Below are 288358 nucleotides of genomic sequence, written 5' to 3' on the forward strand. Positions count from 1 at the left end.
ATGAAGAGGAGACTCTTGATCATGTAATGCTGCATTGCTCCTTTGCTAAATCAGTATGGTTCCATTTTAATATTAGAACGGACACAATCATTACTACCACCCAGTGGATTCAACATTGGAAATCGCTAGATGAGAATAATATCAACCTTTATGCAAAAATCTTATGGTTCTTGTGGAAAGCCAGATGCGAGAACTGCTTTACTATGAATAAACAAAACCCTTTACAGATTATAGAGAGGATTATGAACACCTCCACGACACCTCTCAGAACCGAATCCAGTACAATCAAGAAAGGTAAGGAAAAAACCATTACCCAAACATGGAGACCTCCATCGACACCATATATGAAGATTAATGTGGATGCTTCTTTTATAAATATTAAAGAACCGGCGGGAATTGGTTACATCATCCGTGATGCAGAGGCTAATTACATAATAGCGGTAGCAGACACAGTTCGAGGACAACATGCGGAAGAATGCGAAAGCTTAGCAATATTATCCATTCTAAAAGAGGCATTGCAACTCCAAATTCAGTATGTGCACATAGAGAGCGATAATCAAGCTATAATCTTAGCGCTTAATGACAAGGGAGGAAATCTGCACTGGCAAACTCAGAGTATCATTCATCAGATTAACGACATCAAAGATAGCTTTACAGGCAATATATTTACGCATATATCTCGTAATTGTAACTCTTATGCTGATGCATTAGCTAAATGGGGACGTACCCATGGCCAAAAGAAAATATGGCAAGACGTTCTTTCTTTATTTTCGGATTTCTAGTAAGTTGTAATAGACTCTCTTTTTTAATGCTAGTTTATTTCATCAAAAAAAAAAATTATAGAATTGCTTGTACGATGTCCCTTTACAAGTAGTTTTTCAACAAAAAGTTTGAAAATTATATGCGACGTTTGAAAATTTAGAATTTGAGTGTCATGTGTCCATTAGAAATACTGGTTGATCTCTGACCTAATAATTGAATCAAATTATATAGGTGTGCCAATTTCTTACGCATGTTATGGAAGTCTAGTGTGAATCCTGGTGTATCAATACTCAACAGCGAATATATAGCCGTAGACCAGTAGCCAACAAAAAAAAAGGTGGCCAATACGCGGACAACCGTTTTTTCTTATATGGACAACTATTTTCGGGCCCGTTGCGAGTAAACTATTCTTGACTTAGTTGACTTTGATTTAATAAGGGAACAACTCCATAAAGTCTTAAATACTAATAATTAGTAACTTGTGGACTACTAACAAAAATAATAGTTAAAGATTGAAAACCTAAACTGTCTTCTTCTTCATCTTCTTCCTTCTTCTTAGTCTTATTCTTCTTTCTTCACTTCTACTAAAAGTAAACTGTAGTTTCTACCATTTTTTTTTATCAAACCCTAGATGGATGAAGAAGACAAAATCTCTTCTTAGTCTTATTCTTCTTTCTTCACTTCTACTAAAAGTAAACTGTATTTTCTACCATTTTCTTTTATCAAACCCTAGATGGATGAAGAAGACAAAATCCCTCAATCTGCACATGAAGAAGTTTTTCCAGGCGTTTCTATAATAGGCATTAATGACATTGATGAGGTAAAACAGAACATAACTTGCGACGAAAATCTGGCAACATTGCTCTGGTATCTTTCGACTCTATTTTATTTTTGTGATTTGTGAATAGGGTACCCGAGAAATCTTGATTTGAATCACTGTCTTTTCTTTGACTCTTGTCCTTTCTTTATCTTATCTGGGAGCTAATCCCAAATGAACAGGTGTGGAAGCTATAATTGTAAACCACGATCGAATCTATGGAAGCATTAGTTTATACATTTCTCTTAGTCTCGACTCTAGGGATCATTTTTTTCGCTATCTTTTTTCGAGAACCACCTAAGGTTCCCACTAAAAACGTGAAATGATTTTTTATTATCTCAATTGAAGTAATGAGCCTCCCTACATTGATGAGGTAAAACAGAACATAACTTGCGACGAAAATCTGGCAAAATCGGACAATTTTTCAGATTTTCGTAGCAACTTAGCTTCTGTTATGCTATATTTTCGCAGAAAACCGACAAAAATATTGCATAACAGAAGCTAAGTTGCGACGAAAATCTGGCAAGTTTTCTGATTATGCCAGATTTTCGTCGCAAGTGATGTTCTGTTATGCCATATTTTTACACAACCCGAATTACCAGATTCATCTTCCTCTTCACCACCGTTTTCAGAGTCGGAACCAACAGATCCATCTTCGTCTTCCACATCTTCTCTGATTTTCTCTGCCATCAGTACCATCTTCTTCTTCATGGTTGGTTTTAGAGTTTTAGGATTCTAACCTTTGTCTTTGGGAAGATTCTACAACTCCCTTGCCTTTGTTTGATGTCATAACCACCAATGCTTCTTCAAGGAATTTCTCTCTCTAGAAATTTAGGTGATGATGAAGAACAAGTAATAGAAGAGATGAATACTAAACTAACCTAGGGTTTATGGAGAAAGAGGGAGGTCATCATACATCTGATTTTAAGAGGACTTGAGTGAAAATAATAGAGAGTTGTCCCCTTAGAAACTGATGTCCATATAAAAATTTAACTTTTTTGCGTTGTCCACATAAGATAGTTGTTAATATAAGAAAAACGGTTGTCCGCGTATTGGCCACAAAAAAAAACTCTCAAGGATATTATCGTCATTTAGAAAAGCTCTGAGGGGTATTTTAGGTATGAAAGTTTTGTGTGGGATTGGCGCCATGAAACATAAAGTAGACGGCGAATTCTCGAATTTTAAAGCAAAAAATAATTTCTTATAATAATTAAAGTAAAAAAAAATCAAATTATATTTAATTATAGATTTAACTTGATAGGAAAGTTCGAAGACTGAATCCGGTTTCTGACTGACAAACCCGTTTCTTCTGATACACACAGAAACACAGATAAAGAGTCTAGAGAGAAAGAGAGAAAGAGAGAAAGAGAGAAAGAGAGAGAGAGAGAGATAGACAGACTCATTTTCACTTTTACTTTCTCTCTCTACAAAACCAACTTTGAATCCTCCCCCCTTTCCTTTCCTTTCATCATCTCATTTTATTATCAATTTGATGATCTTTCTCTGTTAGATTGAAGAAATTCCAATCGTTAACTGTTCATCATTCATCTCTTTCCAACAGGTAATTAATTATTTAGAATTTGAATGAACGAACATCTTCTTCTTTGTGATTCTGTTTATCATAAATTTAGGGCTATTTTCTCTAATTATGCTTTGATTATCAATTTCGTCTTGATCTAGATCTGTTCATCTATTCAGATTTTCATCTGAAACTTCGCAATTTGGCTTTGCGTAATGATACTTCTCTCTCTCTATCTCTTACGCCAACTCCGAGAAACATTCTCCGGAGATGCCGAATTTGTCTGATCTTTCTGTTCAAAACAAAAAAATAATGTTAATTTCGGCGGAATCCGGGAATTTCTCCTAGTACTTAAACTTCTTGGAGTTATAAATCTGTTTTTAAATGAGTTTTTGTTCTTGTATTTATTAACAGGGGAAGTGGATTTAGTCAATGAGTCGAAGGACTTGAATAGCAAAAGAAGTTGAAGGATATGAAAGAAGTTTCATGGGGACTTATAATTGGGATTACTATTGGTGTAGTAATTGGAGTTCTATTAGCTATTTCTACTCTATTTTGTATTAGATTTCGTCGGAAACGATCTCAGATTGGGAATAGCAGTTCGAGAAGAGCCGCAACGATTCCCATTCGGACTAATGGGGCTGATTCTTGTACAATAATGTCGGATTCAACCTTGGGTCCGGATTCTCCTAAAGCGTCTGAAAGTAGTAGTGGAAGGAATTTGTGGCTTGATCTTCCCAAGAAGAAGAATGTTGTTTCCATGTCCGGAATACCCAAGTACCCATACAAGTATGTCACTACAGTCTCCTGTTGAAACCCCATTTACCTTTCCTTTTAATATGTTAATGTTTGCTGCTTGATTTTTCTTATCCTTTTTCAAGGAGAAGAGTTAATATGAGTTTTATAGGTACATTGATTGGCGACATATTCCGGAAAATTAGTGTTAGTTTCTGCAAGCTTTTTTATACGACAATCTCTATTATCAGTCTGGGTGCTACCTTAAACACGACTTTTCCGACATACAAACCAATGCCACTATGTCAGTTAGATTCTGGGTGCCGCAACCATTTTCACTCAGGAGTCTGTTTTGGTACTTCAAGTAATTCACTAGAATTGATTTTGTTGACATGGCTTACAATCCATTTGCTGCGTCTTCACTCGATTCTGAGTTCTGACATTATTGATGAACCAGTACTAGTCAAAATCTCATATGACAACATCCATCAAAAGAGAAACTTGAGCTTTTAAGTTCTAGCAGTTTAAATTTATTACTGAGTGTTCGTGGACTTCCATAAACCAGCAATCTTTTTTATGGTTATTAGAAACTCCTACTTCTTTTATCAAAGTAATTGACATGTGGGTTCTACGTTTCCTTTTATTATAGTTTATTTTCTAGTGTAAATGAAAAGCTTACTAATCTGTAAATTTGTTCTTTCCTTTCTTGTTTTAACATTTCTTTGATAATTTTTCAGGGATCTGCAGAAAGCAACTCATAATTTTACAACCATGATAGGCCATGGGGCCTTTGGTCCTGTTTACAGAGCGACCATGTCAACAGGTGAGACTGTTGCTGTTAAAATGCTAGCTACTGACTCCAAGCAAGGAGAGAAGGAATTCCAAACAGAGGTATTACGGGGTTAATATATATAGTGATATAAATATAATGTCTACTGTATAATACTGCATCATGAGGATTGTATAAAGCTCAGGCCTGTTCGTGTATCGTCATGATTTGGCTACATTACTTCATGGTTTTATATAGTTGGCTTGCTACAATGCTCGAACTGTTGTGCTAGCTACTAGATGTTTCTGGCATCACTAAAGTCAACCAAAAACACTCAATTCCTATGAAATCCCTATCTCTTTGCGTGCAATTAGTTTTCCGCTTTGGGACCTCGTCTTACTACGGAACTTCTTTTTTGGTGTTAGTTCTGTATTGCTTAAGTTGTCGCTGTAGGAAAGTGAATTTACATTTCTTTTATGATATTTATGCTGCATCCTGAACATGTAAAAGGGTCGACGTTATGTGTAAGGATGCAATGACGTATACACGATTTATAGCTGTCTTTTCATTTACTTTTCAGGTTTCATTACTTGGGAGATTACATCACAGAAATCTTGTAAATTTGGTTGGATATTGTGCAGAGAAAGGGCAGCATATGCTTGTATACGTCTACATGACTAATGGCAGCGTCGCTTCACATTTATATAGTAAGTCAGTGATCAACTCTTTTGTGCAGATTGTAGAAGAAATAAAATAACACAATCTGTCTTCTTTATGCTGCGTAATGAAGTAAATTATCAAAATTCCCATTCTTTGCTCCAGCATCACTTAATATCGTAGTTTTTCATTGTTTGTGCAGGTGAACAACATAAACCTCTAAGCTGGGATTTGAGAATTTATATTGCTCTAGATGTAGCAAGAGGTTTAGAATATCTTCATGATGGTGTAAGTTTCATCTTTGCAGGAACTGAGTTCCAGAAACTCCATTGTTATTAAAATTCCCGACTTCCTCATTATCCTTCGTTTTCTTTCCTTATTGCAGGCTGTCCCACCTGTAGTGCACCGTGACATCAAGTCTTCCAACATTCTTCTGGATAGGACAATGAAAGCCCGAGTAAGTAATTCCCCTGTTGTCTCTAAATATGCAGTGAGAATATATGAAAACAGAAAGAAAGTAAAAGAAAAATAAGAAGAATGAGGAAAAAGCTAAGACCTTTTCACGTCCAATTGGCAATTATAACACCTGTCTTTCTTTTCCGGGCATAGAAGAGCATTACTTTCTTATCATGGGAGTGTGGTTACTTGACTACTTGAATCGACGGTTACTCTGGATTTAACTCTGATGAACTAACAAGTTACATACTGGGTTGAGCAGGTGGCTGATTTTGGACTTTCAAGGGAAGAAATGGTTAATCCACATGTATCTAACGTTAGGGGAACTTTCGGCTATCTTGACCCTGAGTACATGTCAACGAGAGCTTTCACAAAGAAAAGTGATGTCTACAGTTTCGGGGTCTTGCTGTTTGAACTTATTGCAGGCAGAAATCCGCAACAGGGTCTCATGGAATATGTCGAACTCGTAAGATCAGAATTATTTTCTCTTACAATTCACAGGATACCACTTCTTCTCTGACTGGAAACTATAATGTCAAAAGATAATGAGTTCTTGCCAACATTGCCTTAGGAATAGGGACCAAAGCTAAACCATAATCCCCAGACTAGTTTGCCCTTCCTGAAATCATCTATTGCTATTTTCTTTTTTTTAGTTGATTCTGATATTTTTATTAAATGATGATGAATAGGCTGCAATGGACACAGAAGGGAAAGGCGGGTGGGAGGAGATAGTAGATGCCCGACTTGACGGCAAATTTGATACAGAAGAACTAAACGAAGTTGCAACACTTGCATACAAATGCATAACTCGAATATCAAAAAAGCGTCCGTCTATGAGGGACATAGTGCAAACCCTAAGTGGGATCGTCAAGTCAAAGCATAATAAGAAGCATCATGCCAGAGAATTATCAGTAACAGAAGAGGTAGAAGTCGCCATTGATGTAGTAGAAAAATCAGATACTCGAGTTCCAGTCACTAAACTAGGTAGAGAGGAATCTATAGACAGCTCAATTAGCCTGCCAGAAGTTTAAAGGTGGTGCTTTGTTTTTTTCTTTGTCAATTTTGGTGTTTGATTTCTAAATGAAAAGCAATACTAGAAGGGAAATGTAGTAGCTTAAGAGCTTTGATGGGTTGATTTCAGATGGAGGGTCTCCAATCTCCACTACCCACATTCTTAACTTTGTGTAATATAATCTCATTTTTGTACATGTCTTGGTTTTTTTTTTGTTGAAAGATGTCTTTGTTTGTTAAAGGGGAAGTATCAATGAAATAGCTTGTGTGAGCAACTTTGTTTGTTGTGGGCGAGGTGTATTGAAATTCAACCTTCTCTAACTTTTCTTTTCACGATCTCTAGTATTATATTCCTGATTCTCCATGGGATGTGGCCATCATTCTTACTACAAGTCCAGATCACGGTGATCGCATCTCCCTCGATGATCACTTTGTCAATATCTAATCTGATTGCTAGTTTCACACCTAAAAGAACTACACTTCTGTAATAATCAGATTTTCAGTAATATAATAGGCACTACCAAGAACTCCCCGCCAGTGTTTTTGACTATAGCACCCAAAGCTCCACTGCCATTTTTGAACACCCCATCAACATTTATCTTGTGGTACCATGGAGGAGGATGTAACTAGGCGACTTGATGGTGATCTTTGATTTGAGTCCTTGTTGGACTATCGGGTAAATGATCCTTGTCTTTGAAATCTGACCACATAATAATAACATCATTTATAACCTTTATACTATAAGGTTTTGTGTTTTCAAAAGCAAATTTATTCCTAGCCTTCCACATATACCAGAGTATATAACAACTCATATGAACTCCTTAATCATCAACCTTTGTTGTGATTCATCTTTAAGTATTTCGAATATTATTTGTGATGAATCGATTCAGACACCTAGTGGGGATCGAAATCAGACTTCGTTTACAAATTGGCAGTCTTTGAAAAGGTGGTTTGTATCTACCTCGTTATCATTACCCAATGAGCGCTCATATCTTCGACTAAATCATAATGAATCTTAAAGCTCTAACCTTAGTTGGGATAAAATCGTTCATCAACCTCCAAATAAACACTTGCACTCTTGGGGCAATGTCAACATTTTTCCAGAATTTTAGCTATGTGAACTCGCTTAAAATGGGATCGGTCGAATAAGAACTCGACAATGTTGTGTTTATTAGCGATCGAAATAGAGATTTAGATGTAAACTCGCCTTTTTTTTTGTGAGTCCAAATGATATTGTCTTCATTAGTCAGATTTTCCAATGAAATTTTCAGAATTTCCTTCACCGAAAGCTTATCGAACACTCGTATTGACTATTAATGATATCTGTCTTCCATCTTTTACCATTCAAGTCAATAAGTCTTTTTGTAATTCTTTCCTTCTTCTCGAAAACCTCTTAGAGAAGGTATCCATGGGTGGTGGGTAATCGGGTCGGGTATCAGATACCACATCCACCTCTCTCTATTGTGAGCATGGTGCCTAGTACGCACCACTAATTCCCCCTCTCCAACTTTATCTATCTACTAGAAGAACGTAATCTTGTTTCTTCAGAGAAGTTATCCACCAAAAGACCAAAGCACTAGAGCAACTATAATCTCTTTCTCTCTCTCCCAGAAGCCAAAACAACAATGGCAGCCATGGCTGCGCTTCAAAGCTCCATGACTTCAATCTCTCTCTCCTCTAATTCTTTCTTAGGCCAACGTTTCTCACCCTCTCTCTATCCTATCCCGGTATGTGTTCATTCTTTCTTCTTCTCCTCCTTTTCTTTTGTTTATCTTCTTTCCTTCAATGAGAATCTTAGATTTTACCAAGATTTAATAGACTAATGGGTTCTCTGTTTTGGGTTTCTACTTCTAAACTGAAATTATTTAAGTGGGTTGGGGTTTTCTTTTTTTCTCTCTAAGCTCATTAGATACATAAGGTTCTGCAAAATGTTTGATTCTTGCATAAATTGAACTAAATGGTATAAATTTATCATATGGAGAATAACCCAGATTGAAGAAAATGTTTCACATTTGTAGCTGATACATTGTTGTTTATTTGAATTGGGAATTCAGTAGAAATAACTGTTTTTGTTGGATATTTATCTAATGTTCATCAATGTTCAGTGTTCCTTAACCAGTTTACAGGTCTAGCAATAGTTCATTTTGGTTTATGGATAACCTCATTTCTTTCCACACTTGAAAATTCCACCTTTGGGTTTTTCTTTTTTGAAATGTTAGGATACATTAAGGGGGTATGAATCCGTGTCTCGACCCGAGACCTAGAGGGTTGGGAACCAACTTGGTTATGACTCACCTTTGGGTTTGTAATAGCTAGTCAAGTAAATTCGCATCCTGCTTGTGTTCTTCTTAAGTTGAGAAATTTTGAAGGTAATGAGGGTAGGAATTAGACTAGAAGGTTCGGGTGTTATGTTTTTTCTATGGGGAATAAGATTTTGATAGGTTCATTGCTATTGTAACCCTTTGTGAGAACTCATGTAATTGGTGTTCCGTGGTGTAGATTTGTTAAGGTTTTAGTATTTTGTGCTTAAAGGCATCCATCTTTTCGGAGTTTGGCTCATATATCATAAATATAGTTGGTTATCTCCACTTGGCTTTGCATATGAAGTTCTGGTTTACTGAAAAGCTGATAGGTCGAAGGAATAAATAATATTCTGAGCTTTTTGTATCTCATTTATCGGTATCGGCCTGCATTGCTCCCCAATTATGGTGGCTCCTCGTAATGATCCGGGGGGGGGGGGGGGGGGGGGGGGGGGGGTGATTTCTATATCCACTTGACCAATAATCTAAAAGAACGACGAGGTCATGATATTTTAAATGTGAAGTGTATTTCTAAATTAAGATTGTTTGTCTTGGATAAACTTCGCTCTAACACATTTGTTGTGTTTGTCGTGCAGGTCAACTCTGTGGAGAAGCCATGTCTAATCGTAATGAGGGTTGGTATCTTATCCCTTAGCATATCATAATATTGAGGTGTATATGTTTTCCTGAATTTTGAGTAGTGAAGTTGATGTATCACACGACGACATGGAACCAAGGTTACCAGATTCGCGGTACGTTCCGGTACGCGGTACGAAAACGGGTACGCGATACGCATATTAGAGTGTATCCGGTACGTGGGGGTATACTTATTCGGTACGCTAATTCGGTACATAATTCGTTTAATACAAAATTTCGATTCGTTACTTAATAAGATATTCCAGAATAATTGGTCTTTGGAAACTATCCTTAATTTAAAATCGGAGAGAGAAAAGCAGTTGGAGATATTATAGCAATTGTGCTTTACTGTTTAGTTTATAAAAAGAAGTTAAAACCCTAGATCTAAATCCAACGGCCACAATGTATTAGGAAACCCTAAAAATAACTGTATAAAAAGAAGTATTCTCTCCCCACCCCATCAACTGGCCGACTCTTACTCTCTTTCTCCCTCTCTGCCGAAAACTACTATTACACAAGAAATGAAAAACCTAATACAGAGTAATAGAAGGAAGAAGAAAGGATAAGTTATTGGCTTTTTGCCATCACCTAAACTTCATCTTCTTCCTCATATTACTCTGCATTTTTTTTCTTTAACCATTCACCAAGAGTTTTATATCTCAAAAGAACTTGGAGCCTTCAACTCATCAGATCGAGGTATGTATTTGCTTCACAGAGTTCACCCTTCTTCTCTTAAAAACGATTCGCTAGATCGAGCGATCTGGTTCGCGAACGTATCCTGAAAGGGTTCGCGCGAACCAGATCGCGATTCGTGGGGTGTTCAAACGAATCTGGTAACCTTGCATGGAACCCACTATAGCTGAGTGGCTTATGCGTTTAGTTTATCTGTCAATGTAGGTCACCAGCTTGTTAAGGTTAATAATCCTTTCCTTCATTTTTGAGGTACTATACTTGTTACCGACAAAAAAATCTTCCCCCATTTGAAATGAATGATCATATATAATCTTCTTTCTTCTCTTACCATTTTCTCCAAATCAGTAATATTTATGAACTTCTATTGTCTTTATCTTGATTTTTATACAGCCGTGCCAGAGCACATTGGCTTGTCTCCCTAGCCCTTAGGCTAATGACTGTTTTTAGGCCAATGAAACCATTTCCTGCGTCTCTATGTAAAATTGCTTACTGGGAACGTCTTTCACTCTCTTGCTCTAGCTCTCTCTGGTCCTGTAAATGGCTAAATGCTACACACAGACACACACATATATATGTATATTGCATATGCTTAGGATAATACATTCTAAACCGTATAGAGAAGTGAAACCATCATTTGCCAACCTCCTGGCTGTTTCATTAATGAATCCTGGTTAATGGAGACCCATGGGGATCTCTTATACCCACTAAGTTAAAGATATAGATAGATCAATATAGTAATAGCCAGCCCTAGTTATATGTGGTAGCATAGATTGTCTCTACAGTTAACCTGTCTGCTTATTACAGCTTAAGCGATGGGAACGGAAGGAATGTAAACCAAACAGTCTTCCAATTTTACAAAAAATGCACGTCAAACTAGGAGACACAGTGAAAATCATCTCTGGTCACGAAAAAGGTAAAATTGGAGAGGTTGTTAGACTTTTCAAGCATAACAGCACTGTGATTGTGAAAGATATGAACTTGAAGACAAAACACATGAAGAGCAGAGAAGAAGGCGAGCCAGGGCAGATTGTCAAGGTCCTTTGCCTCTTCTTTTTCTTTCTTTTTTTCTTTCGGGATGTTTTTCATGTACATCACTCATAAGTCTTTGTTTTCTGAGTTTTCGCCATCCTATTGTGAACAAGTTTTCACTAGGTTGGTCTTGTAACTTCCTTAAATTTGGTTTATTAGGTTGAAGGACCTATTCACAGCTCAAATGTGATGCTTTACTCAAAAGACCAGAATGTAGCGAGCCGTGTTGGACATAAAGTTCTCGAGGACGGGACTCGAGTTCGTTATCTCATCAAAACTGGGGAGATTATCGACAAGAAAGAAGACTGGAAAAGAGCAACAAAAGAGAAACAGTTAGCAGAGAAAGTTGAAGCTTAGGACTCATACATCTGGACTGTCATTGTGAATTTAGTTACTCTGATTAAGGTATCAAAAAATTCTAATCCATGGATATTTCCTCTAGATGTTTGTTGTTCATGTAGATCCTGCAATTTATTGATATTATCTCTGTCGCTTTTTGGGTTTAATGTTTCTCGTTTCTTCATTTTTGTTTCTTGGATAATCGAATCCCATTTTTTGACAACTTTTTCTTCTTTCAATAGTTATATCTGTTATTTCTCTTAGTAGCTCTGGTAGAATTTTAAATTAGTCCATCGATCTGGTAAGTAAATGATAAGTGCAATGGTAGTATAGATCCGACTGTTTCGTAACCGGAAGAGATTACAGTCTAGACTAGTCCGATGGAAGGATGCATATGCGACGCAGATAGTTATAGTTGAACATGTCAAATTGATTGAATGAGTCAGGTTGAGACGAATTCGATACAGAAAACATTATCTCAAAGATGAATGAGAAACCATTCTCAAAAAAACATTATTACTATGACCCAGGATAGTTCAGAGTTGTATATATTTATGGTAGCATGTACTTTTGAGAGTGGGGTGTGTGTGTCTATGAAAGTTCCCATAAGCTGAAGAAAGATGGTGCTCTGGACTTATAAGTGTAACCTCCAAAGGGAAATCAAAATCTTAAATTTTGGGGGTTGAACAATTGTAGATATAAATTGCAGTTTTGGGTAGAACAACAAAGTAAAACATCAAACAGTAAAGATGGATTTATATTCTTTAAAGACAACAACATTCAAAATTCTCATGGCTTCTCACTTTCATCTTAAATCTTTGTCTAAATCAAGACACCCCATCAAGAAAGAATAGGACCACTTGCCTTCTCTCACACTTAATACTACAGTTGCATCCATTAAATTATTTCCTTGTATACACAGGCAGGCACCACCCATACTGAAGTACATGTTCATGTGTGTACACTTTATATCGAGAAGATCTTATATATGTAATTTAACTCATTTACCCATACCTAACTAGGCTTCCATTATCCCCCAAAATCAAGTGAAACCTTTTCACCAATGTAATGTTTTGTATTCAACTTGCCTTATTCAATTTCGAAGGTGAAGACCCATAGGGAAATTTCGGGTTATATTTGTACAAAAAAATCATATAGGAGGCAAGATCAATGAGGGAGACTGATAGTCTCACATTGCTTAGGGGAGCGCTGCGAACCTAGGTTACTAGCTCAAGCTTAGTAAATGTTGAGTCCTTGTGGGTGGGTTTGTGGAGCGTTTGCTAGAAACAAAACTTTTATCAGGCAAAAGCAGAGACAATATCATTGCGGCTTGGGTTGTTACAAATACCCCGTAAATTTGTTGAAAGAATTCTTAACATTTTCAAGAGACATAACTTGAACAAGAAATGGTAGATAGAATCAACACAAAAGGAAGAACAAATTTTGGTATATGGGCAACTGGATGGTATATTATAAGATTGATCACTACAAAAGCAAGATTTACCAAAAATTTCCAACTTCAAAAAATAAAAATCTTAGTTTTAGGGTTTACAGATTACCACAAAGCATGGAAGTAGAGCTTTAGCATTTAGTAAGTAGAGCTCTTCAATATTAGAATAAGGACCCATTTTTCCGGCCAACGAGTCAAACCCTGATTGACCAGCTAGTTCTTGGATATTCTCTAAGGGTTTATGGACTCTTCCAGCAATCACTCTGCAAACTATCAAAGCTTTCTTTACTAATGAGTTTTGTTCATGAAGTTGGGTAGATTCAAAAGCTCTTCCACTCGTCGAAGTTGTGAAAACACCAATGCCACCATTAACCTCCTTGTTAATGGAGAACCCATGTCTTATAATTCGACAAACATTGCATAGGTCTGAGACACAAAGGTTGGATGAACCATTCATGCCCAGAGAGCAGGCCACGGTCGTGCCATAGAATCTCAATAGTTCATTTCCATCCGCCAAGCAACGAGGATGTTTCTTAGGGAGTTTACTAGCTTTCATCTTTACCATTTCTCTATAGTCCTCGAATCGAGCTAGTGTCTTTTGCATATTATGGACCTTTAATACCCTGTCAATTCGAGTAGAACTATTCTCGGACTTGAAAGAACTTATTTGGCAAATGATCTCCACTATCTTTCGAGACGAGTCACCTTCGACTAGTTCAGTAACTGCAAAAACATAACAATTGTAAGTAAGGTCCTAAGCACAAAAGCAACAAGCTTGATTCAAGGAAGAAAACTTCGATAAACCGAAGACAAATTTAGGCAATTAAGATATAGATAGACCAACTAATGCACATCTAAGATGAAGACCAAACCAAATACCTAGGAATTGAAACTGAATCAAAATGAAAACAGATAACAAATTGAAGTATTGGGAAGGATTAAGTTTAGTACCTGCATGGTTGGAGAGATGATGAGCTTCTACAGCTTCCCATTTCCCAAATTTTTCTCCACATTTATGGCAAGTAATAGAAGACCCATTTGAATCAGCATCAAGAGAAACCCTAGATTTTGAAGAAAACCCACCACCCAAAATAGTAGAATCTCCAAATCCAACTCTTCCTTTATCAGAAAGAAAACTAGGAGATTTTCTTGGTGGAGTAGCTGAACTTTTAAATTGAGAACCATAATGTCCACCAGGACCAGGTGTTCCTGGTCTAAGAGTACCCACAAAAGTTGAACCACCACCAGAACCACCACCACCACCACCATTTTCTTGTAATCCATGACTAAAACCAGTAATTTTAAGTTCACAAGTAGAATGTTTAAGAATAACTTCATGAGCTAATGGATTAATTAGTTCATTACTCCCAATAGATCTTGGACTACACATTGCTGGTTTCTCAATATGTCTCTTACTTCCATGAATAACATCTTTGAGATTTGCTATAGATCTTGAACAACCAGACCTAGTTGTTCTTTTTGTTAAGATTGTGCCTAACCCATTGTTCTTATTAGAACTCAATCCATTGTTTTTTGAAGAAGAAGAAGAAGAAGCTTTTGGATCATAAACATCTGATGGATCAGATTTGCATTGTAAAGATTTCTTTAATGAAAACCAAACTGTTGGTATCTTCTTTTCTTCTTCTCCTTCCTGCTTTTTCTCTTTTTGGGGTTTCCTTAAACCTGATTGTTTCATTCTTCTTCTTCTTCTTCTACTTTTCTATTTTCATGCACTTATCTCAAAAACCCATGTTCACATTGCTACCCTCTTTGAGTTTCTAAGAACTTTTCATATACCCAAAGCTGCCATTACTAAAGCTTTCAAAAAAACACAAGATTCTCTCTCTCTCTCTCTCTCTCTCTCTCTCTCTCTATCACTTCCTCTGTAAATTTTCTTACTTTTTGTAGCAGAGTACTCTATTTCTGCAACTTCTTTTTCTTTTGAAATCTAAAAGATAAAGACCCTTTATCACTTACCTTATTATGAATTGGTTTTTCAGTCTTCACAATAGAAAAGAGTTCACTAAACCAGGAAACCCCATAAACTGAAATTGGAAACTTTCTCCCCCAGTCATGGGTCTTAGAGAGAGAGAGACAGAGGGGTGAGTTGGGGGTTTTGAGAGAGAGAGAGGGAGATATTCAAAAGCAAGTTAATGGGGAAATGAAAACCCAAGTTGGGGTTCACTGACATTAACAAAGGAAAACACCAAACAAATACAGAAACTGGTGGCTGTAAAAACAGTACCACTCAAAATGATGGAGAAATCCAAGTTTGTTTGTTTTAATGGCTTCAATTTTAAATTTAAACTTCTTCTCATTTTAATTTCGGTTCAATTTTGAGAGTAACTAAACGGGTCGAGTTTTATACTAGTATTGACCCGCACTTATAACCCACCAAATTTTTTTTTTTTCTTGAACATATAACCCACCAAATTGATAGTCGGTTTGATATCATTAATGGTATGGAAAGATGTGAGCTTTATTTCTTTACTGTACAAGTAGATTCACCATAGATTTAGGGAGTATTTGATTTTTCTCCAAGCTACTGTTTGTTATTTCTTTTATGTGACAAGTGATATCTGATCGAGTAACATTTCAGAATATTTGTAATGTTTAACTTGTCTGAATAGTTGATGCAAAAACAACTCTTACGATCTTAATGATTTAGAATCAATTGTAGTGTTGCATACATTAGATCTCACTTTTTGAGCTAGTTTTTTTGGATGATAAAGGTCCAAGACAACTTGGGGCAAATACGTCTAAGATCGCACCAACAAATAGTACTAGCACTCAGGTTTAGTTAAGTCTTTTGAGTCCTATCATCGAAGATAAGATAGGCGTTCGGATTCTAACGAAGAAGGAGAATACTACTAGAGTGATCTTACATTAGTTGAAGGAAAGAGTGATGGTACTTTACAATGAGGAATATCTCTTCTTCTAGCTTTTGAGGTAAGAACCGTCCAAATTACTTGGTGCAAATAAGAAAAAAAAAAAAAAGGGAAAAACTCACAACTGATTCAACTACAAGGTAAAAGTTGACTTGGATAAGTTTTAAGGGCGGAGTAAATTTTGCAAAATCGGAAAGATATAAATTTTTTTTATGAAATCAAAACTCAAGAGAGAGACAAAACAAAGAGATCGTGGGGGGAGAGAAAGAAAGGGACCATAGTGATAATGAAGTTTGAACACCAAAACCCATGGAGTTTTCTTGGTATGATTAATAAACTCATAAATTGAAAAAGGCACAAAAGAGATGAAAGGTAGGGAGTGAAAAAGAAGTTTTTGGGATTGCTTAAATTAATCTTCTCAATTATTATTTGATATAATTCTAGTGTGAGTTCACTAATAAATGCACTATCCACACAAACGATGAAAGGAGTGAAAGTGATTGTACTCCCTCCTACAAAAAAACAAACCCTAATCACCTTTGTCTCTCATTGAAGAAACCCTAGTGTGGGGTTGGTGTATGGGTTACCAAACCATAGAAAAATCTTATTCCACCTTTTTCTACAAGTGGAAAAAATACAATGTGTATGTATTCCTTAATGTGGATTCATATGATAAACACAGTATAATGAAAGAGTAAATGTTTAAGATAAATTTTCTTATAGTTGACTATAATTATTGTAATAAAAAAGTTACTGATTATTAAATAAACGAGTCCATTAAGAACGGATCTTACAAGACTGACAATCTAACACGCTTTAGATCTCGGTACCAATAGATCGTTGGATAGTCTCTTGACTGCTCATATTATTAAACAATCGTTCGAAGGTTGCCGCGTTTAAGAATCTCAACGGCTATGCTCATTTTTAACTCTTTGAAACATTTCATCGCTTGCTAAGACCTTCTTCTTAGATCAACTCTCACGTCTCTTTGCGAGTTTACTTATTCATAAATCTTCTTCAAAAACGAGACATGGTTAATGACAAAAAGCATAAACACCAGACAATTATTGATTTATACTATTGTAATGGCGATGACGGACTAACGGCCTTGATTCATCAAACAAGCAAATAGAAATATAAATTTGTATAGTACTATAGTAGCACTTCAAATGACCCAATGAGAGTTAGGGGAGATAAATCTATCTAAATTTGGTCTCCCCTAGTACATCCAATATTTTGGATGGATCAAATAGTGGTCCAATGGGTTATTACCTCTCAATCATGAAGGACTATCCCAAATCAACTCAAACCACAAATAGACAAATTAATACCATTGCTTTAACCATCTTATCCTCTCTCTGTTCTCTGAGAAAAAGAGAGAAATAAGAAGTTTTTAGGTCTATCTTTCCACAGTACAAAAAAAAGTAAAGCTATTGAATTTACATATAAAAATGTATTAAATTCCTAAAAACAACAAAAAGAGAATATGCAAGAATTAACCTATTAGGTGAAGTACACATTATGGGTAATAACTAATAAGTTTATCTGAGCTACCTATATAATAACATAGGTGTTTAATTCGTAACAAAGAGTATGAAAGCATTGTATGAGAATATGAAACTTCATAATACAAAGCTTTATAAAAGAATATGATGTTTCATAAAAGTGTAAGAAGATTCTGAGATAATGGACTTCATATTTCTACACGAATCTTCGTAATTATCTTACTGTTATGCGAACGTAAAGTCCTAATTACCCTTGTATTGCAGGATTATCTTTTTTTAATCACGGAAGTATGGGGTTTGTGGAATATGAAGATGACCCGAGGAAACTACATCATTCAACATATAACTTCATAACTAGTGCACAATAAACTTGTTTTATGGTTCATAATTTAGTGTGGTTCAAAATCGAAACAGTGTAGGTTCAAATAGAAAAACTAAAACTAACCGAACTTCTAATTGAGCCAATGTAATGGTCATCATAACAATAAAAGAAATTTTCATACCTCAATCTGTATGTCATAATTAGAAAAATACTGTGAAATTAATAACCGCCTAAGAACTTACAACGGACAAAAAATTATGCAGATTAAGTAATTTACGGACTTCATAATTCAGTATGAAATTTCAAAACTCGTAATTTAGTTTTAAAAATGACATGTTACGTAATTTCAATAGGCAAAAGGGTCACGAACATCAAAGTCATATTCTCGTATATAAGTTGGGGCAATGTCAATCATGTCCATGGAGCAACGAGAGCGTTATCACATTAGAGAGAATGTTACACCGAAAAGTTTCACTCTTATCAATAAATTTGGTCGTTTTCTATTCACTCGCATAAATATATATTTTTCTCATACCGCATAAAAGATGTACTTAACTGTCCCCGTTAGGGTTTTTTGAGTTTACCCCTCATCATATACTGGTAATTGAATTTTGCCCCCTTCAATGACGGGCAATTGAGCTTACCCCTTACATTTATTATTTTTGACAACACAAAGGTTGCATTTGGCATACGTGAAATATTGTGATACCAAGAACAATTATTCTTTAATATGATTCTTATTAGTTATTCCACCTTACTTTATTGTTCGGGAATATAACTAATAAAAAGTTATTTTGTTTGTATATCATTTAATTTATTATTTTATTATCAAATGTCAAACAAGCGTCATAGTAATTTTGACAAAAAAATTAAATTCAAGAGTGTAAGTTCAACTACCAATTACTAAAGGAGATAAACTCAACTACTGATTAGAGTTGAGAGAGTGAGCTCAAAAAACTCTATTTGAATCAAACTCACATTACAACCCATTCTGGTTTCTTTCATTCAAACAAATAAAATTTTGTTTTATGTTGTAAAATTAAATGTTCTTAGATTTGGATGAGGATCTGTCTTTTCCTCCCTCTCTCAGCACCAAACTAAAGAAAACAGAGATGAAGATGCCAATTAAATGGAGGTATCTACCAGGTGGACTCACATTAAATATATATTAAACAATTGTCACATCAAACTCATCCCCATATTTCCTTCCAATATCATCAAAATGCCTACTCCCCTAACTACAACTAACTCTCTTTTATAGATTCACCAACCAACCATCCATCAATTTAGGTCTCATCAAAACAATTTCACTCTATTTTTAGCTTATAAAAAAAACATATAATAATAATAATAAAAAAAAAGTAACGAATATGAATTTGAGATACCAAGTTCGGTTTTCATCATTGCAAGGTTATACGGCCGACGAAAAACATCCAGCAACACAAGAATTGACTTAGGGAAGTTAATGATGCTTAAGCTCACGGACAACGGAATTGGTTAATCGGCCGTAATGTCCCTCTACCGGACCTGGCGCGCGAGCCGGTCCACCAGCTTCTGTACCCACAAAGACCCATCTGAGTTAAAGAGGTTGACTAGTGAGGTTTTAAAACAACAGCTCCTGCTGCTGGTGCTGCATTAAAAGAGAAACAGTTAGATTCACATGGGGGAATAACTCTGCCCCAGGTGACTAGTCTCTTTCTCGGCTCTGGGCTTTCCGGTGCCCAATATGAACAACTAGAAACAAAACTAACTCAAATGGCCCAGATTCCCCCTCCCAATGTTGGCTAATAAGTGACAAATTTGTATTGATCAAAACTAAAATATTAGAATATATATATCTTTAACCAAAGAAATAAAGAAAAGAATTAAGTAAAATGATCCAAAAGGGCCCATTTGATGGTTGTGTTAATCGCGGGTTTGACACGAGACGGTGCCTAAAATGTAACCAACAACCGGGCTTGTTAGTGGGCCATGGGATGGTTTGTGGTTCACGGGCTCAAGTGCGGGGCTTTGCACGTCACGATTCGTAAACAGGAAACACAGCCCTTGCAAATCCCTTAATAACACTTCTCGATACCGTTTCTACCTGGACTTCTACTATTTGGGCCATGACCCAATCAGTAAGAGGGGCGGACGACGACTAAATCCAAATCTTTAATAACTATGAAGTATCAATAGTATTGCTGAAACTTGAAAGGAAGAGTCATACAGAGAGGTACCTGGTGCAATAGAAGGTGAAAACATTTAAATTCAGAAACCTCCAAAATTTCAGATTTTGGGAGCAGTGGATCTCTAGATATGATGGAATTAGACTTCAGCATTTATAACTTTGTCTCTGCTGGTATGAAACCCTGACTAAACTCAAGCATCAATAAATGTTTTTGTAGCCCTACCCAAATTCCATCAACTTCATTCTCACACCCCACCTTTCCCTTTTTTGTCCCATTACTACATTCTTAATCACAATTTATCACTAATCACAAACTACTAAACAGAGTATATCTGAATGCTTTTGGGTTTTGAGTTCCATCTCTTGGAACAAGAATCTAAGTTCATTCTATTCAAGTCATTGAGATTGCAATCAATGATCTATATGCTTCGGACGGAAAAGAAAAAGAAAAAGAATAATAGGTAACATCTGTTCCCAGTGGGCTAGCGCTTCGACGACCGTCTTTACTCAACCCCTCAATATCCATCCATACCTGTAGGTTCCACAATTTATAGACATAAGTAAACAAAAGAATACGCAAATTTCGGGTGCTTCAATTTGGAAAACTTGGTTTTCGTTGTCGTCTAATTAAGCATATACGTAAAGCATGGAAGTAGAGCTTTAGCATTTCGTAAATAGAGCTCCTTCAATTTGGGCAACTGGATGGTATATTATAACTTGTTCACTACAGAAGCAAGATTTACCAAAAATTTCCAACTTCAAAATATAAGTTTTAGGGTTATAGATTACCACAAAGCATGGAAGTAGAGCTTTAGCATTTAGTAAATAGAGCTCCTCAATATTAGAATAAGGACCCATTTTTCCTGCCAACAATTCGAACCCTGATTGACCAGCTAGTTCTTGGATATTCTCTAAGGGTTTATGGACTCTTCCAGCAATCACTCTGCAAACTATCAAAGCTTTCTTTACTAACGAGTTTCGTTCATGAAGTTGAGTAGATTCAAAAGCTCTTTCAGTGAATATAGCTTTAACATCAAGGTTGTTGATGTCAATTTCGCAATCTTCAATCTGTTTTTCAATGTCTCTGCAATTTTTCTTACAACAAAATATGGTTTTCTTTTTCTTTATTGTCTGAATGTGATTTGTCTGAACTAATTCGTCTAAAACTGAATCGTCTCAGTAATTATACATAAAGTATTTGAAAGTCAAGTGGTACACGTATCGATCGCTCACTTTCTCCATTCACCAACGACTTCATCGAACACCACCAGCGTCTCTGGCTTGCTATATCTCATCTCTTTATCTCGCTTCCTACAGATCTCTCTCATTAGAGTTCCAGTAGTTGGCTACCGGGGCGTCCGAATGATAGGTCGGAAGGCTAACACCAGTAGTATATACTAATGCATTCACCTACAACAATGTTTCAGTCTAGTTGGTGACCTAACAGTAGCGCCGGTGAGAGAGATAGGGAAGAACCCAACAGTGAAAAAGAACAGTTCCACAAAGAGAGACGACGAACTCTAAATGTTTGCCCTAATCACCACCATCACCACAACAGAGAGAGATACAGATGATTATGCATACGAATAGTAAAAATGAGTCAGTGTATTTATGTGTGTTTAACTTTCTGTATGCAAAATAAAAACCTTGTTTTTGGCCAAAATTGGGGATGATTATGCCCACAAACCCTAAATTGGAATAACCCATTACAAGAATCCAATCAAACTATAGAGCTAGCTAAAGAACAATCATAATCCAATCAAACCCAAAAATCCTTTAATAATACTCTCATATTCAAATTCAAAAACAACAAAACAAGTAAGAAATTCCCCCCTAAAAAACTATCAAACACAATAAAACCCTAAAATCACCATTCTCTGAGTCTCCTCTCACTAGTTGGTTCAGCTTCATGAGCCCAAAGCTGTTTCATCATGGCAAAACATTTAGCATCATGGGCTTCATCATACCAAGGGTTTGCAGCTTCAGTTCCTTTCTTCAGAGAAGTTTTTCCTTTTCTATAACAATTTATAAACCTTCTCTTCATTCTCCATATCTTATTTATCAATTGCTGTTTATTAATTTCGACATGAATTGAATCTTGAACTATTTCAAGAAATTCAGTTATGTTATTACAAGAATCATAACCTTGTTTCTTGCAATCAATCATATAACTTAGAATTGCTATTTCATCTTCATTAGTAAATAATCTGTTGCATTTCTTCTCCTTCTTACCTTCTTCATCCTCTTCTTCTTCGTCGTCGTCGTCGTTGCTACCATCTTTCTTCTTCTTGTTGTTCTTCTTCTTAGTGGACTCGTCTTCTGAGGATTCATCAACTTGAAATGGGCGTTTTCCGGTGGAGGATGGGACGGTCGGAACTGGTTTTGACGGAGCTGTTTTCTTCAGAAACATCAGAAGCTTTTTGTTAGAACTAGGGTTAGGCTTAGAGGGTTTTGGTTTTGGAGTAGATTTTTCTACTTCTTCAGAATCATCAGAAGATGAAGATTGGGGAAGCTTTGGCGCCATTGGAGAGTTAGAAAAAAGCTAGGGTTTTGAAAGGGCGGAACATAATGAAGACCGTAGTAGGATATAACGTGGTCAGACTTCCGTAATTTTTTGAAGTGATGAGGGGTAACATAGTAGTTTAGTCTCTATGACCGTCTGGTTTCAAAAAATGTTAGAGGCGCCACCTACTCTCACAAACTTCCCCAAGAATTTAGGGATGCACTCAATCAACACTTTGGTTGACTATCATAGACTTCCTGACCATGTACATTTTCATTGACAATAGAGAATCTACGGGCTTTCATTGGTTCTCATTATCATTTCAATGACATCTCTGTTGATATTGGTTCTCATTAACTACCAGCACTATATACATCTTGGACTTTAAAGGTTGTATAAAGACCTTTAAGATCATTTTAGGAGCATGAAAGTTCATTTGTACCATTCAATGGCGGTTTGACAAATCATCGACCGAAGTCGAGCAGATCAAATCGCCAATCGACTTCGTTCGGTCCGACCCAGATCGGTTTGACTCGATTGAGTTCGGTTGGTCGGTCCGACCGAATTAAATTAACCAAATCAAACATAAAGAAAAAAGTAAATTCAAGAAGAATGGATACTAAAATTGAAAGTGAGATAGATTTTGGAAAATGTCATATTACTTTTGAAATATCAGAAAAAATACGACATTTCAAGTGATAATAATAATACTAATTATTATTATTATTTTTAATTATCGTTATTGGTATTAATTCATAAATTAATGTAGAACTGTAGAAGCCACCAAAATGTTAATGAAAGTCTCATTTTTTTTTGTTGACAAATTTGGCTCTCTTTTTACATTACAATCCACCAAAATGTCAAAGAAATTTTAAGTCTACCAAATTTCGTGGATTTGCGAATACCACTGACATTTCTGGACTTTCTAATATCTGTGATTGAATGTCACTAACAATTACGAATTTTAAAATGTCTGTGATTGAATGTCGTTGACAATCACGGACTTTAAAATATCCGTGATTGAATTTCGTGGACATTCACGAGGTCATCCAAAGTCATCATTGACTACCCCTCTTCGTGATTAGTTTCACTTATATTTTTTTTTTTGGGAAAGTTTCACTTATATTAGTACAATGATTCCAATTCTTGTGTTTATATATTGTGTTTATCCATTGAGAATTTAGAGATCAGTTTCACTTTTATTAGTACAATAACTATAATTTTCTACCTATTTCATGCATCTTAGGTAGTATATGAAAGGGTCCACGGGTTTAGGCCCAAAATAAAATTAAAAAAAGGATTAAGTTCCAATCTTCTTGGAAAAAAAGGATTTTAGTCATTTTCTCTTTTGGAAGAAACATCGTTGATATATAATGTGTTATGTATGACTATAATTTTCTACTTATTTCATGCATCTTAATTCTTAGGTAGTATATGAAAAGGTCCACGGGTTTTAGGCCCAAAATAAAATCCGAAAAAAGATTAAGGTCCAATCTTTTTAGAAAAATGAATTTTAGTCATTTTCTCTTTTGGAAGAAACATCGTCGATACATAATGTGTTATGTATGACACATAAAAAAAATGAAATAAAATATGAAACTTTAGCAATAAATAACACGTTATTTATGAAACGAAAAAAGAATCAGTAAACAGAAAAATACTGTAACTTTGACATCTAGACATACTTTAACTATACTAAATGTGTTTTGTTGTAGAAATATACGTAATTGATACTAAATAACATGCACATTGCGTAACAGATAGTAAGTTTGAAATCAACCGAAAAAATCTGAGAAAAAAAAGAAATAGAGTTTTGAGGATTGGTATTTAAAAGTGAGTTTTTTCTTATATAAAAAGTTATAATGGATATTACGATTGAATACAAATGATAGAGATCTATTTTTGCTATAGATATTGGTCAATTTGGACTAAATATCCATTATAATTATATTTCATTGGAAATGCAACTTATATTTCAAAAGAAAATTTCAAAATTCATTGGAAATGCAACTTATATTTCAAAAGATCGCGGATAAAGACTTAACCAAGAAATCTCTCAAGGCAAGTGCGACACCATTATGACTTCTGGCGAAAACAATCTTCCTACAATCCTTATCTCATACTAATCAACTTAAGATGCAGGAGAAAAATGGTACGCATTGTGCAGTTACAGAACAGATTTTGTGACCAACCAAATACTGTCTGTGTCTCTAAACGGGAATTTGTATTTTTTGTGTAAAATGTATGAGCAATATGCCCTTCTCTTCTTCACATGTATCAAACAAAAAAGAAGGAATTAAAAGAGTACCTATAACAAGATATAGAAGTACTCCTTTTCGATGAGAAACACGCTTTTACTTGTATAAAAGAGGAAGATTTTTATCACCCATCTCTTGTTACACATAGAGAATACATGTGATGCACGTGCGAAGACCCATTTGGTTATAACCCCAGAACCCGATCAAAGGAACTTTGACCAGAATCTTCGGAAGCTATTGTCCCGAAATGGCCTTTCGACTTGACCAAACTAGACAAACTTTAATAACACGTGCCTCTTTTGATATTTTCAAACCCAACAATTTACAATATGCTAACTAAATATTACCTGTAAAATCACATGAAATGTACTTTTGATAAATAGGTCTTCATCCAATCCAAACCATTCATCCCACATATCGCCGAAACATCGCCAGGGATGAAGCCACGTGCCAGTTACCTAACCTGTGTGCCTAAAATGCTTCAACTTACCAATAAGAAAGCTCCAGAAAAAGAAAATATTCTTCTTTTAGCTTTTCCTATCATGTAAAAATTCCAAAGGAATTTGTCCACTGCTTTTTCTAAAGGTTTCATCTCACATTATAAGAAGCATAAAGGTTCCCTATTTTCTTCAACTATACTCTAAATTCAATCAAGCTATTCTTCAGCACAAGCAATGTCTTGCCGGAAACAACTTGAAATTCGATCAGAAGATCGAATTCCTAAAAAATGGTATGTGTCGTTAAGGGAAGACACATTCGATAAGTTCATCTCTGGAGGTAATCCTACTGTTCAGAAAGTTTTTGGGATCGGCTCGTTGTTTAGTCCACTGTTATTTGGAAAATTCTTCGACCCATCTGATGCTTTTCCTCTATGGGAATTTGAATCAGAGATTTTGTTGTCAAGTCTTCGAGAATCTAATCAGAGCATGGTAGATTGGTTTGAAACAGATAAAGAATATGTAGTAAAAGCAGAACTACCAGGTATGTCTTTTCAACTTTCCTAACATCTATGATCATATTACTCAGTTCGATTGAGTTTTCAAGCTTATCGAATCGAACACCGAAATTCTAATCTAAAATCTAAACCAGGTCAGCCAAGTACCTGTTGTGTTCTGATCTTAAATCACAGTCCTGGTCGGGGTTAACTAGCTTACCCAGAGATGCATAACTGAACACTATCATTATGAACTATTAGTTGATTACCTGCAAAATGAAGAGAAGATGAAACTGAAACTGAAATAACAAAATTCAGAACCATGACCGGGATTTATGAATTATGAACGTTATTCTGAGTTTCTGACACTGAAATTTTCTCCAGCAGGAGTCGGGAAAAGTATTCAAGTAACTGTGGAAAACGGAAAGGTGGTAGAGATTACCGGACAGTGGAGGCAACGACAGGAAAATGATTTAAAGGATTGGAGAAGTGAAAATTGGTGGGAAATCGGATATGCGCGGAGGCTTGAGCTGCCGGAGAATGTAGATTGGAAGAAAATTGAAGCAAATATCCATGATGATGTCTTTTTAGAGATAAAAATTCCAAAAACTCCTATAGGAAACTCTGATAGTCCCCAAAGAAATAATGTGGCAGCAAAGGAATCAGAACCACTTCGACTTGATGTCAACAAACAAATAGCATGATAACATAATCATTAAAATGGAAAGGAATCGACTTGATCAACTCATATGGTAAAGAAAAAAAAGTTTGAAGAGAGAAATATAAGGTTTCACTTTAGTCCTCTTGACATCAACTTTCTGACAGAGGTCCTAAAATGTGTCCTAAACCTTACATAACCTTAATATAGAATACCCACAATATTTATTGTCTTGTATGATGAGTACTTAACTGTAAAACAATAATGCTGGGTTGAGACAACACTTGACATAGCATTATCATACCATTGTTTCAGGTTTTCGAAGCCGAAAGATAATTAAGCATCTTCATGAGTTGAAATGAATGGTAATATGTGATGTATCAACTAATGAGTAATGAAAAATCGTATCAACCTAGCATTATTGGGTTGTAAAATATGCAAAAAAGTCATAATACATATGTGCGAAATCAAGTCAAGATATTCATATGCATAGAAATTTATAGATGCTAAGTTTTAGTGAAGGTCTACTGATATTATTTTGAAGACATCAACAAAGAAACAAATGGCAAGCATATTATATTACTTTGTCATACATTTATGCACCTCCACTACAGAAACCAGGGTACGAATCTTACTATTTCCGAAGAGTACATATGTTCACATATTTGTCGCAATATCACAAATGAGAGCACTGATGAAGCTGATCATACATTCAACTAAATTCAGAAACAAACTCAGTCTACTTTTGGGTTACTGGTCATTCCGATTGAGTTCTTTTATCTACCAAAACTAACACATACATATAAGTCACAACATTGAAAAGCACAAAAGTACTATCATGACGAAACTCCAGTGACTTCCTTCTCATAATTAACATATCAGCTCTACAAGCAAGGGGAAGCTCAAGAAATTGGGATCATTCAAAATGACAGAAAGATATGCTCTATATTTTCATCTAATAAAAGGGATAAAGCTAAATGCAGATAGAAAGAACAGGAAAGTGACATGATATAGACCCAGAGAATAAACTCCTGAAATGGGCATCTACTATACTTAATGGTTACAGAATCCAACTATAAAAGAATTCTCGGGAGAAATTTTGTGTGCAAATCTTTATATCTAAAAAATTATAGAGCATCTTTATTTTTTGAAAAAGGTAATACGGCATCTAACAGTGGAAGACAGCTAGCACCATATGATCCATACCAAAGCACTTGTCAAAGTTTTCATTTTTACATGAAAACACATGGACATGGTTTCACAAATTTACCGCAAAGTTTAGATCAACCCATGCTTTATAAACTCCCCGTCTCGATACCATCAATATAGTCCTCCATTATGCTTACATGCATAATTTCACAAAAAGATCTTTAGTTAGCATGGGCTTGCCATAGAGGCCTAGAACCCCAAGCCACGGTTTCACAAATCTACAACAAAAGTTTAGATCAATCCATGCTTTATAAACTCCCCGCCTCAATACCATCAATATTGTCCTCGACTACGCCTACTAGCTTTAATTTCACAAAAAGATCTTTCGTTCGCATGGGCTTGCCTTAGAGGCCTAGCATCCCAAGCTTCTCCTTTTAAACAATCCAGTCGCCAAAGTTATCGGAAAAGAAATCTTCCTTATGTAAGATAAGGTGTTATCTTATAGTCCATGTCTAGAAGGCCTTCCTAAGCAATATGGAAATACTTAGATTTTCTAAACAATATGAGGACAAAAGATAGTCGAACCAATGAACAATTGCATTCAAGTCCCTATTACAACCTATTCGAATTGCTATTCAATTTCCATGATACATAGAGAATCTAGCATAAATCATTAATACCCAAAATCCCAAACTATTTGCCTTCATATAAATAACTCAAAAGTAAATTGAGATAACCCTATACCATGAAATGAAAGCTAAACAATTACTGGAGTTCATCAAACAAGCCAACACAAGATAATTATGTTTCTTCCTTTACTACATTTCCAAATAACAACAAGAAAATAAAACCATGAAACACTTGAACAGAAAGAAAATCCCCCTTTTTTCTTATCATATTAACTACTACAAATAACCAAAAAAGGGTTTTTTTTTTTTTCAATTGATCAGAAAACTACCCGAAATTGAGGAGCATTTGTGCCAGTGCCAGCAGGTAAGATTTCCCATCGACAAGGTTCGAGTTCTTCAGAAACTGTACAGTATCCAGCAAGAGTTACCTTATCAGAAGAAGTTGCAGCAGACCCAAATTCAAAAATACTAACTTCAGCTGGTCGAGGAACTTCCATGGCTCCGTTCATATCTGAAATTTCTGGCTTTTCTGCTGATTTTTGGGGTTTTGCTTCTGGAGTTTGTTTTGCTTTTGTAGGTGGAGCTTCTTTTCCTGATAACCAAGAGAAAATCCCCATGTTTAATTGTTTATTTTCCAAAGAGATTTTTAGGGTTTTGCAGAGAAAAAGTTACTCTTCTAATGGCTAAGAGCAAGTCCAACCCCAGCCGGGCTGAGGCCAATAATTCAAATTATTGGCCTCAGCCCCCCGCTCCAAGCCCAGCCGCTTGGAGCGGAGGCTGGGGCTCGGTGCCCTAACATTAGGGGCGACTGAACACCGACCCCAAGTGACAACGGTCACTTGGGGGGACAGATCTGGCCGTTGGTTTATCCAACGGCCAGATCTACCCTTTTTTTTAAAAAAAAAAAAAAATATTAAACAATTAAAAAATTAAAATAAACTTAAAAATCAAAATGCATTTTTGTAATTCTAATTAGTTTGAATTTTTTTTTCAAATTCTAGAAAAACTTAAATATTTTAGTAATTAAAATAAATCCCACCAAATGTTGGTCCCCGAATAAATTTTTTTCGAAAAATAGTTCAAACACGTATTTTATATATACATAAAATCACACACGTTTTTCGCACACCAACTAAAAGTGCACACACGTGTTTCCCACATGAACAAATTTTCGGCCTCAAGAGAGGCTGGGGTTGGAGCTGAATTTTAGAGGCTGAGCTGAGGCCAATAATTTTAGGTGAAAAAATGGTTTTTTCGGCCTAAGACAGGCTGGGGTTGGACTTGCTCTAATGATGCTAATAGTTTTGAGAAGAATCAGGAAGATAATACTCGGAGGCTGGATTTGGATGTTTTAACACCCACTTGTTAAGTGGGTGTACAATAGTATATTTTTATGGCAAGAGAAAGTCAATTTTTTTTGGGAAGTTTTATAAGGCCTCCCCAATTTTGTTAAAAGGCCTCCCCATGAACCATTTTACTTGCTAAATTATCACTGAGAGAAGGCCTTTTAACAAAAATGAGGGGGCCCTATAAAATCTCCCTTTTTTTTTTTCGAAAATCTACATAATAAACAGAAGCAAAAAGTAAAAAACGTTGACGGGGACAAACATCGTTTTTTAACAGAGGATATTGTCAAAAAACTCTTCCCAAAATTTAAAATATACTTTTTAAAAATAAAATAATTTATTTTAAGAAAAAATAATCGTGTCCTTCTTAAAAACAAAATAATTAATTTAAGAAAAAAAAAATTGCAATGGTTAAAAAAAGAAACTAAAATCTCTCACTCTCTCAATAAAATAACTAATTTTAGAAAAAACAAACAAAAGAAAATAAACAATTAGTAGAATACAAAAAAAATTAGGGTATTTAGAATATAGCAATAATAAATATGGAAAGTCGGGTGACATGTTTGGGGAAAGCGCCTAGAGCAATACGATGGACGCATATAGAAGCACTGGGTTAAAATTTTGTCACATTTGATTAATACAACTATTCGTGCCCTAGGGCACGGATTATACCTTAGTTGACTAGGAACCACAATAATTGATTAATTCAAACACTAATAAGAACGGGCATATAGTCCTATTAAACTATGACCTAGAGTCCAACAGTTTTATTTGTACTTTAATAACCCAAGTTCGATAAAATCATGGCGTCCACTTCTTCTGGAAATCGAACCTGAGACCAACAAGATTTTAGAATTTATGTCAACATTATCCACCACTTGGGCTACCAAAGGTTGACTAGAAATTCAAAGTTAACGGGTGGTTTTAAAGCCTTTGAGGGATACGCCACCAACAATTCTAAGGTATCGTCTTTAAAAATTACCATAAAGATTTCTAGTCGTCGTAATGGGGTATTAGAGCATCTCCAATGCAAAACTCAAAAAAAAAAATCTCTAAATCATCCAATGTGTCAAGTTTCAATTGAGATTCTCACTCTTAAAACATCACCAACGCAAAACTTAGAGCATCTCCAATGCAAATCTCAATCTTAGAAACTCGGAGTGCCACTTAGGACTTTTAGAGTTTTTATCTTAAAATTCACCTCCAATGCAAAACTCAATTCAAATCTCCAAGATGACGTGTCGAGGATGGAATGGAGATATCTCAAGAGGACACTCCATTTCTAGAGTGTCCTTTTGAGTCATCTCTAAGTGCCAACTCAATACTTTTATATATTTTAATGAAAAAAAATATGTCACATAACTAATTTTAGGAGTTTTAGAGTGTTGCATTGGAGAAGTCCTTCGAATAGAGGATCTCAATCTTAACAAATAGGAAAGAGAAAAATTAGATATTGACATTTGAATCTCGACACATAGGATTTTTAGAGTTTCTTTTGAGTTTTACATTGGAAAGGCTCTTAATCTTCGAAATTCAGAAAGCCCTACAAGATTTTCAGAGTTTTTCTTAAAAAATCACCTCCATTGCAAAACGCAACTAAGATCTCAAAGATGACGTGTCGAGGGTGGAATAGAGATGTCTCAAGAGGACACTCTAAGAGCATCTCCAATGCAAAACTCAAAAAAATCTCTATCCATCCTATGTGTCAAGTTCCATTTGAGATTCTCACTCCTAGGTGGCGTTAGTAGAGATCCTCAATTTTTTTTTCTCTAATGCAAAACTCTAAATTTATCTTATTTACTTATGTGGCATAGTTATTTTTGTAAATAAATAATTAGTTATTGTAGAAAATATAGAAGTCTCGATTTCTATTGGTTGAAAATCAAATATTGATGAGTTAGACAAATAGAGATATCTCAAGAGGACACTCTAGTAGAGTGTCCTCTTGAGATATCTCTATTCCACCCTCCACACGTCATCTTAGAGATCCAAATAGAGTGTTGCATTGGAGAGGATTTTTAAGAAAAAACTCTAAAAATTCTAAGTGGCACTAAGAGTTTCTAAGATTGAGTGTTGCATTGGAGATGCTCTAAAATGGAGTGTTTTCTAGAGATATCTCTAATTTCCAACCATTATTATTTAAATTTCAACCAACAAAAATCAAGTCTTCGTATATTTCCAAAATAACTAATTAATCATGTCACGTAAGTAAAACAAAAAATAGTTTTGAGTTTTGCATTGGAGGCATACACGAATTAAGGATCCCTATTTTGCCACCTGGGAGAATCTCAATTGAAACTCGACAAACAGGACGAATAAAGATTTTTTTTTTTTGAGTTTTGCATTGGAGATGCTCTTAGGTGGCGAAAATAGAAAACCTCGATTTTTTTTTTGTTTCTTCGATGCAAAAACTCTAAATTCATGTTAATTACTTATGTGGCCTAGTTATTTTTGTAAAAAAATTTTATTTATTTAGAGATTTTTTTTAATGTTTGAAGGTCGCCGGCCGGCGACCTCCGCCGGTGAAGACGATGAAATGGCGAGAAGATGAGGTAGCAGAGAAAGGTGATGAGATGGAGGAAAGAGAAGTGATGACTGGTTAACGCTGTTATAACGGTAACTCAAAAAAGGAGCCATCTGGGCATTTTTGACAAAGTAAGGGGCTAAGCAGGAAACTGGTCACAAAGTTGGGGGCTATTTGGGAAATAACACAAAATGAAATACCTATTGAAATCTACTAACTCATCACGAGCAAACTTCTAACGTGGACGACATGCTAAACAGATCTGAACTAGATCTTGTGCATTCGATGTGAACCAGATCCCATTTTCAAAACAAAAACCACAAACAAACAAATACAAACGCCTGATATTTGTTTAGCAAATCCATTAAAACTAACCGAAGTAAAAAAAGAAACATTGAAACACATTGGAATGAAACAACTGGAATCTGAATCCATTGAAAACAACATGATTCATATCATTCTAAAATTGCATCATATTGAAATTTATTGTTTTCTTCGATCAACTCGAGTTGGAGAAGACGATCTGGGATTGAAGACAAAAGTCCTATTTCAAACCCTAAATGACTATTAGCTCAGATGACAACCTAAATCGATAAAATATTTTCATATACTAAAATAGTTTATAAGAACAACAAGATCAAAGTTAAATCTTCAAATTCCAGAGAAAATACCGTTAAAACAATGATAAACATAAAAAATTGAAGAAGAAGAAGAATTTGAGAAAATAAAAGAAAAAAAAACCTTAAAATTTATGAGTTTCTTATGAGAGAAAGTGAGTTTTAATAAGTAATGACAAGTCTAATGTGGGCGGGAGTTCCTCGGTTATTTGGGGACCCACCCCATTTAATGCTTAAAAAATAATTAATCATTAATATTTTTTTTAAAGTGTAATTTTTGTAAAATGTAATTTTTTTAATAGGATTTCACTGATTGAAAAGTCAAATATATAACTCCCCCAAAACATATAATTGAAATACAGAAAGAACAAGTAAATAATTTCATGGTTGAAAATTGAAACACAAATTTCACACACGTACACCACACATGTACATAATTTGAATTCGGGATCCTTGTTAGGAATCGAATATTGAAGTTATAAAAAATAAGGGGCTCCCAAAATTCAGGAGCTTACAAAATTAGAAGCCGAACCCCTACATTAAACTTGTCCTAAAGATATTCTGGTTGGGGTGAACATCGGTTGGATAACCGACTTTTTCGGCCAATCCAAAGTCCAAACCGAAGGGTTAGGTTTTTCAAATCTAAATTCGTTCATGGTTTGGTTCGGTTGCCGATCCGAACTATACATGAACGGTTTGGATCGGTTGGATAACCGAACCACCTGTGATATTTTACCATATATAAAATTTCGCACTTTCGACTTAAAAACGTGGAACTAACTTAACTATTGAATTAAGCTACAACTCTCCACGCCATTTACTTCTGTTACACATGCATTAAGCTACGATATTAACAAACATGATGGAACTAAGAGGGTGTTTGATTTTTGCACTTATTAAGTGATTTTCACTTAATAAGTGCGGGCCTGCAATTTTAGGCCATTTGTTTTTTCACTTAATAAGTGAATATCACTTGTAAGTGGGGTCAAAGTAAGTGCAAAAAAGTAAGCTCCAACTTGGAGCTTATTTTTTTGCACTTACTTTCTAAGTGCTAAAAAAGACATTTCTATCCCTACCGAATATAATAATTACCAATGTAATTATAACTAAAAAAAAAATCTTAAACAATTGATAAGTAAAAAATCTTTTTATGACTTTATCAATGACCATTTTCCTTCTTCACTCATCCTTCACCTAAGCTTTTCTCTTAAATTTTTTTCACATCTCTTCCTTCATTAATCACGGAACCACCCAAACTCCATAATGCAACGTAAGTTCTTTCTCCTTCATAATTTTTAATTACTTGAGGTTAATATTTTGCAACATAAAACATTCATAAATCGTAATTATCTTGTATCCAAACTCGCGAGCATAATGAATTAGTATGAAATGATAATATGTAAATACTTTAAGGTCAAAATAGACAATTTCTCATTTTTATGACATTTAGAATTAATATAAAAACAAAAATCAAGCACTTAGAAGTGATAGAAAACAAACGTCATATCACTTACAAGTGATATCACATACTAAGTGATTATCCCTTAGTAAGTAGTGCTAAAAAATCAAACACTCTCTAACTTAACTATTAAATCTCAACCGTTCATCATTCCTATCATTTATATTTATATATATAATACACAAAAATAACAATAAATGGTTTGGTTCGGTTATCCGTCAACCAAATCCATAAACCGATCCAAACCACTCGGTTTTGCCATTTTAACATCTGGACCAATCCGGAATACTATTGGATCGGTATCCAAACCGTTGAAATCTGTTTGGATCGGATTGGATTGGTCGGTTTGGATACTAAATGAACACCCCTATATTCTGGGGACAAAAGAATTAGAATACGACACAATTGGTAATTAATCGTATTATTTTAGAACTTTATGTATTACCACTACCTTATTTATACCCTAATAATCCCAATTCAAATAATAATCCCAATTCAAATAACCAAAGATTCCACTTTCTCTGAGATTTGAACCTGAGACCTCCAGGGATTTCTGGAGTTCATGTCAACACCTTGGAACCACTTGGGCTACCAACTGTTGACCTATTTGGGTTATTATTAATAGAGCAATATATTGATCCAAACAACATTATATAGACCCGTACACAGCAATTGTAACAGGCTAACAGCACACAAGAAAGGCGCTATACTTCTTCCCCTATCTCCCAGCTCAACGAGGGTTTTCTTCTTTTCTGGATTTCAGGGGCGACAACAAGCTAACCAAATCTCGTGTTTTTTCGCCTCTCAGTCTCTCCGGCGCACCCAATTCTTCCAATCCCTTGCCCTAAAACGAAGAAGGTCCTTTTCTTTCCCTTCCTTTGATTCTCTATTTTCATCTTTAACATTGTATTTTAGCTCTTACTTTTAGTTAAATTTTCTCTTGCCGATTTCGGTTCATCAATTTCTTTTATATTCTTGGATTCATTAGGTTTTCAATCTTGAAGAACTGATATAGTTTAGTTCTTTCTTCTTGAATGTTTGTATTGATTCTTGGAAACTTCAAAACCCTAATTATTCAATATCAAGTTGATTTAAAGACCAAAGACCTTATCTTTTTGATTTTTTAAGGTCAATTTGTTGTTAACTAGTTCAGTTTTCTCATACTTGGTATCTTCTTTATATGTGTTTATAGTAGTGGAAAGACATTTTCAATATGGCGCGGAAAGGATTAATGGAGCAGGATCTAGCTAAACTGGATGTTACGAAATTGCATCCGCTCTCACCGGAAGTTATTTCTCGTCAAGCCACAATAAATATTGGTAAATTTATTAGTGCCCTATTGATTTTTTTTTTCTTTATGTGTTTGTAGAGTGCCTAAAGGTTGATTAACTTACTAATTTCGGATTATGGTGTTGGATCTTAACGAGTTCTTGATATAATTATCAGGTACTATTGGTCACGTCGCTCATGGAAAATCTACTGTTGTTAAAGCAATATCAGGTGTCCAGGTAAATTCCTTTGTTTTCGTGTGCTTGTTTGGTTTTTGTGAGTTAGAGAGTGTATTTTTATCAATCCTGTTATTAAATTAGACTGATTAAGTGAGCTAATGGTAGAATAAGGAAATTAAAGTTCTGGATGAACCGGTGAAAGATAATGATCAGTTCTATAGTCGTATTAAGCATATGAGAAATACCTAAAACATCTTAGTTACAAGGTTGTGTTTGTCTCAGTTCAAGATTAATCAAAGGGTAGAATTAAGATCTTTACTTAGAGTCTTAGATATAGATTCCTTAATGTCAACCTTCTGATGTTCGGATAACTCATTTACGAGATATCCTGAAGTCATGAATTCATGATTTTGAGTCCGAGTTGTAATAAGTATCACCAAGGATGTGATACTGTCATACTAGAGTAATGAAATCGTGGAGCTACTTATGCCCAACTTTTCGTGCTACTCGTTGTTATCCGACTACTGCCAATCAAACAAATAATCTGCATATCTAAATTTCTCTCCACTGTTATTTTGTGTAAAGACTGTGCGGTTCAAAAATGAGTTGGAGCGTAACATCACCATTAAGCTTGGATACGCAAACGCAAAAATATACAAGTGTGAAGAAGAGCGATGCCCTCGGCCTTCGTGCTACAAGTATGGTTTTTTCACAATACCAAAGATTCTTGTCTTTTTCATTTTTATTCACATTTTTTATCATATTGGTTAAAATGATCTCTGCAGGGCCTATGGCAGTGGAAAAGAAGACAGTCCACTTTGTGATGTCCCCGGATTTGAAAATGCAAGAATGAAGCTATTGAGACACGTGTCTTTCGTTGATTGTCCAGTAAGTTTCTATGCGCATTAGATATTAAAGTCTAGTAAAGTGCTATTGTCATTTTCATTGATTCAGTTTTGGTTATTGTATAACTAATTCGGTAAGTTTAGGCTTTTGAGATCAGGGACCATCTAGATTCTTATACGTTAAAGTAACCCTTGTAGTGGTAATCCGAAATGTTACTTGTTATTTTATTCAATAATGTTTTCATTTTACTTCCGCAGGAGTAAATTTTTAATAATTGAATGTAAAACCTTATGTAAGTCATGATCTCTATATTTGCAGTCTCAAATAATTTCCAACCTGATGAGTTACATGTTTTTCTCTTTCACAGGGACATGATATTCTTATGGCTACTATGCTTAATGGAGCAGCAATCATGGATGGGGCGTTACTTTTGATAGCTGCGAACGAGACTTGTCCACAGCCTCAGACTTCTGAGCATCTAGCTGCAGTTGAAATTATGCGGCTCCAACATATAATCATTCTTCAGAATAAAGTTGATCTTATTCAAGAAAATGTAGCTATCAACCAGCACGAAGCTATTCAGGAGTTTATTAAGGTCAGTTTTTCAGAGATAAAATATGAGCTATCTGACACTCTTCTCAAATTCTGCCCAATAAATTAATTTTTCTTAACGGATTTTTCTTCTTGCAGAAAACAGTTGCTGATAATGCACCAATAGTACCCATTTCTGCACAGTTGAAATACAATATTGATGTGGTGTGTGAATATATTGTGAAAAAGATACCAATCCCAGAGAGGAACTTCATTTCACCACCAAATATGATTGTAATCCGATCTTTCGACGTTAATAAGCCTGGTTCAGAGGTTGATGAAATAAAGGGTGGTGTTGCTGGTGGAAGTATACTCAGGGTATGTTGTTTATCCTTGATTTTTTCCAAAAATTGAGAGACCTAAATGTTATTAAGTAGATTTTTGGATATCCTACTAATGAGAAACCACTATAGAGTATCGTGCCATGCAGTTGTTTGACATATATGTAGCGAGGATAAAACCTAAATTTACCTTCTAAGTTCTAAACTTGATTTTCGTCGATTAATGAAAATGTATGTTTTTGTGTTACTCAGGGTGTTCTGAAAGTTAATCAATTCATTGAGGTCAGGCCTGGAATTGTTGTAAAAGATGAAACTGGAAACATCAAGTGTACTCCAATATACTCAAGGATCGTGTCACTATACGCTGAGCAAAATGAGCTGCAATTTGCTGTACCTGGGGGTCTTATTGGTGTTGGTACCACCATGGATCCCACTTTGACAAGGGCGGATAGACTGGTAGGCCAAGTTCTTGGGGAGGTTGGCTCACTTCCTGATGTTTTTGTTGAACTTGAGGTAAACAGATTCATGTGCAAATATTACTTGAATGATTTGTTATTATCCGTAAAGTTGCATTTGTCATTTGGGTCATAGTCTATAGTTAATATAGCAAAATGGAAAATGATATGGTTTTTTGCTCTTTTACAGGTGAACTTTTTCCTTCTTCGACGACTTCTAGGAGTCCGAACAAAGGGTACAGAAAGGCAAGGAAAAGTGTCAAAGCTGACAAAGGCTGAGATCTTGATGTTGAATATCGGTTCTATGTCCACAGGAGCTCGAGTTATTGCTGTTAAGAACGATCTTGCTAAACTTCAACTCACTTCACCTGTTTGCACTAGCAAAGGAGAGAAGATTGCCCTTAGCCGGCGAGTTGAAAAGCATTGGCGTCTCATTGGGTGGGGACAGATTCAAGCAGGTACCACCCTCGAAGTTCCACCTTGCCCTATTTGAGTAGAACTTGCATAGAGCAAAAACCAGAAAGAGAAAAAAGAAAAAACAGTACTTGTATCAGAAACAGAATTTGAGAAGATGTGGGAAGGGAGGGAATTGGTAGGAACAATTTTTGTTAGATGGAGAAGAAAACATGGATGCATGATTCTTATTTCGTTGTTTGCTTCTTTATTAAATCTCATCAGATTGAAATCATTGAATGATGTTTTGGGTTTCCTGAGTTCGAGAATTTCGATATTTGACATTCTTATGCTTGTTAATCGACTTATTCTATACATGTGGTACATGGATTTTGTTGGTGACTTTCTCTTCCAATTTCACATTCGATTTGTCAGTTCCATTTTTCGGGTTTGATCATCCAATTTATACAGTATGCCTGGCGACTATATATCATCATTTGCATACACATATGCAGAGCAAATATATCATCTCATCTAAAATGTAAGGACAAACGAGACCAAAAATAAGTAACTTCTCATATTCTCTCACACTACATTAAGAAGTGGGTAAACCCTTGGAGAAAAGGTCTCATTTCATATTCCATTTAGGTCTCCTAATCATTTTGTTGGTGAGTGATGGAAGGTAGATCACATTCAACTGAGACATTGATGCTAATTAAGAACAATTGGGATAGCAACTTGAAAAAAGAATCCTTCAACAAAAAAAAGAAACTTGAAAAAAGAATGATGTGATAGAGATGAGTAGTCTTTATCTAATAAGGTATACACCTTTTTTAGAGTGAGATACATATAAGATAGGTGAGAGATTGTGACTTATGATCTTGTCTCATGGATAATTGTAGGTGAAGAAGCCCCTAGAAGACTTGATTAAAGAAATCAAATGGGCAAATACTAGTCCCCACTATTAACTATCACACCATGCCACATAGAAACCTAACATTAAATGAATATCTCTTCTTTTCTTTAGTTCATTAAAAGTAAATCCCAAGCTAATATAAGTTATCTCATTTTTATTTCTAGATGAAAGTACGATAAATTTAAGAAATATACAATAGTGCAATTTGTACAGATTACCATACATACTTACAAATCTTTCAGAACGACTAGTCACATCTTCGGCCGAAGTCCAACAAGATGGTTCTGTCACAAACTTTGTGTCTCAAGTTGAGTATTTCCAGCACCGTTTGAATGGTTCATTTAGGTGTGCCATGAGAACACCTAATTTTTATTTTTTTTTAGAAATCGACTACGATCTACGTTAGTCGTTACAATACATTGATACATCATGAAGATGTGATGAACACAATAATAGCCTAAGTTAAACCATAATGAGAGAGGCCTAAAGCCTGACAAATTTATTACAATATTTACTTATATATTGTCTGGACTACATGGGACAAATTTTGATGGCAAACTGCTTCCAGCGAGATTCGATCCCACGACCTCATGGGCTTAACAGGGGTGTCCAACCGTTACACCAAAAGGCGGTCTACCAGAACACCTAAAAATTGATTTTACTAAAAAGGACAAGATCGGAAGTTTATTCAAATTTTAGGGGTACTAATGGTATAAAAATCCCCTTTAGTTGAGGGGAGCGCCAGATTCTATTTCAAAAATTTCAAAACTTGTTCTTCTGAACATTTCTTCGACCATCTCTCTCTCTCTATCTATTTGTTCCTCTCTCTGCTAACCCTAACCGTACTAGTTCTTTCAAATCCCCTAATTCCCTAAAAATACCAGAGAACTTCTGTGTTCTACTGAGAGAAATAGAGAGCTTTAGAGAGAGAAAGAGTTTGATTTTGTTAAATTTCAGATTTTTTTCTTCTTCTGATTCATCTGAAACTTCAGATGCAAAAGATAGTCCCGCAAGAACCAGGCAGAAAGCTCCATTTCTAGATTTCTTCCATTTTTCTCTCTCTATCTACTTCTCTTTTGTTCTTTAAATGGCTTCCAGGAATCAGAATAGACCTCCAGCGAGCAACAGCGTTCCTCCTCGAAGTCCTTCAACTGTATAGACGATTTCTATCTCCCTCACTTACCCACGTTTTCAATTTAAATTTCAAATTAGGGTTTAGTTTTAGGGTTTTGTTACGATTGTTGTTGTTGTTTTTGTTTTTGCAGAAGAAAGATAACTTTGATGATATTCCATTAGATAAACGTCGGAAGATCGGAGGTGCCAAAGTTGTAGGTCAAGCTAATAGTGGGCGAACACAAAGACAGGCGTTTTCAGTGGTGAATGTTGCTCAAGATATCTCGATGAGAAGTGATTTGGCTGGTAATGCTGGTTCTGAGTGTGGATCCATTGAATTTACTAAAGAGGATGTTGAAACCCTCTTGAATGAGAAGATGAAAGGGAAAAATAAGTTTGATTATAAGGTTAGTATTAATCTAGTCCTTTTCTTCATGATTTTAGGTACTAGGTTTTGATTCTGACTGATTATTTCGATAATTTTATAGGGGAAATGCGAACAAATGACTGAGTATATAAAGAAGTTGAGACTTTGCATTAAATGGTTTCAAGAACTGGAGCAAAGCTATGTCCTTGAGCGAGAGAAACTACAAAGTATGTTAGATTCACTGGAGAAGAAATGTGACGAAACGGGTAAATGTTTTACGTTTTATTTTGATTTTACTTGTGTTCTATGAAGAATTATATTATGTTAAATGGGTTTCAATTTTGCTTTATCAGAGGCCCAAATGAAAGCCAAGGTGGAAGAATTGGAGACTTTAAATGCCGGGTTGAAGGGTAATATTGCTAATATAGAAGAGGAGATTGCGAAGGTTAAATCGGAAATGAAAGTAAGAGCAATAGTCTTAACTTTCAGGTTTCAATACCCATTGTATGTTATTTGAAACTAAGCTATTTTGCACTTGGGTACAAAATATAGGCTGCCACTGAATCTCATAAAAATGAAATAGAAGCTAGAATGGCTGTTGAGAGGATGCGAGCTTCTTTAGCAGAAGAGCTTGAAAAGGCTCAGAAAGAGCTAACCAGTGCCCAGGAAAAGGTACTGTCAAATGCGATTATGAGCTTACTAATTCTATTCTAGTATACTTCAATGGGTTCTTGGTTAAGTAGAATTCTTATCTTGGGTATGTATTTTTTGCAGATAGTGAATCTTACTGATACATACAGGAATTTACAAGATTACAACTCAGGCTTACAGCAGTATAATAGTAGGCTTCAGTCGGACTGCGAGAACTATAAGGTAAGCCTTACGCATGCAGAACAGGAGAGAGCAGTAATTGTGGAGAGACTCAGCACCTTCAGGGGCAGAGTTAATGTTTTGCAGGACGAATTAGCTTCACTAAGAGTAAGAATTTTGTGTTTTAATACATTTGTCTCTTTATTTATGTTTTGTCTCCTTGTCTTTTTGTATTTCAAAGTGCTATCAGAATGGTTCTGTATCTTTGGTAGGGACATGATTTCGAAGCTCGATGGGTTTTATATTTTGTTAAAATCTGTGGTATATGCCACCAGCCTACTAGTATAGCAAAATTGCTTTAGTTAGTATTTCTAAACTGAGTGAGACCAGATTTTAGGCTGAAGGGTTTCTAGTGAAAAAACTGTTTGACTATGGAATTTCACAATAAACCGTATTTTTTTCTCATAGTTCTGTAGGAAGTTCAGTATTCAGGTTTATCGTTTTAAGTTTCTATCTTTATAATGTTCTCGCATTCAGTATTGGCTCTTTTTTTGTGAACTGTTAAACAGACTTCTAAGGATGAGGCTGTGAAACTGAAGGAGACATTGGCAAGTGAAGTTGGGGGGCTAAGAGAAGATTTGCAACAAGTAAGAGACGACCGTGATCGTCAACTGTTACAGGTTCAAGCTTTAACAGCTGAAGTGGTGAAGTACAAAGAATGTACTGGAAAATCATCTGCTGAGTTGGATAACCTTTCAGTAAAATCAAAGGCCCTTGAGGTAGGTTGGTGATATCTTTATCTTCAGTTTTCTTTACGGTGAGACTCAAAAGTGCACTAACCTTATTTTCGTTTGCAGGATGTATGTTCTTCACAGAAGGAGCAAATACGGATACTTCAATGTCAGTTAGCTGCTGAAAAAGAGAAGTCTCAGGTAACTCCTACGAGCCAGAACTAGTTATGAGCAACTTCTATGGTTTTTTTGTTCTATAAGGACTCAGCAAAGCCATTTTCACTTTAGATGGCTGATTTAACCACCATGACAACGAGGTCAGAGTTTGAAGAACAAAAGAAACTAGTGAACGATCTACAAAATCGCCTTGCAGATGCTGATTTTAAGATCGTCGAGGCAGAGAAACTACGTAAAAAGCTACACAACACCATATTGGTAATATTATATTTGCGCATAGCTGCACTCTGACTACCTCCGCCACTTATTTTCTTTGTTTACTCACTCTTACTGAACTGCAGGAGTTGAAGGGAAATATTCGCGTTTTCTGTAGAGTTCGGCCTTTATTACCTGATGATGGTGCTGATACGGAAACAGCAGTTATTTCGTATCCTACAACCACTGAAGCTCAAGGAAGGGGAGTTGATGTGTTGCAAAGTGGTAAATCACTATTTATATTTAATGATGTTACCAACGATTTTAATAACTGTCAATTTTCAGATCCAGTTCCAAAACATGCAAAACTATGGGTTCTTATACAATTGCTCATTGTGAATATTTCTAGTTTGTTGGGGTTGCTATTTTAATTTGGAACGTTATAACCTTGCATCATCTTATGGAAACAGGGCAACGACTTCCATTTACATTTGATAAAGTTTTTAGCCACGAATCTTCGCAACAAGATGTCTTTGTAGAGATCTCACAGTTGGTTCAGAGTGCTCTTGATGGCTATAAGGTAATTTCTTGAGTCCATGCATTATCTATGTGGTTAAAGGACCTAAGGTTAGCAATGAATTGAAACTTTGGGCCTCACGACTGGTGTTATATAGAATGATTTATGGGTTTGTAATGTAGTTCTTCTGTTTCTCTCTCTCTGCCTCTTAAATGTATTTTAAAGATCTTGCTGGTAGAAGCTATTTTGTTCATTTCCATTCAAATTGGTGCATCCATTCCTACTTATTTTAGACTTTGAAGTAGGAGATACTTGTTTTTGCAGGTTTGCATTTTTGCTTATGGGCAAACAGGTTCTGGGAAAACCTTTACAATGATGGGTAGGCCAGAAATGCCAGATATGAAAGGGTTGATCCCTCGTTCACTGGAACAGATATTTCAGAGTAGCCAGGCACTTGTAGCTCAGGGATGGAAGTACAAGATGCAGGTTGTTTGTTAGTACTTGAGGTTCAATTATTTCTGTGCATCATATAGTATGCCCTTTCATATCTAACATCTAGTCCTTCCGTTTTATTTTTCAATTCAGGCATCCATGTTGGAAATCTATAACGAAACAATCCGTGATTTGTTGTCACCAAGTCGTCCTGGTTGTCCCGACAATTCAGCCACTGGGAAACAATATACAATTAAACATGATGCCAATGGGCACACTTATGTTTCTGACCTCACTATAGTAGATGTTTGCAGTTTCAAAGAGGTTTCCTCTCTTCTTCATCAGGCAGCACAAAGCAGGTAAACCCTTTCTCCGCATTTTTCCACTTCATTTTTCCTGTTTCAGAAAATTCCTTGGAACTATTCCAACTACTGTGAATTCTTATGGTTGTTTCTTCAATATATTTTCAGCTGATTACATGTAAAAACTGTTAAGAGTTGTTATATTCTTTCAGATCTGTAAGCAAGACACTAATGAATGAACAATCATCAAGAAGTCATTTTGTATTTACTTTACGGATTACTGGAGTTAATGAGGTGTGCCTTTTTGTAAAATTGTCGTTTTCCCATTCCCTAGTTTTCTCTTGTTGGTTTCCCATTTTGTGTATACATGTAAAATTGTATACTGTATATTGATCTCAATCTTGGGTTTGTTAGAGCACCGAACAACAAGTGCAAGGTGTACTGAATCTCATCGATCTAGCTGGTAGTGAAAGGCTCTCCAAAAGTGGATCGACTGGGGACCGACTGAGAGAAACTCAGGTATTCTTACAGAACATCTGGGACCTTAATTTTCTTTTGTTGGCTTATGTTTCTTCTTTTTAACTTGCTTCATCTAATTCTCGAGTGCAATTACCAGGCCATTAACAAAAGTTTATCGTCCTTGAGTGATGTTATCTTCGCCCTTGCAAAGAAAGAGGATCATGTACCATTCAGAAATTCAAAACTTACATATCTTCTCCAGGTATACTCCGAACCCTGAAAAAAGAAAGTTTGCTTAGTTTTGTAGTGTTCTTTAACATCCGGTGGTAAGTTGGTTCTCTTTGGTTGAAAGTGATAGTTTTTTTGCTTCTTCTGTAATTTTTTTTTGTTAATCAGCCTTGCCTTGGTGGAGATTCGAAAACTTTGATGTTCGTAAATATTTCGCCCGATCCATCATCAGTGGGAGAAACTCTGTGCTCTTTAAGATTTGCAGCACGCGTGAATGCATGTGAGATTGGCATTCCACGAAGGCAAACGAGCATGAAAATTTCAGATTCTCGCTTGAGTTATGGCTGATGAAATCGATCTATAACAATGAAATGCTCCGATCTATTATTCATAGTTCCTCGCAGCCTTGTTGTTACTGCAAGGATCTCTAATTATAAAGCATAGTAGACAAAAATCGATTGGATTCGGTTTGTGAAAGGGATTAATGTAACTTGCTTATTTTGAGTGATGAGTTTGTAATTTTACTACTGTTGTACTCGAATCAGTCCCATTCGTAATTCTTTCACATAACTTGTGTTCGGATATATACGAACCAAAATTCTCATTTTGGGAGTAACATTACAACATAACGGCGTTTCTCTGTATTTTCTTAAGTCTATTAAGAATTGAAATTTATGGTTTCTTTATTGCCAAAATGCTTGCCTCTTTGCCTGATTCAATTTTGAATTTCATATTCGTACTTACCAGTTACCACTGTCTTAAGTTTGAACCAAAATACTTGGGGTCAGGTCAATGTGCCAGGCACGTGCCTGCTAAGGTGGCTCATGAGTCGTGATCCCTACCTGCCTCAAGGGGGGCTGTCGCGTGACGACCCAACTGGTAGTGGCAGTTCTGAACAACCCATTGTGAATGGCTACGGTCACATATCAATAGAAAATAGTTGGAAGAAAAAAGTCCCTGAGATAGTAATTTTTGGGTCGAACGAGACATTTTTGTACTGGGAAATGCTAAATAATCCATCAATATCGTCTTAGACGGTCACTCAGAAAGTTTGAGTAAGATTTGTACTGAATGTCTTAGACGAGTCACTCATAAGGAATGACTCAGATATGGACCTGTCTAACTAGTGGAGTAGTGGGTTGAATTGCTGGGTTGTGTTACTTGTGTAACAACTCTCTTCTCTTCTTTCTATCGTCAACCATGAGCCCTGAACCCGAAAAAGCTTCAAATGAATAGCGATGATTGCACTGTCTTGGTTAGTGCCCACCCAGCTTTTTTAGGTTTGAAAGCATTGAAGCACAGAAAAAGTCAGTCATGTAATCAGAAAAACATACTTAAGATATTTGAATATTTATTGATTACCTAACTCTTTTATTGATGTATACTGTTACTATAACTTGCGAAGTTTTCTTCGAGGAAATGTATACCCTCCAAATTCTTAGTCTTATCAGTGGAAAAGATGTACCAAAAGGAAGTAAATTACAAACATAATCAAGTCCTGTGAGATAATCACCTTCGACTCCATTTGCTGTATACAATTGATCTTCTGCAACGATTTTCACTTAAATATAGAAGTGATCTTCTCTATCGCATTCTCTACCCAATCAGCGAAGGCACCACCAACTTCCATATCGGTTTCTGCATCAAATGGGAATGGCTTTGCTACCTTTGTTGCTTCCAGAAGATCCTCAATTGAAACCATCGGCTTCGACCTCTCCAACGGGACAACTGGGCTGTAGTACTTTTCTGGGTCTGGACAGTATTCCTGAAACATCAAAAAAAACTTCTAATTTCAAGCACCAAACTGATTATGCATCTTTTGCTCAAGATTTTCTATATCGGTGACTAACCTGATCAGCGTGCAATTTTTTCACAAATCTCTTGAATATCCTGAACTTTATGCCTTTCAGCAGATCATCCGAAAGCCTGAGGTATGTGATAGCAAACATACGCAACTTTGGCCGGCCATCTTTGTTAACGCCGTTAGGCCGAGCATTCTTCAGAATTTGGTTATAAGCTTCACGGTCATATCGCGGAAGAGCATTCTCACCTGCAACTTCAATTTTCTCTCTCCAACCTGCACATAACACCTAAACAGACCAACTCCTGTAAATTCACCACACTATCTGATGTCTACCTTCTTCCAATACAAATGCATATGCCATCACTTTACCTGCTGGACTAGTTCTTCAGGTGCACACTTTGCTTCTGAACTTTGTTCAGAGTTTCTCATCTCAATGCAAGTGAAATTCATAATGGCGTTATGTCTTGATATCATCCTTGCAATGGGTTGATACCCTTCTCGATCGTCTAAGTTGTAGTATCCTGAAGTAAGTTCCGTGGCATGACTCTTGTCTTTATACCACCAATGAAGGCCCGATACCTATGAAGGTTAAAAATGGATCAAATCGTTTGAATATACCCAAACGTTGAAAAAGATCAAAAATGAAATTTCTGATGACCTACCTTAGCTGCTAGCTTGAGTTTACAGCCCACAAAAATTTGATTTGCTTGGTCAAGAATCTGATCTCCATGTATTAGTAACTTGTTTGAATACCATGTTAGGAAGAACTTCCCTTTATCAGTGAGATAAGTCCCATTTGAGCAGAAGAACCCTGTGGATTCTGGATCATCATTATAGCTCCCTCCATCATTCGGCAAATCCCATTCAGGATGCCCTGCTTCAGTTGCTGCTTCTTTGAATTCCAATTCAAGGTACGAGTCGTAACACTGAAAATTTTGGAAGTAAACCACACTCAAATTCCTATCTTTATATTTGCTTTGATATGGGTTGAAAGGAATTCTTGATCGTGTAAAAGATGATAAATTGAGCCAAAAAAGGACCAATGGCAATCAGACTTGCCTGGAATTCGCCAATTCCTGGAAATGCCCAACCTTGACTTTCTGGATAAGACGGATACCGGAGCTCCCCAGCTGGTCCGAGGCCTACTTCAATATCTGTTATAAGTCCAGCTTTTAGAAAATCTGCCACGTTCTCCTTAAAACTCTTCATATAGTCAGAATATATCTACAAGCAGTGGAATGAATGTAAAACTATATCAGTATTAGGTTAAGGTGAGGAAATATAAGTATCCAGAGAACTGAATCAAACCTCGATAGCAGTTCGCCCGCCAAAAATTGGTTTGTTATCCACACCAATTGTGAGACACTCTTTGTTCCTGTTGCCTGATCGATTAGTGTAGAAAATATCAGGGTTTGATTCACCGATCTTAAGTACCCATTGAGGTATAGGAATATAAATATCGTCCCCTACGTTTCCTCCGCATTGATGGAATGACATTATAGCTTGCAACTTCAAACCACATTTTTGAACTAGTTCGAACAAGCTCCTGTAAGCTTTCCAATTGTATTCTCTAGGACCTTTGCCTTCTACGATTCCCCACCAAACATCTACCATGACTCCGTCAACATCTGCCGATTTTAGTTGCCTTAATTGTCTCTCAATATCACCTTTGTTTTTCAGAACATTATCGGTCGTAATCACATCCAACTTTTTACCCCACCCGAAGCGCAAACAAAACAGAAAAGTACTAATCAGTCTAGGATGAGAGATATTAATCAAATCTTTAGTACTAACATGTGATTCTTTTAATCTCTAAAATATCATAATCAGCATTGCTACTTACAGGGAGCATTACAAAGATAGGAACATAGTTAGCCAACATCTTCTGTTTATCTGTGAGTAATTCTGGAACCTGCAAGTTTTTGAAGTAAAGATTAAAAGTCTTCTGAGTTTCATTGTGAGAATGGAAATAGAGATTCTACTTGACATAAGCCCCTTTTTTTGTTTGGTGGAATGATACATTGTTCTTCCAAAAGAGAAAACCCAGCGAGGGTCAAGATTCAAGGAGTGTAAAAGTGAGCGACACGGGCCGATGGGTGTTCATAGGGAAGATCCACTAACTGCTTTTCTTAATATTGGGGTTTACTATGTGTATCAGTCCAAAAACTGGAACTGTTATAAGGAAGTTCGAAGGGCGAGCTTTCTAAACTATTGATTTTGGCATTCTGATATAATTAGTTCAGTTGAGATGATCTATATTAAGATTTAGATCATTTTTCAAAGGACCTGACGAACCGATGCAACCACGAACCTTAGTATAAGTAAAAGTGATGGAAATGAATCTTAAATTCTCCACCTATTTGACATTTCTACTAATAGAAAGCGGAAACCGTAAAACACTATCGTAACGAGTAACCACATACCCATCGGCCCGTGCCACTTACTTTAAACTCCTTGAATCTCTACCCTCACCATGACTTCATTTTTCTAGTAAATATAGACCATAGTTTTGCAGTGGCTACAGAATTATATTTATATCCATGAATGATTCTAATCAAAGATAATGAGTTACCTTAACTTGTGGTGTTGATGAGGAAAGCTTAGATGATACAGCATTTAGAGTTCTTCTTCTATCTTTACTTGAAGAATCAAGCAAAAGACCAACTCTATTCACACCCAAATTGTTCCCAGATCTCCATGACCCTCTTCTTCTTCTACTACTACTTTCAACAGGATCATCGACGATTAGTTCCCCATTTCGGCATACAAATTGTTGCTTCACCTGTAAAACATAATTCTCATACCCAAAACCTAGCTTGGAACTCACAATGCTTGTCATAGTATACTACAATTTCTACTGTTTCCCTTCACATTATTGATGCCATTGATTGAAGCAGCAGTAGTGAAACTGAGAATTAAGAAAGAATGGGTTTTTCTTGTTCTTGTTTTGAGATTGAAACATGGGTTAAGTAACTTATTTACAATAAATAAATTCATAAAAAGAAGCAAGAGGTTATTGAGATATTTTGGTTCTAACTGGTGGGGAAGGAGAAGAAGAAGAGGACAGGCATTGAAATACAAAAAAGGGAGTACTATTATCTTTCTAAAGTTAATCAGAACCTCTAATGAATCTTTATGAAGTTTTTTGTTTGTTTGTTCTTTTCTTGAAGTAGTCATTTTTCAGTAATTATATTAACCATTACTGTTTTGTTGAAAATGTGTAGTAAATGATGATATTTGTGGTTGTGGGTATGATGAGACCTAATCTAAGAAAATAGTGAAGATAAAGCAAACCTCTATTATTTTTATCTAGATCTGATCGGCATAGAATTGTTGCGCAAGAATGGGGGGCAGCCAGGCATTATCATAATAAATGCAGCATCCCCCTCCCCCAATCTATATCTATCTAATGCTCTCTTTCTCCCTCTTCATCTAGTTGTGAACTTGAGATGGTGGTAGTAGACTAGTACTAGGGGTGGGAAATAGCCCGTACCCCGTACTACCCGTGCCCGTACCATGACAGTAGTTTCATCCAGGGGCTGGCTGGTACTAGCCACTAGGTAGAAAAAACTTTGGAAAGTATGAGGGGTACAACTAGAGGTGGGAATTGGCGCGGCGGGTAGAAAAAGACTCTGGTCGGGCGGGTACGGGCAAGTGGTAGTGATGACCATTAGGGTAGACAGGCCGAGCGGGTATAATGTTTCTCTTTGTCCGCCAAAGCCCGTCTGTGCCCGTTTATTTTGACGAGCAAAACGGGTAACAGACAGGTGTTGCCCGGGCATCTTAGATATTAAAATAAGAAATTGAAGCGAATACCTAATTTTAAATTTTTTTTTGGTTAAAAAGACAAGTTATATTTTGTTTTGTGCAAAACCCAAATATTTGTATTTTGTTTGGTTAAAAAGTCAATATTTTTTGTAAAGCTATCACAAGATGTTGCAAAGTTGTTGTAAGGTGTTGCAAGGCGCCCCAAAACTGTTGTAAAGTTGTTACAATGCGCTCCAAAACTATCACAAGGCGTTGCAAATTTAAAAAGTACTCAAGGAGCTGAAGATTGTAATTTTTTTAGGAGTTTTAGCCAAATTTCTCAAATTAAAACAACACTTTCTTATATAAATTAAAAAATTATGGAAAGAACAAATTACAAGTTCAACAAAAAAACTATTACAAATGAGGGCATGTCCTCAAGACATATAATTAACAAAGTAAAAGTAAATTTGGATCATCACTTGGAAAGACCAGATTGTAATGATCCGATAATCGGAACTCGAAATCGAACCAAAACTTTGATAAACCATAATAATTGAAGTGTTTCTAATTCGAAGATTGACATCACATTCAAGTATTTGGCCCACCTGAAAGTAAAGGACGAAACTCGAATCTCTGTCATACCCGATCAAAATATCAGAATATAAGCAGCAACTCACTAACTCAACGAGGTTGCAACCTGCTATCAGTGAAGTGTCTGTTCTTATACAAAAAAAAAAAACGAAGTCTTCAAAATGTGAGGAGCAAAAACGACATAGATAAAGAGTTGCAAGTTGTTGCCACATTCTTCAACATGTTTCATATGCATCAAAAGATAGAAACCAAGTACCTGCAAGTTAAAGAACACCAAAATTATAAAAATGAAATTCAAAGTGTCAACATGAAAGAATGCAAAAGTTACAAAAATACAACAAGATCCAAGTATAGAAGATGTTCTCAACAAAAAAAAAAAAAAAAAAAAAAAAAAAAAAAAAAAAAGTATAGAAGATGTTTGTAAGTTTGGAACCCATAGAAAATGTTTGTAAGTTTGGAACTACCCCACTTCTTTAATGAAATGCAAGTAGACGGCATTACAGGGAAGTGCTCGTGGAGAACGACTGTAAGTGTTTTTGTTTCACTTTAAATTCTAAAAAATGGAAGTTGGTATGGAGATGCTATGGAGAATACGATAAATGCTCTTGTTCGTTAGAGTTTGAAAGCTTACCTAACATCTTTCTCCACATATTTTTTATTTCATTATTTTTCTTTTTGAAAGTTGACTATGATAAATCATTACAATGACATTGATACATCAAATATGTGATAAGCACGATAACCGCCTAATTTTTTGGCTTACCGGATCTCGAGAATGAAAGTAGCTCCTTTATTACATTACGAAATTTGCAGGGTTTCCGAAAGTGTGAGGAGCTAGGCAAACCACTCAAACTCTTACAATATCTAGTCTATAGTCCAACTAAACTATGAACTAAAGCTCAACAACATTATTTATACTTTAATAACCCAAGTTCAATAAACCATGGAATCCACCTTGTAAGAGAGAGCCACTCTCTAAGCATTTGGTCGAACACCTTGTGGATGAAGAAGACCAACTCAACTGAATTAACGGTCGTACGGGTTATGCGCGCCCATGCTCTTAATATGAAGCGCCCACTTTATCGTCAATAGGCAGCCAGAAGTGTCTGCGAATAGTGTTATATTGTTTAGTGTTAAATGTTAGTTAGTGTTAGTTAAGAATTAGTTAAGATCGATTATCTCTCTCTCTCTCTAAACCTCTGATATATAAAGGGATCTTTGTAATTGAAACTAATCAGTTAAGTTGAGAAGTAATCATATTGTTCTTCAAGAAATTTAGTTTTCATGGTATCAGAGCCATAAAGAAACCCTAGAAATCGATTTTCAAGAAAGATTGAAATCAAGAAACAACAAAGGGAGCTGATCTTCTGTCATCAAGGAATCAGAGATACAATCTTCTTCTTCAACTATTGAGCAAATCAAACTTCAACCATTGAAAAGATGAATCCAAATCAAAACCCAGGAAACCTATAATCCAAATCTCACAAATTTAATATCTGCTAGATTAGATGGAACAAATTTTCTGGTTTGGAAAGATCAGGTAGAGAATGCCCTGATTGGAAACGATTTAGTGTGCTACATTGATGGCACCTTGAGTGAACCCTCTCAGTTAGTTGTAGAGGATGGAAGAGAGGTCGTAAATCCAGCTTATCTTCAATGGAGGAAAACAGATAGTTTCGTTAAGTCTTGCATAAAAGCAACCATTACCCATTCAATTGCTTATGACATTTTAGGGTTAAAGACCTCAAGAGAGATTTGGTGTTATTTGGAAATGGTCTTTCTTCAAGAATTTGAAGCTCAAAAGTCTTCCCTAAGAAATAAACTTCAAAACTTAAAGAAAGGGTCTTCTTCTATTTGTGCGAGCTTAAGCCATTTGACCGAGTATTGTCCCATGCCCCGTGTTCCGCGAGAGTCTTCATCTAGTTATACTCATATGTCTTATTACGAGGAGACTTCTCAAGATAGTCTCCAAGCATTTTTAGAGTACCAGACTAGATTTAATCGAGATGTAACTGAGATCACGGAATGGATGCTCAAAATTGTTGATAGAATTGAGTCGGAGCTTATCGTCGACGAGGAAGGGGTTTTCCCACCCCAAACTCAAGAAGAGACTAGGAATGATGGTGAGGGTAATACACCTAAACCTAGTCTTAATTTAAATGTCGAAGATGCTCCTGGTAGACCCTTTGAGCATGAATTGATCGATGACCCTTATTGCTCGTTACCTGGACCATTATCGTCTCACCATGATAGGATTACACTAGACTTCGATGTTCAAAATGATGGCTATATGAGCAAGTTTGGGAATGACACTATTCTGAACTTTCCGAGTTTTGACACTTGTAAGGAGTCAGACTTAGATGCCATGTTAGGAAGGCTTGATATTATAACTGACTGCGAGGCTCTAGATGCCTTTGAGGATATTGATGACGTAGTAGTTAGAGACATGTTGGATAGATTTTCAGACCATTTACCTAAGGAAATCATGGACCTTAACTTGGTCCCCGAGCCTACTGCATTATCCTTAGAGCCTCGTCTGACCTTCCATACAATCTCAGACTCGATTGTTGATCCCTTTTGGGACATTTCAGACGTCCTCCCGAAGACATCTATAGACATAGTGGATGTTTTATTCACTAAGCTTGCAGATGATTTTATGCCTTCGACTGACCTCTTGACCCTACACTTGTATGTTGATCCTTTCGATGACTTCTTAGTCTTCACTCCTTGTATTTATGCCTACTTAGTGGATTGTGCACCCACTAAGTTTGGGGATGGCTTCTTTTCTTTTGTCGTCTCACGTGCACTTCTTTACGTTGATATTATTGTGAGACGATTAGCACCTGTATATATTTTTATTTGGGTTGATCCCCAAATCTTTCGTCTTTTGCTTTATGATCGTTGAACCGATTAAGATAGGTTTTGATGTTTGTTGGTCTCATCTCTGGAAACCCTCCACGAGACAAAACTCGTGCTCTCGTGCATATGAGAGACTCAAAGGCTAGTTGCATAGCTTGATGCAATCGAGTGATCCCGCGTGAGTGGTCATTTTTATATGGTCATGCTTATGTTTCATTCTTATTCTATTTATTGATGTGTTAGGAGCGTTTCTCAATTTGTATACTTTTGGGACGTGGTTCGTTCCAAGTTTGGGGATGGCGATGGACTTATCATCAACTTGGAACTCGAATACTTAAGTCTTGGTAGTATCACTTTTTATCTCCTTCGGCTATGGTAATATCCTTCCACTATTCTCTTTAACTTATTGTACCTCTTATCTTTTGGTGAGTATATGCTTAGTACATTGAGGACAATGTTAGTTTTAAGTTTGGGGATGGGGATACGACCATTTAGTCGCATGACATCATGACCTTAGATTTCAAAAGACAAGAGGATTCAAAAAATTGACCAAATTTGAAAAATTTTGGGTAGATTTGGTATGACTCTAGTGGTATTTTTAAGTATGTTGATACAGGTGGCTCTTTCTTGATAAATCTTATGCATGCTCTTAGTCTTTTCATGAATGTTGAGTCCTTTGGTGTTGGTGTTTTATCATGTGAGTATCATCTTAAGGAAGAAGGAACACTTCTAAGTGACCTAAAATAGTCATTAGTGGAGACTTAAACCCATGTGAGATATCTGAGCCTTTTTATTGCCTTTGAGTGTACTCTTCCGCGCTAACTCCGAGTAGAATGAAGAGCTACTCAACTTCGCAACTTTCAAAAGAGCTTAGACGATCTCATGAGCTCAACTTCCTTAGCACTAGGAGTGACATCAGGATAGCGAATAAACCTTACTCTTGTAGTCCATGAAACCCGATAATAGTGTCAACTTTAGGGAAACGGATACTCCACCATCCATTCATCATACTACTCCCGAGAATGAAGGCATGAAAAGTAAAGAAGAAAGAATGTGAAAGCAAAGTGTGAAAGTAAAGGTGATTTGTTGAGAATACTTGTTTGTACTTTTGTGTTTGGTGTTTGGGTATGTGTGTAAAAAAAGAAAAGAAAGGGAAAGAAAATGAAAAAGTGAAAAAAAGGAAAAAACGAAAAAAGGAAAAAGAGAAAAGTGAAAAGAAGAGAAAAGAAAGAAAAAGAAAAAAGAAAAGAAAAGAAAAAGTATGGTTATATGTGTTATTTTGTGTTTGTGTAAGTGTTATGAAAATAAAGTATTCAATGCAAGAAGTTAAGTTTAAAGGTTGTTTGAGTGTTCTTTTATCGTTGAAGGCGTCGACACTCTCGGGATTTCATCATCTTCCATTCCATCACTTGTATCCGTTACCTTTAGGAGACATTATTAGAGGGTAGAGTGGGTGAGAAGGGTGAGTGAGCTTCCCCATTCCGTTAGTGGTTATTTCCATTCCTAAGAGATCATTTCGTTTTAGAACTTGATATCCTCATTTAATTTTTGTATGTGTTGAGTTTACTTTATTCCATGCTCACACATGAGAGTGAACCATTAGATTCCATTTTGAGTGATTTCATGTTTAAGAGCGTATGACCGTGAGGCCAAAGTCGAGGCGAAATGTGCTATGATAGGAAATAAAGTTTTGTTACTTTAGACTTGGATGATGCTCATGATGATGGGACACTTGCACTTAAGTATGAAACTATTAGTGAGGAGACTCTTAGCATGCTTTTGTGTTTATTGGTTTGATTCATGTGTTTGACACACTTAAGTCTCTCACTTGTTGATCGTTACCTTATTTGCACCGATAGTTCGACTCTTATGTCTTTTGAAAATCTAGAACTTTGTGGGTGTATTCACTGGAAACCCTCACGAGACGAGACTCGTCCACTAGGGGTAACCTAGGGGTTTAACGGCTTGTTGCATACGCTAAATGCAACCGGGATGCCTCCGAAAGTGAGTTAGGTTTACTTTATTGTCTTGTTTTGTTTGTTGCTCGAGGACTAGCAAATTCTAAGTTTGGGGATGTTGATGTGGCGTGAAAATGCCACATTTAGGTCACTTAACTTTGATTAGTTAGTTCCTTTCGGGTTCTATTTCTAATTATTTATTTGTTTTTATTGCTAGGTAGTTTATTTGTGGTTTGGCGTGTAATTCGGAATAAAGAGAGCGAATTATCACATTTTCATCTTATGCGGCAAAATGGAAGAAAAGAGCACCAGGGGTATTTTGGTCATTTTGGTCAAAGTCAGAAGTCAAACAACAAGTGAAGTCAATGACGAGTTCGACGGTGAAAACGGAATTCAATTCGGAGTTCGGACGGGGAAGTTACAAAAGAAAGAAGCCAAAGTCTTTCCTTGAAGGCACTCCCCTTGATTTCTAGATGAGAGCCAAAGCCCAACCCATAACCAAGAGCCCAAAGAAGAGAAAGCAAGGAAGATTTCTATGAGCACCTCTTAAAGAAGTCTAAGTCAAAATAGCCCAAGACTTAGTCAAACTTGACTAAGTCTAGGGTTTGGGTATACACAAGTTAGAGAAAGGGGGAGGACTATTCATCTTCTTCCCCAAGCAAGAGAGAGAAAAAGAGGCTAGGGTTTGGGGGTTGGAAGTTCTTGGAGTTGGAAGCTTGATAGAGAGAGAAAAAGAAGAGAGAGAGGAGGAGCCGGCTAAGCTTGGTCGGCCAAGTCGCGGCAGCAAGATGGAAGCTTCCACGGATGGCCATGGAGCTCGGGAGTTGCTGTGACGGGGAACAGCTGCGCCCGGTACGCGTCCACAGAGCACGGCAGCTGCTCGGGCATCAAAGGACGAGTGACAGCAGCTCAGCTGCACTCAACAGCAGCTCGGTTGTAAGAGTAGCTGCTCGGGTTCTCTCTTTCTTGCTCGGGACACGGCACAGCAGCATCCAAGGGCACGGGACGGCAGCACGGGAAGAACAACAACTCGGGCTGAGATGCTTGAGCTCGGGTGCACCTTCATTTGGCCGGATCTAGGGTTTTGGCCGGATTTAGTCACATTCTTTGGCCGAAATTTTCAGAGTTTTCCGGCAACCCTCTTGATCCGAAATCTTAGGGCTTTTACTCCCCATCATCTTGGCTAGCTTCCCATATAGTTTGATTTGATTTTCGACAAGAAATGTCTAGAGAGAGAAAGCTTGGTGAAGCTTTAATGGAGTTTGTGTTCTAAATGGAGAAGATGATGGTGGTCGCTATGGGGAACCCAGAATTTTGCTAAGGGGAGATCAGCTGCACCTTAACTACTCAAATTTTCCGACGAACCTAGCCTTGAACCACATCGAAAAAGGGGGATTTCTCATCATCTTCCTTTCATTTATTACTTATCACCATGTTAGCTAAATCAAGTGTGTCGATTATGGGATGAAATGTGATGAATTTTATGACTATGTTTGAGATGATTTAATGAGTTTGATAATAAATTGATGTTCTCTTATTTTGATTACTTGTTGCAATCGTTTTTCATGTGTCTTATCAAGTATTTCGCATAGTTAATCAATTAGGCAATGTGATCGATGATTCGGTTTTGTTCGTTTAGGAAGTTTATTTGACTAAGTATTATCTCCGGACATACGTAGTGCTTATGAACATCCACTTTAGGAATCGAGACTAGGTTTTTATCAATCCATTCGATTAGACCGTACATAGTTGTAGGTTCACCACATCGGATTCCCGGACCTCGACACTTCTCTTACTTGTTGTTCCCGACTCTTGTTCCTCCAAACTCTTCTCTCAAATCTCTCTCGCCTTCTTACATTGATAAGTTAGTTTGTTTTACTTACTTTATTTCCTTATTGCTTATTCGATTATAAACCTCACATTACTTTCTTTTACTTGCGCTTTTGTTTAAGTAAGCCTTTAATATCTAGACCGACGAATAAGACCCTTCGATATCCAAACTACCTTCCTATCCTTGGATCGATTCCGGTCTTGCCGGATTACTACTTGATACCTCCGCTTGGGTGTGCAACCTTTTCGGGTGCATCAAGTTTATGGCGCCGCTGCCGGGGATAGGTTTAGTAGTTTGGATATAGGTTGTTTGTTTTGTTCATTAGTTTAGGGTTAGTTGCTTACTTAGGCGTTTTTGTTTTCTTTTATTTTCTTAGTTTCTTACTTTTTCTTGTTTTTTTTGTAGGTACCTGTACTTCGAAAAGAGCTAAAAACAGACATTGGAGTGGAGGAAAAGAAAGGAATCAAGAAGGGTAGGAAAGTGAGAAGCGGAACAAAGCAAGAGGCCTTCGCTAGTATCGTATTCTATTCTCTCTTTCTTAGTTGTGTTCAATTGGTTGGAAAACTCTTAGTTTCCATTCATAGTTTGTGTGTTATCATCATTGAACATAGTTGCATAATATCGTCTCATTGGTACAAATGGCAAATTATTATAATGATTGGCCTTACGATGAGGATGGTGACTACATCGGTGATCCACATGCCATTAATACTAGTCGACCACCTAGAAGTCTCCAAGATAATAGACATGCATATAGGCATGGTCCGACTAGTAATAGGAATAGGCGAGTTGAGTCTGACCGACCTAGGATGACCATGGGCGAATATCGACAAATGTATGGAGTCGGTCAGACTAGTAATGAATATGGTCTTAGGGATTATGAGCATGAGGGTAAGTATTATCTCCGGACATACGTAGTGCTTATGAACATCCACTTTAGGAATCGAGACTAGGTTTTTATCAATCCATTCGATTAGACCGTACATAGTTGTAGGTTCACCACATCGGATTCCCGGACCTCGACACTTCTCTTACTTGTTGTTCCCGACTCTTGTTCCTCCAAACTCTTCTCTCAAATCTCTCTCGCCTTCTTACATTGATAAGTTAGTTTGTTTTACTTACTTTATTTCCTTATTGCTTATTCGATTATAAACCTCACATTACTTTCTTTTACTTGCGCTTTTGTTTAAGTAAGCCTTTAATATCTAGACCGACGAATAAGACCCTTCGATATCCAAACTACCTTCCTATCCTTGGATCGATTCCGGTCTTGCCGGATTACTACTTGATACCTCCGCTTGGGTGTGCAACCTTTTCGGGTGCATCACTAAGTCAGACACAACTACCACTTCCACTTATCAAATTTTTCAGCTTCCTTCACTTTCCTCAAATGTGGATACATCAAATCCATCTTACCATTCTACATATTCTCTAGATGATCAAGTACTTCCATTCTCTCCTTCTACTGCAACCACAGACTCTCATGACCCTTCTTTTCATTCATCACATAATCCCACTATACCTGATCCACCTCAAGAAGAAGTACTTAGTGAATTCAACTCTAATCCTATTGAATTCAACTCTCATCCTATGCAGACAAGGCTTAAAAGTGGTATTATTAAACCCAAATCCATTCCTGATCATGTGGCTCATTTTTCTGTTCCTCATGCTCTTGCTTCTGTTCATAAGGGTCCACTACCTTCTATTCCAGAACCTACAAGTTATAAGAGTGCTATTAAAGATTCAAATTGGAAGAAGGCAATGGAAGATGAATTTCAGGCTTTGTTGAGAAATAAGACTTGGTCTCTCATACCCAAAACTTCAAACATGAATATACTTGGCTGTAAGTGGGTATTCAAGGTCAAGTATAATTCAAATGGGACTGTTGAGAGATACAAGGCAAGGCTTGTAGCTCAAGGCTATTCTCAGCAAGAAGGAATTGACTATGTGGAGACCTTTAGTCCAGTGGTCAAGATTCAAACCATTAGAGTGATCCTAACTTTGGCAATCTCTCATCATTGGCCAATTCAGCAGCTTGATGTGTCAAATGCCTTTCTTCATGGGCATCTTACTGAGACTGTTTATATGAAACAGCCACCAGGATTTACTGACCCTCAGTCTCCTACATATGTGTGTCACCTTCATAAGGCCCTTTATGGCCTGAAACAAGCCCCAAGAGCTTGGTTCACAAGATTTTCAACTTATCTTCAAAATTGGGGCTTTATTAGAAGTACTTCTGATACTTCAATGTTTGTGTTCATCTCTGCTGGCCAAATGATGATTCTTCTTCTATATGTGGATGATATCATCCTTACTGGTACCTCAACCTCTCTATTGGATCAGTTATTTGCTGCTTTGGCTGAGGAATTTGCTATGAAAAGACTTGGCAACATAAATTATTTTTTGGGTATTGAAGTTCAGAGAACTCCCTCTTCATTGCTTCTTACTCAAACTAAGTACACTCTTGAACTACTGGACAAGTCTGGACTTTCTGATTCTAAGCCTAGCCTGGTTCCTATTTCAACAGGAAAGAGGATATCCAAAATTGATGGTGATCTTATAGATAACCCTATATTCTACAGAAGCATGGTAGGTGGGTTGCAATATGCCACCATGACCAGACCTGATTTGACCTTTAGTGTCAACTACTTGTCTCAATTCATGCATGAGCCCAGGACTGCTCACTTGATTCTTCTTAAGAAAGTGTTAAGGTACTTGAAAGGGACTATTGGAGCAGGCATAATCATTAAATCAGGTGATGTGTCCATTCTTAAAGGGTTTTCTGATTCTGACTGGGCAGGATGTCCGGATACTAGGAGATCAACAAGTGGCTATTGTGTGTTTTTGGGTTCGTCATTGGTGTCATGGTCTTCTAAGAAGCAAGCTACTGTCTCTAGGTCCTCAACTGAGGCCGAATATCGTGCTCTTTCAATGGCAACCTCAGAGTTATTGTGGCTATCTTACTTGTTAGAAGAGCTTGGTGTCTCTGTTGCTACTCCACTTAGTCTCTCATGTGATAATATGGGTGCAAAATTTTTGGCTTCCAATCCAGTCTTCCATGCTAGGACTAAACACATCGAAATAGACTACCATTTTATCCGAGACTTGGTTATGAATTCTACTTTGGATATCACGTTCGTCTCTTCTGAAGAGAATCTGGCAGATATATTCACCAAGGGTCTCATCTCCTCGCAGTTTGATTTCATTCGAAGCAAACTCATGATTCTCTCCACTTCGGATCATGAGTTTGAGGGGGGCTGTAAGAGAGAGCCACTCTCTAAGCATTTGGTCGAACACCTTGTGGATGAAGAAGACCAACTCAACTGAATTAACGGTCGTACGGGTTATGCGCGCCCATGCTCTTAATATGAAGCGCCCACTTTATCGTCAATAGGCAGCCAGAAGTGTCTGCGAATAGTGTTATATTGTTTAGTGTTAAATGTTAGTTAGTGTTAGTTAAGAATTAGTTAAGATCGATTATCTCTCTCTCTCTCTAAACCTCTGATATATAAAGGGATGTTTGTAATTGAAACTAATCAGTTAAGTTGAGAAGTAATCATATTGTTCTTCAAGAAACTTAGTTTTCACACCTCCTATTGGAATCGAAGCTTGGACCTCTAGGATTTTGGAGTTTATGTCAACATTATCCACCACTTGGGCTACCAAATTTCGATATTTTTTTATTTCATTACTGCCTTGAGAAATATCAATGATTTAGAATAGATAAACAAATTTAATCTAAAGAATATCAATAATTTATAATTAAACATAAAAATATTAAATATTAAGCATAAATGTTATTCACTCCTTTTCAGTTCTTTTTTCTAATTTTTTTTCCATCTTCTCAAGCAATTGGAATGTTTTTTTTATCTAAGGGGATCTCCAAATCATGATTATAATAATAATAATAGTGATTTTTGTGATAGGTCAAATATGAATCTTCAAATTTATAAGGCTAACCCAACCATTGTTACTAGGCGTTATAGTCAACTTCATTGTCTTGTGCACATAAATGGTCATCTACACCTCCTGACAAATGTAATTCTAGGAAGGGAAATTTTAAAAGGCCCCCCCGTTTTTGTTAAAAGGCCTCCCCGCTAAAAGCGTCCCTCATTATAACCCATTTGGTTATAGGGCCCCCTCTGCAAAGGAGCACCCCCCTCTTATATATTTGACCTAACGGCAAAGTTAACGCCGTTAGGTCAAACTTAACCCAAGACCAAAATTGACCCTAAAAGACCATCTCCTTCCCACAACCAGTTTCATCCCCTCTCTCTTTCTATCTCCCGCCTTCTCTCTCTCTCTCTCTCTCTCGTGCTCTAGGTCTCTCTCGTGCTCTAGGTCTCTCGCCCTCTCTCTCATTCTTCACCATTACCAACGGTTAGTATATCTCTCTCTCCTTATATCTTTCTCTCTCTCTCTCTCTGTATATATGTCTCTAGATTTGAGTTCTGATTTTAGGGTTTTTATTGAAAGGGGTTTTCGGTTTGTTGAAGGAGGGATAGTTTCATAATACATAGGGTTCTGTTATTTCTGATGTTGATTTAGGGAAAGTTTGATTTTTACATACCCAATAGTATAGTTAGTTTATATTAGTAATAGGGTTTTGATTGGATTGATTTCTGGATTGGATTGTATTAGTTGTTATAATGTTCATGATTTTTGTTTAATTTAGTTTAAGTTGGTAAATTTAATGCTTAAAAATCATAATACGGTCGTACCAGACCGTAGAGATAGAAAACCCCCAATTTTATCTTCACCAAGCATAATTTCGGTCGAACCAGACCGAAAATATGACAAGATACGGCTCGAGGTCACCGTAAAAATGCACAGTAGCTACTGTGCATTTTTACGGTGGGCTCGAGCCGAATTTTGTGCACATTTTCGGTTCGAGCCCACCGAAAATATGCACAGTAGCTACTGTGCATATTTTCGGTGGGCTCGAACCGAATTTTAGGCATCTCACGGCTCGTGCCCACCGTATTTTGGCCAGTAGGTCAAATTTTTAGGCATCTCTCCTCTCTCTCTCTCTCTTTAAAATCTCCCACTCTCTCTATATGAATCATCAACCTTGCCTCCTCAGAATGAATGAATCATCTTTTTTCTTTTTTCCAAGTTGTTTGACTTTATTTATATATCCTATTTTATCTTTAGTCATGTCTCAACGTGTCGCACAAACTGTAAGTGCGAGAAAGAGGAAGGAGGATGCTAGGAAGCAGATTGTCGACGGTTCGACAAGTGAAGCAGGTGCGGATCCTTTTCCAGGAGGGCCGACGGACCGTAGCGTTCTCAAGAACTATGAGAACCATATTGCTTACCAAATTTGGAATGGCAAGGTACGTGTATGTTTTTCTATTTTTCGCACTTATGAATGTTTAATATAATAATATATTGTTAACTTTCAATAAACGTAACTTTTATGTTTGTTTACGTAGGATCGTCCTGTTTTGAAACTACATAATCACGCAAGTGGCGTGCAAGTGGGGGCCCTTGAAAGTAAAAGTATACGGGATTCAAAGAAGGAACATGTCTGGGACATAGAACTCGAGTGTAAAGTAGTTCGTGAGAAGGTGGAAGCATCAGGACTTCTGCAAATCGCCAAATACTCTTACCAGAAACTTGACCGGGTTCTTATCACGGCTTTCACGGAGAGGTGGCATGAAGATACTAACACCTTTCACATGCCATTTGGAGAAATGACGATCACACTAGAGGATGTGCATCGTATTACAGGACTTCAGATTACAGGTCACTCAGTTCATCTTGATAATGATCATGTAAATGAATGCAATCTTCTGGTGAAAGGTTTAGGGGTGACACCTGAGGCTGCGGAAGCAGAATTGAAGACGACTAAGTGCAAGAGTGTCCGAATGTTGTGGTTGAGGGAAATCTGTTCGGGTAGCTTAGACAAAGATGACGCACGGAAGAAAGAGTTTTGCGTCAGAGGGTACCTTCTCCATCTTATGGGCTCGACTCTTTTTTGTGACAAGAGTGGTTCGAAGGTGCCTGTTTGCTACCTTACATATTTGATGGACTTGACGAAGGTCCCTGAATATTCGTGGGGCACGGCTGTGCTTTCTTATCTTTATAGGCAGCTCGGTCATGCTTCCACTAAGGGTGGACAAATGGCGGGTTATCTGCCCCTCCTCCAGGTATTTCTCACATTATTATAAGTTGATTAATTTAGGAGTCTATCTTCTTGGTTACTAATTGTTTTCTTGTTTAGGCATGGATTGACGAGCACTTTAAGCTTGGTCTGTCGGATTTGAAAAAGGATTTCGACATTAGGCCGGATTTGCCTCTGATGGGTAGATGGACGGAGCATGATGCACATGGAAATCTAGATGACAGACTGGTTAACCTCCGAGAGATGATCGACGATTTAGAGGAGCGAGAGGTAAAATTCTATATACTATGGTATTTTGCATGTTAATTTGACATTGAATGAGCATCTAGTATAATAATTGTGTTATTTAGGTTATTTGGGACCCATATAGACTCATGGGCATTGGTGAGTCATCTCCCCCACTATACGCCTTCTACAGCGGTTGTATCGTATTTGATGATATTGCCGAGCCGTATCAACCCGAAAGGGTGTTGAGGCAATTTGGTGTGGTTCAACATATTCCGTCTGCCCCCATGAGAGCAACAAAGAAGAGAAGGAGTGAAGCAAAGGATTATGGAGAACATACATGGTATTGGGAGAACTGGGAACATCATGTCCTCAACGAGAAAGATAGGTCGCAACGGGTTAGTTCGGCTTGGGAGGTCGATGATAGATATGCTGAGTGGTTTAGTCGAATTTCACACCCGAAGGTCCAAAACCCAAACCATCGGAAGACGAACCAAGCACAAAGCTCACTCGGTTCGATTGCTTACTACGTAAGTACACATAAAGCATGTAATCTACTTTATTTAGTATTGATGGAAATACATGTTAACAGACTTGATTTTTTTTTTCAGAGAGAGGGTATTCGGCATGCCCTTGCTGCACTAGATTTGTCTGGGGTGGATGCAGGAAAGGAAATACTTCACCAAGTATTGAGGGAGGAGCAACTTCCAGAGGCACCCCAGAGGGTTCAGGAAGAAAATACAAGGAAGAGGACAAAAACAAAGGCCGTGGGCAGGAGGAAGACCTAGAACGGCTTTAGATACTTTTATATTTTGAGACCTATGTCGGAAACTTTTGAATGATGTCGGATACTTTTATAATTTGAACGGCTTTAGATACTTTATCTTTTGATATGTTAAAACGGTTGGTTTTTTATATGGTTGAAATGTTATATTTTGATATGTGCCAAAAGAGAGAGAGAGATACAAAAGAGAGCGAGAGAGATATGTGCCAAAAGAGAGAGAGATACAAAAGAGAGAGAGAGAGAGATACAAAACTCCGCAAAAGAGATACAAAAGAGAGAGAGAGAGAGATACAAAACTCCGAGAGAGAGATATGTGCCAAAAGAGAGAGAGATACAAAACTCCGAGAGAGATATGTGCCAAAAGAGAGAGAGATACAAAAGAGAGAGAGATACAAAAGAAGATACAACTTTTCGGTGGGCTAGAGCCGTTTATGTTGCTAAAAACGGCTCGAGCCCACCGTAATTTTGCACAGTACCTACTGTGCAAAAAAACGGTGGGCTCGAGCCGTTTTTAGTAACAAAAACGGCTCTAGCCCACCGTATTTTTGCACAGAACCTACTGTGCAAAATTACGGTGGGCTCGAGCCGTTTATGTTGCTATAATCGGCTCGAGCCCACCGTATTTTTGCACAGTACCTACTGTGCAAAAAAACGGTGGGCTCGAGCCGTTTTTGTTGCTAAAAACGGCTCGAGCCCACCGTTTTTTTGCACAGTAGGTACTGAAATTATCGGCTCGAGCCGTTCTTATTTTAAAAAATAAAACTTTACCTTTGATCAAAAAACTTTACGTTTAAAAAAAAACAACTTCAACTAACAGTTAGTACTAAAAAAAAAACAACTTCAACTAACAGTTAGTACTAAAAAAAAACAACTTCAACTAAGTTTTCATTCCATATCTATTGCTATTGCATTCGATGATGTGTCCCCTTCCTTCTTTATACTTGATGGAGTTTCTTCCAATTGCGGATTGAAATTATCGCCACTGTCAATTTTATGTTCGCAAATAGTCAACCACCTTCTTGCATCTGAAGTAGCGTATCGAGCCCATTGCCTAGCAATCGGAGGAAGTATAGTTTCGTTTTGTAGCTTAACATTAAGGAAATGACAATTGTTTACATAACCAATGCATACCATTGTATGTGGTTGAGACAAACCTTCGGAAGATGGTGTTGGTGGACCGGTGATTAAAGGTAAAAATGTCGTTGAATCATGTTTCGCCAAATGAATCAACATTATATTAAAATGAGTGGCAATTAAATAACTCGTCTCTCCGTGAGTATACCAAAACTCATGTTCAGCTGGTATATCAAAATTGTTGGTCGAAACCAACAATTCGTCATAAAAAGACCCAAACATGGCTTTGTATAACTCTGGACGTGTTTCGAGTTCATTAAGAACACCTTTTCGGATCTCAATCCAACCTACCTCCGAGGGATACCCGAGACCAAGAGCGACGGCTCTAAAACCACAATGACCGTCTCCTGGAACGTTTGTAATAGTACTGATAAACGGATAAATCACCTCAGGCATTAGACGTAAAAATGAATCACCACTACCGCGAGATCTCCTGTTGGCTTTCCGTGCACTTTTAACCGATGGAACCGATGTTTCCGGAATACATTGTGCATACTCCCAACGAGAAGGATCTCTCTTAGTAGATATGGCTGCTTCCTTCTCTTTTCTGTTTCTTGGTTTCTTTGGGGCTCCTCGGGTTTTCAATTTTGCCAAAGGTTCTGTCATGGATGTCATTGAAGGACAAACAATACTCCTCAACCTTTCTAATATGGCTTTTCTCTCAGGACCGGTCGACATATCCCACATGGAGTACAACAATCCTAATTCGTAAGAACTCTGAAGTTCGTTATATACCTCAGGAGTAGGAATAATTGAGAGTTTAGTCCATTGTGGGTCAATGAGTGACAAAGATATCACCTCACCGCGTCTCATAATGATTTCCATCTCGTGAGCACAAGGGAGACCATACACAGACCTATACACACATCCACACAAATTTGAATCAATTCCTATAGTTTTTGCCCGCTCCACCTCATCTGCCAACAGGTCAAGTGCATTGTGTGAGACATAACCCCTGAGTTCCCTAAAGGCGTTGATTTGATGAGACATCTTCACTGATGTACGACTTTTCTCGAATGTAGCTTTAATCGCAACAATCTCTGTCTCAGTCATTGAATGTATAGATTCCCAACATGTGACGAAGTTACCCTCGGATGTATCCAAGTTTCTTTTCAGCTTCGCATGTGCACCTTCAACCCTATTCGTTGTAGTATTACCCAAATGCATCACATTATCGGTCCATGCCGTTACAAAATGTTCCCTAAGTGGCAACCAAGTCTTCTGAACATAAATAACATCAATGGCGTTACTCTTCGACCACGTTGTGACGAAATCTTCAACAGCGCGATTATAATCCGCCTCGGTTTCCGCAAACATGATTAGTCGAAACATTGACATGAACTTTCGGAATGGTTTGTTTTTCAAGTGTGGTTTAACCTTTCCAACCACACACTTATCTATATGGAAAGTACATAATAAACGATCTGCATGTGGGAAGACTTCACCTATTGCATTGATTAATGCTTGTTCCCGATCAGTCAAAAATACCTTCGACATAGAGTTAGGAGGAAATAATGTCCTCAAACGATTCAAAGCCCAAGTGTATAGATGTTCTGCCTCTCCATCCATAAAAACCATAGCCGCGGTGAATGATTTCATAGTCGAAGTCATCCCAACAATCTCAAGCAATGGTTTCCCGTATCGGTTTGTTTTGTATGTACAATCAAGCATTAACACCGTGTGGAAGCACTTCAGCAATTGGATAGATTCCGGGTGTGCCCAAAATAAGTTAGTAATCTCCCCTGTTTCCTTCTTCATTGAATGCCAATAAACATAATTGTGTTGAACTAACAATTTCATCAATTGTTGCATAGGAGTTCTACCTTCTTGTTGACTATGCCGGATTCGTATCCTTTCGTTGTATATGGTACGCATTGTCGAGGTATTATCGTTGAATTTTTTCTTTATTTGAGAAAGAATTTGTCGTGGTTTTGTACCACATTCATATAGTTCTTCAACAAAAGCCTTTTCTTCATTATTCAATCTATTGGCATATGCATGCCCAATTAAGGTCTCTGCAAGTTCATGATTATGGATCCCACACACAACTTCCACCTTCCACTTGTCTCCGTCTATCGGTATTCCTTTTAACTTGAAGGGGCAATTGCATTTCTTAGTACTCGTTTTTCTCTTTTTGGTGGACGGTTCTTTTGTTTTAGGAATTATTTCTGCCTTAAGATGAGAACGATACTCTCCACTTCTTTCACATCGTAAATCCATCTTCGGTTTTTTACCACCTTTCCGCGCAGCAGACTTACCAATCATAACAACCATCTTGTTTTTTATACCAATTTCTTTTGCCCATTTAACTAACTCGTCTCTCGTTTCAAACACTTGTTCAGTTCGAAAATACTCACTAACATCAATGCTGACAAAACCTTCATATGGTCTGTTTTCTTCTTGATTTTCTTCTTTCTTATCTGGAACTTCAATGTTGGATTCTTCTTCTCCACATTCACGATTTACAATTTTAAGACATCCAAATTCCGATGATGCTTCGTTTTCTTCGACTGCATCTTGCCACCTTTCTTGTGTATTAGAACCTCCAAAATCCCAAGTGTCTGTAGTAATTTGAGATGGAAGTTGAGAAGAAGCCACAACAGCAAAGCCCTATAAGGAAAAAAGAGAATTTTAGTAAAAACGGCCCGAGACCACCGTTTTATGTATTACTTTTCGGCTCGCGTCCGCCGAATTTATGCACAGTAGCTACTGTGCATAAATTCGGTGGGCACGAACCGAATTAATTGACATTTTTCGGCTCGTGCCCACCGAATTTTTGCACAGTAGCTACTGTGCATATTTTCGGCGGACTCGAGCCGTAAAATGGCATAAATTCGGTTGGACCAGACCGAAAATACCCTCCGTGTTCAACAACCAAAAAATTTTCATACAACCAACGAATATATCATAAAACTTGGAAAAAAGTGTTAGGATATGTTCATATACCTCTTGGGAGACTGAATCTTGTCCAGAAATTGATGATTTAGGATCCTTTGATGTTTCTCCAAAACTTTTGAAACTTGCTTCATCCATGGTGGTTTAAGAGTTTAGAAAGGGATAGAGAAGTGGTTTAGGAGTGCAACAACAATGTGAGATTGTTGCACAACTCCGATGAACTTTCCCCGTCGATGATGGTCGCCGGTGATGTTGACAATTCCGGTGGAAGAAGAGGGAAGAAGAATATAAGAGAGGAATTTCTAGGGATTTGGGATCTAGGGATTTGGGTTTTAGGAAGTTTAATAATTAACAACTAAAATGTTAATGTGGGTTAAATACACCCTTAAAGGGGGTTTTTTTCACCCATTCAAAGAGGGGGCCCTTTAACCAAGCCAAGTCAAACGTGTTTTACCAAGTCAACGATAACATGGGGAGGCCTTTTAACAAAAACGGGGAGGCCTTTTAAAATCTCCCATTCTAGGAATTGATAAAAAAAAAAATGAGTTATTTATTGGAGGAAAATTGTCGAACACTTCAATGAATGTACAAATCAAAGTCATGTAGCAAAGGATGTTCAATGTCGTTGGAGCAGATAAACAAACAATGCTCAAATTTTGTAGTTATTTGCCATGTTACGAAGAAGCTCCATACATGGGGAAAACAATGATGAACGAGTACAAAAAATTTAGTTAAATTCGTATCTTTAACTTTTTTCGAGATCATGATTAACTTTTAATATTTGATTTTGAAGACTGCAAAGGAGTGGTTTAAACAAAACAGTGACAATAGAGCTTTTAAGTTCATTAATTATTGTAGTAAAATTTTGAAAGACCATCACAAGTGGATGTCAAAATTGTCACAATCTTCATCAAACAAAAGAAGTCTTCTTCTAACCTAGATGAATAATAGAGTATGCATCAAAGACCACTTGAGAGAAAAACAAGCAAGGATTTTGAAGAATGAAAACTAACGCGAGAAAATTTCTTCTGAATAGTGGCAGAAGAAAGTAGAGGGGAACCGTGAGAAAAAGTTACTACTTCCGGAAACGGTATCAATACAATTGACCTATCAAAAAAGTTCCTAAAAATTTAGAGACTCCCAAAATAAGATGAAAACCATCCATTTGGAAGCCTTCATTAGCTTCGCTCTTCAGATAGGATCACGGGAGCCCCCTGTTTATTAGTCTATTCGGTTTGCTCTATCTCCCAAGATAAAGCTTATAGATATGAATGAAGATTGTGACAAGGACCCACTGAAGACAAATTGATTAATCTTAGATGTCATCCACAAACAAAAACAGACAATTTTTAATCTTGGTAAGACAAACCCATCAAATTAGTCATTAGGTTATGGGGCACCCACAATTAAAATATTGATTCAATTCCAACCTATCACTAAAACACAACCTCCATTCACCTTCTTTCTCTATAAAGTTGATATGGCTAAGATAATAGAGAGATAAGAGAGAAAGAAAAGAAGAGGGAATCAGAGTAATCAAATATACATTATGGAAGGGCAAGATCAACTTATGAATTCCAGGGTTTTGAAGGTAGAATCTGAGGAATCATGGGAACACTTCATTTCTCAAGCTACCTCTCAAGGCTGCCTTGTAAGTCATCAACCAACTCTTCTCTCTCTCTCTACAAGTTTATAGCTTCCACTTTGTTAGGCCTGCTTTAGTTAAACAATCACATGTTTAAGAGTACACTTTCTTCTGCACCTCTCAAACTTATCTGTAAGAATTGAGATTATTATATCTCCGGCCCAAACTTATCTCAAAAGGTTGAGACTATACCTTCAAACTTATCTTCAATGGCTAAGGTTGCACCTCTCAAATTTATTTCCAGCGGTTGAGATTATTAACTGGTTGTGCTCGCTCGACAAGGTTATACTTATTAAGCCTGAATTAGAAGACTCTATTAGTTACAGGCCTTATTAAAATTTATGGTCATAAGTAATTTTAGTAGTAGTACTTTTAAATCGATAAACAAAATAATTCTATGTTTTTCTTTTGTGGACAAACAGGTCGTGGTACATTTTACTGCAACTTGGTGCATGCCTTCTGTTGCTATGAATACAGTTTTTGAAGAGATCGCCCTTAGCTACAAAGATATGTTGTTTCTATTGGTTGATGTAGATGACCTTAAGGTAAGTAAAAGTAGATATCCTAATCCTACTGGAAACAAGTTTCTAATTTACTTTTTAGGTTGCATATAAATAATTAGGAGTTTCCATCATTTCTCATTGGTTTTGAGCACATATTTTATCTCCTATTGGGACTAGACCAATACGAAATAAATCGAATAATGCGTACCAGACTAAGAAAAGCCACATGTGACAAGAGGGTTAGCATAATCCCACATAGATGAAGGCAAGAAGCCATATTTGAAATCCGATTCAAATTTGATAAAGTGACTCGTATAAGTATCGGAATTAGGCTGGTCATGGTTTCACTCTGAATAAGACAAATCAATTTTAGACAATTAGAAGGAAAAAAGAAGAGGGGATCTTATATAACCAAATAAATAATGGGATTGATGCTTTTTTTTTTGACTTAGTTTTGTGTTAGATGCCAAAAAAGAATACTTAATATTGATATATGCAAATTATGTATAGGAGGTAGCGTCCAAGATGGAAGTAAAGGCAATGCCAACATTTCTTGTGATGAAAGATGGAGTTCAAGTAGATAAGCTTGTTGGTGCCAATCCTGAAGAGATAAGGAAAAGGATTGATGCCTTTTCTCAACCCATCCAACCTTACCCAAATGCTTCTTAATATATATATATAATATATAGTTGTGCTTGCCTTTAAGGCTTTAATTTGAATGTAAATTTACTATGGAAGTGGTAAAATATTTGGTGGTGACGAATGTTTTAGATGGCCGATACTTGTGTATTAGTTTGTGTTTATTTTGTTAATAAATTTGTTGTGTTTGAGATTTTATATGTGCATCTATCATCAGAAAGGGTTATGAATTTTCAGTTGAAATATGTTGAAGTGTTTGACGTTAATCTTCCAACAATCAAATATCAAAGGTCATCTCACGAGCTAAAATGTTTTTGTCAGAATCATACTATTAACAATCAAATATCAAAGGTCATCTCACGAGCTAAAATGTTTTTGTCAGAATCATACGTTATCAGTACCTAAGATAATTCCTAACTACTTAGGTCACATTTGACTCGCAGAAAATGAATAAGATCAACAAACTTGCGTCATGGAATGGAGCTAGTATGTTATTTGCAAGAATGCAACTGGATTTACATCTTCACCAAAATATGATTCATTTTAAGAGGAAGAGTTAACAAATAACAACCCAGTGGGATAGATTGATTTGCAATAAGTACTACTCCCAATTCCACCTCTATAATACGTCCCTAACTAACATTAGACAAAACTAGAGAGTAGACACCCTAGTGTGCCACTTCAAAAATCAGTCTCTACCCCATCTTATTTCTAAATAAGTTAGATATGATTTTATGGTACTTCAAAATTATATATGAAACTGTTATTTTTAGTAATTTCATTCTATTTCTACTGGTCAAATGTAATATTGAATGACTTTCTAGATGGAAATAAACAGAGAACTATGCTATGGGCGATCCAAAAATACACGTGTACGACAGCGATTTATCGTTAGCAAAATTTGGGTTAAAATTTCTAGTTCTAACTAGATTGAGCCTTACCTAATGTGATACCAATCGCAAGATGTGATGATCGACTTCATCAATTCTTTTTATTTTGACTTGACCACTTTGAAAAATCTCAAATGGCTAGTCCAAATGTCCAATCTTATATCATAAACTAATATAGAATAATATTTTTACAAGTTTACAATACTTTTACAAGATGAAAATTTCGAATTACTATGCAAAAAAAATGGTTAAGATTATATTTGCAACAAAAAAGAAAGTACAATTATTGGGGGAAGGTCTAAAATATGAACCCTCATAATTTAGTAAGTCCATTATTAACATAAAATAAGTCAAAAGTCCAAAATGAATAGTACAAATTTTAAAATGTACTAACTACTATCAAACAAACCATTTTTGTATATATCATTTTTTGGGACTCACAAAAGAAAATCATGTTTGCATGACAACATTACCTTATTGCACGAAACAAAACGTAAATAACTCTATACATTTTACTGTTGAACTTCACGCAATTTAATTTTGTGTTGCGTACAAAGCAAACTTATTCGGACACATACCTACACATTCTCTTACACAATGAAAACATTAATGATGTATTTGTGTATTTGTATGAGGTAAAAACAAATATTAAAACAAATACGAGTAGACTTTTTATACTAAGTTTTGACCTGAAACCTATTTTATGTTTTATTTTGGGCTTCTTGTCCCCGTACCCCAGAGAAAGTTTTAAGGTTAAATTATTTTTGTAACGATATTAATTTTTTGAATCATGGTTGCACTTTTTTTTTTACTTTTTGAGATCAACTACTATCTACGTTAGTTGTTACAAGACATTGATACATCATTAAGATGTGATAAACACGATAACCACCTAAGTTAAACCAATAATTAAAGAGGCTTAAAGCCCAACAACAAAGAGCATAAAGTCCGACAACATCTACTTATTTAGTACCTGAATTATATGGAATAAATTTTGGTGATAAACTGCTTCCACTGAGACTCATCAAATGCCTTATTGTATTATTAGGGTTCGTATTTTAGACTTAGTGTATTCACGGCATTATGTCATCCTCTAAATAATCCTCTAAGTAACTCTAGCATCTCCACTGACCACCGTAATCAAATTTTAAAAAAACTTTGTCTTTTTGTGAGTACCTCACCTGTCATCCTCTAAGTAATTATAAGTAACTCTAGCATCTCCCATTCCTGCAAATAAAGGGATGTCCTAAATTAGAGATGTTTGCACTTGAAGTATCAAATGGCTTTTATCGTAAATAAACGGAATGTTTGGTTCAATTACATTGTTGATAGGTGACCGTGAAACATGGGACTACCATGGGGGCTAGTCTGATCTGATGATCCAGCTCAACTCTTTCCCCAAGAAGGGGTAGTGACAAAAATTTGTAGTCTCCATTATAGATAGAAAATTTTGTAGGCACCTCTTATTTTGCTTGAAATCCTTTTGATTCTATAGGTCAAAGGCACATTCAACTTATGGTTTGATATTCGGGGGGCTTCATACATAATATGAGGTTTGGTTATACAAACCTACACGGGCCAAATCGTACCCTTTGGGCTTCGACTATTTTTTGTTGAAACATATGTTAAGACTTGTCAGAAAAAACTAAACGGAAGTCCGACAGTTAAAAGAACATCGCATACACATGTGAAAAGATGGATTTTCAACAAAAAAAAAAAAAAAAAAAGATGGATAAAATTTAAGTCTCTACATTTGGAATTTTTTATTTTGACCCATGTATCACAATAGGTAATACAGTTTAGGGCAACAGAATATATGCAATATGACATCAATGGCAGTGGTGTAATTTGGAGGAAGAATAAGGATAGGTTTCTGCCATTACCCTGCAACTATATACTGTACTACTAGAGGTTTACAAATCAAAAGTAGTGAGACTATTTAGTTGCCTCCACGTGAACTAGTTTTTACCTCAAAAACTAACAAAAAGAAAACAAAAACCCCATCTTACCAAAATTATATTCCCCCGTTTACTCACACCACTTCTTCTCTTTCTTCTTCTTCTTCTTCTTCTTTGGAAGATCTCATTAGACAATCAAAAACATAAGAAGAAGAATAATCAAAATCCAACCAACTCTGTTCACACATTAATAACCCACTTATTTGATATTACCCAAAATACCAAAAAAAAAAGCAACCAACAATTTACCCACCCATTCTGGCATTCTTGATTTGGATTTCTCAGCTGGGTTTCTACAAGATCCTGGAGAGAGAGAGGAAGTTGAAGAGAATTATAGGGAAAGATGAAAATGTGTTATGTGGGGAAAGCTACAAAGATCTTTATCTTCATTGTCACACTTGCAGTGGTTACTTCTTTGATTTTAACATTTGGAATTCTCCGACGACACGACCACCAGAAGACAATAAACTGCGGTGGCAGCGGCGAGGCTTGTGGTGGTAGGCCAGCTTTTGCAGACCCGATTCCGGCGTTAACGGCGTCGCCACCTATTTCTAGTTCTCCTAGTTCCGGAGGAATCCAACAAAGCCCAATTCGGACTCCGCCTACCGAACAGAGCCCACCTATACCTCCCAGTCAATCGACAACCCCTATTCAACCCAGTACCCCTACTATACCGAGTCCACCGAGCAACCTGAGTCCCCCGAGTGAACCCGTCACACCAAGCCCACCTAGTGAACCCATCACACCAAGCCCACCTAGTGGTCTCAATCCGCCAAGTCCACCTAGTGATACCAATCCGCCAAGTCCGCCTAGTGATAACAATCCACCGAGTCCACCAAGTCCACCGAGTGAGCCGGAGCCCACTACACCGACTCAACCGAGCCCAGCAACTCCAGTGCCAGTAATACAAGCCCCAGTGGAGAGCCCACCAAGTCAAGTGATACTAACACCAGGGCCGATTCAAAACCCACCGAGTCCGGTAGCAGTGGCTCAAGGTCCCAACTCTGCAGCTTAAAAACAAATAGTGGGGTTCCACTACCTTTCTAGTTTCGTTCTGTGTTTTTTTTTTGTCATGGACTGTAACTTTTTTCTCTTTTTAGTTTTTTTTTTGTTAAAAGTTTTTCTCTTTTTAGTTGTGATTTTTGATTGATTTAATGGGTGGAGATGAGTGTAGAAATTATTTAAGGTGGAGGATAAAGTTGGTTTCATGATTTATGTATTTTAGCACCTTTATATACACATTGGATTCTTTACTCTAATAATGTCCCTGACAACAAAAATCATTAGATGAATTTTGTGAGAATCAGACTAATATTTATTATGTGGTATTAACAACATTGAAATATTAAATGTATATTTTTTGATTTCTTTGAAATTTGGTGTGATATAACGTCGTAGAATAGTGGTCTGAGTATGTTTAGAGAAGAGTGTAATTTTTGAAACAAATAGGATCATTTGGCTTTTCAAAATTTATGGGGAAAGAAATATAGTAATACTTTTTACATGAAAAGTACTAAAATGCCTTATTAAAAAAAATTCATATTGCTAATAATATTTTGATACCAGTATTATAGTTTTAATTGAATTATCGGTTTGATTTGAGAAGGTTAATGTCAAGAAATTTTCATAGGTAAGATGATTTTTGAATTTCTTTTATTTGTGTTTGTTGTCATAATTGTGGTTGTACTATATTTTACTGTAAATATTTATGATTTCAATGTATGCCTCTGTATCCAGATTATTTTTTAATAAAATGTCTGCCCATCTCTAGAAATTTATTTGGAAAGAAGTACATGATTTAATATAATTTCATTTAATATAATGTCAGTGGAGTAGTTATTATAGTTGGGGAAATGCAGTGGAGTGTCACAAGAGTGTTAATACCAAAAAATTAAGGGTTGATTGTCATTTGATCTCCAATTTGGACCAACTAGAAATATTGTGCACTATATTAGTTTGTCCAGCTTTCCAACTTTAGTGCCAAAACATGATTCCGTCAATAAACTTATAAATTGATGTATTCTTCTCTTCCGTGTCGTTTGGCAACACTAAAATCAGTTACATTTTTGCTTATTTAAGTAGAAAAATAAAAAAGTTAGTTGGTAACGTTAAAATATCTGACTTCACTTAAGGTAAAATTTAACTTTTTTTTAAAGTTAATATTGTTAGCTTTTGACTTTAAAGTTAAATAACTTTTCTTCAACGTATGCACAAATTTTACTTTACCAAATTTTTTTTTCCGTTCATTTCTGCTCCACCACCATATCCCTACCACAGTAGTCCGACCACCACCATATCCCTACCGCCGTACCCTCTAACACCTCAATCACATCACAACCACCACCGCCACCACCATACCTCAAAAGCTCCACCACCACCACCACCACCACCATCACCATACATCAAAAGTTCCACTAGCACCATCACCCCTACCACCAATATCACCTCCAATTCTTCCAAAAGGGTAATTATGAAAATTATAAATAAATTTGATTGAAGTCAAGTATCTTTTTGAGAAAAATAAAATAAAAAGGAAAATTAAATTACCAAACTAACTTTTTGACTTTTTTTTTTTACTTATAAGTAACAATTTTGTAAAACACACTTATGATGATTTTTTACTTTTTTACAGTAAAAGAACTTCTATTACAAACAAAAGTACTTATACTTTTGATTGTCAAACGACACCTCAACCTTCTCTTGTACAAGTTGTTTTCCAACTTCTCTTATTCTTCATCTAATCGCCAACACCACCGTCACCATTGTCGTAGTCATTTTTCTTTCTCTCTCTCCAAAGCCTAAGGTTCAAGTAAAGTTTCTGTTGAAACTTTAGTGGAAGCTTCATATCAGCAACTTCAAAATTTGACCTAAGCTTCAAAGAGAGAAGCAAAGAGGTGATGGTAAGGGTGGTGGTGATGGAATAAAGAAGAAGAATGAGTTAAAAATTTTGTTGACGATTGTTGTCAAGGTCGCCAAATTGTTGCTAGCGATCTATTTCAACGAACAGGAAAGAGAAAATATCAAAAATGAAATCTTCTCAAATGAACGATAAAAATGAAATAAAGATATCAATTGTTAAATTTGACTAACAAATCTATGATTTTATCAGTCAAGTTAGAAAATACCAAGAATTGGAATCTTTTGAAATAAAGGATAAAAGTGAAATAAAAGTATTAATTGTTAAAATTGCTTAACAAAACTACAATTTTAGCAACCAAGATAGAAAAAATGTTCAAGTACACATTGAAATTTTTAATTGGTCATAAGGTAAGGATCAAATTTGAACAAAAAATCATAGCCAAATATGAAGATCCAGTCCTGCATGCATTGGGTTCAAGTAAAAAAAATTCTGAAACATCGCTACCCAAGTTTTAGGCAGTTTTTGTACGATGGTACCATGCCTCATGAATTATTAAAGTTTAAAAAAATATACTGTAAAAATGAACATGGTATTGAAGGGATTAGTAACATTTCGTTAATATAAATGTTACGTGTGGGCTTTCCAGATGCATGGACCTAAAGTAACTTATGCATACAACATTCCGAATGGTGCATTACCAAATTTCCAGATGCATGGACCTAAAATGGCCGACCAAGATGGATTGCACACACTTGAAAATGTCATGTACAAACTAATAAATGTATATACAAACACCTGATTGAGAATGCATTATATCTAATTAAGCTTTATGAAAATTGAAGAGTGAAAATTGCGTACAGCATTTTGAATAGTGCATAACAAAATTTCCAGATGCATCGACCTAAAGTAACTGACCCAAAATGGATTCACATTTGTACAAACTAACAAATGCATTATCCAAACACTAAGTTGAAAATGTATTCCGTCTAAGCTTTATACAGAGCCAAAATTGCATACATTATTTTGAATTATGCATAACCAAATTTCCAGATGCATCGACCTAAAGTACCATACGTCATTACATCTAAACTTTTCACTAATCTTCTGCAAGTTAAAATATCTCTCAGTTTTATATAAACTCTTAATACAGTTCAACAAATGTTTGGTTTATTTATGATTTCGGTTAACCATTTCATGAAATGTTTAGATTCGAAACCTAGAATTTAAAACGATGCATGCAACATTATCAGATTTGGAATATGTATGTCCCATAAACTGCTCAAAATTGAATATGTTGGAAGAGACAAACCCTAAACCCTGATTTTGGACCTGCCATCTAAAATGGAAAAAAATAAAATAATGAAAATGATTTATAAATCATGGTCATTCAACCTCCAAAACCGTTTTATACAAAGATTATTAAAGAAACAATCAAGCTTCATTATACAAACAAAATCATTCAAAAAAACAAACTCAGAGTCTTCATAAACCACTGAAATCCAGTCACAACCTTCAAAATAATTGAAAGCAAAGAAATAATGGCTAGGTTTTATACCTTTATGACTTATGAAACCCTAAGTATTGAGATATGGAAGATATATTGCATATGGTGACTACTAATATACAAGATATGGAAGATATCGGTGATGGTATGTAAACAAGAAACAGTGATCGATTCTTCAGCAAACCCAAAGGGTAATCGTAGTTGGTTGGTGCAAAACGATTAAATCTATCGTTTGTCAACGGAAAGATCGCCGGAAAGTCCATCAAATCAAACTCTAGGGGTTGTTTCGCGGTGTAGAATAAGAAACTGTTCGGGTCAATGCTGGCTGACTGAGTCAATGAAGGAGTCAGCATGAGAAAAGTCACGGGTCAACATTCGTTGACTTAGGTCAGCGTGTTCTAAAGGGCTGTTTGGTTGCGGGTCAGATAAAAACCGCGTTTTCTTTGTTCCGGAACGGGAAAAATTTGGTTCTGGTTAGTTGAAAGTGAACCAGATCCATGATTTTGGTTCCCAATTTTTTTTTTTTTTTTTTTTTCAAATTCAGACCTAATTTAGGTCTTAAAAAATCGAAAAAATTGAAAATTAATGTAGAACGTACATTTTTTTAGCATAACCAACCAACCATGAATGCTTCAACTATTTTTCTTTGTAACCCCGTGTTAGAAGTGTGACGTAACATGAGAAATAATCACAAAATTATCGTGGAAAGAAAAATCGGCAAAGTAACTTATTGATTATTTAATCACAATGATATAAAAAAATCAGTGGGCTATGATATTCACAATGATATAAAAAAATCATTGGATTATGATATTCTCAAAAGTAACTTGGGAATTAAAAAAATCGTCAAACTAATTGATCGATTAATTAAGTCACAACGAATGAAAAAAACGTTGGAAATTTTGCGGAAGCTTGAATCAAGGTTGATTAACCTCGAAATTTTTTCGATGAAACAGGATTGAAAACCCGCTCTGATACCATGTTAAATTCACGATTAGATAAATAATCAGAGATATGAACATAAGATAAAGACACGATAATTTAACGTGGTTCGGTCGAATACCCAAGACCTACATCCACGGAGAAATAACTCTTTATTAATAATTCACCACATACAAACGTGGGTTGATCGGTTACATTGGTCAGACATAACTCGATAATTTAAATTCTGTAACCCAACTCATATTTATAGAGTGATTCGGGTTATCTAGTTTCCTAACTAAGCTTAGGAAAGAATACAATATAATAGATATCTTGAATATGTGAATATATCTTCTGATCTTCATATATCTTGGTCTCTTCTTTTATCGTCGGATCTCTTCATCTCGATCCATCTCATATATTTTGTATCTTCCGATATCTTCCATATCTTGTATATTAGTAGTCACCATATGCAATATATCTTCCATATCTCAATACCCCCCCGCAAGTTGGAACACGTAAATCTTGAAATGTCCGACTTGGAGAGAAGTAAAATTTGTTGACTTTTTTTTTTTTATTTTTCTGCTTGCAATTCTTCGAATTTGGATGCTTGGTGAAGATGATTGAAGGATGATAAACTCACAACGAAAACGTTGGTAAATACGGTCATAAATTGAACGAAAATCAATGACAACGAAAGTAAATTTATCGTTGTCACGTATGAGAATATGTCATTGTATAAACAATGTGAAAGAAAATGTCGACAACAAAGTTGTGTTTAAAAGTGACAAGGAAATCATTGTCAATTTACCAAAAAATATGTAGAAATAACCATAATGATGGTTTTGGAAAAATTGTCGACAAAATATCTCTCTCTCTCTAAAAATTCTTGTCGTCGGTCGTTTTCGGATCGAACTCTCACCATTCAATACCACCATTACAGACTTAAACTAATCTTCCTTATTTACAGTCTGACTTTATCTTCTGATCTTCATATATCTTGGTCTCTTCTTTTATCGTCGGATCTCTTCATCTCGATCCATCTCATATATTTTGTATCTTCCGATATCTTCCATATCTTGTATATTAATAGTCACCATATGCAATATATCTTGCATATCTCAATACTAAGCAAACCGTTAAATCTGTTCGCCAATCCATTAACTACCCTTCTTTTCGCCTTTCCACCTAAAGAGAGTCACCAGTTTGAATTTCGGTTTAGTTAGAGAGGACAAGAGAGACTAAATACCTATTGATCGTTACGAGCGGGTCTTAGACTTTAATGTCCTCATCTTTTGGACTTCCAACCCATAACAATAGAAGAATTAATGTCACTCTTTTTGCAAAGTGAATAGTGACCTGTCAATTTCACTATTCCCAAAAGTGCAATATAGCACGCCATTAAAGATGAAGAAGCTATGAATAGCCAAATTTTGACATTTTAGCTGACCACTGAAGATGCCGTTAGGATTAAGAGTAGTTATTCTACCGAATAGACATTTAAGAGGGGTAGTGGATTGGGACTTTCACAAACTTTCATAGACAAAATGTCTTTATAGACATTTCAAGACATTTGATCCATAGACAAAATGTCCTGGGGACATTTCAAGATCTTGAGTTCATTGACAAAATGTGTAATGCATATTATATTTGTCCTAATCAAAAATATATTTTTCGATTTTCATAGACATCTGTGAATATTTGTGGACATTGATGGACATTTAGTAGACATTTATTATTTTAATATTATTGTTTAATCACATGAAATAATATATTTATACTAACATTTTAAAAATATATTTTTCGACTTTCATAGACATCTGTGAATATTTGTGGACATTGATGGACATTTGGTAGACATTTTATTATTTTAATATTATTATTGTTTAATCACATGAAATAATAAATTTATACTAACATTTCAAAAATATATTCTTTCGACTTTCGTAGACATCTGTGAATATTTGTGGACATTTGGTGGTCATTTATTATTTTAATATTATTAGTGTTGTTTGATCACATGATGGACTTCAAATGTCTCTTGTTTTTGTAAAGACATTTTGGCCTCCAAATTTGTCCCAAATCCTTCACAAAACCATCAAACTATGAAGTCTACCAAAGTCCGCAGACATTTTGTCTATAATTGAATGCCACAGACATTCGGAGATTTGTAAATGTCTAGATTTGAATGCCTCAGACATTTTGGGACTTTCAAATGTCTGGATTTGAATGCCTCAGACATTTCAGGATTCTCAAATGTCCCCAAACATTTGAGAATCCTCAAATGTCTACCAATGTCCCAATCCACCCCCTTAAGCTTGTTTCTCTGTCCTTGGGCCGCATTGATTCCGACATACAACATTGAGCTAGATTGCCACCAAATAGACATTTAAATTTATTTTTTGTCCTCGTGCTTCACTAATTTAAACACATCTCCTCTCAAAAAAAAAAAGAATTTGTGTGTCCTTATTTTTAAATATAATCATAAGAAACAACATAGAAGTGGAACATGAGCTCGTTTTCCTTTTTTTCTTTTTTGTGTTGAAAGTTACCGGTTTTCCCTTGTGAAATTAGAGTGAACCAATTCAACTAAAAAGAAATAATTATAACTTCTTGAATTATTTTTTTGAGTCCCTACTTTGTGACCAGCTTCTTTCATGACCTCCTATTTTTCGTAAATTCAAATTTTACTCCTTTTTGTTAACACCGTCAGTTAACTTTAATGATTAATTTTTTTTGTTTTCATGATTGTCTATGTTATGAAATTGTTTGTAAATTCAAAATTGGGTCTCTCTTAAATATAGGTTGATTTAAAAAAAAAATCAATTTATTTAGAACAAATTATACTATCTTTATTTTTAAATATACTCATAACTTACTCAAGCAAAAAAAAGATAAAAAAAAATATACTCATAACAAACAACATGGAAATAATGTGGAACGAGTACTCGTTTTCCCTCTTTTTCTTTTTTGTTGAAAGGTACGCGCTTTCCGTTGTGAAATTAGAGTGAAACAATCGACTAAAAATAAATGATTATAACTTCTTGAGTTATTTTTTTGCCCCCTATTTTGTGACCAACTTCTTTTATGACCCCCTGTTTTTCATAAATTCAAATTTGCCCTCTTTTTGTTAACATCGTCAGTTAACTTTTTTGTTTTCATAATTGTCCTTGTTATAAAATTGTTTGTAAATTCAAAATGACCCTCTCTTAATATGGGTTGATGTAAAAAAATCAATTTATTTAGAACAAACTAGGAGGTTAAAATGATTTTTTTTTTTATCAAAGATTAACGACACATCATCACTCTTCCATTTCATCACCTCTCTCCTCCACGTCGTGTATCTCGCCACCTCATCATCTTCTTCGATGAAGGTCGTCGGTCGGCCGAAATTCCCGACGACCTTTAAACTTATTTTTTTTAATATTTTTCTTTAATTTTGAATTTACAAACTCAATTTCATAACAAGAGAAATTACGGAAACAAAAAAGTTAACCTTTAAAGTTAACTGACGGTGTTAACAAAAGAGGACCAAATTTGAATTTATGAAAAACAAGAAGCTATAAAGGAAGCTGGTCACATAGTTGGGGGCTTAAAAAGAAATAACTCATTTTGTATATAGAAATTAAATCATCCAAGAGACTAAATATTAACTTGCTTCTAGCCGTATCCAAATCTGTAGTTGTTATAATAAGAAGCAAATTGTCATTACAATATATTAATTTTAATGACCACTTAAAATAACAAGCTTAAAATAGACAACGAAAAATTCATTAAGAATTGAAATGTTGTATTCGTTAGTACGTCTTCAATGATGTAAACGAGAAGAAGAAATTCTTATCTTTTTTCTACCTATAAAGAAATACTTCCATAGAAATTAGTCATTTCATAATTCATACCAGTTAATGGATATTCTTTGGAACATATCTTGTCACATTGACTTATAAACCTATAATTTGAACAAAAGATTAGCAATGCTTCAAAATAAGCTTTCACCATTCTAGACAGTTTGCTCTCACAAGATGAGAGTAAGAAAATAACACTAAATCATTTTATATTATCATAGGTGTGAAACCAAAGGGCGGTAATTTATACTATCAAATAATGTATTCTTTGAAAAAGAAAAAGTATTTGGTAAAAAATATAGTTCAAAATTCAATTCTGTGATATTTTAATAATAAACTAAAATTGTGAAAATATTTTCTGCGCCATCATTTATCACACATTTCCTTGGGTTTATGTTGTACTCAAAAAAGTTGGATGTTTATTACCGCATCATATGTATTTATTTTTTATCTGGTCTTAATATCAAAAAACGAGATAGACTCAAACAAGCAATACATGTTTTGTCAGTACACTTGTCCACTTGAAACCCACTATATCATAAACAATAACAAGATTCAAATTGTAATTAAAATATATAAACAGAATCTTATTAGTTAAACATGAATTAATTCTAAGTTATCCTTACATTATATTTTATTAACTATTGAAATAAACAATCTTATTCATGATTAAGACCAACTAACATCAGTGTTGTCGATCGTGTAGAGAGCAAGTCCCCCTCTCACTTCGAATGAGTGATGCGTAGCCGGCCTTGCTTTGTATCTGCTTCCAAATCTTTAAGTTTTGTAATTAAAAGAGAAATTCTAACTGAAAATAATTTTTTTTTCATTAAGACATAAATATTTACTATATTTTTGCCAATGTTCCTTACACAAGTTGTTGGATGGGTTTTACTTATTATATTGCCAAAAAAAAATAGTTTTAAATAATTAATCAAAAATAAATGTTAATTTCCTTTGTTCTTCTAAAGATGACGGACTTATATAAATGGTCATGTAAAAATGACCAGCTCCAAAATAGTCATCTAAACCACATTTTGCTAGAACATTTTATTACATGTATTTCAGTCTCAAATTTACCCGTCTGTCACATTTTTATATTTGGTCACATTGGAGGAGAGAGAAATAATCACATTACTCTTGCATGCCGGAGGGAGAGTCAACCCTTCTTTCACATCATCTCTTCGTCTTCTGCCCCGTATTTTCTTTTTCATCACCATATTTTCATCTTCACTACCATATGTTCACTGTCATTGCGTCGTGTTTATCTGAACTTAATTTCTTTTTTATAATAAAATTGTCTGAGTATGTCAACCTGATTTTGGAACCCCAATACGAGATTTGTCTGGTTTTGAAGACGCCCAAACCGGTACATATCTAAAATTGGAAATTTTTTCTCAAAAGTAAATTCCACAAAAGTAAAATAGAAAAACAGAAAGAAGGAGAGAAGAGATGGCAGCAAAGATGAACAGGTGAAGATGGTTGTTGAAAATGAATACATGAATTGGAATTCCAAATGCATTTTTGGAAATGTGTTCATTAGATGACAATTTTGAAAGCGGATTATCTTCAAGAAGTTATTTTGAATATCTAATCATCTTACTTCTTAGAGATCACAATTAAATTAACGACAAAATATATAGACAGAGTCCACACTCCAATATAAAATAGAAATATAACAACTGTAATTATTATTTTAGGTTGTGGTTGAAAGAAGTGAAATAATTCCATTGAAATAAAAAAGTTTTCATGAAAAGTCTTCCATAAATTATATTCTGTGAAAATAAGAGTTTTTTGATTTGGTTGTCATTTGTTATGTTTTTGGAATTAAATAATTCTTCTATTTGGTTGGTAACTAACTTCCACGAAAATAATAATCATATGTTTATGAATTAATATCGGGTAAAATTAAAAGGTATTACGAACTCTTTATATTGTTAAAATGATATTATTACTCTTATATCGTTAATTATTAATCTTATTCTACCGAAATGACAGTTTTACCCTTATGCTGTCAAAATGTTATATTTTACCTTCATATTGTCAAAATGGTATTTTCACCCTCACATTGTCAAAATAAAATTTTATTCTTCTATAGTATGAAAAAACTTTTTACCATTATGTTCTCAAAATGACATTTTACCCTTCTAAATTAGATACATTTATGATTTTATATTAACAAACTCTTACCCTTATGTTGTGGATACAACATCACTGTACTTTTTTTTTTTGTCGAAATTACATTGTAACTCTATAATAAAGAAGGGTGAAAAATGTCACTTTGCTAAATAAGAATAAAAATATCAGTAGTTAACACAAAAGATAAAAGTATAATTTTGACAATATACGAGGATAAATTGTCATTTTGACAACCAAACAAAAATGAATTGTACAATATAAAAGGAAAAAAAAAATCATTTTAACATAAAAAGATAACCCACCATTTTGACGAGACAAGGGTAAAATTGTTATTGAGATCATATAAAACTAACCATATCATTTTAGTAAATGTAAGAGTAGAAATGTCATTTTAATACTATAGGTAGGTAAAAATGTCATTTTAATATTATATATATATATATGTCATATTGAAGTTCAACAAAAATATATATATATATATATATATATATATATATATATATATATATATATATATATATATATATATGTCATATTGACAATATGCGACTAAAATGTCAGTTGGTACTGTAAAAAGATAAGATTGTAACTTTGACAACATAATGTAAACACATCATTTTGGTACTGCAAAAGGGTAAAAATGTAACAAGATATGGGTAAAAGTTTGCTTACTAATATTGATGAGTAAATATATCGTTTTGAACATATAGTAGATAAATATTAGATTTCAAGTGTCCAAATATATTAAAACTCCATTTCTTAGGTTTACAAATCTCCAAGAAAGTTAATCTGCACAAGGTAAGAACAAACTTCCCATCAAAATAATATATTAAATCATTTTTGGACTCTTAGTCTAAAATCTCCTCCTAAACACACATTTGGTCCACCCTAATATTAATATAAGATTTTAAGCCAAAATAATAATTATAATAGATATTTGGGTTAATTCCGTTTTGGCCCCCGATTTGTGACCAACTGGCCGTTTTGGCCCCCAATTGTGTCCGGCAGTTCGTTTTGGCCCCAATTTTCTGTTTGGCCCCAACATATTTTTGTAAGCTTCTCCATTCTACCCTTATGGCAATTTTGTAAATTAAATATAGTTTCTTTCTCTTTGTCCACCTCACTAAGCAATTGCCACGTCATATTCGTCCACATAAGGTCGCCGAAAAATGTCGTCGGAAAATGTCGCCGGCGACATCATTTCCGGCGACCACCATTTTTTTTTTTTTTTTAACTTCTTCTTCTCCAACCATCTCCTTCTTCTTCTCCAACCATCTCCTTCCTTCTTCTTCTCTCTCTCCTTCCTCTTCTCTCTCTCTCTCCTTCTTCTTCTCTCTCTCCTTCTTCTTCTCTCTCTCTTCCCCTCTTCTCTCTCTCTCTCTTCCCCTCTTCTCTCTCTCTTCCCCTCTTCTCTCTCTCTTCCCCTCTTCTCTCTCTGTTAGGTTTCCGGCGAAGCGAAACCCTTCGCCGGAAACCGTCTGGATCTGGGGAAGGGTTTTCCCTTCGCCGGAAACCTAACAGAGAGAGAAGAGGGGGAGAGAGAGAGAAGAGGGGAAGAGAGAGAGAAGAAGAAGGAGAGAGAGAAGAAGAAGGAGAGAGAGAGAGAGAAGAGGAAGGAGAGAGAGAGAAGAAGAAGGAAGAAGATGGTTGGAGAAGAAGAAGGAGATGGTTGGAGAAGAAGAAGTTAAAAAAAAAAAATGGTGGTCGCCGGAAATGATGTCGCCGGCGACATTTTCCGACGACATTTTCCGGCGACCTTATATGGACGAATATGACGTGGCAATTGCTTAGTGAGGTGGACAAAGAGAAAGAAAATACATTTAATTTACAAAATTGCCATAAGGGTAGAATGGAGAAGCTTACAAAAATATGTTGGGGCCAAACAGAAAATTGGGGCCAAAACGAACTGCCGGACACAATTGGGGGCCAAAACGGCCAGTTGGTCACAAATCGGGGGCCAAAACGGAATTAACCCTAGATATTTAGTCCAAATTGACCCATCTCTGTAGAAAAAATAGATCTCTATCACTTCTATTTAATCATAATACCCATTATAACTTTTTATATAAGAAAAAACTCACGTTTGAAAACCAATCCCCAAAATTCTCTTTCTTTCTTTTTTTCCCAAATTTTTTCGATTGATTTCAAACTTACTATCTATTTCCCACTATACACGTTATTTAGTATCAATTACGCAGATTTCTACGACAAAACACATTTAGTATAGTTAACGTATGTCTAGATGTCAAAGTTACAGTGTTTTTCTGTTTATTGATTTTTGTTTTGTTTATAAATAACGTGTTATTTATTGTTAAGGTTTCATACTTTGTTTCATTTTTTTATATGTGTCATACATAACACATTATGTATGTATCTACAATGTTTTTTTTAAAAGAAAAAAAAAAAAACTAAATTCATTTTTTCTGGGAACATTGGACCTTAATTCTTTTTTGAATTTTATTTTAGGCCTAAAACACGTAGACTCTCTCCTCCACCCACTCAGCATTCTACCACTTACTTGACGACTTGTATCCAAGGTCACGCGTGTTTGATGATCACGTGCAGCATAATCCACCACCTCGGGACTTGGGAAAGCAAACTCGTCTAGAAAGGCCCAAGCCCATTATCATCAGACCCCGGTCTTCCGAGCTCAAACAGAAACACATTTAACTAGAATGAGAATTTCCACGCAGTTTTTATCAAATTCCCAATTTTATTTCTTCGTCTTCCCTAATTCTTCTTCATTTCCCTCTCGACGAAACCCTACGATTTTGTGATCGATCGGGAAGATGGTTTCTCCTGAAAACCCTAATTGGCTTCTTGATTATCCCTTAATTGATGATATTTCCATCCCTGTCGGAGATTTGCCGGGGCCTATCACCGGATTTAACTGGACACCGCAACCGTTGAACGTCTCTACTAGTGTCAGGTACGAAAATACTTTAAAGGGTTCTTCACTATTTTCCGATTCACCTGAGAATTTTACTCCGGCGTCTTATAGTTCTTGTGTTCGTGAATAATTTACTTTTATCAATACCCTTGTGAGAATAAGCATAATTTCCCAAATTTTTGTTTTTTTTGGGGTCTGAAATTTGTGAATGAAAAATGAAAATTTTAATCTTTATTAATGTTTCTAACAGTGATTATATCTTGGGTAGACTTCATTAGTTTATATAGAAAACTTGATTGTATACTGTTCTAGGGTTAGGATATTAATGCCTTTTAACTTGGATAAATATTTTTACTGTCTAAATTAGTTGAGGTTCTATCAAGTTCTCTCTGGAGAAAAAACATAATTGGGAGATTAGTTTCAACCAGTCTGTAGTAAGGCTTGATCTCTTGATGTGTTCATAGTTTACAGATATGGTGAATTTGAAAAATTTAGCCTTTGGGTAATAAGCTTTTGATATTTTTCTTGTCTGGGTAAGTGTGTTTTCGAAGTATTGTTTTGTCATGGTTCTTAGAAATGGATAATCACAGTTCAGACTTCATTTGTTCTTGCAAGTTGCATTTTCCTCTTTTTCATAGCTCTATAAGGTTTTGTTAAAGAAATAGAAGATTTGGTTCCTTTGTTCGTGATTATTGGAGCTCATAACTATTGTCTATCAAGCTCAACTGGGTGCTAATCATCTTCTTTGACGTCTACTTGGGTTTCTTTGCTTCTTCTCTCAATAGATTTTCTTTCACAGATCTTTATGTTTTTTTCGTATTGGTTGTCCCTCAATTTGTTGAGATATATGGTAGAGAAAATAATCTCTAAAATGCTGTGTTTTAGGCTTTTAGCAATATCAAATTCTATGAGTAATGCTAGGGAACAAGAAAAATGAGGCTGACTCTGGATAGAAATCTCATGTGGGTGGCTTGTCGTGATTTGCACTTCAGTGAGTGAGAATCATCTGAAGTCTGATCACGGCAAGCCACATAGGATTTCTGCCCAAAGTAATAATGTATTTAATATGTTTATTGGAGGGATCAATGAAAGACTTAGACCAGCCTCAATTGTTAAGCAAACTAACCACAATCACTGAAACAACTCTTCTTTAGTATTTGGGCATTTATTATGTATCTTTCTTAAATATTTACTGTAGTTGTCTAACCTGTAATATGTCTTGGTTCTGGTTAATTTTCTTTCTTAAGTACCAGCAAACATTTACTCAGAAGATAGTTCCCTCGTAACAATATTTGACTGATATCCAAAAGAGACCTCCTACCTCAACTAAAAATAAATGGGTTTCGACTTTTTTTCCCCACAATATGAATGAAATCAAATACCTCCTCTTTTTGTTTGTCGAGCGATTTTTAAGAATGTTGTCTGTTCTATTCTTATCCCCTACTCTGGAGGAAATTTTCATTCTCATTTGCTGTTGTCTAACTTGTTTATATATACGTATATACATGCCCACATGTTTTCACTGACTGACCGACACTTGTTTGCGACTGCTCAGTGTTGACATTGATAACTGCTTCGAAGATTCAATTCTAAACAAGGAAACAGGCTCCCGAAAAAGGTAATTATTCTCCTCTAGGCTTCCTCAAATGCAGAGGCATTGCTTGATCAACTTATATGTTCTCAACGTAGTTTGTCCCTAGATTTGTTATTCTAGGCTGATTTTTTTTGTGAACAACGTTCCCTTTGGTTATTATAACAGGGGGAGGTCCGAGACTTGTACTGCATCTGGTACTAAAGCATGTAGGGAGAAAATGCGCCGAGATAGACTGAATGAAAGGTATGCTCTCTCTCTCTCTCTCTCTCTCTCTCTCTCTCTCTCTCTCTCTCTCTCTCTCATATATCTTATCCCCACTTTCTCTCACATTGAATGATCACCAGGTTCGTGGAGTTAGCTTCCATCCTCGACCCAGAAAGACCACCCAAAATTGACAAGACTGCTATACTAAGTGATGCTGTACGTATGGTTACTCAGTTAAAGAGTGAAGCTCAGAAGCTGAAGGACTCAAATGAGAGCCTCCAGGATAAAATCAAAGAGTTAAAGGTTAGTTCTCTTCTATACTCTGTAATTTCTTTCAATGTTAAAATTCATGTTTAGAGTTACTGATAACAAGAGATCTATTTATTCTGCAGGTGGAGAAAAACGAACTTCGTGATGAAAAGCAGAAGCTGAAGTTAGAGAAAGAAAAGCTAGAACAGCAAGTAAGAGCTACAAGTATTCAACCAGGTTTCCTCCCTCATCCTACCGCCATCCCAGCTACCTTCGCTGCACAACCCCAGGCAACTGGAGACAAACTGATGCCATTTATCGGTTACCCTGGTGTGGCTATGTGGCAATTCATGCCACCGGCAGCAGTCGACACTTCCCAAGATCATGTGCTTCGGCCACCAGTTGCCTAAGTTGATGGAAGATTTCATTCTCATTGGCAGATGGGTATAATTTATTTCGATTCTGCTATTATTATCGGCTATATTATTATCAACTCAAAAAACTGAATTAGGTGGGTAATTTATGTCTGTTGGAATCTGAAAAATCCATGAACTCAACTGAACTTAACTTGTAAATGAATCAGAATCAGGCAGTTCTAGTATTTCAATTCGAGACTTGTTTCTTATGTTCTTTTAGGTGGTGTTTGCTTTTTTTGTTTTTCTGTCTCATGGTCTGAATTTGGCCGTTGACCCAAAATCAGCTATTCGAACGAATCTTGACATCAAGAGCTAGACAAAAACAAACGTACTGGAAATCTGAGTGGAATTAATTCAGATTTTGAGTCAAATTTCATATCTGATTTAGAGAAAACAAATGCCGTATAAGTAGTATTATGTTTTCCTTGCTCAGATTGCTGAATTCATTCGCAATGGAACTGAAATTCTGAACCAAAATTGAAAGAAGAGTCTAATCTCAATAAACTAAGATCTTCATAGAAGAATTTATTTTCATAGTAAGGTACTAACATTTAGAGTAAATCACCTAATAACCCTTCAAAATCAAATATTGAACATCTAAGCATCATTAACAAAAGGGTACAATTCATATCTAAAATTACAACTTCCACCAACAACCCTACCTCCTCTTTTACCATCACAACATCTTGGAAGTTCATCTATTGCATCAACCAGGCATTTCTTGCAGTCACTGCTAGACAAATCTCTTGTGCATTGAACTAACCCATATAGTTTCTCTGCTCCTTTCATTTCCTGCTCGCCCGTAGCAAACAATATCGGACTCTTTTCAGCTTTATTCGATAGTTTAGAGAGAAACTCTCTCGTTCTTTCATTAAACGATGTTGGATCACTTACTATAGCAGTATTCCACATATAGAACTTATTTGTTGTGGCTATCTTGCCAAAGAAAATTTCGTTTGAGTATTTAAAGAGACAGTTATCGTACCAAATTATAGCTCCTTTGTTTAAGGGGCATCGTTGACGAATCTCTTGTGTTGCCTTACGAACACAAGTCTTACAGTTTGGGCTTTTTACGTCACCACGACATAACGCAATCCCGTTAACACGATCTTCTGCTTCTCCGCCGGATCCAAGTGCAAAGCCAGTGGGAGCAACATTAGAAGAGATGTAAACTATCAAACTTTTCAAGTTCATATCAAAGGAACCATTACTTGTGAAATTCTCAGGGTTTGAACAGAAATGAAAAAGTGGGTCAGGGCTACTTGTGCTTTGGCCAAATACAATGTGAATGGAGAGAGTGAAAGATAGAAGAAGGTAAAATAGAGGGAGTAATTTGAGGAAAGACATGGTGAGAAGAATTTATAAAGAGACAGAGGATAGAGTTTATAGTTATTGGGTGTTTGAAGGTGTAGTAGAATTTATAAACTCATTCCTTTATATAGCCAACTAAAATATCAATGATTTTTGTTCTAGATGAAATTCAAGTGAACAAGTTGACTTTTTTTTTAAATCTATTTTCAAAGCCGAAATTGATGAATAAAGTTTAGTTCATACTTAGGGTTGACGATGACAAATCAAAGAAAAGTTTAGTTGGATATTACTCTGATTCCATCGACCACATGTAATAGTGGGTTGGGTCTGTAAACACATTATTCAAATGTCATGTTATCACAACTTGAATCAAAATTTTAAAATATGACTATTCTATTCATTTAAGTCTTGAATTCTTATCCATAAGAAAGAAAGTTTAATTAGTTCCCCACAGAAGTGTTAAAAGATGTCTCTTTTCTTCACATATTCCTACTAAAATTGATGAATAAAGTTTAGTGGATACTTAGAGGCGGCGTTTTTAACACTTTCTGAAGATATCAAATATCAAACGTTTACCAGTCTATACACTATTTAAGCGGTTTCTTGATTTCTTATACCGTTATACATTATAGGCTGAAATGAATATGAATTAATTCAAAAGTACTGCCGTATCTAAAAATATTGACTATATAAAAACACATGTACCCAGAGTTCAAATCTGAAGTTTCATATACAATCTCCAAAGAAAACAAATCAGCCCAAGGGAGTTAACTAGTAGAGTGGTGTTAGGAAGATTAAGTATTTGAAATCAAAGGTACTAGAATTAAAGAAATGCCTACAAAGTTGAACAAAAATGCTTGGTTTAGAGAAAGTCAATTATGCCAGTTCATGCGGCTCTGTCTTTTTTTTTTTTTGTTGAAGGATGCGGCTCTGTCTTGATCCAGAAACAAATGACTTTAAAAGGGTAAGATTCTTGTGGATGGCAACAGTTGAGTGGTTGACTGAGGTGCTCTTTGTTTTTTTTTCTAAAATCTGAATCTGATATATCAAAATAAATAAATGTATTCAAAATACTGGAAAACATAAGAATTAGATATAAAAGACTTATTTCAAGATCTTAAGATAAAAACATGCAAAACACTAAAACTAAATGTACAATCATTTCAGATATCAAATTCAAAGTCTACAAAATAAACTCCTAAGTAGAAGATACTTACAAGCAGTGACGAATTCAGGATTTTCACAGAGGGGGTGCGGATTTATATACTTAAATGTTTTTTTTTTGCAAGCACAGTAATTAACAAAATACTTATATTAATTAATTATATTAATACATCAACGATTACAAACGCAATTGACCTCTACGAGAGTTCATATTTTGAAATGACCGCATAATCGACTCATTGTCAATTTCACTAGAAACTTCTTTTTCAATAAAGACTACTAAACTGTCATTCAGCTACAAATCACTCATCTTGTTTCTTAAGCGTGTTTTAACTAGCTTCGTAGCTGAAAAAACTTTTTCAACGGAGGCAGTTGCAATAGGCAAAGTGAGTGCTAAAGTGATAAGCAAATAAACTAAATGATATGCTTTATCTCTCGTAGTTTCCACCAATGTTCTAGCAAGAGCTTTAATCCCATATAAATTTGAGAAATCATCATTCTGCCTCGTATCATAAATGTAATTATCAGCTGAGAACTAAGTAGCATAGTGTCAAGACTACTGAAATCTGATGGATAAAATTCATCAAGACGCATCAATCTACTTTTGTCGAAAAAAGCAAAACCTCTAGACGGACTCAAACATGGCATACAACTGAGCAACTCGATATTCTTCTTAGTGAAACGAACATTTAATTCTTGAAGTTGCATATCAATAACGGTATAGAAAATCTCCACTTGGTAGTGGTAAAAGTTTGTAATTTGTTGTGCATTCCTCCTGCTTCTCCCTTGAACTATGTACGAACCATTAAGATCAATAACTTCAATATTATGTTTTTCACAAAAAATAGAAACACTCCAAACCAATGATGACCACTCATGGTTTGTACATGATGGATTCTAGCTTTAGATGATTCAACAAAATCCATGGCGGTCACAATATCTTGGTCTTTTCTTTGTAGTACTTGTGACAATTCATTTGTTATTTCCGACAAAAGCTTTATCAAATGTAAACAAAATACAAACTCAAAACTTTGCATCTTGGGTAGCAAATCTATTGCTTCCTCTTTTGATCCGCTTTAACAGAATGTGTAGCAATAACTTCATCAATTTCTGGACAATTTCGAGCAAGAAGCTTTAACAGCTTAATGAAATTATCTGAATTTTACGAAATTTCAGATTTATCATTGCCGCGAAACGCCAATCCTTCCCAATAGATACCGAGCAACCTCTATGGTAGCGTTTAAATAGGTGCGGTATGACACTTGAGTTTGCTCGGAATGTCTATCTACTGTCGCTATAGTAAGTTGTTGTTTTCTTGACCTAATAAGATGATGCCCAATCTTCTTTTTGGCGACTCTAACGAATTAAAGCCACTATTGATCTTCTTTTTCTCAATAATCTCATATTTGAGATCTACTCCCAAATTTGATTTAGACTTCTCTTTGGATTTGATAACCCTAGAAAAAACTGGAAATCCACAAAAGATCTGAACATAAAGAAGGAGATGAAAGATAATAAAAGGAAACACAAATCAAAGTAATCCGCCACCCGGATCAAAGTATAAATACTAAGAAAGACAATTAGAATTCTCCTTCAAAGAAAAGGAGATTCCGATGAAGGGATCACCGTTGAAATATTATAAGTTATAAAATATTTCAAATTGCTTATAGAGTGGGATTAGAACCCAATACCTTAGGCTCCCACCACCTAGAACTCAACGCATCAACCATTAAGCCAAGTTCTGCTTGATGTCATTAATACACACGGTCGGGTATATATAGGTCTAGACACATAAATGTAGAAAAACACTCCAAATGCTTGTAGTCGTACTCAAACTCAGGTCCTCACGGTCCCACACCCGCACTTTAACCATTATGCCAAAGCCTTTTTTTTGCCATCTTATTACATCAGTATTATATATGATGTACCTATATATATTAAAAAAAAATTACTACTACTACTATATTTTTGTTCGGGAGGATCTAGGGGGTGCGACCACACCCCCTTTCACCCCCATGGATTCGTCCCTGCTTACAAGTAGGGGCCGAACTAACATCTAACTTAAAATGATTAGCCACCAGACATTTACTTCGAATACATGTAGTACTTGCAAACTTTTTCTTCATTTTCATCCACCAACTCCGAGCACCACCACCACCGTTTCACTCTTCTCTTTATCCTCGTCTCTCCTCTATATATCTCTGGAAACCCCATGGGTTATAGAGAGGAGAATAATGGTGTTGGTGGTGATAGTCGGATGCGGTGGTTGGAGAAAGAGGAGAGGAGGAGAAATATCTAGAAGAAAATATTAACCGTCGTCAACAATGAAAGTTTGTCAGCAATCATTACAGACGCGAAGTGAAATCATGGTGCAGGACTTGGGGAAAACAAAAATATTTGGCCAAAAATTTTTGACCCAAAAATTTGTTTACCTGATATTTTTTGAGTTTTCCTAAACGTGAGAAAAGAATAAAGAACAAGAAGCTTCGAATTTGGGTTGTTTGTTTTTCTTGCAACCAATGTGAGAAATAGAGACACATAATATATATAATTAACACCACGTCTCTTAGGTCTATGTAGAGATAACGTTAATTGGTCTTCTTATATGGAGTAGTTTCTTTCGATTTACACTCTAATACATAAAATTAATGATTTCCACCTGACGGAGTATGGGATTAGTAGGGGTGTTCGTTGGTTCGGTATCCGGTATTTTGGTGTCATCCGTTACCAAATCACTCATGGTTTGGTTAGTGATTTTTCAAACCGTTACCAAACCGGTCAGAGTTTGGTTCGGTTAGTAACCGAACCATCATAAGCGGTTTGGATACTACTGGATACCAAACCATCCATAAAACGCAATTTGTTCTCCATGAAAATCGGCGAATCGAGTTACTTTCTTCATACATTGAGGTATAAAATCAAGACAACACTCCTGAAAAATCTAGAGAAACAATCAAACTAATATAATGCATCAAAAAAACATTTGAAACATGAAAGACATGTGCAGGTCCCCCGCTGAAATATTATATAGTAGCTAGTAACATTGATGATACATGAATTGTTTTAATCTTATACTAGCTAGTAACATTATATTGTAGTAGTGTTGTTGTTTTGTATGGGTAGTAGTTATTCTTATTTATAGCAACTTGATGAAAGATATGTATTTGTATGAAATTATAGAGATATGATAGATGTATTTTAGAAAAAATTATGTAAATATATAATTATGTATATTAATTGAACTTGATTGGTTCGGTTTGGTTTTAATGGTTCCTAAAAAGTGCATCCACTTACCGAACCAAACCAGTTGGTTTTTGAAAATCTACAACCGTACCAAACCACTCGTTGTTTGGTTTGGTTTGAAAACCGACTGGACCGGTTTGGATTGGTTTGGTTTGATTGGTTCAGTCTATTTTTGCACACCCCTAGGGATTAGTAGTATCAACTATTTGTATAATTTTCAGCTAAAAAAAAAAGAAGAAAGAAAACTGTTTTGTACAAATATAAAATCCATAATGTGTCAAAGGGTGGACCAAATCATAGTTTGGTGGTGCAGACAAGTTGGTTACATTCAATGGTGTTTGGTCAATTCCCTCCTTTCCTTCTCGAAGATCATTGGCAAGTGTACCTCATTTCTCTGTATATAAAAAAAGAAAACTTATTCCTCTCTAATAGTTTATGAAAAGTTTGTAGGGTAGAGACAGAGTGACTTGTATGCACATACCTCTCTTACATCAAGTCCAACCTCAGTCTGTCTTAGGTTCTAAAATTCATTTTTTCACCTAAAAATTTCAGCTTCAACTCAATCCCTGAAAACCAGCTCCAACTTCAGCCCCTCTTGGGGCCCTTAAATTTGAATTTGAACTTTTCCAGCTTACTTGATTAATAAGTTCGATTAAACAAGAAATTTAAACAAAAAATTGAAAGAAGATTGAATGAGATTGAAGAAAAAAAATTGAAAGAGACGGAAGTTGAATGAGGGAGAGAGATGGTGGGATGAGAGATTGATGCGGGGGGGGGGGGGGGGGTTGAACCCTATTCCAACCGTTGGATTTGCTCCAACGGCTAGATCTAAAAAGAACTGACCACTTTAAATATTAGCACTTTAATTGATTTTTCCACACTAAGAATGCCAAATTTTTTTTTTTTTTTTTATTATGGAATGTTTTCTTAATCGCAAGATTCAAATATTAGCACTTTAGTTGATTGGTTTTGAGGTACTTGTGAGAATAATCTCACGTCGGACGAAAAATCTAGTAACTTAAATATAATGTGCACGTCTTCACAATGGTCAATTCATTGGTTTTCAATTGTATGGCCAGAATGACACAAACTTAACGTAATGTATACAATATATATTCACCCGAAAGCAAAAGAGAACACATATTAAGATTTAGGCTTAAAGAACCGTACTGAGTGAGGAGACGTTGTAATGCCTGTGTTACCCTGGGCTCATTGCAACTCTTAAAAAATCGATCATAAATCTTCTGCATCCAAATTTGAAACTTTTGAACCCTAATCTCAGTCTTTTAGGATTTTTTCTCTTCCCCAAGTAGAAAATGGTGGATATGAACAAGACCAACAACTGAAGCAACACCAACAAGGCAACAACTACAGGTATGAACATTATTCAATGATTTCATTTCGAGAACTCTTAAAAATTCGATCAATGTCCTTTAAATTCGTATTATAATGATTCTTTCCTAGTTATCTCACCCATGCATATCAAATGTTTGTAAACAGAAATGCCGATTAATCAGATTGATACATTTCAAAAGTATGACTTCATCTTCCTAAAATATGATAATATGGCATTTGTAGAGACACAGAGCTTTGACCTAAATCTCTTATAACAACCCCATTAACTGCCCAGTTCAAGTTATACTGAATGATTAGCTTCTCCCCTTTCCCCGAAAAGAGAAAATTTTCGCAAGAGAAGAGATATCGTGAAAATCGATCATTATGGTTTCCTGTTTGAATAAGCAAAACGACGTAGCTAGTCATATTGTCAAACCTTAGTGACCCTTCTCCCTAATCATAAGTATATACATTACCGGGTGATAATTTCACTAATTGAGAATTGGTTCTGTGACGATTGTTTCGATGAATTGCTCGGATGAGTAAGTTGTGTAGAAGGATCCGACCTAGTTCCTCTGGATGTATCGTCTTCTGATGTCATTTGCATTTGAATTGGACCAAGGTGGAATAATGCAGGTGCTGATGGTACTGGGAGATTGTTAGTTTCAGTAGTGAGCACCTGAACTATATATGCCATGGTAGGTCTTTCATTAACATCTTGAACAGATAACAATCCTATTTGTATGCACTTCATAACTTCATTTTCTGAAAAACAGTCTCTTATTGTTTGGTCTATCACTTCTAAGGCTGTCTCTTCCTGCCAATTTCTCCATACCTGCAAAAAATCGTTTGATTGTTGGAAGTTCTCAAAGTTCATCATTTCTTCATAATATATGTATTTACTTACATAGTTTAGAAGATACTCCGCATGCTCCGTTTCGTCGAAATGATTAACTTTCTTGCCCGTTATTATCTCCAGTAGTAAGACGCCGAAGCTATATACATCGGATTTCGCTGAGAAACGTCCATACAATGCATACTCTGGCGCTATATATCCACTGGATATTATATTCGTAGTCAGTATTAAGAGGTAAACACTAAACAATCAAAACTCGAACTAAAGCTCTAACAATATAAAATTGCTGTTAACAACCACTTGCTTTAAAATCTCAAACTTTTGTAGATTTATGAATGATTTCTTTGATAGTATTTCGAGCTAAATAGTACTACATAATTCTTCAGTTGTAGATTTGTCAAGGTATGTAATAATATGAACAAGCTTACTATTATAGGACTATAAGTACGAGTTATAGTATTTCTACTCACTATGTTCCCACGGCTATATGTCCTCGAGTTTCATCCATTTCAAACAGCTTTGCCATGCCAAAATCCGAAATCTTTGCGTTCATTTCGTTGTCTAGCAAAACATTGCTAGCTTTGAGATCACGATGAATAATTTTTAGTCGAGAATCTTCATGAAGATAAAGTACCCCTTTAGCAATCCCTCCGATGATTTTGTATCGTGTTTCCCAATTTAAATTTATAGATTTCAATGGATCTTGCATGTGTACAACCAAAAATAGAAGCCAAGTTAGATCTCAAGCTGCTTAGCGGTATTTATAGATGATAGAACTTCTCATATATTGTAGTATTGTATAGTTAATTGTACGCTTTGTGCAGTGCCGTATCTATCTTGGCATAGAAACGTTTCTTATTAAGTTTTGATTGATCGGCTAAGCAGACTCTGAGGTTTATCGTAATAAACCATGTTAACAATTCAAGAGACATTAGAAATATGAAAATATGTAACGCCAAAAATCTAGAACTAATTCATGAAGTTGAGAATTAAAACTGAAAGGTTTAAGCTTAAGGTAAAACAAAATACAAACCAAATAGAATTTGGTCTAGGCTTCCGTTTGGCACAAACTCGTACACGAGTAGCTTCTCTTCTCTCTCCAAGCAAAACCCTAGAAGCCTGACAAGATTTCTGTGCTGAAGCTTGACCAATAATTCAACCTCAGTCTTGAACTCTTTTTTGCCTTGTCCAGAGTTGATTGACAGCCTCTTCACAGCTATTTCTTGTCCATATGATAGCGTACCCTGATAAAGTTTTGATATGCTGTGAAATCTTTGAAATCTCACACACACGCACACGGCGTACTGGATGAACTCAGAAGAAATGTTAATATGTTACCTTGTAAACGAGACCAAATCCTCCTTTCCCAAGTTTGTTAGCCAAGGAGAATTTGTTAGTGGCGTATCTTATTGTTTTCAAGTCGAACCGTAATGATTCTACATTTGTGATGTCATCCATATCTTTGCCAGGAATAAATAGATAAACAGATAAATGGTATATAAATGGGCAGACATAAACTTAGTGGAACAAAATGTAATATACACACAGTTGGAATTAATAAACCATCCTAAGTAAGGGAAACATGTCTTTAGAAATCCGAATCAACTACTGTGATTTTGTCTGATTCATTGAGAGATGCAGGGGCTGATTTTTAAGAGGATTATCCACTCACAATGTAGATCATTCTCATCATAGCTCAAACAATTTTAACCAGAGCGAAATCAATATTCATATCATTTTAAATTTGCTAAAAGTATTATATTCTAGAAACAAGTTGAAGTCTCAAAATGCGGTAACCATATAATCATATATGTGGACTCTAGCTCTTAATTTTAAAAGTTTCTTTTAAGATGTCGACCTCTTAGTTATCTCGTAGGAATCTTGTTTGCATTTCGGTTGTGGTTTAAAGTGACTTCAACAACTGATTTCTAGCTTGTTGAGTTTGAGATCCTCAACTTTGGTTTTGCTGGATCTTGATCTCTGTACAGAAATAGAAAGGTGTGTGATTTTCTTTGGGATGATAAACTGGACTCGAAAAGAATCTACTGGATTGCCTGGAGTCTGATTTGCCAAGAGATTGAGGAAACTCAACTTAAGGAGGGAGAAGACACAAAAGGTCGGAAATCAGGGGAGAAGGAAAAACGAGTTCACGGTAAAATGGTGCTATAAAAGGCTGGTGTCGATGATCAAAATGGTTTCATCAAAACTCAAAGTTACATATGGAGTTCTCAGATTCCCCCGAGGGCAAGCTTCTTAGTCTGGGCAGCCACAAAAATAAGGCTCCCACAGTGGACATGCTGAAAGGTTGAGAGTTTCAAATGCACAATCGTTGCATAAGGTGCACGAAGTCGTCAGGATCAACTGAGCATCTATTTATACACTGTGACAAGGAAAGGATCCTATCGGACTTCTTTACGACACTTCAAAGAACCAGTGGTGCATCCCTAAATCCATAGATCAGACCATCACTCAATGGAAAAAACTCAAAGTCAGGAAGACAAGGAGAAAGTTGTGGACCATTATTCTAATAGCAATCATATGGGGCATCTGGAAGGATAGAAAGAACAAAATTTTTAAGGACTCTAATCCTCGTAGAGTTTTAGTAGTAGAGGATATCCTCGAACTGCTATTTCATTGGAGTAAATTAACTAGGCGAAGGACAAACCATACTATGATTTTGTTTATAAATGGGAGGAATCGATGATGTAACATAAAACACTCGACCTCTCTAGACAATCTTTTATATTTTTAATATTAACTCAAAGTTTCAAACCATACTATAATTTCTTTGCGGAGCTTGAGATCCTTACGAAAGAAACTTAATTGCATAGAAAATATAATCTTGAAGTTTATCCAAACTACCATGAAATGTCTTCATGACTAATTTGACCCCCTTTACATGCTCTTTCTTCTTTGCGCCAGTTTTTTGGTTTTGTCTAATAGTTCGAGCGTATTAATATTACAGTACTAGCTGGAAGCTACAGTTTTACATATACGTAATATAGATTATACCATGTCTTAACTTATAGTTTGACTTTGGAACAGGAGGTTGTTAACATTGTCTTTATCCCCAATTATGTAGATAAAGGTGATCCAAGTTCATGGATAAGAATGTAGTTACTTACCGTCAAACGTTGTAGATGCCTTCCCCTTCTTCCTCAATCCTAAGACCACGGCAAAAGTGGCGAGTAGCAATAAAGCTATTACTACAGGTGTGACCACTTTGAGAATTATTTTGGGCTTCTTTCTTTTTCCTGAAAACAAAATGAATGAACACTTGAATCAGAAAAGTTACCCTGATAAAAACAAATGAAATAGGTTACTGAATTGATGTTTGCAATACATGTATTCACATGATCTACCTATGCTTTTAAACTCGGCAGAGTCAGCCGAGTTACTCGGGAATCGGGCTCAAAGAAAGAAAAATACGGAAACGGAAGGGCATCAAAGATCAAACAAGGATGTAGGGATCTGAGTATAGGTGGAAGCATATCAACCAACCACCATCAGCAGTGAAGACAAAAGAACATGAAAAAAGAATACCTGATGCAGCAGTGGAAGCATAGAAGGGATACAATTCATATCTTATTGTACAACTTGGTCTAAGCACTATTACGCCCCTCTTCCCGTAACAGCAATTCCGAATACTGCCTACCTCATTCAGCAAGCATCTGCTACATTCATCTACAGTAATATCTGGAGTACACTGAACTAACCCATATATTTTCTGCGAAGAAGTAAAGTTTACTCCATCAGTTGCAAATAATTTTTCTTTATTAGCCGTGGTAGCTGTTGTCACTAATCCATTCATCATCTGTGTTGCTATTGCTTGGAATGACACTTCATTCGTCACATTATTTTTGTTATGTAAAATCCATTCTGGTTTCTCTTCCATAACTGAAAATATATAACGATCTGAATACCGAAACATACAGTTACTATACCACGAAATGTACTCTTTACTATTTGGGCAACGTTGTGTTATCTGGTCAACTGCAGTCTGAGCACAAACCCCACAATCATCAGTATCAAGATCACCTCTGCAGAGTAAGACACCGTAAACTTTGTCTGGGTAATCGCCAGAGCTGTCGTTATAAAAGTTAGTATCAGATTTAATCTTTGTTGGTAGTAAAGATAGGAGTTGATTGAGATTATCTTCATATTGGCTATTGCTGGTGAAATTAGTCCCTCTACAATAGTACGAATTTTCAAAACTTGGTTGAGAACTCACTCTACTAAAATGTAGGAAGAGAATTACTAGAGATAGAAAGTAGAGATATTGAATTTGAGGTTGGAGTTCAAAAGAAGCCATACTTTGGTTTGCAGGTTTTATGTTTACCAAGTTTCTAGTATCTGATGAAAATGTTTATATAAGGGTTAGAAGAGTTACTTTCTTGAAAAGTTAATTTGGCATCTTCAGCTTTTCAGAGTCTGTCGGATATTTATTTTTCCAATTGATGTTTTTCCTGAGTTACAGGTAACCGTTTGTATGGCCCAGAATTAAACTTCAAAGTCGTTAAAGAGTCGACGTCTTAGACAAGTCAAGTCAAGGTACTTGCCTTTGAGGACATATTGTACTTATAGGAGTACGTTAGGTGGCATATAGTTATCAGGCAGCTCTAGTCACAGTGTCTAGTAGTGACCAAATATTATCTTAACATTATCTTCACTTAGTATCTCATTTCGTTTAATCTCTGCCGAAGATTTTCTCCGAATGATTTAGTTAATGAAATTAAATGCTTTATTTCGAAGTGCAAATTGGAAAAGAAAATAAATAAACTGTGAGTTGTGATTTTGTATTTAAAGTGTGACTAGAGCTAATTATTTTGGCCTTGCTGATTTCATTATTACAAAAGCATTTTATATTCAAATATTAGTCCTCAGTTAGATATAATAAAGCTGGTTAGTGAAATATTTGGAAGACGGAAAATCAGTTATTGATTTTTGAAGCAGAAAAGTTTATTAGGATATACGTGGATGGAGGACCATGACCCTGTGATATTACGTTCTTAGCGATAGGAGCCCACTAATTAATCTTCGAAATCAAAACTTCCGCATGGAACAAAAGTGATATTTACGAGTGAAGACCACGCAGAAGAGAGTTGAAGAGGATGGCGCTTGGCAGTCTTCCGATCTCCTTAAAAGCAGACTTCAGGTCTTGGAGCAAGACAAGAGTACTCAGTCAAATCTTGCTTTGATTTATTCGGAAACGGTAAGATTCAAACCTTGGTTTCTCTATTAGAGTGACATAAATGTTAGCACTCAACCAAAGTAAGCTTCACAAATCTTGCTTTGACTTAATCACTGGAAATGAGATCCTGCTTTTACCAAAAAAATATGGACTAACGAAATCCTGACAAGAAGTTCATTCTTCATTCTGTTGCGGAGGAGGTTCAGCAGCCTTTTCCGACACAGAGGAGCTACTCCGGTAAAGAGGTAATACCCGCTTCTTCTATTGAAGATAATTTATACCATATTCTTCATTAGAGAAATCAGTATGCGGCATTCCTTGCCACCCATTAACATGATTCCGGGAATAGTGGAATACGAAAGACATCCTTAACCATGTATTTCTTAGAGATATTCGAGAGACTATCTTTGGTGTTCTCTTAACTTACTCAAGAATTAAGTTCCTGAGTTCAAGACTCAAGACTCAAGAGTATGTGCTGGGAGATTGTTCATTCGTTGTTAACTGTAATAACTCTTCCATTCTAGTAGATTGATTGTGTTCAACAAGTATCAGGATTTTCACATTCTGTGTTTGGTTGTCTGAATCTTTTACTCTTTTATTTACCTCTCTTTACATGTTTCATAACAAAATTTTGAGTATGTGCAAACTATAATCATTGTCGTCTAAATCTTGACTTTTACAGTTGCAGTTTCTGGAAAATTTGGAACTTCCCTTCCTCAGTCACACATCGTAAACTTGAGAATAACTCTTTCTGTGCCATTACAAGAGCAGCAACTGAAGCAAGAACAACTATTACAGGTATCTCGGACTTCTTAGTTTTTGAGAACAAAAGAAATGAACAATATTTTAGTAATTTCATTTCAAGAATTCCAGAAAATCCAATTTATTGTCGTTCAGTCGTATTTTAATGATTCAGTCCTTGTAAGATTACCCATATCTTCCACAAATGGAAAAGCTAATCAATTGAATAATGCATTTCAAACGTGAGACTTCAGAACTGTTTATGATTTCTTAATTACTAAAAGAGTTACTAGCAATTTTATCAGGTTTCTTCTTCTTCCTCATCAGACATTTAATACGGCATTGTCGATGACAGTGAGTAACAGAGCAATAATCTGAATCTCTAATCACAACCCATTGTAAATCAAAAGAGCATGCAATACAAACCCACTAACACCTTGACTTCAAGTTATATTGAATGATTGATCAGATATTGTTGCTGGTGTGAATCGTAAATCAACTTAGCAAGTCATTCTGAAACCTTATTGATCATCCTCTGATCATAAGTTACAAGTGTTCTATATACCTTTTCTATTCATTACCGGGGGATAATTTCACTAATTGAGACCTGATTCGACGAATTGCTTGGATGGGTTAGTTGTGTAGAACTATCCGATCTAGTTCCTCTTGATATATCATCCTGTGAAGTTATTCTCGGCAAAATTGGACCGTGGTGGAACAGTGCCGGTGCTGATGGTACTTGGAGATAGGTAATTTCACTTGTGAGCATCTGAAAGACAGATGACATAGTTGGTCTTTCACGAACGTCTTGAACAGATAACAATCCTATTTGTATACACTTCATAACTTCATTCGCGGAGAAGCAGTCTCTTATTGTTTCGTCTATGACTTCTAAAGCTGTCTCTTCCTGCCAGTTTCTCCATACCTGCAACTATTTGTTAGAATCTTTGAAGTTCATTAGTTCTCAAGTTCAAATGTGTCTATATATATAAATATGGTCACACATATATACTTACATAGCTTATAAGATACTCAGCTTGCTCTGTTTCCTGGAAATGATTTATTCTCTTGCCGGTTATTATCTCTAGAAGTAACACACCGAAACTATATACATCTGATTTAGTAGAGAACTGCCCATGCAGTACGTACTCTGGCGCTATGTACCCACTGGGATATAATAGACAAAGAGTAAACAATTGTTAACAACGAGTTGCTTTAAAATCTCAAACTTTTGCGTATTAGTAAGTTCGTAAATGATTGTCAGCAGTACTAAACTACTAACAAATCCTTTTTTTAGGTCCCCCAAGGTTTGAAATAGTATTTCCAAGTTTGTTTCTAACTTATAACAGAACTATAGGTTAGAATTTCATTACTTACTATGTTCCCACGGCTTTACTGCTATCTCCTTGAGTTTGATCCATTTCAAATAGTCTTGCCATGCCGAAGTCAGATATTTTTGCGTTCATATCATTGTCTAACAAAACATTGCTAGCTTTGAGATCACGATGAGCTATTCTGAGTCGTGAATCTTCATGAAGATAAAGTATTCCTTTAGCAATTCCTCCGATGATTTTGTATCGCATTTCCCAACTTAAATTTGCAGATTTCAACGGATCTTGCATGAAGTCAATCAAAATAAAAGACCAAGTTAGACCTCAACATTTTGGATTTATGGTAGTTGACTACTCAGTATTCTTGAACTTTTATATATTATACTATTGTATAGCATCAAATGTATATTTCGTGCAGTTATGAATCTATGTTGGCCTAAACATGTTTCTTTTGGTTTTGTCTATTCAGCTTGGAGTGCTGGTGGGTTCTCTAGAAAATAACTAGAGATACCATAAAAATGTGATGATATGCCAAAAATCTAAATGTAATTCGTGAAGGTGAAACTTAAATGGGAAGATTTGTGCTCATGATAAAACAAGAAGAGTAAACAAACCAAATAGAATCTGGTCGAGGCTTCCGTTTGGCACAAACTCATAGACGAGTATTTTTTCTTCTCCCTCCAAGCAAAATCCTAGAAGCCTGACTAGGTTTCTGTGCTGAAGCTTGGCTAATAATCCAATCTCAGTTTTGAATTCTTTTTTGCCTTGTCCAGAGTTTAGTGACAGCCTCTTCACCGCTAGTTCTTGTCCACTTGGTAGTATACCCTGATAATATATAGATAGAAGATGTGAAATCTTCTGAATACATAATCTGCATATTTGATTATAACTAATGTTAGTAAATTACCTTGTAAACAAAACCAAATCCTCCTTTCCCAAGCTTGTTAACAACAGAGAAGTTGTTAGTGGCATCTCTTATTGTTTTCAAGCTGAACCGCAATGATTCTACACTTGTAATGTCATCCATATCTTTGCCAAGAATATATAGATAAACAAGTAAGTAGAAATAAACAACATACACTTGGAAAACAAATCAATATTAATAAACTATACCAAGGAATGAAATTTCGGTTTCGATGGAAATTTCGGTCGGTCCAAAAGTGGACGCGTTTCGTGGAAACATTTCGGTCTGTGTGGAAATTTTACAAATTTGCAGAATGATAAAATAGTTCTAAAACAATTAAGTTCGGTACTAATCTGCAATAAAACAATTAGTTTAGGTGATAAATTGAGTTATTTAACTCTTTTAGTACTAAAACAGTTAAGTTAGGTGTTATCTGCAATTAAACAGTTAGTTTAGGGGGTACATTGACTTATTTATCAGATGTAAACCTAAAACAGTTAGTTTAGGGTCCAATTTGCTATAATAGTAATAGTTAGGGGGCTAACCAAAAATAAAACATAACATACTTGTTTTGTAGTAGAAATTGTTTTCCCCTTCAATACAACCCTTAATCCCTATTCCTAAGACTTCTCAGCCAAAACCGACTGTTCCCTCTTCCTCTCTCTCTCTCAAATCGAAATCTGAAGTTAAAGATCACCTAAAGAAGAGAAGAATCTCTTGAAGAACAAAAGATTTGAGAAGAAGTAATAAAAAAAGATGGAACAAATTAACAGAAAGGTAGAAGATAAACGATTAAGGTATCATATGAGTTATGATTTTAGAATCTTTCGAAACCCTAAACCTAAATCTCTGTTTCGAAATTTCGTGTCAGATTTCGGTAGAAATTTCGTTTCGCTGATGTGAATTTAGGACATGTTTCGGTCATTTCAACCGAAATATGTCGACATTTTATTCCTTGAACTATACAAGTATGGGAACATGTTCTTAGAGATTCATATCTGTCAATGTTTGATCATAGAATAGTCATGTATAGATGATTTAAAGCACTGATGTTTTAGGAGATTATAATAAGCCTGCATTGAGATGGTCTGCACATGGATCTTAAACTATAGAGAGGAAATAAAGTATCTTAATTTCTGTCATTGGGGCTGCTACAGTTCCTGTTCCGCTAATTTCTTGAATATAATACTGTGTTACTTGTATAGCTATTATTTACCATTTGCGACATAGTGTTTGTTTGTCTAAATTCTAATAGTTCGAGCTGTAGTTGCGTAATTATTCGGTATATATTGTGGTTACTTTCCCTTTGGCCTTATAGAACAAGCTATAGTTGTGTAGCTATTGTTTACCATCTTACTAATAGTTTGAGCTTGGAATAGGAGGCTGTTAATAATATTATTCCGGGCACAGATCCTGTGGATAAAGGTGCATTCAGTTTCAATCGTATGCCTATAAGAGGATATCTACTTACCGTCAAGCGTTGCAGAGGCCTTCTTTTTCTTCTTCAACCACAAAATTATGAATAAACCGACGAGGAGCATCAGAGATATTACTACAGGTATGATCACTTTGAGAGCAATGTTTGATTTCTTCCTTTTCTCTGAAAACCAAGAAATGTTTGAATTAGAAATATATTGTGATCAATCTAAGTGAAATGTTACCAAATTGATTTTTGTTCTACAGTTCAGTCACGTGCTCGCCTTGAAAAGAATCCAGTTTACTATAACTTTCGAAGACCAAAAATCATTAAATCACGCCACGATATTTCTAGTACTATCAAAATTTGCTTTAAGTTCTTCGGATATAGGCATATCCTAAATCTATACTATTGGAGTTGGACTAATTCTCCAATTAAGAAAAAGAAAAGCGCCGTATAATCGAACAACCAATTTCAAGAGCGAAAGTAAAAGAACATGAAAAAAAAAATACCTGGTGTAGTAGTCGAATTCGGCGAGGGAGGTTGCGTTGTGGAACCATAGAAAGGGTATACTTCATACCTTATATTACAACTTGGTCTAAGCACTATTGCTCCTTTCCTCCCATAACAACAATTAGTAATATTACCCACCTCATTCCTCAAGCATCTGTTACATTCATCTGGTTTTATATCTAAAGTACACTGAACCAACCCATATATTGTTTGCTCAGAAGTAAAATTTACTTCACCAGTAGCAAATAGTTCTCCTTTATTAGAAGTAGTAGCTCTTCTTACTAATCCATCCATCAACTGTGTTGCTATTGCATGGAACGCTTCCCGATTTGTCATATTATTTCGATTATACAAAATTGATTCTGGTGTCTCTTCCATAACCGATAACATATTTCGATCCGAATACCGAAACATACAATTATTATACCATGAAATATACTCCTTACTGTTTGGACAACGTTTTGTGATCTGTGCGACTGCAGTCTCTGCACAAATCTTACAGTCTTCTGTATCAAGATCACCTCTGCAGAGTAGGATACCATAAACTTTATCCGGGTCTTGGCCTGAACTTCCATTATAGGATTTAGTATCTGATTGAATGCTTGACGGTAGTTTTGATAGGAGGTCCTTGAGATTATCTTCATATTGGCTATTGCTGGTGAAATTAGTCCCTGTACAATTGTATGAATTCTCAAAACCTGGTTGAGAACTCACTTCACTAAAATGTTGGAAGAGAATTACTAGAGACAGAAAGCAGAGAGATTGGATCTGAATTTGGAGTTTGGAAGAAGCCATTCTTGGGTTTACAGGCTTTGTTTATCAATCTTTTGTTTTGTCATTTCAAATGTTCTATAGAAAGTTTGAAAGAAGAGTTTCTCTTTTGAAGAGTTAGTAGGAATCTTCATTTGATTTTTTCCTTGAGTTACAGGTAGCTGTAGTTATGTACAAGAATTCTTCGAACTTCATAATCTTCATAAAAGTGACATCAAAGATAAGTCCAGTCAAAATAGTCTGCTTTTGAGGTTATCTTGTAATTTAGCAGCAGTTGGATTGCATATAGTTATTGTTAGTGTCTCTAATCGCAGCGACTAGTCGTGCTTTGTGAGTCGATCGTACATGTACTTCTCAACGTTATTTTCATTGGGTGATTTATTTGAAGTCTCTATCTATTATCAGATCTGCATTTTTAAAAAAGAAAAAACTATGGTACCTTGTGTAAAATATACAGTATAGAATTTGTTATTTCAAATTTACTCTTCATATTTGAAAAAGACAACTGTTACTGCTTTTTATAGGTGGTGGATTCTTTGGGGCATAAAGAAAAGACGCTGGAGAATAAAAGACTTGGTCAATCAAGATTACTTAAGGGGTATCTTTAATTTTGACCCAATAATAAACCTGGTTACATTTCAGCCTTTAATCTTCATCTTCACCTAACCTCCACCCGACAACTTTCGCCCACCACCAACACAACTTCCAACCACCGTCACCACCACCATTTATTTTCTTTCTCCTACTCTCTCCCTTCACCTACTTTTCTCTTCTTCTCGTTCTCCATATGAAACCTTATCTTCGTCGTTTCTTTCTCCCTCTTTCTATCTCTCGCTCTCTCTCTCGAAGACAAAGGGCTTTCACCTTCATCCTGGCTACAGGGAGAGAGTAAGAGAGCGCAACCGGAGAGAGAGGAAGAGAGAAAGAAAAGAAATGAGTAAATAAATATCGGAGGGCGAGGAATAACAAAATCAACTTTCGGATCCAAATGAAAATGCTTCTTAGGTCAATCTTGTTGACTAAAATCTTTATGTTTCGAAATTTTTTTGTTATGCAGGTAGGTGTAGTTTCTTTTACACGAATAGTAAGTAACCGTTTCTATGGCCCAAAATTAAATTTCAAAGTCGGTTTTGATTTTTAAAGCAGAAAAGTTTGTTAGATATACGTGGATGGAGGACCATGACCCTGTGACATTACGTTCTTAGTGATAGGAGCCCACTGATTAATCTTCGAAATCAGAACTTCCGCATGGAACAAAAGTGATATTTACGAGTCAAGACCACGCAGAAGAGAGTTGAAGAGGATGGCACTTGGCAGTCTTCTGGTCACCTTAAAAGCAGACATCAGGTCTTGGAGCAAGACAAGAGTACTCGGTCCAATCTTGCTTTGATTTATTCATTAACGGTAAGATTCAAACCTTGGTTTCTCTATTAGAGTGGCGTACATGTTAGCATTCAACAAAAGTGAGCTACACAAATCTTGCTTTGACTTAATCACTGGAAATGAGATCCTGCTTCTACCAAAAAAATATGGACTAACGAAATGCTGACAAAAAATCATTCTTCATTCTGTTGCGGAGGAGGTTCAGCAGCCTTCGCCGATACAGAGTTATTCCAGCAAAGGGGTAATACCCGTTTCTTTTATTGAAGATAATTAATACCATTTTCTTCATTAGAGAAATCAGTGTGCGGCATTCCTCGCTGCCCACTAACATGATTCCGGGAATAGTGGAATACGAAAGACATCCCTAATCATGTATTTCTTAGAGATATTCGAGAGACTATCTTTGGTGTTTTCTTAACTTACTCAAGAATTAAGTTCTCGAGTTCAAGCCTTAAGAGTATGTAGTGGGCGATTGTTCATTTATTGTTAACTGTAATAACTCTTCCATTCTAGTAGATTGATTGTGTTCAACAAGTCTCTGGATTTTCACATTCTGTGCTTGGTTGTCTGAATGTTTTATTTCCTCTCTTCACTTGGTTCATACTAACATTTGATTATGTGCAAACTAGAATCACAGGCTTCTAGATCTTGACTTTTGTGTCCGAGTTAATTGCAATATCTGGAAAGTTGCAGCTTCCCTTCTCAGTCACACATCTTAAACTTGAGAATAACTCTATCTGTGTTGTTACAAGAGCAGCAACTGAAGCAAGAACAACTATTACAGGTATCCCGGACTTCTTATTTAGTAAGAACAAACGAAATGAACATTATTTTCCACAAAAAATTCCGAAAAATTCAATAATTGTTGTTGAATCGTAATTTATTGATTCACTCCTTGTAAGATTACCCATATTTTCCACAAAAGAAAACCTAATCAAATGAATAATGCAATTCAAACTTGAGATTTCAGAACTGTTTATGATTTCTTAATTAGCAAAATAGTTACTGGCAATTTTATCAGGTTTCTTCTTCTTCATCAGACACAATACGGCATTGTCGATGACAGTGAGTAACAGAGCAATAATCTGAATGTCTAATCACAACCCAATGTAAATCAAATGAGAATGCAATACAAACCCATTAACAACTTGACTTCAAGTTATATTGAATGATTGATCAGATATTGTCGCTGGGGTGAATCAGTAAATCAACTTAGCAAGTCATTCTGAAACCTTATTGACCATCCTCTGATCATAAGTTACAAGTGTTCTATATACCTTTTCTATTCATTACCGGGGGATAATTTCACTAATTGAGACCTGATTCGACGAACTGCTTGGATTGGTTGCTTGTGTAGAACTATCCGATCTAGTTCCTCTTGATGTATCATCCTGGGAAGTCATTCTCGCCAAAATTGGACCACGGTGGAACAGTGCTGGTGCTGATGGTACTTGGAGATATGTAATTTCACTAGTGAGCATCTGAAAGACAGATGACATAGTTGGTCTTTCACTAACGTCTTGAACAGATAACAATCCTATTTGTATACACTTCATAACTTCATTTGCGGAGAAGCAGTCTCTTATTGTTTCGTCTATGACTTCTAAAGCTGTCTCTTCCTGCCAGTTTCTCCATACCTGCAACTACTAGTTAGAATCTTTGAAGTTCATTGATTCTCAAGTTCAAATGTGTACACACATATACTTACATAGCTTAGAAGATACTCAGAATTCTCTGTTTCCTGGAAATGATTTATTCTCTTGCCGGTTATTATCTCTAGAAGTAACACACCGAAACTATATACATCCGATTTAGTGGAGAACTGCCCATGCAGTAAGTACTCTGGCGCTATGTATCCACTGGGATATAATAGACAAAGAGTAAACAATTGTTAACAACAAGTTGCTTTAAAATCTCAAACTTTTGCGTATTAGTAAGTTTGTAAATGATTGTTAGCAAGTTACTAAACTACTAACAAATCCTTTTTTGTAGGTCTCTCAAGGTATGAAATAGTATTTGCAAGTTTGTTTCTAACTTATAACAGAACTATAGGTTAGAATTTTATTACTTACTATGTTCCCACGGCTTTACTGCTATCCCCTTGAGTTTGATCCATTTCAAATAGTCTTGCCATGCCGAAGTCAGATATCTTTGCATTCATATCATTGTCTAACAAAACATTGCTAGCTTTGAGATCACGATGAGCTATTCTGAGTCGTGAATCTTCATGAAGATAAAGTATTCCTTTAGCAATTCCTCCGATGATTTTGTATCGTATTTCCCAAGTTAAGTTTACAGATTTCAACGGATCTAGCATTAAGTCAATCAAAATAAAAGACCTAATTAGACCTCAAGGTTATGGTAGTTGACTACTCAGTATTCTTGAACTTTTATAAATTATACTATTGTATAGCATGAAACGTATATTTCGTGCAGTTATGAATCTATGTTGGCCTAAACATGTTTTTTTTGGTTTTGTTTATTCAGCTTGGAGTACTGCCGGGTTCTCTAAAAAACAAATCTAAATGTAATTTGTGAAGGTGAAACTTAAATAGGAAGATTTATGCTCATGATAAAACAAGAAGAGTAAACAAACCAAATAGAATCTGGTCGAGGCTTCCGTTTGGCACAAACTCATAGACGAGTATTTTTTCTTCTCCCTCCAAGCAAAATCCTAGAAGCCTAACTAGGTTCCTGTGCTGAAGTTTGGCTAATAATCCAATCTCAGTTTTGAATTCTTTTTTGCCTTGTCCAGAGTTTAGTGACAGCCTCTTCACCGCTAGTTCTTGTCCACTTGGTAGTCTACCCTGATAATATATAGATAGAATATGTGAAATCTTTTGAACACATAATCTGCATACTTGATTATAACCAATCTTAGTAAATTACCTTGTAAACAAAACCAAATCCTCCTCTCCCAAGCTTGTTAACAACAGAGAAGTTGTTAGTGGCGTCTCTTATTGTTTTCAAGCTGAACCGCAATGATTCTACACTTGTAATGTCATCCATATCTTTTCCAAGAATAAGTAGATAAACAAGTAAGTAGAAATAAACAACATACACTTGGAAAACAAATCAATAGACACATAATCAAATATTAATAAACAATAGTTAGGTATGGAAACATGTTCTTAGAGATTCATTAATGTTTTATCATAAAATAGTCATTTATAGATGATTTAAAGCACTGATGTTTTAGGAGAGTATGATAGTCTGCCTTGATGGCCTGCATGGATCTTAATTTCTGTTATTGGGGCTGATACAGTTCCTGTTCTGCTAATTTCTTGAATATAATCAACTGCGTTACTCGTAATTGTTTACCATTTGTGCTATTGTTTACCATTTGTGCTTTATGTTTGTTTGTCTAAATTCTAACAGTTCGAGCTATAGTTGCGTAATTGTTCGGTATATATTGTGGTTACTTTCCCTTATAGAACAAGCTATGGTTGTATAGCTATTGTTTACCATATTACTAATAGTTTGAGCTTGGAACAGGAGGCTGTCAATAATACTTTTCCTGGCATAGATCCTGTGGATAAAGGTGCATTCAGTTTCAATTGTAGGCCTATAAGAGGATATTTACTTACCATCAAGCGTTGTAGAGGCCTTCTTTTTCTTTTTCAACCATAAAATTATGAATATACCGACGAGGAGCATCAGAGATATTACTACAGGTATGATCACTTTGAGAGCAATGTTTGATTTCTTCCTTTTCTCTGAAAACCATATGTTTGAATCAGAAATATGCTCGCCTTGAAAAGAATCCGGTTTACTATAACTTTGAAAGACCATAAATCATTATATCTGCCATGATATTTTTAGTACCATCAAAATTTTCTTTAAGTTCTTCGGATATATAGCATGTCTAATAAGAGTAAAAGTTGTAATCAAGTCAAATATTCTTACCCTAGGTACAAGTCAAAGAAATACTCTCATATATATCTACAAGATTTGGATAGACTAGAATTAGGACTATTTCTATATTTACGGCAATATTTCCAACCATTGTATTACTCTTTTATTATAAATAAATATGAAGGTATGTGGTTTTCCTCACCCAAAACCTAAATCTTTCATGGTATCAAAGCTACAAAACTCTAAAGAGTATAGCTTCGATCCTATTTTGATTCCGCTTAACCGGCGGCGGTAGCCGCTTCCATGACTACCATCCGCCGGAATCATAGTTTTTTTCTACTTTATTTTTTTTCTCTAAGTTTTTTAATTAGCTGAGTTCCTACTTCTTAATAAATGTAGTCAAGGTTTACCGTCGAAGTTTTTTTATGCTTTCAATAAGGTTTCAACGGTGGAGATTCTAGTTATCGATATTATCGGTTATTAGTTCGGGAGGTTTTTCTTATCAATGATGGACGAACTATTTATAATGGGAAGGGGATCTTCAATATTAATGAGTTTCGTGGATGGAGTTAAATTGGTGTTCAAAAAAGTTTACAGTTAATTCATTATTGGTGCATGAACGGTAAGAAAAAAAAAGTGGTAGTTTTGGTTTCTTTTTCGCCGATCGATAATATCGGCCGTCGTTGTTTCTCGCCATTGGAGTGCAAGGTTGCTGCCTCCTTGTTGGTGTTTGTGCTAAGTTTGTCTTCACAAGCCAGACGTCTCGTGTTGTTGCCATGAGCCTCTGAACCCAGAGAGGTTATGCTCACTAAGTGCAACATTTCTCGTTGTTATTATGTCATGCTTGTTCGTTATTACTGCCGTAATATTTATACCGATCTAAACCAAAAACGCTTGTTCATCAACCAATTCCATGATTGTCTTTATGAAGAATACGTCAAAGAATCGTCTTATCAAGTTATTTCTAAATTGAACTTTCGATCTAATCTTCGTTCAATTTGCGGGAGGGTAATAAGGGTAAAAGTGGTAATCAGGTCAAATATTCCTACCCAAGATACAAATCAAAGAAATACTCATATATATATATATATATATATCGACAAGATATGGATAGACTAAAATTAAGATTATTTCTATATTTTACGTTAATTATTTTCAATCATTGTATGACTCTTTTATTATAAATAAATATGGATACCTCCATGTTTATTTATAATAGAAGAGAAATAAACAACGTAAATATAGAAATAATCCTAATTCTAATGTATCCATATCTTGGGGATATATATGAGAATATTTTCCTTGATTTGTATCTTGGGTCGGAGTATTTGACTTGAGTACCACTTTTACCCTTATTACCCTCCGGTAAATTGAATGGAGGATCAAACCGAAAGTTCATGTTGGTGATGAGACGATTTGTTGAGACAATATTCATTAAGGCAATCAGAGAATTGGTTGATAAAGAAACTTTTTTGGTGTAGATCGGTAGAAATATTACGGCAGTAATAACGAACAAACATGACATAATAACAACGAGAAAGGTTGCACTTAGTGAGCATAGCCACTCTAGGTTCGGAGGCGCATGGCAACAACACGAGACGTCTACCTTGTGAAGGCAAAGTGACAAAAAAACACCAACGAGGAGGCACCAACCTTGCACTCCAAATGACGACAAACAACGAGTCCGATATTATCGACCAGCAAAAAAGAAAACCAAAACTACCATTTTTTTTCTTACTGTTCCTGCACCAATAATGAATTAACTTTAAACTTTCTTGAACACCAATTTAACCCATCCACGAAACTCATTGATTAAAGATCTTCTTCCCATTATAAATAGTTCGTCCATCATTGAGAACAAAAACCTCCCAAACCCATAACAATTATTGATAACTAAAATCTCCACTGTTGAAATCTTATTGAAAAATATCAAAAAACTTCGATAGTAAACCTTGACTAAATTTATTGAAAAGTATGAAGGAAACTAATTAAACTAGAAACAAAATAAAAGAGAAAAAATATTACTATGATTCCGGCGTACGGTAGTCATGGAAGCGGCTACCGCCTCCGGTTAAGCGGAAGCAAAATAGGATCGAAACTATACTCTTTAGAGTTTTGTAGCTCTAAAACCATGAAAGATTTAGGGTTTGGTTGAGGAAAACCATATACATCCATGTTTATTTATTATAGAAGAGAATTACAATGGTTGGAAATAAACAACGTAAATATAGAAATAATCTTAATTCTAGTGTATCCATATTTTGGAGATATATATATGAAAATATTTTTCTTGATTTGTATCTTGGGTAGGAGTATTTCACTTGAGTACCACTTTTCCCCTTATTAATGTCCTAAATCTATATTATTGGAGTAAAGATAATCCTTGGGCTAAATTTCTTTCCTTTAGATTCTAATAGTGGAGATGGACTAACGCTACAATTAAGAAAAGCGCCGTATAATCGAACAGCCATTTTCAAGAGTGAAAATAAAAGAACATGAAAAAAATACCTGGTGTAGGAGTCGGATTTGGTGCTGGAGGTTGACTTGTTGAGGAAGCATAGAAAGGGTATACTTCATACCTTATATTACAATTTGGTCTAAGCACTATTCCTCCTTTCTTCCCATAACAACAACTAGTAATATTACCAACCTCACTCCTCAAGCATCTGTTACATTCATCTGCAGTTATATCTAATGTACACTGAACCAACCCATATATTGTTTGCTCAGAAGTAAAATTTACTTCACCAGTAGCAAATAATTCTCCTTTATTAGTAGTAGTAGCTATTCTTACTAATCCATCCATCAACTGTGTTGCTATTGCATGGAATGGTTCTTGATTTGTTATATTATTTTTATTATGCAAAGTCCATTCTGGTTTCTCTTCCACAACCGAAAACATATTTCGATCTGAATACCGGAACATACACTTATCATACCACGAAATGTACTCCTTACTGTTCGGACAACGTTGTGTGATCTGCGCGACTGCAGTCGCTGCACAAATCTTACAACCTTCGGTATCAAGATCACCTCTACAGAGTAAGATACCGTAAACTTTGTCCGGATCTTGGCCTAAACTCCCATTATAGAATTTGATATCTGATTGTATGGTTGATGGTAGTAAAGATAGGAGTTGCTTGAGATTATCTTCATATTGGCTATTGCTGGTGAAATTCTTACCTTCACAGTAGTACTGAAAAGCAAAACTGGGTTGAGAACTCACTGCACTAAAATGGTTGAAGAGAATTACTACAGACAGAAAGCAGAGAGATTGAATACGAATTTGGAGTTTGGAAGAAACCATTCTTGGGTTTACAGGCTTTGTTTATCAATCTTTTGTTTTCTCATTTCAAATGTTCTATAGAGAAGTTTGAAAGAAGAGTTTCTCTTTTGAAGAGTTAGGAGGAATCTTGATTTGATTTTTTTCCTTGTTGCTTATTTCTCTTATCTTTTTTTCTTCTTTGAGTTACAGGTAGCATAAGAGGGACATCAAAGATAAGTCAAGTCAAAATAGTCTGCTTTTGAGGTTATCTTGTAATTTAGCAGTGAGTTGGGTTGCATATAGTAATTGTTGGTGTCTATAGTGGCAGTGACTAGTGGTGCTTTGTGAGTCAGTCATACATGTGCTTGTCAACGTCATCTTAATAATGTCTCCTCTTCTCGTTTAATCTCCACAAATTATTTACACTGGTGGATTTATTTGAAAGATCTGTCTATTGGGGAGCTGAACTGTATTTAAAAAAACAAAAAGATAGTACCTTGTCTAAAAAACACATAGTATAGAATATGTTGTTTTGAATTTACTTTTTCATGGCTGCAAACAAAACCGAAGCGGTTAAAAACACATGAGAATTGTTGTTAGTACCTAGGGAAAAGATCGACTAAGGTCAACCTCCTTTTGACCCAGAACATTTATTAGCACTAGGGCATGGATCGATCCTTCTGCAATTAAAGCAAGGATCACTCTGAGAGATTTCAGATTGGTCCAGGCATGCAGATTCTGAGCCCTTGCTTTGGGGTTAGGACTGGTCAGTCTGAAACTTTGCTTAAGGTCTCAGGCTCTAGACCAGTTCGAGTGTGGGGTTTCTGGGAGTATTTTTAGTGGTGGTTTTGAATCACGGTCCTTTCTCTCTCTAGCTCTTCATCATAGATTAAGGTTTGTTTGGAATCAGAGTTCTTCCCATGAAGGTTTTACTCTCTTTCTCTCTCTAAAAGAAGATTTTTTTATCTCTCGAACTCTTCATTGTTAATCGATGATGCAGATTCAGAAACAAGATTGTTTTCATGATAAAGTGTCGGTGATGATTCAAAGTAGAAGAAAAGAAAAAAAAATTAGAGTTGGGCGGACTAAGTGCCTCCCAGTAGCACCAAGTCCATATTAGGTGCTAACCGGCAGTCCATGCGAATAGCAATTCTGTCGGGTGCAAATTATTACCGTTGATGGAGTGCAGGAGATGTTATAATTTACGTCACATTCCGGTTGGATTTCACCCTGCTTTTTCTGGCACATTAACATTTAATTTTTTGTTTTTATAGTAGTACTTTCTTTTACATGGATAGTTGGTTGGTGGAATGATTAAGGCTACTTAGTTGACCCACACATTAGATGTACAATGATTTTAGTTAGTGTTATATAAAATGTAAATGTTTTTTTTTTTGATGAGAATATAAAATGAAAATGTTTTTTTTTGTTGAAAGATATAAAATGAAAATGTTAGTGGCCCCTTCATTACACATGGAACATCTCCCAATTTTTTTTTTATTGGGCCGGAGGCTTCCAGTTGATTGACTTCGCTGTATTAAATTGTTCGTCAGCTGTCCAACTCCTAGTAGTTGGCTGATAACGATGCATGCTGGCTTCAACACTTGGCAGTTGGCTAATAAGTTTCAAAAGTACGCCCAACCAAAATTCTCAGTACATGGAATCAAACTTCTTACTTTCCAAAGGGTCTTTAAGGGCGGCCAAACTTAAATTCAACTCTCAAATTCAACTCTAAATCATTTTTAGTTTTATGAGATCATCATATCATGGTTCCTAAATTTAAAATTGTAAAATTACCAATCACAAGCTAGTACACAAGTACTTGCAACAAAAAAAACCAGTAGATAAGAACATGGATTGTGATAGTCTGCCTAAATACTTTAGAGTAACTTTTTTGGCATAATATATGGGAATATAGTAGACCTAATTTACTTTCAAAAACTCTACTCAGCCCGTCCAATAAACTCGTCACGTAAACCGCCTGAGAGAGAAAGCAGTAGATATGAACATGGATTGGAAGATTTACTTTTAACATAAAACATCTCAATTATAAGGTGAGATGAGGTTAAAGAGTTCAGTGCTAAATATAGATGGGCCTTTCACAATATAACAAACTATTTGAAAGATATATGGTTTATTCGAGAGATATAATCCTAATTCTTGATGATAAATTTGAGAGGTATAACCTTAACCATTGAAGAAGAATGTATATTCTATAAAACACATCCTCTTAATTATTTGGGTTATTTCCCTAATGACTCCCTACTTTGTGACCAGCTTCCTGCCTAACCCCCTACTTTATAAGAAATGTCCATATGGCCCCCTCCCGTTATAACACCGTTACTCTCTCTCTTCCAACATGTTTTCTCTCTCTGCCACCTCGTTAAAACCTGCCAACTCATCATCTTCTCCGGGAAGGTCGCCGGCCGACCAATTTCCGGCCGGCGACCTTTAAACCTAAAAAAAAAAAAAAAAAAAATTTTTCACCTCCCTCTCTCTCTCTCAACTCCGGCGAAGGGGGTTACCCTTCGCCGGAGTTTAGAGAGAGAGAGGGAGGTGGAAAAAAATGTTTTTTTTTTAGAGAGAGAGGAGAGATGAAATTTTTTTTTTTTTTTTTTAGGTTTAAAGGTCGCCGGCCGGAAAATTGCCCGGCCGGCGACCTTCCCGGAGAAGATGATGAGTTGGCAGGTTTTAACGAGGTGGCAGAGAGAGAAAACATGTTGGAGGAGAGAGAAAAGAAATGGAAGAGAGAGAGTAACGGAGTTATAACGGGAGGGGACCATATGGACATTTCTCGTAAAGTAGGGGGCTAGGCAGGAAGCTGGTCACAAAGTAGGGGGCCATTAGGGAAATAACCCTAATTATTTTATAGGTATTACGCATTTCATAATTGTCTTTGGCTTTACACTGTTGATTCCATTATTTCAAGGTTAAGTGGCACATGTGTCACTTCACTAAAATGTCCTTATTTAAGCCATTTGCTTCCTTAAATTAATAGCCAACCGTATTGGAAATTGGAAGAATATATAGCCCTTTCCTTCTTGCGAGGCCTATTTTTCTAGGTATTAACTACAATGTTTAGCTTTCAACAAAAAAAAAAAAAACTACAATGTCTAGCAACAAATTTTAGCGTCAGCAAATGAACCCAAGATTAGGATTAAGCAACTAAATACCAACGCAAAGAAGTCAGCAAAATAGGTGCAAGGTTGTGATGTAGACGACTGAATATCGGCTGAATGGAATTAGCCAATTAGGTTATCTTTAATGTCGGCTAGGGTTGAAAATGAATACACAAAAAAGTTATTCTAAATCCTTGAAACAGCAATTTTGGAGTCCTGGCAGATTATAAGAGAGGTTTTTGAGAAATGTCAACCCCAGGAAGACATCAAGGCTGATATAGGGCATGAATTTATATGAATAAATAATATCTTCTCTTTCGAGACGACTAAGGAGCCTTACAAGATTCGTGTGCTGAAATTTCATTATCAGTAATACATTATTCATGAATTCTTCTAACAGTTGAGCTGAGAAAGTCGGGAGCCTCTTAATTACTACTACCCGTCCATCGGTAAGTTGGTAACTTACCCTTAAGAAAATTTAATCCACCTCAAATTAGTGTACCTGATAGATATTACCAAATCTATCATCATCATCTTCTTCACACTTTGTCCAATATTTAGAAGTACCAAGATAAGGTTTAATGATGGATTTATAGAATTAGAAATAATGTGTATGAGAGAAAAAAAGGTATTTATTCCATCTGGATCCTCTCAGATCCAACACCCCTGGTGGGGTTCCACCAAGATTACGAAGAATCTAGCGTGCGTTTGTTAGATCTCGGAGTTTCGCGCGGAAAACGCGAGTCGTCCGGATCTGGATGTGATGGCTTCGCGCAAATGGCCTCAAACAAACTTGTCCTTTTTTTTCCGTTTAGTCCCTAGCTTAACTAAACTTTCGCCCAAACTTCCGACTTAAATATTTCATTCATCCGGATCGGATTTGAGTGATTCTTGGCTCTAAATTTAAGAGCTTGACATGATGAAAGAAATGGTGTCACTCTGTTTCTAAGTTTGACTTGTCGTATCCAACCAAAATCAGCTCCGGGTTCCAACATAATGTTCCTACCAAGTAAATAAATAAAGAAAAGCAGTGTGTAGTGTAACAACCATTTTCAAGAGTAAAAATAAAAGAACAGGAGAAAAAAAAACCTGGTTTAGTAGTCGAATTAGGCGTTGGAGTTTGCCTTGTTGAGAAAGCATAGAAAGGGTATACTTCATACCTCATATTACAACTTGGTCTAAGCACTATTGCACCTTTCTTCCCTAACAACAATTACTAATATCACTCAATTCACTCATCAAGCATCTGTTACATTCATCTGGATTTATATCTAAAGTACACTGAACCAACCTATATATTGTTTGCTTAGAAGTACAATTTTCCTTTATTAGAAGTAGCTATTCTTGCTAATCCATCCATCAACTGTGTTGCTATTTGCTTGGAAGGCTTCTTGATTTGTCATATTACTGTCATTATGCAAATTCCATTCTGGTTTCTCTTCCACAACTGAAAATATATTTACATCTAAATACCGAAACATACAATTATTATACCATGAAAATATACTCCTTACTGTTCGGACAACGTTTTGGGATCTGCGCGACTACAGTCACAACACAAATCTTACTATTAGAATAATATATAATAGTTAGGGTAGTTTAGTCATTTGCCCCTTAAGGTCATTTAGTCTTTTGTCTTTAGTATATATTTATCTTTTTGTTATCTTGTAAACCTAACTACAACTAATGAAACCCGGCCTAGCTTTCATTAAAAGATTCTCTTCTCCAATCTTCTTCTCTTTGCATATTATTGTGTTAATATTGATTTCTACATGGTATCAAAGCCTTTAAGATCCTAAAGGAATGAAAGTTTCTTCTACTAATCTGGTGATGATTTTCTCTTTGGTATTGCTATTCTCGTTGTAGATCTGGTATTGTTATTTCGCACTACTTCTCGTTGTTCGTATTTCTTTAGCTAGTCTGTTTGGTGTTGTTTCTCTTGGTTATATTTGTTTTCGTGGTTATATTTGGTATCGAATTGAGAAAATGTAGATTAGAAAGATGATTCATTGCAAGCTATTAGTGTAAGATTGAATGGTAAAAATTACTCTTATTGGAGTTTTTTTATGAGAAATTTTTTTAAAGAAAAATATTTGTGGGATAACATTGATGGTACTGTTATTCAACCAATTGATAGATCGAAAGAAAACTTTGCTGAGTTATCTAGGGTTTGGGAAGCAAACAATTCAAAAATTACTACTTGGATTAATAACTCAGTGGATAACACTATTAGATATCAGTTGGCGAAATTTCGAACTTTTCCTGAGATGTAGTTTTACTTAGCAGATATGTTTCAGCAATCAAACTTTGCAACATAGTATAAGTTAGAAGTTGATATTAGAAATATGAAGAAGAGAGATATTCAAGAATTTCATGCTGCAATTACTGATCTTTGGGATCAGTTAGCTCTTACAGAATCCCAAGAGTTGCAGGCTTGTCCTCCTTATATTGCTGGTAGGGAGGAAGGTCGGCTGGTTCAGTTTCTGATGGCATTGCGTAGTGATTTTGAATCGATTCGTAGTACAATTTTGCTTAGTAAGCCACTTCCCTCTATTGCTAAAGTTGTAAATGAGCTTATGGCTGAAGTGACACGTCTCAAGTACCAAGCAAGGAAAGGCATTCCTTCTATTACATAGACTAGGTTTCCGCCACGTCTTACGAGAGCGATAGATCCCACTTAGCTAACGTCAGAGATACATTTAAATAAAAAAACAACCCGTAATGAAGATGATTTCGATTTTGGAAAGAAAATAAAGAAGATACCGGGAGAATAAATAAGGAGTGAGACATATGGGTAGTCATTGTAGGGATATATTTTTATCGCTTTACACTAATACCCTTCTATTTTAAGTAAATTTACATGAAGAAGATTTTATACCAGCCGTGGGATTTGATCTCTATCAAACTCCTAATAAAAATAGACGGTCAAACTCATGCCTCATGTAACCGACTGAATCGGTAATGCTACTTTCCCAAGGAGGTTCACAAGGGGTTTGACATAATGACAGAGGTGGATGCCAATAGTGTTACATAGAATGAAAAACAACTCCATATTAATAGTTAGTTGGCTCATAGTTGCTGCCTTGAACTCTTTGGCAGTTGGCAGTTGGAAGTTTTATCAGGTTTCTTCTTCATCAGACTTATATGGCATTGTCAATGACAGTGAGTAACAGAGCAATAATCTGAAAGTCTAATCACAACCCAATGTAAACCAAAAGAAAATGAAATACAAAGCCATTAACAACTTAGCAAGTTATTCTGAACCTTATTGACCATCCTCTGATCATAAGTTACAAGTGTTCTATCTACCTTTTCTATTCATTACCGGGGGTTAATTTCACTAATTGAGACCTGATTCGACGAACTGCTTGGATGGGTTACGTGTGTAGAACTATCCGATCTAGTTCCTCTTGATGTATCATCCTGGGAAGTTATTGTCGCCAAAATTGGACCACGGTGGAACACTGCCGGTGCTGATGGTACTTGGAGATGGGTAATTATTTCACTAGTGAGCATCTGAATGACAGATGACATAGTTGGTCTTTCACTAACGTCTTGAACAGATAACAATCCTATTTGTATACACTTCATAACTTCATTTGCGGAGAAGCACTCTCTCATTGTTTCGTCTATGACTTCTAAAGCTGTCTCTTCCTGCCAGTTTCTCCATACCTGCAACTATTTGTTAGAATCTTTGAAGTTCATTAGTTCTTAAGTTCAAATGTATACACATATATATATATATACACTTACATAGCTAAGAAGATCCTCAGCATGCTCTTTTTTGTTGAAATGATTTATTCTCTTGCCGGTTATTATTTCTAGAAGTAACACACCGAAACTATATACATCCAATTTAGTAGAGATCTGCCCCTGCAGTAAGTACTCTGGCGCTATGTACCCACTGGGATATGAAATATTATTAGTAAGTTTGTAAATGATTGTTAGGAGTACTAAACTATTAACAAATCCTTTTCTGTAGGTCCCTCAAGGTATGTAATAGTATTTCCAAGTTTGTTTCTAACTTGTAACAGAACTATAGGTTAGAATTTCGTTACTTACAGTGTTCCCACGACTTTACTGCTATCTCCTTGAGTTTGATCAATTTCATATAGTCTTGCCATGCCGAAGTCAGATATCTTTGCATTCATATCTTTGTCTAACAAAACATTGCTAGCTTTGAGATCACGATGAATAATTGTTAGTCGATTATCTTCATGAAGATAAAGTGTCCCTTTAGCAATTCCGCCGATGATTTTGTATCGTATTTCCCAAGTTAAGTTTACAGATTTCAACGGATCTAGCATTAAGTCAATCAAAATAAAAGACCAAATTAGACCTCAAGGTTATGGTAGTTGACTACTCAGTATTCTTGAACTTTTATATATATATATATATTATACTATTGTATATCATGAAACGTATATTTCGTGCAGTTATGAATCTATGTTGGCCTAAACATGTTTCTTTTCGTTTTGGTTACTCAGCTTGGAGTACTCGCGGGTTCTCTAAAAAACAAATCTAAATGTAATTCGTGAAGGTGAAACTTAAATGGGAAGATTTATGCTCATGATAAAACAAGAAGAGTAAACAAACCAAATAGAATCTGGTCGAGGCTTCCATTTGGCAGAAACTCATAGACGAGTATACTTTCTCCTTCCTCCAAGCAAAATCCTAGAAGCCTAACTAGGTTTCTGTGCCGAAGCTGGACCAATAATCCAATCTCAGTTTTGAATTCCTTTTTGCCTTGTTCAGAGTTTAGTGACAGCCTCTTCACCGCTAGTTCTTGTCCACTTGGTAGCCTACCCTGATAATATATAGATAGAAGATGTGAAATCTTTTGAATACAGAATCTGCATACTTGATTATAACTAATCTTAGTAAATTACCTTGTAAACAAAACCAAATCCTCCTCTCCCAAGCTTGTTAACATCAGAGAAGTTGTTAGTGGCGTCTCTTATTGTTTTCAAGCCGAACCGCAATGATTCTACATTTGTAATGTCATCCATATCTTTGCCAAGAATAAACAGACAAACAAGTAGAAATAAACAACATACACTTGGAAACAAATCAATAGACACATCAAACATTAATAAAATATAGTTAGGTATGGAAACTTGTTCTTGAAGATTCATATCAGTTAATGTTTTATGATTTTTATCATAGAATAGTCATGTATAGATGATTTAAAGCACTGATGTTTTAGGTTATTATGATAGCCTGCATTGAGATGGTCTGTATGGATCTTAAACTTCTGTCATTGGGGCTGCTACAGTTCCTGTTCCTCTAATTTCTTGAATATAATCAACTGCGTTACTCGTATAGCTATTGCGACATTTTGCTTGTTTGTCTAAATTCCAATAGTTTGAGCAATAGTGGCGTAATTATTCGGTATATATTGTTCCGGGCACAGATCCTGTGGATAAAGGTGCATTCAGTTTCAATTGTAAGCCTATAAGATGATATTTACTTACCGTCAAGCGTTTTAGAGGCCTTCTTTTTCTTTTTCAACCATAAAATTATGAATAAACCGATGAGCATCAGAGATATTACTACAGGTATGATCACTTTGAGAGCAATGTTTGATTTCTTCCTTTTTTCTGGAAACCAAAGAAATGTTTGAATCAGAAATATTACTGCGATCAATCTAAAATGAAATGTGAACAAATTGATTTTTGTACTACAGTACAGTCACGTGCTCGCCTTGAAAAGTATCCGGTTTACATAATCCTAATCTAAACTATAGGAGTAGAGATAATCCTTGATATTTCTAGCACTGTCAAAATTTGCTTTAAGTTCTTCGGATATAGCATAATCCTAATCTAAACTATTGGAGTAGAGATAATCCTTGGGCTAAATTTCTTTCCTTCAGATTCTAATGGCGGAGTTGGACTAATGCTCCAATTAAGAAAAAGAAAAGTGGAGTGTAATCGAACAACCATTTTCAAGAGCGAAAATAAAAGAACGTGAAAAAAAATACCTGGAGTAGTAGTCGAATTTGGTGCTGGAGGTGTAGTAGTCGAATTTGGCGCGGGAGGTTGCTTGGTTGAGGAAGCATAGAAAGTGTATACTTCATACCTTATATTACAACTTGGTCTTAGCACTATTGCACCTTGTTTCCCATAACAACAATTAGTAATATTACCCACCTCATTCCTCAAGCATCTGTTACATTCATCTGCAGTTATATCTAAAGTACACTGAACCAACCCATATATTGTTTGCGCAGAAGTAAAATTTACTTCACCAGTAGCAAATAATTCTCCTTTATTAGTAGTAGTAGCTATTCTTACTAATCCATCCATCAACTGCGTTGCTATTGCATGGAATGCTTCCTGATTTGTCATATTATTTTTATTATACAAAGTCCATTCTGGTTTCTCTTCCACAACCGAAAACATATTTCGATTGGAATACCGGAACATACACTTATCATACCACGAAATGTACTCCTTACTGTTCGGACAACGTTGTGTGATCTGCGCGACTGCAGCTGCTGCACAAAGTCTACAACCTTCGGTATTAAGATCACCTCTGCAGAGTAAGATACCGTAAACTTTGTCCGGCTCTGAACCGGAACTTCCATTATAAAATTTATTATCTGATTCAATTTTTGATGGTAGTAAAGATAATAGTTGCTTGAGATTATCTTCATATGGGCTATTGCTGGTGAAATTAGTACCTTCACAATAGTACTGAGTAGCAAAACCTGGTTGAGCACTCACTTCACTAAAATGTTGGAAGAGAGCTACTAGAGACAGAAAGCAGAGAGATTGGATACTAATTTGGAGTTTGGAAGAAGCCATTCTTGGGTTTACCAATCTTTTCTTTTGTCATTTCAAATGTTATATAGAATCTTGATTTGATTTTTTCTTTGTTGATTTTTTCTCTTCTCTTTTTCCTTTTCTTGATTCTTTCTTTTCTCTAGGCGCAGTGACTAGTGGTGCTTTATTTGAAATATGTGTCTATTCGTGTTGATTCAGACCTGCATTTGAAAAAAGAAATAGTACCTTGTCTAAAAAACACAAAATATAGGATATGTTATTTTGAATTTACTCTTCATAGTTGAAAACAAAAAGGAATCCGCTAAAAGTACCCGAAAATTGTTGTTAGCACCAAAGAAAAATATGTTATTTTGAAAAATTTAGAGTTGGCTAGACTGGGTGGCTCCCTAGTAGCGCCAAGTCAGTATTAGGTGCTAACTAGCTGTCGACGCAAAAATTGTTACTGCACTGGTGATGGGGTGCAGGTCCTGCAGGAGATGCTACAATTTACGTCACGTTTGGTTCGATTTCACCCTGCTTTTTCTGGCACAGTAACAATTTTTGTTTTTGTAGTAGTGTCTTCTTTTACATGGATTGTGGGTGAGTGGAATGGTTAAGGTTACTTAGCTGACCTAGAGGTTAGGAGTACAATCATTTTCATTAGTGTTATAAAATAAAAACAGTTGGTTATATAAAATAGTTGATTGATTTGGATTAAATAGTTGATTGACTTGGTGGCTATATTAAATAGTTGATTGACTTGGTGGGAATATTAAATAGTTGGCTATACTAAATACTTGGTCAGCTGTCCAACTCCATTTGATTCACTTGGCTATATTAAATAGTTGATTACTTTTGAAAGGGTCTTTAAGGGAGCAAACTTAAATTCAACTCTAAATCATTTTTAGTTTCATGACATCATGGTTCCGAAGTTTAAAATTGTAAGATTACCAATCACAAGCTAGTAGATAACAAAAAAAAACTAGTAGATAAGAACATGGATTGTGGTAGTCTGCCTTGATACTTTAGAATAACATTTTTGGCATAATATATGGGAATATAGTAGACATAATTTACTTTTAACATAAAACATCTCAATTATAAGGTGAGCCGGCGGTTAAGGAGTTCAATGCTAAATTTAGATGGGGGCCTTTTACAATATAATAAACTATTAGAAAACATCAAGGCTGATACTGGGCATGAATTTATATATATATATATATATATATAAATTATATCTTCTCTTTCGAGACAACTAAGGAGCCTTACGCGTGTTGAGGTTTCATTGTTAGTATTTAGTAATACGTCATTCATGAATTCTTCTGACACTTGAGCTGAGAAAGTCGAGAGTCTCTTAATTGCTACTACCCGCCCATCGGATAGCTTACGCTTAAGAAAATTTAATCCATCTCAAACTAGTATACTGTATACCTAATATGTATTACCAAATATATCATCATCATCTTGTACATACTTTGTCTAATACTTAGAAGTACCAAGATAAGGTTTAATGATGGATTTCTAGAAAAGAGAATTAGAAATAATGTGCGTGAGAGAGAGAAATGTATGTATTACCTTGTATCAGCGCCGAACCAACCTTCTAGTTTCTTTGAACCAGAAAAGTGATTTGTAGCTGAAAGTAGATCAGCAAATTCTATCATGTCTTTGGGATTCAGCTGATATCCTCCTTGTACATTGTGGTGTTGAGTATTCGACGTGGACCAAATCATTTTGCTCATAGCTATGTGTATCTGCTTGAGAAAAACAAGACTGCTTATCATTCCAAGGATATTATCTTGTCTTTCGATTTACTTCTTTGTTTATATCTACTTACCTTCAAATGCGTTTTTTCCTTCCAAGCTTGTCAAAGCTGATAATACCAATTATAACAATCCCAACAAAAGCAAATGAAACAATATGAACTATAGCTATTGATAGGTTGATCAGCTGACCTGCACTTCATGATGATATACAGTAATCACTAACCCATTCTAATGTATTTTTAAGATAGAACGAGAAAAAGATTTGGATTTTAAATACTTACGTTTTTCAGACATGTTAAGTGAAGAAGATGAAGAGAAGTTGGACCCTGAATTCCATCGAAAGGGATACTTTTCACACCTTACATAACAATTCCTGCCTGAACCCTACCACCTCTAGAGAAATAACAGCAAATCCCCGGGGAGGCAATTCCGAGACAAGTTTTACATTCATTTGGAGATAAATCTGGTGTGCACGGAACAGTTAGGGTTTTCCAGTTGCTGTCATGTTTGTTGAAGGATCAAAAGCTGCTTTTTCTGTAAGGTTGCCCATCATACTCCCCAAAATAGAACAAAGTTGGGTCTGAAATATCTTCTTGTTCCACAAAGGCAGAAATTCTCTATTATCTAGAACACCGAAAAGGGTGACTTGAGTCACGCAATTGGCAATCGTCTTCCCAATGGCTGGCTTCTTTACTTCAACGACAATTACAAAGGATATTTATGCAGAAGAAGTTCCCATTGATTCAATCAGCAAGGTTGCCCGCAGTTGTGCTGTAGAAGTTGTGAATTGACGCAGTAGCCAATAACAAATTGAGTAGATCATTTACATTCTGAAATAGACTATTAACTGTGAAATTGGCTGAAGATGAACAATTTTTAGAGGGAGAGACGGGAGGATCCACTTCAACAAGAACTAGAACATTGCAAAATAGCTGCTATCCCAAGAAGAGTCAAAATCTACAAGTATAAAAGAAATCAAAACCATTGGTCGACATAAAAGCCTAATCCAGATGCCTATCAAGCTACTGAAGGTCATGAAAAACGACAAGCCCTTTTCAGTTTCCAATCAAATATAAAAGCAGTAACTTTTGTTATTTTGGCCTGAAAAATTATCTATTTGAACACTTCTGCTTAAGATGAAAAAAGAACAGTCCAGAAAACAAATTCATGCTATACTGCACTTTCAACTTTTTCATTTTATTTTTATATCAACATAGTAATGTGAAGTAACGCAGAAAACGAAAACAATCTATTCATTAGAATGAACACTGAAGGCACACCAACTGGAAGAGAAAAAGAAAGAGTAAGTAAATATCCATTCATGCGAAAATACCTCATCGTTCAATCGAACTCCTTATCTACTGCTTTTGATCCTCTACCAAGAGAATGTCTATCATAAGAACCAATGATTGTGAAATGTTAGTAGTTCGCAGCGATCAATTCTTCATTTCTGCACTCCCTAATGCTAATATCTAGCACTGCTCCAAAAGAATAAGGTAAGACATCACAGCACGGACGTCTTGAGGCCACCAACTGAAAACAAAAAAGTTACAGAAACCATAGAAATTACAGGTAACAAACATGATAGATAATACAAAACACTCAAAACAGTAAATTGGGAGGCTACAAACATATAAAACTTATAACCAAGTACCTTTCCAGAATCAAATTCTAGCTTCTGAGAGAACACTCTGATTTGTTCAAGATTCACTGACGAACCATTTCGGGAACAAGTCTCAGCGAAGTGTCTCTTGTAATTGCTCCTTGTTCCATTTGTATCAGAAACAACACTTTCCATGAAGAAAACGCTAGGCCTTTGACATGGATCTTTTGGAACATCCCTTGTGTTAAACATGTAAGAAACCAAACTAGGGTTTGAACCTCTTCTCCATGGAAAAAATGTCCTTTGCAAACGAAGGAGGTCAGGAAGAAACTGAATGCTCTCGAATAGCTGAACAACATAACCCCACGAAATTGAAATAGTCCAGTTTGAGTGGCCATAGCAAACAACTTGCTGCAAAATTCTCTCAGGGTCAACTTTAACAGCCTCAAATAAATGGTTTAAAGCCTCGGAATGGTTCATCTTAGGGAAGATTGGATCCATGTATTCCAGATGATGAAGAGATACCAAAGGTACAAGTGGATGTGCAGCGAGCAGTCCAAACAGATTTCCCCGCAAATCAACCTGTTAAAATACCAGATAAGATTATTCAGTTCGTAAACACCAGCGTTGTCTGAAATCATCGATACCAAGAAAAACTTTTAGCAAAAGAACCTAGTTAAATATTAATTAAGACGAGTCAGGATTTCAAGTCGAGAGGAGTATGAATCATACTGGCGTGGTCCAAAGTACACCCGGTCGAACATCAAGCTGTATATTCAACTCTACTCTAGAAGAAAATTACAACTGGAGGCACTGATCAACACACAAGTTCAACCAAGTCACAACTAAATACAGTTCAGGTTACATCTGAAATGGATTTGATAGGTAAAGAACACCTGGGCACAAGGATAGCTTGTGACAAGCCAACTTGATATTTGCTGGTACTTCGAAGTAAAACATAGTTTGGACTTTGGAACTTGGATAGTAAGATGCTACCAACTTGAAGTGAAGAAATTAGTTTCTCTTTTGAATTCTACTTGAACTTTCACAAGGATTTCAAACTAAGCACATCCTTAAACTCATTAATTTATTGAGAATTTATCCGTTACCCAAAACCTCAATGTGCATTTATAAGAATCAAAATGTGATTACAACAAATTTCCAGTGAAGACAGGAAGTTCGTATCTATTGGCATCTTCAAATACTTTTGTATTCGGGTCAAAACTAAATATTCGAACTATATACCTAATACAGTAATACTTAGAAAGGTCAAAATATGGTGACATCATAATGAACCTGCAACACGAGAAAGGGTAACAAGTTCACGGAATCGGAAGCTGATGACATTGATTTTATCTAGATTTAGAAAGTGTATTCGAACGAAATCCTACATCTATGAAAGGAAAATCCATGAACTACTACTACTTGGTACAAACATTACCATATCTTAAGCATGAATTTTCCATAAATCATTTCAGACACAAATTTGAATTCGCAAACAAATGTTCATAATTGTTTTGATTAAGCTAACTTTTAATTAAATTGACAAATAGAAAACAATGAATTACCTGATGGAATCCAGGTTCATGAGTTAATCCAACGCCAAGTTCAGCACAACAAGCGAAAACCCTACTATCACTACCAAACAAATGTGGATACCTCATCAAACATGAATCAAAAACCTTAGTCAAAACCCTAGCAAGTGAATAACTAATAGCAAAACCACCTCCACCATAAGCCATATCAAATGAAAACAAAGAATTCTGATCAAAGCTCTCTGAATTACTTCCAATATAATACCAAAGATTATGATCATATTTCGATAATGTCTTAACCAAATTATCAACAAAGAAAACAGTATCATCATCACCAAAAACAAACCAACGAACATCAGTAAGATTCTGATCAATAGTTTCTTTAACAATACGTGCAATACGAATAGCAGATCGTAATCCAATTTTGTAAGTGTAAGGAAAACGAGAAGTATCTTCTGAAATAAGAACCCTAGGAAGATCAAGAGTATGATGATCTAAAGATTGATTAGTGAAAGGATAACGATCGAGGAAAACAAAACCACGCATTTGTTGATGTTGATGATGATTCCACCAAAGATGAACGAATCTACTTCGTTTAAGCCAGGTTTTGGAGGAAGAAGCGATACCAAAGACAAGATGATGAGGGGAATTAGGTGATGAGGAAATTTGTTTAGTGTGGATTTGGATTGGTTGAGTTTGATTGTGGGAGATTAGGAGGTAGAGATTACAGAAAGTCGAGAAGATTAAGAGAAGTTTTGTTATGGATGAAGATGAAGTTATGATTTTGGGAAGGGATTTCAGTAAAGATCGCATTTTGATTTTGATTTAGAGAAGTAGATCGATCTTAGAGAGAGAGAGAGAGAGAAGACTGGAAGACTGGGCGAAGGTGGACTGGTGGAGTAAAGGGAAAAGTAATAAGTAAGGGTGGCACTACAAATTTTACAAACAAAAATTCTATTCCTTCCTCTAAAAGCTCGTCTGACTTCCTCGGACGCACTTTTTTAATATTAACGGATATAAAAATTTGTATTTCTTTTATCGTTCCATTTGGGTCATTGAAGTGCTCCACTGGTTTTTTTTTTTTTTTTTTTTTGTTGAACTTTCTCCACTGGTTTCAACAACAAAAAAAAGTGCTCCACTGGTCAAATTTCCGACTCCATTCTTTTTTTCTTTTTGAGAATCCGACTGTGACATACACTAGATTCCCACTACGCTCTACGGGCGCGATAGATGCCTCTTGACTAACGTCGTTATGATAAATCACATATCGGTCTTACGGGTTAGGTGTTTACAACATTCTCAGAGTGCGTGTAAACACCTAAGCATGTATGTTACTCTCTAAAAAATGTACGATTTTAATTAAATCTAAAATCTTAACAGAAAAATGAATTCAACCTAACCTTTAGAAATATAGAGACAGAGGGGTTGAATCAAATTTACATGAAGAAGAAAGGAAGAGACAAATAAACGGACAAATTAAAATTTATGAATCAAATTAATTTACCAATAAAAAAATTCATCTTCAGTGTTTAGAAGAAGAGAGAAAGAGAGACCGAAAACAAATAAATGAGTTGTCTAAACAAAATAACTGTATGATATATGATTTAGAAGTAGTTAGTTAAAATAACTAGTTTTTTTTTTTTTGTTGAGATTAGTTAAAATAACTAGTTGAAACGTGAGAGAAAATCGCGGTGGCCACGGAGAGAAATAATTGTATGGTATGAAGGAAGTTAAGATTTATATTTCAAACAAATAAATCTTTATATCAACAGTTCGATCTAATCAAAAATAAATCTCCCAAAGAGAAGGGACGGCCAGACTTATCTCTTGGATAACTAACTGAGTTGTTTTAATATAATAAATTAGTCGTTATAAGGCACTGACGAGCACGATGACCACCTGATTTAAACCATGAATGAAAGAGACTAAAACCCAACAACACTAAAGAGGACTAGAGCATAAATTACATAAGATAAATCTTGATGACAAATTGTTTCCATCGAGATTCGATCCCACGACCTCATAGGTTTAAGAGGGGTGTCCAACCACTGTACAAAGGCTGGTGGCCGATTACCGACTCCATTCACAGTTGAGATGGATATTGACTTTTATTATAAATGAACTCCAACATTTAGGAATATTGATCTTGCATGTAAATAAAGTATTTTTTGCAAACTTTTGACCATTTCTTTTCGTTACATGCGAACTTTAGACCATTTCTTTTCGTTACGTCATTTAATTTCGCCAAACTCTAGGTCAATAGTGATTCGGCAGTTATCGTGTCGATGTATCAATACCTTTGTAATAGTTTAAAAAAATATCTTTGTTGACCATTTGTAGTCAATATTCAGAAAATAAAAATAAATGAAGTAAACATGTGACGAACTTCTATACACCTAAAATAGTTTTAAAAGTTTTCGTATAGCATATAGGACACAAATTATCTTTAATGATAAGAATCATAGAATTTACGAGGGTATGTCCCGCGCCAGATGGTTAATGACAGTTCTATAATCTCAACTATTGGAGATAAATTTTGAAAGTCACATCAATTGAAATAAATTTGGTAGATGTACAATCCCTAGAGATAAGTTTGGTAGGTGCAATCTTAGCCATCGAAGAGAATGATATATTCTAAAAACAATACCCTACTCCCGTATTATATATTCAGTTCCCGTATTGACTCTTGGAGTAATGTCATGTATGGTCATAAAACCTGCTTCACCACAAGCAATAGTACCATGATTTCTCTGCAGAACAAGATTACAGAATTTTCAAAAGAACTTTTGAATATAAGTAACCACAAACCCTAGCAATTTCTCTGCAGAACAAGATTACAGAATTTTCACATGAACTTTTGAGTATGAATAACCACAAACCCTAGCAATCACAGGTTTTACGATCTTTGAGAAAAACAGAACAACATTAAACTAAGTGGATATGGTTGATATAAATAACCACAAATTTTTGTTACTATAAAAAGGCAAAAGTGTTATCATAATCTCGGAAAAACTAACCCTAAATTCTTGAAGAGCAAAGGTAGAGATGAAGAAGAGACAACCAAGGAGTGTTCCATTATCTCATAGTGAGCTTTGTCATTCAAAATGTTCACTGTACTGTCAAGCTGCTAATGGTTTATTGTTCAGGAAGTATGATCTTTTACAATCAGACTTTCAACCTGCAAATTCTATTATAACCAAAAAGCTTAAGTAGACAAACTAAAATAACCACAAATTACATTTTTAGAAACATTACAGAATTCCAAAGGTGAAATAAATCTCATACATCAATCTCAACAATATCGTACAAATGATTTTTCTTCTATAGGTAAAATCCATTCCCTCGCTATTGTGGGAAATACCTCGTTTTTTTTTTCATTCAGAACTCTGCACAAACCATACCTAACAAACGAGTCAAGCACGATTACAAGCACCTGAGAAGTATTTATTTCCTCTAGAAGCAACTTCGCCAACAGATGAAAATGTAGCTCAATAATGTATCAAGTCAACCAATTTGGATTAGAAGCTGGCACTGAAAAAGTGAAAAATTTAAGTATCATTTTTGGTTTCGAAATTTTCGGTTTCAAAGATAATAATAAAAAATGGAGGTTCTAAAACTTTTATCTTTAACGAAGATGGTAATGAAAATTCAGACCTAAATTCACATCTGGGTAGCCCTAGAATGATCTTCATGAGGGATGGCTACCAGAAAGGCTAACTATTGTTCATCTAGATGTGTCATAACAGTTCACCATATTTTGTACCTAATTCAATCATATCTTCAAGGAACAGAGCGGACAAAACAACTGTACTTTGCACTGATTTCAGTACTAAATGATTACCTAGCACCATTTTATCAGAGAGTGATAAAAAACTGCTCCAAGCTTGGGGAACTGAACACATTAGATGCACTACGTTCAACTTTTTCTGGTGAAATATGAATCTGAAATCTGATGAACCTCTGAAATGAGAAAAGGAGAACTCAGGATTGTAGCACTCTACAAGGATATGGTTTAATAACAGTAGAGTGAAGCTGAAGAATGAGGAAGGAAGTGTAAAAGAAACATACAGATAACTGAGATATGACTTCAGGATTTGTGTCAATATGCCAATCTGGTTCCAGTTGCCGAACAAAAGATGATCTTCCGGTCTCTGTGCTACAGAATAGAACCTGAAACAAACGTAAGCAAGTTTCACAAGGAATATTTGTCAGAATCCATCCAACATACCCCCAAGATGGAACCAGAACTTTCCTACACAGGAAGCTGGTTAGGTTAATCATTGGCCAGGGCTAAATTGTATAAAACCGTTAAACATATGAAGCTTCTCTGAAGGGATATAGTACTAGGCTAGAGGAGACTAGCCCAGCAGTGGGCCTCCAACAAAATATAAATGTACATTGATACACTTACTTTATCTTTCAATAAACCACCAGAAGCAAACACCCCAGCCTCTTCCAAGGCCAAGAGCACCCTCTCCTGCAAAAATTTTCTCTCATAAATTACTGGAAATGAAATAAGAAATGCATTTTTCAGCAATGAATCCAACAATCTCATCTTCCTAAGTATCGATGGAAATCTAGATCTACTCTCCAGATTCGAACATAAGCCCTTAGAGTTACTAAGGTAATAATATTTGATACACACTTTACTTCTTAGGATACCTCGTCTAGAAACTTAATATTGAAGACAAACAGCAAATAATTAGAATAAATTCAGACAGGCAACAGTTCATGTTGTCTATAAAGATGAGCATAATATGTCAAGAACAGTAAGTATGTCTCTCTCTCTCTTGAAATAACCAGGGAATAGCATCTAAAGAGTCATTTTAAAAGAATTTCTATCTCTAGTTTTTTTTTCTGATATTAGATAGTAGTTTCAGGGGACAGCAGAGTCATATTGAGTTTCAAGATATAAACAACTATAACAAATTAACAAGTTAATTCGGTCTCGGAACCATGACGGCGTACAACTATAAGCCTCATTTATTTTTAAAAACGACTTCAACTGACTCGTAATAGCATATGAATCAAGTTTCTGACATACCCCACTCTCATCATCCAAGATTCTTTCCATAAGATAAACATCACAGAATTTCGAGATTTCCAATAATATTTCCAGCACAGAAGACCTCACAGTTGCTTGTTTCTGCCAAAGGTGAGGATGCAGTTTCAATTTTTAGACATTGTATTTTAAAAACGGAAGATTAAATTGTATCACTATCAAACCTGGAGCTCTTCTGGACTACTCTCCTCAAGAATTACACCAAGTATTTGGCATGTAATCTGCATAAACCAGAAACAACATCAACCTACTTGTGTAACTAAAGTCATATTAAAGGAAACAACAAAAAATTCTAAAGACAGTCGATGAACATGGTTCAATTCTAATTGGTAACCAAATAATTCATCCCAGAAACATAGAGGAAGAAAATGGTACTCGCGAAGTTCTTCTAGAGTTGTCTTCCGAGACTAAGCTCAGTTACCAAAATTTATTTGGACTAACAACAACAACAGGCCGCTAACATAGTTATCTAAACGAAATAGAGAGCTAGTAGTATGCAACAAGATGAAGTGTAACCTACACCAGAAAAGCCAAACTACGTGTATGTTGCTTTTTGTAACTAATTGTTTTAAACCACACCATTTGTTGAATAAAGGGTTGCTGGTGGGTCGAAATCAGGTAAAACAAATAAATCATACGGCAATCATAGTTAAGGTACAAAACAGTAGAGTTGTTTCCTGAATATTCACAGAGCATTCCACACCTTCCTAACCATTTTTCACTTTCAGTTGTTTTATTTATTTGCGTTTACCTATAAGTAAGCATTCGCTTAATAGACACACCAGAAATGAACAAAGGTTTGATGCTAACTACCTAAGATAGCTACACACTACTATTTCTTAGTGGATTGTTTGGTCAACATTCTAACATAATTATGTTTAACATAAACCGTGGTCCAAATGTCCATCTGCAATACATGGCCATAGTTGAGCACTGTGTAGATGGTTCTATGCACAGAGGATCCTCTATCAGGTAGGAGTCCTCCACCTAAATAGATGGTGATAAATTTTGATCCCTCTATGTTGACATATGTGTTTAACTCCTATTAGAAGCAATAAAATCTGACACCAAATCAATACTCGCAAGAGTACATATGCTGAATAAATGTGTAGACCATTTAGAAAGTATAAAGATTTACCTTTCTTCCATCGTTCAACTTTCGTCTTACTATTTGTGCAAGAGTGGGCTGAAAAATATGAACAAAAAATAAGTTATGCAAAATTATCATTTGGCAAATGTAAATAAAACCTAATCCTTTGCTATCCAACATTCGGGTTTGCATGAGGATAGGTACAAGACAGGTTTAGTATCACTTGTCAACAATAGTAAACATGTACAAGTACCGAAAAGTACCATGATATACCTTTACAGGCTGAAAAAACTCATCAACTACATTTTGTGTTCTAACATCATCTGAAGATGAAGAAGCTCCAGAGGAATTTACAATGGCTGCATCTGAATTAGTATTGGCAACAGAACCACCAGGTGTCCTAGGTCGTCGTTTAGGTTGTCTTCTTTGATGACCGTCAGGTGTTCTCAACAATCTCCATGTCAGTGCCATTGCGATAGCAAGCCCCGCTACAGTCCCGACTGAGCGAGAATTCTGATAAAATTACCGACCAATAAGACTTAAGTATCCTAACTTTGATAAAGGATAGATCTAAATCCCTACTTGTTACATATTTTTACATTAAAATAGCAATATCTTTGATTAATATGCCATGATCTAGAGCCCGAGACTCTTGAAAATAGCAGGGCAGGCTAACCAACAGCTGGGCTGTCCCAGAGGCAGAATTTGGGGTTTGATTTTTGTACGTAAGTCTATTTCTCGGATATGAAAAATAAAACGAGTATCAAACTCAGAGCTTGATACTTTATACGAGTATAAGCTTCAACATATTTAAGTTGAGTTGATAGGAACATTAGCTTGTCGTATATATCGTACTGGGTTAGCTATATCAATATTCGGAATTAATTGAAGGAAGCAAAAGCTCAATATATAATGGTGATCTCTTAATTGATAGGTGCAAGATATATAATCAAGTTACAGTAATTAGATAACACGGGGAAGATGGAAAAAAATCTCTCATTTTAGGCATTTAGCCCACTTCTAGGTCAATTCCTAGTTCCTCAACCGGCTAGGAGGAGTGGGGAGTTTACATAAACATCCAAATTCACACAAGTTTCTTCCTTTGGAAGATCAAATTGTTATAGTTAGAAACGATTCCGATTGACAACTTGCTGATACTCAAGACTGAATTAATTAACGATGAAACACTAATTACAATAATCGAATTCAGAACATTTGTAAAAACTAATTAATTCAAGAGAATTGCAAGAAATTTTTTGCCCGATCCAAGAAACCAGAAGCAATAAAAATTGAAACTACGAATGAAAGGGGGGAAAGTTACCAGGTTACGGAGGGAGATCGAGAGTAGATTAGAAATCTTGACGGTGAGGTAAGCTCCGAATCTCTTGAGAATCTGAACCAATTCATCCTTCGAAGAGTCTTCCATGGAGGACGAATCTCCTTTTTTGAAGTTAAAGTTGTTCTAGAGGAAAGGAAGAAGAAGAAGAAAACCCTAAACCACTTCAATCGGTCATCGATTTATTTTGTGGATTTCCCGGGAAATAATTTGTGTACGTTTATCGAAATATGGTGCGAATCTCGAGATTACGGAAGTATCTCATGGTAGTCATGTGTTTGGGAATCCCAAAGTTACAAAATCGATTTTTACCTCAATATTAGATTTTTCTTTTTTTTTTTTTGATGAGTGCTCAATATTAGATTTTTTTTTGTTAAACAATAATAGATGGTAATTGAGTTTGGAAGGAGAAATTGGAAAATAATTCCATCACCCTAGGAGACCGAAACAGGAAGTATTTTTACTCTACAACAATCAACTGGAACATATATCGTTAATATCGTTGCTGCCCACCTTTAGAATGTCTCTACATCACCTCGATCACACATTTCCAAAGTTTAGCCCTCACTACCATTCTCTCGAGAGAAGAAATCGAATGGACGACCTACAATTTTCGGGCGGACGCGGCCCCTGGCCTTGACGGTTTTTCCCTTTCTTTTTTCATTTTAATTGGGACACTATCAACGACGACATAGTAGAGATGGTTCGTTCGTTCTTCTTCAATCTCAAGTTACCTTAGAATACCAACCAACTCACATCTTCATGGTAGTCAAATCTAATACTCCATAAACCCCAGCAGATTGCAGGTCTATTAGTCTCCTAAATTCCACCTATAAAATTATCACAAAAATCCTAACGGATATGTTTAAACCTCTTCGCATAGATAGCATCTCTCCTTATCAAGCTGCTTACATCCCGATGCGTCAAATCACTAACAACATTATCATCGGTGAGGAATCGTTGCACTCATACAAAAAGATCAAAGGATCAAAAAGCTACTTTAGGCCCAAGCTCGATACGTCCAAAGCCTTTCATCGCATTGAGTAATCCTTCTTAAGGGACATTATGCAGAAACCAGGTTTTTCTAGAAGATGAATAAAAATGATCCATACTTGCATTTCTTCTTCCTCTACGACCATGTTAATCAATGGCAGACCTGGTCCCACTTTCAACCCTAGCGGAGGTATTAGACAAGGCGGCCCCCTCTTGCCATTCCTTTTCACTTTGGCAATGGAAGGCCTAAGTAGACTCATGAAATATGAGCAAATTGAGAATCTTTTTGTGGGATTCCTCACTGCCGACCCAAATCTGGTAATCAAGCATCTCCCATTCGTTGATGATTGCATTATTTTCGGTCAAAATTTCTTGGAAAATGTTCATAATCTTAAACAGATTTTTCACACCTTCTGCGGTGCGTCAGGTCAAATGATTAACTTTTCCAAATCTAATATTTTCTTTACAAAAACTCTCCCTCAAAATTCAAAAGAATGATTACAAGAAATTTTAAAGTGAAACATGCTTCCCTTTCTGACAAGTATCTTGGTGCGCAACTCTTTACTGGCCCCAATAAAACCAATATTTTCAACTCTCTTTTCGAGAAAATCTAATCAAACCTCTCTTAGTGGCAAAATAACTTTTGGTCACAAGCTGGCCGCACTATTGTTATTTCAATAATAGTTGTGGTCGTTTTCCGATACCAGACACAATGCTTCGCCATCCAAAAAAGCGTACGCAAAAGCATTGAGACATTGCAAAGGTCATTTTTTGGTGGGGAAAATCGAAAGGCCTTTTCGCGAAGGTCTGGTCCTATATTTGGCAGCCCAAAAAGCAAGGAGGTCTAGGAATCCGAGTTCCATATTTGGATAACCAACCCTTCCTAAGTAAGCTAGCCTAGAGGCTTAACACTGAATCGAACGGCGTTCGGGTTACACTTCTCAAAGCTAAGTATTTTCGAAACTCTACAAATCCTGGCCCTGCCGAAAAGGTACACTCCTGGATTTGGAAATCCATAAATAAGCATATCAACCCAATTAAGGATTTTACTATTTGGGAAGTCCACTTCGGGAATAACATAAATATTTGGAATGCTACTGGATCCCAGATCACCCCCCCCATAGAAAATCCGTACAACTCTAATTTAACCCATGCCCCGCAAATATAAATAATCAATGGAATGAGTCTACTCTCACTAATACTTTTTACTCCAATGTCTGCAATTACATTCTAACGATTGTGATTCAACCTGAAGTTAATGATGCAATACATTGGTCTCTCACAAAGTCAGGTAAATTCATAGTAGGATCTAGGTACCGACAACTATGCACAGTGTACAGTTCAACTCCCCAGTCAGACGATGAATGGCATTTTATCTAGAATATTAAAACAATCCCTCGGATAAGTATTTTTCTATGGAAATGTTGTGCGCATAGTCTTCCAGTAAAATAATGCATTGGTAAATTCATTGGAACTGATGTAAACTGCCTCGATGTAACCAACCAGAATCTATTGAACATGCTTTACTCCACTGTCCCTTTGTAGAAAATACATGGTTTTACTTTAGTATTATTTCTCGAAATATATCTTCCATTATAGATTGGATCATTTCATGGAAACCGATGATGGTTGTAAGTAACAATGCTCATATAACTTTCCATGCGACTATTCTTTGGTTCATTTGGAAAGCTAGGTGTGATTTTTTGCTTTCAACAAACTATAGTATCGACCGAGCTGGTGATCAACCAAATTTTGACTTTTCCAATCCTTAAGGTGATGCCAAAACAACAGAGCTGGACTTCAAAATCATACAAATGGTCCCCCCGAGTGTGTGTATGTCAAAATCAATACAAATGCGTCTTTCACAAATATAAATGAAATCATTGGATCTAGGTGTATTATTCATGATCACAGAGCAAGAAATATCATAGCTATAACTAACATAGGTAGAGCAAGAAATGTTGAAGAAAGTTAAGCAATTGCCATCCTCACCAATATTCAATGGGCAATAGATAATAACTACAAATCCATCCTCGTAGAAAGTAATAATGAAGCTCCCATTAGCCATCTCAGAGACTCAAAATTTTTTTTTTCAGTGGCAATCTCGTTCTCACATCAACAACATTAGCAAGATCCTTCCTCAATTCCACAACATTAAATTCACTTGTATCTTAAGAAGATGCAACTCTCCAGCAGACAAATTGGCTAGATGGGCTAGAACTAATAGATGTGATAGATCTTTTATAGTTATTCCTACTTTCCTTTCGCAATTATATTGTAATAGAACTCTTATGATCTAATATAAATGTACTTGCAAAAAAAAATTATGGTAATTCAGTTTAAACCTAAATAATTTGTTACAGTATTAAGTTTACCAGTTGGATTTAGTATTATTTATGTTAAAAAGACGACTACCAAGAATAACAATTTAGTAATATGATTTCAGCAATTGTAATATCGTATTTCGTTTTTTTTATCAAGAATATAATTTTTAGAGACTTTTTTTGTCCATAGATTATTTAATTTACGATTCGAATTCCCTTATGCCAAACATGACTCTAGCATTTTACCAAAAATAATAAGTTCAAGAGGGTAAACTCAATTACTCATTGTTGAGAGAGGTAAACTCAACTACCAATTAATGTTGAGGGGTCAAGTAAAAAAACCCTTACAGAATTATCTCATGTTCGGGTGGGAACTAGGTCGAGTTTGGCCGCACACAAATCCAGGCTCACGCGACCCATGTACCAAATTTTAAATACTAATAAACTTAGTAGGCAAACTCGAGCCAGATAAAATCTGGAACTTCTTGAACAAAAACCGTCGTGAATAACGACCCACAATTAGATGTTGAAGAAAATGACCAGTGTGGCCCTGACCTTCGAACGTCCTTAATCAACAACTCTATCATGCGAAAAGAAGCGAAAATTAAGGTACTACACAACTCACCGCTCTACTTTAAGGTACACCTATTAGCTATGGGCAAGACGAGAATCTGAATTTTCTACTCTTTAACATCTCTCCATTCTTCTAAGGAGTAGGGGACTAGTACTGAGTCAAATATTGGTCAACTTTGACCAACTCAAATGTCAACAAATTGACAGAGGATCACGTATGAAAACCCATATGCGCATGAGGGAATTCTCGACAATCAGGAAAGTGGATCTGAAAGAGCTCTATCACCGGAGTCTGACTCTAACCAAAGACGTTGTTGGGAGTTCGACTCGAGTTTCCTAGGCACACCTTGAATTTTGTGAGAGCATAGAGGAAAGGAAGAGATTGATCTAAGTCACCTCTTCCTTTGAGTCATATTTTGACCATAAACAAAATAAGGCCGTCAACGAAAGTTAGCTCGACACCCTAAACTCTGCACTGCCTGGAGGCAAACAGAGAGATGGATCTGAATCTGCTATACCTCTAACCCTTGCTTGACCAATTAGATAAAGTAAGGAGGTCTATGGAAGCTAGCTCTGCCCCACCACCATTTCTTTGTAAGTCGTCACCACAACAAAGTACAAGGTCGATTTTGTAGGAATATCCGATAAATCACTTTCTGACATAATGAAGCATAAGACGTCAGACATGTCGAGTACGGAGTACTTTCTCTTTAAAATACGAGGAAAAAAAATTAGCCAAAAATAAAGATCTAATAAAAGAAAACTAGTTATTGCGTATAGTAAACATATGTAAAGCAACTCTGAAATTTTAACTTTTTACTGATACAAATCATTTAGTACAATAAAAGTTCTTAGATTTGATATAGGTAGGGGTGGGAATCGGGCCGGGCTCGGGCGCTCATGGGCACCTCTAACCCCGGCTCGGGCGTTTCTGGTAGCCTATGTCAAACCCCATCTAGCTTGGGGGCGGACTCGGGCCTGGCAAAAGTAGAATTCTTTTGTCCAAAGCCCGCCATGGGTACTAGCCCGCGACGGGCTGAATGGGTTCCGGGCGGGCCGAGCTTCAGGCCATTCATAAAAAAATTATAGGATGCCTCATCCACCAGAATAACGCCACGTGTATTTTTCTTTTTCCTAAGATCACGTCTCTCTGTCCTTATTTTTTTCTCTCTACTTTCTACCGTAAATCTCACCTTCTCCAATTTTTTTCGAAGTACCAAAATTGATTATATTAGACTCTCATAATTATCGGCGAAAGTGTTTCCTTATGAAATGAAGTAGTAGTAGCTCTCTTGGTAAGAACCTTGGATTTAATGTTAAGGTCATGGGATTGACCTCCACTGATACCACTGTAGCTTCTCTTTTGTGTAAGCAGACCTTGTCTTAAATCTCTTCATTACCATGTTTAGTTTAATTTTCATAGCTTAGAGCATCTCCAATGCAACACTCAATCTTTGAAACTCTGAGTCCACATAATTTTTAGAGTTTTTTTCTTCTTAAAACTCTCTCCAATGCAACACTATATTTGGATATATAAGATGATGTGTCGAGGGTGGAATAGAGATATCTCAATAGGACACTCTAACTCTAGAGTGTCCTCTTGAAATATCTCTAACTGTCTAACTCATCAATATTTGATTTTTAACCAACAGAAATCGAGTCTTCCATATTTTCTAAATAAATAATTATATTTTACAAAAAATAACTATGCTACATAAGTAGATAAGATAAGTTTAGAGTTTTACATTGGAGACACAAAAAAATTGAGAATCTCTATTTTTGCCACCTAAGAGTGACGATCTCAACTAGAACTTGGCAGTAAGAAGAATAAGATTTTTTTTGAGTTTTGCATTAAAGATGCTCTTTTATAACTCAATTTATCTAGTACGTACATAGAAAACTAGATGTTTAGCATTGGCGAATTTCGTTTCTTCGTTTTCCCTTGCAAGTCTAGTAATTTTCACCCTCTCTCAGTCTCTCTTTCATGCAAATGACTCTCTCTTTCTCTCCACTCTTGAGAATCTCTCCTTCATCATCTCTCTCTTTCCGTCGCAAATGTATGTATCTAATCTCTCACTTTCCGTATCAAATTTCTTTATTTAAACCCTAATTTTAAATTACGTGAAAAGACGAAAGTTAAGACTCCAATTTTAGACAATGCCCATGGAAAAGGTAAGCTACTTAATCTTAACTTACACTACATTACCAAACACAACCATTTGATTATCCATTGTTTCACAAAGAAAATGATTTTTCTATCTAATTCTTTTCACTCAGTAAAAGAAATCTCACAAAATAAGTTCTTATGGTAGGAGTTCACTTTCTTTTTTCTTAAAATCTAAAATAATATTTTAATTATTCAAAAAGTGTACTCAACCCGCCTCCTAGGACTCCTACTTGAACCGCATGTGAGAGAAAAAGGATTTCTCTCTCTTCTCACATGTTCAGTCACATGGAGAGCGATTCAATTGGGAGTCCCAGCGGGTTGTGTTGTGTAGTCTAGTTGTTATTTATTTCGGATGTAAAAAACTCTTTTACCTCTCCTGTTTTCATACACAAGGCATCCATTAAATTTTGGCACCTGTCCCATGATTTGTTAGCTACATTCGAGGGTGTGACAGTTGTGTTGTGTAGTCTTGACACAATGCTACTTAGTTTTCAGCTTGATAGTTACATTTACGATATAAGGCAGATTGATGATTTCTCAAATTTTGATGGAATTGGAGCTCTTGCTGGAACTTTGGTGGAAACTAAGAGGGATAAATCATATCATTTAGTTTATTTGCTTATCACTTTAGCACTAAATTTTCCGGTTGCAACTGCCTTTGTTGAAATAGTTTTTTCAGCTATGAAGCTAGTTAAAACACGCTTAAGAAACATGATGAGTGATGCGTGGCTAAATGATAGTTTAGTAGTCTTTATTGAAAAAGAAGTTTTTAGTGAAATTTACAATGAGTCGATTATGCGAACATTTCAAAATATAAACTCTCATAAAGGTCAATTGCGTTAGTAATCGTCGATATACTAATAGAATTAATGAATATAAGTATTTTATTAATTACTGTGTTTGCTAAACAAAATTATTTAGGTATATAAATCCGCACCCTCTAAGTAAAAATTCGGGATCCGTCCCTGAATGGCAATATGTAATCCAACAACCAAAGAACTTTACGCTCCCCCGAATCAGGAACCATTCACTAAATCATTTGAATTGTCTCTTGCATATGATTTAACCAACAAGAGATATAAAGTGTTTAAGCTTGCCTTCAATTTCTTGATACCTCATTACATGTCTAGACTTGAGGTGTTGACCATACGGCAAGATAAGACTTGGAGAGTGAAAGAACTAGTGCCTCATATTCCGAATCAAACCAAGCTTGTTAAGGCCGGTGGCGCTATAAACTGGTCGTTAGGGCCAAATGATCAACTTACTTATGTATTCTCAATCAACATAATCACCGAAGACTTACTTGGTTGAATTGGATGGGAGTTTGGTTGTGTGTATGCTGAACAAAGTTGAGGTGCAAGTTTGGGCAATCCAGATACACAACAATAACAACTCAACTTGGGTAAGAAAATATCATTTAGGAATGCCCAATTGGGTAACAAAGGCTTCAATTCCAATGAAGGTACACGCTACGAGCGTAAGGGATAACGAAATTTTACTATCAAGAGGTAGATACAAATTGTTCTTTAACTTGGGAACACAGGTTTCAAGGCCTATTCCAACCTCTAAGATAGGAAACTGGACGAACCTACATGTGATAGATCATTTTGATACGCTCGTTCAATGTGAGTATAAATTTATTGCTCCATACATATACAAATTATTCTGATTTATATTATTGATAGTTACGATTAACTATATATTACCTCTTTTTATCTCTTAATTTGCAGTGAAACAACTCTTCCGAGGTTTGGCAGACAACATTCTCAAGTGGCAGCTGGCACGAGAAAATTAATGAAGATCCTCATTTTAGTAGTAATAACAATATAATTCAGTTCTATATAGTAATTAGTAGTAATGTTGTTTGCTTTTCTACCTGAGCTTTAGCTCTTGTACTGTGATCTTTTGTTCTTTTGAAAACTATCTTAATTAATTGGTGAACCCTATGGAGATTTTATCTAAAAAAATATGAAGTATTTCTCATGTTTTGGCAAGAACTTCTCTGGATTCAAGTCTTCAACAGACATGGCTTGTCTTTTTTTTTTTTTTTCGGAATTGTAAGATTCAAACTTTGGTCTCAAGTGAAGACACTTAAAATTTACCACTCAACCAGAGTAAGCTCAACAACATGGCTTATGTTAAGTACAAAGTGGAGACACTAACATTAGAACAGTTATTTCACTCTATCTTAGATAGCTTAATAACTCAATTTATATAGTATGCATATTGTTAGAACTAGGGTTAAGAAGAAGAAGGAGAGTTACAAATTTAGGGTTCTGATGTTTCTCTTTGCTTGGTCAAAGACCCAAGTCAAAGTGAATATAAGGAGTCTAGTTCAAAGCCAGCAACTCAGCAACTCTTCTCTTATAGGCACCCATAGTGTCCCTAGAATAATAAAACAGATTAGTTAGTAAGTTAATCTAACAACTAATAAAACAGATTAGTTAGTTAGTTAATCTAACAACTAATCTTGTCTTTTCTGTTATAATAAGTTGTGTAATAATAGTTTTACATTTAACATTGTACTACTATTACAATCAAGATAGAAATAAAATAGAGTTGGAGAGTCTCTCCTTTATTTTCTCTCACTCATTCATAAATATCTTTATCCAATCTTTATCCAATCTTTTGCATTATTATTCCGGGTTGGGCTTCATTTGCAATTTTGACCCGAATTTTGGGCCTTATAATTTTCCTGTCTTTAGATTACGTGAAAAAGACACCGCATATGGAGAAGATCTAAACTCTTAATTTACACTATGTTACTTAACACAACCATTCGATTATCTTATAAACTTTTTTCATTGTCATAAATGAAAATGTTTTTCCAATCTAATTCTCTTCAATCACACCCTGAAAGGGAAGTTCTCATGCTAGGACTTCACTTTTGTGTTCTTGGATTTTAAAATAATTCTTGTTTATTTAGCATGTAAAATTTTGATTTTACCTCTCATGTTTTCATAGATAAGGCTCCCATTAAGATTTGACACTGCGCCCGTAATTTGTTAATGCCTGGGTGACAGTGTTGTGGCTATTATAATGACTATCATATATTGTAGTTAATTCCCAAAAAAAAAGTATATATGTAAATTTATGTTATTAATGGCATCCTCTCTCTAACTCACCTTTAATGATTCTACAACTGAATTAAAGTATGTATGTATGTAATATAATATCTCCTACATTATCTCATCTCATCTAGAATTGTTCTTTTTTCCTCTCTAAATTTCCACTTCTAATGGGTACAAACTAAATTGGATAGACAACATTTCAACAAAAAAAAAATTGGATAGACAACTTTCTTATTCTTTACAATTTACAAATTACAAGTTCTTCACTACAAAGAGGTACCCTCTCAATAATATTTAACTTTATATGTTTCATTCATTGTTTATTTAATATCCGAAACTACTTTTACTTGTAATTCACAAATTACAAGTTATTCATTACAAGAATTCTCGGACACGCCACACCACTGAGTGTATTTTAACCTCGTTTTGTCTCTATTTTGTAACTAAAATGTATGTTAATTGTATTTTAACCTCGCTTGTCTATAATTTATTCAATTTCCACTGGCAACAAAAACTGTAGTGACCTTAGGATTACTTGCATACTTATTGATAATCAACCATCTTATGCAGTACCTCTTTTTACTGTATTTAAGATACTAAGAGCATCTCCAATGCAACACTCAATCTTATAAACTCTGAGTGGCACATATAACTTTTAGAGTTTTTTCTTAAAATCTCTCTCCAATGCAACACTCTATTTGGATCTCTAAGATGACGTGTCGAGGGTGGAATAGAAATATCTCAACAGGACACTCTATTTCTAGAGAGTGTCCTCTTGAGATATCTTTAATGGTCCAACTCATCAATATTTGATTTTCAACCCGTAAAAATCGAGTCTTCTATATTTTCTAAATAACTAATTATTTATTTACAAAGATAACTATGTCACATAAGTAACTAAGATAAGTTTAGAGTTGTGCAATAGAGACACAAAGAAATTGAGGATCTCTATTTTCGCCATCTAAGAGTGAGAATCTCAATTGCAACTTGACACATAAGTTGAGTGGGTTTCGGAAAATTCGGTTTAGGTTTTTTTTTTCTTTTCCTGTCACGTGCCCTAGGAACACACCATAAAGCATTAAATTGTTTAAATCTTTAGGATATAATTTTCAACTAGCTCTTGGATTGTGCCAATTTCAAGATTTCTATGTTAAAAGTAGAATATAATTAAAACCCTTTTATATATACAAGATATTGTTTTGTTGGATTATTTGGGAGTTCTTTCTTGTGCTACTACTACATATATTTTTTTTTTGTGTCAGTGAACTCGTTGACTGGGGATATTTTATCTTCTTAATCCATTACCTAGGGTTTCTTCCGGTTGGAATTTTCAAGGAGTGCTAAAAAACACGTATCTACATATACTTACATGTTAATCTTAAGTTATTTTCTTCTTGTGTCATAGTAGATTTAAAATGAAGGCAAAGAGAAAAAACAAGACCAAATAAGACATTAAATGTGAGTTTAGTCGACTCGATCAATAACATGTATTCTTAATTGGTCTAGCAAAGTGTGTTTTACTACCATCGGCTTTGCATAATCCGTGTCATTCTGTTGTTGAGAATTTTATTTGAACTGATTTTGTTAATGTTGAGTATAGAAACTCGATTTTGTTCAAAAAAATTGATTGATTCTGACCAATTTGAATTTGTCTCTCAAATTATAGTTAGAGCTCTATGTTAGGCTATTTAGTTGTGTATTGTATTTATTTGTATTTAATTGTCTTTATCCTTTCTATCAAGGGTATATCTGTACATTGTAAATGCTTACTTTATTATAAATACAATCCTTGCCCTAACTTCTAGGGCATCTTGACCTCAAACCTTTACATGGTATCAAGAGCCTTAGCATAGACATTCTTTTTTTTTTTCTGGTTTTCTGTGCCGCCACCTTATTCTTCTCATGGCTGATTCAACCTCCAACCTGTTGGGTTTTACACCCTTCTACTAGTGTTTATAGCGGAATTAAGACATCTAATATCTACACTAGTATTCCCAGGATCACATGCATAAACCTATGATAATCATTAATTAAAACTAGAAAGATAAATACCTTGTTCGCTAGTTTTCCCTCGAACCTTTCCAATTGCTTATGAGAAGACCAAGAGCTTCAAGTGTAGCTCCTCTACTTGGGACACGAGCAAACAAATTTGATCTCCCACCTTGTTGTATAGCTAGCACACCAATGGTGGTTGGAAGAAGAACTCCTTTCTTCTTGACTAGATAGATAGTTAATGGGAATTAGCTCACTTTCTCCTCTCTACTTGATGTGGTAGAGTAAGAAAGCTTAGAGAGAAATTCCACACCTTATTCTCTGCCCTAAGAGTGTTTATATAGAACCCTAATAAGAATCCACCTCCTTTTAGGTTTCCTAAAACACCCTTTAGAATAAGATTTAGGGAAATAGTCGAAAATAGCAACTATTGGTATTTTCTCAATTCCCCAAGGAGGAGGTACCCAAACACCACGAAAATTGGCAGATATAATGTTTATTATATCAGAAACTAACCCTCCAAAATTCAGCCCAATCCGAGTCCTAGAAGTACCCGAACCGGTCTAGGCCCAAAAACCCTGTTTTTGGCCTTTTTGTACTATCTTTGCCTAATTCCTTTTTAGGCCTATGAGATATGTTTATGGGACACTCCCATGATTATATCTCACTCCCACTAGTCATATCCTAGATCAATTTGTCACTCTTATGTGTAACCCGTTGTAGGATCCGATCGAAGTTAGCCGCGAATTACTTCGTAATTCGACGATCGTAGTTGGTCTCTAGCTACAACTCTACGATCCCTAAATCAATCGGACTTGATGATCTTCCACATCAATTGTCCTATCCGACAAATTGTTCGCATTGTCACCTTGGTCGAAGGACATCTCCTTCAACTCCTTCAGACTCCCACTTGGACTTAGAACAAGTACAATGCTCGATTCCCATGTCACTTAGTATCCCATCTGATACGTCACGTCATTCAGACTTTCTTGATCTCGAGTACAACTGTCAAAACAAATGATTAACTTTTAATCCATTTGAGCACGGCCATGCATTTTCAGTTGTTGCTCGTCAAGTGGCCCGAGGACACTGTACCCTAACATGGTTAGGAGGACATAATCCATTCTTGCGCTCCCACTCAACTTCATGTCTATCCTGTCCTTCCCAGTATCCGCCTTTATAACCTCCTTTTACGGCGCGGCGTTTAACGGAACCAAAGTCAGACATTCCTTACATAAGATGAGCTGAGCACTCATGTTTTGAGGAATCTCTTCAATCTTGTCTTTGTGAGAAGTTTGACGATTTCATCATTCTTTGGATGAACTTCTCACGTTGAGGGTTATTCCAGTGTATAATCCCTATTATGCACTCACGTAGTCGAATCGAATACACTATTTCTATAGCCCATGAAACTGCGCTATCCCATCGACTCCCGTACTAGTCTTCGTGAGTCATTGTTGTCCATGCAATGACCTGGACTAGGGAATTGATAATGAATCACTCCAAGTTCACTTAGTAGGGTTTCATTCATCAGATCACGTATCTGACAAGCCTACTCGGAGCGTTTTCTTTATCGTGTGGACTGTCTCTTAAAATACCAAACCAAATTTTAAGGACAAAATAAAATTTCTTTTATTTTATTTATCGAATGTAAGTAATTAGGCACATAAACTCTATTATGAATCCAAATTACATTTGTTGCCATTCCCCAATGCGCTTTATACCAATGTCCCTCATGTGTGAATCATGTTTGGGCTGAGGTAACGGTTTGGTTAACGGATCTGCAACGTTATCATCCGTATGAACCTTGCAAATTACCACATCTTTTCTCTCTATGATTTCTCTAATCAAGTGGTACTTCCTTTGGATATGTTTGGATTTTTGGTGCGCTCTTGGTTCCTTGGCTTGGGCTATAGCTCCGTTGTTGTCACAATAGAGAGTCACGCCCTCTTCCATGCCAGGTACGACACCAAGTTCTATCATGAACTTCTTGATCCAGACTCCTTCCTTTGCAGCTTCCGAGGCCGCTAGGTATTCTGCTTCAGTGGTAGAGTCTGCAACTGTGCTCTGCTTGGAACTTTTCCAACATACCGCTCCTCCATTCAGACAGTAGACGAATCCAGATTGTGATTTGAAGTCGTCTCTATCCGTTTGAAAGCTTGCATCCACATGGCCTACAACTTTTAGTGTATCTTCCCCGCCATATACCAGGAAATGATCCTTAGTCCTTTTCAGGTACTTTAGGATATTCTTGGCGGCGTGCCAGTGCGCTTGGCCTGGATTTGATTGGTAACGGCTACACATGCTCAAAGCATATGAGACGTCTGGGCGAGTGCAGATCATGGCGTACATGATTGATCCTATTGCCGAAGCATAGGGTAATTTCATCATGTGTGCTAGCTCATCAGGACTCTTAGGACACTGATCTTTGCTAAGCACCATACCATGTGACATGGGAAGGAATCCTCTTTTGGAGTTTGTCATCTCGAACCGTTGAAGAATCTTATCTATATAAGTTTCTTGACTAAGTCCGATCATCCTCCTTGATCTATCTCTATAGATCTTGATTCCCAATATGTATTCTGCTTCCCCTAAGTCCTTCATAGAGAAGCATTTCCGAAGCCAGTCTTTAACTGATTCCAACATCGGAATATTGTTTCCTATGATTAATATGTCATCGACATAAAGGACTAAGAAAACTAGGTCGCTCCCACTAACCTTCTTGTAAACACAAGATTCTTCTGCATTCTTGAGAAATCCAAATTCTTTGATTTTCTCTTCGAATCGAAGATTCCAACTCCGGCTTGCTTGCTTGAGTCCATAAATGGATTTCTTAAGCTTGCAAACTTTTCCAGCATTTTTGGAATCTACAAAACCTTCGGGTTGTGTCATGTACACATCCTCTTCCAAGTGTCCGTTCAGGAAGGCGGTTTTGACATCCATTTGCCAAATCTCATAATCATAATGAGCTGCAATTGCTAGAATGATCCGAATGGATTTAAGCATTGCGACAGGTGAAAAGGTTTCATCATAGTCTATGCCATGAATCTGTTTGTATCCTTTTGCCACGAGTCTAGCTTTGAAAACGCTAACGTTTCCATCCTTGTCAGTTTTTACTTTGAAAACCCATTTGCATCCGATTGGTTTTGCTCCATCGGGCAAATCGATCAAGTTCCATACTTGATTTTCTGACATGGAATCCATTTCCGATCTCATGGCTTTTAGCCATTTTTCGGAGTCGGGGCTCGTCATAGCTTGGTTGTAGGTACTCGGCTCATTATCTTCTAACAGTAGGATATCTGTTTTCTGAGATAATTCCTGGAGCCTTTGAGATCTACGAGGGGCCTGAGCAACTTTTGGAGTGTTCTCAACTAGTTGAGATGTCTCCTGCGAATTTGATTCGACTTGAGCGGGAGGTACTCTCTCGACCTCATTCTCCTCTTCCATACTTTGTGTATAGATAGGAGCCGCTAAACCTCTTGATATTTCTATATCTGTGTTTATTTGTTGCTCATATCGAATTTCATCGATATCTACATTTCTCCCACTTGTCTGTTTGGAAAGGAATTCCTTTTCAAGGAAGACACCATCTCGAGCAACAAACACTTTGTTCTCAGATTCGTGGTAGAAGTAGTAACCCCTTGTCTCTTTTGGATAGCCCACAAAGAGACATTTGTCTGATTTAGGTGCGAGTTTGTCTCCTTGTAAGCGTTTTACATAAACTTCGCATCCCCAGACTTTGAGAAAAGACAGCTTTGGAATCTTTCCAAACCATAACTCATATGGCGTCTTTTCTACAGCTTTTGACGGAGCTCGGTTAAGTGTGAAAGCAGCCGTTTCTAGAGCATACCCCCAGAACGTGTTTGGAAGATTTGCTAAACTCATCATAGATCGAACCATGTCTAACAAGGTGCGATTTCTCCTTTCAGAAACACCATTCATCTGGGGTGTTCCTGGCGGAGTGAGTTGAGATATTATACCACAACTCCTAAGATGATCGTCAAATTCTTGACTCAAATATTCACCACCTCGATCGGATCGAATGGCTTTTATTTTCTTGCCAAGTTGATTCTCTACTTCGTTCTGAAATTGTTTGAACATGTCAAACGATTCGGACTTATGCCTCATCAAGTATATGTAACCATAACGAGTGAAGTCATCCGTGAACGTGATGAAGTAGCCATAGTTACCTCTCGCCGGAGTACTCATTGGTCCGCATACATCCGTATGTATGAGTTCCAAGGGTTCTTTGGCTCGGTCTCCTTTTCCTTTAAAAGAAGACCTCGTCATTTTACCCATTAAACATGATTCGCATGTGTCATATGATTCTAAATTATACGAACCTAGAAGTCCATGTTCATGGAGCTTCTTCATGCGTGTCATGTTAATGTGACCCAAACGACAATGCCAAAGGTAACTTGGATTTGAATCATCTGACCGTAGCCTATTGGTTTCTATGTTGAAGACTTCGTTCTCAATATTCGTAATATAGAGACCGTTGTATAGCTTAGCACTGGTATAAAACATTTCACCTTTGTATAAAGAACAACGCTGGTTTTTTATTAATAGGTGATATCCCTCTTTGTCTAATTCTGAGACTGAGATAATGTTTCTAGAAATAGAGGGTACATAATAGCAATTATGAAGTTCTAAAACTAGACCAGTTTCCAAAGGTAGACTGAAAGTTCCTACAGCTTTCGCAGCAACCGTTGCTCTATTTGCTACTCGTAGGACAAGCTCCCTTCCAGATAAATACTTGATTCCCTTAAGGCCCTGCACATCATAAATGATATGAGCACCACATCTGGTATCGAATACCCAGGATTGAGAATCAAATGTATTTGCTAAGTTAACTTCGATAACATAGATACCTTGGTCGGAATCGTGAGTTCCTTCCTTTTTCCTTTTGTTCTTCTGAATCAGTTGAAGTTCTTTCTTTGATTCAGACATTCCAATGCCTCTCCGGATTGCCTTAGAAGTTCCGTACTTCCTCAACCGTGATTTGTTTCGGGACATGTCCCTTAATCGACGGATGATTGTATGCGCATCCATTTTCCTGAATCTCTTTTGAAGATTAGGCTCCATGGTTGCCAACATAAGGCAAGTTACTGAAATTGATTTCATCCGGATACTTTTGGCCTGCTTTTGTTCCTCATCCTTTGAGTTCGCAGTTATTCTTGGAATAGGGGTATCCAGTACGCTTTCTTTGTTTGTAGATTTGAGAACACTTCTCAATCTCTTTTCCCAATCAAGGAAGTTATCCATGTTCAATTTGTCCTCATCAAGGATTGAACATAGGTTGAAAAGATTGATTTTTGCCATAGTAAAACTACATGAAACAGAAAAAAGGATTTTGCTAAGTATTACATTCGATAATTTTTGCAAAAAGTCCTAAGTTCTTGCCACATTATTCAAGATAAAACGTGTCCCTAGATGAATAATGCGATTCCGAGATCCCATCTCTCAAAATTTAAGCGGACTAGGGCCATGCCCTTAATTCCCATTGATTTAGGTGAGTGAATACTTTCACTGATCATACCATATGATTCTCGGTTGATGGATTACATGTTTAGTGTAAAATCCATCCTTTTGCCTCGAGTATCCAAGACTCTCTTGCTGATCTCGTTGAGTAGAACCATTTAGACATGTAGGCCTCTTCTATAGGCCTACCCGCAATGTCCCAAGGAAGAGGAGGTACTCTGCGAAGGCCGACCCACCTTCCTCGAACAAGGGCGCAAGGAGTGTCTTAATTTGGATAGGCACTGTACTCAAAATTACTTTTAGGGACTTTTACGCTAGTCTGGCGTTCGTTTTAGTGAACTAATTAGCCTAACTAACATCCACGACATAAAGCGTAAATAAGTAAGTAAATGCGCGCGAGAAAGTAAATCAAGCACGTATGGATCCTAGTATGGCCCCTAACCTAGAAGATCTAATCTCCTTTGGTTTGCTTCTTGTTTCGCCTTTTTAGTTCGTCTAGATCTCCGTCTTTGAACCTCCATTGATTTCTCCCACTCGCCTTTGAATTTCTTCCTTGAGTTTCATCAATGGACTCATAAACCCTAAACTCTAATTACAAGACTCAAACGATTCGCAGATCGTGTAAACTTGAAATTAAAATTATTACAAAACATGCACCCATCCGTGCTCAAAACAAGAATAAGAAATAAATTCTATGGCCATACTAGTTTCCGCATTCACATCACATGCAATCATATAATATATTTCAAGGCTATCAATTATATATGCATGTATATCCGGGAGATACTTTTGTCGACATCCGTATGTCATGTACGCACCTTAAGTCTACATCAAAAGATTAGACTAATGGTGTGTCTTGGTTTGATTTTAAAATTTGATTTTAAAGAGAAATTCCGTTTGGGCCTTGAATGGCCCGGGTTAATTTCGGAAATATTTGGATTGGAATTTTGGGAGAAAATTTGGATAAAACTCCCACTCGAATAGTGGTCCCTTTTCGTGGTCCGAAAAGCCTTGAAAAGACCCGGGACAAGTCCTAGACAAGTCCCGGCCCAAGCCCACAAAAGGGCTTGGACAAGGTCCGGATATGGCACGGCCCATAGGGCCGGCATGTCCGAGCCGAGGCCAATAGGCCTGATCTCGTCCTGGCCGGAGCCAGGACGCTAGTCCAAGCACCAGACGCGTCCCAGACGCATCTGGTGCTGGACCGGACCAGCACTAGGTGTCTCGGACTTAGTCCGAGACACCCAGGACCCCAGACGCATCTCCAAGACGCGTCTGGTAGTAGCTACTGGACGCGTCTGGAAGACGCGTCCTGGTTAAGCTACTGGTCGCGTCTGGAAGACGCGACCTGGAGCAGCTGGACGCGTCCTCAGACGCGTCCATCAGTAATCTGGGACGCGTCTACCAGACGCGTCCTCCAGGCTACTGGTCCGGCCAGGAAGCTTCCTGGCTGGACCTATTGAGTTTCTAAAAAACTCAATAGTCTCCCCCCTTTTTTTTTTGTGTTGCAATTTTAAATTGCTTTTTCCAAAATTTGAAACACTTCTAAATATTTCAAATTCTTTTTAGAACAATTCTAAGTTTCCAAATTTTGTTTTTCACAAGTTTCCAAAAACTTAAAACAACTCTTTTAATCAAACCAATTTGGATCAAAATTTAGATTTTGAAACTCTTTTCAAGAACAAATTTTGAAATCTTTTGACACAATAATCTATCTAGGAAAGCATGGAATTGGTCCAAAACTTAGATAAGATAGGCTAATTGCAAGAGGCTCTGACGCCACTGTTGGGTTTTACACCCTTCTACTAGTGTTTATAGCGGAATTAAGACATCTAATATCTACACTAGTATTCCCAGGATCACATGCATAAACCTATGATAATCATTAATTAAAACTAGAAAGATAAATACCTTGTTCGCTAGTTTTCCCTCGAACCTTTCCAATTGCTTATGAGAAGACCAAGAACTTCAAGTGTAGCTCCTCTACTTGGGACACGAGCAAACAAATTTGATCTCCCACCTTGTTGTATAGCTAGCACACCAATGGTGGTTGGAAGAAGAACTCCTTTCTTCTTGACTAGATAGATAGTTAATGGGAATTAGCTCACTTTCTCCTCTCTACTTGATGTGGTAGAGTAAGAAAGCTTAGAGAGAAATTCCACACCTTATTCTCTGCCCTAAGAGTGTTTATATAGAACCCTAATAAGAATCCACCTCCTTTTAGGTTTCCTAAAACACCCTTTAGAATAAGATTTAGGGAAATAGTCGAAAATAGCAACTATTGGTATTTTCTCAATTCCCTAAGGAGGAGGTGCCCAAACACCACGAAAATTGGCAGATATAATTTTTATTATATCAGAAACTAACCCTCAAAAATTCAGCCCAATCCGAGTCCTAGAAGTACCCGAACCGGTCTAGGCCCAAAAACCCTGTTTTTGGCCTTTTTGTACTATCTTTGCCTAATTCCTTTTTAGGCCTATGAGATATGTTTATGGGACACTCCCATGATTATATCTCACTCCCACTAGTCATATCCTAGATCAATTTGTCACTCTTATGTGTAACCCGTTGTAGGATCCGATCGAAGTTAGCCGCGAATTACTTCGTAATTCGACGATCGTAGTTGGTCTCTAGCTACAACTCTACGATCCCTAAATCAATCGGACTTGATGATCTTCCACATCAATTGTCCTATCCGACAAATTTTTCGCATTGTCACCTTGGTCGAAGGACATCTCCTTCAACTCCTTCACAACCCCTCAACCCCTATTATCTCCTCCTCTTCTCCTTCCAATCCTTCTCCTTCAACCTATACCTTTCCTGCTCTTTCCAATATTGCTAACTTGGTCTCCATTAGACTTGACAACTCTAATTTTCTGCTTTGGAAGAGCCAGCTGCTTCCAATCCTTCATTCTCAAGACCTCTATCGTTTTGTTGATGGCTCTACTCCACCTCCCTCTCAGTTTATTTCTCATTCTTCTGAATCCTCTTCCACTCCTTTACCAAATCCAGACTATGTTTACTGGTATAGGATTGATCAAATGTTGCTCTCTTGGCTGAATGCTACTCTCACTGAACCAGTACTCAGTCTGGTTTTGGGTCTTAACTCTTCTCATGCTGTTTGGTCTTTCCTTGAGCAAAATTTCTCCTCCATTAACTCTGCTCGAATGATGAACTTGAAGTTTCAGCTTCAGACCTCCAAAAAGGGAAATCAATCAATTTCTGAGTATCTTCTTCGCATTAAATCTTTTTCTGATTCCCTTGCAGCCATTGGACAACCAGTGGCTGATAATGAGCTTGTTCTTACTGTTCTATCTGGTCTTGGTACAGATTATGAGAATTTCGTAACCTCCATTACTACTCGATTGGTTCCTCCCACTTATACTGAACTTCAATCCCTTCTTTTAACTCATGAGTTTCGAATTGAGCTTCTTCGAACTCAAACCATTCAGTCCACTGCTCTCTTTTCCAATCCTGTTCCTACCCCTCGTCCTCAACAATTTTCTGCTCATAGAGGAAACAGGGGTCGTTCAAACAGAGGAGGAGGTCGACATTTTAACAGAGGATATCAATCAAATAGAAGCAATTTTCAAAAACATACCTCCTCTGTTTTTGGACCCCATCCTCAACCTCTCATATGCCAATACTGTGGCAAACCTGGACATTCTGCTCGTCAATGCTTTAGCATTCCTTCTTCTCATGACTTGGCTCAATCTTTTGCATCTTTGGGAGTGGATTCAGCACCTTCTGATCCAAATTGGTATCTTGATTCTGGAGCAACAATGCATATTGCCTCAGATGTGGCTTCTTGCTCTTCTCGTTCTGAAGTTCCTGTTCATGATCATGTAATGGTTGGAACTGGTCAGATTACACCTGTCACTGGATCTGGTAATCTTTTTATTCCTTCTACTAATCTCACTCTTAAAAATATTTTAATCGTACCTAATTTCAAGAAAAACTTACTCTCTGTGTCTCATCTTCTTCGAGAGTTTAACTGTTTCGTTGTATTCCATCGGAATGGATTTTTTGTTCAGGAAATTCCCACCGGGAGGAGACTCCTCGTCGGAACGATTGATCATGGTCTCTTTCGTCTCTCCCCAATCAAGGCAGCTTCATCGCCATTATCCTTCTTTGCTTCATCTTTGTCTTCAACCTCAAAAGCCACATCTGATGTTTGGCATCGTCGATTGGCTCATCCCAATCTGCAAGTTTTTAATTCTATTATTAGTAACAATCAATTACAAGTTTCAAAATCTGTAATGACATTAACTAAATGTGAATCTTGTATTTCCAGTAAACATCATCGTCTTCCTTTTACTTTTGTTACTCATACTTCCACTAATCCGAATGAATTAATTCATTCGGACCTTTGGGGACCATCGCCGGTCACCTCTAACTCCGGTTACAGATATGTATTACTGTTAATCGATGACTATACACGCTTCACATGGATTTATTTCTTAAAAACTAAATCAGAAGTTAATTGTCATTTTCAAAATTTCAAATCATTTGTTGAAAAACAATTTGGTACTCCCATTAAAATTCTACAGTCTGATGGTGGTGGAGAATATGTCAGTTCTGATTTGTCTTCCTTTTTAACCAAAAATGGTATCCATCATCGTCGCATTTGTCCCCACACTCCTGAGCAAAACAGCGTTGCCGAACGAAAAATCAGACATCTAGTGGAGACATCTCTCTGTCTCCTTCATCAGTCCTCCATTTCTTCTACATATTGGCCAGAGGCTTTTCAGACTGCTGTCTATACCATTAATCGTCTTCCCACCTCTGTACTTGGTGGCTTGTCTCCATTTGAAAAATTGCTTCATCAAAAACCAAACTACCATGAACTTCGTTCTTTTGGCTGCCGTTGTTTCCCTCTACTTACCCCTTATCGTTCTTCCAAATTGGATTTCAAATCCAAACCTTGCTTATTTCTTGGATATAGCCCTAATCACAGAGGCTATAAGTGTCTTGATGAGAAATCGTCTCGAATCTACATCTCCCGAAATGTTCTATTCGATGAAACTCTGTTTCCTCTCTCTCTTTCTCCGTCTTCTTCGACTTCTCCGAAAAACCCTACTTTACCTCCTGTTTCCTTACAATGGCTAATACCTTCTTTGCCCTCTTCTTTTAATCCTCATCGTCCATCTGTTGACCCTTCTCTCACGCGTTTTAATCCTCACCGTCCATCTGTTGACCCTTCTCTCACGCGTTTTGTCTCCGTGTCTCCATCCCAACAACCAGCTGGTCCCTTAAGGCCACCTGGCATCTCCAACGTAACGCGTGACTCTGGCTCTCCACGTACTGGTTCTGTTTCTTCACCTACTATTGCTCTCCCGTTATCAAACCCTTCTAGGGTTTCTATTGTTTCACCCACCACTTCTCACCAATTGTCTACACATGTCCCACCTGTGGTCCATCCCTCTGCCACGCCACCTCCTTCTGAACCTTTACCTCCTTCATCCTCCATCCCTGTCGCTATTCCAGAGAAAGACAAAATTGTTCCTTCATCCTCTACTCATCCTATGATAACAAGGACTCGTGATGGCACCAGAAAACCGAAAATTTTGCTTTCCAAGTCTGTTGTAGTCTCAGATCCAGATCCCCTTTTTGTTGAACCTTCAACATTCATTCAGGCTTTCAAGCATGAGCATTGGCGAAATGCCATGGAAGAAGAAATCAATGCATTACATAAGAATGGTACTTGGTCATTGGTTGCTCCTCCTAATGATGTGAATATAGTGGACTGCAAATGGGTGTTTAAGGTAAAATAGAAATCAGATGGTTCGATACAACGTCATAAAGCGAGATTAGTGGCTCGGGGGTATTCTCAATAGCATGGGGTTGACTATGATGAAACTTATAGTCCGGTTGTTCGGCCGGCGACAATTCGAAGTGTTCTTTCTCTAGCAATGTCAGGTAATTGGATCATAAACCAACTTGATGTTAAAAACGCGTTTTTGAATGGTACTCTTACAGAGACAGTATATATGTCTCAACCCAAAGGTTTTCAACATCCCTCTTACCCTAATCATGTATGTCGTCTTCATAAAGCCATTTATGGCCTTAAACAAGCACCAAGGGCTTGGCAACAACGATTTAGTAGCTCTATTTTAAACATGGATTTTTGTCAATCCATCTCTGATCCATCAATGTTCTACAAAAGATCTGCCTCTCATATTATAATTTTGTTGGTCTATGTGGATGATATTATAGTTACAAGTTCCCCTCCTTCTCTCTTATATGATTTAATTTCTAATCTTAAGAGAATTATTGATATGACTGATTTAGGTCAATTAAGTTACTTTTTGGGAATGGAGGCCACTCGTACCTCTGAATCCCTAATTCTTACACAGAAAAAGTATTGCCTTGATTTGCTTACTCGATTTGGTCTTTCTAACTCAAAGTCGGTTCCTACTCCGACTATTACTGGTACAAAAATGTCGAAATCAGATGGTACTTCTCTTCCTGATCCTCAATTGTTTAGAAGTTTAGTTGGGGCTTTACAATACTTAACCCTAACTAGACCTGATATTTCTTATGCCGTGAATCAAATGTCTAAATTTATGAGTAATCCAACCACTGTTCATCTCGTCGCTGCTAAACGAATTTTGCGTTATCTGAAAGGTTCTCTTTCTCATGGGTTATGTTTCCGGCGAGCCACCTGTCTTCCTCTTATTGGGTTTTCGGATGCTGACTAGGCTGGCTCGCCTGATGATCGTCGTTCGACATCTGGCTACTGTGTGTTTATGGGTCCTAATTTGATTGTATGGGCTTCGAAGACCCAACCTACTGTTTCTAGGTCTTCTACAGAGGCCGAGTATCGGGCTGTGGCCCATGTCTCGGCGGAATTAATATGGCTCAAAAATTTACTTCATGAATTGGGTTTCTCTCTTTCTACACCACCAGTGGTTTATTGTGATAATATTAGTACTACGTACTTAACAATGAATCCGATTCTTCACTCTAGAACTAAACATGCGGCAATTGATTTTCACTTTGTTTGTGAGCAAGTTAAGAATGGTGTTCTCAAAGTTCAATTTATTCCTGGAGATTCTCAATTGGCGGATATTTTTACCAAAGGTCTTTCCACAACTAAGTTTAATGATCTTGTGTTCAAGCTCTCTCTTCTTAGTGGTCGTTCGGCTTGAGGGGGGGTGTTAGGCTATTTAGTTGTGTATTGTATTTATTTGTATTTAATTGTCTTTATCCTTTCTATCAAGGGTATATCTGTACATTGTAAATGCTTACTTTATTATAAATACAATCCTTGCCCTAACTTCTAGGGCATCTTGATCTCAAACCTTTACACTCTACACCAAAAATAAATTTGAAAAAAATACAATATGGTGTTGTCAAGGCTCCAAAAATGATAAAATGCGGCTTTGGGGAATAAAGAAAATTCTCGAGGGAATCCAGATTTTTTTGAAAGTTCTCCGGGGAATAAATTTTTATGAGGAATACAAAATATTTTTTTTTTGAAAGTTCTCCTCCATCTCACCACCTCATCTTCTCACCATCTCATCATCTTCTCCGACAAAGGTCGCCGGCCGGCCAACTTTTCGGCCGGCAAACTTCAAACATGAAAAAAAAATTCTCTCTCTCTCTCGATTTTTCCCCCTTTCTTCTCTCTCTCTGGATCTGTTCTAGAGAGAGAGAGAGAGAGGAGAGATAAAAAAAATTATGCAAAACCCTAAATCTCTCCACTCCATTTCATCGTTTCCACATCATCAACAAAACCCTAAATCTCTCCACTCCCTACATTGATCTCCTTCAATGTCATGGAAAATCAAGCGTTATCGACCAAATTCATGCTCGAATTCTCATCGATGGATCCTCTTCCGATAATTTCTTCGCTACCCATCTCGTTAAATCTTATGCAAAGTCTGGAAATCTTAGTTCAGCCAATCTGGTTTTTGAATCAGTTCAAAACAAATCCATCTTTCTCTTTAACACCATGATTCGATGTTTTAGTCTTAAATGAAATGTGGGTTGAGATTGATGAATTGTATAAAAGAATGGAAACTGAGAAAATTGAACCTGATAATTATACACTTCCTTTTGTGATCAAAGCTTTTACTTTTCTTTTTAATTTAGAAGAAGGAAAAAGAGTTCATTCTCTTGCTAATCGAATTGGACTAGTTAAAAATGTATTTGTAGGAACTGGGTTGATTGAGATGTACACAAAATTTAATGAAATTGAACTTGCGTATGATGTGTTCGATAAATTGCCCGAACGAGACGTGGTTGTTTGGACTTCAATGATTTTGGGTTTCGTAGAATGTGGATATTATAGTAAAGCTTCCACACCGAGAGCAGAGAATTTTTTTTTTTTTTTAATATTTGAAGGTCGCCGGCCGAAAAATTGGCCGGCCGGCGACCTTCGCCGGATAAGATGATGAGATGGCGTGAAGATGAGGTGGTAGAGAGAGGTGATCAGATGGAGGAGCCTTTTTTTACAGCATCATCTAAAATTAGAAGTCCCTTAGCAATAAAAAGAAACATAAAAGTCAATCTTATTTAACTAGTTTTAAGAAAAGTTTTTATTCCCCGGAGATTTTTCTTTATTCCCCAAAGCCGCGGCCATGATTTAATCCAGATAAGTTTATGTTCTAAGGTGTCTGCTTGGTAACTTCATTTGCAGTCAGTAAAAGAAATAATATTGTTCCCTAGTTTCTTCTTATGGTACTAATCATCAAGGGTGTGAATGACCTAACTTGCGAAAAAGGGAAACAAATACACAGTTTCACAACTTTCCAATAAAAGAATTTCTCATAAAAAAATATTTTCTATGAGGAAACAGTTAACCAGTAGACCGGAGTCTAAGTCTTTGTTATATTAACAGACTTTTTGTTAAAACAAAGCTATTGAACATATAAAAGCTGAAAAATATTTATTGGTCTTCTTTAATTTGGAAACACCCGCTTCAAGACTCATTCTAGAATTATAAATTTAGCATAAAATTCGTCAAAAGCTTTTGCAAACCTAGCGTTTACATTTATTTATTACAAAACAACAATTACTCCTTAATGATTTGAGGGTTGTGTTTGACTCAAACAGTCTGTCTTAACTAATATTTATCTAGCGAGTTGAACAGGGATAAAACATAAATACGAGCTCACGATTCCTAATCAATATATGGTAAAACAACTAATCACAAACAATGGGAAACATTAAAGCACAGAATCATTACAAAAGATTTAAGCAGACCCAATCTTGGAAAATTATTACACATTGTCAACAACAAATGATATCTACTACCAAATATACCTCTAATTGAATTAAACTCCATATTTGTCTCATTGAATGAATTTTACAAGTTCTATATATACAAGACTTCAGTTTTCATTTTCTTCATCTTATACTCAACTAGTCAAGGACTCAAGGGTTTCTCCTGGCCCCAATATCTTCAAGGAGTGCTAAAAGCAGGTATGTCTACATATACATGTTATATTCAATTTATTTTTAGGCTCATCATGTAGTACACTAGATTTGTAATAGAGGATTTGTCCACGTAATGAAATAAGCATTTTTGGTATAGCAAAGGGATTTTTATTGTAATTGGGTTCACGAAATTCATGACATTTTATAGATTATAAATTTTGTTATGTTTGAGAATCAAACAAATTTGATATTGTTTAACCAATTTTTATTTTTTTAAAGGAATATTTTGTTGTACAAAACAAATATTTTTTTGTCAAAATTTAATTTGATCTGTAAAAGACAGTTTTCGAAAAAGATAAAATGATTTTATCAAGTCCAGAGAGATGATATTAATTTATCACAAATTTAATTTTATCTCCGATGTTGCCTTCTTAATTAGTAACTTATTATGCAATGAGAAAAACAACGTCGTAGTTCATGTTTATTAATGCTACGATAATCACCAAGGCTAAGTATGATCCATATTGGGAGAAAAGGAAAGGGAAATGCTAAGTGTACAAAGAATCTTTGACTAAATACTTGACTCGATGAGTCACACGGTTAAAAGAACGGTCCAGATCATACTCAAACTTTGAAAAACTTTGAAAATCTTTTATCTTGTAGTGAAAATGAGTCATTAAGTATTTTTGTCATTATAGCACTCCTTAAAAGGAAAAGAAAAACAATCTTTTTGCCCCATTTTGCCATAAAAAGAATCTCACATAAGTATTTTTCTATAAGGAAAAAGAACTACTTAGGCGTTGGAGTTTAGATTTCTCCTATAGTAATTAGCCGATTTGTAGAAGCAACACAAGGCCAAAAAAATTTGAATTTTTTTCTTATCAAGTATCAACTAAGGTATTTGATATATTCTATATTTGATCAAATGAATCTTGTAAAATAGTTTTGATAGTTTACGATGATAGACTATATATTTATTTGCAATGGCATAATTCTCTCTTAGGTTTATCACTACAGTCGTGGTTATACAATGGATGACAAGCCAATGATACACCGTCTCCCTATGGAGCTTATTGCTAATATTTTTTCGAGACTACCTGCCGATGATTTGACGAGGAATAAGATTGTTTGTAAGAAGTGGGAACTTTGTATTAAAGATCCTTATATGATAAAGACACACTTCGAACGATCGAAAGGGAGATCAGGATACCTTATCAGAGCAAATAATAGGCACATGCACATGAAGAATTGGCCTAAATCTTTTTACCCATTATGTTATCTCCCAGACAAAGAGGATACAAGTAACGTCGTTGAAGTTTTCAAACGGGACCATATACATCCTACTGACTACTCGGTAATGGATTCTTGCAATGGCATTATCTTTATGGCCCAATTTAATGACCTAAACATAATGACAATATGTAATCCAGCAACCAAAGAGCTTTACGCTCTCCCGAATCCGGAACCATTCGCCAAATCATTTGAATTATCTCTTGCATATGATTCAACCAACAAGAGATATAAAGTGTTTAGGCTTGCTTTCAATTCCTTGATACCTGATTACATGTGTATACTTGAGGTCTTGATCATAGGGCAAGATAGGACTTGGAGAGTAAAAGAACTAGTCCCTTATATTCCGAATCAAACCAAGCTTGTTAAGGCCGGTGGCACTATAAACTGGTTGTTAGGGCCAAGTGATCAACTTACTCATGTACTCTCAATCAACATAATCACTGAAGAGTACATAACTCATGTCTTGCCTATCTGTGTGAATGTGGGAGATCCTTATACTCCATACTTGATTGAATTGAATGGGAGTTTGGCAGTGTGCATGATGAACAAAGTTGAGATGCAAGTGTATGCACTTCAGATACTCACCAACAACGAGTCGACTTGGGTAAGAAAATATCATTTTGGAATGCCCAATTGGGTAACAAAGGCTCCAATCCCAATGAAGGTACACGCTACGAGCGTAAGGGATAACGAAATTTTACTATCAAGAGGAAGAAACAAATTGGTCTTCTTTAACTTGGAAACACAGGCTTCAAGGCCTATTCCAACCTCTAAGATAGGAAACTGGACGAACCTACATGTGATAGATCATTTCGATACGCTCGTTCAATGTGAGTATAAATTTATTGGTCCATACCTATATATACAAGTTATTCTGATTTATATACTTAATCATTACAATTAACTATATATTACCTCTTTTTATCTCTTAATTTGTAGTGAAACAACTCTTCTGAGGTTTGGCAGACAACATTCTCAAGTGGTAGCTGGCTGGAGAAAATGAAGATCCTCATTTTAGTAGTAATAACAATATAATTCAGTTCTATAAAGTAATTAGTTGTAATGTTGTTTTCTTTTCTACCTGAGCTTTAGCTCTTGGTGCTCTAGTACTCTGATGTTAATTGTTTTGAATCCTATTGAGGGTTTCATTAAAAAAAAAAGAAGTTATATTACTACTATTTTCATGTTCTGGCAAGACCTTCTCTCGATTAAACAGACACGGCTCATTTCTCTTTTTTTTTTTCTTCGAATTGTAATATTCAAACTCTGGTCTCTAGTGAAGAGACTTACAAGTTACCACTCATCTAGAGTGAGCTCCACAACATGGCTTAGGTTAAGTACAAAGTGGGAGACATCAACATCACAAGACTTATTAAACAAAGTAAGATCCCAAAGATTTCGTTCCTCTCTTGATAAATTATTAGAAAGACCAAATTTTAAGTCTACTAGTTACTACCTGCATTTATAAGATCTAACTCTTCAAAAAAGAACAAGCTATTCTTCTTAATAGATCACTTAAAAGATGCTGTCACATTTATATTTGGTAGATTTCGTCTTTAGACAAAGTAATAACAATCATCATAATGAATCTGTACGTACTAGCTCCATATGGGTATTATAGTTTTTCCTTAAAAAAAATATAAGTATTATATAGTGGCGTGACTAAGAATTTGGGGGTCCGATGTGAAATTGTAAGGAGCTCTTTCTCCAAAAATGTAAAATTGAAGTGTAAAATTATATTTTATTTTTTACACATAATGCAACTAACAAAAGTCCAAAATGATTCGATTAGAGAGCTTTTTTTCATCTTAAATATATCTAATAACCATCTTCAATGTATATTCTTTGCTCTAAGTATATATTTATGAGTCAAGTTGTACACAATGACATCTTCCATGAAAAGAATTGAAAGTTACTTATAAATCATTGTTTTAGAAAATAACAGATAATCGATCTCTATGTGCTCCTACGGTATCAGAAAATAAGTCAAATTTGATAATAGTGATCCTCAGGTCTCTAAGTAACTAAGTAAGTAAGAAAGCGATAATGCAAAAATCTAAAACATACTCAATTTATTGAGAGATTTTTGGCAGAAATCTAATTAATTAACTAGTAGAACCTCGAAGGGATAGTCTTAAAAAAAATCATAGATTAAGATTATCTAGCAGTAACGCAAATTGATTAGCTATCATACTCGTATTTGGTTAAGAAGTGAAATCATGTTATGCACCCATGACTACCTACATATCATTCATGATATTAGGTCATGATATTACCCAGCTCACCACCTTTTATCGGATTCATGCATCATATATTTGCGCGATGCCTACAATGAATTAGGGATAGAGCTCTAAATTATCTACTTTTGTTTTCCTTGATAAAGAATCAATGTAGTTGCTATTTACATTTTATCAAGGAAAACAGTTTTTCTTAGTACACCAGTTGCCCCAAAAGTAAATATTTGTCAAGGGAAAAAAATATAACAAGATCTGACATTACATGTGAGTTTAGTCCAATAGTCAATGAACAATGTCTTTTTGATCCACTGAAAAAAGAGGACCTCAAATCTTAGTTTAATGGCCAATTTTATTAAAATTGATTTTGTCTACTCAATTTTTATTTTGTGTAGACAAACTTAATTTGATTCTTTCAAACAACTCTGAGTGATATTATCATATTTCAATCTGTAAAGAATAAAACTATCAATTCAAGATAGTTTTGAAAATAAAAAAAAGGATAAAATGATACTATCAATTCAAGCATCAAAGAAGATTAAATTATGTTTTATTTTCAAATGATATTATCATATTTCAATCGTGATGAACAGACCTAACTCCGGCGAAGTTTTCCTTCGCCGGAGTTTAGAGAGAGAGAGGTGAGAGATTTTCAAAAAAAAAAAATATTTTTTTTTTTTAGAGAGAGAGAGAAAAAAAAAGAAAAAGTTTGAAGGTCGCCGGCCGGAAATTTGGCCGGCCGGCGACCCTGCCGGTGAAGACGATGATGTGGCTGGTTTTAACGAGGTGGCAGAGAGAGAAAACATGTTGGAGGAGAGAGAAAAGAAATGGAAGAGAGAGAGTAACGGTGTTATAACGGAAGGGGGCCATATGGGTATTTCTTGTAAAGTAGGGGGCCAGGCGGGAAGCTGGTCACAAAGTAGGGGTCCATTAGGGAAATAACCCAAAACAATTTTGATCAAATCACACATCGCAGTATACTAGGCCTTCGGCCTTCCTATTCTTTAAGACGTTTATCTACAAGATTCACAATATGATGAGGAAGGCATTTCTACCTGTGGAAAAGCTTATATGATCAAGACACACTTTGAACGATCGAAAGAGAAACCAGGATACCTAATAAAAGCAAACAACAACCATTTTCGTATGAAGAGATTGGCTCAAACTGTTTACCCTCTTTATTTCCTCCCAAACAAACAAAAGCCTGAGAATGTGATAGAGAATCTTGACCAACACTATTTCAAGCCTCGTGAATATTCAGTTATCGATTCGTGTAATGGGTTTATTTGTATGACAAACTTTTGTAATCAAAACATCATCAAAATCTGCAATCCAGCTATGAAAACATTCTACCGTATTCCAAAGCCAGTAACCGTAACTATAGATGTGGCGTTCGGTTATGATTCAACCAACATGACATACAAACTTTTTCGGCTTTCCACAACAATGAATGACTTCAACTGTAGACTTGAACTATTGACTATAGGGGTGGATTCTGTTAAAAACTGTAATTTGTAATTTCTAAGTGTGTTAGAAAAATCTAGAGGGGAGTAAATGAGTTGTGGTGGTCTTCAAGATAGATGGCTCTAGATAAGTTTAGACTAGAGATAAGCTTAGACTATGACTTGTAAGTTCCAATGTGGAAGTCTCTAATGTGCTAAATCCTCTACTATAAATAGAGGTGTTTTGTAATGTTGTTGATTAAGCAAAAAACAAGTTAGAAAAATCAGAAAAAAAATTAAGTTATCTAGCAATCAAATATCTTTCTCAAGTTATATAAATTCATAATCTTCCTTAGCACCCAACAAATTTGGTATCAGAGCCAGGTTATCCCCTTTATCTATTTCAATCTCATAAAGAAATGACAACACCATCTTCAAATTCCACCTAATTCCATACCAATTTTTGATGGAGAACACTATGATTATTGGAGCATTCAAATGAGGACAATTTATGTATCACAAGATTTATGGGAATTAGTTGATGAAGGTTATGAAGAAGAAGGCAAAACAATAGCTCAATTGAAAGAGTTAATTAAAAAGGACGCAAAAGCATTGCAATACATCCAACAAGGGGTTAGTAAATCGATCTTTCATAGAATTATGGGTGCAACTAAAGCTAAAATTGCATGGGATATTTTGAAAAAGGAATTTCAAGGTTCCTGATGCAGGGAGATTTTCATGAGATATTCCAAGTATCTTGGATATCTTAAAATCTAGTTATTTTAGTAGTATAATATTTTTGTTCGTACAAAATTATTATTTTTAGCAGTTTTATATTTTTTAGTAAATCTTTTAGGGTTTTAGATTATAGTATTTTATTTATTTTGAAGTTGTTATTAGAATTTGATTAGGTTTAGGAAAGTAGTATTTTATTTATTAGAAATTGTTATTTGAGTTTGATTAGGTTAAGGAAATCCTAAGTCTATATAAAGGGGGATCTAAGAGTTGTTTTATTCATTCAAGTTTATCAATAAAGTTCAGCTTTTTAGTATTAAATCTTCTTAGTTTTGGTTCTATAGTCTTTAGACAAAGATCAAAGACTTTTTCTGGGTTCTATAAGGTTTAGACGGAGTTCTAATTCTTTTCTGGAATTTTCCGCTGCGTCAGTTGGAATTTTCCGGAATTTTCCGCCGCGTCACTCTGCTCCTAAGAATTAATTCATTCCGACCTTTGGGGACTGTCCCCGGTGACATCTCCCTCTGGTCATCGTTATATTTTGATATTAGTGGATGATTAAAGTAGATTCACATGGATTTACTTTTTGAAAACAAATTGGGAAACCAATCAAAATAATCCAATTTGGTGGTGGTTAATTCGTTAACACTGATTTCTCTAATTTCTTGTTCAAAATGGAATACATCATCGAAGGTCTTGTCCTCACACTCCTCAACAGAATGGGGTAGCCGAAAGAAAACTTAGACACTTAGTTGAAACTGCTCTATGTCTTCTTCATCAAGCTATTTTTCCTCATAGCTTCTGGTTTGAGGCGTTTCAAACTGCGGTTTATACTCTTAATCGGATTCCCACTTTAGTTCTTAATGGTCTATCTCCCTTTGAGAAATTTTTTCACACTCGTCCTCACTATAGTGATCTTAGAACTTTTGGATGTAGATGTTTTCCATTACTAATTCCTTATCGAAATTCCAAATTCGATTCTAGATCAAAACCATGTATCTTTCTTGGATACAGTCCTAACCACAAGGGTTACAAATGTCTGGATCCATCGTCTTCTAGAGTTTGAATGTCTCGCCATGTCTTATTCAATGAAGAAATTTTTCCATTTTTGTCTCATATGTCTTCGTCTTCTTCATCTGAGATTCAAAACCCTAATCCCTCTTTTACCTCATTGAGTTGGACGGTCTCCACCACTTGTATTTCCACCTATCCATATATTCCTCATTCCATTGGTCCTACTCAGAAAGCGTCTTCTGTCCTACTACCACCCGTCCCTCCTTGTACAATTGGAAATCAGTCTGCAACGCGTATTCACCACGCGCCTTCTGTTACTCTACCATCTGTCTCCACTCTTCCAACTGTCGTACTCAGACCTCTCCTGTGCAAAACTCGTCTCCACCTCTTGCTCGTACTGGTCCCATACCCTCCACGTTACCTTTATAGAACGACACATTTGCTCCCACCACTCTCACATTTGTCCTCTCTACTGACCATCTGTTTGCTTCTTCTAATCCACCTCTTTGTCCTTCCAGTTTACCAATTCCTCCATTAATAGAGACACTAGCTTCTTCAACCATCAATTCTGAACATGTCATTCCTTCTCCACCCTATCCACCAAAATCAAACACTTCTATTCACCCTATGATTACTAGAACTCGTGATGGCACACGAAAACCAAAGGTCCTTCTTACTAAAAACATGCTTTGTTTCTATATTTGATGAACCAACTACCTTCTCTCAAGCATCTAAACATGCACATTGGCAACAGGCGATGGCTGAGGAAGTTGCTGCTCTTCGCAAGAACAACACATGGACTTTATTTCCCCCTCCATCTAATAGTAACATAGTCGACTGTAAATGGATATTCAAAGTTAAACAAAAAGCCGATTGGTCTTTTCAGAGGGACAAAGCTCACTTGGTGGCTCGAGGTTACTCACTGCAACATGGAATCGATTACGATGAGACCTTCAGTCCAGTGGTAACACCAGCTACAATTAGATCTATAATTTCTTTAGCCATCATAGGTAAATGGTGTTCTTAAGCAACTCGATGTGAAAAATGCGTTTTTAAATGGTGATCTTCAAGAGTTGGTGTTTATGAGTCAACCAAAGAGATTTGAAGATCCCTCCAAGCCTAATTTCGTGTGTCAATTAAATAAGGCTATCTATGGTCTAAAACAAGCCCCTCGAGCCTGGCATCATCAATTCAGGAGTTGTCTTCTAACGATGGGATTTCATCAATCTATCTATTATCCTTCTATGTTCTATTTTAGATCCTCTACAGATTTAATTATTCTTTTAATTTATGTTGATGATATACTAGTTACAGGTTCATCTCCTAAACAAATTTTGGATCTTATTAATAACCTCAAGGTTAGGTTTGATATGACGGATCTCGGCAATCTTAGTTACTTTTTAGGCATGGAGGCTCATCAGTCCTCTAATGGTCTACAATTAACTCAACAAAAATACACTACTGATCTCTCTCGGTTTGGATTATTGGGTTCCAAATCAGTCTCTACACCAGTAATTACAGGTTCCAAATTGAAAAAAATAATGATGGTCAAAAGCTCTTTGATCCTACAATTTTTAGAAGTCTGGTGGGGGTTCTTCAATACCTCAACATCACCAGACCAGATGTTTCCTATGCCGTTAATCAGGTATCAAAGTTTATGGGTTCATCGACGACCACTCCTCTCATCGCTGCTAAAGGGATTTTGAGATATTTAAAAAGTTCAGTTGATCATGGTTTGGTTTTCCGGCGAGCCACGTGTCTTCCTCTTATTGGCTATTCCAGTGTTGATTGGGCTGGGTCCCCCGATGACAGACGATCGACATCTGGCTATGGAGTATTCCTTGGCCCTAACTTAATAGGTTGGGCATCCAAAACCCAGCCCACGGTGGCCCGATCCCTTACCGAAGTCGAGCATAGGGTTGTCGCCCATACAACTGCTGAAATAATTTGGGTAAAGAACCTTCTTCTTAAATTAGGGTTTCATTCTATCAAACCTCCAATTATCTACTGTGATAACATTAGTACTACATATCTTGCACTTAATCCCATTCTTCATTCTCGCAGTAAGCACACGACGATCGACTTCCATTTTGTTCGAGGAAAAGTCAAGAATGGTTTACTCAAAGTTCTATTTCTTCTCGGTGATGAACAATTGGCCGACATCTTCAACAAAGGGTTATCCTCTTTAAGATTTCATGATCTGACTTTCAAGCTCTCCCTTCTTCCTGGGTGTTTGGCTTGAGGGGGGGGGGGGGGGGGGGGGGGGGGGGGGGGGTGTTAATTCTTGTATTACTCTTTTACTTAGTTGTATTTATATTTGTATGCAAGGGTCTATCTGTATTATTTACATTTACTCCTTCTCTATAAATACAACAATCCCTTATTGCTAGGGTATCTTGAATTCACCAAATTACAGTATGCTCCTAATCAATCTAGTAATGTACTGCAACATTAAGTGATAATAATTTAAGATTGTTTTGTATCGTTTGACGCAGACGCTCTGTTAAGTGATTAATTGAGTTCTTAATTAAGATGTCTCATTAAATCGACCGTATGATATACATCGAGCCATGGGGGTAGTATTTTAAAGGTAATTGGTCTATATCAAGACGATATTTAATCTTTAGGATCTCAAGTATGCTTAATACCTCTTGACATTGTAATATTCCAAGTTCCATTTAGTTGTAGATTAACATACGTCATGATCTGAAGCTCAATCTAGTTGAGTGATAACATGTATGTCCTTCTGGTACGTAGTAATACAACAAGATTCAAATCCTACAATTTCTAGAGAGAAAAAAACGCGAGCTGTAATTGTATGATGTTCTTACCCATACGGAAAGTACTACATATATTCAATAGTTATTTCTTGGGATAAAAGTTCGATCGTGTTCATGAAACTAATTAACATGCAAAAGGATAAGAACTAGATAATCACGGTACAAACACACGAGCCAAAGGATACAACAATGCTATTAATAACTATATGAATTTGAACTAATTATTAATACTAAAACGAGGGTCTTCATTTTCTACATCCACTTAATGACCCATAATCCTCTACTTAACCCCAGATGAGTTCTTCCAATACAGATCAAGAGATAAGTAGGTGAGAAGAACTTAATTAAACTACAACAACAAGGTGTTTTGTAACGGCTATAAGACGTTATAAATAAGGCACCGTCACAAAATGGTGTTCGTGACGTCGACAAGTCATCAGAAAGAAAACCATCACAAAAAACCCGTCGCTAATCTGATTTGTGATGGCTCTGCCTGTTATTAAAAAAAACATATATAACGACTTTTAGCCGTTATAAACAAAACTCTTGGTGTTCTCAAAAGCATAATACTACGGCGGGGTGAAGCACTGAAGTCTAATACAAGGCCATAGGTGATGCCCCTGCTGAAATTGTTTGGAGTCAATGTTTGTTTACCAAGTGGAACAATAAGGAACATTCTCCTCCTACACTTGAGTGTGATAACCTTAAAGCATCTCAACTAAGTATGTTTGATTGAAGCGCTTTGAAATAGATATGGTTGAAATTAGCAGTCTTAGGTCATGCACATTTCACCTCAATATGATACTCTAGAGTCTGGAGTGTTCTCTTGCGGATCTCTAATTATTCTAGTCATAACCTATTATATTTTGATTAAGTAAAAAATTTCCTGTCGAACAATGACTAATTTTTTACTATCAAATTATCAAGTTCTAAGGGGACAAATAAAGTATTTTAGAGACTCGCGTGGGAGATGCAAAAAATAGTGGATCTCGACTCTTTCACCTAAGAAAGATGACTCAATCGGCCCCTTGACATCTATGACGATTAGAGTTTTTCTTGAGTCTCCCATGCGAGATGCTCTCAGAATTTATATTTTTATTTTAGTTAATTACCATGCTTTTACATGAGGATATGGTACATTAATAAGGCAAATATTCTATTTCAGTGCTTAATTAATTTGCAACCGTGGGTAAGAAGACGACTTTTTTGCTATGAAATTATATAAACAGTTGCTTTATAATATGTTGTGTTACAATCCCTATCCGCACAGAAAAAAGGTCAATATGCACATCCCAAAACCGTCATCAAATTCCTTCATTGCACTAAATATTTTCGTTTACAAAAATTAACTTCTCTGGGAAGTCTATCTTGTAAGAAAAATAAATTTTAGCGCATAAGGTAAAAGGTGAATATGATCCTAATAAGTGCATTCTTTTCAAAGGAGAAGAGTGGAAATATTGAAAGCTTTGTCGCTACTTCTAAGGGATATTTAAAGAAATATTGCGTTGTTTTTCTTTTTTCTTACTCCTTCAGCACTCTATAATAATCTAAATGGTTGGAATAGGAGTTCTCTCATCGACTACATCTAAGATACTATTTCAAATGCCAACAACCCTTGGTTGGAGTGGTAAGAGGTATAATCTTCTACCTTAGAGGTCAAGGGTTCTAGGCAACGCTGAACAATTCAAAAAAAAAAAAAATACTATTTCAAATACCTACATGTAAGATACTGCAATCTACATGTATCCATCCGCTCACTATTAGAGGATCCAGTAGCTGATTAAGTAGGTTTCTAAACCCTAGATATATCAGGGAGGAATAGAATTTCTCCTTCTTAATAAGTCTTGCCGTGTTAATATCCGGAACTCCTAACAGAAGCCTTATTCCTAAACTCAGATAATATTTGCTCACATGAAAAATTCATAACCAAATTTAAAGTTTTCTATACTTATGGATGAAACCTCAATAGTATTCAGGAAACCAATTAGTTGAGATGGTTTTCAAAACGAAAGGAACCACAAAAACCCAATAAAAGCACCAAGAGCCAAGGCTAATAGTACAAAGTACCAACAAACATACTACAAAGTACTGTATCAATCTGAAGTAAATAGTACTACTAGCTAATAGGATGTTCTTTTTCTCAAGCCAGGCACTTGATGAATGTTATCGATCTTCCGTACCTCATATGACCATGACCTCTTTCACTGCAAATCAAGAGACAAAAAGTGGTAATCATTCATTGTGTAAGATCTCCAAATTAGTCTGCGTAACATAAAAAAGAAAGACAAATGATCACTTGTACTCATGGAGCAAAAATTATACTTACACTACGAAATGATAGTTTCAAAATGATCGATAACTTGCAAGTCCGTCCAGGTTCCTAGCCCAGAAGTCCGAATTAGTCTTGCAGCCCGTGTTTCCAAATTAAAGAAGACCAATTTGTTCCTCCCTCTTGACAGTAGAATTTCATTATGCCTCACGCTGGTCGAATGTACCCTCATTGGAACTGCAGCCTTTGTTACCCAACTGGGCATTTCGAAACTATATTTTCTTACCCAGGTCGACTCGTTGTCGGTGGGTATCTGAAGTACATAGACTTGCATCTCCACTCGGTTCATCATGCACACAGCCAAGCTCCCATTCAGTTCAAGCAAGTAAGGAGTAAAAGGATCCTCCGCATTCACACAAACAGGCAGAACATGAATTCTGTGCTCTTCAGTAGTTATATCGACCGATAATACTGAACTAAGTTGTTCGCTTGGCCCTAATATCCAATGAACCGCTCCAGCCGCCTTAATATGCTTGGTTCGGTTGGGGATATAAGGGACGAGCTCCTTTTCTCTCCAATTGGAACCCCTACCCAAAGTCAGTATTTCAAGTCTAGACATGTCATGCGTTGAGGGGTGATTGAATGCAAGCCGAAACAGTTTGAATATCCTGTTGGTTGAATCACAACCTAAAGCCAAATGTAAAGTTCGGGTTGTTGGCTTTGGAGCTGCAAAGCATTTCTTCATAGCAGGATTGAAGATCCTGATGATATTTGGATTAGCAAAGACCGTCATACAAATAAATCCATTGCAGGAATCCATTACAGAATAGGAACTAGGCCGGAAAAGGCGTGGGTTAAAAACCTCTACCACATTATCTGGCTCGTTTCTGTCTGGGAGGAAATATAGAGGGTACAAAGTTTTTGGCAATCTCAGCATATGCATTTGGCAGTTATTTGGTTTTATCAAGTATCCTGATTTCTCTTTCCATCGTCCGAGGTGTGTCTTGATCGTATAAGGATGTTTGATAAGACATTTCCAAAGCTTACAAACTCTCTTGTTCTCATTGAGAGTCTCGGCAGGTAATCTTGAAAAGATATCAACAATAATCTCCACAGGGAACATGTTCAAGTGGACGTTAACCATGGTATATAGATTAACCTAAGAGAGAATAATGCAACAGTAAATCAATTTATAGTCAACCATCTTGAACTATAGAAACTACATAATTTAAAGGATCCAACTAGAACACAACAATCATATGACATTTGCTAATCCTGTGATCTTGGTTTATGGAGAAAAGTTAAATAAAAAATAAAAATGAGTTGAAAGACTATGCATGCCAACAAAACAAGAATCTCCTTGCATAATACTTGTAATAATGTTGTACAAATTTTGTTCTTTTAATAAACCATGGAATATTTTGTAATAATGGTGTGCATTAATATTGGGACACTTACAATACATATTGCTCCCAAATTTTCATAAATCCAAAAATGTAAATTAATTTTCTTTTTTCCTAAATATAATCTACGATTTAATTGTAGTATAATTACCCTCGCACGTCTATTATTTATTCAATGTCAGACTAGTAACAAACTTATAGAGATCGAGTTAGTTCTATACTTATTTACGTACCTTGAATTTTATGAACTATTACCTTATTTCTTAAAAGTAGATTTGCCATTGAGATTCTTTTTTGTTAACTACCATGCGTAAAAATGTGGTTACCAGGCAAATGTCTACTTCAATTCCTAATTTATAACACTGGCTAATAAGTATAACTGCAATTTTCTTCTTGGTGAACTATTAACCGTCACTAAACAATACATTTTGTAACCGTTTTCCTGCAGTCACAAGAGAGAAGCCAACAGCTACGCTATAAACCGTCACCAACTCCATTACTGCATTAAGTTGTCTCCTAAGAAAAATTGATTGCAATAATGAAAATCTAAATTTAAAGAATTGTTTTGAAAGGAAATATCAGGAAATTTAAAGCTCCATCCCTACCTCTAGGTGATGTTTAAAAAAGATGTTGCATTTTTAGCCTTTGTTTAGTGGCTTCAGATTTCATCCCGAACAGTTTGCACTGTCAGAATATGAGTCAATAAGAAGCTGACGGATCGTGAGCTATAGATATTACTATAGGAGTTCAGGACCTAATATCTCGAATGACCAATATGTGCGTATTCCTGGAGTCACGAAAGAGAAGCCAAGAGCTACGGTCCAAACAGTCACCAATTCCATTGCATTAAGTTGTCTCCTAAGAAAAATTGATTGCAATAATGAAAATAAAAAATTTAAGGAATTGTTTTCAAAGGAAATAACAAGAAATTTAAAGCTCTATCCCTACTTTTTTGGGATGTTAGAAAATCTAAAGGTCTATCCCTACTTCTTTGGGATATCGGAAACTTAAAGCTCTATCACTACCTCTAGGTGATGTTTAAGAAGATGTTGCATTTTTAGCCTTTGTTTTGTGGCTTTAGATTTCATCCAGAACAATTTGCACTGTCAGAATATGAGTCAACAAGGAGCTGAAGATCGCGAGCTATAGATATTACTATAGGAGTTCAGGACCTAATATCTCGAATGACCAATATGTGCGTATTCGTAAGCCTGTTCCATCATCTCACTAATTACTCCAAATTCTACATGTATGATCCTAATCAATCTACTAATCTACTGCAACATTCAGTGAGAATAATTTAAGATTGTTTTATATCGTTTGACGCAGACGCTTTGTTAAGTGATTAATTAGGTTCTTAATTAAGATGTCTCATTAAATCGACCATATGATATACATGGAGCCATGGGGGTAGTAGATTTTAAAGGTAATTGGTCTATATCAAGACGATATGTAATCTGTAGGATCTCAAGTATGCTTAATACCTCTTGACATTGTAATATTCCAAGTTCCATTATGATCTGAAGCTCAATCTAGTTGAGTGATAACATGTATGTCTTTCCGGTAATACAACAAGATTCAAATCCTACAGTTTCTAGAGAGAAAAATACGCGAGCTGTAATTGTATGATGTTCTTACCCCATATGGAAAGTACTACATATTATTCAATAGTTATTTCTTGGGATAAAAGTCAATCGTGTTCAAGAAACTAATCAAGATGCAAAAGGATAAGAACTAGATAATAACGGCATAAACACAAGAGCCAAAGGAAACAACAATGCTTTTTAATAACTATATGAATTTGAACTAATTATTACTACTAATACGAGGGTCTTCATTTTCTACGTCTACTTAATGACCCATAATCCTCTACTTAACCCCAGAAGAGTTGTTTCAATACATATAAGGAGATAAGTAGGTGACAATACAAAAACAGGGACTTTTGGCGACGGTTTTTAGTGACGGTTTTCTGAAAACCGTCAGTGAAAGCTGGTAATTCTTCGGGCACTCCCAAAATCTAACAACTTGGGTGTCTTTCCCGTTTGTGCCCTAGTTTCCTGTTCGAGAGAAGGGAGAGAGAAATCGACCAAGAGAACGAGAAAGAGAGAAATCGACCGAGAGAACGAGAAAGAGAGATGAAGGTACCAAAGTGTAAACCCTAGAAAAGCTTAGACGAAGCTGCTGATGCCGAGGTTTGTTGTTTCGCACTCTAGATTCTTCATTCCTCTTTGTTTATAATGTGACTGTGTTAGCTAGAATCTGAGGTTAAATTTATATACATGTTGTTATCTTTTGATATGTCTGTGTTTGAATTCGAGTAGTTTAGATTGTAATCTTGAAGGATTGAAAAGCTAAGTTCTATGATTAAGATTATTCTCTTATTATCTCCCGAAATATTCATAAGGCTACAATTTTTACTTGAATTCTTCACTAGGACTTTTCCAATCATCTCCTCCTTGCTCAGGCCAAGACTAGCAAGGAAATCCACGACACTCTTCAGTTTTGAGTCGATGTTGTAGCTGACAAGCCTTGGGTTGAGCAACAACAACTTACCCAACTGTTTTTCTCGGATCCCCAAGGATTCTCCTCAATGTTGTGAGAGACTATGCGAAGGAATTTCGTTATAGCCAACGTAACCTAACTTAGTTTTGTTCCTAAGGTCGATAGACACTGAACCATAGGCACAAGTTTCTCATTCAGACCTAAAGTAAGAATCTTCGGGCACTTGGAAACAACAGCAGGAAGCTTTCTCTCTTGAATACCAATGCTTTTCAAGTAATCCCAATTCTCGGTTGCTCGTTCTCTCTTAGCACAAATCGTCGCTAATAATCGCTTTTAGCAGTGGTTTTATAACTCGTCGCTACCAACTGTCGCGAAAAGTATCCCCGACGGAGGCTTCCACGACGGATTCTGATCCGTCACTAAATAGTTTCTGCGACGATTTTCTTACATTACCGACAGTTTTATGCCGTCGCTAAAAGTCTCCATTTTTGTAGTGTGAGGATACTTAATTAAACTGCAACAACATGGTGTTTTGTAACGGCTATAAGACGTTATAAATTAGGCACCATCAAAAAATGGTGTGACGTCGACAAGTCATCAGAAAGAAAACCATCACAAAAAACCCGTCGCTAATCTGATTTGTGATGGCTCTGCCTATTATATAAAATCGTTTATAACGACTTTTGGCTGTTATAAACAAAACTCTTGGTGTTCTCAGAAGCATAATACTACGGCGGGATGAAGCACTGAAGTCTAATACAATGCCTTAGGTGATGCCCCAACTGAACTTGTTTGGACTCACTGTTTGTTTACCAAGTTGAACAATAAGGAACAATCTCCTCCTACACTTGAGTGTGATAATCTTAAAGCATCTCAACAAAGTATGTTTGATTGAAGCGCTTTGAAATAGATATGGTTGAAATTAGTATTTTTTGGGTCAAGCACATTTCACCTCAATATGATACTCTAGAGTCTGGAGTGTTCTCTTGCGGATCTCTAATTATTCTAGTCATAACCTATTATATTTTGATCAAGAAATAAAATTCTGTCGAACAATGACTAACTTTTTACTATCAAGTTATCAAGTTCTAAGAGGACAAATGAAGTATTTTAGAGACTCGAGTAGGAGATGCAAAAAATTAGTGGATCTCGACCCTTTCACCTAAGAAAGATGACTCAATCGGTCACTTGACATCTATGACGATTAGAGTTTTTCTTGAGTCTCCCATGCGAGATGCTCTCAGAGTTTATATTTTTATTTTAGTTAATTACCAAGCTTTTAAATGAGGATATTGTACATTAATAAGGCAAATATTCTATTTCAATGCTTAATTAATTTGCAACCGTGGGTAAGAAGACGACTTTTGTGCTATGGAATTTTAAACAGTTGCTCTATAATATGTTGTGTTATAATTCCTATCCGCACAGAAAAAAGGTCAATATGTACATCCCAAAACCGTCATCAAATTCCTTCATTGCACTAAATATTTTCGTTTACAAAAATTAACTTCTTTGGGAAGTCGATCTTGTAAGAAAAATAAATTCTAGCGCATAAGGTAAAAGGTGAATATGATCCTAATCAGTGCATTACTTTCAAAGGAGAAGAGTGGAAATGTTCAAAGCTTTGTCGCTACTATTTCAAATAAATCAATCCAAATACCTACATGTAAGATCGATACTGAATTCTACATGTATGATCTAGTAAAAATTATAATCTAAAGTTGTTTAAAGCCGCTCACTATTGGAGGATCCAGTAGCTGATTAATTAGATTTCTACTGAGGATGTCTATTTTAATCGACTACGTGGACATAAGAATTCAGCTTGAATTCAGACATCAACTATAATGTTGGGATGTTACTGGATTTCTCTTCTTCTGAGAAAATCTATTCCTCCCAGGGAGATTTAAGGTTTGGACTCCCTTTCTTAAAATTGACTTGCTGTTTGGGTTGTCTTTTTCCAGTGTTGCATTTTGGACTCCTTTTTTTGAAAAAGAGGTTAAATATAACAAATCCTAAATACTTTGGACTATTTTACCCTTCTTTTCTTTTTCTTCTTCTTCTTCATGGTGTCATTCCACAACTCCATTATCAACTTCAAATAAAATTCTTCAATGATCAAGAACCTTTGTTACATGATCAAGAACCCTAAAACCAAAAAAAGTTTCATATTCATAATTCACCATTAAGAGATTGTGATCTGTTAAATTCAAACTACTTTTAATCTTCACTTTACTACTACCTCAGTGCATTTAATAGGCATCAATTAATATAAATTGTAATTCCTCTCTCTCTATAAATCCCATTGAAGTCAATGCTTTTCAACCTGCACATTAGGCATTAGTAGATTGTAAACGCGAACGACAAGCACGCGAAAGGCTTGAAAGAGATCCAAAACACTTTCATCTTCGCCATGAACAGATCTAGAGAGAGAAACAACGTCTTATTTTATCTCGTTTTTCTCCTTCTCATCTCAGTAATAGCCCGAATCTTGAAGTGGCGTACGAATTGGCTTCTTGGCGTTCTACTGATTTGCTCCTCATCCATGTTAATAAGGGTAAAAGACAAATATTCCTACCCAAGAAATTCAAAGGAAATATTCTCATATGTATCTCCAAGATATGGATGCACTAGAATTAGAATTATTTTTATATTTACGTTATTTATTTCCATCCATTTTAATTCTCTTCTAGTATAAATAAATATGGAGGTACATGGTTTTCCCAATCCAAAAACCTAAATCTTTCACATGTCTATGTCTGCGATTGGATCTTTATAGGAGCAAGCTATATTCGAAATTCAATAACATAAGATCAACACACTATATTAATGACTACCAGCTTGTTGAAATTGTCAAAAAACATACCATCAACTTCACTTTCAGTTTCAGTATCAACCTCATCTTCACAGAACTCATATACTTTAGTCTTGATATTTAACCATTTCTTCACAACAATTTAAGGTCAAAATGCCTGCACAAATCCAAAACTCTAATTCCATTAACACCCACAAACATAACTATGAATTTATAAAAGCAAGTGATCAAACAGTTTGTAGCCATGTGATGCAGGCGCATCTAAGACGGCCCCACAAGGTCACACGACCATGGCCTAGTCGGCCAAAGATTAGCAGTTTAGTAAGAGTCCTAATTTAAGTATGATTCATATTGAATCTAGGTTTAGGAAGTTTCATTATTTCAGTATCTCTATTATTTAGGAAAGTCCAGTTTGTGTCTATCTAGGAAAGTTTAGTAGTCTATAAAAGGAGGTCCAGTCTTTGTTTATGATTCATATTGAAGATAAAAACCCCTTGAAGTTTAATAAAGTTTAGTTTATTTACAGTTATTTACCGTTCTTCGTTTATTTATATTGTTCTTCTTTTAATTCCGCTGCGACTACATCATGTGGTATTCAGAGCCACCAAAGTTTTTGGCTAATGATTCTGGAAATTTTTTTCCAGACCAATTAAATCAGTTTCAATCATATTCTATTCTTCAAGAAGATTATAATCAATCAGATTATACTCATGAAGGAATAACAAATCGATACTTATGCGCATCATGTTTGTATGCAAATAGAGCTTCGTACGATTATCATTGAAATCCAGGAGAAACCGTACGAGAAAACTCATCACAACATCCATCTTTTTATTATCCGACCAAAACCGAACCACCACCACCACATCCGTACTCTAATTATACACCACAATCTTTTCCTTGTCAGTACCAACCGTCACCACCACCACCACCACCAGTGTGTTATACACCATCACCTTCATCTTATTATTACCCGACACCATCCTCAGAAATACAACCACCACCACCACGACCACCATACTATTATTATACACCACCTCCTTGTTCATCACCGTATTCACCACCATCTTCAACACCACCTCCAAACTCTTATTATTCACCATCACCTCAATCATCATATTATTCTACGCCTACAACAGTTACTACAACTTTTGAAGTCGAAAGAAGGAACATTGAAAGAGAACATGTAAGAGAAATTTTACCACCGCAACCGTCTTCTCTTTTTGGAACACTTCAATCACTTAAGTACGAAACCGATAGGATGAAAAATAATTGTGACAAGTTCGAGGCCTTATTACTTCGACCATCTTCCCCGCCTATTATGTCCACAAACCATGAAGAAGTAAAATATACTCAAGAAGGACATGGCATGAAAATAGAAAAAGATAAGTTCGATGTTGATGAACCATACTCCGATGATATTAAAGAAGATAATTTCCGATTTCATATGGATAATCTAGAAGATCAAAACAAAATCTTGGTTCAAACTTTTTGTGACATCACAACTTCCGCTACAGAAGAGTTTTGTTCTTAGAAAGTCATAACTGGGATCCCGATTCTTCTGTCTCTACTTTCGTAGGGAACAATATTCCCATCACCGACAATCTCACTAACCCTAATTCAAAATCGATTTCTCCTTCCTTTCTTCCTCTATCTCCACCATCAGTTCCATCTATTATCCAGCAACTTTCAATTTCATCCAGGTTTAAATCAATGGTTGCTCGACCAGACATAAAATATGTCACACCTGCTGCTAGACGTCCTGGAGATGACCATACCCTCTTTGATTTGAATAGTCATTCTGGTCCTGATTCGTCAATCATGGGTATATCACGAGAACCTAGGCACAAGAGACGTGCAACTGGAGGCAAGAAGACGGCTTGGAGGAAGAAGCAAAAGTACAAGCTTGGAAGACAACCAGCAAACACAAAGATTTCAAGCTCCAACATAGTTCGAAGGGTTAGGGTTCGTGGAGGAAACGTTACAAGGAGAGCCCTCCGATTAGATACTGGAAATTACTCACGGGGAAGTGAAATTGTTACTGGAAAATCTCGCCTTGATGTGGTATATAACACATCTAACAACGAGTTGGTTCGAACACATACTCTAGTGAAGAATGCCATTGTTCAGGTTGTCGCCGTTCTATTAAAGCAATGGTATCTCCGACATTATGGTCTTGCTATTAGGCGTAAGAAGAGTACTTTCACTAAGAACGAAGTTGAGAGGGATAAAGCTGTAGTGGAGGAAGCAAATAAAAGCACCCATGTTGTAAGGAAAATTGAGAAGCGTCAAAACGCGAAACAGAAAGTTGCACTCAAGGGTGTAGGAAAATTTATTGATGTCACTGCTACTAAGTTGGCACAGATTGAGATGAAGAAGGGGGAGATTTCTAGTTCGGGAAACATCTATGAAACCGTTGTTTACAAATTGAGTAAGGAAACAACGAAGGAAGAAGAATGTGACGTTGAAAAAGTAGTTGAAGAGAAGGAAATTGATTCCCTGTTTGAAGACATAGATTTTTACTCCACCCTTTCCAATGGTGGATTCAAAGCTATTAATAGGAATTTATTTGCAGAGATTATGAAGCCAATTCGGAAGAGTCCGAGTGATGCCGAAATAGTTGTTTCCGGTGTTGTTCTTGTTGGTAGATCAATTGGGATATTGAAAGATTGATTCCTTTTGCCGGATTTCTTTGAAGGACAGGAGCTTTGCACATGTATGTCCCTTGTTGAAGGTGTGGATTACAGTGTTGTGGTCCTCGCTGCTATTGTGAGTGGTGAGGGTACTGAGAAGGTTCATGACTTATCATTACTGGTAGTCGCTCCTCTTTCTCTAAGGTTGGAAATGGCTGAAAATGTTATGCTTTCTTTAATTCCTAGGAACACCACTACTCCTACCAAGAAGGCACAGGTCCTCGCTAATTACTCGAGCAATCAACCTATTGTGTTGATTACGTTACATGTCGGCAAGATAGCTATAACAAGAGACCGCAACTTGTTGGTTATGGTTTCTAGACTTAATGAAGTTGAACGTGGAATGTTAGTCCAAGTTAATAAAAAGGAAGAAGCAAACAAGGTCATGCATCAGAAGAAATTTAAGTTTTTTTTTTTAAAAGAACAATTTGGTATTTGCAATCTTCCTCGTCAAACTACATCATGGGTTTTCGTTTGTCGTTGGTGACTTGGTCCCTTTCTCTATCCATCGGATTTCATACACCGTTCGTGCAAAGTGGAAATTACGAATCGCCGTGATAGGGTTCATCGTATGTGGGTGTATCAAATTATTTTTTTCATCGAAACGGTTCGGGACGAACCTTCTGGGGAACGAGGAGCTGATGCAGGCGCATCTAAGACTGCCCCACAAGGCCACACGACCATGGCCTAGTCGGCCAAAGATTAGCAGTTTAGTAAGAGTCCTAATATAAGTATGATTCATAATGAATCTAGGTTTAGGAAGTTTCATTATTTCAGTATCTCTATTATTTAGGAAAGTCCAGTTTGTGTCTATCTAAGAAAGTTTAGTAGTCTATAAAAGGAGGTCCAGTCTTTGTTTATGATTCATATTGAAGAGAAAAACCCCTTGAAGTTTAATAAAGTTTAGTTTATTTACAGTTATTTACCGTTCTTTGTTTATTTATATTGTTCTTCTTTTAATCCCGCTGCGACTACATCACCATGAATTTAACAATATCCCAGATTTTTTCACACTCAAAACGATAAAAAAAAACAGAAACCAAAAACAAAGCACTTATCTGGCTTCATTAGACGCAAGACCCAGATGCTAACTAATTGAGATGAGATCATTCTAGAGAGAGAAACTAGATATAAGAGGATTTATAGAGAGAGACTGGAATACTCCATTGTTTGATGATCAAAATTGAAGAGGTTGAAGGAGATATAAATGTTGATAATGGTGAAGTTCATCTTGCTTAGTTAAAAAAAAATGTAGGGGTCCAAAGTGCAATATTGATTATAAAAGGGTAGAGTGGGAATTTTCTAAAGTATAACTTAAGAGACGGAATATTCTCGGATGATTCTGTTAAAAGGGAGTCGAAAATGCAACTTTGGAAAAGGGAGTCCAAACAGCAAGTCAATTATAAGAAAGTGAGTCCAAACAACAAATCTCCCTTCCTCCCTCCACTTGCTCCCTCCCCCAGCCCTCCAGCTGATGTGGCAACACCTAATGTGGAGCAAATGAAGAGAAAATATACTCAAATTAGATGTTTCCACATCAACTGGAGGGTTGGGGGAGGGAGCAAATGGAGGGAGGAATATAATTTCTCCTTCTTAATAACTCTTGTCGTGTTAATATCCCGAACTCCTAACAGAAGACCTATCCGTGTTAATATCCCGAACTCCTAACAGAAGCCCTATTGCTTTGAAGAAAACCAAGAGCTTCAATTGTAGCTCCTGTACTTGGGACATCGAATGGTCTACTTAATCTCCTACCTTGTATGTTAGCTAGACAACAATGGTAGTTTCATAACCAGACGAACTCCTTCTTTATTGACTAGTTGATAGCTTTTGAGAATTAGCTCACTTTCTCTTCTCTACTTGATGTGGTAGAGTAAGCTCTTAGATATATTCCACACCTTATTCAAGTCCCTAAGAGATCTTATATGGAGTTCTAAGTTAGAGTCCAACCCTAATTAGATTCCTACGAAGTTTTGTTTGTTCTTTACATTCTATAGTGGAGATAACATCAATGTCTTCTTACTTATTAATATGTTTTGAATGATGTTGTTGATTAATGTCATTCAAATTGTCTAATGCAGGTCCCAAAGTCTCGCAAAATAAATCTGCAAACATTCACAAGTTAATTTAACTCGTAAGTTCATTCAACCATCTTTTTAGTTTCTCTTAATGAAAAGAATTGCTTCGCTTAACTTTTTCACAGGATTATATCTCTCCAAACTCCCTTACATTTCTCACAAAATGATCTAACCTTTCTTTATTGTAAGAATGCAAGTAGTTCATCTTTGTCATCTTCTTCGTTGTTTTAGTTTTTGTAGATTCTCATTTTAGTGACCTTCCGAATTTATAAAGGTAATTGTAATTAGTTTTCTTTCTTGATTGTTTGAATTTTAAGTCTTTTTTAAAAATTTTGTTTTTTCATGTCTCTCTACATTTCATGTAGTCTAATCTTCAAGATGTGACGATAGTTTGGATTATTAATTTATTAATCTTTTTATTCCTTTATATTACAGGAGAATGCTACAATGAATCGGATACGAAGTAGAACAAAGAAGATAAAGAAGAAAGAGAACCAAGAAGCAGATTAGTTGTTATTTTTACTACATCTATTTCTTTCTTTCGTTTTTTATGTACAATCTTATTTAATTTTATCTGCGTTCATAATTTCATGATTAATAGAAATTAATTAGTTTTGATTTATTTTGTTTAACATTAATGTAGCAAAGTTATGTTGGTTAATATAGATTAAAACCCTACTTTTCCTGATTGTGAGATCTTTATGTATGTTCACTCTAATGTTTAAGATTTGATGATACTATAATTAACCAGATTACAATCTGAGTTATCTTAAGATTTCAGGTTTAGTAAGTTTTACATTTTTTCTTACGTATAATGTTACATGCATGTACAAGCGTGAGCACGACTCCGACATCATGCACCATTAAGACTTAGTCGACCGTGACGACCTATATATTATTACTCAAAGGCCGTTAGTCAAAAGGGATCTGTCGCGCCCATCAGGTGCGGTAGACACCCAATATATATATATATATAATGTATATAAGTGAATTTTGAAAAAGTGTATTTTGGATTTTTCGGTCATGTTCCCTAGGAACACAAGATAAAACATTAAATTGTTCCTTTTTTTTAGTATATAATTTTCCGCTATCTTTTTTTCAAATGAAAGATATGATATCTTCACTTTTCTTCACAGGACATCCCAACGAGGTTGACACCTCATGGAGCACAATATCTTTTCAACTATCTCTTGGATTGTGTTGATTTCAAGATTTCGAAGTTAAAAGTAGAATATAATTAAGACCCTTCTATATATACAAGATATTGTTTTGTTGGATTATTTGGGAGTTCTTTCTTGTGCTTCTACTACATATTTTTTTTGTGTCAGTGAGCTTGTTGTCCAAAGATATTTTATCTTCTTAATCCATTAACTAGGTTTCTTCCCGCTGCAATTTCTTCAGAGTGTGCTAAAAAACAGGTATCTGCATATACTTACGTGTTAATCCTAAGTTATTTTCTTCTTGTATCATTTATTATAGTAGATTTAAAATGAAGGAAAGAGAAACAAAAGACCAAATAAGACACTAAATGTGAGTTTAGTCGACCAATTTGAATTGGTTTTTTATTAGAATTGGTTTTGTTAATTTTAAGTATAGAATCTTGATTTTTTTCAAACAAAATTGGTTAATTCAACCAATTTGAATTTGTCTGTCAAATTATAGTTACAGCTCCAGACCAAAAATATAAAATGATGTTATCAAGGCTTCAAAAAAGATAAAATGATTTCATCCAGATAAGGTATGTTCTTAGGTGCCTTCTCAGTAGCTTAATTTACAGTAAAAGAAATTGTTACCTAGTTTCTTCATATGGTACTAATCATCAAGAGTACGAATCACCAAACTTGCTAAAAAAAAGAAAGAAAAATACCGTTTCACAACTTTCCGAAAAAAAAAAATTTCTCACGAAAAAATATTTTCTATGAGGAAACAATTACCCAATGGACTCGAGTCTAAGTCTCTGTTATATTAACTGATTTTTTGTTAAAGCAAAGCTATTGAAACATAGAAACTGAAAAATATTTCTTTTCTTTGGAATTTCACTCAAAACTTAGCCTGACACTTCCTGAGCACATAGTCGTTCGTATCACTACATAGTCGTTCGTATCACTAACTAAAATAAATTTATTAAAACAGACATTCATTGACACGTAATATTCTAGTTTAGGGGGTTTCTTCTGCCATAGAAAGTAATGACCCAGAGTACGTACACAATGGGCTAGGGTGGCTCCCATTTCGCTTTACCAATCGTAAGGGAACTCTGAATACAGGCCTAGATCGTTTATACAGACAAACTTTTTGGATGCTAAGATCCAAAGTCGAAAGGCTAACATCCCCGATCAAAGTCGAGCTCTTACCGCTTTTCAGCATAAACTCTCTCTGTAAGCGAGGTCTTATTTCGAGCACCAACAAGGTCGGAAATACAATCCGAAATTGCAATTTTTGAAAACATTCAATTTCAATATTGTCCGCGCAAGATTAATGAAGTTGCTCACTTATTAGCTAAGCTCGCTCTTAATGAGAATGTAACTCAAATTTGGGAGGTTCCTAATACCCCTAATTGTATTGTAAGTCCATTGGCGAAGGATAAAGCCAATAATAAATAAATTCTAGGCATAGATATATAGTTTATATTAGAGATTAGATGAATCACATACTCCTATACTAACAATGTATATAGTAATATATTCTATGGGTTGTTAAATGAACAAAAATAACTATTCATACAACATTATTAAAACTATTTTGCATTAAGATTCTTGTTTTGTTGACATGCATGGTCTTTCAACTCATTTTCATATATTGTTTTTGAAAATTGTGGTTTCTTGCCTCTAACCAAGACCACAAGATTAGAATATGTTATAGGTCGCGGTTTTGGGGAATAAAGAAAATTCTCCGGGGAATAAAGACTTTTCTTAAAACTAGTAAGATTGACTTTTATGTTTCTTTTTTATTGCTAAGGGGTTTCTAATTTTAGAAGATGCTATAACTCATCACCTCTCTACCACCTCATCTTCTCGCCACCTCATCATCTTCTCCGGCGAAGGTCGCCGGCCGACCAATTTTCCGGTCGGCGACCTCCGAACATAAAAAAAAAATATTTTTTTTTCTCTCTTCCTCTCTCTCTAACACTCCGGCGAATGGAGACCTTCGCCGGAGGTCCGCTCTGTTCATGGACAGACCAGATCCGGTCTGTCCACGAACAGTATCACATGTTTTGAGCTAGTTTTGAATCTTTTTTTTTCTCTTCTTTTTTTTGTGTGTTTATCTTTTTGAAATTATCTATCTCGGACAGTATCACATTTTAATTTATAGACGAAATCTTATAATTTATAGTCGAAATCTAAAATCAAAATTTCGCACACGTACTTCACGCACGTACATTATTTAGATTTGAGAGCCTCTGTTGGGAGCCTGACGTTGGAATTGAGACAAAGCCCCGGGGCTCCCAAAATTCAGGGGCTCCCAAAATTGGGAGCCCGAGCACCACACTGGCTTTGCCCTTATTACCATTCACACAATTTATAATGAGAGAGGAAATTAGCAAGAAAGACACGTTAGTGATGAGATATGAGCCCTTAACATCTTGTTTAGTTTCAGTAACCCAAACATTATCTAGATCTGCAATCCTGCTATAAATTAAGCTTTTGGATTCCACAACCATTGTCCTCAACTTTAGATTTGGCTTTAAGTTGTGATTCAACCAACATGACATACAAACTGTTTAGGCTTTTCATTCAATCACCCCACAATGCATGGTATGTCCAGACTTGAATTAGTGACTATATGTAGGGGTTCCAATTGGAGAGAAAAGGAGCGTGTCCCTTATCTCCTCCAACTAAACCAAGCATATTAAGGCGGGTGGAGCGAACAACTTACTTCAGTAGTATCGATAACTATAGACATAGCAACTGAAGAGAACAAAATTCATGTTCTGTGTGAATGTGGAGGATCCTTATACTCCTTTCTTGGTTGAATTGAATGGGAGTTTGGCTGTGTGAATGATGAACAAAGTCTATGTACTTCAGATGCCCACCAACAATGAGTCGACCTGGGTAAGAAAATATAGTATCGAAATGCCCAGTTGGGTAACAAAGGAATAATGAAAGGGCTTTATTTATTTTGTCTTTTAGTGAATTCCACGTCATTATGTCATCCTCTAAGTAATCCTCTAAGAAATCGTAGCATCTCCCATATACATTTAGCATAAAATTTGTCAAAAGCTTTTGCAAATCTAGCTTTTCATTTATTCATTACGAAACAACAATTACTCCTTAATGATTTGAGGCTTGTATTTGACTCAAACAGTCCGTCTAGCGATTGAATTGGTTGCGTCAGAGAGACTCCTAATGTAAAACAAGAATGCGAGCTCCCGATTCCTAGTCAATATATGGTAAAACAACTAATCACAAACAATGGGAAACATTAAAGCACAGAATCATTACAAAAGATTTAAGCACACCCAATCTTGGAAAATTATTACACATTGTCAACAACAAATGATATCTATTACCAAATATAACTCTAATTAATTTAAGCTCCATATTTGTCTCATTAAATGAATTGTTACAAGTTCTATATATACAAGGCTTTGTTTTGCTCAATTTTCTTATGGGTTTTCATTTTCTTCTTCTTAATCTCAACTAGTCAAGGGTTTCTCCTGGCTGCAATATCTTCAAGGAGTGCTAAAAGCAGGTATGTCTACATATACATGTTATATTCAATTTATTTTTAGGCTCATCATGTAGTACACACTAGATTTGTAATAGAGGAATAGTCCACGTAACGCAAATAAGCATTCTTGGTATAGCAAAGGAAGTTTATAATTGGGTTCACGAAATTCGTGACATTTTATAGATTATAAATTTTGTTATGTTTGAGAATCAAACAAATTTGATACTGTTTAACCAATTTTGATTTTTTAAAGGAATATTCTTTTTTTTTTTACAAAACTAATATTTTTTTTGTAAATATTTAATTTGATATGTAAAGGACAGTTTTCGAAAAAGATAAAATGATTTTATCAAGTCCAGAGAGATGATATTAATTTATCGATATCACAAATTTAATTTTGTCTCCGATGTTGCCTTCTTAATTAGTAACTTATTATGGAGTGAGAAAAATAACGTCCTAGTCGTGTTTATTAATGTTACGATAATCACCAAGGCTAAGTATGATCCATATTGGGGGAAAAGGAAAGGGAAATGCTAAGTGTACAAAGAATCTTTGACAAAATCCTTGACTCGATGAGTCACACGGTTAAAAGAACGGTCCAGATCAAACTCTAACTTTGAAAATCTTTTGTCTTTTAGTCAAAATGAGTCATTAATTCAAGAAATTTGAAAATATTTTGTCATTGTAGCAGTCCCGAAAAGGAAAAGAAAACAATTTTATGCCCCATTTTGCCAAAAAGAATCTCATATAGGTATTTTTCTATAAGGAAAACGAACTACTTAGGCGCTGGAGTATAGATTTCTCCTATAGTAATTAGCCGATTTGTAGAAGCAACACAAGGCCAAAAAGAGAAATTTGAATTTTTTTTTCCTATCAAGTATCAACTAAGGTGTTTGATATATTCTATATTTAATCAAATGAATCTTGTAAAATAGTTTTGATAGTTTACTATGATAGACTATATTACAATTCATCTTGGAATAAATTATAGGCATAAAAGAGACTATATTACAATTCATCTTGGATTATAGTTATAAATGTAGAAATAAAATGATTGTCAATTTGTATTGTTAGATTAGTGAAAAGGATAATTTGATAGTTATTTGATTATGACAGTCAAACCTAGTTAATACTAACCTGGCCAATTGAATAAGTTGCATCAGGTAGAATATTCTTGGTCACGTCGAGACATAATATCGGCTAAAACATTTAAACAACTAAGCAAAATGTTTTGAAATGGTGCACATCATTAATTACAAAATAATGAAGGACAAATGAAAAGAGAAAAAGTAATTTACAAATATTGACACCAACCAAAAAATATACTCCAAATATTTGATACAAGTAAGACTAGAATTGAATTAGCATCCATACTGATCTCATTAAGTGAATTCTTACAAATATCTATAAATACAAGGACTTGTTTTGTGAGATTATCAAGGAAAGCGTTCTTTTACCCATTGCTTGTTGACTATAGCTTTTTTTATCTTCTTAATCGCAACTAGCTAGCGTTTCTTCTAGCTGCAATATCTTCAAGGAGTGCTAAAGCAGGTATAACAATATATAATATATGTTGATCTTAAGTTTATCTTACTGCCTGTATCATGTACTATAGTAGATATAAAATAGAGATGTGAAAAAAAAGAACAAAAGTGACATTGAACGTGAGTTTAGTCTACTCAATCAACTAAATGCGTTTTCCAACAAAGTATTTTTTAGACAGGCTTCACTGTATTTGCGCCGTTCTATAGTCGGGAATTTCTTTTTATCAAAATTGTTTTGTCTACAAAAATTTGATTTCATCTAGTGAAACTTTTTTTTGTTAGGACAAAATTGAGTTTTCCACACATACATATTTGAAATTTGAATTAGGGATACCAGAGGCAATTTGGAAGAAGAAAGATAAAATGATGTGACAAGGCACCAAAGAAGATAAACTAATTGTTCCTTCATATCATGAATATTAATTAACTTAAATTGCATTAAAAAAAATTATTACTGAAATTTTATTTGGTGTCATGCTTATCACCAAGTATATATATGAATGATTCAACCTAGGGAAAAAAAAAAGTAAAAACAAGGGTTTCACAATTTTAGGGGTCCTAAGTCTGAATTGCACCCATATTAATGGATTCTTTGTGAAAGCAAAGCTAGAAAAACAATAAATATGAGAAATGCTTCTCAAGGATCTTACAATACTTTTATCATTTTTTTTTTAAATCCCAATAATTTAAAATCGGAAATATAAATTCTGTCATCAATTCATCTAGTTTATAGGATCACCAATGATACATGGATGTGTAAAGTTGCCATGATCTTCTATGGCAGAAGACACTCCCATAGTATATATGGTCATATCGATAATGTATATAATATGTTCTACGTTTTATTATGTGGATTCGTTAAAGTACGTAGTTTTGATAGTTGAAGATAGTAGACAACTAATTGATTCACTATCGCATAATTCTCTCCTAGGTTTGTCCGCGTGACTATACCACGGATAACCAATCAAAACTACAAATAGTCCCTCCGGAGATTATAGTTGATATCCTTTCGAGAGTACCTGCTCAGACTCTCAATGTCCACAAGGTAGTTTGTAGGAAATGGAAACTTTGTCTAGAAAATCATCATACGATCTGGGCACACCTTCAACGATGGAAAGAGAAACCAGGGTATCTAATAAAAGCAAATAACAGCAATATGTGGTAGAGGTTTTTGACAGATACCTTTTCAAGCCTTCTACCTATTCAGTTATGGATTTATTTGTATGACAGAATTCCATAATCTAAACGATCTGCAATCCGGCCATAAAGAAGACTTTCGTATTACAAAACCAGCAACGCCAACTTTAGATTTCGTCTTTCCTTAAATCACCCCACAATGCATGGCATGTCTAGACTTGAAATACTGACTATAGGAGAGCCTTCCCTTTGGAGGGAAGAGGCCCTCGTCCCTTATATCCCCAATCGAACCAAGCATATTAAGACATCCGGAGAGGTTCATTGGTTATTAGGGCCAAGCCAACAACTTACTTCAGTATTATCGATCAACATAGCCACTGAAGAGCTCCAAATTCGTGTTCTGCCCGACTGTGTGAATCTGGAGGATCCTTATACTCCATACTTGATTGAATTGAATGGGAGTTTGGGAGTATGCATGATGAACAAAGTGGAGATGCAAGTGTATGTACTTCAGATACTCACCAACAACGAGTCCACTTGGGTAAGAAAATATCATTTTGGAATGCCCAATTAATATCTTGGACAATTTTACTATCAAGAGGTAGAAATAAATTGGTCTTCTTTAATTTGGAGGCACAGGCTTGACGGATCATTCCAACTTCTACAATAGGAAAATGGACAGACTTGCAGGTTCTCGATCATTTTGAAACGCTCCTGTATTAGGGTAAGCGTAAATTTTGCTCCATATATATACAACTGATTTGTTTCTTTTATCTTATGGTGACCCATTGGAGATCCTCCTAATTAACTAAATATTATCTCTGTGGAAGACTAGGGTTTCGGCTGAAGATGAGAAGAGATGAGATTAGGGCAAACAGGTTTAGAAAAGGGTTTTTATATGGTCAACTAAAACCCTTCTCCTAATCTTCCCAGTCAAGTCAATAGTTGGACCGAGACCATGCTCCAAGACTAAGTCAACAAGTTTAGACTGACTTCCATGGTGTCTAAAGGCACCTGTGAAAACAAGAAACAAAGTTAGGGGGGGTAGTGGTTGGGGACTTTGGGGGACATTTTCATGTCCCCCAATGTCCGTGTTATTGGTTGGGGACATTTGAAATGTTCCCAAATGTCCGTGTTATTGGTTGGGGACATTTCAAATGTCCCCAGATGTCCGTGTTATTGGTTAGGGACATTTCAAATGTCCCCAAATGTCTATGTTATTCGTTCGGGACACGAAATTAGGGACATTTCAAGACAAATTGGTTTTGGGGACATTTGGAGACATTTTAGTGTAAATTTGGAGAGCTTTTGGAGAGAAAATGTCTCTCAAAATATGGAAGACACTTGGGGACATTTGAGTAAGGAAGATAATAAAAATAATTATTATTATCAAATCATATTATAATAATATTATCTTATTATTATATTACTACATTATTATATTATATTATTATTATTATTATTATTATTATTATTATTATTATTATTATTATTATATTTATTACTATTATTATTATATTATTATTATATATTTGAGTAAAGAAGGTAATAAAAATAATTATTATTATCTAATCATATTATAATAATATTATCTTATTATTATATTACTACATTATTATATTATTATTATATTATTATTATTATTATTATTATTATTATTATTATTATTATATTATTATAATAAAAAAAAAATAATAATAATAATTATTATTATATTATATATTTGAGGAAGGTAATAAAATTTTATTATTATCAAATCATATTATTATAATATTATCTTATTATTATATTACTATATTATTATATTATATTATATTATATTATATTATATTATATTATATTACTATTGTATTATTATTATTATTATTATATTATATCACTATTATATTATATTATATTGTATTATATTATATTATATTATTATTATATTAATATTTAACTATATTAAATAATAAGTATTTACCAATTGTCCATCAATGTCCACAGATATCTACAGATGTCTACGAAAGTCGAAAAATATATATTTAGAAATATTAATTAATTTTTTTTCATATGGTAAGACAGTAATAATATTAAAATAATAAATATCAACTAAATATCTATCAATGTCCACAGATATTCACGGATGTCTACGAAAGTCGAAAAATATATTTTCAAAGTAGTAGGGCAAATTTCATCAAAAAAAAAAAGTAGTAGGGCAAATTTATTTCGTATGATTAGACAATAATGATTACATTAAAATAATAAATGTCTACCAACTGCCATCAATGTCCTCAGATATCCACAGATGTCCACAAAAGTCGAAAAATATATTATTGAAATATGAGTACAAATATATTATTTCATATGGTTTGACAATAATGATAATATTAAAATAATAAATGTCTACCAATTATCCTTCAATGATGAGATAATAATAATAGTAATAATAATAATAATGATAATAATAATAATAATAATAATAATAATAATAATAATATCTACTACACATTTTGTCCATGGATTCAATATGTTGAAATGTCCCCAGGACATTTTGTCCATGAACCAAATGTCTTGAAATGTCTCTGAGACATTTTGTCTATGAATCAAATGTCCTGAAATGTCCATAAAGACATTTTGTCTACGGATAAATGTCTCGAAATGTCTTGAAATGTCTCTGGAACATTTTGTCTCTGAGTGTCCTCCAATGTCCTGAACCACTACCCCCCCCCCCCCCCCCCCCCCCCCCCCCCCCCGTAGTTAAACTTGTTAGCTTTCGGTTATTTCTGTTTTTAGGTTTTTTAGGTTTTCTGTTATAGCTAACTAACTACAACTCTCTTTAATTCTCCTATATAAGGATATTTGTAAACTAAAAAGGATTATTGAAATAAAATAGAGTTGAGAGCTTCTTCTTACATGGTATCAGTTAGGTGTTTTAAGATCCATAGCTAGGTTTTCTGCTCATCAACTCAAGAACATTCAGTCCACAATCTCGCAAAACAACCAACAAAGATCAAAATTCAGTTAAAATGGATCAATACTCAAAGATTATATCAAATTCAGACAACAAAGATCAAAATTAGATAACAAAGATCAATATCAAGTTTCAAGATCAAAAGTGCTAAGTGATAAAGAATCACTTACTGTTTTTTCAGACTTCTCTCCATCATCTCCTGGTTCTTTAATCATCCATTCAATTTTCTAATCATGGCAGCCTCAAATCAAGGTAATCTTCCACCAATCTCTTCTGTTACTAACTTTATAACAGAAAAACTAGATGATAGCAATTATCTAATGTGGAAAGACCAAGTTGAAACTATGCTTGGAACCTATGATCTATTAGGGTTTGTTAATGGTACGATAGAAGAACCACCTCAACCTAGATATGTAAATGGTATAGAACAAGTAAACTCTGAATTCCAAGTATGGAGATCAAAAGAGAGTTTTGTTAGGTCATACCTTAAGAGTACTCTCTCAAAATCTATTTACTATGATACATATGGGCTAAAAACAGCAAAGGAAATATGGGAATACCTTGATCTTACCAACAATGAAGGTCTAGAATCAAAAAAGGACCAACTTAGAAGAAAATTACAGACAATCAAGAAAGGAACTGCATCTATTGCTGAATATCTCAGAGAATTAAAGTTAATTGCTGATTCTTTAACTTCAGTAAATGATAAAATTAGTGAATCTGAGCTAGTCAGACTAGCTATTCATGGTTTAAACTCTGACTATGATCAATTTGTCATTGCTATAAGAGCAAACAATGAGCAATTGACTTTAGCCCATCTAAAATCTAGATTAATCCAACATGAACAGTGGTTATTACAAAAAGAAACTGAACAGGAGGCATATTATGTTAAGAGACAGTATCCAAAGCCACATCAAAGACAATTAAATAAACCCTCACCATCTTATTATAAAAATCAAGCTTATGCAAAGAGAGATGGGTCTCCTACAAAGGGTCAATCTTCAGTAAACAATCAACTAAAAGGTCAAAAGGCTGAGGACTTTGATTTCTCTTCAGTCCCATGTGGTCTGTGTAAAAGATGGGGACATACTCCTAGTGTTTGTTATTTTAGATACAAACCAAATAGAAGCTACCCAACTTATCATACTGAATCCCAATGTCCACAAGATGATATTGAAGTAGTTCATCATGAAGAAGATATCACAAACATGAAATCATACTCTTATATGGAAGAAGGCATGCTAGAATGCAATAATGCTGTACTAGTACCATATGAAAACAGTGATGAATATGATGAATTTCATGAGTGTCATACTGCTGTAGTGATTACAGATTTAGATGATGAAGTTTATTATGAATGCAACCCAGAACAGGAACAGTGCTTTGTTACTACAGATTCTACTTCTATATCAAAAAAGGATAGTTCTTGGTTGGCTGATACAGGAGCTAGTAGCCATATGACTCATAGTGAAGACAATCTTACACTAATTCAACCATATAATGGTTCTGATGCTGTTATGGTAGGCAGTGGGAAGTTTTTACCTATTTCTAGCACAGGTACATCAACACTTTCAACTTCAACTCATAATTTTGAGCTTAGTAAAGTTCTTTGTGTACCTAATCTTAAAAGGAACTTGCTATCAATTTCAAAATTCACAAAAGATAATTCATGTTCAGTTGAGTTTCTACCATGGGGTTATAATATAAAAGACATTCATTCAAAGCAAATCCTAGCAGAAGGGCCTGTCAAAAACAATTTGTATCCTATAGAAGTACATAATACTATGTTACAAAATAGACATAAGGTTGCTTATCTATCTCAGACATCTTCAAACTATGATATTTGGCATGCAAGATTGGGACATTCTAATAGTGCAGTTATCAAGCAACTTCATGAGGAGCATAAAATCATTCTAAGTACTAAGATAGACAAGACTTTTTGTAAGTCATGTGAATTGGGTAAAAGCAAGTGTCTACCCTTTGAATCTTCTTCTTCTACTACCAATACTCCTCTATATTTGATTCATTGTGACATTTGGGGACCAGCCCCTGTCACCACTCCAAATGGTGCAAGGTATTATATACTATTTCTAGATGATTTCAGCAGGTATAGCTGGATTTATGCAATGAAACTAAGGTCTGATAGTATGAAGTGTTTTAGTCATTTCAAAGCAACAAATGAAAATCTTCTCAAGGAGAAGATTGTCTATTTTCAGTCAGATGGTGCACCAGAACTCAAAAAGGGAGAATTTAGAGAATTCTTAGACAAAAGTGGTATTCTTTTCAGATGTTCCTACCCATATACTCCTCAACAGAATGGAAAAGCTGAAAGGAAGCATAGACACATCACAGAACTCGGTAATACACTATATTTTCACTGTTCTTTACCAAAACATCTATGGTTTGATGCTTTTAGTACTGCAGTCTATATAATCAATAAAATACCCACCAAAACTTTACAAGGCAACACCCCATATGACACACTATTTCATCATTCTCCTGATTATTCATTCCTCAAAGTTTTTGGCTGTGCTTGTTACCCACACCTTGGAGAACTCAGAAAAGATAAACTCAGTCCCAAGAGTGTACAATGTGTTTTCTTGGGCTATAGTAATGAACATAAGGGGTATAGATGTTATGATCCTTTAACAAAAAGGCTTTATATGTCTAGACATGTCACATTTGAGGAAGACAACTTTCCCTATGTCAACCTCATTGATAGACAGTCTAGTGGTGATCAGAATACACAGCCACATATCTCATTACCCCTACCTTCTATTAATCATGTTCTAGACAGTCCAACTGAATTAGGGACACCTAGTATAAATACTAGTACACCAGCTAATTCAGTATCAAGGCTTTTGGCTAGTGATGAGGGCATTGCTAATGTTTCCACTAGTACACCAGCAACATCACTAGGAACATCTCATCCTCCACCATCTAGAACAATCACAACAAGAGGTAGAAATGGGATTATCAAAAGGAAAGATCTACCCAATGATTTTGTAGCTCATTATTCATCCTCTCACACTTTAGATGTTGCTTATTTATCCATATTACAACTACCAACTGAGCTTACATCTTATAAGGAGGCAGCTAAGCATACTGCCTGGGTTCAGGCCATGAATGAGGAGTACCAAGCCTTACTTGACAATCAAACATGGTCCTTAGTACCTTATCACAACAAAATGAATGTACTTGGGTGCAAGTGGGTCTTTAAGTTGAAACAAAAGAGTGATGGTACAATTGAAAGGTATAAAGCAAGACTTGTAGCAAAAGGATTTCATCAACAAGAGGGTGTTGATTATGATGAGACCTTCAGTCCAGTTGTGAAAGCAAATACTATAAGATTGGTACTCACTATAGCAATTTCAAAAGCATGGAATATCAAACAACTTGATGTATCAAATGCTTTTTTACATGGAGTTTTAGAAGAAGATGTATATATGATTCAGCCACCAGGGTTTATCAAACCAGGAACAGACAACCTTGTTTGTCATCTACACAAAGCTCTCTATGGTCTTAAACAGGCACCTAGGGCCTGGTTCAACAAATTTACAACCTTTCTATTGTCATATGGTTTCCAAAAGAGCAAATCAGATCACTCAATGTTTGTTCTTCATCATCCATCATCAACAATGATTCTGTTGTTATATGTGGATGATATAATTCTCACAGGGAATTCAATGTCTCAGATATCATCTCTTATCAAGGACTTAAGCAGTAACTTCAAGATGAAAGACCTGGGTCCTTTATCTTATTTTTTAGGCATTGAAGTCATCACAAATCAGAGGCAACTATTTCTTACACAGAACAAGTACACTTTGCAGGTAATACAAAAAGCAAAGCTTTTGGACTCTAAACCATCTAAATTACCAGTTTCTAGTGGTAAAAGGGTTTCAATCACAGAAGGAGAAGATCTCTCAAATCCCACTGAGTATAGGAGTCTAGTTGGAGCATTACAGTATCTAACACTCACTAGACCAGATATATCATTTGCAGTTAATTATGCAGCCCAATTCATGCATAAACCAACAACAGTACACTTGGTTGTGGTCAAAAAGATTCTAAGGTATCTCAAGGGTTCCATAGGGTCTGGAATAACCCTCTCTGCAGGTGAGTTAAATAGGTTTACAGCCTACTCTGACTCAGATTGGGCTGGTTGCCCAGATTCAAGGAAATCAACAGGAGGCTATTGTATATTTCTTGGTTCAAATCTAATATCATGGAGTTCGAAGAAACAAGCAACAGTAGCCAAGTCATCAACAGAAGCTGAATATAAATCACTTTCAAACACTGCTACAGAGTTAGTTTGGTTGTCTTACCTCATGGAAGAGCTTCGATTTCCCTAACTCGTCCATTTCATCTCTTCTGTGATAATATCTCTGCCAAATATCTTGCTTCGAACCCTATTTTCCATGCGAGGACCAAGCATATCGAAGTGGACTTCCATTATGTACGAGATCTGGTTTCTAATGGTTCGGTTATGGTGAATCATGTCTCCACTACAGATCAAATAGCAGATATATTCACCAAAGGGTTACCAGAAGACTTGTTTAAGAAGTTTCGAGACAAACTGATGGTGTTTCATCCCTCAACACCATCGGTTTGAGGGGGGCTGTGGAAGACTAGGGTTTCGGCTGAAGATGAGAAGAGATGAGATTAGGGCAAACAGGTTTAGAAAAGGGTTTTTATATGGTCAACTAAAACCCTTCTCCTAATCTTCCCAGTCAAGTCAATAGTTGGACCGAGACCATGCTCCAAGACTAAGTCAACAAGTTTAGACTGACTTCCATGGTGTCTAAAGGCACCTGTGAAAACAAGAAACAAAGTTAGTTAAACTTGTTAGCTTTCGGTTATTTCTGTTTTTAGGTTTTTTAGGTTTTCTGTTATAGCTAACTAACTACAACTCTCTTTAATTCTCCTATATAAGGATATTTGTAAACTAAAAAGGATTATTGAAATAAAATAGAGTTGAGAGCTTCTTCTTACAATCTCTTTTAAGGTTCTGCCGATCACAACAATCATCAAGTAGCTGGCTGGAGGATATGATAATGAAGATCCCCATTTTAATAGAAATATTATTTAGTTTCATGAAGTATTTATTTCTAATATAACTTTGGCTCTTGGTGCTTGCACTATGATGTTTTTGTTTTTGTTCTTATCCTTTGGAAAACTTTCTATACTTGATTCTTGAATACTATCAATGGCAAGTCTAAGGGTATATGAAATTTCATCATTTCCCAAGAACTATAAATTTATTTTTCAATTTGGATGCAATGATTTATCTTGTAGTAGCTCCTTTGCTTTTTGGATGCAATGACTCCATAGAAAATGGTGACTAGTAGCTACGATTCTTAAAGTCTGTAACAAAAGAGTAGCTAAAGCCTATCTGTTTTGTAGTGCTCATTGCTTCTTGTTTATGACATTCATATAAGGATATATGCTAGTACTTTTGATGCCTACCGTAGTGTGGAGAATGGAACTCACAATCGATAAGACCTCTTGAATCGTATATAAGTCTATGAGTCGTCATAGAAAGTTTCCCGGTCTTCAATTCTTATTGCCGCCTTATAGGATATGTTCATTCAGACTAACCGAGATAGACGGAAAGTGAAATGAGTCGAGGCGATAATGAATTATATTTCTTTAAGAGGCTTTATACCCCTGTTACAGTACCAACAATTAGGTGTATGCTTCATAGGAGTCAACGATTTCCTTTCAGGGTTGTGATAGTACTTCACAATTCTGAAAGCGAGCGAACATTCCTAAGCAATATGAACTCTGTGACTGCTTATGACTTGACATTCTTGACTCCTGACTTGATGTTTAGCTAGATAACTCCTGACTTGGTTTTGAGATAATATTTGACTTGGTTCCGAGATAACTTCTGATTTGGTATTTGAGATAACTACTGATGACTTCAGTTTCATCTTCTAGGTACAACCAGACGCTTCGGATTTGAAGTTTTTTCTTCTACGACGAAGCACTTTGAAACATATATGGTTAAAAAACTAGTTTTTGGTCAAACACATTTCACCTCAAGATCTCTAAATTTAGAGTGTTCTCTTGAGGATCACTAATTATTCTAGTCATCACTTATTATATTTTGATTTAGAGAAAACTTTCCTTCCTAAGGATGACTAACATTTTTACTATCAATCAAGTGATATGAGGACAAATAAAGTATTTTAAAGACCCACGCCCGAGATGCAGAAGATTGGTGGATCTCTACTCTTTCACCTAAGAAAGAAAACTCAACGGATCACTTGGCATCCATGGTTATTAGGGGTTTTCTTGGGTCTTCCAAGGGAGATGTTCTCGGCTCAGAGTTTATACTTTTATTTTAGCCAGTTACGTACCCTGCTTTTAATTGACGGTACTGTACATTAAAGAAAAATATCTATTTCAATGCCTAATATAAAGACAATTTTTCTGCTACGCGATAATTGCTTTACCGCCTTTACAATATGTTGTGTTACAATTCCTAACGTCGTGGAAAAGTAATCAACATGTACATTCCAAAACCGGCACCAAATTTCTTAATTGCACTACATATTTTCATTGACAAATATTTACTTCTCTGGGTCGTCGTTCTTGTAAAAAAAAACTGATTCTGATGCATAAGGTAAAAGGTGAATCTGATCCTAATGAGTGAACTGTTTTGAAAGGAAAACAGTTCACTCATTAGTACCCGTATTTTATTTATGGTGCATAAATAAAAAAAACTGATTCTGGTGCATAAGTACCCGTATTTTATATATGGGATATTTAGAAGAAATACTGCTTTGTTGTTCACTTTTTTCCTTTTCATTCGTCATTCTTTAATAATCTAAATGGTTGGAATATGATCAGTTCTCTCATCCATTACTTCTAAGATACTAGTTTGATCGCATCGTGCAAACATATATATATGTTTTATGGAGCTGAAAGTTGAGCTAGATATTATCACGAGTCAGAACCTAGTATCTTGGATGATATTCGATATCTGTGTACTCGTGGTGAGCCCATTAATTTAAAAAATTAATTCAAATACCTACATGTATGACAATATTCAATCTACGTGATTTAGAAATTGTAATATGAGGTTATCTAAAGCATTTCACTATTCGACGCTCAAGTAGCTGATTATTTAGGTTTCTACTGAAGATGTCTATTTTAATCGACTATGTGGACATAAGCAATTCAGCTTAAATGCAGACATCAACTATAAAGAAGCCTTATCCGTAAACTCAGATAATATTTGCTCACATGAAAAATTCCTAACCTAATTTAAAGTTTTCAATATTTATGGATGAAGCCTCAATAGTATTCAGGAAACCCAAGTACCAACAAAAACACAATAAAAGCACCAAGAGCCAAGGCTCAGGTGGAAAACCCAAGTACCAACAAACATACTACAAAGTACTGTATCAATCTGAAGTAAATATTACTACTAGCTAATAGGAAGTTCTTTTTCTCAAGCCAGCCACTTGATGAATGCCATCGATCTTCCGAACCTCATATGACCATAACCTCTTTCACTGCAAATCAAGAGACAAAAAGTGGTAATCATTAATTGGTCAGATCTCCAAATTAGTCTGCGTAACATAAAAAAGAAAGAAAAATGAACACTTGTTCATGGAGCAAAAATTATACTCACACTACGAAATGATAGTTTCAAAATGATCGATAACTTGCAAGTCCGTCCAGGTTCCTAGCCCAGAAGTTGGAATTAGTCTTGCAGCCTGCGTTTCCAAATTAAAGAAGACCAATTTGTTCCTCCCTCTTGACAGTAGAATTTCATTATGCCTCACGCTGGTCGAATGTACCCTCATTGGAACTGCAGCCTTTGTTACCCAACTGGGCATTTCGAAACTATATTTTCTTACCCAGGTCGACTCGTTGTCGGTGGGTATCTGAAGTACATAGACTTGCATCTCTACTCGGTTCATCATGCACACAGCCAAGCTCCCATTCAGTTCAAGCAAGTAAGGAGTAAAAGGATCCTCCGCATTCACACAAACAGGCAGAACATGAATTCTGTGCTCTTCAGTAGTTATATCGACCGATAATACTGAAGTAAGTTGTTCGCTTGGCCCTAATATCCAATGAACCGCTCCAGCCGCCTTAATATGCTTGGTTCGGTTGGGGATATAAGGGACGAGCTCCTTTTCTCTCCAATTGGAACCCCTACCCAAAGTCAGTATTTCAAGTCTAGACATGTCATGCGTTGAGGGGTGATTGAATGCAAGCCGAAACAGTTTGAATATCCTGTTGGTTGAATCACAACCTAAAGCCAAATGTAAAGTTCGGGTTGTTGGCTTTGGAACTGGAAAGCATTTCTTCATAGCAGGATTGAAGATCCTGATGATATTTGGATTAGCAAAGACCGTCATACAAATAAATCCATTGCAGGAATCCATTACAGAATAGGAACTAGGCCGGAAAAGGCGTGGGTTAAAAACCTCTACCACATTATTTGGCTCGTTTCTGTCTGGGAGGAAATATAGAGGGTACAAAGTTTTTGGCAATCTCAGCATATGCATTTGGTAGTTATTGGCTTTTATCAAGTATCCTGATTTCTCTTTCCATCGTCCGAGGTGTGTCTTGATCGTATAAGGATGTTTGATAAGACATTTCCAAAGCTTACAAACTCTCTTGTTCTCATTGAGAGTCTCGGCAGGTAATCTTGAAAAGATATCAACAATAATCTCCACAGGGAACATGTGCAAGTGGACGTTAACCATGGTATATAGATTAACCTAAGAGAGAATAATGCAACAGTAAATCAATTTATAGTCAACCATCTTGAACTATAGAAACTACATAATTTAAAGGATCCAACTAGAACACAACAATCATATGACATTTTCTAATCTTGTGGTCTTGGTTTATGGAGAAAAGTTAAATAATAAATAAAAATGAGTTGAAAGACTATGCATGCCAACAAAACAAGAATCTCCTTGCATAATACTTGTAATAATGTTGTACAAATTTTGTTCTTTTAATAAACCATGGAATATTTTGTACACATTGATAGGGAAGGAGTATATGCATAAAAAGGAAAGATTAGTCTATGATTCATCTAATCTCTAATATGAAATATATATGTATGTGTACGTTTGGTCGACGTTACCTTCTGCGGGAGAAGAAACCCCCTAAAACTAAAATATTACGTGTTAAATGTCTCTTTCGACAAATTTCTTTTAATCTGAGGTGGGAATGTCTATGTGGTCAGGAAGTGCCAAGTTAGCTTTTGCGTGAAATTCCAAAGAAGGAAGTATTCTTAAACCTTTTTATATTCCCAACTTAATTTGCTTTATCAAAAAAATCCTCTAATATAGCAAAGATTCAGATTTGAGTCCATTGATTAATATTTTTTCAAGAAATTAGGCGAAGGCCCCATTTTAAGTTATGTTAAGATAAAACAACGAGTTATATTTTGTTTGGTTAAAAATCCAAACGGGAGGGGAGGATCGACCCGTTCAGTAGAATTCCGAAGAAAGACTGTTGGCAGCAGGTGGAGACATTTCTTTGGCCCCCTTCAAAAGGAAATGCGGGAGCCTGATGGTTTAACCCGCATGGAAAGGGATCATCGAACAAACATTGGTATGTTGTTTGGTTAAGAACTCAACATTTTTTTAATCCTTTTGCAATCAAATGCAAGCCGTTTTGGAAACAATTTGCAACTCTTTTGCAAGCAATTGCAATCATATTACAAATTTTGTGAGCAGTTGCAATCCTTTTGCAAATAATTGCAAACCTCTTGCAAGCAATTTAAAAAACGAAAATACTTATAGCTGAAGACTAGAAAAAAATTTGTAATCTTTTTTTACCAAAACAAAAAATTTATAAGGAATTTTAACTGAACTTCTGTTAATTTTTTCCTCATAGAAGAAAATATTTTGAATCGAATTCTTTGGAAAATTGTGAAACCGTATTTTTGTTTTCCCTTTTTCTCAAGTAGGTAAAAATATTACTTTTTTTTACTGCAAATCAAGCCACTGAGAAAGCCCCTGAGAACCTAAACTTATGTTAAATGAAATCATCTTATCATCTTTGGAGCCTTCGTAACATCATTTTATGATTTTTGAAATTATTTTTTAGGTGGGACAGTAACTAAAATGTGAGAGACAAATGCAAATTAGTCAGAATTAGTCAATTTTGTCTGAAGAAAATAAGATTCATACTCAAAATATCAAATTTGTCTTAACAAAATAATTTTTTATAAAATTTCTCAACTACAAAATGGCGCAGATCGGATTATGCAGAGCATCCAAACTCACATTTGATGTCGTTTTTGGTCTTTTGTTTTTCTCATTTGCTTTATTTTAAATCTACTATAATTCATGATACAAGAAGAAATGTAATTTGTGATCAACATGTAAGTGTATGTAGATACCTGTGTTGTAGCACTCCTTTGAAGAAATTGCAGCTAGAAGAAACCTTAGCTAATCGGATTAAGAAGATAAAATATCCCTAGTCAACGAGCTAATTTATAGAAAAAGATGTGTAGTTGGGGAACAAGAAGCAACTTCCAAATAATCCAAAAAAAACGATGTCATGTATACATAGAAAGGTCTTAATTCTTTTCCATTTTTAACTTGATAATCCTGAAATCGGGACAATCCAAGAGATTGTTGAAAATTTATATATTAATGTAAGAAACAAATTTAGGAACATGATTAAAAAAAATCCTACACAGAATTTTCCATATCTGTCTTATTAATATGTATATATGTTTATTCCGCTTGAGTTTTATTTGGTAAAAGATATCTTTTTAGGTTGGTGACTGTATATGTAATACTACCTCCGTCCCAATTTGAATGACCTAATTTCTATTTTGGGTTGTCCCATTTTACTGTCCTATTTCTAAAAATAAAGAAAAGAACTTTTCGCTCTTTCCAACAATACCCATTTATATAAATTTAATGACAACTTTATTTAAAGTAAGTTCAACTTTTTCATTGTAAATTAAAAAAGTAAATGAGGATACAATTGGAAAGATCATGTTATTTTTTAATGTCAAACTCTAATTAATGATGTTCCTTTAAAAATTAAGTTTTCAAAATAGGTCATCCATTTTGGGACTAAGGGCGTAATATTCTATACTTAGTTGGGCACAGTTATCTTTTAAATGAGCCCGTTTCTTTTTAGCCCACATATTAGGACACTTTTTCATTTATTTCCTAACTATAACTATAGCAAACACTTTCAACAAAAAAAAATTATAGCAAACACTTACGAGCAACAACAATACATGTTGCTCCCAAATTTTCATAAATCCAAAAATGTAAATTAATTTTTTTTCCTACATATAATATAAGATTTAATTGTAGTATAATTACCCTCGCACGACTATTATTTATTCAATTTCAGACTAGTAACTAAGGTGCTGTTTGTTTTTCTTTTTGGGTCTGAATCTGAACTGTCTGAATCTGAATTGGCTGAATTGAATTGACTGAAACTGAAATGACTGAGTTATATTACAATTTGGATGTTTGTTTTTTAAATCTGAATTACATAATCTGACTTAAGATTTTGACATTTATACCCCTGTTTCATAATCTAAACAAACATAGCCTAAAGCCTAAACCCTAATTTCTCAATTGAGTGAAATAAGGAGAAAAAACCTAAACGGCTAAACCTAATTACCATTTCTCTGTCTACCGTCTCTCTCCCAGACTCTCTGTCTAGCTCCGGCTATGGAGTTCTCTCTCTCGGCTAAAGTAAAACCCCCTCTCTCTAATCGATCTTCAGTCTCTTTTCTCTAGATCAGCGAGTGAAACCCTCTCTCTCTCTAAATACCAAGTCAAAGAAAGATTCGTCCTCATCAACCTCTTCAACACCCCTTTCATGAACTATTTGGGTGGTGGTTGTGGTGCTTAAATTATCATCAACAATGGTGGAAACACATCCAGCAGCACCTGTACCAACTCGCCAGTATATGAGTAAACCAAAAGCTTCCATGGTTAAAAGAGACAGTGCAGTAAGTTTAGGATATTGGGTTGGTTGAGAAGAAGAGGTTTGAAGCTTTTTCTAGGGTTTTGTTGAAGTGAGAAAAGGGGTGAAATGGAAAATTGAAAAGTAAAAAAGGAGAGTCTTGTTCCTATCTTGGTAGTTTTTTCAGGTGGTGGCTTGTTCCGGTGGTGGTGGTGGCTTGTTCCGGTGGTGGTGGTGGCGGCTTGTTCCGGTGGTAGTGGTGGCGGCTTGTTCCGGTGGTAGTGGTGGTGGTGGTGGTGGTGGTGGTGGTGGCTGTAAAATGTTTGGCTATATGAGAATATTTATATTTTATGGGGCTATTAGTGTCATTTAACTTATTTCAGATTTGAGTCTCTGTATTCAGACTTGTTGTGAAGTCTGAAAAATGTGATCTACTTTTCAGCCTATTCAGACATTTACACCATTCAGCCAATGTTTCAGATTTTGTAAATAAGAAAAACAAACATCTGAAATCTGAACTGATCCCAATTCAGATTTCAGATCTGAATTTTTTCAAAAAACAAACAGCACTAACTTATAGAGATCGAGTTAGTTCTATACTTATTTATCATCGAACGTACTATACGTACCTTGAATTTTATGAACTACTACATTATTTCTTAAAGTAGATTTCCCATTGAGATTCTTTTTTGCTAACTACCATGCGTCAAAATGTGGTTACCAGGCAAACGTCTACTTCAATTCCTAATATATAACACTGTTTAATAAGTATAACTGCATTTTTCTTCTTGGTGAACTATTAACCGTCACTAAACAATACATTTTGTAACCGTTTTCCTGGAGTCACAAGAGAGAAGCCAACAGCTACGCTATAAACCGTCACCAACTCCATTATTGCATTAAGTTGTGTCCTCAGAAAAATTGATTGCAAAATGAAAATCTAAATCTAAATCTAAAGAATTGTTTTCAAAGGAAATATAAGGAAATTTAAAGCTCCATCCCTACTTTTTTGGGATGTTCGAAAATTTAAAGGTCTATTCCTACTTCATTAGAATGTTAGAAACTTAAAGCTCTATCAATACCTCTGGGTGATGTTTAAAAAGATGTTGCATTTTTAGTCTTTGTATTGTGGCTTTAGATTTCATCCCGAACAGTTTGCACTGTTAGAATATGAGTCAACAAGGAGCTGATAGATCGATAGATATTACTATAGGAGTTCAGGACCTAATATAGTTAAAATTGATTAAAGAACTTGTTTTATTCCTTGATTGTTTACAAAAGAAATATAAGACTCTATTTATAGAGTTACAATACTACTAGTTTCTAATTTTATAATATATTTATTACCTTCTAATATATTTACTAATTCCTAATATATTACTAGTTTCTAGTATCTCTATATAGGAACAATATTATATGGGGATATCTTAAATTATGGAAAGATGTTTCAACACTAACATCTCGAATGATCAATATGTGCGTATTCGTAAACCTGCCCCATAATTTCACTAAGAGAGATGCTAGAATCACAAAAGATTTTGACAAAAAAAAAGTTCACAGCTGATGTGGTGGTTGTGATTTTCATCTCTCAACGACCTAGATTTGGTCAAAGTTTGAAACCACATCCGCCACATCAGCTGGGAACCTTTTTTTGTCAAAATCTTTTGTAACTTTATCATTTCCCTTTTCACTAATTATTCCAAATTCTACATATATGTGTTAAGGTATTAATTCTTGTATTAGTCTTTTATGTGTATTTAGTTGTATTTATCTTTGTATTCAATGGTCTTTCTGTAATATGTACATTTAGTCCTTCTCTATAAATACAACAATACCCTACTGCTAGGGTAACTTGAATTCACCAAATTACATGGTATCAAAAGCTGATAGTTAAAATACTTTTCTGAAAGGATAAAATTTTTTGCTCCCGGGAGGAGATAATTATCTTTTGCATTCGGACAACCAATTTCGTGGAGATATTAGTTATTATCGGCAGTTACTGACAGATTAACAGTTTTTTTTTTGAAATTTGGTAGTTATTGACGGTTCCTTCTTTTTAAAGTTTGAATTTTCACGAATTGAGGCTGATTAAAACCTAGAATTCCCCTTTCCGTCGCTCTTTAGGAGTTTATTTTATGTTTGTTTATCATTTCTGTTCTCAAATTCCTTCGTTGTACCTATTTATCCTTCATGGCTGAAGCTAGCAACAAATTCCTTCAGTAATTCGCTGCTTTGACTACCGAAGAACAAATCCCTATCACAGTAGAGGGAGAAGATTTGACTCCATGGACTATGGATATCGTGAAACATGGTGTGGGCTGGTTCCAGAGTACCAAAAAAGTTGATATAAACCAGGCCTTATCTCGTTTATCTAGGGTTATACATGGCCCTAATAAGTTTAATTTATCTGAAATTAAAGACAACGTCTTCTTAATCAAGTTTCTGACAACAACCGAACTTGATCTTGCTTTGGACAGTTCCCCTTGGGTCATACGGGGGAATTGATAGTCCTCCAAAAATGTCAACCAGACGTAATGCCAAGCGATCATAAGTTTGAATCGGCTTGGTTTGGGTCCAAATGCATGGAATACTACCGAGTCATCTGACTAGCAGTATAGTGAATCGTCTGGTGGAATACCTCGGTAATTTTGTTCCTACTACTAACAAGGAGGCATTAAAATGGTGTTTATTTGGCCGAGACCAACTTGAACTTAGTCTCACATGCCGCTTCCCTTAGATAGTGCGCTCAATGATAAACCTGTTCTCTGTATCAGTTGCTTCTCCCGCCCGCCCATCATTTAGTGACATAGTGGGGTGGGAAGGGGTTTCTTTGGGGTCAGAAGCTGATGATCGAAAGAAAACAGATTCAATTAATGAAAGAGACGAGGTTGCTTGCAAGATAAGGGCAACTATCGGAGCTAGTCCGGAACTCCTATGACTAAACTAATAGGGGTAGGGGGTCATCTTCCTTTCCTGTAGCTTTTTGAAACTCTCCAATACAAAACTTATTGCCATAACCCTTAGGGTAGAGAAGTTGCCTCGCTTCTGTATTTCATGTGGATTCATAGGACACACTATTAAGTTATGTCCGACTATGGTGGCTTTCAACGATTTCTTAAAACAAAATTTATCGGATGAACAACGTGCATAAAGGCCATGACTCCCAATTATAATGAGGACTTTAAAGTCCTTATAATCCATGAAACAAAATGAAAGAAGTGGAGTCTTATGGTCAGGATAATTTGGAAAGTTCTGAACATGGTGGTATTAATGAGTTTTCTATCAAATCTAACTTCGGTGATTTGTTGTCTAATTTGTGTAAAACAAAGAAAAGAGGCCTTCAAGCCTCCTATGGTGTTACAGGTTTATACACGAATGCTCTGTACACGGGAGAGGCATCAACATCTCAAAACTTGGATACTGGAGCACAAAACTCTGCAAACTACATTGACGAGGAGATGACATCAACTGAAGAAAGAACATTAAAATACTATAAAAGATCATCTCTTCAAATTGTATTGGATAACGAAAGGGTCCCGGCAACCCCAATGCCGCAGAATCCATGAATGTTCTTGCTTAGAATTTTCGCGGGTTAGGGAACTCCCCGACAAGAGAAACTCTAAAACAGTTTCTAGGAGCGACGATACCCTCTATGGTTTTTCTCTCTGAATCTAAAATAATTAATTATGTACCTCTTTTATGTTTTAATAACTTTAATCTTCCGAATTATTTTTATGTGCCATCTTTGGGTCGCAGTGGTGGATTTAATTCATGCAACTGTTAATTCCTCTCTACATGAACCATGAGATATTTTTTGTATCTATGGCCCCCCTAATGTAAGAGACAGACCCAACTTCTGGAACAATTTACTTACCAAAATTGGTACTATTTCAAACCCCTTTTGCTGTATAGGGGATCTAAATGCTTTATGTAGTAGTAGAGAGAAATGGGGAGGACATTCTAACTTCCCTTTTATGTCTACTTTTCAGCAGTTTATTCAAAATGCCAATCTTCTAGACCTGGGATTTAATGGTCCAGCATTTACGTGGACAAACAATAAATCCATACATCATCTAACGAAGGGAAGGCTGGATAGGGTGCTGTGTGATCCAAATTGGCTGATGAGATTTCCAGAGGCAGGAGTTTTTCATTTACCTCGATATAATAGCGATTACGCCCCGATCTTACTGAAATTTACAGTTGAAGGCCAACCTCTTAAGACTATTGCAAAGTTTGAGGTATTTTGGACAAAACATGAAGACTATAATCCAATTTTTGCAGACAGATGGGCCCACACAACGGGAAATTTCTTAGATAAAGTAAATCAAGTGAAGGACTCTATCAAAAAGTGTAGTGAAAGAGCGTTTGGTGTCATAAAAAGTCGATTAAACATTTTACATAAAAGACTTCTTGACATTCAATCCCTTCCTCCTACTGACGACATCCTTAATACTAAAAGTAAACTTCAAGAAGAAATGATTTTTTGGAAGAACTTCAAAGAACTAAAGCAGAACAGAGATCGAGATCGAAGGGGGTTCAAAATGGGGACAGGAATACAAAAGCTTTTCATATTTCCATGTCTACTTGAAGACAGAAAAATAAAATTTACCAAATAACTCTCATAAACGGACAGACTACTAGAGACACAGAAAAAATCTCAAAGGAGTTTATAGAGTATTTTCAGAATTTATTCATGACAGTCCAGTTCGTGAACCGCCCACCGAAATCATTAATGCTTATAAGGTATTTTCGATCGAACAATTGGCCGACGTCTCACGGATTCATTCGGCTGAGGAAATCAAATCAGTGTAATGGAAATGGGACCGATCAAAAGTCTCGGGTCAGATGGCTTACCTTGTTTCTTTTTCCAACACCATTGGGAGACTATAGGATCAAAACTTACCTCCTACATTCAATCAGCTTTTGCCACAGGTAATCGACCCCTTTTAAATTACACCACTATTGCCCTCATTCCCAAAAACAGGAATCCGAGTATGGCCTCGGAGTATAGACCGATTTCCATTTGTAATTCGGTTTATAGATTCATCACAAAATTAATAGTCAATAAGATTCGACCTTACTTAGAGGAAGGGATTATCTGGACCCAAAATGCTTTTGTTCCAACCAGATAAATCATTGATAATATTATTATTACTAAGGAACTTCTTCATTCTATGCATTCATCAAAGGCAAAGAAAGGGACCTTCTCACTGAAAATGGATATGGCGAAAGCCTATGACAGAGTGAGTTGCGAGTTCCTTGAACTCGTACTTAAGGCGACTGGTCTAACAAGTCCCGTTTTACATTTAATTTTATCTTGTATTACCACTTCTAGATTCCAGATTAATGGGAGCAAAGTAGGTGACTTTAAGGCCTCTAGAGGCCTTAGACAGGGTTGTTCGTTATCGCCTATCTTTTTATTCTATCCTCATAGTCGCTCTCTCTCCTCTTTAATCATTATGAAAATCAAGGTACATTTACAAGGTATAAGATCAATCCAGCAGCTCCTAGTGTTAGACATGTACTATTTGCTGATGATCTTATAGTTTTTGGTAAAGCTAACTTTGATAATCTAGATACGGTAATACTGTAGCGCCCCAAATCCCAAATCCCAAATCTCAAGCTAAGTGTCTTGAAATCGAAGATTTGAGACCTTCAAACTGGATCCACGAGCAACGCCTACCATGAGTGCACAATCAATACCTGAAAAACAAAATAGTTGGGTTAAAACCCAACTGCAGTAAATTTCTTCAATCCTAAGTCTCGGGTAGGCAAGCTCAATCCCCAATCAAGGAAACATTGCATTCATATTCATTATTGACGTTATCTGGAATTTAACGTGACAACTAACATAATACAGCGAGATTTACCTCATACATGTAGAAACTAACAATTTATATTCTTGATTATTAGGTTTGCAATGTCCTCGCATTCTAATCCAATACTAACTCTCATAATACAACAATCTTTCTCCTTTTCGATAGATATAAAAATATCACACTAATAATCAAGATACACCTTTATAGAATCCAAAATTGACAATTTAGTCGATAAAACATTATGCCAAAAGACACAATCATAAAACAATACTAACGCTCCATACCTAGATCGCATCCGGTAGAGAGGGTCGAACCAACCACCAAAACTCATATAACCCTCCACCAACACCATCACATCACACACACAATAACATCATACAACAAACATAGGTTGAATGAGAGTGTGGTCCACAAGGTCATCCATTGTGTTAGCGTCGACCCCATACGCTCCATACCTAGATCGCATCCGGTAGAGAGGGCCGAACCAACCACATAAACTCATACAACCCTTCATCAACTCCATCACATCACCCACATAATAGAATCATACAACAAACATAAGTTGAATGAGAGTGTGGTCCACAAGGTCATCCATTGTGTTAGCGCCGACCCCATACGCTTCATACATAGATCGCATCCGGTAGAGAGGGTCGAACCAACCACATAAACTGATACAACCCTCCATCAACTCCATCACATCACACACATAATAGAATCATACAACAAACATAAGTTGAATGAGAGTGTGGTCCAAAAGGTCATCCATTGTGTTAGCGCCGACCTCATACGCTCCATACATAGATCGCATCCGGTAGAGAGGGTCGAACCAACCACATAAACTGATACAACCCTCCATCAACTCCATCACATCACACACATAATAGAATCATACAACAAACATAAGTTGAATGAGAGTGTGTGGTCCACAAGGTCATCCATTGTGTTAGCGCCGACCCCATATGCTCCATACCTAGATCGCATCTAGTAGAGAGGGCCGAACCAACCACATAAATTCATACAACCCTCCATCAACTCCATCACATCACACACCCATAACAACATCACACACCCATAATAGCATCACACACCCATAATAGCATCACACCACAACTATTGGCTTTAATAAAGAATTACAAACAAGTCCGCCAAACCATTCAAGCCAACAACACATGACAAGTCAAAATAGATGATGCTCATAATAGATCCTCCCGTGGATCACTACCTCAAACTAACAAATAACAATAATAGTTAACAAATATAGACTCACCAATATAAGGTATCATCTACCTAAGAAATACATTGCTTAAAGAATAGAAACCATGTGAATTATCTCAATAAATTCGCTCATTAGAGATTGTCTCGACACCTAGAAACCATGTGAATTATCTCAATACATTGCTTTAATCAGGTATCAAAGTTTATGGGTTCACCGACGACCACTCCTCTCATCGCTGCTAAACGGATTTTGAGATATTTAAAAGGTTCAGTCGATCATGGTTTGGTTTTCCGCGAGCCATAGTCTTCCTCTTATTGGCTATTCTGGTGCTGATTGGGCTGGGTCCCCCGATGACAGACGGTCGACATCTGGTTATGGAGTATTCCTTAGCCCTAACTTAATAGCTTGGGCATCCAAAACCCAGCCCACGGTGGCCCGATCCCTTACCGAAGTCGAGCATAAGGTTGTCACCCATACAACTGTTGAAATAATTTGGGTAAAGAACCTTCTTTTTAAATTAGTGTTTCATTCTATCAAACCTCCAATTATCTACTGTGATAACATTAGTACTACATATCTTGCACTTAATCCCATTCTTCACTCTCGCACTAAGCACACGGCGACCGACTTCCATTTTGTTCGAGAAAAAGTCAAGAATGGTTTACTCAAAGTTCTATTTCTTCCCGGTGATGAACAATTGGCTAACATCTTCAACAAAGGGTTATCCTCTTTAATATTTCATGATCTGACTTTCAAGCTCTCCCTTCTTACTGGGTGTTCGGCTTGAGGAGGGGGGGGGGGGGGGGGGGGGGGGGGGGGGGAGGTGTTAAGGTGTTAATTATTGTATTAGTCTTTTATGTGTATTTAGTTGTATTTATATTTGTTTTCAAGGGTCTTATTGTAATATGTACATTTACTCCTTCTCTATAAATACAACAATACCCTATTGCTGGGGTATCTTGAATTCACCAAATTACAGTATGATCCTAATCAATGTACTAATATACTGCAACATTAAGTGATAATAATTTAAGATTGTTTTGTATCGTTTGACGTAGACGCTCTGTTAAGTGATTAATTAGGTTCTTAATTAAGATGTCTCATTAAATCGACCGTATGATATACATCGAGCCATGGGGGTAGTAGGTTTTAAAGGTAGTTGGTCTATATCAAGACGATATGTAATCTTTAGGATCTCAAGTATGCTTAATACCTCTTGACATTGTAATATTCCAAGTTCCATTTAGTTGTAGATTAACATACGTCATGATCTGAAGCCCAATCTAGTTGAGTGATAACATGTGTACGTCCTTCCGGTACGTAGTAATACAACAAGATTCAAATCCTACAGTTTCTAGAGAGAAAAAAACGCGAGCTGTAATTGTATGATGTTCTTACCCATATGGAAAGTACTCTATATTATTCAATAGTTATTTCTTGGGATAAAAGTTCGATCGTGTTCAAGAAACTAATCAAGATGCAAAAGGATAAGAACTAGATAATCACGTACGGTACAAACACACGAGTCAAAGGGTAAAACAATGCTATTAATAACTATATGAATTTGAACTAATTATTACTACTAAAACGAGGGTCTTCATTTTCTACATCCACTTAATGACCCATAATCCTCTACTTAACCCCAGATGAGTTCTTTCAATACAGATCAAGAGATAAGTAGGTGAGAAAAACTTAATTAAACTACAACAACAAGGTGTTTTGTAACGGCTATAAGACGTTATAAATAAGGCACCATCACAAAATGGTGTTCGTGACGTCGACAAGTCATCAGAAAGAAAACCATCACAAAAAACCCGTCGCTAATCTGATTTGTGATGGCTCTGCCTGTTATAAAAAAAACATATATAACGACTTTTGGCCGTTATAAACAAAACTCTTGGTGTTCTCAGAAGCATAATACTACGGCGGGGTGAAGCACTGAAGTCTAATACAAGGCCATAGGTGATGCCCCTGCTGAACTTGTTTGGACTCAATGTTTGTTTACCAAGTGGAACAATAAGGAACATTCTCCTCCTACACTTGAGTGTGATAACCTTAAAGCATCTCAACTAAGTATGTTTGATTGAAGCGCTTTGAAATAGATATGGTTGAAATTAGCAGTCTTAGGTCATGCACATTTCACCTCAATATGATACTCTAGAGTCTGGAGTGTTCTCTTGCGGATCTCTAATTATTCTAGTCATAACATATTATATTTTGATTAAGTAAAAAAATTCCTGTCGAACAATCACTAATTTTTACTATCAATTTATGAGTTCTAAGGGGACAAATAAAGTATTGTAGAGACTCGTGTGGGAGATGCAAAAAATTAGTGGATCTCGACTCTTTCACCTAAGAAAGATGATTCAATCGGCCACTTGACATCGATGACGATTAGAGTTTTTCTTGAGTCTCCCATGCGAGATGGTCTTAGAATTAATATTTTTATTTTAGTTAATTACCATGCTTTTACATGAGGATATGGTACATTAATAAGGCAAATATGCTGTTTCAGTGCTTAATTAATTTGCAACCGTGGGTAAGAAGACGACTTTGTTTTCTAAGGAATTATATAAACAGTTGCTTTATAATATGTTGTGTTACAATCCCTATTGGCACATAAAAAAGGTCAATATGTACATCCCAAAACCGTCATCAAATTCCTTCATTGCACTAAATATTTTCGTTTACAAAAATTAACTTCTCTGGGAAGTCTATCTTGTAAGAAAAAAGAGTTTTAGCGCATAAAGTAAAAGGTGAATATGATCCTAATAAGTGCATTCTTTTCAAAGGAGAAGAGTGGAAATATTGAAAGCTCTGTCGCTACTTATTCTAAGGGATATTTAAAGAAATATTGCGTTGTTTTTCTTTTTTCTTACTCACTCGGCACTCTATAATAATCTAAATGGTTGGAATATGAGTTCTCTCATCGACTACATCTAAGATACTATTTCAAACGCCAACAACCCTTGGTTGGAGTTGTAAGAGGTATAATCTTGTATCATAGAGGTCAAGGGTTCGAGGCAATCTACATGTATCCACACACTATTAGAGGATCCAGTAGCTGATTAAGTAGGTTTCTAAACCCTAGATATCACAGGGAGGAATAGAATTTCTCCTTCTTAATAAGTCTTGCCGTGTTAATATCCGGAACTCCTAACAGAAGCCTTATCCGTAAACTCAGATAATATTTGCTCACATGAAAAATTCATAACCAAATTTAAAGTTTTCTATACTTATGGATGAAACCTCAATAGTATTCAGGAAACCAATTAGTTGAGATGGTTTTCAAAACGAAAGGAACCACAAAAACACAATAAAAGCACCAAGAGCCAAGGCTCAGGTGGAAAACCCAAGTACCAACAAACATACTACAAAGTACTGTATCAATCTGAAGTAAATAGTACTACTAGCTAATAGGATGTTCTTTTTCTCAAGCTTGATGAATGTCATCGATCTTCCGAACCTCATATGACCATGACCTCTTTCACTGCAAATCAAGAGACAAAAAGTGGTAATCATTCATTGGTAAGATCTCCAAATTAGTCTGCGTAACATAAAAAAGAAAGACAAATGATCACTTGTACTCATGGAGCAAAAATTATACTTACACTACGAAATGATAGTTTCAAAATGATCGATAACTTGCAAGTCCGTCCAGGTTCCTAGCCCAGAAGTTGGAATTAGTCTTGCAGCCCGTGTTTCCAAATTAAAGAAGACCAATTTGTTCCTCCCTCTTGACAGTAGAATTTCATTATGCCTCACGCTGGTCGAATGTACCCTCATTGGAACTGCAGCCTTTGTTACCCAACTGGGCATTTCGAAACTATATTTTCTTACCCAGGTCGACTCGTTGTCGGTGGGTATCTGAAGTACATAGACTTGCATCTCCACTCGGTTCATCATGCACACAGCCAAGCTCCCATTCAGTTCAAGCAAGTAAGGAGTAAAAGGATCCTCCGCATTCACACAAACAGGCAGAACATGAATTCTGTGCTCTTCAGTAGTTATATCGACCGATAATACTGAACTAAGTTGTTCGCTTGGCCCTAATATCCAATGAACCGCTCCAGCCGCCTTAATATGCTTGGTTCGGTTGGGGATATAAGGGACGAGCTCCTTTTCTCTCCAATTGGAACCCCTACCCAAAGTCAGTATTTCAAGTCTAGACATGTCATGCGTTGAGGGGTGATTGAATGCAAGCCGAAACAGTTTGAATATCCTGTTGGTTGAATCACAACCTAAAGCCAAATGTAAAGTTCGGGTTGTTGGCTTTGGAGCTGCAAAGCATTTCTTCATAGCAGGATTGAAGATCCTGATGATATTTGGATTAGCAAAGACCGTCATACAAATAAATCCATTGCAGGAATCCATTACAGAATAGGAACTAGGCCGGAAAAGGCGTGGGTTAAAAACCTCTACCACATTATCTGGCTCGTTTCTGTCTGGGAGGAAATATAGAGGGTACAAAGTTTTTGGCAATCTCAGCATATGCATTTGGCAGTTATTTGGTTTTATCAAGTATCCTGATTTCTCTTTCCATCGTCCGAGGTGTGTCTTGATCGTATAAGGATGTTTGATAAGACATTTCCAAAGCTTACAAACTCTCTTGTTCTCATTGAGAGTCTCGGCAGGTAATCTTGAAAAGATATCAACAATAATCTCCACAGGGAACATGTTCAAGTGGACGTTAACCATGGTATATAGATTAACCTAAGAGAGAATAATGCAACAGTAAATCAATTTATAGTCAACCATCTTGAACTATAGAAACTACATAATTTAAAGGATCCAACTAGAACACAACAATCATATGACATTTGCTAATCCTGTGATCTTGGTTTATGGAGAAAAGTTAAATAAAAAATAAAAATGAGTTGGAAGACTATGCATGCCAACAAAACAAGAATCTCCTTGCATAATACTTGTAATAATGTTGTACAAATTTTGTTCTTTTAATAAACCATGGAATATTTTATACACATTAACCCATATTGATAGGGAAGGAGTATATGCATAAAAAAGAAAGATTAGTCTATGATTCATCTAATCTCTAATATGAAATATATATGTATGTGTACGCTTGGTCGACGTTACCTTATGCGGGAGAAGAAACCCCCTAAAACTAAAATATTACGTGTTAAATGTCTCTTTCGACAAATTTCTTTTAATCTGAGGTGGGAATGTCTATGTGGTCAGGAAGTGCCAAGTTAGCTTTTGCGTGAAATTCCAAAGAAGGAAGTATTCTTAAACCTTTTTATATTCCCAGCTTAATTTGCTTTATCAAAAAAATCCTCTAATATAGCAAAGATTCAGATTCGAGTCCATTGATTAATATTTTTTCAAGAAATTAGGCGAAGGCCCCATTTTAAGTTATGTTAAGATAAAACAACGAGTTATATTTTGTTTGGTTAAAAATCCAACATTGGTATGTTATTTAAGAACTCAACATTTTTTTAACCCTTTTGCAATCAAATGCAAGCCGTTTTGGAAACAATTTGCAACTCTTTTGCAAGCAATTGCAATCATATTACACATTTTGTGAGCAGTTGCAACCCTTTTGCAAATAATTGCAAACCTCTTGCAAGCAATTCAAAAAACGAAAATACTTAAAGAGCTGAAGACTAGAAAAAAATTTGTAATCTTTTTTTACCAAAACAAAAAATTTATAAGGAATTTTAACCGAACTTCTGTTAATTTTTTCCTCATAGAAGAAAATATTTTGAATCGAATTATTTGGAAAATTGTGAAACCGTATTTTTGTTTTCCCTTTTTCTCAAGTAGGTAAAAATATTACTTTTTTTTACTGCAAATCAAGCCACTGAGAAAGCCCCCGAGAACCTAAACTTATGTTAAATGAAATCATCTTATCTTCTTTGGAGCCTTCGTAACATCATTTCATTATTTTTGAAATTAGTTTTTAGGTGGGACCGTAACTAAAATGTGAGAGACAAATGCAAATTAGTCAGAATTAATCAATTTTGTCTGAAGAAAATCAAGATTCATACTCAAAATATCAAATTTGTCTTAACAAAATAATTTTTTATAAAATTTCTCAACTACAGAATGACGCAGATCGGATTATGCAGAGCCGATTGTGGTATAAAACACTTTGCTAGACCAAACTCACATTTGATGTCGTTTTTGGTCTTTTGTTTTTCTCATTTGCTTTATTTTAAATCTACTATAATTCATGATACAAGAAGAAATGTAATTTGTGATCAACATGTAAGTGTATGTAGATACCTGTGTTGTAGCACTCCTTTGAAGAAATTGCAGCTAGAAGAAACCTTAGCTAATCGGATTAAGAAGATAAAATATCCCTAGTCAACGAGCTAATTTATAGAAAAAGATGTGTAGTTGGGGAACAAGAAGCAACTTCCAAATAATCCAAAAAAAACGATGTCATGTATACATAGAAAGGTCTTAATTCTTTTCCATTTTTAACTTGATAATCCTGAAATCGGGACAATCCAAGAGATTGTTGAAAATTTATATATTAATGTAAGAAACAAATTTAGGAACATGATTAAACTTGAGTTTTATTTGGTAAAAGATATCTTTTTAGGTTGGTGACTGTATATGTAATAATGGTGTGCATTAATATTGGGACACTTACAATACATATTGCTCCCAAATTTTCATTAATCCAAAAATGTAAATTAATTTTCTTTTTTCCTAAATATAATCTACGATTTAATTGTAGTATAATTACCCTCGCACGTCTATTATTTATTCAATGTCAGACTAGTAACAAACTTATAGAGATCGAGTTAGTTCTATACTTATTTACGTACCTTGAATTTTATGAACTATTACCTTATTTCTTAAAAGTAGATTTGCCATTGAAATTCTTTTTTGTTAACTACCAGGCAAATGTCTACTTCCATTTCTTAAATTATGACACTGGCTAATGTAACAGTTTTCCTGGAGTCACGAAAGAGAAGCCAAGAGCTACGGTCCAAACCGTCACCAATTCCATTGCATTAAGTTGTCTCCTAAGAAAAATTGATTGCAATAATGAAAATAAAAAATTTAAGGAATTGTTTTCAAAGGAAATAACAAGAAATTTAAAGCTCTATCCCTACTTTTTTGGGATGTTAGAAAATCTAAAGGTCTATCCCTACTTCTTTGGGATATCGGAAACTTAAAGCTCTATCACTACCTCTAGGTGATGTTTAAGAAGATGTTGCATTTTTAGCCTTTGTTTTGTGGCTTTAGATTTCATCCAGAACAATTTGCACTGTCAGAATATGAGTCAACAAGGAGCTGAAGATCGCGAGCTATAGATATTACTATAGGAGTTCAGGACCTAATATCTCGAATGACCAATATGTGCGTATTCGTAAGCCTGTTCCATCATTTCACTAATTACTCCAAATTCTACATGTATGATCCTAATCAATCTACTAATCTACTGCAACATTCAGTGAGAATAATTTAAGATTGTTTTATATCGTTTGACGCAGACGCTCTGTTAAGTGATTAATTAGGTTCTTAATTAAGATGTCTCATTAAATCGACCATATGATATACATGGAGCCATGGGGGTAGTAGATTTTAAAGGTAATTGGTCTATATCAAGACGATATGTAATCTGTAGGATCTCAAGTATGCTTAATACCTCTTGACATTGTAATGTTCCAAGTTCCATTTAGTTGTAGATTATTAACATACGTCATGATCTGAAGCTCAATCTTGTTGAGTGATAACATGTATGTCTTTCCGGTAATACAACAAGATTCAAATCCTACAGTTTCTAGAGAGAAAAATACGCGAGCTGTAATTGTATGATGTTCTTACCCCATATGGAAAGTACTACATATTATTCAATAGTTATTTCTTGGGATAAAAGTCAATCGTGTTCAAGAAACTAATCAAGATGCAAAAGGATAAGAACTAGATAATAACGGCATAAACACAAGAGCCAAAGGAAACAACAATGCTTTTTAATAACTATATGAATTTGAACTAATTATTACTACTAATACGAGGGTCTTCATTTTCTACGTCTACTTAATGACCCATAATCCTCTACTTAACCCCAGAAGAGTTGTTTCAATACATATAAGGAGATAAGTAGGTGACACTACAAAAACAGGGACTTTTGGCGACGGTTTTTAGTGACGGTTTTCTGAAAACCGTCAGTGAAAGCTGGTAATTCTTCGGGCACTCCCAAAATCTAACAACTTGGGTGTCTTTCCCGTTTGTGCCCTAGTTTCCTGTTCGAGAGAAGGGAGAGAGAAATCGACCAAGAGAACGAGAAAGAGAGAAATCGACCGAGAGAACGAGAAAGAGAGATGAAGGTACCAAAGTGTAAACCCTAGAAAAGCTTAGACGAAGCTGCTGATGCCGAGGTTTGTTGTTTCGCACTCTAGATTCTTCGTTCCTCTTTGTTTCTAATGTGACTGTGTTAGCTAGAATCTGAGGTTAAATTTATATACATGTTGTGATCTTTTGATATGTCTGTGTTTGAATTCGAGTAGTTTAGATTGTAATCTTGAAGGATTGAAAAGCTAAGTTCTATGATTAAGATTATTCTCTTATTATCTCCCCAAATATTCATAAGGCTACAATTTTTACTTGAATTCTTCACTAGGACTTTTCCAATCATCTCCTCCTTGCTCAGGCCAAGACTAGCAAGGAAATCCACGACACTCTTCAGTTTTGAGTCGATGTTGTAGCTGACAAGCCTTGGGTTGAGCAACAACAACTTACCCAACTGTTTTTCTCGGATCCCCAAGGATTCGAAGAAAGCTGGTAACGGGCAAAGCTTCTCCTCAATGTTGTGAGAGACTATGTGAAGGAATTTCGTTATAGCCAACGTAACCTCACTTAGTTTTGTTCCTAAGGTCGATAGACACTGGACCATAGGCACAAGTTTCTCATTCAGACCTAAAGTAAGTATCTTCGGGCACTTGGAAACAACAGCAGGAAGCTTTCTCTCTTGAATACCAATGCTTTTCAAGTAATCCCAGTTCTCGGTTGCTCGTTCTCTCTTAGCACAAATCGTCGCTAATAATCGCTTTTAGCAGTGGTTTTATAACTCGTCGCTACCAACTGTCGCGAAAAGTATCCCCGACGGAACGACGGATTCTGATCCGTCACTAAATAGTTTCTGCGACGATTTTCTTACATTACGGACAGTTTTATGCCGTCGTTAAAAGTCTCCATTTTTGTAGTGTGAGGATACTTAATTAAACTGCAACAACATGGTGTTTTGTAACGGCTATAAGACGTTATAAATTAGGCACCGTCAAAAAATGGTGTGACGTCGACAAGTCATCAGAAAGAAAACCATCACAAAAAACCCGTCGCTAATCTGATTTGTGATGGCTCTGCCTATTATATAAAATCGTTTATAACGACTTTTGGCTGTTATAAACAAAACTCTTGGTGTTCTCAGAAGCATAATACTACGGCGGGATGAAGCACTGAAGTCTAATACAATGCCTTAGGTGATGCCCCAACTGAACTTGTTTGGACTCACTGTTTGTTTACCAAGTTGAACAATAAGGAACAATCTCCTCCTACACTTGAGTGTGATAACCTTAAAGCATCTCAACAAAGTATGTTTGATTGAAGCGCTTTGAAATAGATATGGTTGAAATTAATATTTTTTGGGTCAAGCACATTTCACCTCAATATGATACTCTAGAGTCTGGAGTGTTCTCTTGCGGATCTCTAATTATTCTAGTCATAACCTATTATATTTTGATCAAGAAATAAAATTCTGTCGAACAATGACTAACTTTTTACTATCAAGTTATCAAGTTATCAAGTTATCAAGTTCTAAGAGGACAAATGAAGTATTTTAGAGACTCGAGTAGGAGATGCAAAAAATTAGTGGATCTCGACCCTTTCACCTAAGAAAGATGACTCAATCGGTCACTTGACATCTATGACGATTAGAGTTTTTCTTGAGTCTCCCATTCGAGATGCTCTCAGAGTTTATATTTTTATTTTAGTTAATTACCAAGCTTTTAAATGAGGATATCGTACATTAATAAGGCAAATATTCTATTTCAATGCTTAATTAATTTGCAACCGTGGGTAAGAAGACGACTTTTGTGCTATGGAATTTTAAACAGTTGCTCTATAATATGTTGTGTTACAATTCCTATCCGCACAGAAAAAAGGTCAATATGTACATCCCGAAACCGTCATCAAATTCCTTCATTGCACTAAATATTTTCGTTTACAAAAATTAACTTCTTTGGGAAGTCGATCTTGTAAGAAAAATAAATTCTAGCGCATAAGGTAAAAGGTGAATATGATCCTAATCAGTGCATTACTTTCAAAAGAGAAGAGTGGAAATGTTCAAAGCTTTGTCGCTACTATTTCAAATAAATCAATCCAAATACCTATATGTAAGATCGATACTGAAATCTACATGTATGATCTAGTAAAAATTATAATCTAAAGTTGTTTAAAGCCGCTCACTATTAGAGGATCCAGTAGCTGATTAATTAGATTTCTACTGAGGGTGTCTATTTTAATCGACTACGTGGACATAAGAATTCAGCTTGAATTCAGACATCAACTATAATGTTGGGATGTTACTGGATTTCTCTTCTTCTGAGAAAATCTATTCCTCCCAGGGAGATTTAAGGTTTGGACTCCCTTTCTTAAAATTGACTTGCTGTTTGGGCTGTCTTTTTCTAGTGTTGCATTTTGGACTCCTTTTTTTTGAAAAAGAGGTTAAATATAACAAATCCTAAATACTTTGGACTATTTTACCCTTCTTTTCTTTTTCTTCTTCTTCTTCTTCATGGTGTCATTCCACAACTCCATTATCAACTTCAAATAAAATTCTTCAATGATCAAGAACCTTTGTTACATGATCAAGAACCCTAAAACCAAAAAAAGTTTCATATTCATAATTCACCATTAAGAGATTGTGATCTGTTAAATTCAAACTACTTTTAATCTTTACTTTACTACTACCTCAGTGCATTTAATAGGCATCAATTTATATAAATTGTAATTCCTCTCTCTCTCTATAAATCCCATTGAAGTCAATGCTTTTCAACCTGCACATTAGGCATTAGTAGATTGTAAACGCGAACGACAAGCACGCGAAAGGCTTGAAAGAGATCCAAAACACTTTCATCTTCGCCATGAACAGATCTAGAGAGAGAAACAGCGTCTTATTTTATCTCGTTTTTCTCCTTCTCATCTCAGTAATAGCCCGAATCTTGAAGTAGCGTACGAATTGGCTTCTTGGCGTTCTACTGATTTGCTCCTCATCCATGTTAATAAGGGTAAAAGACAAATATTCCTATCCAAGAAATTCAAAGGAAATATTCTCATATGTATCTCCAAGATATGGATGCACTAGAATTAGAATTATTTCTATATTTACGTTATTTATTTCCATCCATTTTAATTCTCTTCTAGTATAAATAAATATGGAGGTACATGATTTTCCCAATCCAAAAACCTAAATCTTTCACATGTCTATGTCTGCGATTGGATCTTTATAGGAGCAAGCTATATTCGAAATTCAATAACATAAGATCAACACACTATATTAATGACTACCAGCTTGTTGAAATTGTCAAAAAACATACCATCAACTTCACTTTCAGTTTCAGTATCAACCTCATCTTCACAGAACTCATATACTTTAGTCTTGATATTTAACCATTTCTTCACAACAATTTAAGGTCAAAATGCCTGCACAAATCCAAAACTCTAATTCCATTAACACCCACAAACATTACTATGAATTTATAAAAGCAAGTGATCAAACAGTTTGTAGCCATGTGATGCAGGCGCATCTAAGACGGCCCCACAAGATCACACGACCATGGCCTAGTCGGCCAAAGATTAGCAGTTTAGTAAGAGTCCTAATTTAAGTATGATTCATATCGAATCTAGGTTTAGGAAGTTTCATTATTTCAGTATCTCTATTATTTAGGAAAGTCCAGTTTGTGTCTATCTAGGAAAGTTTAGTAGTCTATAAAAGGAGGTCCAGTCTTTGTTTATGATTCATATTGAAGATAAAAACCCCTTGAAGTTTAATAAAGTTTAGTTTATTTACAGTTATTTACCGTTCTTCGTTTATTTATATTGTTCTTCTTTTAATTCCGCTGCGACTACATCATGTGGTATTCAGAGCCACCAAAGTTTTTGGCTAATGATTCTGGAAATTTTTTTCCAGACCAATTAAATCAGTTTCAATCGTATTCTATTCTTCAAGAAGATTATAATCAATCAGATTATACTCATGAAGGAATAACGAATCGATACTTATGCGCATCATGTTTGTATGCAAATAGAGCTTCGTACGATTATCATTGAAATCAAGGAGAAACCGTACGAGAAAACTCATCACAACATCCATCTTTTTATTATCCGACCAAAACCGAACCACCACCACCACATCCGTACTCTAATTATACACCACAATCTTTTCCTTGTCAGTACCAACCGTCACCACCACCACCACCAGTGTGTTATACACCATCACCTTCATCTTATTATTACCCGACACCATCCTCAGAAATACAACCACCACCACCACGACCACCATACTATTGTTATACACCACCTCCTTGTTCATCACCGTATTCACCACCATCTTCAACACCACCTCCAAACTCTTATTATTCACCATCACCTCAATCATCATATTATTCTACACCTACAACAGTTACTACAACTTTTGAAGTCGAAAGAGGGAACATTGAAAGAGACCATGTAAGAGAAATTTTACCACCGCAACCGTCTTCTCTTTTTGGAACACTTCAATCACTTAAGTACGAAAATGATAGGATGAAAGATAATTGTGACAAGTTCGAGGCCTTATTACTTCGACCATCTTCCCCGCCTATTATGTCCACAAACCATGAAGAAGTAACATATACTCAAGAAGGACATGGCATGAAAATAGAAAAAGATGAGTTCGATGTTGATGAACCATACTCCGATGATATTAAAGAAGATAGTTTCCGATTTCATATGGATAATCTAGAAGATCAAAACAAAATCTTGGTTCAAAATTTTTGTGACATCACAACTTCCGCTACAGAAGAGTTTTGTTCTTAGAAAGTCATAACTGGGATCCCGATTCTTCTGTCTCTACTTTCGTAGGGAACAATATTCCCATCACCGACAATCTCACTAACCCTAATTCAAAATCGATTTCTCCTTCCTTTCTTCCTTTATCTCCACCATCAGTTCCATCTATTAACCAGCAACTTTCAATTTCATCCAGGTTTAAATCAATGGTTGCTCGGCCAGACATAAAATATGTCACACCTGCTGCTAGACGTCCTGGAGATGACCATACCCTCTTTGATTTGAATAGTCATTCTGGTCCTGATTCGTCAATCATGGGTATATCACGAGAACCTAGGCACAAGAGACGTGCAACTGGAGGCAAGAAGACGGCTTGGAGGAAGAAGCAAAAGTACAAGCTTGGAAGACAACCAGCAAACACAAAGATTTCAAGCTCCAACATAGTTCGAAGGGTTAGGGTTCGTGGAGGAAACGTTACAAGGAGAGCCCTCCGATTAGATACTGGAAATTACTCACGGGGAAGTGAAATTGTTACTGGAAAATCTCGCATTGATGTGGTATATAACACATCTAACAACGAGTTGGTTCGAACTCATACTCTAGTGAAGAATGCCATTGTTCAGGTTGTCGCCGTTCTATTAAAGCAATGGTATCTCCGACATTATGGTCTTGCTATTAGGCGTAAGAAGAGTACTTTCACTAAGAACGAAGTTGAGAAGGATAAAGCTGTAGTGGAGGAAGCAAATAAAAGCACCCATGTTGTAAGGAAAATTGAGAAGCGTCAAAACGCGAAACAGAAAGTTGCACTCAAGGGTGTAGGAAAATTTATTGATGTCACTGCTACTAAGTTGGCACAGTTTGAGATGAAGAAGGGGGAGATTTCTAGTTCGGGAAACATCTATGAAACCGTTGTTTACAAATTGAGTAAGGAAACAACGAAGGAAGAAGAATGTGACGTTGAAAAAGTAGTTGAAGAGAAGGAAATTGATTCCCTGTTTGAAGACATAGATTTTTACTCCACCCTTTCCAATGGTGGATTCAAAGCTATTAATAGGAATTTATTTGCAGAGATTATGAAGCCAATTCGGAAGAGTCCGAGTGATGCCGAAATAGTTGTTTCCGGTGCTGTTCTTGTTGGTAGATCAATTGGGATATTGAAAGATTGATTCCTTTTGCCGGATTTCTTTGAAGGACAGGAGCTTTGCACATGTATGTCCCTTGTTGAAGGTGTGGATCACAGTGTTGTGGTCCTCGCTGCTATTGTGAGTGGTGAGGGTACTGAGAAGGTTCATGACTTATCATTACTGGTAGTCGCTCCTCTTTCTCTAAGGTTGGAAACGGCTGAAGATGTTATGCTTTCTTTAATTCCTAGGAACACCACTACTCCTACCAAGAAGGCACAGGTCCTCGCTAATTACTCGAGCAATCAACCTATTGTGTTGATTACGTTACATGTCGGCAAGATAGCTATAACAAGAGACCGCAACTTGTTGGTTATGGTTTCTAGACTTAATGAAGTTGCACGTGGAATGTTAGTCCAAGTTAATAAAAAGGAAGAAGCAAACAAGGTCATGCATCAGAAGAAATTTAAGTTTTTTTTTTAAAGAACAATTTGGTATTTGCAATCTTCCTTGTCAAACTACATCATGGGTTTTCGTTTGTCGTTGGTGACTTGGTCCCTTTCTCTATCCATCGGATTTCATACACCGTTCGTGCAAAGTGGGAATTACGAATTGCCATGATAGGGTTCATCGTATGTGGGTGTATCAAATTATTTTCTTCATCGAAACGGTTCGGGACGAACCTTCTGGGGAACGAGGAGCTGATGCAGGCGCATCTAAGACGGCCCCACAAGGCCACACGACCATGGCCTAGTCGGCCAAAGATTAGCAGTTTAGTAAGAGTCCTAATATAAGTATGATTCATAATGAATCTAGGTTTAGGAAGTTTCATTATTTCAGTATCTCTATTATTTAGGAAAGTCTAGTTTGTGTCTATCTAGGAAAGTTTAGTAGTCTATAAAAGGAGGTCCAGTCTTTGTTTATGATTCATATTGAAGAGAAAAACCCCTTGAAGTTTAATAAAGTTTAGTTTATTTACAGTTATTTACCGTTCATTGTTTATTTATATTGTTCTTCTTTTAATCCCGCTGCGACTACATCACCATGAATTTAACAATATCCCAGATTTTTTCACACTCAAAACGATAAAAAAAAACAGAAACCAAAAAAAAAGCACTTATCTGGCTTCATTAGACGCAAGACCCAGATGCTAACTAATTGAGATGAGATAATTCTAGAGAGAGAAACTAGATATAAGAGGATTTATAGAGAGAGACTGGAATACTCCATTGTTTGATGATCAAAATTGAAGAGGTTGAAGGAGATATAAATGTTGATAATGGTGAAGTTCATCTTGCTTAGGTAAAAAAAAATTTAGGGGTCCAAAGTGCAATATTGATTATAAAAGGGTAGAGTGGGAATTTTCTAAAGTATAACTTAAGAGACGGAATATTCTCGGATGATTCTGTTAAAAGGGAGTCCAAAATGCAACTTTGGAAAAGGGAGTCCAAACAGCAAGTCAATTATAAGAAAGTGAGTCCAAACAACAAATCTCCCTTCCTCCCTCCACTTGCTCCCTCCCCCAGCCCTCCAGCTGATGTGGCAACACCTAATGTGGAGCAAATGAAGAGAAAATATACTCAAATTAGATGTTTCCACATCAACTGGAGGGTTGGGGGAGGGAGCAAATGGAGGGAGGAATAGAATTTCTCCTTCTTAATAACTCTTGTCGTGTTAATATCCCGAACTCCTAACAGAAGACCTATCCGTGTTAATATCCCGAACTCCTAACAGAAGCCCTATTGCTTTGAAGAAAACCAAGAGCTTCAATTGTAGCTCCTGTACTTGGGACATCGAATGGTCTACTTAATCTCCTACCTTGTATGTTAGCTAGACAACAATGGTAGTTTCATAACCAGACGAACTCCTTCTTTATTGACTAGTTGATAGCTTTTGAGAATTAGCTCACTTTCTCTTCTCTACTTGATGTGGTAGAGTAAGCTCTTAGATATATTCCACACCTTATTCAAGTCCCTAAGAGATCTTATATGGAGTTCTAAGTTAGAGTCCAACCCTAATTAGATTCCTAAGAAGTTTTGTTTGTTCTTTACATTCTATAGTGGAGATAACATCAATGTCTTCTTACTTATTAATATGTTTTGAATGATGTTGTTGATTAATGTCATTCAAATTGTCTAATGCAGGTCCCAAAGTCTCGCAAAATAAATCTGCAAACATTCACAAGTTAATTTAACTCGTAAGTTCATTCAACCATTTTTTTAGTTTCTCTTAATGAAAAGAATTGCTTCGCTTAACTTTTTCACAGGATTATATCTCTCCAAAATCCCTTACATTTCTCACAAAATGATCTAACCTTTCTTTATTGTAAGAATGCAAGTAGTTCATCTTTGTCATCTTCTTCGTTGTTTTAGTTTTTGTAGATTCTCATTTTAGTGACCTTCCGAATTTATAAAGGTAATTGTAATTAGTTTTTTTTTCTTTCTTGATTGTTTGAATTTTAAGTCTTTTTTTAAAAAATTTGTTTTTTCATGTCTCTCTACATTTTATGTAGTCTAATCTTCAAGATGTGACGATAGTTTGGATTATTAATTTATTAATCTTTTTATTCCTTTATATTACAGGAGAATGCTACAATGAATCGGATACGAAGTAGAACAAAGAAGATAAAGAAGAAAGAGAACCAAGAAGCAGATTGGTTGTTCTTTTTACTACATCTATTTCTTGCTTTCGTTTTTTCATGTACAATCTTATTTAATTTTATCTGCGTTGATAATTTCATGATTAATAGAAATTAAGTAGTTTTGATTTATTTTGTTTAACATTAATGTAGCAAAGTTATGTTGATTAATATAGATTAAAAACCTACTTTTCCTGATTGTGGGATCTTTATGTATGTTCACTCTAATCTTTAAGATTTGATGATACTATAATTAACCAGATTACAATCTGAGTTATCTTAAGATTTCAGGTTTAGTAAGTTTTACTTTTTTTCTTAAGTATAATGTTACATGCACGTACAAGCGTGAGCACGACTCCGACATCATGCACCATTAAGACTTAGTCGACCGTGACGACCTAAATATTATTACTCAAAGGCCGTTAGCCAAAAGGGATCTATCGCGCCCATAAGGTGCGATAGACACCCAATATATATATATAATGTATATAAGTGAATTTTGAAAAAGTGTATTTTGGATTTTTCGGTCACGTTCCCTAGGAACACAAGATAAAACATTAAATTGTTCCTTTTTTTAGTATATAATTTTCCGCTATCTTTTTTTCAAATGAAAGATATGATATCTTCACTTTTCTTCACAGGACATCCCAACTAGGTTGACACCTCATGGAGCACAATATCTTTTCAACTATCTCTTGGATTGTGTTGATTTCAAGATTTCTAAGTTAAAAGTAGAATATAATTAAGACCCTTCTATATATACAAGATATTGTTTTGTTGGATTATTTGGGAGTTCTTTCTTGTGCTTCTACTACATTTTATTTTTTGTGTCAGTGAGCTCGTTGTCTAAAGATATTTTATCTTCTTAATCCATTAACTAGGTTTCTTCCCGCTGCAATTTCTTCAGAGTGTGCAAAAAACAGGTATCTGCATATACTTACATGTTAATCCTAAGTTATTTTCTTCTTGTATCATTTATTATAGTAAATTTAAAATGAAGGAAAGAGAAACTAAAGACCAAATAAGACACTAAATGTGAGTTTAGTCGACTCAATCAATAAGATGCAACTGGGACTAGCAAAGTGTATTTTACTACCATCGTCTTTGCATAATCCACGTCATTGTGTAGTTGGGAATTTTTATTAGAATTGGTTTTGTTAATTTTGAGTATAGAAATTTGATTTTTTTTCGGGAGAATTTGACATACACCCCCACTATTATATGAATATTAGGACTACACCCCCACTTTTTGAAAACTTTTGATATACACCCCCACCTGGACGAAAACCGTCAACTCAGAGTTAAGTTGGGCGTGTGCGAAACACACGCGCCAACCATGGCGATTTTACCCTTTTGTAGTTGTTGAAATATTTTGAGCGATTTTGACATACACCCCCACTATTATATGAATTTTTGGACTACACCCCCATTTTTTGAAAAAACAAAATTTTTCAGTTTGCCCTCCAACAATCTTCTTTTACCTTTTGTCTTATAAACTTATTTATCTTAGACAAGCTAAAAGATCAAAGCGAAAGAACTACTTGAGATATCAAACTATAGAAAAGATGGGAGGAACTATTTGGGATATCAAGCGAAAGAACTTATTTGTCTTATATGGGAGTAACTTATTTATCTTATTTGACATATAAGATAAATAAGTTCTTTCGCTTTGATCTTTTAGCTTGTCTAAGATAAATAAGTTTATAAGACAAAAGGTAAAAGATGATCGTTGGAGGGCAAATTGAAAAATTTTGTTTTTTCAAAAAATTGGGGTGTAGTCCAAAAATTCATATAATAGTGGGGGTGTATGTCAAAATCGCTCAAAATATTTCAACAACTACAAAAGGGTAAAATTGTCATGGTTGGCGCGTGTGTTTCGCACACACCCAACTTAACTCTGAGTTGACGGTTTCCGTCCAGGTGGGGGTGTATATCAAAAGTTTTCAGAAAGTGGGGGTGTAGTCCTAATATTCATATAATAGTGGGGGTGTATGTCAAATTCTCCCTTTTTTTTCAAACAAATTTGGTTAATTCAACCAATTTTAATTTGTCTGTCAAATTATAGTTATCAAGGCTTCAAAAAAGATAAAATGATTTCATCCAGATAAGGTATGTTCTTAGGTGCCTTCTGTAGCTTAATTTACAGTAAAAGAAATTGTAAATTAAGAAAGAAAAATACGAACCACCAAACTTGCTAAAAAAAGAAAGAAAAATACCGTTTCACAACTTTCCAAAAAAAAAAATTTCTCACGAAAAAATATTTTCTATGAGGAAACAATTACCCAATGCACTCGAGTCTAAGTCTCTGCTATATTAACTGATTTTTTGTTAAAGCAAAGCTATTGAAATATAGAAACTGAAAAATATTTCTTTTCTTTGGAATTTCACTCAAAACTTAGCCTGACACTTCCTGAGCACATAGTCGTTCGTATCACTAACTAAAATAAATTTATCAAAACAGACATTCATTGACACGTAATATTCCAGTTTAGGGGGTTTCTTCTGCCATAGAAAGTAATGACCCAGAGTACGTACACAATGGGCTAGGGTGGCTTCCATTTCGCTTTACTAATCGTAAGGGAACTCTGAATACAGGCCTAGATCGTTTATACAGACAAACTTTTTGGATTCTAAGATCCAAAGTCGAAAGGCTAACATCCCCGATCAAAGTCGAGTTCTTACCGCTTTTCAGCATAAACTCTCTCTGTAAGCGAGGTCTCATTTCGAGCTCCAACAAGGTCGTTTAGTGGTATCAAGTGCAGTAGGCAGCTGAGTGGAGTGCATAGGCACTTAGTGAGCAGCAACCATGGAGCATAGATATATAGTTTATATTAGAGATTAGATGAATCACATACTCCTATACTAACAATGTATATAGTAATATATTCTATGGGTTGTTAAATGAACAAAAATAACTATGCATACAACATTTTTAAAACTATATTGCATTAAGATTCTTGTTTTGTTGACATGCATGGTCTTTAAACTCATTTTCATATATTGTTTTTGAAAATTGTGGTTTCTTGCCTCTAACCAAGACCACGAGATTAGAATATGTTATATGAATGTTGTAAACTTGTGGTATCAATATATAGAAATATATCTTTTAAATTACGTAATTTTGATAGTTCAAGATGGTATAGACTATTAATTGATGTACTGTCGCCTAGTTCTCTCTTAGGTTTACCGTCTATACCTTGGATAAATTTCATCTGTACATGTTCCCTGCTAAGATTATTGTTGATATCCTTTCCAGGGTCGTGGCTGATAATTTAGTCTAAACTTTAATCAAGCCCCTTAAAGCTAAAATTTCACTGTAAAAACACAAACATACAGTTGAAAAAAAAAAGCTAAGTATAAGAAAAAAAATTGTAAATGTCTGATGTTATACATTTACCTAATTTTTTTTCACATAGTAGGCTTTAATTTATGTCGCGAAAGCTTTTTAGAGTTTAAGGAAGAGGAGCTGTGCGACAGGAACCTCTGTCGTGAGAAGAGTTGGATGAGAATATCCAATCTTACATTAGACAAGAAAAAACAATTTTTTTTTATAGTTCTAGGATACTAAACTCTTATGTTGTCAAACAAAAAAAAAACAGAAACTCTAATGTTGTCAACGCTCGACTATCAAAAATTTGTGTTATGTATCACACATTATTTCCAGAAACAATAAGATTTGATAGAGCCCTGATGTATGGAGAGACATGCTTATTACCATTCACACAATCTATAATGAGAGAGGAAATTAGCAAGAAAGACACGTTAGTGATGAGATATGAGCCCTTAACATCTTGTTTAGTTGCAGTAACCCAAACATTATCTAGATCTGCAATCCTGCTATAAATTAAGTTTTTGGATTCCACAACCAATGTCCTCAACTTTAGATTTGGCTTTAAGTTGTGATTCAACCAACATGACATACAAACTGTTTAGGCTTTTCATTCAATCACCCCACAATGCATGGCATGTCCAGACTTGAATTAGTGACTATATGTAGGGGTTCCAATTGGAGAGAAAAGGAGCGTGTCCCTTATCTCCCCAACTAAACCAAGCATGATGAACAAAGTCTATGTACTTCAGATGCCCACCAACAATGAGTCGACCTGGGTAAGAAAATATAGTATCGAAATGCCCAGTTGGGTAACAAAGGAATAATGAAAGGGCTTTATTTATTTTGTCTTTTAGTGAATTCCACGTCATTATGTCATCCTCTAAGTAATCCTCTAAGAAATCGTAGCATCTCCCATATACATTTAGCATAAAATTTGTCAAAAGCTTTTGCAAACCTAGCGTTTTTATTTATTTATTATGAAACAACAATTACTCCTTAATGATTTGAGGCTTGTGTTTGACTCAAACAGTCCGTCTAGCGATTGAATTGGTTGCGTCAGAGAGACTCCTAATGTAAAACAAGAATGCGAGCTCACGGTTCCTAGTCAATATATGGTAAAACAACTAATCACAAACAATGGGAAACATTAAAGCACAGAATCATTACAAAAGATTTAAGCACACCCAATCTTGGAAAATTATTACACATTGTCAACAACAAATGATATCTATTACCAAATATAACTCTAATTAATTTAAGCTCCATATTTGTCTCATTAAATGAATTGTTACAAGTTCTATATATACAAGGCTTTGTTTTGCTCAATTTTCTTATGGGTTTTCATTTTCTTCTTATTAATCTCAACTAGTCAAGGGTTTCTCCTAGCTGCAATATCTTCAAGGAGTGCTAAAAGCAGGTATGTCTACATATACATGTTATATTCAATTTATTTTTAGGCTCATCATGTAGTACACACTAGATTTGTAATAGAGGAATAGTCCACTTAACGCAAATAAGCATTCTTGGTATAGCAAAGGAAGTTTATAATTGGGTTCACGAAATTCGTGACATTTTATAGATTATAAATTTTGTTATGTTTGAGAATCAAACAAATTTGATACTGTTTAACCAATTTTGATTTTTTAAAGGAATATTCTTTTTTTTTACAAAACTAATATTTTTTTGTAAATATTTAATTTGATCTGTAAAGGACAGTTTTCGAAAAAGATAAAAGGATTTTATCAAGTCCAGAGAGATGATATTAATTTATCGATATCACAAATTTAGTTTTATCTCCGATGTTGCCTTCTTAATTAGTAACTTATTATGCAGTGAGAAAAATAACGTCCTAGTCGTGTTTATTAATGTTACGATAACCACCAAGGCTAAGTATGATCCATATTGGGGGAAAAGGAAAGGGAAATGCTAAGTGTACAAAGAATCTTTGACAAAATCCTTGACTCGATGAGTCACACGGTTAAAAGAACGGTCCAGATCAAACTCAAACTTTGAAAATCTTTTGTCTTTTAGTAAAAATGAGTCATTAAGTCAAGAAATTTGAAAATATTTTGTCATTGTAGCACTCCCGAAAAGGAAAAGAAAAACAAATTTTTTGCTCCATTTTGCCAAAAAGAATCTCATATAGGTATTTTTCTGTAAGGAAAACGAACTACTTAGGCGCTGGAGTTTAGATTTCTCCTATAGTAATTAGCCGATTTGTAGAAGCAACACAAGGCCAAAAAGAGAAATTTGAATTTTTTTTCCTATCAAGTATCAACTAAGGTGTTTGATATATTCTATATTTAATCAAATGAATCTTGTAAAATAGTTTTGATAGTTTACGATGATAGACTATATATTTATTTGCAATGGCATAATTCTCTCTTAGGTCTATCACTACAATCCTGGTTATACAATGGATGACAAGCCGATGATACACCGACTCCCTATGGAGCTTATTGCTAATATTTTTTCGAGACTACCTGCCGATGATTTGACGAGGAATAAGATTGTTTGCAAGAAGTGGGAACTTTGTATTAAAGATCCTTATATGATAAAGACACACTTCGAACGATCGAAAGGGAGATCAGGATACCTTATCAGAGCAAATAATAGGCACGTGCACATGAAGAAATGGCCTAAATCTTTTTACCCATTATGTTATCTCCCAGACAAAGAGGATACAAGTAACGTCGTTGAAGTTTTCAAACGAGACCATATACATCCTACTGACTACTCGGTAATGGATTCTTGCAATGGCATTATCTTTATGGCCCAATTTAATGACCTAAACATAATGACAATATGTAATCCAGCAACGAAAGAGCTTTACGCTCTCCCGAATCCGGAACCATTCACCCGATCAAATGAATTATCTCTTGCATATGATTCAACCAACAAGAGACATAAAGTGTTCAGGCTTGCCTTCAATTTCTTGTTACCTCATTACATGTCTAGACTTGAGGTCTTCACCATAGGGCAAGATAGGACTTGGAGAGTGAAAGAACTAGTCCCTTATATTCCGAATCAAACCAAGCTTGTTAAGGCAGATGGCGCTATAAATTGGTTGTTAGGGCCAAGTGATCAACTTACTTATGTACTCTCACTCAACATAATCACTGAAGAGTACAGAAGTCATGACTTGCCTCTCTGTGTGAATGTGGGAGATCCTTATACTCCATATTTGATTGAATTGAATGGGAGTTTGACAGTGTGCATGATGAATCAAGTTGAGATGCAAGTGTATGTACTTCAGATACTCACCAACAACGAGTCGACTTGGGTAAGAAAATATCATTTTGGAATGCCCAACTGGGTAACAAAGGCTCCAATTCCAATGAAGGTACACGCTACGAGCGTAAGGGACAACGAAATTTTACTATCAAGAGGTAGAAACAAATTGGTCTTCTTTAACTTGGAAACACAGGCTTCAAGGTCTATTCCAACCTCTAAGATCGGAAACTGGACGAACCTACATGTGATAGATCATTTTGATACGCTCGTTCAATGTGAGTATAAATTTATTGCTCCATACATATACAAGTTATTCTGCTTTATATTATTGGTCATTACGATTAACTATATATTACCTCTTTTATCTCTTAATTTGTAGTGAAACAGCTCTTCTGAGGTTTGGCAGAAACCATTTTCAAGTGGCAGCTGGTTGGAGATAATGAAGGTCCTTATTTTAGTAGTAATAACAATGTAATTCAGTTCTATATACTAATTGGTAGTAATGTTGTTTGCTTTTGTACTTGAGTTTTAGCTCTTTACTGTGATCTTTTGTTCTTTTAAAGACTATCTAAATTGGTGCACCCTATCGAGTATTTTTCATGTTTTGGCAAGAACTTCTCCGGATGCAATAGACACGGCTTGTCTTTTTTTTTCGGAATTGTAAGATTCAAACTTTGGTCTCAAGTGAAGACACTTAAAATTTACCACTCAACCAGAGTAAGCTCAACAACATTGGCTCAGGACGGACTTGAGGGAAGTGGTTTAGTAAGTTGCTTCCTCTTCCTTTCTGTTGCATTCTCCCCCTATAAGAAGGAATTGGATATTGGTCTTTCACTTCTTGTTCTTTGTCGAGGTGAAAGAATCTTGTATATTGTAGACTTGATAGGGAAGCTATTGGATTGTCTTGTGGTGGTTTCTTTATTTTCCTTTTGAATAGCCTTTTCTCCTCCATTGCTTTCATCTCCTATCTTCGTACTCGTACTCCATCTTCATCCTCTCTTTGATGAATATATCGTCTATGTTCACTGATCTGCGGAGAAATGGTTTAAGTTTAGATTTTTATGGCGACCGACGTGGAAATCTGGATTTGGGGCGTTACAATTAGCATGACAATAGTTTTTTTTTTAATATTAGCATGACAATAGTTATTAAACGTCAATGATGATAATCATTTACAGTCGTAGTAAATCACTCGGCCGGGATATATTAGTATCACACATATACGTGCTTCTACTAACGTGTGAAATCAATGGGCTCATGAGCAAGTACATATTAAATATCGTCCAAGATATTTATTAGGTCGTGATAATATCTAGTTCACCGGTCTGCAAAATATATTGTAATGATTGATATTAAAATAGTATCTTAGAAGTAATGGATGAGCTAGAGACCTCATATTTCTCTTCTAAAGTACTCCTAGAAAAGTATGGACAGAACCTAAATATTCTTCCATTATTCTTTCCACAGCCATCAAAATCCCAAACAGATTTGAGAGGTAATCCTAAATCAACGCCAGTATTTCGTCGCGATTTAGGAAACAAATCAAGAGAAAATTGATGAACTATTCCAACCGCTGATTTGAGATTTTTTTTGAAATCTGTGTGAGTTTTCGTTCGCTATATCATTTCTCAAAAAATGTAAATACCTTTCTATTTTCTCCTTGAAAATCAAAATTTCTTTGTATAAAGGACTTTCCAAATATTTAATGAAAGAATGTAGTAAACCAAAGGGATTTTGAGACAGTTTTGGATTGTAGCTATTGACTTCTTTGTGACACCAGAAAAACCGTAACCTAATGTATTCTATACCGACAATTTGTAGTTTTCCATAGTAAAAAGTGGTTTTTATACCCACTGTTGTAAATTAGGCATTGAAATAGATATTCTGCCTTGTCCTCATTCAAAGGCATGGTAATTATATACCTAGCTAAAACAAAATGTATCAATGGTGATTTGAATATTAAAGAATAATCTTAGTTTGTAAAATACATTAACATTAAAAACAGATACAGTATATAAGATGATTGATGACCAATATCAACTAACTCCGTGGTAACCGTAGTTTAGGTTAAATGGAAATGGAATAAATTATAGGCATAAAAGAGACTATATTACAATTCATCTTGGATTATAGTTATAAATGTAGAAATAAAATGATTGTCAATTTGTATTGTTGGATTAGTGAAAACTATAATTTGATAGTTATTTGACAATGACAGTCAAACCTAGCTAATACTAACCTGGCCAATTGAATAAGTTGCATCAGGTAGAATATTCTTGGCCACGTCGAGACATAATATCGGCTAAAACAACTAAGCAAAATGTTTTGAAATGATGCACATCATTAATTACAAAATAATGAAGGACAAATGAAAAGAGAAAAAGTAATTTACATATATTGACACCAACCAAAAAATATACTCCAAATATTTGATACCAAGTAAGATTAGAATTGAATTAGCATCCATACTGATCTCATTAAGTGAATTCTTACAAAAATCTATAAATACAAGGACTTGTTTTGTGAGATTATCAAGGAAATCGTTCTTTTACCTATTGCTTGTTGACTAGCTTTTTTTTTATCTTCTTAATCGCAACTAGCTAGGGTTTCTTCTAGCTGCAATATCTTCAAGGAGTGCTAAAGCAGGTATAACAATATATAATATATGTTGATCTTAAGTTTATCTTACTGCTTGTGACATTGAACGTGAGTTTAGTCTACTCAATCAACTAAATGCGTTTTCCAACAAAGTATTTTTCAGACAGGCTTCACTGTGTTTGCGTCGTTCAATAGTTTGGATTTTCTTTTTATCAAAATTGTTTTGTCTAGAAAAATTTGATTTCATCTAGAAAAACTTGATTTTGTTAGGGCAAAATTGAGTTTTCCACACATACATATTTGAAATTTGAATTAGGGATTGCAGAGGCTGTTTGGAAGAAGAAAGATAAAATGATGTGTTAAGGCACCAAAGAAGATAAAATAATGTACCTTCATATCAAGAATATAATTTTATCATTTTTGGTGCCTTCTCATTAATTAACTTAAATTGCAGTAAAAAAAAAATTATTACTCAAATTTTCTTTGATGTCATGCTTATCACCTAGTATATGAATGATTCAACCTAGGGAAAAAAAAAAGTAAAACAAGGGTTTCAAAATTTTAACATAAGAATTTCTCACTTAAATACTTTCTAAAGAACAAATTTCTGAGGGGTCCTAAGTCTAAAGTGCACCCATATTAATGGATTCTTTGTGAAAGCAAAGCTAGAAAAACAATAAATATGAGAAATGCTTCTCAAGGATCTTCCTCTTACAACATTTTTATCAATTTTTTTTAAATCCCAATAATTTAAAATCGAAAGTATAAATTCATCTAGTTTATAGGATCACCAATAATACATGGATGTGTAAAGTTGCCATGATCTTCTATGGCAGAAGTATATATGGTCATACCAATTAATGTATATAATATGTTCTATGTTTTATTATGTGAATTCGTTAAAGTACGTAGTTTTGATAGTTGAAGATAGTAGACTATTAATTGATTCACTATCGCATAATTCTCTCCTAGGTTTGTCCGTACAGACGTGAGTATACCATGGATAACCAATCAAAACTACAGCTGGTCCCTCACGAGATTATAGTTGATATCCTTTCGAGAGTACCAGCTAAGACTCTCAATGTCGACAAGGCAGTTTGTAGGGAATGGAAACTATGTCTAGAAAATCATCACACGATCTGGACACACCTTCAACGATGGAAAGAGAAACCAGGATACCTAATCAAAGCCAATAACAGCTATTTCCATATGAAGAGATCGCCTGCAACATATTACCCTCTTTATTTCCTCCCAAACAAACAAGAGCCAGATAATGTGGTAGAGGTTTTTGACAGATACCTTTTCAAGCCTTCTACCTATTCAGTTATTGATTCATGTAATGGATTTATTTGTATGACAGAATTCCGTAATCTAAACGACATTAGGATCTACAATCCGGCCATAAAAAAATACTTTCGTATTACAAAACCAGCAACGCCAACTTTTGATTTGGCGTTCGGTTGCGATTCAATCAACAGGAGATATAAACTATTTCGGCTTTCCTTGTATCACCCCACAATGCATGGCATGTCTAAACTTGAAATACTGACTGTAGGAGAGCCTTCCATTTGGAGGGAAAAGGCCCTCGTCCCTTATATCTCCAATCGAACCAAGCATCTTAAGACATCCAGAGAGGTTCATTGGTTATTAGGGCCAAGCGAACAACTTACTTCAGTATTATCGATCAACATAACCACTGAAGAGCTTGTAATTCGGCTTCTGCCTGACTGTGTGAATCTGGAGGATCCTTATACTCCATACTTGATTGAATTGAATGGGAGTCTGGCAGTGTGCATGATCAACAAGGTTGAGATGCAAGTGTATGTACTTCAGATAATCACCAACACCGAGTCGACTTGGATAAGAAAATATCATTTCGGAATGCCCAATTGGGTAACAAGGGCTCCAATTCCAATGAAGGTACATGCTACGACTGTAAGGGATAACGAAATTCTACTATCAAGAGGTAGAAGCAAATTGGTCTTTTTTAATTTGGAAACAAAGGCTTCAAGGATCATTCCAACTTCTACAATAGGAAAATGGACGGACTTGCAGGTTCTCGATCATTTTGAAACGCTCCTGTTTTAGGGTAAGCGTAAATTTTGCTTCATATATATACAACTGATTTTTCTTTCTTTTATCTTATGGTAACCCATTGGAGATCCTCCTAATTAACTAAATATTATCTCTTATTTTGTAGTGAAAGTGAAAGCACTCTTTTAAGGTTCTGCAGATCACAACAATGATCGTCAAGTAGCTGGCTGGAGGATATGATGATGAAGATCCCCCCATTTTAATAGAAATATTAGTTCAGTTTTATGAAGTATTTAATTCTAATATGTTTATTTGCTTTTCTACCTGACTTTGGCTCTTGGTGCTTGAACTATGATGTTTTTGTTATTGTTATTGTTATTGTTCTTTGGAATACTATCTTTACTTGTTTCTTGGATACTATGAGTTTCACAGCTTTTGCACTTCATATAGTAAGTCTTTATATATCAATAGCAAGTCTAAGGGTATATGAAATTTCATCATTTTCCTAGAACTATAAATTTAGTTGTCAATCGATAAGACCTCTTGAATCGTATATAAGTCTACGAATCGTCATAGGAGGTTCCCCGACCTTCAATTCTAAGAGAGATCAACAACATTGCCGCCTTATAATAGATGTTCATTCGGACTAACCGAGATAGACGGAAAGTGAAATGAGTCTAGGCGATAATGAATTATATTTCTTTAAGAGGTTTTATACCCCTGTAACAGTACCAACAATTAGGTGTATGCTTTATAGGACTCAACGACTTCCTTTCAGGATTGTGATAGTACTTCACAATATTGAAAGCGGGCAAACCTTCCTAAGCAATATGAACTCTGTGACTGCTTCTGACTAGACTCTTGACTTGATTTTTAGCTAGATATATAACTCCTTCCTTGGTTTTGAGATAACTTTTGACTTGATTTCGAGATAACTCTGACTTGGTTTTCGAGATAACTCTGGATTTGAAGTTCTGTCTTCCACGATGAAGCACTTTGAAGCAGATATAGTTAAAAAAGAAGCAGTTTTAGGTCAAGCACATTTCACCTTAAGATCTTCAAATTTAAAGTGTTCTCTTGAGGATCTTTGATTATTCTAGTCATCACTTATTATAGTTTGACTTAGAGAAAACTTTCCTTCCTATCAATCAAGTGATAAAGTGTTTTAGAGACCCACGTCGAAGATCAGTGAATCTCTACTCTTTCACCTGATAAAGAAAACTCAATCGATCACTTGACATCTATGATTACTAGGGTTTTCTTGGGTCTCCCATGGGAGATGCTCTCGACTCAGAGTTTATATTTTTATTTTAGCTAGTTACCCTGATTTTAAATGACGATACTGTACATTAAAACAAAATATCTATTTCAATGCCTAACTTGCAACCGTGGATATAAAGACAATTTTCTGCTATTCAATACTTATATAAATGGTTGTTTTACGGCCTTTACAATATGTTGTGTTACAATTCCCAATGTCGTGGAAAAGCAGTCAATATGTACATTCCAAAACCGTCACCAAATGTCTTCATTGCACTACATATTTTCATTGACGAATATTTACTTCTCTAGGATATCGTTCTTGTAAAAAAAATTGATTCTAGTGCATAAGGTAAAAGGTGAATATGATCCTCATAAGTGAACTCTTTCCAAAGGAAAAAAGTGGAAAATATATCCCTATTTTATTTAAGGGATATTTAGAAGAAATACTGATTTGATATTCTTTTTTTTCTTCTCATTCGACATTCTTTAACGATCTGAATTGTTGGATCTTAATCAGTTCTCTCATCCATTACTTCTAATTAAGATACTATTTTGATCGCGTCGTGCAAACATATATATGTTTTATGTAGCTGAAAGTTGAGCTAGATATTATCACGAGTCAGGACCTAGTATTGCGGAAGATATTCGCTATCTGTGTGTTCATCATGAGCCCATTAATTTCAAAAATCAATCCAAATACCTACATGTATGACAATATTCAATTTTAATGATTTTCTGCTTCGGTAAAAATTGTAATCTAAGGTTGTCTAAAGCCTTTCACTATTCGACGCCTCCAGACCTCCAGTAGCTGATTATTTAGGTTTCTACTGAAGATGTCTATTTTAAGAGATGTCTATTTTAAGAGTTAATTCCTATTTGGCCCCCTACTTTGTGGCCAGCTTCCTTTATGACTCCCTATTTTCCGTAAATTTAAGTATGACCCATTTTTTAATGTAAATGTCAGAACTACCCTTCCTATAAATATTTTTCAATATAAAATTAAATAAAAAACATGAATTTCCACCTCACTTCCCTTTCCACCACACATCTCTCTCCATGTCACATCTTTCTCTCCAACTCACCTCTCTCTTCTCCAACAAAGATCGCTGGCCAGAAAATTTTCGGCCGGAGACCTTCAGAAAAAAAAAAATTCTCTCATCTCACTCTCTAAGTCACCTATCTCTTCTCCGGCAAGGTCGTCGACCGAAATATTTCGGCCGGCAACCTTAAAAAACATAAAAAAAATTCTCATTTCTCTCTCTCTAAACACTCCGGCAAAGAGTTTCCCTTCGCCGGAGATCTGGTATGTTCCTCAACAAACCAGATCGATCTGGTTTGTTGAGGAACATACCGATCTGGTCTATTCTTCAACAAACCAGATATTCGGCGAATGGTTTTCCCTTCGCTGGAGTGTTTAGAGAGAGAGATGAGAGTTTTTTTTAAGTTTTTGAATGTCGCCGGCCGGAAAATTTTTTGGCGACCTTGCAGGAGAAGAGATGGGTGACTTGGAGAGAGAGACGAGACCAAAAAAAAAAAATTTAAGGTCTCTCGCCGGAAATTTTTCGGTCGGAGAAGAGAGAGATGTGTGGTGGAAAGGGAAGGGAGGTGGAAATTCGTGTTTTTTATTTAATTTATTTTGAAAAAATAATTATAGGAAGGGTAGTTCTGACATTTACATTAAAAAAGAGGGTCATATTTGAATCTACAAAAAATAAGAGGTCATATTTGAATTTACAGAAAATAGGGACCATAATGGCAGCTGGGACCACAAAGTAGGGAGGCAAATCAATTAACTTCTATTTTAATCGACTATGTGGAAAAAATCAATTAAGCTTGAATTCAGACATCAACTATAATGTTAGGGATATTACTCAATCAATTACTCTATCTTAATAACTCTTGTTGTGTTAATATCCCGAGCTTCTATTTTAACAGAAGCCTTATCCGTGAACTCAGATAGTATTTGCTCACATGCTAAATTCATAACCTAATTTAAAGTCTTCTATTTTTATGCATGAAACCTCAATACTATTCAAGAAACAAACAAGTTGAGATGGTTTTCAATACGAAAGGAACCACAAAAACAGAGTACAAGCACCAAGAGCCAAGGCTCAGGTGGAAGGGAGATGCTAGAGTGCCCAGTTTTTTAGGCATTTTAATGCCCAGTTGATGTGGAATCACTAAAAGACAAGGTTTTTTCAAAGTTTGACTATGGTGGGGACCGCTTTTGTTTCTAAATGAGGAAATATGTCACCCTCTAAGTACCAATTTCTAAGTCACTCTATCATTTCCCCACTGGTGGAAAACTCAAGTGCCAACAAACATACTACAAAGTACTGTATCAAACTGAAGTAAATATTACTACTAGCTAATAGGATATTCTTTTTCTCAAGCCAGCCACTTGATGAATGTCATCGATCTTCCGAACCTCATAGACCTCTTTCACTGCAAATCAAGAGATAAAAAGTGGTGATCATTAATTGGTACGATCTCCAAATTAGTCTGTGTAAGATAAAAAAAATAAAGAAAAATGATCACTTGTTCAACGAGCAAAAATTATACTTACACTACCACATGATTGTTTCAAAATGATCGATAACTTGCAAGTCCGTCCAGGTTCCTAGCTCAGAAGTTGGGATTACTCTGGAAGCCTGTGTTTCCAAATTAAAAAAGACCAATTTGTTCCTTCCTCTGGACAGTATAATTTCATTATGCCTTACGCTGGTCGAAGTACCCTCATTGGAACTGCAGCCTTTGTTACCCAACTGGGCATTTCGAAAATATACTTTCTTCCCCAGGTCGACTCGTTGTTGGTGGATATCTGAAGTACATAGACTTGCATCTGTACTTTGTTCATCATGGAGACAGACAAACTCCCATTCAGTTCAAGCAAGTAAGGAGTGAAAGGATCCTCCGCGTTCACACAAACAGGCAGAACATGGATTCTGTGCTCTTCAGTGGTTATATCGACCGATAATACAGAAGTAAGTAGTTCGCTTGGCCCTAATAACCAATGAACCGCTCCAGCCGCCTTAATATGCTTGGTTCGGTTGGGGATAAAAGGGACAAGCTCTTTTTTTCTCCAATTGGAACCCCTACTTAAAGTCAGTATTTCAAGTCTAGACATGTCCTGCGTTGGGGGATGATTGAATGCAAGCGAAAAAAGTTTGTATGTCATGTTGGTTGAGTCACAACCTAAAGCCAAATCTAAAGTTCGGGTTGTTGGCTGTGGAATAGGAAAGCATTTCTTCATAGCAGGATTGCAGATCCTGATGAGGTTTGGATTAGCAAAGACAGTCATACAAATAAATCCATTGCAGGAATCCATTACAGAATAGGAACTAGGCGGGAGATGGCGTGGGTTAAATGTTGAAATATCTTTCTATATATTAAGATATCCCATATAATAGATATTAGGAAATATCAAATATTAGAAACTACTAAGAATTAGGAACTAGTAAATATATTAGTATAAACTATTAAGAAACTAGTAAAATATTAGAAACTAGTGAAGTTAGAAACTAGTAGTATTGTAACTCTATAAATAGAGTCTTATATTTCTTTTGTAATCCATCAAGGAATAAAACAATTTCTTTGATCAATTTCAACATGGTACCAGAGCCAAAAGTCTTAAATTTTTTGTTTGGGAATTTATATTGATTGAAAGAGAAGAGCCTTTCATCTTCGTCTTGTTTTTCCGGTTTAGCTAAAGTGAAGGGCAACTGATGCTTCCGCAATAATGACTCTCAATAAGGCAAATTCAAATTTTGCTAAAGTTGTTGGTCAATCTGACAAAATTACTTATAAGTGTACTCACTGCAACAAAATTGGTCATACCAAAAGTCATTGTTATGAACTATTAGGCTATCCAGAATGGTGGGATCATAATCGAAAGAAAAACTCTAAGAAAACCCTTGTAGATCTAATTGTTAAGCAAGCTTCATCGACGGTAGCCACTACAGGTAATGTAGGCAAGACTTTAAATATGTCTACACAATTTTCGAATAGTACTTGGATCATTGATTCTGGTGCTACAGATCATATGACTTTTGATTCTAGACAGGTCTCAACCATAAACCAATCTTCACATAAATATGTTTCTACTGCCAATGGCACCTCAGCCACTGTTGTAGGGGAAGGACCCATAACTCTAACGAACACATTGAACTTAGACTCTGTTTTGGTTGTCCCATCTTTAGATCATAATTTATTATCAGTGTCACAAATAACCACCACTCTATTTTGTGTTGTCATCTTTTGGCCTGAATTTTGCGTCTTTAAGGACATCCGGACAAGGCAAACAATTGGTTATGGTGTTAGGCGAGGAAAGTTGTATTACTTGGATTTAGTACCTGAAAGCTCTAATAAATTGCGTCAGGCATTAGTAGTGAACAATTCTGAAATAAAAAATAAAGATGAAATATGGTTATGGCATCGCCGTCTGGGGCACGCCTCCTTTGGTTACCTTAAGAAATTATTTCCATCGCTATTTATTAAATGCGATGTTTCAAGTTTTCAATGTGATGTTTGTGCACTTGCAAAAAGTCATCGTGCATCGTTTCCGTTAAATTTAAATAAAAGTCCAACTCCTTTTATGATCTTACATTCCGATGTCTGGAGTCCATCTAAGGTTGCTACTTTGGGTGGGGCACGGTGGTTTGTTACCTTTATTGATGATTGTACTAGGATGACTTGGGTGTGTTTGATGAAATCTAAAAGTGAGGTAAAGTTATTGTTTCAGAAGGTTCATAAACTGTTTAGTACTCAGTACAACGCAAATGTTCAGATACTCCGTAGTGACAACGGAGGAGAGTATATGGATCATGAACTTCAAACTTATTTGGTTTCTCATGGTATTGTTCATCAAACTACTTGTCCAAATACCCCTCAACAAAATGGGGTCGCTGAAAGAAAGAATCGTCACTTGTTAGAAGTTATAAGGGCTATGTTGATCGAAACACATATGCCATTATCTAGTACTATTGAGTTTAAGACTTCTTTTCAAGCTCTATCGGATGTTACAACTTCTCCGACAGTTTCAAATTTACCTCCCCGTGTCTTTAGGTGTGTAGCATTTGTTCATCTTCATGAGCACCAACGTACAAAATTAACTCCAAGGGCATTAAGATGTGTATTTGTAGGGTACGGTGCAAATCAGAAAGGGTACAGATGTTATCATCCTCCAACTAAACGAATGTTTGTTACATCAGATGTTATCTTTCATGAAGATTCTAAGTATTTTTCACCTGAGTCTGAACTTCAGGGGGAGAAAACTAAGCAGGAAGTTCTGACTCTTGATTATGAAGAAACGGATAATCATGTAGAAGAGAACAAAATTGGATCTAATATTGAAGTAAATTTGATTCCTGAAGAAATAAGTAGAGCTGAAATTGAAATTCTAGAATTACCAACACCTGAATCGGTAATGGAAGAAAGTGTTAATGAGATCGTTGAACAAATTGTGGATTCACCTCCAATTGAAGTCATTGAACCAAGGGTTAGTAATACACCAAACCAATCAGTTGTCGAGGATGTTCCTGAAGCACCTTCCGAACAACCTAGGAAAATATTACCGTCGCATCAAACCAGAGGTATTCCTAAACCGACATATGAACCTGAGCTGTCTAGTAGAGTCAAATATCCTATGAGTCAGTATGTGTCAGATCATCGGTTGTCAGAATCAAATAAGTCGTTTGTAAATCAATTATCTACTGTATATATTCCTAACAATGTACAGGAAGCCTTATCTGATTCAAAATGGAAAGCAGCTATGAATGAGGAGATGAAATCCTTACAAAAGAATGACACTTGTGAGCTAGTTGATCGTCCAGAAGATAAAAATCCAGTGGGATGTCGGTGGATTTACTCAGTGAAGTATAAAGCAGATGGTACAATTGAACGTTACAAAGCGAGACTAGTGGCAAAAGGCTACACTCAAACTTATGGAGTCGATTACACAGAGACATTCGCTCCAGTTGTAAAAATCAACACTGTTCGCGTCTTGTTATCGTTAGCAGCAAATTTAGATTGGCCACTACAACAATTTGATGTAAAGAATGCTTTTCTGCATGGGGAACTATTAGAATAAGTCTATATGGACCTTCCACCGGGATGCAAGATACCACAAATACATAGCCAGAAGGTATGTAGATTGAAAAAGTCATTGTATGGATTAAAACAATCACCAAGAACGTGGTTTGGAAGGTTTACAAAGGCTATGAAGGAATTCGGTTATCACCAAAGCAATTCTGACCATACCTTATTTACAAAAAGGCAGAAAGGAAAACTCACAGCATTTATTGTATATGTTGATGACATGGTGGTTACTGGGGATGATCCTGAAGAACGAAAGGCTTTACAGAATTACTTATCTAAAGAGTTTGAGATGAAAGACCTTGGTACATTGAAATACTTTCTTGGAATTGAAGTATCTCGATCTAGTAATGGAATTTTCTTATTCCAAAGAAAGTATACTTTAGATTTGTTACAGGAGGTGGGTATGTCAGCGTGTGAGCCGATTGATACACCTGTCGAAGAAGGATTAAAGTTGTCAGTGGAGCCTAATCAGATACCGGTTGATAAAGGAAGATATCAACGACTGGTTGGAAGGTTGATGTACTTGGCGCACACGAGGCCAGATCTTGCATATGCGTTAAGTATTGTTAGTCAATTTATGCACAATCCCGGTGAAAAACACATGAATGCTGTTTTACGAATTTTGAGATATTTGAAGGCGGCTCCTGGAAAAGGTATTTTGTTTACTAAAAATTCGAGTTGTCGAACTATTGATGTATATACTGATGCAGATTGGGCCGGGGAAGTAAATGGTAGGCGATCAACTGCATGATATTTTACCTTTGTTGGTGGAAATCTTGTTACATGGAGAAGTAAAAAATAGAACGTTGTTGCACGTTCAAATGCAGAGTCTGAATTTAGAGGAATGGCTGATGGCATATGTGAAGCGTTATGGTTAAGACTCCTGTTGGATGATTTAGGATATCCTTCTGAAAGACCAATTCAATTATATTGTGACAATAAAGCAGCATGTGATATTGCTCACAATCCAGTCCAGCACGACGCACAAAGCATGTTGAGGTGGATCGATGTTTTATTAAAGAAAAGTTGGAAGACAACATTGTAGAGTTACCAAAGGTCCGATCTGAAGATCAATTGGCTGATGTTCTTACCAAAGCAGTTTCAAGTCGAATATTTTCGAAAATGGTAGACAAGTTGGGCATGTGCGATATCTATGCACCAACTTGAGGGGGAGTATTGAAATATCTTTCTATATATTAAGATATTCCATATAATAGATATTAGGAAATATCAAATATTAGAAACTACTAAGAATTAGGAACTAGTAAATATATTAGTATAAACTATTAAGAAACTAGTAAAATATTAGAAACTAGTGAAGTTAGAAACTAGTAGTATTGTAACTCTATAAATAGAGTCTTATATTTCTTTTGTAATCCATCAAGGAATAAAACAATTTCTTTGATCAATTTCAACATTAAAGACCTTTACCACATTATCTGGCTCATTTCTGTCTGGGAGGAAATATAGAGGGTACAAAGTTTTTGGTAATCTCAGCATATGCATTTGGCAGTTATTTGCTTTTATCAAGTATCCTGATTTCTCTTTCCATCGTCCGAGGTGCGTCTTGATCGTATAAGGATGTTTGATAAGACATTTCCAAAGCTTACAAACTCTCTTATTCGCATTGAGAGACTCAGCAGGTAATCTTGAAAGGATATCAACAATAATCTCCACAGGGAACATGTGCAAGTGGACTTTACCCATGGTATATAGATTAACCTAAGAGAGAATTATGCAACAGTAAATCAATTTATAGTCTACCATCTTGAACTATCTAAAGTACATACTTTAAAGGATATCCTATTAATACAACAATCATATAACATTTTTCTAATCTTGTGGTATGAGTTGAAACCTATGCATGCCAACAAAACAAGAATTTTGTTGAAGAATACTTGTAATAATGTTGTATGAGTGTTGTTCCTTTAATAAACCATAGAATATTTTAATATCACCAAGAGTTTTGACAAAAGAAGGTTCTCAGCTGATGTGGCGGTTGTGGTTTGAAATTGGACTAAATCTGGACCGTTGAAAGATGAATATCACAACCACCACATCTACTGGGAACCATCTTTTGTCAAATATTTTGTAATTTTAGCATTTCGGATACAAATATTAGTGTATATATATATATATATATATATTGATTCATCTAATCTCTAATTTGAACTATATATGCATCTGTACGCTTGGCGACGTTACCTTCTATGGAAGACGAAACTCCCTAAAACTATAATATTACGTGTGAAATGTCTCTTTGGGCAAATTTCTTTAATCTAATTTACGTATGAGTATGTGTTCTGGAAGTGCCAAGCTAGCCTTTTAGTGAAATTCCAAAAAAACAAGTACGTTTCAACTTTTTTTATTTTCCCAGCTTAATTTGCTTTAACAAAAATCCGCTAATATAGAGACATTTAGATTCGAGACCTTGACTAATATTTTTTCAAGAAACCAAGTCGAAGACCTAATTTAAAGTTTTGTTAAGTTAAAACAACAAGTTATATTTTGTTTGTTAAGGCCTACATTTGTATTTTGTTTGGTTAAAAACCCAATATTTTTTTACAAACCTGATGCAAGCCCTACCGTGAGGATTTGCCTTTTGCAAACAAGTTGCAACTCTTCTGCAAGCAATTGCAATCATTTTGCAAATTTTGTGAGAAGTTGCAACCCTTTTGCAAGTAATTGCAAACCTCTTGCAAGCAATTCAAATTCCGAAAACACTTATAGAGTTGAAGACTAGTAAATTTTTTTCATCAAAACAAAAAATTTATAGGGAGTTTTGACCAAATTTCTCTTAATTTTTTTCTTCATAACGAAAAATATTTTGACTTGAATTCTTTTACTAAAAAATTATGAAACTATATTTCTCTTTCCTTTCTCCCAAGTTGGTTGATTCACAACCTTGGTGATTAGTTCGATATGAGAAATTAGGTTAAAATATTATTTCTTTTACTACTAATTAGGCCCTTAAGAACATAAACTTGTATCAAAGAAATCATTTTATCTTCTTTAGAGCCTTCCTAACATCATTTTATCCTTTTTCAAATGGGAAATGATAGAGTGACTTAGAAATTGGTACTTAGAGGGTGACATATTTCCTCATTTAGAAATAAAAGCGGTCCCCACTGTAGTCAAACTTTGAAAAAACCTTGTCTTTTAGTGATTCCACATCAGCTGGGCACTAAAATGCCCAAAAATTTGGGCACTCTAGCATCTCCCTTTTCAAATTATTTTTGAAGTGGAACCCTAACTAAAATGTAATAGACAAATGCAAATTGGTCAGAATTAGTCAATTTTGTCTGAACAAAATCAAGATTCATACTCAAAGTCAAATTTGTATTAAAAAAATTAATTTTGATAAATTTTCTCAACTACAAACTAATGCAGATCGGATTATGCAAAGCCGATTTTGGTAAAACACATTTTGCCAAACCAATAACACATCTTATTGATCGAGTCGACTGGACTCACATTTGATATCTTTTTTGGTCTTTTGTTTTTCTCATTGGATTTATTTTAAATCTACTCTAATACATGATGCAAGAAGAAAAGTAACTTAAGATCAACATGTAAGTGTATGTAGATACCTGTCTTTTAGCACTCCTTGAAGAAATTGCAGCTAGAAGAAAACCTAGCTAGTCAGATTAAGAAGATAGAAAATCTCTAGTCAACAAGCTAACTTATAAGATATGTAGTGGGGGGTGCAAGAAAGAACTTCCAGATAATCTAAGAAAACAATGTCCTATATACATAGAAAGGTCTTAATTCTTTTCCATTTTTAACTTAGCAATCCTGAAATCGGGACAATCAAAGAGATTGTTGAAAATTTATATATTAATGTAAGAAACAATTTAGGCACATGATTAAAAAAAAATCCTATACAGAATTTTCCAATCATTACACATATAACTATAGCAAACATTTATGAGCCACAATATCTCGAATGATCAATATATGCATATTCATAAGCATGTTCCATATTTCACTAATTACTCCAAATTCTACATGTATGATCCTAATCAATCTACTAATCTACTGCAACATTAAGTAATATTAATTTAAGATCCTTTGACGTAGACGCTCTGTTAAGTGATTAATTACGTTCTTAACCAAGATGTGTCATTAAATCGACCTTATGATATACATGGAGCCATGGAGGTAGTAGATTTCAAAGGAAATTGGTCTACATCAAGAAGAGATGTAATCTTTAGGATCTCAAGTATGCTTAATACCTCTTGGCATGGTAATAATATTCCAAGCTCCATTTAGCTTGTAGATTAACATACGTCATGATCTGAACCTCAGTCAGTTTTTAGCGAGAAAAAAATGCGAGCCATAATTGTATGATGTTCTTACCCATATGGAAAGTACGACATATTATTCAATAATTATTTCTTTCGATAAAAGCTCGATCGTGTTCAAGAAATTAATCAAGATGCAAAAGGATAAGAACTAGAAGATCACGATACGAACACAAGAGCCAAAGCAAACAACAATGCTATTCATAACTATATGAATTTGAACTAATTATTTCTACTAAAAGAAGGGTCTTCATTTTCTCCATCCACTTAATGACCCATAATCCTCTACTTAACCCGAGAAGAGTTGTTTCAATACAGATCAATAGATATATAGGTGAAAAAACTTAATTAAACTACAAAAACAAGGTGTTTTGTATCGGCTATAAGACGTGATAAATAAGGCCCCGTCTCAAAATGGTGTTCGTGGCGGCCACATGTCATCACAAAGAAAACCATCACAAAAATTCGTCGCTAATCTGATTTGTGACGGCTCTGCCGTTATTATAAACATTGATAACGACTTTTGGCCGTTATAAACAAAACTGTTGGTGTTCTAAGAAGAATAATACTATGCGGCGATGAAGCACTAAACTCTAATACAAGGCCTTAGGTGATGCCCCTGGTGAACTTGTTTGGACTCTATGTTTGTTTACCAAGTTGAACAATAAGGAAAATTCTCCTCCTACACTTTAGTGTGATAACCTTAAAGCGGCTCAACTAAGTATCTTTGATTGAAGCGCTTTGAAAAGATATGGTTGAAATGGGCAATTTTAGGTCAAGCACATTTCACCTCAATAAGATACTGTAGAGTGTTCTCTTGCGGATCTCTAATTATTCTAGCTAGTCATATTATATTTTGACTAAGAAAATATTTTCCTACCGAACATGACTAATTTTTTACTATCAAAATAGCAAGTTCTAAGAGGACAAATAAAGTATTTTAGAAACTCGCGTTGAAGATGCAAAAAATTAGTGGATCTCGACTCTTTCACCTAAGAAAGATGCCTCAATCGGTCACTTGACATCCATGATGATCAAATTTTTTCTTGAGTCTCCCATGAAAGATGCTCTCAGAGTTTATATTTTTATTTTAGTTAATTACCATGCTTTTAAATGAGGATATCGTACAGTAATAAGACAAATATTCTATTTCAGTGCTTAGTTAATTTGCAACCGTGGGTAAGAAGACGAATTTTCTGCTATGGAATTATAAACGATTGCTTTATAATATGTTGTGTTACAATTCTTATCCGCACAGAAAAAAGGTCAATATGTACATCCCAAAACCGTCCTCAAATTCCTTCAATGCACTAAATATTTTCATTGACAAATATTAACTTCTCTGGGCAGTCGATCTTGTAAGAAAAATAAATTCTAGCGCATAAGGTAAAAGGTGAATATGATCCTAATAAGTGCACTCTTTGAAAGGAGAAAAGTGGAAATATTCAAAGCTCTATCTCTACTTCTAACGGATATATGAAGAGATATTGCTTTGTTTTTCTCTTTTCTTACTCACTCGGCACCCTATAACAATCTATATGGTTGGAATATGAGTTCTATCTCATCGGCTACATCTAAGATACTATTTCAAATAAATCAATCCAAATACCTACATGTATGATACTACAATTTACGTGTATGATCTTAGTAAAAATTATGATCTAAGGTTGTTTAAAGTCGCTAACCGTTAGAGGACCCTATAGCTGATTAAGTAGGTTTCTACTGAAGATCATGTCTATTTTAATCGACTATGTGGACATAAGAATTCAGCTTGAATTCAGAAATCAACTATAAGTTGAAATTGATCAAAGAACTTGTTTTATTCCTTGATGGTTTACAAAAGAAATAAAAGACTCTATTTATGGAGTTACAGTACCACTAGTTTCTAATTTTACTAGTTCCTAATATATTTACTAGTTCCTAATATCTTACTAGTTTCTAATATTTGATATTTCCTAATATTATTATATGAGATATTTTAACATATAGAAAGATACTTCAACACTCCCCCTCAAGTTGGTGCATAGATATCGCATATGCCCAACTTGTCTACCAATTGCGAAAATATTCGACTTGAAACTTTCATCATGGCCCGACTTAGACTTCAAAACATAAATTTCTTCACTGAGCTTGTCATTCTTCTGCTCCAATGATTTTAGCCTATGTGCTACGTTGTTTAGCCGTTCATTGAGCAGGTTTATCTCGTTATGCTGGTGAGCCATGACCTCCTTTTGTTCTTATAATTTACTTTGTAGTTTTTGATGGAGGATTCCTTTCTAGCAAGTGATGCCTCCAATTCCTGAATAAGAGTTCCTTGTTTTGTTGCTCTCTCTATTTCCACATTCTTGTGCATCTTAAATTCAATAGCCTCCTTTGTTAATCTTTTTGTTTCTTCAGTAAGACAATTGATCATCAATTCACACCGTTTAACTTTAGATTCCGAATCTTCTGCCTTCTGGTTGGCTAATGAGGCCACAAATTCTACATGTTGTCTACCAAGTTTAGCTTCTTTCAGAGTTACCTCCATTTGCTTCATACATGCGATTACTTGACCAACGGTAGTCATATTTTCAATCACCTCTTTCTGCAAGCTTGTGAACTTAATACGTATGTCACTTGGACATGAAACACCAGGAATATCATTGGTTAATGACTTCCACACCATTAGTTCATTCTCCAACTTTCTCCCATCAAATTGAGTCTCTTGTTGTTTAAGTATCTCGAATTCCGCACGCTTTGTTCGGTCTTTTTCTTCCAATAATTTTTTTTTTTTTAATAACTCATTATTTTGATGAGATGATTTCAACTTCCTTGCTTCTTCGACTCCAGACTCATAGTTCCTTAACTTTTCTTGCAACTGCTTCACCAAAATACTTGTATCTGTAGAAGTAGCTTCTTGAGATGGAGAGCTAGGACTTGATAGTTTCTTCTCCACTTCGCACTTTTGGTGTAGGCACTCGTTTAGTTGATTTCTGAGATTCTCTAACTGCTCCATGTAGCATATTTTATCTCTAAAGTTCTCCCTCTTCGTTTCTATGTTACCTGTAGTGACTACCATTGCTGAAGCTTGCCTAATGGTTGGATTTCTTCCTCGATCTCAACAAGTGCAGCTACAAGGGGTTTCTTAGAGTTTTTCTTTCGATTATGATCTCACCATTCAGGATAACCTACTAATTCATAACAATGATTTTGGTATGACCAGTTTTGTTGCAGTGGGTACACTTATAAGAAGTTTTGTCGGATTGACAAATTGCTTTAACAATATTATTTTTTGTCTTATTTCGAATCATCATTGCGGAAGCATCAGTTGTTTCAGATTCATTGTCCATCGTTGTGCGTCGAAGAAGCTCACGACGAACCAAAGCATAACAGTCTTCTAAATCGGGAATGGGATCCTTTCTCAAAATTTCACTACGAATTTGTTCAAATTCACCAGCTAACCCTGCAAGAAAATTTTGTTGGCTCTTATACCAAGTTGAAATTGATCAAAGAACTTGTTTTATTCCTTAATGGTTTACAAAAGAAACATAAGACTTTATTTATAGAGTTACAGTACCACTAGTTTCTAATTTTACTAGTTCCTAATATTTTGATAGTTTTATGGTAATATATTTACTAGTTCCTAATATTTTACTAGTTTCTAATATTTGATATTTCCTAATATTATTATATGGGATATTTTAACATATAGAAAGATACTTCAACACTATAATGTTTGGGATGTTACTCGATTACTCTTCTTCTGAGAAATTCTATTCCTCCCTCCATTTGCTCCCTCCCCCAGCCCTCCAACTGATGTGGCAACACCTAATGTGGAGCCACTGAAGAGAAAATATGCTCAAATGAGGTGTTGCCACATCAACTGGAGGGCTGGGGAGGGAGGAATAGAATTTCTCCTTCTTAATAACTGTTGTCGTGTTATTGTCTCCCAACTCCTATTTTTAGAATAACAGAAGCCTTATCCGTAAACTTAGATAATATCAGCTCACATGCAAAATTCATAACCCAATGTAAAGTCTTCTATTTTTATGCATGAAACATCAATAGTATTCAAGAAACCAATTAGTTGAGATGGTTTTCAATACGAAAGGAACTACAAAACCAAAGTAAAAGCACCAAGAGCCAAGGCTCAGGTGGAAAACCCTAGTGCCAACAAACATACTACAAAGTACTGTATCAATCTGAAGTGAATAGTACTACTAGCTAATAGGATATTCTTTTTCTCAAGCCAGCCACTTGATGAATGTCATCCATATTCCGGACCTTATATGACCTCTTTCACTGCAAATCAAGAGATAAATCATTAATTGGTAAGATCTCCAAATTAGTCTGTGTAAGATAAAAAATAAAGAAAAATGATCACTTGTTCATCGAGGAAAAATTATACTTACACTACCGCATGATCGTTTGAAAATGATCGATAACTTGTAAGTCCGTCCAGGTTCCTAGCTCAGAAGTTGGGATGACTCTGGAAGCCTGTGTTTCCAAATTAAAAAAGACCAATTTGTTCCTTCCTCTTGACAGTACAATTTCATTATGCCTTACGCTGGTCGAATGTACCCTCATCGGAACTGCAGCCTTTGTTACCCAACTGGGCATTTCGAAACTATACGTTCTTACCTAGGTCGACTCGTTCTTGGTGGATATCTGAAGTACATAGACTTGCATCTGTACTTTGTTCATCATGGACACAGACAAACTCCCATTCAATTCAAGCAAGTAAGGAGTGAAAGGATCCTCCGCATGCAGTACATGAATTCTGTGCTCTTCAGTGGTTATATCGACCGATAATACAGAAGTAAGTTGTTCGCTTGGCCCTAATAACCAATGAACCGCTCCCAAAAGCCGTTACAACTAGCAAAAAGCCGTTACAAATAGACTTATTGTAACGGCTCCCCGCCGTTACAATGCAATTCCAAGCCGTTACAATAACCCCCGTGGCTAATAAACTTGTAACGAACGTGGGCCGTTACAATAATGTTTTTATAACGGCTTTCCTCATTTGGCCGTTATAACAAAGTGACGGCTTTGGGCGCGAGGCCTGTTGGCGGTAACACACTTGTAACGGCCTAGAGAGGATAGGCCGTTACATATGTGCTTATTGTAACGGCCTTGTAAAGGTACGGCCGTTACAAATGTTTATGTTCCGGAAAAAAAAAATGAGACAAAATTGTTAAAACCAGCAACAATATTTTGCTTTTTACTATATTTCCCTGTTTCAATACCATAAAAAATGCAACCCAAACACAATAGCTTAAATTAAACAACATCAACATAGACAAGATGACTCAAACCAAATTGAATTATGTAATAAACTACTTGAGAATGTCAATATGTTTCACAGGAGATCGATAGTTGTTAATCATGTACAATTTCATAAAAACTAAACTAATTGTCAAGATTCCTAAATGCATTTCAACTACTTACAAATAGAGGTAACAAGTAGGCCATGAGAGGATTCATACGCAATGACAGTTCAAGCAGGAACTCGGTTCAGTTTGGATTCATGCTTGTGCGAACCGTTAAAACCCTGCCAAAACAGTTTCATACCTTCCGAAACTACTTAAAGTGAGAGATGCAGTAATATCGATCCCTTTAGCCCCTACACTTCAATCAAGAAATAACATATTAGATTCATTCACTTTGCACAACATAGAAACTATTAATATTTCTTATTATTGAAATTTTCATATTGACTTATTTGTAAGAAACTTCAGACTTCATGAAAATATAGTAAAAGGAATAAATAACCAAACATAAACTATTAATAGAGCCTTCGCGACACAAAACACAAAAGTATAAACCAAAAGAAATAAACTTTCATAAGTATAGAATCAATTCAACAAAGCTCTTATCTCTTTCTCATATTCTTTCTTCATATATCTATATATATATATATATATATATATATATATGTATTCCGTCGTCATACATCATATGCTATCTACTTTATTTCAAAAAGCTTAGCCACGGAATAGAATCAAAAGTAATATAATTAGCTTAATGAAAGACATTAGTATTTTAAGTACTGATGTGAGGCAACACATACAAGAAGCGAAGAGGGAAACAGAAGAAGGAAACATGCTTACGAGGTGTTGTGAAGATTCTGAAGTAGGTGGTTGTCGTTGTTGTTGTCGATGAAGTGCTCTCGCTTCGTCGCTTCGTCGCTTCTCCGCATCCGTCTCCATCCACTCAAACAAAACAAAGTTAAAATTCGAAAAAGTAATTACACTTCCAACACAAACGAGACAACTCAAACTAAACAAAGTTAAATCAAACAAAACAAATTGTATTATAACTTCATTCCAATGCATGAACATGGAAAACATAACTCATGTGTACAATTGAAGTCCAAAATGTTTCATGTCTAAGTGAGTCAAGTACAATTCAAGAAAGAGTACTTCATCAGTTTCCGACTTATTCAGAAGCGGCCTCGATAGTCTTCATTTCTCGCGAGCACTGAGAAACGTACGGCTTCAGCTGCCACAAAAACAACAGATGGTAACAAATACCATCAAATCCAATTTATGTTGTACATTTAAAACCTATAATATCATATGGCATAAAGGGTGGGTAAGAGATGGAAGCTAACAACGCCCCCTTCACGTGTCAAGCAGGATTTTGGGAGGCGAAAGATTAATAGTTTTGCACATAGGCATTAAGTCCAGATTCCAGACTCAGCACTATCTGAAATTAAGTTTGTTTAAACATTTACCTATCAAGACCCGAATACCACCTTGAAGGTGTTTGTCAGTTTACAAGTTTACCCTACAAACTTCTGGCACAAACCAAAACCTAGTTGCCTATCATTCCGTAACAAACAAAGAGAACAGTTGAAACATTTGATTATTATGTTGTTACTAAGATGAAGTGATGAACAACAAAAAGAATCTAAAGCTTCAATCAAATGAAACCTAAAAACAGATTAAACAAGAAAATAAGCTTACCGAAACGAATTCTTGAAATATATACATAGTCTGTAACTCCAGCAAACAATATATTTTATCAAATGAAACCTTATAACAGATTAAATAAGAAAACCGAAAACAAAAAAACTAGAGTATGATAATGAAGTTTTAATCGAAACTCACCTATAAAAAAGATCAATTCATTATCGAAGCAGCTGGTTGGTTCAACCAGCAAGATGAAGCGGTCAAGTAAACCAAAGGAACATCACACCAGAAATCTCTGCAACTAAACAGAGTAGTGAGGGAAAAAGAGAAAAGTACTAATTTTGATGTTGAAAAATATTTAAGATACAGATAAAGATTTGAGAGAAGTTCAACTTGAAATCTTTACCAAAAATCTTTGAGAGACATCCTTGAGAGAGACATCCTTGAGAGAGATAGTGGAAATTCAAGATAAACCCTAGTACTACTTGCTCACTTCACTTGCTTTGCACGGTTCCTCCTTACTGTTGTCCATTTGAGAAAGAACACAATCTTTAAGAAGGTCAATACCTATAAGCTAGAGAGAGAAAATCAGACTTATGAGAAGAGATGAAAGAGATCTTACCTGCTCCAGCCGCTGATGGAGAGAGACCTTCAACAGAAAGCTAGAGTTGTAGAAATTTGAGTTTCAAAGGTGAATACCTAAGCTGCAATTACTTATAAATCTTCTTCGTTTGTATCTTATCGATCCATACACAAAAGAAATCAGTTATGATCAGGTGATTTAGGGCTTTCACAGATCTCAATTGTCGAACAAAAATATACCCAAGAAGTTCACAAAAGAAATTCACTGAAGAGTTCTAGAGAAAGAGAGAAAAGAAAGAGGGTCCCTTGGGCGATTTAGGGCTTCTCACGTTTATAACGGCCCAAACAACAAAAATCCGTTACAATTACCTCTATTTATAACGGCCAGTAGACCGATACATTCTATGTTTACCGGCGCGAATTTGTGGCGCCACTATTTGGGTTTTTGTAACGGTTGTAATTTCAAAGAGCCGTTACAAACTCCAAAATCTGGGCGGGAATCTGGGCGCCAACTTATTTCGTTATTTGTAACGGCTTATGTTATGGTAGCCGTTATAAATAAGTACCTATTTACAACGGCTATTCTAAAGCCGTTACAAATGGAACTTGTTGTAACGGCTACCTCGCAGCCGTTATAAATATCCCGTTACAAAAGGTCCGCATTTTTGTAGTTTCAGTTGGGGGTATAAGGGACAAATTCTTTTTCTCTCCAATTGGAACCCCTATTTAAAGTCAGTATTTCAAGTCTAGACATGTCCTGCGTTGGGGGTGATTGAATGCAAGCCGAAAGCGTTTGTATGTCATGTTGGTTGAATCACAACCTAAAGCCAAATCTAAAGTTCGGGTTGTTGGCTGTGGAATAGGAAAGCATTTCTTCACTACGACAATTTGTATTAATAATCGTCAATCTGTTTGGCCCTCATTACTTAAGGTCTTCTAATGAATCTGATATTTGTAGGCTTTTAGCACTTGGTGAAAAACAAGGATTTCCTGGAATGCCAGATAGTATAGATTGTATGCATTGGGAATGGAAAAATTGTCCGACCTCATGACACGGACAGTATACTGGCCATTGCCATAGCCCCAGCCCCCATAACGTTGGTTATGCCCTTATGCAAGTCATTGCAAAAGTGGGCGATGAATCCATACACTCACATAATTAGAAAAGAATAAGACGTAATATTGGTAAAAACATTTAAAGAAAATAAGAAAGAAAAACAGTGATGTGCAAAACTTACTCGGCCCTTTTTCACCTCATTGGTAAGATGACTAGAACCGCATGCATACAACAGATTCAAGTCACGCCACATAAACAACAGAAGTAAGCCTTCTCTTTTATGTTAACAGTTTCACTTCCTAAAAATTGAACACAAAATCACTTGCTCTTTAAACTCTAAAATTACTTATGTCAGTCTTAAAGCTAGAAACAACGGGCAACAATTATGTTGTGTCTTGAGAAGGACGTGGCGATCCTAGTAGACGGAGAAACAACGGCGGCGAGTGTGTGGTTAAAGCTAGAAAGCAATTTCATGACGAAACCTTTAACGAATCGGGTCTACTTAAAATCCAAATTATTCATGTGTAGAATAGAAGAGGGTTGTTCTATTCAGGAATATGTGAACAGGTTTGACAGGATTATCTCAGATTTCAAGGATATTGATGTTAAGGTTGAGGATGAGGATCAAGCCCTCATATTGTTACTTTCACTGCTTAAATCCTATGAGAACCTTGTTCAAATTTTGATGCTTGTTGGTGATAGTTTAAGCATGGAAGAGACGAGAAATTCGTTATTAGCGGATGACCTTCGTAAGGTTGCTACTAGCGGTATGACGTCGGGTGGAGTAAACAAGGATCAAGCACAAGGGTTGTTTGCAACGAGGGGGAGGAGTAATGAAAGAGGAAAGGGCGGGAAATCTAGATCCAGATCTAGAGGCTCTTTCAAGAAAGCGTGCTTTAGTTGTGGTGAGCTTGGCCACTTTAAAGCGGCTTGTCCAAAGAGAAAGTTGAAGCAAAAGAACGAAGGCTACAAGGAGAAACAAGAGATGCAAGAGGCGGGATATGTGTCAGAAGACTCTGACGAATGTTTCTCGGTGACAGAGGTGTCTGAGGAGATCTCCAATAAGTGGATGCTTGATTCAGTGGCGTCACATTACATGTGTCCTAATAGGAAGTGCTTTTCTACCTATAGGAGTATATATAGTGGTACAGTTATAATGGGTAATGATAATATATGTAAAACTGTAGGACTAGGGACAATACATATCAAGATGCACGATGGAGTGGTAAGAACATTGACGGACCTAAGGCACATACCCAATTTACGGAAAAATCTAATTTCCCTCAGTGTGTTAAAGCCGAACGGCTGTAAGATAATCATAGAGAATGGCTCCATAAAAGTCGTTAAGGGTTCTTTGGTGGTGATGAGAGGTACTCGTTACGGTAATTTATACAAACGTTTGGGGACAACAATTACGAGATATGTAGCAGTAGGAATCAGTGGAAGGGATCCAACGGCTTGTACGAGGCTTTGACATATGCGCCTTGGGCATATGTCGGAAAAGGGTCTATCTTTGATGTGCGGGAAAGGCTTGTTAAAGGACATGAAGAAGCCTTGCATGGAATTTTGTGAGCATTGTGTGTTCGGGAAGGCACACAGGGTGATGTTCTCCTTAGGCAAGCACAGGAGCAGAGAGGTATTAGACTACGTACATACCGATGTCTGGGGACCGGCAAAGTTAGCTTCCAAGGGTGGTTTCAGGTATTTTGTTACATTCGTTGATGATCATTCGATATTTTTCTGGCTTTATTTTCTAAAGCATAAGAATGAGTTATTCAACACGTTCGTGGTGTGGAAAGCAATGGTTGAGAACAAAACTTGTCGAAAGTTGAAGACGTTAAGATCGGATAATGGAACCGAGTACACGGATGGGGCATTCAAGGAGTTTTGTAATCAGGAAGGCAATGTGAGGCACTGGGCAGTAGTAAACACACCTCAACAGAATGGAGTCGCAGAAAGATTAAACCGTACACTACTTGAGAATGTATGCGTTCCATTTCGGGATTAGGCGTAGAGTGGTGGGCAGAATCTGTTGCTACAGTACGTTATATTGTGAACAGGTCTCCACATTCTTCTTTAGATGGTGGGCCAGGTGAACATGCAGATTACGGGAGACTTAGGGTTTTTTATTGTACGGCCTATTACCATGTCAAAGGTAACAAGCTTGATAATAGAGCAAAGAAGGCAATTTTCTTAGGATATGCTACAGTAGTCAAGGGTTATCGGCTATGGTGTACAGAAGACAAGAAGTTTGTAATCAGCAGAGATGTAGTGTTTGATGAGTCATCTATTATAGCTATGGCGAAAGCTACGGTGCCTAGTTGTGGTGATGTCGGGTCTACTAAAGCTCAAGTAGTGGAAGTAGAAGCCGAAGACCAATGAGTATCTAGGAATCATGATCAGGTGGAGCATCAGGATAGTACTCCGGATGAGAAAATTGATGAACACAATCATGAGGAGGTTCAAGGAGAAGGTACACAAGTCTTACAACAACAACAGCAGGATGTTTCGGTACACACTAGGCCGAAACGGTTATATAAGCCGGTACAGAGGTTAGGGTAAGACAAACCTCTTAGGTATTACGGGCAGGCAAATGTGGTTGAATATGCACTCTCGATGGAAAATGACGAGCCGGTCACTTTCAAACAAGCTATTACCGCGGAGTAAAGAGAGAGTTGGTTGGTTGCTATGCAAGAAGAGATGGAGTCTCTTCACAAGAACAAGACATGGGAGGTTGTCCCATTGCCCAAAGGTAAGACTGTTATTGGTTGTAAATGGGTGTACAAGAAGAAAGAGGATTCTTCCGAAATCAAGGGTACAAGGTATAAGGCAAGACTAGTGGTCAAAGGTTACGCACAGAAAGAAGGGGTCGACTACAATGATATTTTCTCCCCGGTCGTGAAACATACTTCTATTCGGGTGCTATTGAGTATTGTTGCTCACAGTGACCTTGAGCTGGAACAACTCGATGTTAAAACTGCCTTCTTGCACGGAGATCTGGAAGAAGAGATTTATATGGCTCAACCTGAGGGATACAAGGTTGAGGGTAAAAAAAAAATTAAGTATGTCGTTTGAGGAAGTCTCTTTACGGATGGTACAAACGATTTGATTTTTTCATGCTAAAGCATGATTTTCGCAGAAGTCACTATGATTGTTGTGTATACATCAAAAGCTTCGCGAAGGTGACTTTATTTATCTCATTTTGCATGTGGATGACATGCTTCTTGCTTCTCGAAGAATGGTGGAGATAGATAAGTTGAAATCTCAACTCAGTCAAGAGTTTGAGATGAAAGGCATGGGCGCTGCAAAGAAGATATTGGGAATAGAGATTAAGAGAGAGCGGTCAAGTAAGAAAATGTACTTGACTCAGAAAGGTTACATCGAATGAGTAGTTTCTCGATTCGGGATGCAGAATGCGAAGGCGGTGTCAACACCTTTGGCACCACACTTCAGGATCTCGAGAAGACAAACTCCCACTACTATGGTGGAGAAGGATCATATGGATCGTGTACCGTATTCTAGTGTAGTTGGTCGTTTGATGTACGCTATGGTGTGTACTCGTCCGGATATTTCACAAGCGGTCAGTGTCGTTAGTATGTTTATGACAAACCCGGAGAAGACACATTGGGAAGTTGTGAAGTGGGTCGTGAGGTACTTAAAGGTTACCGTTGATACGGGTTTGTGCTTTGGTGGAGACACATGTTAGGTAAGCGATTATGTTGACTCAGATTATGCTGGTGATCTAGATAGAAGACGATCTACTACTGGTTATGTATTTAGGGTACATGGTGCTCCAATTAGTTAGCGATCGATGTTACAATTTACAGTTGCGTTATCTACTACGGAGGTCGAGTATATATTATGGTCGAGGGTGTGAAGGAAGCATTGTGGTTGTGGGGTCTTCTGGATGATCTAGGGATTAAGCAGGAGTATGCAGATGTATGGTGTGATAGTCAAGGTGTGATAGTCAAAGTGTGATCCACTTGGCGAAGAATCAGGTTCATCATGCTCGTACTAAGCATATCGATGTCAGGTATTACTTCGTACGAGATGTCGTAGAGGAAGGTGATGTTTCTCTTATGAAGGTTCACACAGATGAGAACCCCGCGGACATGTTAACTAAAGTGGTGACGTGTAGCAAGTTTCAGCATTGCCTGGAATTGCTACAAACCGGCTCGTGTTAAGTTACCCGAAAGGGCGTAATGGCGACAAGGTAATATTTATGTGAAGGGTTGGTAGAACTACGGTAGGCTTGATCCTATAAAAGGTTATGTAGGCAGTCATGGTCATATGGTGCAGTCGGATGAAGTTACAAGAAGTAGATATAAAAGGGTACGTATGCAGCCATATTCATATTGTGAAAACCGCCTCTCACATCACATTTTGCTCTTATATTAAAGAAAGATCTTGCCTATTAACTCAATCAACTCATAACTAATGGTACGGAATTGGGCCATCTTTCATCAATTGGTCAACCCATAGTTGATAGTCTTTTATATTGTATGCCTAACCCCAACCAAATTCTTAAGATGGTCAGAAGGAACAAGTTTCTTATAATTCTTGTAAATTTGTCGACGACAAAACATATGTTGGTTACTAGGAAATATTTGTATAACCGCCTCGAACAAACCTTTTTGCCTATAAGAAATGAATGTGAGCAAATTTGGGTCTAGCTTGGCATGGTCATTGAGTTGAGTAAAAAATTTGAATAAATTAGAATAAATTTGAATAAATTTTCATAGTTTTCTGTTTTCCAAACGTATACAGCTTGGAAAATAAGTCATTATACCGTCTAACGTAGTTATTAACAAGCAAACACCACATACTTCGAGAAAACATCCATCCAACCAAATGATTTGATTAGTCTACACCCTTTTGTAAAACCAACCACGAAAGGCTTAGATGTAATACATAACCCATTGAACATGTGGTTCAAGTCATTCTACAACAAATTTTCATACTTCCTAGGTTTGAAATAAGCAAATTCGGACACATTGCAGGTTTCATTTTGGGTTATTTCTCAAATAGCCCCCAACTTTGTGATCAGCTTCCTGCTTAGCCCCCTACTTTATCAAAAATACCCAGATGGTTATCTTTTTCAGTTACTGTTATAACTCCGTTAACTAGTCATCACCTCTCTCTCCTCCATCTCATCGCCTCTCTCTGCCACCTCATCGTCTTCAGTGACGAAGGTCGCCGACCGGTTAATTTTCCGGCCTGCAACCTTCAAACATTTAAAAAAATATTAAAAAGAATTTCTTCTCTCTCTCTAAATAAATCTAGGGAGAGGAGGTATGGTTCTTCTCTCTCTAAAGAAATCGGATTAAATCAAGAGAACTTGAAGCAAAATCTGGTTATAGTGTTTCTCAGTTTTCCGGTGGATATGGCGGACCGGAAGTTTCATCTGTTTTAGAGAAGAAGAAGAAAATTTCAGGTTTCAAACGACTCTTCCTTTTGTTTCAAATCAAGATCTGAAACGTCAAGCATCTGAATCTGAATCATATGGAGGAAATGTAGTAGCTGCCATGAAACAATGTGGACAGATCTTGAAGAAAATGATGACTCACAAGTACGAATACATCTTTAATGCACCAGTTGATGCTATTGGTATGAAACTTCATGATTATCATCATATAATCAATAATCGATGGATCTTGGAACTATCAAAACGAAACTTGGGAACAAGTTTTATACAAATCCATTGGATTTTGCTTTAGATGTGAGATTAACATTCAACAATGCCCTAGTTTATAATCTGAAAGGTCATGAAGTAAATGTTGTGGCTGAAGAACTTTTTTCTCGGTTTGAGCGTTTGTTTGAACCTGTATATAAGAATTTTGATGATGAAAACCAGTGCATTGTTGTAGTTCGACCACCAGTTGAAATGAGACGGACTTCATATTTCCTTAATGAAGATAAACAAGTTAGGGTTAAGGTTCCTACTCCAGAAAGATCAAGAACTCCCGAACGAATCCCAATTCCACCAGCTAAAGCTATTCATCCATCAAAATCACTTCAATTGGCGCCACCACCTCCATCACCACCACCACCACCTCCTCCACCACCACCACCACCTCTTCCACCACCACCAATTGAACTAATTTCTTCAAACCAATTGTAAAATCTGTTATTCAAAATCGTCTCTACCAAACAACAATAAACCAACCCAAAAAGAGAGATGACATTCCTTCGACCTAGATCTGTTCGAACCAGACCTCCTCCTCTCTCTATAGATTTGTTTAAAGATAGAGAGAGAGAGATGAGAGAAGAAAAAAAATAATTTTGTTTTTTAGAGAGGGCGGAATTTTTTTTATGTTTGAAGGTTACCGGCCGGAAAATTAGTCGGTCGGCGACCTTCGCCCGTGAAGACGATGAGGTGGTGAGAAGACGAGGTGGCAGAGAGAGGCGATGATCTAGAGGAGAGAGAGGTGATGACTAGTTAACGGAATTATAACGTTAACTAAAAAAGAGGGTCATCTGGGTATTTTTTTATTAAGTAGGGGTTTAGGCAGGAAGCTGGTCACAAAGTTCAGGCTATTTGAATAATAACCCTTTCATTTTATGCCCATCCTCATCACTCCAAAAGATCTTCTCAAGTGCAATGCCCTTAGCTCTCTACGCAGTCCAATAATTAATCTCTATGGTAAACATTCTCCGCATTTCATCTTTTATAGTCCTTGTATTTAAATTTTTCTCATTTGGGGCGTAATGGTATCTTCCCAACTCTAGCTACGAAATTGCAATCAACCATATTTTTCGGCCTCAATAGTGTGGGTATTTTCAATAGACTTCAACTCAATTGAAAAATTATCTTTCGAATTTCTACGTGCATAAAGAATTATGGCCACCTTTGGTCTGCATTAGCACACTTTGCTATAATTCATTAGTATTCATTCTTAATCTATTTATATTTTCTTTTTTGTTCATAACATATCTATTCAAAACCTTGTTGTTTCATTTATAGTGCACCAATTGGTACCATCACTTATGACATAATTAGGGCATTCACTTCTTTGATGCTACGCTAACTCATCGTTTCTATATAAGTAACCCGATTGATATAGAGGATATTTTTTGAAGATATTTCAAGAATCTTGGATATCTTCAGATCTAGTTATTTTAGTAGTTTACTATTTTTGGGAATTGTTTTCAGTTTAGGATTTCTGTTATTATTGTGTTTTATTTTATTAGGAGTTGTTATTTGAATTTGACTAAGATTAGGAAACCCTATGCCTATATAAAGAGGGTCTAGTAGTGTTTCAATCATTCAAGTTTAATCAATAAAATTGAGTAATTTAGTTTAATCTAGTTAGTTTTGGTTCTACAAGTCTTAAGACGGAGATCTAAAGGCTTTTCAGAAATTTCCGTTGCATCAGTTGGTATCAAGAGCGAGGTTTCTCCTAGCTTAATGGCAGAAGGCAAGGCTAGAAGCACAACCTTCGACGGTGATCGGAATATCAAGGCTGCATGGTTAGCAATAGATAGAATGCATCATCAACTAGACCAAATCGTGGAGAGGCTTAACGCCTATGTGAATGTCAATGCAAACCTTAGGCAGTCAACCATTAACAGGGAACGTGTTAAGGGATTCACCCTCAACCAAGTTGTTAATGGATACGGTAACAGAGAACGTGTTGGGGGATTTGCCCAGAACCAACCTGGTAATAAGTACATAAAAAACACAAGTACTCTTACAATAAATTTTGAAGTAATACCTAATTTTGATATGTCTTTTGTTGTGGATGACATTAGTGATACTAGTTTAGACACTGAAATACCTATGGATTGTGCTATGAAGCAAGTTGATGAAGAAATAAAAACTGACACTATTAAGATCAAAGAAGAGTCTAATATCATCAACTCTCAAGATGAGGAGTTTGTTATTTCAGAAGAAGTTGATAATGAAGTTGTTTTGAAGGAAGATGCGAAACTTAGTAAGTCAGTTATCGACCGATGATTTTTCCTTCATATGCCGACCCTTTTCTAGTATTATGTGAATCTGAAATAGTTTCTAATGGATTGATTAGTAGTTTTATTGGGCAGTCTTCACATAAGTTTGTGATTCTCAATCACTTTATTCATGATCCCTACATATTTATTTTTGTGGTGAAGAGAAAGATTCAACTCAACCACAAGTATCTTGATTATATAATAACTCATTCTTCGTTCAAATCTGAGTATTTGGTTATTCCTATACATAACTCAGGAAAAAGTTGCATTAAGGGAGTACCAATCACCATGACAGCTAAATCGATTAGTAAACTCGAGGAGAGTTTCTTTGAAGTGGAGGAGACTGATGCAGGGAGATTTTCTGAAGATATTCAAAAAATCTTGAATATCTTTAGATCTAGTTATTTTAGTAGTTTTCTATTTTTGGGAATTGTTTTCAGTTTAGGATTTTGTTATTCTAGTGTTTTATTTTATTAGGAGTTGCTATTTAAATTCGACTAAAATTAGGAAACCCTATACCTAAATAAAGAGGGTCTAGTAATGTTTCAGTCATTCAAGTTTAATCAATAAAATTGAGTATTTTAGTGTAATCTAGTTAGTTTTTGTTCTACAAGTCTTAAGACGAAGATCTAAAGGCTTTTCATAGATTTCCGCTGCGTCACCGATGATGCAATAAATTTGTTTAACTCATCAGTGGTAGGTCTAGATTTCTCTTCTGAATCAGATTCATTCGTTTCTTTGTTATGGCTACAGTCATACTCATCATCACTTTATGAGTTAAAACTCACGTAATTTTTTTCCACATGTATATTATCGATTGTATTAAGAAGACCCTAAATCTGAGGATCCTGGGGTTAACATGGCTCATCCTTAGCTACATCTTGTGCATGAGGCATTCTATCATTGGGTAGTTTATCTCACTCAAAGTGGGATCCACACCATGGACATTGTCATATCATTTACCCCCCCCCCCTAGTTGTTCCTTAGCTAGTTTAATGAAATCAAAGTTGTTTCGAGACATTTAGGTTTTTGCTTCTTCTCTTTTTTGTTTTTTATTCCGATATACATGTGACTACCAATCAAGTCATCCTAAAGTTCAAGAGACATTTCTTCTCGAGTTCTCACCGACAAATTGTATGAGATTTCATCCCTCTAAATCCCAGATCAGGGATTTGGGAGAAACTAATCCAGAACAAGGATTTGGGAGAAAATGGTCTCTGATTAATTTGATGATGGTGGTGATTGTTGTTTGGTAGTGGTAATTTAGTCCCTGGATAACTTAATATTCTGGCGAAAACTCCCAAAAGTCGGAACGGTAGAGTGAATGAGAGAAAAGAGAGAAAAAAGATAGGAAGAAGAAAAGAGAAAGGTAGAAAAGATGTAATTGTGGTGGAAGAAGAAAAAAAATTCCTGGTGATGCAACTCCGACCGTTGCCGACGACTACATCTTCGATGAAGAATATAAATAAAAGAACAGGAAGTAATGTTTTTTAAAATGCATGGTAAAGAAGTAAAACTTATGTTGACTGTTCAAGTTGACTAACGAAAAAAATAAAAAAATGGGGCCAAAACAGAAACAGATCATCTTTAGAGGATCACTTTGGGGAGTTGATCATCCTTAGGAGACCAAAATGTAAATTACCCAAATTAGTATAATAAGTGGGATGATGTCAAATTCGCCCCTTCAATTAATTTTTTTTTTTTTTTAATTTTTTTTTTTTTTGTAGTTTTGCAATTATTCTATAGGTTTTTTTAGGCCAGACACTTCTCTTCAAGATAAGGAAGGCACCAACTCTGGACCCCACCATCCCAAAGAAAACTAAAATAAAGAAAATAAATAAAAGGCTTATTTGAAACAATGGTTACCCACATCTTAACCATTTAAATCAACTCCTTTATAATCTAACGGCTCACAAATGTCTTCTACTAAAAATCCTTAATTTATTAATTATTGGTGGGTCCCATTCCACCCACCAACAAATAAAGAAAGCGTCAAGAAAAGTAACGTGACGGAAACTTCAACCTTAACGTCGTTACCCTCGTGTATTTCCATTGACCTCTCATTTCTCAATCCGGAAAGTTCTAAAACCACTCCAATTTACTACTTTCAGCGCCCCTAAGAGGCCAAATGTGTGAGGGACTTGTGGTAGAAGGGGCGCTTATAGCAATAAAGTAGGGCTATTTTTCCTTCTATCGAGAAGATTCTTCGCCGACTGAGATAGGTTTACCGAGTCATCTTTTACACGTGTCATTCTATTATTGGTTTAATCCTAGGCGGTTTCGTCAGAGGCGGTTTACCTTTCGTGTTCAACCAAAGAACTTCACATTATAAATTAGGGTTTTGGGAGCCTCTATTCTCCATTCGATATTCTCCTCTCTCTCAACTCTGATAAAAATCAAATCAGTTCTCTGAGTTCTCAATTTCTCGATCCAATTTCAAGCTTTTCTCAAGGTAATAATCATACCTACAAATTAGTTTCTGAAGAGATTGATTTTCTTTTTCTTTTTTATTGTTTTTGGGTGAAATCTGTGGGGTTTTTTTGTGATATTAATTTGTGTTTTTTGGTATTACAGATGCAGATCTTTGTGAAAACCCTAACCGGAAAGACCATCACTCTTGAGGTCGAAAGTTCCGACACCATCGACAACGTTAAGGCCAAGATCCAAGATAAGGAAGGTATTCCCCCAGACCAGCAACGTTTGATCTTCGCCGGAAAGCAACTTGAAGATGGCCGGACCTTGGCCGATTACAACATCCAGAAGGAGTCAACTCTCCACTTGGTCCTCCGTCTCCGTGGTGGTATGCAGATCTTTGTCAAAACCTTGACCGGAAAGACCATCACTTTGGAGGTCGAGAGTTCCGACACCATTGACAACGTCAAAGCCAAGATCCAGGACAAAGAAGGTATTCCCCCAGATCAGCAACGATTGATCTTCGCCGGAAAGCAACTCGAGGACGGTCGTACTTTGGCCGATTACAACATCCAGAAGGAATCAACCCTTCATCTTGTCCTCCGTCTTCGTGGAGGTATGCAAATCTTTGTCAAAACTCTCACCGGAAAGACCATCACCTTGGAGGTCGAGAGCTCAGACACGATCGATAACGTCAAGGCTAAGATCCAAGACAAGGAAGGGATTCCCCCAGACCAGCAACGATTGATCTTCGCCGGAAAGCAATTGGAGGACGGCCGTACCCTTGCTGATTATAACATCCAGAAGGAATCAACCCTTCACTTGGTCCTTCGTCTGCGAGGAGGTATGCAGATCTTCGTCAAGACTCTCACCGGAAAGACTATTACCTTGGAGGTCGAGAGCTCTGACACGATTGACAATGTTAAGGCCAAGATCCAAGACAAGGAAGGGATCCCCCCGGACCAGCAGAGGTTGATCTTCGCCGGAAAACAATTGGAGGACGGCCGTACTCTAGCCGATTACAACATCCAAAAGGAATCGACCCTTCACTTGGTTCTTCGTCTTCGTGGTGGTATGCAGATTTTTGTGAAGACTCTCACCGGAAAGACTATCACCTTGGAGGTTGAGAGCTCTGACACAATTGACAATGTCAAAGCCAAGATTCAAGACAAGGAGGGGATCCCACCGGACCAGCAGAGGTTGATCTTCGCCGGAAAGCAATTGGAAGATGGTAGGACCCTAGCTGATTACAACATCCAGAAGGAGTCGACCCTTCACTTGGTTCTCCGTCTTCGTGGTGGTATGCAAATCTTCGTCAAGACTCTCACCGGAAAGACCATCACCTTGGAGGTTGAGAGCTCTGACACCATTGACAATGTGAAGGCGAAAATTCAAGACAAGGAAGGAATCCCGCCGGATCAGCAGAGGTTGATCTTTGCCGGAAAGCAGCTAGAGGATGGTCGTACCTTAGCTGACTACAATATTCAGAAGGAGTCAACCCTTCACCTTGTCCTTCGTCTCCGTGGTGGTAATTGATTGTTCTTGTTGGCTGGGTTTCTATGTGTTCGGTGGTATTTGGTTATGAGTTTCTGGTTTCTAGTTTCTGTTTTTCTTTGTTTTTTCTTAATGGTATGAATCGTTTGGGTATTCTGCCGCAGTAATACTGTGAGCAGTTTTATGTTCATGAATCCTTACTATATTATAAATAAATGATTCTGAATTTCTAGCAACTTGTTTGTCCCTGCAATTCTTTATTTGTTGATGGTGGTGTGTTCAGTTTGATTGTAATAATGTGTTGTTTAGAAGTTGGGATTGAGATGAAAACCCAAAATATCAAAATCAACCAACACAGTTTTAGGAAGAGAGAAATTTCACTGTATTGGGTTTTCGTAATTGATTTAAGAATCACATGAAGAGTTGAAGTTGTTTGAAGATAGGATTCAGTTCTGATCTGATGTTCTACCTAGTTCCCATTCTCTTATCCCTCGTGCTCTTCGAGAACATTCTCCATATATAACCGAGCCAGGTTTTGCCATTCCGTTGGCAAAAGTCCAGGCATTTGTTCACACAGGAAGGGAGAGGTGTTTCAACTTATGAACATCTAGCAAAAGTAGTTGCAGAAGAGCTCTCAAGCAATAATAACAACTCCGAAATATTTCTATAAACCTTGTCAAAGCAATAGGTATGTATGGTCATGAAGGAGATAGAGTCATCTTAGATACCACAGAAATCACAACAACGAAGGGAGTTGCACTAGCTGAACTAAATTGAATGGCCTGGTGATTCTAAAGCCTCCAACCACACGGTGTCGAGCCCAACCAAACTTCAGCAAATGCAACACTTTCTTGGGCCAACAATGGTACGAGAGACCTCACAAACCCCGGTCACTCATCTAGGGAACACTGAACTGAAAACACCCAGCACATTCAAATAATTTCATGTTTTTTCTGTATCAAAATTGAAGAAGAATGTACCATATTCATTTTCACGGATCGACTGAAGCTCATTTTAACACCGTTATTCCCCCTTTTGACAATCTCTCTCTCTTTTTTGCCGACATATTGCGGATAACAATATCATAGCTGAGGATTATTTCGCTCGTTCGAAAACCTTAAAAGGTTCGAAGAGATATTTCAGTTCCAAATTAGATGTCAAGAGTTTTTGATAGACTAGAATGGAATTTCATAATAGGGATTTGCAGAATACAATTATTCCCCTTCCTCCTTACAGAATCAAGTTAGAATGCTTCATTCATAGCCATCTAGGAACCAGTATAACAACTTAACAAGGGCTAATTTTGCATGATCACCATTCATATTTTTATTGCAACAAAAACTGTGCCAACAATCAAGAAAGAAACTAAGAGCCATTCTCACAGGCTTAATTTAGGCAAGGCAAATGAATATTAACAATTTCATGGTAAAAAGTGACAGCTAAACTCTTATCCCATTCCTCAATGACATAAATAAAACTGGCTAACTAGCAGTCTCTAGTAACTATTATTCAAAAAATTTGGTATCAAAGAAGTAGCTCCAACTCTTTACATTTTAAATTTATTTTTCGGAATTGTGATCGATGAAGAGATAGTTTACCAATAGTGGCTAGAAAAGAATATAAAATGTTATTCTTTACATTCTAGCCCACTTTACTCTAGTTATACTTCCCGTGTCTTGGTTAAGATACTTCTTACTTCTTAGTTCAACAAAAAAGGCGAAAACCCAAATTTCTCAATGAAGTAGAGTCTGATTAACAAGTTAGACATTGCGTATATTCAACAAAAAAAAAAAAAAGTTAGACATTGCGTATAAGATCATGTTCAAAACTTCGGCAAATACGATTAGAGTAGTTGTTCAAAAATTAATCTCTTCTGATTAGATAACATATGCCCGAGGCATAATGTTTTTGGTAGCCAATAGAAATGTAGACACGACCCAAAGAAAATTAACTTGCAAGATTGATGTGCACAAGGTCTTTGCCACTTTAACTAATAAATTGTATTGATCAATTTATAGAGAAAAAGAAGACTCAGGTTAGCTAGTCATTTTATCTTAAAGACCGACTTCATCTTTGAGCGCTTCAACATTTCAACTCATGCGATACTGTGACGAGGCCAGAAAATTTTAATTGTGGGGGCTCATTTCAGTAAATAAACATAGTGATGGTGGTTGGGTTTCTCAAATTACATCCACAATTCTATAGTATTTTTTTTGCTTAACATTTCTATGAATTTTGAAAGTCTATTGTATATAAAGTACAATTACTTATCACTTTATCTGATCATTGTTTAGTTAAATGAGCTATTATCAATGTATTTTTGATAGATAAATTAACTTTATAGACACTTAAAAACAACTACTTGAAAACACTAAACACAAAGAAAAATTAGAAAGTAATGTTTTTCAATTTTACGAGCATACATTATTTGGATTACATAAAAATGGATTCATGATATGTTACACAATTTATAGAGTAAGAGAGTAACCTTACATTCGAATAAAAAATAGAAATATAAGTTTCTTCAAATGGATTAGAGTTGGAAGACAAGATTAACTAAAAACTCATATCAAATTTAAATGTTTTTACCTCTGACGTAGTTTCACCTTCGGTGCAACTCCACCACTACCACAACCACTTCACCACCATCGCCACAAATCGACCACTCCACCACCGCACTATACCACCTCCACCAACCCCATTTCACTACCGTCGTTGCAACTTTACCCCCTAACCACCAACACCCCCTCTATTCTACAACCACCATCACTACCATAACTCCGCCACCATTGAGCACCACCATAACACGTCCACCACCATTGAGCACTATCACCACTGCATTAGGTTTGAAGGCACCAAACGACTCAGACAGATTTTTAAAAAGCGCTTTTATTTATGGGCTTATAGAAAAGCTCATAATATAAGTTATGTGTGTACACAAATGAGGCCTTAATAACTTAAACTCTAATGTATATTGGGTTTGAAGGCACTCTTCTAGGAAGTCCACATTTGGGCCTCGGGGGCACGTGCCCCCCACGACCCCTATGTGGCCTCGCCCCTGAATTGCGATACACAATTCAACTAAGATGCTTATATTAATTTTTCTTAACATGAACTCAAAGAGCCATTGCCTGCAATATAGTATAGATACAGTATAAAAATGGAGGAATTGAATAAGTCTAATAACTATCCTCATAAAAAAACATCCCTCATAAAAAGAACATCTTGGGGTTCTAAAGATGGATTCTAAGGTGTCGTTTGGCAACATTAAAATAAGTTACTTTTTTGCTTATTTAAGTGGAAAAGTCAAAAAGTTAGTTTGGTACGCAGAAATTACCGACTTCATTTGAGTTAAAATTTGACTTTCTTTTGAAGTTAAAATTTTTAGCTTTTGACTTCAAAGTAAAGTAACTTTTTTTTTTACATGCATGAATTTTACTTGACGATTTTTTTTGTCTATCTCCGCTCCACTATCACACCTAAACTTCTACCGTACCATTCTACCCTCACCACCACCACAACAAGCATTGCACTTCCCCCACCACCCTACCTCAACTACCACGACCACACCTTAACCACCACCTTCGTACCACCACCACCACCATACACCACCACATCTCGACAACAACCACCTCGTAGCTCCACCTCCACCACCATCCCCGTACCATCACCACCACCACCAACACCACCACCACCACCATACCTTCACCGCCACCACCACCACCGTACCTTCACTGCCACCACCACCACCACCATACTTCCATCATTACCACCTACATATCTTATCCACCACCTTTACTACAATCACCAAATCACCACCACCATAACTCCGTCACTATCACTCCGTCACTATCACTCACATACCCTATCCACCACCATCATCGTATCCCAACCACCACCGCATTTCCACCATCACCACCTCCGTACTTCCACTGCCACCATCGTCACCATCATACCTCTATACCACCACCACCACCATCAAACCTCAACCACCACCACCACACCCCATAACCATACCTTCATGGCACCACCACTACCACCAATATCACCACTACTTCCTATACAAGAGTAATCGTGGAAATCATAATAAATTCAATTAAAATCAAGTATCTTTATGAGAAAGAAAAATAAAATTATTGAAAGTAAATTGAGTTACCAAACTAACTTTTTGACTTTTTTACTTTTAAGTAATATTTTTGCCAAATATACTTCTGAAATTTTTTTACTTTTTTAAAGCAAAAGAACTTCTACTACAAGCAAAAGTACTTCTACTTTTCGTTGCCAAACGACACCTAACTACACTAACTTCTCCCTAAATTTTCTCAAAAAAAAAAAAAAAAAAACTTCTCCCTAAATTAAATCTGCTACATCCAATTTTATACACCTAAAGATGGATTCCACCGTTTCAACAAAAAAAAAAGATGGATTCCACCTTGTGCGTAAATCAATATGTGGCCTCCCATTTTATACACAACTTAGTGCCAAAACAAGAAAAAAATGAGTGAAAAGTCCAAAATCTGGACCCTAATAGAAAAAAAACCATCAAGAAATAATAATGGAATAAATCTATTTTTTTAAACACTTTTTTACCTGTTTATATATGTTGTCAACAAGATAGTCATATTTTTTCATAATCCCTTTTTCGCCTTTTATGTTGACAACATACGCAATATGTTCAGACTTGTTATAAAATGTTGACAACATATATAGTTGTCTTGACTTGTTATAAAATATTGACAAAATACATAATTATGTTGTTAACAACATATACAATGCATTATCCAAAATATTATTTGTCTGTTAATGGAGTTGTCAAATCCAAAGGATAATATGCATAACATTTTAATTTCGCAAGAGACAACATTAGTCTAATGTTTCTGTCAAAAGCAAAATAGAAAATGGGGAACATTTTATTCTTTACAAGACAAATTGAAAAATGTTTTAGCTAACATGTTAGTGTCAAACTGTGTTTGTCAAATGCGAAACATTTTTGCAAAATAATTTTTGAACAAAGACAAATTTTTTCAGAAATTTACAAAATTGTTGAGAGCAAACTAAGATTTATTCACAAAGTTTCAAAAACATTTTCACGTTAATTTCAGGGGTAAAATTGTACTTTTACAAAATGATTTTTTTTTCAAATATTATTAGATTTGGGCACGATTTCCCATTATACCCCAAATTTTGGATTTTTAAATAACCCCCATCCCTCAATAACAATGGTTGTGGACATGCTCATACTTTTTTTTTTTATTAAAACAAAAATTCCATTCATAAGTAAAATCGATACACAACATTACATGGTTTGAGAAATTTAATTCCTCTGAGAACTACACGAGAGTTACATAAGTAAATTACTACACAAAACTTTCGAACGTAAGCTTCATGAAAGGAAATGAATAACAAGACAAAACTAAATACAAAGACCCTAAAGGTCGTAAAATGAAAGGATCATCAAGATCGAGAATGAAAAGACCCTAAAGGTCGACAAAATTTATTTTATTAAGACTTAAATTGTCCTCAAAACAAGAGAACCACCGCCACCCCCAAAATCTATCCTCTCTCTCTCTATACCCGTTTTTCAGAGATCTGCGTCTTTCTCCAGCGAAGGGTCCTCCCTTCGCCGGAACCCTTTTACATTTCTATTAGTAGTTTTGTTATCCCTCCGTAAATAGTTTCTAAGATTTCTATAGTTCACCGCTACCAGTTCAGGAATGCTCCGAAATCGGATCAAGCAACCGCTCAGAACAAGAGGAAGCAGAGATGGGCCTAGTCGGTGGTCTAGCCCTGGTCATCAAGAACGACCTAATGGTTATCTCTTCAATCGACTTCCTTTTCCACACGGAGAATCAAGAAAATTGGAGGATTGTGAACTTCCTTACTCTATCACTTGTTTCCTTACTGTTGTAATTCTTGGTGTTGGTCTTACTACTAAACCTGATCTTACTATCGGTACTTGGGCACACCAAAAACCCCTAAAACGTCTTCAGAATCGGCAGATCATTCTCTCATCTACAACTGCTAATGATTCTAATTGATTCTGATACAGTATAGTGTTTGGGTGGTTTTCCAATTGTTTTAAATGGTGATGGCGGAGTCTGTTTTGTGGTACATAGTGGTTTTGTATCCGGTAGTGACGGTGGTTTCCTGGCAGTCGTGGACATGCTCCTATTATGATGTAATATTATGATGCTTATATTTCTAGGTTTTGTTCACTCAAATGCTATATGAAGATGCACCTAATTTAATGTTTTGTTGTATGAGATGTTCTATTGAGATCCTGGTTTTTTTCTAGGTTTTGTTCACTCATCTTAATAAGTAGGTCTACAATTTACCTTTTAAAGCACGTGGGCCACAGAAGCTCAGCGTCCGTGGAAACTACGCATCGAATCTTCAAGTCAATGTAAATCTCAACCGTCCATTTGTAATCGTAATAACAGTAGGGTTAGGTGAATTCACGGAACGTAACGTTACGCAATTATGTCGGCAATAAATTCCCCCAAACCAACCAAAGACCAATATCTTATCCTCTCTTTGGCATCTTTTCTTCCTTCAGTTCTTCAGATTTTTCCGACTTTTAGGGTTTCGTCTCCCCCGTCTTCTTGAAGCCCTACTTTCGGATCAGGTATGGTTTCTTCCTTTCTTTGTATTTGATGATTTGTTCATATCGTTTCTCTTTGATTTCCAAGCAAGTATCTTTTTATTTAATTATCTGATCTTGTTTGAATTTTAGGGTTTGTTTGATATTTGGGTATTTATTTTCATCTTCGTAGATTAGGGTTTCTATTTTTTTTTTGCAAGTTGTGATTTCGCTTTAGGATATCGTCGTTTTTGATTCATTAGTTTGATGGGTTTGATTATTTTTTTCTCTCTGTTGACTAATAGCAAGTTACGATCTTTAACCATATGGTATGGCTTGGTGTTGAATTTCTAGATCTCACTAATCTTTGATTTGTTCTTTTTCTTGCCTGCTTGTAGATTATTATGCTTGTTCTGATGTTTGTTCAGATCGTTCAATTTTGTGTTCTAAATTAATTTAATAAATTTGGGCATCTGGTTTCCGATAGTCATGAGTGACTTTTAGGGTTTCGTTGTGGGAATTGGAAAGTATTGTCTTATCTTCTTAATAAGAAGAATAGTCTTTAGCTCCATAAGATTAAGCTTCCTATAGTTTGGGGCCTATAAGCATGTTTTTTCATTATGGATTTTAGTTCCAACTTCTAAGAATGGGTTGAGTGTATATTGTCTCTGTTTTCGTCAATTTCATGATTTCTGATGGCAAAAGTAACTGGATTAGACATACGGATTTCAATGTTTTCGCAACATATATGAGGAATCTAATATCTGTTTTTGCTATTGCCTTTGAATTCCGAGATTAAGCTTATGGTTGTAGCGATCAGTATAACTATTTATCAGTGATTGACATGCCAATATGCGATACTGAAAGAGTAATTTATTAGAGTCTGTATTCCGAAGTTGCATGATATCTAATTTCAAAGGGTGTGTTTTGGAAACTGATGGATTTCTTGGATGTGTTTTAGATCTACAGCCAAAACAAAGAGGTTACAGTTTTCGTCAATATCAACAACCAAGGTTCATGTCTGAACTCGACACCCAGATTCCTTCTGCCTTCGATCCATTCGCTGATGCAAATGCTGAGGACTCAGGCGCTGGAACTAAGGAGTATGTTCATGTCCGTATACAGCAAAGGAATGGTAGGAAAAGCCTGACAACAGTTCAAGGGTTGAAGAAGGAATTTAGTTACAACAAGATTCTCAAAGACCTCAAGAAGGAATTCTGCTGCAATGGAACTGTCGTCCAGGACCCAGAGCTAGGCCAGGTAACTCATTTATTTGCCCAATTAATCATCACAACACCTGATTTGTCCCGTCACACTCGTAACTTATGTTATTGAACAAAAATTTTCATGGGTGCAGGTCATTCAACTCCAAGGTGATCAGAGAAAGAATGTTTCTACCTTCCTAGTCACGGTAAACTATAAACTCAACTTGGACCACAATTCGTTTTTGAGTTTTGTGTATACTAAGCAGTTGGGAGCGGGATTGGTAGGTCGGATAATGGGGACACTGACATGGGATAACCCCCCATCCCCATTAATTCAATCCAAGTAACTCTGCCGAGTTATTGTTATACGTAACACAAACTTTACCATAAATTCAAATTGAACTTCAATATTTCTGAGGTTCATACGTAGGAATAAACTTGGGGGGTTTGACATAGACACATGGTAGATCGGACTACTCATGTTCTATTCCCTAAGTTACTTCAGTAGACTGGCGACCGATCTGATCCACTAGTTACTCGGGTTTCTTGGGGATCCCAAGTCTTAGATTGTACGTTAGATTTTAGCTCTTTATGTAGTTACTAATAATGTGGTTTTCTTTATGGACAGGCTGGAATTGTGAAGAAGGAACAGATCAAAATTCATGGTTTCTAGGCTTCTGTAGTTTCGGTAAGCGTTGGACGTGGGAAAGGAACATATCGTATACTATAGTGGTAAATGTAACAGCGTTAGTTGAGAGGAAACTCTCCCCTTATGCTGTTGTCGCTTCTTACTGGAATAGTCGGACATAAAAAACTAGTCGTGTGTTTCTCTTTTCTTTTAAGTTTGTTCTGTTGCTTGTGGTATGTGGATGCATAATAATGGGATGCTTCCAAATCTTATCTATCCTGAATAACAAGACCCATGCTCTCTTGCTAAGATACTGTTGCTTTTTAAGCTCATTTTGTTTATAGTTTACTGTGTTTGTGATGATATAACCCTTCTTTTAGCTGCCACTCGTGAGCCACGATAGCTGTGACATTTTTATGATATAATTAGATATTTTCGCGATCAAACTAGGAGAATATTGAATAAAATAATTAACAATGACAAGTTACATTAAATCAGAATAAAGAAATAATGAATTAAAAACTCATAATATTGAATTTTTTATCAATCCCATGGACTCAATGAACACTCTTCAGGAAGTTTAGGGAACCTCTGAGTGTCCTTGCAATAATCATAAATTACAAGGTTTCTCTCAACCCAAGCGAAATCTTCCTTTTGATTAGAAGTTAAATGCCATGATTCGTATTGATCCCACCACTTCTGTGTAGTAGTAGAAACACAATCAGGAAAAGGTTCTTTCCATTGACAACCATCAGATTTGAATTCCTTGTAAGTTGAAACAAATGGTGCATTTTTCCAATTTGTTTTCTCAAGTCCCCCTCTTGTTGCCCAATCATCAGCATTCCATATACTTGAGAACAAGTACATTGGTTTCTCATTTGGGAAGAAATTGTTTGGTTTGTTATTGTTCTTGAATACTCTTACTGGCACTCTGTCCACAAAGAACCTGTAAAAAGAATTACCATACCACATTAAATTTAGACATTCCAACTTATCAATCCAACATGAATTTCTAGGGCATTGTAGTACCACCTTGTATTGATAGTAGAGAAGTGATAGAATGCCCGAAAAACGTGGGCGAAACCTTACTAAAATTCAATGTAGACGGCTATATTTCACCCACTAATGTTGGAGAGCGAAACATGGGCTCAATGCCCGACATCGGGTTTTGGCCATTACAAGCGATTTTTTCAAGCATTTAATTATATTTGTTGATAATGTACATGTATTTAGTACGTGGGATC

At 35.9% G+C, this 288358-nt stretch overlaps 23 protein-coding genes, 2 long non-coding RNA genes and 4 pseudogenes across 35 annotated transcripts in view; 14 read left to right on the forward strand and 15 right to left on the reverse strand.

The window, feature by feature from the left end:
- Positions 1-2820: 2820 nt before the first annotated feature.
- CRLK1 (Protein kinase superfamily protein) lies at positions 2821-7001 on the forward strand. 2 transcript variants are annotated; one of them, XM_086663430.1, is made up of 8 exons: positions 2821-3140; positions 3513-3887; positions 4571-4724; positions 5183-5309; positions 5462-5547; positions 5645-5716; positions 5978-6181; positions 6405-7001. In XM_086663430.1, exons 2-8 carry the CDS (start codon positions 3571-3573, stop codon positions 6744-6746), a joined length of 1302 nt encoding a protein of 433 aa, XP_086519556.1. In that variant the 5' UTR covers positions 2821-3140; positions 3513-3570; the 3' UTR covers positions 6747-7001. The 2 variants fall into 2 exon arrangements, with proteins under 2 accessions (XP_086519556.1, XP_086519557.1); XM_086663431.1 differs by having other exon boundaries at positions 2933-3185; positions 3447-3887.
- A 1220-nt stretch (positions 7002-8221) lies between these two features.
- RPL24 (Translation protein SH3-like family protein) lies at positions 8222-11946 on the forward strand. The gene is made up of 4 exons (XM_086663433.1): positions 8222-8453; positions 9623-9661; positions 11160-11390; positions 11544-11946. The coding sequence occupies exons 1-4, from the start codon at positions 8352-8354 to the stop codon at positions 11739-11741; spliced, it is 570 nt and encodes a 189-aa protein (XP_086519559.1). The 5' UTR covers positions 8222-8351; the 3' UTR covers positions 11742-11946.
- Positions 11947-13172: 1226 nt separating this feature from the next.
- LOC147555770 (zinc finger protein-like protein) lies at positions 13173-15505 on the reverse strand. Its single transcript, XM_086663432.1, has 2 exons — positions 14125-15505; positions 13173-13896 (listed from the first exon to the last, which is right to left on the reverse strand). The coding sequence occupies exons 1-2, from the start codon at positions 14867-14869 to the stop codon at positions 13265-13267; spliced, it is 1377 nt and encodes a 458-aa protein (XP_086519558.1). The 5' UTR covers positions 14870-15505; the 3' UTR covers positions 13173-13264.
- Positions 15506-25324: 9819 nt separating this feature from the next.
- LOC147555771 (HSP20-like chaperones superfamily protein) lies at positions 25325-26891 on the forward strand. 2 transcript variants are annotated; one of them, XM_086663436.1, is made up of 2 exons: positions 25325-25800; positions 26141-26891. In XM_086663436.1, exons 1-2 carry the CDS (start codon positions 25494-25496, stop codon positions 26455-26457), a joined length of 624 nt encoding a protein of 207 aa, XP_086519562.1. In that variant the 5' UTR covers positions 25325-25493; the 3' UTR covers positions 26458-26891. The 2 variants fall into 2 exon arrangements, with proteins under 2 accessions (XP_086519562.1, XP_086519561.1); XM_086663435.1 differs by having other exon boundaries at positions 25375-25800; positions 26138-26891.
- Positions 26892-28301: 1410 nt separating this feature from the next.
- On the reverse strand, positions 28302-28870 carry LOC147555772 (allyl alcohol dehydrogenase-like protein). The gene has a single exon (XM_086663437.1). It carries the CDS (start codon positions 28804-28806, stop codon positions 28507-28509), a length of 300 nt encoding a protein of 99 aa, XP_086519563.1. The 5' UTR covers positions 28807-28870; the 3' UTR covers positions 28302-28506.
- A 5910-nt stretch (positions 28871-34780) lies between these two features.
- LOC147555773 (eukaryotic translation initiation factor 2 subunit gamma-like) lies at positions 34781-38551 on the forward strand. The gene is made up of 9 exons (XM_086663438.1): positions 34781-34993; positions 35328-35454; positions 35582-35643; positions 36169-36281; positions 36369-36471; positions 36797-37024; positions 37120-37338; positions 37554-37814; positions 37947-38551. The coding sequence occupies exons 2-9, from the start codon at positions 35349-35351 to the stop codon at positions 38247-38249; spliced, it is 1395 nt and encodes a 464-aa protein (XP_086519564.1). The 5' UTR covers positions 34781-34993; positions 35328-35348; the 3' UTR covers positions 38250-38551.
- A 523-nt stretch (positions 38552-39074) lies between these two features.
- ATK3 (kinesin 3) lies at positions 39075-45091 on the forward strand. Its single transcript, XM_086663439.1, has 18 exons — positions 39075-39526; positions 39706-40218; positions 40331-40585; positions 40667-40811; positions 40899-41008; positions 41098-41217; positions 41320-41523; positions 41925-42134; positions 42213-42287; positions 42375-42521; positions 42605-42743; positions 42929-43038; positions 43300-43461; positions 43561-43766; positions 43922-44003; positions 44124-44228; positions 44326-44430; positions 44565-45091. The coding sequence occupies exons 2-18, from the start codon at positions 40153-40155 to the stop codon at positions 44742-44744; spliced, it is 2421 nt and encodes an 806-aa protein (XP_086519565.1). The 5' UTR covers positions 39075-39526; positions 39706-40152; the 3' UTR covers positions 44745-45091.
- A 655-nt stretch (positions 45092-45746) lies between these two features.
- On the reverse strand, positions 45747-49698 carry LOC147555775 (beta-amylase-like). Of its 2 annotated transcripts, XM_086663441.1 has the most exons (9): positions 49495-49667; positions 48773-48982; positions 48044-48112; positions 47509-47907; positions 47260-47424; positions 46863-47126; positions 46570-46779; positions 46247-46486; positions 45747-46161 (listed from the first exon to the last, which is right to left on the reverse strand). In XM_086663441.1, exons 3-9 carry the CDS (start codon positions 48080-48082, stop codon positions 45955-45957), a joined length of 1524 nt encoding a protein of 507 aa, XP_086519567.1. In that variant the 5' UTR covers positions 48083-48112; positions 48773-48982; positions 49495-49667; the 3' UTR covers positions 45747-45954. The 2 variants fall into 2 exon arrangements, with proteins under 2 accessions (XP_086519567.1, XP_086519566.1); XM_086663440.1 differs by having other exon boundaries at positions 48773-49698.
- A 15512-nt stretch (positions 49699-65210) lies between these two features.
- On the reverse strand, positions 65211-68817 carry LOC147555776 (PKS-NRPS hybrid synthetase cheA-like). The gene is made up of 2 exons (XM_086658530.1): positions 68406-68817; positions 65211-68069 (listed from the first exon to the last, which is right to left on the reverse strand). Exons 1-2 carry the CDS (start codon positions 68490-68492, stop codon positions 65211-65213), a joined length of 2946 nt encoding a protein of 981 aa, XP_086514656.1. The 5' UTR covers positions 68493-68817.
- An 833-nt stretch (positions 68818-69650) lies between these two features.
- CXXS1 (thioredoxin family protein CXXS1) lies at positions 69651-71339 on the forward strand. The gene is made up of 3 exons (XM_086663531.1): positions 69651-70005; positions 70422-70544; positions 71013-71339. Exons 1-3 carry the CDS (start codon positions 69904-69906, stop codon positions 71169-71171), a joined length of 384 nt encoding a protein of 127 aa, XP_086519657.1. The 5' UTR covers positions 69651-69903; the 3' UTR covers positions 71172-71339.
- Positions 71340-87854: 16515 nt separating this feature from the next.
- ILR3 (basic helix-loop-helix (bHLH) DNA-binding superfamily protein) lies at positions 87855-90820 on the forward strand. The gene is made up of 5 exons (XM_086663446.1): positions 87855-88187; positions 89704-89766; positions 89908-89985; positions 90087-90249; positions 90339-90820. Exons 1-5 carry the CDS (start codon positions 88048-88050, stop codon positions 90603-90605), a joined length of 711 nt encoding a protein of 236 aa, XP_086519572.1. The 5' UTR covers positions 87855-88047; the 3' UTR covers positions 90606-90820.
- Positions 90821-91107: 287 nt separating this feature from the next.
- Positions 91108-92030, reverse strand: LOC147555779 (antimicrobial ginkbilobin-2-like protein pseudogene; annotated as a pseudogene).
- Positions 92031-98028: 5998 nt separating this feature from the next.
- On the reverse strand, positions 98029-127995 carry LOC147555780 (uncharacterized). The gene is made up of 14 exons (XM_086658531.1): positions 126991-127995; positions 108159-108287; positions 106691-106812; positions 106398-106608; positions 105830-106067; positions 105469-105619; positions 105033-105377; positions 104392-104519; positions 102176-102710; positions 101646-101796; positions 99859-99980; positions 99554-99764; positions 98991-99222; positions 98029-98722 (listed from the first exon to the last, which is right to left on the reverse strand). Exons 1-14 carry the CDS (start codon positions 127814-127816, stop codon positions 98137-98139), a joined length of 3987 nt encoding a protein of 1328 aa, XP_086514657.1. The 5' UTR covers positions 127817-127995; the 3' UTR covers positions 98029-98136.
- Positions 108510-109414, reverse strand: LOC147555781 (cysteine-rich repeat secretory protein 38 pseudogene; annotated as a pseudogene).
- LOC147555782 (uncharacterized) lies at positions 111180-114312 on the forward strand. Its single transcript, XR_015234992.1, has 2 exons — positions 111180-111555; positions 114267-114312. It is a non-coding gene; the product is annotated as an uncharacterized LOC147555782 (long non-coding RNA).
- LOC147555783 (cysteine-rich receptor-like protein kinase 25) lies at positions 111736-118338 on the reverse strand. Its single transcript, XM_086663447.1, has 7 exons — positions 117135-118338; positions 114359-114487; positions 113661-113782; positions 113368-113578; positions 112844-113081; positions 112480-112630; positions 111736-112408 (listed from the first exon to the last, which is right to left on the reverse strand). The coding sequence occupies exons 1-7, from the start codon at positions 117931-117933 to the stop codon at positions 112061-112063; spliced, it is 1998 nt and encodes a 665-aa protein (XP_086519573.1). The 5' UTR covers positions 117934-118338; the 3' UTR covers positions 111736-112060.
- LOC147555784 (uncharacterized) lies at positions 127362-133684 on the reverse strand. Of its 6 annotated transcripts, none has more exons than XM_086663450.1 (7): positions 132709-133684; positions 131192-131722; positions 130871-131070; positions 129819-130494; positions 129609-129726; positions 129350-129525; positions 127362-127995 (listed from the first exon to the last, which is right to left on the reverse strand). In XM_086663450.1, exons 1-3 carry the CDS (start codon positions 133486-133488, stop codon positions 130957-130959), a joined length of 1425 nt encoding a protein of 474 aa, XP_086519576.1. In that variant the 5' UTR covers positions 133489-133684; the 3' UTR covers positions 127362-127995; positions 129350-129525; positions 129609-129726; positions 129819-130494; positions 130871-130956. The 6 variants fall into 6 exon arrangements, with proteins under 6 accessions (XP_086519576.1, XP_086519575.1, XP_086519578.1 ...); XM_086663449.1 differs by having other exon boundaries at positions 129609-129731; XM_086663452.1 differs by lacking the exon at positions 127362-127995 and adding an exon at positions 128777-129197 and having other exon boundaries at positions 129609-129731; positions 129819-130308.
- A 2210-nt stretch (positions 133685-135894) lies between these two features.
- LOC147555785 (ubiquitin-conjugating enzyme E2 enzyme activator PEX22-like) lies at positions 135895-140484 on the reverse strand. The gene is made up of 9 exons (XM_086663444.1): positions 140149-140484; positions 139101-139340; positions 138876-138923; positions 137902-137958; positions 137720-137821; positions 137087-137152; positions 136744-136845; positions 136517-136635; positions 135895-136206 (listed from the first exon to the last, which is right to left on the reverse strand). Exons 1-8 carry the CDS (start codon positions 140251-140253, stop codon positions 136531-136533), a joined length of 825 nt encoding a protein of 274 aa, XP_086519570.1. The 5' UTR covers positions 140254-140484; the 3' UTR covers positions 135895-136206; positions 136517-136530.
- Positions 140485-167178: 26694 nt separating this feature from the next.
- Positions 167179-168594, forward strand: LOC147555786 (F-box/LRR-repeat/kelch-repeat protein At2g27520-like). The gene is made up of 2 exons (XM_086658532.1): positions 167179-168271; positions 168381-168594. Exons 1-2 carry the CDS (start codon positions 167179-167181, stop codon positions 168395-168397), a joined length of 1110 nt encoding a protein of 369 aa, XP_086514658.1. The 3' UTR covers positions 168398-168594.
- Positions 168595-177973: 9379 nt separating this feature from the next.
- LOC147555787 (F-box protein CPR1-like) lies at positions 177974-179059 on the reverse strand. Its single transcript, XM_086658534.1, has one exon. The coding sequence runs from the start codon at positions 179057-179059 to the stop codon at positions 177974-177976; it is 1086 nt and encodes a 361-aa protein (XP_086514660.1).
- Positions 179060-186453: 7394 nt separating this feature from the next.
- Positions 186454-187305, forward strand: LOC147555788 (small ribosomal subunit protein eS8 pseudogene; annotated as a pseudogene).
- Positions 187306-207351: 20046 nt separating this feature from the next.
- On the reverse strand, positions 207352-208437 carry LOC147555789 (F-box protein CPR1-like). Its single transcript, XM_086658535.1, has one exon. It carries the CDS (start codon positions 208435-208437, stop codon positions 207352-207354), a length of 1086 nt encoding a protein of 361 aa, XP_086514661.1.
- A 22613-nt stretch (positions 208438-231050) lies between these two features.
- Positions 231051-233927, forward strand: LOC147555790 (small ribosomal subunit protein eS8 pseudogene; annotated as a pseudogene). Its single transcript, XR_015234986.1, has one exon. The product of XR_015234986.1 is annotated as a small ribosomal subunit protein eS8 pseudogene (transcript).
- Positions 233928-245615: 11688 nt separating this feature from the next.
- LOC147555791 (F-box protein At3g07870-like) lies at positions 245616-246704 on the forward strand. The gene has a single exon (XM_086658536.1). The coding sequence runs from the start codon at positions 245616-245618 to the stop codon at positions 246702-246704; it is 1089 nt and encodes a 362-aa protein (XP_086514662.1).
- A 3925-nt stretch (positions 246705-250629) lies between these two features.
- On the reverse strand, positions 250630-251241 carry LOC147555792 (uncharacterized). The gene has a single exon (XM_086658537.1). The coding sequence runs from the start codon at positions 251239-251241 to the stop codon at positions 250630-250632; it is 612 nt and encodes a 203-aa protein (XP_086514663.1).
- Positions 251242-263667: 12426 nt separating this feature from the next.
- Positions 263668-264484, reverse strand: LOC147555793 (uncharacterized). The gene is made up of 2 exons (XR_015235274.1): positions 264403-264484; positions 263668-263920 (listed from the first exon to the last, which is right to left on the reverse strand). It is a non-coding gene; the product is annotated as an uncharacterized LOC147555793 (long non-coding RNA).
- A 12447-nt stretch (positions 264485-276931) lies between these two features.
- Positions 276932-278934, forward strand: LOC147555794 (polyubiquitin). The gene is made up of 2 exons (XM_086663461.1): positions 276932-277247; positions 277370-278934. Exon 2 carries the CDS (start codon positions 277370-277372, stop codon positions 278741-278743), a length of 1374 nt encoding a protein of 457 aa, XP_086519587.1. The 5' UTR covers positions 276932-277247; the 3' UTR covers positions 278744-278934.
- A 6197-nt stretch (positions 278935-285131) lies between these two features.
- On the forward strand, positions 285132-287423 carry LOC147555795 (protein translation factor SUI1 homolog 1). Of its 2 annotated transcripts, none has more exons than XM_086663480.1 (4): positions 285132-285326; positions 286243-286541; positions 286639-286692; positions 287115-287423. In XM_086663480.1, exons 2-4 carry the CDS (start codon positions 286299-286301, stop codon positions 287157-287159), a joined length of 342 nt encoding a protein of 113 aa, XP_086519606.1. In that variant the 5' UTR covers positions 285132-285326; positions 286243-286298; the 3' UTR covers positions 287160-287423. The 2 variants fall into 2 exon arrangements, with proteins under 2 accessions (XP_086519606.1, XP_086519605.1); XM_086663479.1 differs by having other exon boundaries at positions 285274-285480; positions 285520-286541.
- Positions 287424-287603: 180 nt separating this feature from the next.
- XTH8 (xyloglucan endotransglucosylase/hydrolase 8) overlaps positions 287604-288358 on the reverse strand; it is a 1889-nt gene continuing 1134 nt past the window's right edge. Inside the window, exon 4 of the mRNA XM_086663478.1 lies at positions 287604-288060. Coding sequence (XP_086519604.1) covers positions 287658-288060 — 403 coding nt within the window. The 3' untranslated portion in view covers positions 287604-287657. The remainder of the gene's footprint in view (positions 288061-288358) is intronic.

The sequence above is a fragment of the Eschscholzia californica genome, unplaced genomic scaffold (assembly GCF_041429995.1).
Source record: "Eschscholzia californica isolate CP2 unplaced genomic scaffold, dmEscCali1.0.p SCAF_2, whole genome shotgun sequence".
Classification (NCBI taxonomy): Eukaryota; Viridiplantae; Streptophyta; class Magnoliopsida; order Ranunculales; family Papaveraceae; genus Eschscholzia; species Eschscholzia californica.

Coding starts and splice junctions, on each gene's coding strand:
- LOC147555784 (XM_086663450.1), bottom strand. CDS start 133,488: ATGCGATCTTTACTGAAATCCCTTCCCAAAATCATAACTTCATCTTCA. Junction 131,723..132,708: donor ATGAACCTGGATTCCATCAG/GTAATTCATTGT, acceptor GTATTTTAACAG/GTTGATTTGCGGGGAAATCT. Junction 131,071..131,191: donor TAGAATTTGATTCTGGAAAG/GTACTTGGTTAT, acceptor TTTTGTTTTCAG/TTGGTGGCCTCAAGACGTCC.
- LOC147555794 (XM_086663461.1), top strand. CDS start 277,370: ATGCAGATCTTTGTGAAAACCCTAACCGGAAAGACCATCACTCTTGAG.
- LOC147555780 (XM_086658531.1), bottom strand. CDS start 127,816: ATGGCTTCTTCCAAACTCCAAATTAGTATCCAATCTCTCTGCTTTCTG. Junction 108,288..126,990: donor AAATTCGACTACTACTCCAG/GTATTTTTTTTC, acceptor CTTGGTTTTCAG/AGAAAAGGAAGAAATCAAAC. Junction 105,378..105,468: donor CTGAGTATCTTATAAGCTAT/GTAAGTATATAT, acceptor AAATAGTTGCAG/GTATGGAGAAACTGGCAGGA.
- LOC147555792 (XM_086658537.1), bottom strand. CDS start 251,241: ATGGATTCCTGCAATGGATTTATTTGTATGACTGTCTTTGCTAATCCA.
- LOC147555783 (XM_086663447.1), bottom strand. CDS start 117,933: ATGGTTTCTTCCAAACTCCAAATTCGTATTCAATCTCTCTGCTTTCTG. Junction 113,783..114,358: donor GGCCTCTACAACGCTTGATG/GTAAGTAAATAT, acceptor TTCTTGGAAAAG/ATATGGATGACATTACAAGT. Junction 113,579..113,660: donor GATTTGGTTTTGTTTACAAG/GTAATTTACTAA, acceptor ATATATTATCAG/GGTAGACTACCAAGTGGACA.
- LOC147555770 (XM_086663432.1), bottom strand. CDS start 14,869: ATGAAACAATCAGGTTTAAGGAAACCCCAAAAAGAGAAAAAGCAGGAA. Junction 13,897..14,124: donor TCATCTCTCCAACCATGCAG/GTACTAAACTTA, acceptor ATGTTTTTGCAG/TTACTGAACTAGTCGAAGGT.
- CXXS1 (XM_086663531.1), top strand. CDS start 69,904: ATGGAAGGGCAAGATCAACTTATGAATTCCAGGGTTTTGAAGGTAGAA. Junction 70,006..70,421: donor CTACCTCTCAAGGCTGCCTT/GTAAGTCATCAA, acceptor GTGGACAAACAG/GTCGTGGTACATTTTACTGC. Junction 70,545..71,012: donor TTGATGTAGATGACCTTAAG/GTAAGTAAAAGT, acceptor AATTATGTATAG/GAGGTAGCGTCCAAGATGGA.
- LOC147555775 (XM_086663440.1), bottom strand. CDS start 49,039: ATGACAAGCATTGTGAGTTCCAAGCTAGGTTTTGGGTATGAGAATTAT. Junction 47,908..48,043: donor CTATCTTTGTAATGCTCCCT/GTAAGTAGCAAT, acceptor TGGGGTAAAAAG/TTGGATGTGATTACGACCGA. Junction 46,780..46,862: donor AACTCAAGCTAGCAGCTAAG/GTAGGTCATCAG, acceptor TAACCTTCATAG/GTATCGGGCCTTCATTGGTG.
- LOC147555776 (XM_086658530.1), bottom strand. CDS start 68,492: ATGGATGAAGCAAGTTTCAAAAGTTTTGGAGAAACATCAAAGGATCCT. Junction 68,070..68,405: donor AAGATTCAGTCTCCCAAGAG/GTATATGAACAT, acceptor TTTTCCTTATAG/GGCTTTGCTGTTGTGGCTTC.
- LOC147555773 (XM_086663438.1), top strand. CDS start 35,349: ATGGCGCGGAAAGGATTAATGGAGCAGGATCTAGCTAAACTGGATGTT. Junction 36,282..36,368: donor CCTCGGCCTTCGTGCTACAA/GTATGGTTTTTT, acceptor TGATCTCTGCAG/GGCCTATGGCAGTGGAAAAG. Junction 37,815..37,946: donor ATGTTTTTGTTGAACTTGAG/GTAAACAGATTC, acceptor GCTCTTTTACAG/GTGAACTTTTTCCTTCTTCG.
- LOC147555786 (XM_086658532.1), top strand. CDS start 167,179: ATGGATGACAAGCCAATGATACACCGTCTCCCTATGGAGCTTATTGCT.
- CRLK1 (XM_086663430.1), top strand. CDS start 3,571: ATGAAAGAAGTTTCATGGGGACTTATAATTGGGATTACTATTGGTGTA. Junction 5,310..5,461: donor CGTCGCTTCACATTTATATA/GTAAGTCAGTGA, acceptor TTGTTTGTGCAG/GTGAACAACATAAACCTCTA. Junction 5,717..5,977: donor ATAGGACAATGAAAGCCCGA/GTAAGTAATTCC, acceptor TGGGTTGAGCAG/GTGGCTGATTTTGGACTTTC.
- LOC147555789 (XM_086658535.1), bottom strand. CDS start 208,437: ATGGTTAACGTCCACTTGCACATGTTCCCTGTGGAGATTATTGTTGAT.
- LOC147555787 (XM_086658534.1), bottom strand. CDS start 179,059: ATGGTTAACGTCCACTTGAACATGTTCCCTGTGGAGATTATTGTTGAT.
- RPL24 (XM_086663433.1), top strand. CDS start 8,352: ATGGCAGCCATGGCTGCGCTTCAAAGCTCCATGACTTCAATCTCTCTC. Junction 8,454..9,622: donor CCTCTCTCTATCCTATCCCG/GTATGTGTTCAT, acceptor TTTGTCGTGCAG/GTCAACTCTGTGGAGAAGCC. Junction 9,662..11,159: donor CATGTCTAATCGTAATGAGG/GTTGGTATCTTA, acceptor TGCTTATTACAG/CTTAAGCGATGGGAACGGAA.
- LOC147555771 (XM_086663435.1), top strand. CDS start 25,494: ATGTCTTGCCGGAAACAACTTGAAATTCGATCAGAAGATCGAATTCCT. Junction 25,801..26,137: donor AGTAAAAGCAGAACTACCAG/GTATGTCTTTTC, acceptor AATTTTCTCCAG/CAGGAGTCGGGAAAAGTATT.
- ILR3 (XM_086663446.1), top strand. CDS start 88,048: ATGGTTTCTCCTGAAAACCCTAATTGGCTTCTTGATTATCCCTTAATT. Junction 88,188..89,703: donor AACGTCTCTACTAGTGTCAG/GTACGAAAATAC, acceptor GCGACTGCTCAG/TGTTGACATTGATAACTGCT. Junction 89,986..90,086: donor CGAGATAGACTGAATGAAAG/GTATGCTCTCTC, acceptor AATGATCACCAG/GTTCGTGGAGTTAGCTTCCA.
- LOC147555772 (XM_086663437.1), bottom strand. CDS start 28,806: ATGGGGATTTTCTCTTGGTTATCAGGAAAAGAAGCTCCACCTACAAAA.
- ATK3 (XM_086663439.1), top strand. CDS start 40,153: ATGGCTTCCAGGAATCAGAATAGACCTCCAGCGAGCAACAGCGTTCCT. Junction 40,586..40,666: donor AAAATAAGTTTGATTATAAG/GTTAGTATTAAT, acceptor ATAATTTTATAG/GGGAAATGCGAACAAATGAC. Junction 42,522..42,604: donor AGCTACACAACACCATATTG/GTAATATTATAT, acceptor ACTGAACTGCAG/GAGTTGAAGGGAAATATTCG.
- LOC147555785 (XM_086663444.1), bottom strand. CDS start 140,253: ATGGAAGACTCTTCGAAGGATGAATTGGTTCAGATTCTCAAGAGATTC. Junction 137,822..137,901: donor GTAGTCCAGAAGAGCTCCAG/GTTTGATAGTGA, acceptor CACCTTTGGCAG/AAACAAGCAACTGTGAGGTC. Junction 136,846..137,086: donor GTGGTTTATTGAAAGATAAA/GTAAGTGTATCA, acceptor CGTTTGTTTCAG/GTTCTATTCTGTAGCACAGA.
- LOC147555795 (XM_086663479.1), top strand. CDS start 286,182: ATGATATCTAATTTCAAAGGGTGTGTTTTGGAAACTGATGGATTTCTT. Junction 286,542..286,638: donor AGGACCCAGAGCTAGGCCAG/GTAACTCATTTA, acceptor TCATGGGTGCAG/GTCATTCAACTCCAAGGTGA. Junction 286,693..287,114: donor TTTCTACCTTCCTAGTCACG/GTAAACTATAAA, acceptor CTTTATGGACAG/GCTGGAATTGTGAAGAAGGA.
- LOC147555791 (XM_086658536.1), top strand. CDS start 245,616: ATGGATAACCAATCAAAACTACAGCTGGTCCCTCACGAGATTATAGTT.